Raw genomic sequence first — 285,063 nt, forward strand, 5'->3', positions numbered from 1 at the left:
AAAAAAGAGATAAAAGCAGAAATCAAATGTCAAATGCATCTTAAAAAACAGCTTATTTATCTGGAACAGTTAAATTGTTCGTCTCTGAATAATTAGATGAGCGTCGTGGAAAGATTTTTTATTTCCTTTTTTTTTTTTTGTCCAGAGTCAACCGGCTGTAACTTCGAGCGAAAACTCTTCCTTTCAACTAAATTCAAAGTCTTTTTTCTTGGCATGAAAGTTAAAAAGGACGCAGCTCGGCCAAACTCACAGTTTACTTCTGCGTTTCTTTCCCAACTGAAGTGGAAGCTTTATTTGGATGAAAGAGCAGAAAAAAAAAAAAAGAAACACCAAATATTGGCCAAATTTATTCCTCTCAGCTGAGGTTGAACTAGTTTCTACGGTCGCTTCCTCTTCCAGAGAGGTCGATGAACGAGAGGAGAATGTCTTTTTGTTTTGTTTTTTTTAATTCCTCCTCCATCTGGTTTTCAGTTTCGCGGCAGTCGAACCAGAACACAAACCGAACTCAGAACCGTCAGAGGCGACCAGCTGCTATCTTTGTAAAAGGTCAACGAGGACTCAAAAGGCCGCCCAGCTAAAACAACACACACACACACACACACAGTCCCCGCGGATCCATTTCCCCGTCGCCCGCTCTCGTTCGGAGTTTAGTTATTTTAATTCTTCTATCCGTCTTTTTCCTTTTTTTCTTTCTCACGTTCTCTCTCTCTCTCTCGCTCGCTGCCAAAAAAATGGTTTCTAATTTGGTAACAATCTGAAGAGTCCAGTTTTGTCATTACCCCGAGTGTGTGTGGCTTTCTCATTTTATTCCCATGATGCCATATGGGCCACACACACACACACACACACATTCCCACTCACACAATCACAACTGACAGAAATAGTTGTTCCAACATTCGATGACATTCACATCCTGTTGTCCCTGTTTACATTTTACATCAGCGTTTATCTGCCTCCGACTCTCCGACTGTTTTCATCTCGACTCATCAGCGTCATTACTTTTTGGCAACGCCGTTAATTGTTGTGATTCAGCCATCCATCACCGAGTTGTTCGGCTGCAACCAAAAGTTTTTTTGTGGTGGTTTGTTTTTTGTCTTTGTAATCGTCATGAAATCTGTCACCCTCTCATCGACCCTTTGACCTCCAGGCTGTCGTCTGTGAGCTCGATTTGATCGAGGCAAATTGTTGAGCATTGTAACGTTGTGTTGTTTCATATTGTCGGGACATAAAGGATCATGTCTGCTTTGGTGTAAAATCAGGATTTTAATCTTATCTCAGATAACACAATTATCATCATCATCATTATTATTATTATTATTATCTTTCAATACTGTGCAGCTTTTCATAAAATCCAAATACTTCTGTGCTGATCAGCTGATAAATAATCCTGAGGATGAATTAACTCAATATTTAAATTGGAGGAGCTGCAGCTTTTTTTTTTTTTTTTTTTTTTTTTTTGTGGTGCTGCAGAAACGACATCACATCAATTTAGATTTAATTTCTAAGAGAGCTGAACTCATGACTCAAATCAGGAGCGTTTATAATGGAGGTTAATTTAATTTTCATATTATATCAGAGGAGTCTTAAACCTTCGTTCTGTGTAATGACCACGGCTCTAAAAGAGGTCAGATTGTATTGAAGTCTATGGGAAAACGTTTTTCGGATGTTTGTTGTCTCCGTCTTCAACACAACTTGTTTTAAATTTAAAAGAAAAGAGGCAGAGCATAGATTAGGGGGCGGGGCTACTGTGTGAGTGACAGACTGTACCGCCCAATAAGGACAGAGAACAGAGCAGGTCCGATGCGCTTTCAACAAAACTTGCTCTGCAGTTACTCGGTCAATAGTCAGCGTTTCCCATCACAGTTGTGGGATTTGAACCGGCGACCTCCGGGTGACATCCTCCTCCACTGCTGCCCCTGTCCATTTGTCCTCTATGGAGATAAACTGTTGTTTACACTGCAGGCCACGCAGGAAGTCAAGCACGGTAGAGGGAATTGGTCTGCACACCCTGACGCTGTGTGTGTCTGTGTGTTTGTTGTCTGTTCTGTGTTGTTTGTGTGTATTCATATGCTTTTGTGAATGTGTGACCTTAAATAGTCATTTAGTTTTATCAAAGAAAGTGTTCTCACATATGCAAGAACATCAAGAGCGTTATGTTGTGTGTGTGTGTGTGTGGCAGGTGTTTTGCGTCACCACCCACCATCCATCAAGTCAAATGGGCGAATGACAGGAAGAACAAAAACAAATCCCTCGCTCCGGCAAGAATAAACGACTGATGCCGACCAATGACAAGTGTTTGTTGGGTGTATATATGTGTGTGTGTGTGTGTGTGTGTGTGTGTGTCTGCGTGAGTGTGAGAGACAGAGAGATGACAGCATGTGTGCGTTTGTGTTTGTGCGACTGTATTTTTGTCTATATGTATATGTCTGTGTGGGTGAAATTGAAAGAGGGGTAAGGACAAAGCAAATTAGCGTGAGAGAGGCGAAGAGAATGAGATGGTGTTTATTGTTTTATCAGTTCAGTGGACACACACACACACACACACACACACACACAGACACACACAAATGCACACTTCTTCTTCTCAGTGAGCTTGTAAACTGAATATTTCCTAAATGACCGGCTCCGTCACTCAGCTCGGCTCAGATATGTTTTGACTTTGTCTCCGCAGCAGACGAATACTCAGTCTGTCCACTAGGGGGCAGACGGAGCGGCGTCCGTCGTGTGGACCTTAATCTGATAAATCTGGAGGCGGTTTGTTCCTGTTCCTCCTTATCAGAGGAACAGACACGTTTTATTTATTTGCTGTTGTGTTTTAATCAAACCTGAATTTATTTATTTTTTTTTTGCGATAACGAAACTTTTCTCAACATGTGAGCTAAGAACTTGTGATTTCTCAGAGTTTTTCCGCACTGACGGTACGGACACACCGCTAAAAATACTGCTGAAGTACGGAGGACTTTATTTCGTTTTTTTGGGGAAATATTGAAGAGAATTCATAATGTCATTAAAGGTCCTCACAAGGCCAGGGCGTGCGTGTGTGTTGTGCGTTATGTTGTGTTGACCTCCTCCAGCTGTCTGTGGATAATGAGAAGCTGTCAGCATCAGGACAACAGAGGACAGACATACACATTTATGGTTACACACACAAGTTTGTGTGCTACAAACGCACACACACAAGCACACAAAGTTGCTGTGTTACTCTGATTCTTCAGATTGAAGTTTTGTTTCGGCTTTGTTCTTCCAGCAGATTTACGTCTCTGGTCCAGTTTGTCAGATTTAACCCGTCAGAACTGGATCATCAGTTAAATGGACCACAGAAGCTCTGAGTCCTGAAGACCAGAGAGCCGGAGTCTGTCGGACCATATGCTCAGTTTGTCGCAATAGAGATGGATCAGAAATGCACTCATGTGAAACTAAGATCAGAAGTCGACGTGGTCGTTCTGCAGAATGGCTCCTTTAATATTTTTTTGGTCCAACGTTTTTAATGTGGCGCTGTAAAATCAGCTGGTCACGATGTGGGTCATTTTAACTACGTAATATACTGTGGAGCAGTTCGACCTATGAAAGAGCGTCGTCGTTTACAACCTCATCAAACGAGTTTAATGGAAAGTTTTAATCTGCAAAATGATGACTGCAGTAAATGAGTTATGATTACAGCAAATGTTGTTTTAGTTTTTTAAAACTATCTGAGTCTGATGAAGATGAGCTGGATCTGAAAACACAAATAGTTACAATCTATTGTGTCTCCAGAACACTCTCTGTTCTGATTGTGTGTCTGTATCATACTTACTTAGACCACAACTTCCTTCCACACACACACACACACACACACAGTTAGTGTGTCCTTCCTCTCTTCATCTACCAAAGCTCATGTAGAAATTAACTACAATTACACACACAGACACACACAGGTTGGACCCCAGGGCTCAGTTTTGGAGGAAACTCCCTTACTAATTTTCCTCATAAAGACTCTAATGAAGACTAATGACGGACCAAGGTGTGTGTGTGTGTGTGTGTGTGTGTGTGTGTGTGTGTGTGTGTGTGTGTGTGTGTGTGTCTGTGTGTGTGTGTGTGTGTGTGTGTGTGTCTGTGTGTGTGTGTGTGTGTGTGTGAACAATCTGGCATCTCGGCCTGGGAATGTCTCTGTTCCATCCATCCCTCCATCATTACAATCAGCCATATTTCCATTCCTTCATGTTTGTTTTCTCTGTTTTCTTTCCTCCTCTTTGTTCCCTCAATCTGTCTGTTCCGTCTTCTGTCGGATGTTTTTTTTTTTTTTTTTTTTCCATATAGATTTATTTTGCCATCCTGAATTTTTTTTTTTTTTTGGTCCTCGTTTTAGAAGATTAATCGTATCAATAAGATTAACTGTAAAAACTTTAGTTTGACCGAAGCGTCTCTTTGTAGATTTCCCTCTAAATGGAGCATCATCTAAAAAATGAACTTCATGTTGTATCGAAGGCTGAGACCATAAACTCATTTTCCTATAGACTTCAATACAAATGAAGGTTTAAGAGAGAGTCCAGTTCGGCTTTTCTAAACGATTTAAAGTTGGAACATTTTTCAAAATGGATCCACAAGTAAATGAACTATAAATATTTTAGCTCCGCCTCCAAATGGTCTGAAATTTCTGTCTGTACAGTAAGGCCATTTGTTTAACATCTTACTGCAGGAGCAGTGCATGATGGGAAAGTCAGGTGGTTTACTTCGAGCAGAAGATGACAAATTTAACATGTTTAATCAGCTTTTGTATTTATTGTCAAAGTTGTTTGATGGTGAGTTTGTTCAGTTTGTTGGCTGAAAACAGTTTGTTTTTATTAGATCTTTGAAATCAATGTTGTCGCGTCAGGGCGCCGTTTGTCTCCGGCATGTTTCTCACTTACCACCTTTTCTTTACCCGTCGCCCTCGTCCCTTCTCTTTATCTTCCTTCTTTAAACGCACATCATTTCATCATGTTACACCTCCGTCCATCATCTCCTCCCACCGTTTCCTTCATTTTCTCCCACGTCAACTCTCGGATCCTTCAATCTCCCCCCTTTTTCCCGCGGTCACCTTTTCATCCTTCCTCGTTGCCTCCTTCGTTTTCCATCCATCCCTCTTCATCTCTGGCCGTTTCCCCCCTCCGTCCATCGCTCTGTGTTTCTGCCTCCATTAATGGGAAATGGAAAAAGTGACATCAGCTATTTGGCAAACGGGGAGAGATGGAGGGAGAGAGGAAGAGACAGACGGGGTGAAAAAAAAAAGGAAGAGAGAAGCAAATATCAGAAGAATGACGTGAGGAATGATTGTGAAGGAGAGAGAAGGAAAACAGAGGAGGGAAGACGAGAGCGATGGAGGTGAGAGGGAATTAAAGGCACGAGCTCAGGACGAGAGAGGTAGAGATCCATTAGAGAGAGAGAGAGAGAGAGGAAAAGTGACGGCTTCACCTCATTAACCTCGTAATACAGAGTAAATACACCGTCTAAATGGAACATACACACTGTGTGTATGTTTACTCTGAGGCTTGTGTGTGTCTGTGTGTGTTGATGAAATACATTACCAGAATGCCAAAGTGTGTAACAGTGTTTGTTTCATGTCTGTGTGTAGTTATTAAGTTAGTGTCACTTCATTATTGAAAAAACTTTATTTAAAGAATCAGGATGGCTTATTTCTGTAATTAGAAAACCTTCATTCTATCTAATAACCGTCCCGTTGTGTTGAAGTCTATGGGAAAATGTCCTTCCTTCTCAGTAAATTTCCTAATGTTGCGTTCCCTCGAGGATCACAGTCAGGTTTCTCGTACCAACAACTGCTTTACAACAAAACTTAGAGACCAGCTAACCCCCGTTTTAGTGTCTTTATTGGATTGTGACAAAATGTAGTTTAAGAAATGTTCTGCTGCAAAATGCTTTCAACAAAATGTGTTTGTGGTTTGCATTTTTTTATTTATTGTTCATTTGAAATGTATTTTCTTTAAATTCTGACTTTAGATCTGTGTAACGTTGTGCGTGATAATAGTGTAGTGTAAAACACCAGCAGACATCAGTCATTATAATACTGTATATTTGCAGTCAGCTCAAACCCAGAGAACAGTGACAGACTTGAGAGATCATCAGGAGAAAAAAACAAACAAAAACAGGAAAACGCCGAATGCTGTTTCTATCTACACAGAATATCCCTTAAGCCCCGCCCTCCCGCCCTCCCTCGGCCCCGCCCTCCCTCAGTCCTCAACGTACACATTTCAAATAGTAATCAACAAATAAAGAAAACACGCAGTGGAATAAACAAAACCGCAACACAACAGTCTGCACTCTTAGTAGGTCAGAAAATTTAGGGAATAAAAAAGTTTCTGGTGTTCGACGAAGCTGAGGAGCGCTTGATTTCAACTCCATCCGCTCGAGAGCGGGAGACGTTCTTTAAAATCCAGCCAAAGAGAATGAAAATGGAACTTCTAGAAAGGACTTGAAAAATAAAATAAATAAGCGCTCCTCGTCTATAAATCCGACAAACAGCCGAAACTTTGATTTGTTAACTTCCTGGTCACGAGGGAACAGGGGTCAAAGGTGATTGAGGAAGAGAATCCGACGTACCTTTAGGATATAATATCGTGTCTAAAAATCACTCCATCGTAATAAAAAAGGGTTCTTTTTTTTTTTTCTTTTTTTAAAGTTTTGCATCGTTTGAGAAACAGATTTCACAAGTTAAGGGTGATAGAAAATACCTCATACATCGAAAAGCTGCATCCAACATTTTCAGAGTAATGCCTCCTTAAAGAGAGAGGAAGAGAAAATAAAGGGAAGGAGATGAAGAAGAGGGAGAAGAATCGAGCAAAGAAAAGTGGAGATAAAGGAAGAAGAGGCGATTTTTATACAAAACAGAGAAGGAGAGGATGAAGTTCGGAGGATAAAATAAACTGAATGACAACATAAGAGTTTTCCCATGCATTCTTTTCAGTCCCTGTACGGAAAACAAAAATGAATGAAACATGACAGAAATAGCCTCCCGACTTGTTTTCCTCCCAAATGTTTTTACAGGTTGTTTTTTTTTTTTTCTTTTCTTTTGTAAACCTTCTTCTTCTGTGGTCCGTCGTCCCGAACGCCTCCAATCAACTGATTACTGTCCAATCGGAGGGCGTTTCTATTTAAAGAAAGAGGAATAAGAACCTTAAGTCCTTCCTCGAAGCCGCTCCCATCTCGTCAGCACCAATCAGAAACAGACAGCTTTGGCCCGGCCAATCACGTTACGTGAAGAAGTCTCAGGTGTCCAATCAGCTTGATCCCTGGTGTTAACTTTTCCCGTTCAACGTCCAAAGTTGATTTTCGTGTTGAGCGCATTGATCCGTTTTTGTTTTTGTTTTTTTTTTTTCCTCGGATTGGCTCGGGAATGATCTTTAACCTTTCAGTTTTTTCACAAAGGAACGAGGGATGACAGGTGTCCCCATGCAGGGAGAGGAAAAAGAGGAATGAATGGAGCGAAGTTAGTCTAAAAAGGAGAAGAAGAAGAAAACGGCAGAGAGACGACCCCGACGTACGTCCAAACGAGGGGGCGTGGCTCTCAGTAGTCTCATTGTTTCTTAGCAACATCAAAAAGGTTGCATCGTAGCAAAGGTAGAATCCCGCCTGGGGAGGTCGTTGTCGTGGAGTCCAGGCTGCCGTGGGAACCGTGGTGGTTGCTGTGGAAACGGGCTGGTGGAGTTCGTCTGTGCAGGGGCAGGATTTCTGGAGGCGGAGTCTCTCGCTCTAAAACATCATGGGGGTTTTCAGAAATGGTCGCGATTCTGGATAAAAACAGGAGAGATCATCGCTCGTTAAAGCTTCGTTGTCGATCAGTCCACAGCATCGATCATTTATTTAGTTACATTTGGTCAATGAAATGACAAACACAGTCAAAAACCTCCTGCCTTGTCTGGAAATATGTTTTCTTTGAACAATCCAAAAGCTGAAGGTGGAACTAATTTTAGTGAATATTTCAGCTCACCAAAGCGTAAAACTGCTGTGTGTGTCCGGTAAACTTTCCTTCTACAGGTCAGACTGTGTGCAGCTCTTCAGTTCTCTGCTACACAACTGTGAAATCAGAGGCCTCGGACTATCATGTTGTTGAAAAAAAGGCTTTAAGTTCCCGTGTAATGTGCAGGAAGTTTGAGTTTTAATCGTGATAACAAAGCAGGACGCAGTTTGTTTGGTTGTTGTTGTTGTTGTTGTTGTTGTGAAGCTCAGTGAAGTGTGTTACAGCTTGTTCTCTCTTTACGTTGATAGAAATCTCATATCTCGGATTTTGCCGGGGTCGGCTCTCCCTCTCTCATTTCACCTCCGTCCTTCTCCTTCCTCTCTCCATGGTGCTGTAGCTGCACCCACCCACGTGCACACACACACACACACACACACACACACACATGCACATCTTCCTCTCCCCACGGTGTCATTGTTTTCTGCGAACGCTGCAAAGTGTTTACATTTCTGCATAACAGCAACCATAAACCTGCCCTCCCTCCTCTTCCCATCATGCACTCCTCCTCTTGCCCTCTGCTACTTCTTTCCTCGCCATCCTCTCGCTGTTTGTCGTCGTCTCGTTTTTGTCCTCCGTTGGCTTTGTCTTTTTTGTTTTTTTGTTTTTTTTGCAGATGTGAAACAGGTTCCAGGTCTCTCCGCTGGAATGAAAAACTTTCTTAAATTTTCTCTTTCATCTCTGGCTCGCCGCTCGTTTCCTCTTTCATATTCCCTCCTTTTCATCCCTCTCATCTCCTGCCCTTCCCTATTTTTATCACTCCCAGCCCCTCCTCACCTCCTCTTTCATCCCTCTGTTCTGCATGCATCCTCTCCTCCTCCTCCTCCTCACCTCCCCTCTGCTCCCTCCTGTCCTCTATCTGTTACTCATATTATTTTTATCCCGACCCATTCTTCTCGCTGTCCTCTCCTGTCCTTTCTTTTCCTCCTTTAGGCGGCAGCTTCGGCCTGGTACCTCCAATCCCGGCGCCCGGCGCTGCCCTTAAAACTCAAATCTGTCACTTTGTCCAGTTGAGTATCTTTAAGTTTACAGCTTTTTTTCACGGCGGCGCCGCGTTAGACCTTCAGATTTCCGTGGCTACGTTCATTCATGCCACATCGCACTTAAAATTAAGCCTGCGAGTACGGATCATTTTTATTATCTATAAATCTGAGTCTATAAAATTGTCATAAATGTCCATCACAGTCGGCCGGGCTGACATTTAAATGTCTTGTTCTAGTTAAAACTCAAAGAGGTTCACAGAAAACTAGACAACAGTCACATTCAGCAAGCTGGAATTGAATCATTCTATTCTTAAAAACAGACTTTTTGTTTAACTTTAAAAATCTGAAATGGTTTTTAATGTTTTAAATCCAGTGATTCAGATTATTTCATTATTGTTACTATAACACCTGTTTTAATATTTTAAAGTAGCTCTTTTTTGGACAAAACTAAAGTGATTTATTTATTTTTTGATATTTTCTGTCTCTGTGTTGAATCATTTTGTGTCGTTTCTCATCCTTCTTTACCTTTTTTGTCACCATTTCCAGCCCTGTTTCCCTTCGCCCATCACCTCTATCTGTCACCATAAAAAACACACCTCCTGTGTGCGTTTGTGTGTCTGTGTGTGTGTGTGTCCTGGTTAAAAATGACGCTGACCTGCCTTGTTAAAAGTCTATCAGCTGGGTGGAGGAAATGTCACCAAGTCTCGGAACAAGGTCACATTTTTCAACTCCATCTCCGGGAATCTCTCCTCCTCTTCCTCCCTAACTCCTTCTCCTGCCCTCCTTTCCTTATTCCCTCTCCCCTCGCTCCATGATCAGCCCATCCTCGTTTTATTTCCTCTGACCTTTTCTCTTCTTCTCTTTCCAGCCACTTGTTCTTCCTCCTTCCTTTCATCCTTTCCTCACTTCCTCTGTTCCTTTCCTCTCCACCTCGTTATTCTATATTTCCTTTTTGGCTCTCCATCCTTTCTTCATATTTTCATCACCATCTCCCTCCTCCTCCTTTTTTTATGACCAATTAGTCCGTTTGGCGTTGAGCAAGAAAAACTGATGTTTATTTTATTTTTATTTTTAACCCCCCCTTTCTGTCTTTCTCTCCCTTGTTTCTCGTTTTTTCATCTCCCTCCGTTCTTTCTCTCTCTTTCTGATTGTAATGCGACGTCTTTCTTTGTATTCAGCAGTTTTCGCCTCACTCGTTAATTAAGAGTGTGGAAGGTGAGAGAGGCAGGGGAGAGGTGTGTGTGTGTGTGTGTGTGTGTAAACCACTGTAGGTGCAAAATGCTTTTATGGCAGGAGGGATGAGTGTGTGTTTGTCAGTGTGAGTGTGTGTGAGACCGAGGCAGCAAAGGGGTCCTACTGGGCCAATCAACATTAATGAAATCAGGTGGGTCTATACGTGTGTGTGTGTGTGTGTGTGTGTGTTTTGCGGGAGTGCTTGGCTTGCAGAAGAGAAGGGATCTAAAAGGGGTCTAAGGAGGAGAGAGAGCTAATTAGAGTTGCCCGTCTCTCTCAGTGTGGATCAAACGCACAAACACACACTAAAAATGCACAACTACAGGTACGGAGCGCACACACACACACACACACACACACACAGTCGCACACAGAGGGAGTGTATATTCATTTATACATGCAGAGTTTCAAGTGAAGCTTTTCAATGTCAGGGAGGACTGAGCACAGCTGGCGAAGGCAGGACGACACACGAATACTAACACACACCGCTCCACACTGTACTTGTGAGGACCGTTGTTGGTGTAACACATCAGTCCGCCTCCAACCTGGAATCACCTGGACTCACTCACTTTTTTTTTTTTTTTTTTTTAACAGGAAGTTACTTCTGGAGGAGAATGTTGGATATCTCCCATCAGACACTGACTGTCCTGAAGCCTTGTGAGCTGCGTTCAAAGACACACCGTCACCGGGGTGAGTTTTTATTTTGAAAATCCCAGAGTGACGTTGTAGTCTGGAAAAAAATGTCACAACAGCTACGACGACAAGCGGCACGAACAACACGAGTGTTCCCGACCTCGTCGCCTTTGTTATGGTCCACTTCCTGTTTAGGGTCAAGGGTCATGCGTGTGTGTGTGTGTCAGTCCAGACGGAGATCAATTCTTATTTCTTAGATTAGATTCTTTAATCATTTTCATTTTTAAGCAAAAACATAACGGAGTTCTGACCTCTTTTGTTTTTATGACAGGAGGAGAACAAACACGGAGGAGTTGACGGATCAGAAACTTCATCAGGTCTGAATTTAATAATAATTATAATATTAATAGTTAAGAATTTATTTATGTCCTTTTCCCTGTGAAGCCTAAAACCTGCTAACATCTGTCTGCTCTGTCAAATAATCGGTGCTTCTTCTCATTTTGGCCTCAGCGCTGATGATTCAGCTCATCGGCAGCAGAAAAAAGATCAATCAGCTTCTGTCAACAAAAAAAGGTACACACAAAAGGTTTAAAACACACAACACATGATAAATGGCACCAACTATAAAATATAGTGGATGTAGAGACGTTAACTACACAAAAATGTCCTCCACACATTTTAAAAACACACACAGTCTGAACCGTTCTCAGGTTGGCTGAGCAGAAACAAACACAACCTCGTAAAGACACACAACCGTGTCGACACACAAACGTCTGTCCTAACGCACACAGACACAAGCCCAATTAAACATTTACACACACACACAAATGCACAATGTGAGTGTTGTAAGGTGAACATCAAAGGAAGGCCACTGCGTCTCTGCGTCTGCTTAACGTCTCCACTAATCCGAGCCCGAACGCACACATGTCTGCCAGGTGTGTGTGTGTCTGTTTGTGTTCAGTATCATATCTGTTAATGTGCATGACTCTGCATGCATGAGTGTGTATCTGACTGTGCGCCTGTGTGTGTTTCATGTTTTTTGTTTTTTATTGTGTGTGTGTGTGTGTTGTGCGCTCAGCCACCTTGTACAGCGCCGTTGTCTTGCTGGTTTCCATTAAGTTCAGGTTTCTCCTCAGCTACAGCAGCGTCTGGTACGAAACACAAAGACAAGACAGAGTCTCAGCGTGTTGGCCAATAAAAACCTCGTAAACGTGAGCAGGTCGAAAACAAACATTTGTTTTTCTCGTACAGATTTTTAACACGGTTCTGTTTTTACTCTTAAATTTGAAGTTCGGGTCTTTCTTGTCTTTGTCACTGCAGGTTTGAGACGAGGACATCATCGGACGGACGGCAGAGCAGGAAGCAGCTGAATTACTGTTTAAATGTGAGTTCACTTCTTCTTTCCCTGTTTTATTTTGACAACAACGATGTCCCTTCCTGATTGGACCTCATTGTGTTTTTCTTCTTTGCCCGGTGCACCTGACGGTCTGATGGATTCCGATTCTGGACTTTGACTGAAATGACGTTCATCTTTTCAAGTCTGGTAATTTTGAGCTTTCAGGGAAAAAAACAACACAACTCCTCCCAGTTGTGGTTTTGACATGCAACAAAACTGAAAGTGGCGTTTATTGGCGACAGGAAATGGTCCTGATGGCCGAGAACAAGAAGAAAACAAACCCTGAAACATCCCGACGTACCGTTCTTGTTGTTGTTGGCGGCGTGCAGCGGCTCCGGAGACGGGGAGGACGAGGACGAGTGTTTCAGAGCGTCCTCCACTCTCTCCCGCCGCTTGGACTCGAACTCCAGCGCCTCCTGCAGCTTCCTCTTGGCCTTTTTCTCCTTCTTCAGACGCTTCTGGATGGAGGCTGAAGGAAGGAGACCGGCAGGCGTCACCTGACCGGACGCTTCAGGCTGGTTGGTCCACCAACCAGCCTGAAGCTCCAGTTTGGCTTGATGCTCATGAACATCATGTTTTTACTGAAGAGGACTGAGACCAGAAACATTTTCCCATAGATTTCAATTTTGCTTTTAAATTCAGTCCATGCTGCCAATCAAAAACCAAAATGAAAGAAAATATTTTCCTCTTAAATGATTGTGTTGAGGTTTTGTTGTTGAAACAATTTAAATAAAGTTTTTTTTTGGACAAATAGTTACTAACTGAACGTTGTGTTGTGTTGTGTTGTGTTGTGTTGTGTTGTTGTGGTGTTGTCAGACCTCTGCTCTGCAGCTCGGAGGTCAGCTGTCGCTCCAGACTCTCCCTCATCTCTCGCTCTCTGTAGAGCTCCATCTTCAGCTCCCTCTTCTCCGCCTGGATCTGTTTGTCCTGCGCCCGGGCGTTTTCCACCGCCACCTTCAGCAGACCCTGAACACACAAACACATATCGTGACTCACCAACATCCCGCCCGTCTGACCGGCTTGAAATAAATTTCCCTTTTTAACAATCACTTCTTTTTTTTTTACTTTTTCCATTCGTTTATTTGCCTTTTCATGTTTGTGAGGGTTTCATCTTGTGTCAGGCACATATCGTGTCTGCAAAAGCCAATTTGTATATTTTATAATGCAACTATAAATATTATAACGGCTGTAAATCATCTTTTAATAATCTAAAACTTCGAACAACAATCGTTCTCTGTGTTCAATTCATCAGCTCAGGGTGAACGTACAGTGTTGGAGCATTGAACTTTGACCGAAGCGTTTCCAAACAGAAATAATAACAAGCTGTTCTCACCTGTATGTTGGTGAGCAGAGTCTCCACTGACGACAAACCGTCAGCGAATAGGAACGGAGCAGGGAAGCCGGGAGGAAGTGCCTGTCCCAGCGAAGACTCTTCTGTGAAATCATTAAAACGTCAAAACATGAAACCTTCGTGGACGTTTGACTAAAACTGACACACGAAAGAATCTTTTTCCTGCTGCAGACTTTGTATAAGTGAACCTTCATTTTTCTGATAAATTAGTTAACATTTTTGAAAAAAAGTTAGCTTAGCTTAGCACAAAGACAGCCACGGCCCGAATGTCTAAAAATCTATCTCCTGTGTGTTTAAGCTGCTTTTTATGCTCATAAATTAACCTTCTCTCAAAAAAATCTGTTTGGTTTGGAAAAAAAAAAAAACGTATTAAAAACTGTCACATAGAGAAAAAGACTCATTTCCATCAGCGACACGTCGTCACGCGTCCCGACCGAAGTTTATGAAATGTTGATGTTTACGAAGGTGTAAAAGGCAACGAAGCAGTGTCAGAGAAATCAATTACAGCCAACACACACACACACACACAGGTCGTTAGTATTCAGACAATCATGTGGGGTACTAATTGGCAGGGATTAAAGACATCCTTGATTTGTGTGTGTGTGTGTGTGTGTGTGTGTGTGTGTGTGTGTGTGCGCATTGTGAGTGCGTCACAGTGTCTGCTCAGCCCTTAATGCCTGACACACTGACAACTGGGTTAACTCTGCTGTGAAATTAACGCTGATTAAGATGCACTCTGACTCACACGCACTATCTGCCACTTCATCCATACATCCCTCCACTCCAACATTTCCTCTTTCCCTCTCGTATCTTCCTCCATCACTTATTTTTTCCTGAAATTATTTCTCAATATATTTCATTTTCTTTGAATTTAAGTCAAAAGTCAGATTGGTAATTTCACTTCCTTCTCTGCACGTATGTGTGAAAGACAAGATGAACGGTGAGCACACAGAAAGTTTAAAAACTGTATTAATAGAAATATGGAGGAGAATATAAAGAAGACGGGGGGGAGGGAAGAAAGAAAGAAAAAAAAAGGCTGGAGGAGGAAGCAACTAGAGAACGATGACCTCTCCGTTCCTTTAAGCGCTTTTATTTTGGAAAAAAAAAAAAAAAAATTGGCGCTAACAGGAAACAACACGTGACGTGAGGTCATTTTCTTAAATCACTGACAGTTTGATTAAAGTTTTAATTTCCGACGTAACTCGGCTGGAGCGTCCAGATGGACAGTCAACACTCGATGATAATTTAACATCCCATAATATTTAATCAGACGCTGACGTGTTGAATTATGGATCCAAACATCGCGGACACAGATGCCCCCCTTTTGAACAGTGACAGTAATTCGTGGTCGACGCTGGATAATGTCTGCGTCCTGATTGGTTCACACAGATGTCTGTGTGTCAGGCCACGCCCACATTGTCCTCCTTAGACGAGTTAAAGTCATTTTAAATCGCACTGACGCCGTTTTCCTCGTGAGTTTATGGCCTCAGTCTCCAGTTAATTTATTTAAAACTATTTTGAAGAAAACGAAAATGTATTAGCTGACGTTTAAAAACAAGATGGCGACGAGCGGGCAGGCTGATGCTTTCAAACAGCCCCACCAGGTATTTACATAATCTGCATTTCTCAGAAATTACTGTAGCATGAGTTGATTAACTTATTATTTTTGTGACGATCAGGTCAGAAAAAGGCAAGTCCTGAAGATGCAGCTTTTTTTTTTCTGCGATCGATTTTAAAGGAAGCGTTTCCCCCCGCTGACGTCTGCGGCGGCGCTTCAGGAGTCCGAATGGAGAGGAAAGGAGGGGGAGAGGAGAAGCAGATGAAAACAATGTGTTATAAGAAATGGAAAACACAGGGGGGGTAAAAGGCCCCGCATGCTTTTAGTGCATGACCTCTTGACCCCTTTTAGCCATGCCTCCCTCACTTAGCCTCCCTACTTCACTTTCCTCCCTCCCTCAGTCTGCCCCCCGCCTCCTTTATCCCTCTGATTGATGCCTCGGAGACAGGTGATCAATAGGAGCAGCAGAACATCCTGACGCATCTGTTTCTCTGTTTGTATGTGTGTGTTTTCAGTCACTCTGTGTGTGTCTGTGTGTGTGTGTGGATACAGTAGATGAGGAAAACCTTCCTAAGTGAGGACAATTTGTCAGTTGTCAGAAGAAAATGGCGAAGGCTTTAGATTAAGGTGGGTAATGGAATATCCTCACTTATATAAATGTGTGTGAGTGTGTGTGGTCCAACCTTTGTCCTTTGTTATTTTCTTGTTGGCTGCAGCGGGGTTGTTCAGCACAACATCTGCATCAGCTGACACCAATCCTGTTGAAGGAAGAAGCAGCTCAGTGAGTTTGTGTTTGTGTGTACGTGCTGATGCCTGTGAAACGTTGCGTTAATCTGCCTGTCCTCAGCTCGGTGCACATTCATGTGGGTACTTTTTGGTTTCTTCTCAATTTAAAGAGAGTTCTCTGTAAAAGAGAAGCTCAGGAAAAAGAACTAACTAAAAACACACCTTTAATTTGTCCTGATTTTCCTGATTAAAGCTGTGTGAAGCAGAAGAACCAAAGAAAAGTTCCTCTCATTCTGTCTTTATCTGATCAGGAGTTCTGCTCATTAATGATGAAAAATCAGCTCCAAATCTCTGATACACAATAAACTCAGAAACATTCAGGACTGATCCCAGATCCTTAGGTTTAAAAAAAAAAAAAAAGAATCGACAGCAGGACCTAAAAATGGGTCAGCAACAAACAATGAGTTCATGCAGAGAGTCAAACACTAAATAAATAAACTCGGGCTCAGCTTCGAGCCTTCAGGACTAACTCGGGGAATAATTGCCCCTAATGTTGTTGTTGTTCCCCTCATAGTTTGCACAAATGACACTCAGGTCAGGTAACAGTCGCCCCCGCAGCAGTACAATCCCTGACACTGTGCGTTCCACAGAACACGAGCAGCAGTTAAACATGGAGGAACATTCATGTGTTCATCTAAAGCGCTGCAACTTAGTTATTATCGTCATTATCGACGCATGAATGGATTTTTTTCCTCTCAATCAATTCCTCAAAGTCTTCAAACTGACCTGAACATGATGTAGAATCTATTTAATTGATTAATAGAATCATTAGTGCAGCACAGAAGTGCACCGCTGCCACAAACACAAAACACCACAAAACAGCAAAAACAGCTCAGGATCACTAAATGACAGGAAAAGGTATTTGTCATGTTACTACGACACCAAAAAACTTGTTTTTGTGGCAGTAACGTGACTGATGATGAGGAATTTATAGAGCTGATTGAATTAACCTGGAATAAATACACAAAGAACCATCAGTGTATAAAAGCCAACAAAGTTATCTTGTTAGAATGTGATGGGTTTTTTTTTTTTTCTTCCATGTGTCGGTTTGCGTTGCGTACCGAGTCTTTCTGGCGAGCTGGAGGCCGAGCTGCTGGGCTGCGACTGCAGAGGAGTGTTGGTTTCATCGACAGACGGAGAGAGAGAGGGACTGTCGCACACTCTCTCCTGGAGAGAGAGAGAGATGTGATTAAGTGTCGACGTCCTGTGTGAATCATTGGAGGTTTGTGTTAACTGTGGCTTCCAACGTCGCAATTATATGAGTAGTGCAAATACCGTTTCAGTGTTTACAGTATAAATACACATCTGTGTGTGTTCTTTGTGCGTCAATTTGCTATATTTTGTCACCTTTTTGTCTTGGTTTTAGAACCAAAGAAGTGAGGGAGTTCCTCAGGGGACCTCTTTGGGTTCTCTACAGTTTGATACCTTGATGACGGGTGCCCGGTGTACATGAGTGTGTATCTGCTGTGCTGCGGCGGCCATGTTGGCGATGGTGCTGAGGTGGTTCATCTGTGACATCGCCATGGCGACGGACGCAGGAGGCAACCCCATGGGCAGCAGGGGGTGGGGCATCATCATGAAGGGCAGGTCCAACCCTGAGAAAGAGGGCAAAAGGCAACGGTGAGCTCTAATGAAATGAAAAGGGAGGAACATCACATCATGTGTTCAAATAAAACCGATTCTTATCGACGCTGATACGAGTGTTTCCCCAAAATCCAGAAAGTCCCGAAAAGCTTGGATTTAGTTTCATTTTTTATGTGTAAATGAAAAATACACATATTTACATTTGCACAGGGAGATTATTTCGTATTTATACTGATTATATCTGATCTCATGGAGTGAAGTTTCCTCTCTTCGGTCTGCAGCTCCTTCTGTTGTGATAAATCTGGTCGACTGTTCTCTTTGGACGGTTTTCACCTGTGCAGACTTGGTGTTGTTTAGTAAATTCGAATGGTTGTGTTGTTGTGGTTGCGACTTCCTCCTGCAGAGGGAATCACTTCCTTCCGTTTTAACATTTCCACGTTTGGCAGCTGTGAATCGGAGCTGTGATGGACACTGAACGATATCACGACTGAACTTGTGTTGAACTTAACCTTGAGGAAAGAGGAAGGGAGGGAGGAAGGGAGGGAGGGAGTGAGGGGGGAAGGTGTCATCTTGGTGTCAAATGTTTCTCTAATAAAAGTTGACAAAGAGGAGGAGGAGAAAATATGGAGGTCAAAGAGTTAAAAGGTGATGAGGCGAGAGAGAAAAGGGGTCAAATGCAGCTTCGCTGTCTTTCTTCTGTTCATTCCAGTTTTTTATGACTCCTTCCTTCCCTCCTTCCTTGTTTCCTTACCTTTGAAGTAGCCTTCAGTTTTTTAGTCTTTTCCTCCCCAACAACATCACTTTTCACTTTATTTGTGGGCGGCCTCCATTAACCCCGGAGTCCCCTAAAAAAACATGACCTTGACCTTTGGCCTCTGCACCCCCCCCCCCCCCCCCCCCCCCCCCTCACCCCTCACCAAGGTAGCCCCCCTTCATTTTTAAAGGCCCTGAGGAGTCGCTGCTTCGGATATCCAAAACATACGGACACACACACACACAAAAACTGCAGCGACTGCTTTCATTCCAATGAAACAATAACACTGATTGCTGTTGTCGTGACGACTGAAGTGAGAGAATAATCAATGTGAGTGTTTGTCGCCTCCCGCTGCCCAGTGTGTGTTTCTGTTTGTGTGTGTGTGTGTGTGCGCACAAATATATTACTTTTGCAGTAAGAAAAAGAGTGAGTAAGGATGTGTTTCCGTTTGTCTGCATGTCTTTTTGTAGATGTGTGTGTGTGTGTGTTGATGAATTGAGTCATTTAGTAAAGTGTGTGCTGATTAATCCAGACAGAGTGTTAATACAGGAGATGGGAACAGATTAAATGGCGTACATTAACAAATATTGCCATCCCTTTAAACTGTGTGTGTCTGTGTGTGTCTGTGTGTGTGTACTCACTGTTAGCCAGTAGCTGTTGCTGCTGTTGGAGCTGCTGCTGATTGACTGCTCCGATGGTCGGCCCCCTCCCTCCGCCTCCACCTGCCGCCGCCGCCGCCGCCGCCGCTCCTCCTCCTCCTCCTCCGGTTCCCACCGGTCCTCCCCCTCCTCCCCCTCCTCCCCCACCGTGGGCTCCAGCAGGGGGGCTGGTGAGACGCTCCTTATCCCAGGAGCACTCACTTCCTCCTGGGGAGGGAGACGCAGACAGACAAGACGTCAATCAGGATCCAAACCCTCGCCGACGGACTTTAAGGCGAGAACAAACACACGTTTATCAATCAAAGGGCAACACGTGTCATTAAAGAGGCAGGTGTCCCTAATAAAGTGGACACAAACAGGACTTATTTATGAATAATGAATGAATGAAGTTTACTCCATCATCATCACCACCATTAAAGATGTTGGTTACCTTCAGGTCGCGCCTTTATTCCTCCACTCTCTCTCCCTCTCTCTCTCCTGTCTAACTCTGCCTCTCTCGCCCTCCACGTCTCTCTCTCTGCTCCCCCGTTCCCTCTCTCATCCATCTTCATCTCCCTCCATTAGTTTGAATTAGCAACCGTCTCTCTCTATTATTGCCTACTGAAATCCCTGTGCAGTGTGTGTGTCTGTGTGTGTGTCGGAGACAGCTGGGCCTCATCCCCTCTGCCATTTACACCGGGGAAGAAAAGAAGTATAAACAGATGGGCAGATGTTCTCTCTCTTTGTCACACACACACTTCTCATTTTTTCCTTGGCCTTGTCCTCTCCTTCCCTCCCTTCCTTCTCTCTTTCACTTTTTTTTGTGTTTTATATTTCCTCCGTCTCTCTCTCTCTGACTGAATCAATCATTTGATCATCAAACCGTCTTTCGATCGGTCTTCCATCAGGACCCACATCAGGTCTCTCCTGTGGTTTCTGTTTCTCATCCTGACTTTGAGTTCAAATCTTAAAAAGCCATTTTCATGTTAAACTTTAAAAACAGTTTCTTTCCAAATATGTTCCAACCTTCCTCTTCTTACATTTTTTCTGTCAACTCATTTATTCTTGTTTCTCGTCTACATCATAAAATATAACATACAACATAAAATATCAACAAACTAATGAAAGTGAACTAAAATTGAATTTCTTTTGCCCATCTTGTTGTTATTCTGCCATATTTTAAGGGATAAAAATCTCTTGAAGTCATTTTTTGGAAAATAAAAAAATAAAATCCATTAATTTGTGAAAATGGTGAAATTCTTTTTAATTTTCACAACAATGTCATTTTTTCCTGACTGACATCCAGCCCATGTTTTTCTCATTTCTATTGTAAAGGACTAAAGAAACAGATGTGACCGTCACCGGGACAAACCGGAGTGATCAACTTTCACCCTTTCAAACACCAAAATATCTTTCTCTCCCCTTTTTCCTCTCGTCATAAATATCCCTCTATCTTTCTCCGTGTCCTAATTTGCTTTATATTTTCCTCTTTGATTCCTACTTTTGCTGCTCGGCTCTTTTGTCCGTCGCCGGTTCCCAGGCCGGTGTCAGTGTCTGTTACAGAGAAATAATGTCGCACAAAGAAGAGACATCTCTCCACTCGACTCACACAACGAAAATCACTGAATGAAATAAAAGGAGGAGGAGGAGGAACAACCCCCCCCCCCCCAAAAAAAAAAAAAAAAAAAAATCCCTAAACTCAACAGGGCATAAGAGAATAAAATGGGAGGGCAGAGGAGGAGTAACTCTATCAGGCATTTTCCAGGTCAGCAGAAGAAAAGGAAAAGAAAGAAAAATAGAAACAGGAGCTCTCTCTCCCTCCTTTCTTTCTTTTCTCTTTGCTTTTTGTTTTCTGTCTTTTCAATAATTCAGAGAAGCAAACACAGCAGAGATGGAGTGGACGGAAAGGAGAGTGTGTGTGTGTTTGTGTGTGTGTGTAAACACTTTGTCTTTAATATGTGTCACCTGTGGAGAAAAAAAAAACATACAGCGAAGGCTGAAATCTGCAAAACGAATAAAGTTTTACAAAAAGACAACACAACTAAACACTGCACACAAACACACAAACCAGCAAGTCCCCAAATACACAATTTCAAAATGACACTAAAGTTGTGTTATTTTTTTACATATAAAAAAAAAACGGAAAATACAACTAAAGCTGATTTTTGTGATTCCATAATAAGAGAGAGCGAAGAACACGACACTGAAACCTGAACGTGTTAATGTAAGACGCACAAACACACACAATGATCACCGACGTGGAGGAAGAGGAGGTGTGTGTCTCACCTGTGTTGGAGTGTAGGTCGTCGTTGTCCGACTCGTTGCCGTTCTGCAGACTCATCATCATCTTCATCTTCTGAAGCTTCTGGAGCTCGGCCATGGCTGCTGCTGTCAGGCCTGTGATCACACACAGACACACACAGACGCACACAGACGCACACTCCTGTTACCATCATCATCATGACAGCTTCACCTTCTTCTCTCTGACCCACAACTGCCGATCAATATTCAGATTGATGTCATCAGCTGCGACTCGTCTCACCAATCAAAGCTCTCACACAGGTGCCGCCTGCCTTTACCCATGATGCTTTGCACTGAGCGCTGGCACACATACAGCTGTTGCTGTCAAATTTGTCTTTTCAGTGAGAGCGTTTTGTTGAAGTGTTTCAGGGTGTGAGCGCTGTTTGAGACGCCTCCAGGCTGATGTATAGTCCCTGATACACACACACACACACACACACACACACACACACACTCCTTTGTATGGACTAAGATCCCTGGCTCTGTGCACTGACCTGGAACTGACTTCTATACACAACAACCAGCGGAGTGAGAGAGATGACCCTGTGTGTGTCTGTCTGTGTGTGTAAATGTGTATTTGAGTTTGTGCGACCCTATGAGTGTGTGTGTACAGTAAGCTTTCATGTTGAAATGTGTGAGTGTGAGGGAATGCATGCTTATCTGTGCATTTGTGTGTGCGTGTGTGTGTGTGTGTGTGTGTGTGTGTGTGTGTGTGGGTCAGTTGATTTTGCCCAAGTCACGGTTGATGGCCTTGCAGGAATGTCCATTACAAACACACACACACACACACACACACACACACACACACACACACACACAGACAGGAGTACAGTCGTCTGAAGGCTTCAAAGAAAACAAGATGGCGGGACAAACTCGTGTTTGAAATTGAATTCATAATCTGGATTCGTCCGAATCAGATGACACTTTATGTTTCAGCAGTTCAGATCATTTCGCTCCAAACTGTCCGAGTCTCTGCAGGAAACTCAAAGAGAAAACCAGAAAGCAGCTGAGCCCGAATCAATACGACAACAAGTGCTGCTCTTCAGGAGCCTCGAACTCATCACACACACACATCCGAACGCTGCCCGGGCGTCCCTGAACGCACCACAAATCTCTGTCACGGTGACTGAACTGAACAACTCTGATGTCAGCTGACCGAGTGAAACACACAACTAAACCACAATATGAGAATTTACAGTCAGACTCAGAAACACAAAAGTATAATCATGATATTTTAAGAAGTCTTCTCACTTTAAATGTAATTAATCCAACAAATGTAAATTGAAACGTGAAAGATGATGGTGATTCTGGGTCTTTGCACGTCGTGAGGAAAGGTGCTGAGAGGAAGGAGGGAAGGAGGGAAGGAGGGAAGGAGGAGAGGTCCAGTCGAAGAGCCCGAGGCAGACTGACCAGACGTATTGTCTGCTGTCCCGCTGAGAGACGAGGAGGAGGAGGAGGACCAAACGGAGGGAGATGATGAAGAAGAGGCCAAAAAAGAAGAGCGAAAACAGGCAGAAGAGGAGATGGGAACACATCCGAGATAAAAAATAACAGGAAAGAAAGGAGGAGTGATGTGAGAGAAAGAAAATGGAGACGGGAAGAAGAGGAAGACAAATATATATGAGAAAAACAAGATTTTTTTTTTTTATTTGCCATTAAATTTATTTTCCTGGTCTAAAAATTGTGAAAGTATCTGTTCCAGTTTCTGTTCTGTTTGTTCCAAATCCTTCATGTGTTTTTACATCACAAGAAAAAAAACAGCAACAATAAAAAAAAAAAAAAAAAAGTTGCCAAATGATTTTGTGTCCACAAGTTTGTTTGAGCTGCACAGTAATTAAATTTAAACACATTAAGTGAAATCTGCGTTTGTACTTTTAGGAGAAGAGTTTGAAGTTAAAAGTTAGTTCAGTTAGTTGGCATCAAACTCAGATCCTTCCCGGTTCGTTGACCCGTGAACGTTAGCATTCATGTAAGTCGGCCATCTTGGTGGGAACCATCGACCCCAGCAGGAGTGAATTTAGGAAGATTGTTGTTTTTTCAATTCATCGTTAATCATCAATCACGCTAACATGGCCGACAGCGACGAAAAAAGCTGAACTTGTGTTACAGCATCTCGACGGAACGTCACGTGAATCCACCCCATAATTAATTTACGACCACGATGATGCACAGAAAAATGGCGGTGGGGTCAGAACCGTCTTCTCCGCTTTATTACTCTACCGAGGAATGCTGGGACACACACACACACACACACTGATACACACTCCATCATGCTCCTGAACATGCACGGACACAGACGCCACACAGAACATGGATCACAGACACACAAACGCACACTCGGACACAGAGTCAGAACGCCCGCTTCGCCTCAGTGCAACAGAAGACAATCAATAGTGAGGGCAACGCCACAATACTGACTATCTCACAAACACACACACACACACACACACACAGACACACACTCTCCTTTCTCAGATCGATGGCTGTCCGCTGTGTCCACGGTTACCGAGCATCGACCCCCGTCACTAATGGCGACCACGGAGCCTTGGGAATTAGCGTGTGATTGATTGACAGACTGCTTGGAAGACGCGGCGGCGTACAGAGCCCGTGTGTGCGTGCACAGCAGAGTAAATATATAAATATATATATTCCTGTGTGTGCGTTTTACTGGTCCCCTGTGGGTTGTCCATACGTTGTTTACCCATCTCCTTTCCTTCCCGTGCATCCTAATGCTTTCCGAAGGACGAAAGAGAGAAAGGACAGGAAGGAGCGGGGAGGAAAATAAGGACGGCTCGGATTAGGAGCCAACACGAGCAAATCTTCAATATGATGAGAACGGAACTGCAGATTCAGCAAATCTGCAAAGTTTTTCCCACCAAACACAGATTTGAAAGTTCGGAAGCTGGAGTCTGGATTGGTTGATCCCTTTTTTTAAAGTGTATCGTGACGCCTTCTGTAAGAGGAAGGGAAGGAGGAGCGAATCATCAGCGTAACGTTTGAGCTGAAGGTTAAAGAACTCTTTCTGACTGACACTGGAGAAGTTTGTTTTGTTTTCGAGCCATAGTTAGAAAAATGAAAAACGAAAAACGACGACTCAGCTGAAAAGAAATTCAGCTACAGGAACTTTCTGGACAGATAAAGCTGAAATAAAACTTTCTGAAACATACAGGACCGATCCTCTGACAGCTAGGCCTCTGATTGGCTGTGACATCACCCAGAGGAGCCAATAGGAGCGTCCGCCACAATCAAAGATGGAGGATGAGAAAGGACGGATAGATACGCAGAAGAGTCAGAGAGTCTGACTGATCCAGATCTGAAGTCAGTTTCAGATTCAGTTTAAGGAGGAATAAAAGAGCTGTGATTTTTGGAAACACGATAAAAATCTGGTAGGTTAAAAAAAAATCTCTGGAAATCATCTTTTCATCTTGTTGAGTGAGTTCCTGAAAACGGCACCGTGGGACCGGGTCATTAACACCGCCGTCCTGCCGCCATCAGGCCTCTTTCAGTAAAAGCCTCCAGCTCACGGCGTCCTTCCATCAGGATGCTCTTTAATAGCTCTGTTTGGAGGCTGTTGGGTGATCTTCCAGAGCCCCCCCCCCCCCCCTCGGCCTGAGCTCGCGTGAAACCCGCCCCATTTGGCCGGCTGGTTGTAAATATTTAATCTGCTGCACCTACATCTTTGACGAAGTGCTCTGAACGCTCTCAGAGACGGAGTGACACTTTGAATAAAACAAACAGGAAAACTGAGGAATTGCTCTTTGTGTTCTGAATTTAGAAACACACTGTTCTGGCTTTCTTTCTTTTTTTTTTTTGGTTTGTTTTTCTTCTTCGTCTTTCTTCCTGCGAGCACTCGGAGTGCCAATTTACAAATGCAGTCGATTGCTCTTGTGCTGAGTCAAATAGATTTCAGCGCTCTGGCACTTAGGTTGCCCATCTTTAGCTTTCCCCGGACGTCCGAGGCGGGCCGTCGCTGTGGCCATTTTGTGTCATCACTAACAGACGCAGGCGTTTTATTATTTCTGAAAACTCTTTGACTTTAAGATGTTAGTTTGGTTTTTTTACATTTCTAAATATCGACAGGAAGTTTTGAGCACTGAACCTGTTCAGAGACCAACGGTTGGTTTAACTCCAGAACCAAATGTGGTTTTAATGTCTATTATTATTCAACATCAACGGAAACAAATTCTGTTTCATGTCAAAATCAATAGTTGGTCTCTTCCTCATTTAAAGGGGTTAAAATCAATGTTTCATTACTTGTTAAGGTCTAATTCAATGTCAAAGTTAAGGCACGAGGTCTGATCCCTTTTCTAAGTCCGGTGCTAATGTGCGCTGCTGTTGGTGGTTTAATTCCACATTCAACATTCACAGTCAACGAGGGGTCAAAGTGTTAATGAAATGTAAAGGATGAAAATGTAAATGAAAAGAAAATAATTATACAATAATTATTCCTTTATCTGTGAAACATGGCGGTCGGGAGGGGGCGCTGCAGCGCGACAAAGGTTGTGAGTCTCTGGACTCTCAAATCAACAAATTGGTTGGCATCGTTTTGTAAACAACACAACTCCAACAATCTCTGTTCATTAGAAGTGGTGGTGAAAATACAAACAGGTCAAACTTCCCACCGTTTGATATTCCAAATCATAATTAGAAATTAGAAACAGGACCAACGGGGGGCGCTGACGCTGGAGACCGATATCAGTGTGTCGTCTGGAAAAATCATCAAGGAAAGGGATTCAAAAAGAAGAAGAGAAGGAGAGATGAAAAAGAATTAATGTCACTAAAGTCCTCCTCATGCCTCCTCCCTCCTTCCCTCCTTCCCTCCTTCCCTTCCTCCCTTCTCCTTCATCTCTGCCTCGATCTCCCTCCTCTCTCCCTGCAGGTGCACATAAGAGTCCTCAGATGAGTGTATTCTTTTCAAGACAAGATTGAAAGCACTTCATCTGTAACCTACACGGAGTACTTTTGTGTGTGTGTGTGTGTGTGTGTGTGTGTGTGTGTGTGTGTGTGTCAGAGTGTGAGTTAGTGTGTGCATCTGTGTCTGTGTGTGTGCGCTCATGCTCCAGATGTGTTTATGTCCGTCGCTGGAAAATGTGTGTATTTATGCCAAAATGTATTTATATCCTGATTGTGTGTGTTAAGTGTTGTGCTGTGTGTCTCTCTGTATCCACTGTTTGTGTGTGTGTGTTTATGTGAAGTGTATAAGTGTGTGTGTCAGAAGACAAGGAGAACCATTGAGCTGTTTTTGAAGTGAATTAACAAGTCAAATGAGTGCCGCAGCACCCTGCATAGGTTTATACACACACACACACACACACACACACACACACTCCCACGCTTATCATCACAGCTTCTTTGTTAAGGAAGATGAGACCAATTAAACTGATATCACTCTTGTTGTCGTCTCTGCTTCCTCCCACCTCTCCGTTTCATCCTTCCTTCTCCTCCTTCTGCACCATCACCTCCTTTTTCTTGCCACCTCATCCCCTTTCCTTACTTTTTCCATCTCTTCCTCCTTCCTCCCTGCATCTCTTTTCCTCTCCCCTCTCTTGTTTCATCTTCCATCTTAGTTTTAAGTCAGTCGTCTCTTCCTCCTCTTTCAATATAATGCGAGGGAAGGAGGGAAGGAAAGGAAGTGAGAGGACAGAGGAAAAGAGTTGAGGAACAAAGAAGGGAGGAAAAGTAAAAGTTTGACCTTCCTCCATCTTCGTCTGTCTTAATTCTGTTTACTTTTTCCACTCCTCCTTCTCTCCTTTTCCTTCAAACTCTTTCCCTCGCTCTCCATTTTCTAGCAGTGTGATAAATGTCCATCTGTGATTGGCCGATGCCCCCCATCGTCGTGGCGCCCGCGAGGTCGTAAACAACAGCCCGTCTCCCCCAGCAACGTGGCGTCTCCATGGACGCAGGGCCGCCAAGGCGACCAACTCTGCATGTGTGCGACATCCGAAGACTGCCAAGTGTGTGTGAATGTGTGTATTTGTGTTTGTGTGTATGTTGTATATATGTAATGTGCATGTCAATGTGTGTGTGTGTGTGTGTGAGTGTGTGTCCACTAATGGGCGATCATAAGTGAGCAAATGTTTTCTCTGGGTTCCACTAATGTTCAACAAACACACACACACATACACACACATACACACCTGATGTGTAATTTGTGTGTGTGTGTCATTAGTATGCCACAGTGAGCTGTGTCCATATGTCACTAAACACAACCATGTTTTATTTATCCTGGAGAGAGAGAGGGAGGTAAACAGTCACTGTCAAGGGTACGGAGGGAAGGAAAGGAGGAAGGATGGAGGGAGGGAAGGAGAGAGGAAAGGAGGGAGGATGGAAGAAAGAAAACTGGCAAGATGAGGTGAAGACAGAGAGGTGAGAATGAGAAGTGAGAGAACGGCTGGAGAGGACGGAGAGGTGAAACACAACGGAAGGAGGTATGAAGAAGGAGAGAAGGAAAGGAAAGAAGTTCAGAGAGGGAGCAAAATCATGAGTGAGGTCAGAGAAGATAGGAAAGGAAGGAAGGAAGGAAGGAGAGGTGGACAGGATGGGCTGAAGGAAACGAGAAAAAGGTGAAAGATGGCAGGTGGAGGAAGGAAGGATTGAAAAGGAGAAAAGGAACAACAGTGGGAGCGAGCGCACAGAAAGGATGAGTCGGGAAGAAGGAGGGAAGAAAAGAGGGAGCGAGGGAGGGAGGGAGGATGGACAGATGGAGGAGTGGGACCCCAGAGACGTGTCATTCATCACACCACCATGCAGCCTGCACTCATCCGCCCTCTCTTTCCCGTTCTCTGCAGGTCTTCTTCTTCTTCCCTAAATAACATCTCTCTTTTCCCTCCTTTTTCTTTCCATCTACCGTTTGTTCATTTTCTCTTTTTCTTTTAATCTTTCCATCTCTGTCACACTTCCAGAACATTTTCCTCCTCCTTGGTCCATTTCTCCTCTCTGGCACTCGTTTTTAGGTTTCATCATCTCCTCTGGCGACATCTCTCCGTTCCTCTCTCCATTTCCCCCCCCTTCCCTCCATTTACACTTTCTGTCTTTTTCCTTTTCCTTCATTAAGAAGATGGAAATAAAAGAAAGGAACAACAGAAGTTCTGCAGAAGGAGAACCTTCGCATTCAGAAGCGCTGCTGCTTCAAACGGGAACAAACTTACTTTTCATTCTTCCTGCAAAAAAAAAAAAAAAACCTCTTCTGGATCCTCGTCAAATAAATGAAGGAGAATTTTTATTGCGTCGAAGAAGAAGCATGACCAACTGTCGCAGATATTAAACATTAATGCAGCTCTGTGCTGCAGCTGCAGACGCAGAAGAAGCTCAGATTAATTCTGCTTTATTGTTCAGTAAATATCAGCTCAATAACTTCCTGCCGACCGTCTGCAGGTTCCTTCGTGGACTCGGTTAAAGGACTCTGTTTTTATTTCTTCTGGTTACATTTATTTTTTGTTTGTTTGTTTGTCACACAGCAGCCACGCCCCCTAACCCCTCCCCGGCTTTATTTTCCTCTAAATGGGACCTGAGCTAATAAATCAATTGAAAAAAAAAAAAGGTCATTTTCCCATAGACTTCAATACACGTAATGCCCATTAGCGAGAAAGCAGGTTCATCCTTTTCCTACAGAGTCTGCGGTCTCAGGCTGAGTTAACACACCATTAGCTGAAACCTTAAACTTCCTTTTTAAAGTGTTTGCTGCCGTGCACATGCAATGAATCCTGGGAAATATCAGCAGGACAGCTCACAGAGGACTGAGGATCTGCTTCCAGCCTTTATGCTAAGCTAAGCTAAGCTAACAAACTTTTCTTTTAAATCTGGATCCAAAATCCAGAACTGTCTTCACGGCTTCGACTGATCGGACAGGACGCCTGAGAGACAGATCCCAGGGCGACAAAACAGCCAACCCAGAATCCCCCTGAAAAAGAGAGATGGCGATATCTGCCCCCCCCCTGAAAAAAAAAAAGGGGCCAGGAAGAAAGATGGAGGACAGACTCACCGGTGTGGGACAGCAGGTTGGGGGACAGCAGGCCGGGGAGGCCCGGGTGGAGCAGCCGGGGGCTTTCTTGGATCCCTGCACCAGAACAACGCTTGGGAGGACGGCCTGGACGAGAGCTGGAGGGGGGAGAGGGGGGGAGAGAGGGGGAGAGAGGGGGAGGGGAGGAGTTACATTAGTATGACAGAACTCAGTCTTTGTCTGTCTCAGACAAAAAAACAACACAACAGCTGATTTAATGTGATTCAGTCTCTCATTCAGAAACACGACACAAAAGTTTGAATATTCATTTTTATCATTGTTGTTTTCGTATCTCCACATCCTACAACTCCATAAACACAACCCATGTTGTTGTTTATTTGTTGTGTTAATCAGAAGTGATCTGACCACCGAACACCCAATCAGACGCTCGTATGGTCGACGGGAAACGGAAAATACTGACACACAACACAGCTCCTTCACAATAAGAGCATTCGAACAGACTGGGCTGGGCCAATTTACCAATCAATGTGACGTTAATTACTATAATTAGAAATAAAAAAGATTTCTTGGCTAATTTCAGTAATAATGTTCAATAATGGTCAGTTAAACATATTAATTTTATATCTTTTCTACCAGACTGCTAAAAGGGAAAACATCCGTGAGCCACAAACTCAATAAATAAGATTGAATGAGTTCATTCATTCTTTTCAACTGTGAAAAATCTGCAGACAGAAACTGAATAACTAAATAAAAATAAAATGTCATCTACCTGTATGTAGATTTTTGAATATTCATCCAACACACAGAGACAGACAGACCAACAACCAAGCAGACCTACGCACAATTTAGAGTCACCAATGAACCCAAACTTGATGTCTTTGTAGACACCACACAGAAAGGCCCCGGGAATCGAACCCACAACTTTCTTGTTCTGCGGCAGCATGCCGCCGTGTCGCCACTCTGAATATTTAATCAGGTTAAAATACAAAATGTCGGAACAAACGAGCTTTGACTGGAGATAAGTATGTGAACGCTGATGTAAAACAGCATCCAAACACACACGTACAGGTTGTGTGTGTGTGTGTGAGCCTGAACTCTCTCACACACACACACACAACCTGTATTTATGCCACACACACACATAACCTACTGTATTATGCATGTGCACACAGGCATAAATAAACACACTCATACACAACAATACAGTAACTGCACACGTGCAGCAAAACATAAAGGAGGGTACACGCACACACACACACACACACACGCACACACACACACACACACACACACACACACACACACACACACACACACAGGAGGTGTGCATGCAGGCCAACTCTCTGCAGGGTGGCTCAGTAACAGATGGCCGTCCAAAGTCATTTACACCTAGAGAGAGAAAGAGAGAGAGAGAACCACGAAACTAAAACCTCTACAAGACATCAGCAGCATCTCCTGATGAGAACAGAACAGGACAGAACAGAACAGAGTCAAACAGAACAGAATAGAACAGAACAGAGTCAAACAGAACAGAACAGAACAGAACAGGACAGAACAGAGTCAAACAGAACAGAACAGAGTCGAACAGAACAGAATAGAACAGAACAGAGTCAAACAGAACAGAACAGAACAGAATAGAACAGAACAGAGTCAAACAGAACAGAACAGAACAGGACAGGACAGGACAGGACAGGACAGGACAGAACAGAACAGAGTCAAACAGAACAGAATAGAACAGAACAGAGTCAAACAGAACAGAACAGAACAGGACAGGACAGGACAGGACAGGACAGGACAGAACAGAACAGAGTCAAACAGAACAGGACAGAACAGAACTGTCCTGTCCTGTTCTGTTCTGTTCTGTCCTGTCCTGTTCAGACAGAATAGAACAGGACAGGACAGAACAGGACAGGACAGTACAGAACAGGACAGAACAGAACAGAACAGGACAGGACAGGACAGAACAGGACAGGACAGGACAGGACAGGACAGAATAGGACAGGACAGGACAGAATAGGACAGGACAGGACAGAACAGAGTCAAACAGAACAGAACAGGACAGAACAGAACAGGACAGGACAGGACAGGACAGGACAGGACAGGACAGAATAGGACAGGACAGGACAGAATAGGACAGAATAGGACAGGACAGGACAGAACAGAGTCAAACAGAACAGAACAGGACAGAACAGAACAGGACAGGACAGGACAGAATAGGACAGGACAGGACAGGACAGAACAGAACAGGACAGGACAGGACAGAACAGGACAGGACAGGACAGGACAGGACAGAACAGAGTCAAACAGAACAGAACAGGACAGAACAGAACAGGACAGGACAGGACAGAATAGGACAGGACAGGACAGGACAGAGTCAAACAGAACAGAACAGGACAGAACAGAATAGGACAGGACAGGACAGGACAGGACAGAAAGCAACAACTAAGTGAAGTGTCTGAAAACTTTCTCCTTTTCCTTCAAACTCGTTCCCTCACTCTTCATCAATCTGATGATTTCTAGAACCAAACAGTGTAGAAGAGAACATGATAGACGAGAACAGAACAGAACAGAATAGAAGAGAGGCGCCTCTTCACGAACACGGAACCTGGTCAGTATCTCGGTCAGTTCCCTCTGGGACGAGGAGAGAAAAGAGAGGGTGTAAAAAAGATCTGGAGAGAAAACGTCTGAAAATGTTTCGGGGTGTGACCCTGTATGTGAGAAACACACACAGACACACAGACACACACAGACACACACACACACACACACACACACACACACGCACACACACACACTCTGAGTGAGGCAGAGGAGCATGAAGAAATGAAAACATGAACCTTCACTTTTCCTCTGAACTCTGCTTCACCTCTCCCTCTTTGATACACACAACTTTGCAAGAAACACAATAATCTCTCTGTCACACACACACACACAGGTGTTTGCATTCAAATCTGAGAGCTTTTCCATCAACAAACCTCCACTACCTTTTATCTCCATACATTCACAATGGATACATGTTACAGCACCAGGTGTGTGTGTGTGTGTGTTCATCTGCATCCATCCATGTATAAGCAACATTAAGGGGTGTGTGTCTGTGTGTCTGTGTGTGTATTCACATGAATTCATGCATTCATGTGTGTGTGTAAGGGACACATGATATCGCCTTCTCATTAGCCTTACAGTTCTTTGTTCAGAGTAATGACTGCTCTGTGTGTGTGTGTGTGTGTGTGTGTCCCGTAGGGTTGCCATATGTTGGGCATTAATCCTCGTCAACGGTCCACTCTCCTTACCGCACCATGCACGGGAACAAAGAGCAGGTCACACACACATACGCATCAAACACACACGACCCACAAAATAAGTACACACACACACACACACACACACACACACACAGCTAGTCCACTGACCTACATTCATTAGTTAACCCTTCACCTTGACTGCATTCGAAGCCTTAAATAGAAACAAATCCATTTGTTCTCCTCTGGCTCTCTTCTTCACTTCCTCACCTGAACACTTGATGGAGGCAGTGGTAAAGAGGCGACCTTTGACCCCTGAGCCTTTCACCTGCCTGGCCCCTTTAACTTCCTCCAGGATGCAACACTCGGAGGAGAGAACAGCAAAAAGCTCTCAGCTCTCGCCCTGAAGTGTCACTGCAACACACATTCACGGGGCGCTAGCTGCCGTTAGCCTCCGCTAACGACACGCAACGCTGCTAACGACTAAACTCCTTTCTATCAGAACCGACGTGGAAAGTGTTTGTCGCCTCCTACCCGCCCAAAGTGTCCAGGTACGGGCCCTTTAAACCTGCAGGACGAAGATCATGACAAGATGTGTGTGTGGGATGAAACGGAGACAGACGGCCCGCTCCTGTTTGTTTACAGTAATTACAATAATGTCTCATAATTAAAAAGGTAATGATTTATTGGTGTTAATTAAAACGAGACGCGGCGGCTGCTGAATGTTCGCTGCTAATGTGTTTTTGTTTTTTGATGACCTTTTAATTGGCGAGGAGCACAAAAACATGCCACGAATAGAAAACACAAAAGTGACATTTCACACACACACACACACACACACACACACACACACACACACACTCGATGATCTGATGAGCCACCTTGAAGTAAGTCTTCCCACTCTGACACACACACACCCTCGCCTGTCCTCCCAAATGGCCGTTTCTATGGAGACGGAGCCTTGATCAATACTCCGTCATTGGCTCTGATGGCTGGTCAGGGTCGGTCACACACTCACACACACACTCACACACACACACACACACACACACACACACACACACACACAAACAGGCATGGCGGTGAATAAGCACGGACTCACTAACGCGTTTGACAGATTGATTTAGCTCATAACGTGCAAGGGGTCTCTCTCTCACACACACACACACACACACACACACACAGTGTAGTTTATCAAGGCTTGCTGCGGTCAATACGTGGGGTAGAGCGAGGGGTCAACCCTCTTTAGCTAAAATCTTTCATCTTCCTCTCCCTCTCCTCTTTTATCTCTCCATCAGTCCACTGATCCATTCTTCCTCCTCCTCGTTGTTTTTCTTCTTCTCTTCCCCCTTTGTCGGTTTCCTGTTTCAATCCTCCGTCATCTTGAGATTCATATTTGTCCTTTGTTGTTGGCTTCGGTTTCTCTTATCCTGCCTTTTTTTTTTGTCCAACAGGCTGAAATGTGTTTGAGCTTTAATATATTTTCTTTCTTCAGATGAAAATCAGTTTCACATCTGGACCTAATAAATGATTAATATTTCTTTATATAGATATTTTCTATTATTTATATTTCTGTATGCCAATATTTAAATTTTCTGTAACGTCAACCCTTTACAGATGCAGACAAAACAGTTCCTTTCCTTTTTAAATACATTTCTGCTATTTCTCGTTGCTTCTCTGTATTTAAACTGATGGAAAAATGCTGACTAGAGAGTTTCTCATGGAGAAAAAAAAAATAAATCACCCAAGTCAAGATTAGAGTCATATCACATTATTCTAAAGACTTAAACAGGAGGATTCATCTGTTTTTATCAAAGATTGGACCTAAATTCTTGGATTCAGGCCGCTGTGGTTCGGACTGACCCTGAAGGTCCCTAAAGACCAGAACAATCAGCAGGTAAAGGAGCTTCGCCCCTGAGCGCGGCTTCCTGTCGCTTCCTGACTGACATGAGCTTCAGTCATCGCAGTCTTTACGAAACAGGAAATTATAAAACGTCCTCCAAGCTGCTCTTTGTCTTCAGGACAGATTGGACAACAACAACAGGTGACCAGCTAGCTGGTTAGCACACTAACGTTGGTAATGAACATTTTCCACCAACAGAGACGGAGCTTGATGCTAACTTTAGCATTAAGAGCTATTAGCATGCAAAGGTTTGATGTTTCTACTGAAACACAGATTAGATTAGATTGGTATAAATAAAATCCCCTCTGTTGGTTAAAGATGCAAAATCTAACTTTTTTCAATTTGTTCATAGAAAAAAGAATTTAAAGTAGCTCCTTGAATATTATCTCGGAAGTTTGGCCACTTCCTGGATTGTTTATTATTTCTCTGTTTGCTTCTTTAGAATATTTAAATTATTTGGGTTGTATTTTTTAGAGACATATCTGCACTTTCTGCTTTGTTGCCACTTGTCCCCCTTTAAAAAAAATCTATACCTCCATTAATCTGTTCATCCCTCCCTCTCTTTTGTCTTCCTCTTTCATCCTCCGTCCTCCCCCAAACTGAGGTCAAATGATGTCAAAAAAAAATCTCCCAATTGATTTCTGCCTTCTTTCTCTCTATCTTTCCATCTCTGTTTTCAAAGTGGCAGCTGGTGTGAAGGAGGTGAAAGTGAGGGAGACGTCCTTTTCTCTGTCTGTTTTCTGTCTCTCCACATCATAAATCGTGTCCGAGGCTCACATCCTCTGAGTGTGTGTGTGTGTGTGTGTCTGTGTGTGTGTCTTTATTCTTTGTTTGTAGCTGAAGAACAATCTATTCTTTTTAAAGAGACACCAGAGAAATGGGATATATGTCTGTCCACACACACACACACACACACACACACACACACACACACGAGAGCATCATAATCTCGGACGTTCATGGATTCACAGGGCGAACGAGAGAGAGAGAGATGGATGTTTACTCCTCTGGGCTTCCGTCTCTTTGATTGGACAGATGAATGACTTCATTGTGTGTGTGTGTGTTTCACTCTCTCTCTTTTGTCGGGGGGGGGGGGGGGGGGGGGGGAGTTTGGAGAAGAGGATGAGCAGAGAGAGAGAGAGAGAGAGAGAGAAAAGTGAGGTAGGCAATAATAAGTATTGATTGATAAGGGAAGTAGAGCGAAAATAATAAGGGAGGAAAAAATCCTCTTAAAACAGAGAAGAGGAAAACGACATTGATTAACCGGTGACACTTCTCCTGTCATCCCTCCTTCTTCTTACCTTCTGTGGTAGTTACTGTTCATCTGTTCATCCTCTTTATTAACCATCTACCCATCTATCCTACAGCTCTCTCTCTCCAGAGGAACAGGTGTGCAACGGGACAAGAGACAAAAACACTCCTGCATTTTTAACCAGCACCTATTAAATATTAAACACCACACTCACACACACACACACACACACGCACACACAATCGCTGACAAGACAAGTTATACAGGTCGATGGACTAACGTGTGTCTGCATGTCTGTGTGAGTGTGTGTGATGGCTTTAAGCGTCATTACCTTACTTCCTAGGCATGTGGGCAAATACACACACACACACACACACACACACACACACACACAGGGATAATTCATACAGGCATACAAGGTTCTCTCACATGTTAGCATTTAAGAGGTAAAACTATAACAGACACCATGTCTCTCTCTCTCTCTCTCTCTCCCCCCCCCCCCCCCCCCCCCCCCCGCTCTCTCCCTCCGTCTCTTTGAAGTGCTCCATAACAAACTATAACAACGGGAAGTTTTCAATGCGCCACATTGAGCAGGAATGTCACATATGGTATGAGGGAGGAAGGAGGGAGAGATGGATAGATAGGTCTTAAAGGCCCCATGTGCTTGCTTCTAGCTCCGCCCCCTTTTGTCATCTCAATCATAGCCTAAAAAAAAAGCTAGAAAATTAGCTTTGATGTTGACTGAAATGCTAATGTGGCTAACCTGCTCCAACATTAGCATCATCATCATCATCATCATCATCATCATCATCAAACCTCCGTTAGCTTCAGCTGAGCTTTGTATTCAGTGCTTATTAGCATATGCTAGCAGGCCACGCTGGACATTGTATATTAGCGTGCCAGCAGGCTAGCAGCGGCACTGACACGTGGGTGAGGGGGAGAAGTGAAGGATTGTGGGAAGTGAGAAAACAAAAAAAAAAAAAAAAAAAAATGAAGGAGGGAAAAGAAAAAGAAAGAAAGATCAATTCCTCCATCCGTTTTTTTACCACCATCTCTCCATATTTCCTCAAGTGTCGTTAATTTTATGCTCCTCCGACTCTTCATCCCTCACCTCCGTCCATCCCTCCCTCTCCCCTCTCACCTGTCCTTACCTCCCCCTTCTGCTTCTATCAATCTCCCCCCCCCCCTTCTCTCTCTCTCTCTGCAGTTAAGTCAGTGTAATGTAAATGATGTGCCATCGATCGCCCCTGACAGTGCAAGGACGCTCACCTCTTCTCCTCCTCCTCTTCCTCTTCATCGTCCTGTCATCTCTGCCTCTCTTCACACCCTCTCTCTCTTTTTCACACCCATTCCTTGCTCTCTCTCCCTTTCCTCCATCCAACATCTTTTATCCCCCCATCTCTCTATTTCTCTCTATGTCTCTCTCCCTCGCTCGCCCGTTGCCTCCCACGCCTGTCATCTTTCATCTGTCCCTCTCCCTTCATTTGACTCCCCCCTCCCTCCCCCTCTCTCTCTCTTTCACTGGTCATCATTTATGTCTCTCTCTCTCTCTCCCTCCATTGTTCTTTCAGAGCATCTGCTCCGTCTCTCTTTTTCTGCCTTTACCATCTTTTATCTCCATTTCTTTTCATTTCATCTGCTCTCTCTCTCTGTCTTTGCTGTCTCAGGTTCAGGTCCATCTTTGCTCTGCTGGACTCACTTAAAGAAGTCCAGACCACCACTGGGGGTCCAAATCCCCTTTCAAAATAAAGCTCCCACTCTTTTTCAGCCTGATGGTAGCTCAGTATTTAAAAGCTACCTTTATCTTTATCAACATCTAAAATATGGAGTCAAAACAATCAGATTTAGAAATATACTTTCATGCAATAATAACACGTCCACAACGGAAATATTCTTTCTTTAGCTGAAACGTCTGTATTTCTGCTTTCACTTGACACATTTTTATTCAAGAAAAACATTTGAACCCTTCTTCTAATGTTTAGAACTCGACTCTTTCACGTTGAAATCATGTTTATGTGGAAATAATTTCTTTAAATAAATAAATATAACTGCTGCTGCACACAACAAGTGGTTTTGTTCAGGATTGCTGAATTTATTGTTTTATGGTGCTTTTTCATTACTATTGATTCTTTTGTTTGTTTTTTTTATGCTCTGGAGCACACAAAGTTTTCACTTTAAATTCCATTGTGCTAAGTATTGTACAATGACAATAAAGCTATTCTATTCTGAAAAGTCGGAGACAGGCTGGAACATAAACGCATGCTAATCTTTACCGAAACCATAAAACACGAGCAACTATTACGTCATCCCAGTTAACTGAAGGAAAAGTTACAGTTTTGGAATCAGGTTGAACTCGATCCAGATTTTCTGTCATTTGTTTGATTCTTTCTCCTTTTACAGAGTCGGTGTTGTTATTTCTGCCTACAAGTGGAAATTATTTAATTATCAACTAATTTTACAATTATTTCCTTGATTAATTGTTCGCACATGAAATTAAATGTCAGGAGATGTTCCCTTCACAGACCTGTGAATGTTTCACATTTCAATTTGATGATTATTTGATTAAACGGTTGCTAATTCATCTCGTTGAATGACAAATCAATTAATCAGGGCATAATTTTATTGTTGCGATAGCTTCACACGTAATATTGATTATAATCGGCTCCTTATCATAACTCCTTTTCGGTTTCTTCTCATTGTCGGCGTCTCTTCCTGTCCTCCTCTGTCCCTTCCTCCTTCCTTGCTCCCTCTTTTCCTTTCTCCTTATCCAAATAGAGGACACAGACAATCCAATAAACGCCCTCGCTCTCAACAGCTGGAGTGTGTGTGTGTGTGTCAGGAAAGCACAGACTCAGCAGAAAACTAGGATGACACCCTCAGCGTCGGACAGGAATGTCACCGAAAAAAAAGAGAGATGAAGAAATAAAGAAAGAGAGAGAGAGAGAAGACAAATGGGAGAAAGCGAGTGAGGAAGGACATGAGGAGAGAGGGAGAGAGGAAGGAAACTCAGGGGACTTAAAATGACACATGCAGTATTACTCACCGTCCCTATACATCACACACACACACACACACACACACACACACACACAGTCTGAATCTTCCGCTGATACACAAACAGACACACAAGGACACCAAAGACGAACCCTCTCACTTTCCCTCCTGACATCATCGGCGACTGTTTTCCAGCAGAGGAGATAAAACTTTGGTCCAGATGAGCTGATAAAAAAAAAACCTGTGTCCTTCAGTTATTAATGTTCAGATGGTTGTCTCGCCCTGAGCGCGGCCTCGCAGGCAGGCCCTCCTCCGTCTGACCTTTGTCCCAATGGTCAGGCTTTGTTAGATTTTAGGTCAAGACAATAATTTGGGTTCAAGTAAGCCCTTCTTCAACATGATTCAGTACTTGTTGCCACGGTTACAGTAACGACAACGGCTGACCTGATTAATGGAACAACGTAAAGCGAATCGAACTTCCATCCACCCATCGAGCCCTTCGTTGCTCAAAAGACTCACACTGCACTTTTCTGTTTTCTCCCGCCATGGTTAGCGCAGCCACTGGATGTCGCCTAGCAACAAAACCCAATGAGGTCATCATAAAATGCTGAGAGATGACCAATGACCTTCAGGAGGAGGCCATGCCAACCTGCTCTGGACTCAAGATTCAGATTATAAACTCATCGGGGAAACTTTTACTGGGCTGATAAATCAGCGAGAAGGAGGGGCATTTTCCCATAGACTTCAGCACAACTGACTTTCCCCCTTCCCACAGATATTTACTGTAAAGAAGCTTGAGATGTTTCTCTGACCAGACGGGGGCAGCAGAGAAGAGTTTGGGTTTTTATCACCAGCAGAAGAAGAAGCTCGACTGTTTTTATTTCAATTCTCGGCGTGAAACGTTTAGTACGAAGAAAAACCGCGTTTGACACGTAAACAGGGTTTTTGAATTCAACCACACATGGTCTAAATCTGACCCACACACACACACACACACACACACAGTGAGAAGGTAAGCCTGGATCCTACAATAAGTCCAGTTTTATGACTAGTGTATAACACCAACAGCTGAATCAATATTAGTTTACACTGGGTCACAGTGGACACACACACACACTACACAAGTCCAGCTTCAACACACACAGACACACACATAGTGCTCTCCTTTCATAAACACACACACACTGAAACTCCCAGAATATATTATTATTGCAGATTTGCACACACACACACACACACACACACACACACACACACACACACAGATTAGCTTTTATACCCTGGTGGTGGGTTGTCTTGGCCATGTAAGGTAACACACACACACACACACACACACACACACACACACACACACTTATACCGTTAGCCATTATAAAAGTGATAACAGTAACGTAATAAAATACACACACACACACCGAGCTGGTTATTATAAAAAATGATAAACATTCAAAGAGTTGTAAAGTTTTACAGTGATGAACTAACATATCAACTTTATTAACAGCTCAGCGCCGTCGTTCTCAGGCTGCAGCTCCGCTTTAACACGCCCGTTTTAAACCACTTTAATTCCCCTTTTTCCCCCTTTATAACAGCTGATACGGCGTCAGAAACATTAAAGTGCTTTATGGCGACAAAGTGACTTTAAGTGCAGAGTTTCAGAGTTGGACGTCTTTCAGCAGCAGCGACTCTCAGGCCAAGAAAACAAAAGTCAGAGTTTCCATTCGTAATCACCGGGAGAGGACGGCTTATCTGAAACAGTCAGAATTATTTTAGGCGATCCATCGTGGTGGGAAATGATTAGGAGTTTCATTACGGGAGCTTTAACTTACAAAGCTGCCTAAACACAACGTAGCTGCTTTTATTTTGTGAGTTTCGATCAAATTATGAAAACTCCCACGAGCTCAGCCAATCAGAGGATGGGATCCTCTGATTGGCTGAGAGGAGCCGGAAAGGAAAGGAACATTTCTTTTCCGCAGCCTTTTATGAAAATTAATTTATACAGCAAGTGTTCTGTTTCAGTCTTTTGGTTCGCTCTGCTTCTTTGCACCTTTTACGGGAACCATGTTGTCATAACTCGGGGCAAATATTGGAAATCAATAATGTTTTGACAGCCGTGAAAGAAGCATAGACAACTTTTAAGTCCCGACAGCTGGTGATGATTATTTACAATAAATCAGAAATGTACCAGATTTAAATTTAAAAGTGTCTCCTGCTGTCTTTTGCTATTTGGCTAATAGTTGTAATGGAGTAAAAAGAAAGTAAAGTGTATGCTGAAGTGCTGTGTCACATAAAGGAGACGCACTCAGCACCAGGATCTGGTGCTGGTTTTATGGTGACATCTTGTTTTATGCGCGGCATATTTCAGAACTTTTATCTGTTGTTTTACTGGTTCCTGTCTGCTTGTATCTTTGTTTCTCATTCGTTTTGTGTGGAGCATTTTGTAACATTGGTGTTTTATTGTTTTTACCTCCTACAGCCTGTCTGTTTTACTGTTTGTTGCATGCATGTGTGCGCGCGACACAAATTAGCTTTGCAGTTATTTAGTTTAATGAAAATAGATGTCGAAGAAATGAGGAGGTTCTTGTGGAAAGCCGTAATTTAGACAAAAATATACGATATAATTTCTTCTATTCTTAAATTCCACAAACTTAATGTGTAGTAATATTCATCTGCAGTAACTTCAGGGCATTTACCGAGGTTAAGATTCCGGTTAAATAACTCCTGACCTCTAATAAAGACCAGACGCTCACCCCCACCCCCCCTCCAGCTACGGTGGCCTGTAGATGACACAAACAATACAATCACTTTCCCCAACAGAGAGCGGCAGAAGTAATCTGGCTAATTAGAGCAGAGATCCAGGAGAAACATCCAGCGAGGAGGCAATATATCACCGCGCTAACTGCTGGAACAATAAAACTGCTTTGTCATTTGCTTTTTTTGGCATGAGAACAGCGGCTTTTCATCCCTCGTCCTGCAGGTTAAATATTCAGCTGTGTTTGTTGCTGTTGGTGGCGAGGGGGCCCGGGGCCCGGGGACCGTGAGGGGTGGGGGTGAAGTTCAGCTTCAAAACAGCAGCTGCTGAGGCGATTATTGACCCGCTCTTATTGATCAGCGCCCTCCGGCTCAGATATTATGGGCATATTGTTCAATCGGCTTAATTTGAAGGAGAATTTACGACTTTCTACTTTCTCCAGCAGGCGGGAGTCTCTTTAGCAGCCGCTTTGCAAAGACCTGTGATTTTTAAATGCCATCCGAGAAACACGGCTGCAGCTTTAAGGCCGTCGATGCGTTTTGATTACACACAATCTGCACGGTTTTTACGAGGCTGTTAGGTGTGTTATCAGTTCGTCAATTGAAAGAAGGAGATGGGGAGTCGCTGTATTATTACCGCTGTTGCCATCTCAAAGTACAACTTCAGTTCTGCTTGTTTTTATCTGTGATTACATCACAGATTGTGTTTTTCCACCCAGCTGCCACTGCCACCCAATCTAAGAGTAGGTCCGATAATTTGGGGGTTTTGTTGGATGTAAACAGGAAGTAGAACGTTGCCATGGAGCCGGCCAGCTGCCTAATTAGCTTTTAGCATCTTATGTTTGCAGTTAACTGACAGATGTACAGACAACTGTCGCTGAATTATTGTGAATTAGACAAAAGAATCATTTTACTTTGAATTATGTTCAAATAAACCAAACTGCTCCCAACCACAGATTGGTTTGTTTTTCTTTTTGTTAAATCAGATTAAACTGAAACATGTTTTCATTTCATCATCATCTTCTCATTTTATTTTGTTGATCAAGAAAATAATCAGCACATTAAGATGAATCAAAAAGAAAATAATCAGTGTAAGTGAAAAGTTTTAGTTTTTTTATTTAACAAAAACAGGAAAACTAGTAAAGCTGAATATTTTAGATCTTAAATATTGGAACATCTTTTTTTTCATGAGTTGTGATTTTTGTTTAAATTCACAGATCAAACAGGAAAATTATTTAAACAGCAAAAGTTATGAATCTAACCTAAAATGAAACTGAAGTAATTACATAATTCAAACTAGTTTTTTTTTCTCCAGATTATATCTGTGAAATTAAAAGGAAATCATGATTACAATATTTCCATCATAAACAAAAAGAATAAAGAGATCAGTTGTGATGTTTCGGAGTTGCTAAAATCTGCCTTTCATTTGTTAATTTTGCCGCCAAACACAACAACTGGAACTGACATTCCTCCTGTGTGCGACAGACGAGCTTTTACAGTCCAATCAAAGGTCGACTGTCACGGACAAAGACGCGCAAAAAAAGTGAGTCAAACACAACCTGCTCGTGTCCAGCCGCCTCCTGTTGCAGCGGAGTGACGCAACGCTTCGTTTCAGAGGCCGCCCAAGAACATTATGCTCCAAAACACAATCTATTTAATACAAAATGACACGGTTTGTGCCATCAGGGGATTTCAGCAGGTCTCCTAACCAGGAGCCGTGTCATTCTGAATTAAAGCACACAAGGTGAGCTGGAGCATGGTGGGGCGAGCAGAGCGCTCTTTATGTCCAGGCCGAACGCCGCGCCGCTGATTAGGACGGATATTTTCATTTATTTAGCCAGCTTGCCTTTTGTTTTTCTGCGTCTCTGTGTCTTTTTTCCTGTTAAGCTCCTTCAGAACTGCGACTCAGCAGCCCGGAGCTTCTGCTCATGAGTTCAGCGGTGTTTCCAGTAAATACCGGGCCCACTGTGACACATCGGCCTCTCAGCGTCTGCGACAGTCATTCCCTTTCCTGGAAGAAGGCGGCCTGTAAAATAAAAACGTGACTTCACACACACACACACACACAGCGGCCCGTTATTGGCCTCATTATGCTGTCGTAGTCTAGTTAATCTGTTTTCAGGGAGTCTCTGGATTGTGCTGATTCAGCCTGAACCAGATCTGGACTTTAATGGAGTCAGCATGAGTCTCCTATTAATTAGAACCGAGCATTTTGTACCTTTTGATAACAAATAGCTGTAAAACTGCAGATTAATAAATTGCATAATGAGCTGGTTGAGAAGATGTCCGATTTCATTTTCCTGCACTTTTAAAAGTAACTGCACTTTTTAATGATAACTGATTACTTCCACTTATTAATTCAGGACTCTTCTTTATGGATTATCATATTATGTTATAATTTCACACACTGATCCTTTGCCCTGTCGTATTAAACAGCTTTGTATTCCTCCATTATATTATTATTTAGGATATTTTAAAACAGAGACTGAGCGGCGGAGACGTCTGCGTAGTTTGAGATGAATAAAAAAACATGATTCAGGAAAGTTACTAACAGATGCCTGCTGCCAATTTAGTGATGATGATAACAGATAAGTGAATAATAGCAGAGACGAGAATCACCAGAGAGCCTCCAAAATGATGATGATGATGATGATGATTATGTCAGGGTGCATGCTGGGATATTATGATGACCTCACCACAGTGGAAGCAAAAGCCTTTTTATGGCGTCCAGCGATCAGAGTGAGTCAAATTTCCAGGAAAGCAGCTGAATTTTGGACCAAACACAGAATGAACTGTTGATCATCCTCACAAGTTTGATCCTGTGAAGCTGAAACTAAACGTCCAACAGGAATGTTGTACAAATGAACTTTGTCTTCCATATTGAGACGGCGGAAACAAGTCTAAATAACAGTAATGTTCTAATCAAAGTTTTCTTTCTGCCTGTGCGCTGACTTTCAGTTTTGTAAGATTTAATTGCAGGAAACTGTTTGACATCCAGCGCTTTATTTTGACGAGGTGGCTGTGAAGGGTTGCCATGTTGGATTGGCGGAGTGTAGAAAGTCATCTTCATCCATCGTAATGCTGTTTGATGGATAATTTTAGAGAGAGAGACAGGAAGAAGGGAGTCGGAGGGGGGCAGTGAGATGTAGGAAAGAGACGTGCCGGCCAGGATTCGAACAGGCGACACCTGCTCAGCGCCTCTGAGACCACATGGTATCCGGCGAAGCCATATTGGTTCGCCCGTGATTGGCGCTAAATTCATCCGAACGAGCCCAAACGCACAGCCAGAGTCACCGAGAGCTAAAACTCCAGAGACCAGAAGAACGAGGAGTCCTGATCCACTCAACATGGAGTCCGACCAAATGATGTCATCGGATGGTGAGCTGCCACTTTGAAGCTGCTGGCCATCTTGTTTTGTTCAGGGGCGGAATCTGACCTGCTCTGTACTATATGCTGTCAATCACCCAGTAGCCCCGCCCCCCTCCTTCCTGCTGTTTCCCTCTAAATGGAGCATCATTTAAAAAATGAACATCATGTGTTGAAGACTGAGACCATAGACTCATCAGGGAGGAGGAGGGACATTTTCCCATAGACTTCAATACAGTCTGACCTTTTAGCAGCAGTGGCAGCTGCACTGTCAGAGTGACACTGAAAGCACCGCGACCACTTCACTGACCTCTGTAGAAAGAAGCGCTGTCGACTGAAGCAACAGGATGTTTAATGCGCCTCCTGTTCTATTTAAAAACTTTATTTTGGGACATTCGGGGGCGGCGAGCACAACTGTGGACCGCCATCAACGCACACGCTCCTGCCTGATGTCACTTCCTGTCACTTTCTTCAAAAGTTTCAGGGATCTGAGCCGAAAACGGCTCAACGTCGCCTCTAATGAAGCTCTGAATGTATAGCATGAGGGGGAGGGGGGGCGGCGGCACGGGGCGGGGGAGGAATGTGGTGCTGGCTTTTGTAGGTCACCCCAAACAAAGCATAAGGGAACAACTACACACTGACACACACACACACACTACAGGCGGGCAGAGCACTCATACAACTTATCTACAACCATCCCATTAGGAAAACACACACACACACACACACACACACACACACCTGCATACATTCAGACCCACATGTTCCTTTAAGTCTCACTTCATTCTCAAACACGCACACACAGACACACACAGACACACATTTGCACATTGAAGACGAGATCAAGAAGGAGTTCACATGAACAGTGTGGCCTGTGGTATTTGTTGGCCTCAAGTGGGTCACACACACACAGACACACACACAGACACACACACACACACACACACAGACACACACACACAGGACAAATAATCATGCAGCTTTCATCCTCCAAGGCAGGAAATGCTGCTTTTAAGCTCTGTGTGTTTGAGTTAAAAGAGGAGTTCACACACACACACACACACACACACACACACACACACACACACACACACACACACACACACACACACACACACACACACACACACACACACACACACACACACACACACACACATTCCCTGCTACAGACAACATTTGGAAGTGTTACAGATGTTTCAATACCCACATCTGCGAAAACACACACACATACACAAAAATTACTTCTTCTAGATAAATACACAAACATTAAGTTGTGTTATTGTTATGAACACACACATTCCTTCTTTCTTCACATGCAGACACATTAACAAAACAAGAAGTCTCGGAAACAGCTCCAAAAACTACAAACATGGCGGATTTTTACCAAATCCTGAAAGAATCCAAACAACAACAGTGAAGAGATTTCTCTCTCTCTCTCTCACGAGATGAAAAACTGAGGGAGGAGAGAGGGCAGAGGAGGTGAGGAAAGGAAGGAAGGAAAGGAAAGAAGGAGAAGACGAGAGCGGGAGGAAAAGTGAGATGTTTGACAGGCAAGAGAAATGGGGGAGGAAGGAGAGAAAGAGAAGCCGTGGGAGGGGAGTGATTAATGAAGGAGGGAGGAGGAGAAAGAGAAGAAGACATTTTGTCTGTCCATCCATTACCGAGGACTCGGAGGAGAGGACAAGAGTGAAAGAAAGAAAGAATTCCACGCACAGAGTCCACCATTAATCTTTTCCCACTTTCTCCTGCTCTCTTCCACGAGGTCAAAGGTCGCCAGCGTGGCAATAACATCACTGTCCTGCAGAAACATCATGAGCATCTGTGTTCAATATTACGTCCTCAGCCGATTCATCACAAAAAAAAAAAAAAAAGAAGAAGAAAGAAAATGGAAACACGGTGACGGAGACACCAGAGTTTAAGATCAACACTCAGAAGGGACAGTTTCACAACGGAACTCCCTAATTTGATGGATCCGGATGTTTTCCCGGCTTTAAAGGAATCAGCTCATATTTATCCAGGACCAGGAAAAAAGAAAACGGTTTAAAAAGCTCTACAACAACCCAAAAAAATCCTGTTGGTTTTGGAGAGACTATATCAGGAATCCCTCCCAGAGAGCTGCAGGCTCACCCTTTGACCCGGGATAATGAAAATACTCCCGTCTCCTGGGGACCCTCCAGAAAATAGACGGCGGTCTATTTCGGGGTGATGAGCCACACAATGAGAATCACAAGTGGCTATAAAATAAGATTACATTCAAATGTGTTCATGTTATTGATCGTGATTATTAGTCATGTCTAATATTCATTTTTCTTTTTTAAACCATTTTTGGAGGAGAAGGTGGATCTGATTGGGCGGTGCAGTCTGTCAATCAGGACACCTGGACAGCTCAGGGCTGGACCAAGACCCACAAGATCCAGACTGATTGTGTTAGTTGGGAAGTTCAGTTGTTGTATTTCGGTTTGATCGCTCTGCGTTGGTGTTTTACTTTTTTTGTATGAAGCAGAAACTCTGACAGTTTGAAGTCTTAGGTACAGTTTCTGTTTCAGGTGCAACCAGATCAGATGTGCACTGATGGAAATTGGCTTCTTGAGATCTTTGGAACCTGGATTTAGGCCGGTAGCTCGTCTAACCTGGCGATCCTCAGGGCCCCTGGTGAGGACGGGCTTTAATTGCGTTCTAGCTCAAAAATGCTGCCTAAAATCAACACAAAGCTTGTTGTGTGTTTTATGTTCAGGCCCACAAGTCTTCCATTAAGTCAGGGTCAACTTCTGTTTAAAGTGGAAACGCGATACAGCTGCATCAAACGAGAGCCGAGGACGAGAAAACAGAAGAAAAACAAAACGCAGAGTCTCACAAAGGATCCACCCTGCTGAAAGTCTGACCGTCTATCTGTCCGTCCATCTATCCGTCCATCAGTGTATGTGTAGCAGTATTGTTGATGTTAACACAACCTCAGACAGACTGATAATGGAGCAGCTGGAGCATGAAATCACATAGAAAGAGAGAGAGACAGAGAGAGAGAGAGAGAGAGAGAGAGCACGGGGACGTAGAGAGAGAGAGAAATAAAGAGGAGGATGAAGTAGACACGTATGATGACAAACAAGTGCAGAAAGAAATGAAAAAACAGACAGAAGAGATGGAAAAAAGAGGACAGACAGAAGGGGGGGCGTTGAGCGCATGGGCGAGAGAGTATGACACAGGGTCACCGCGAGAGAGAGAGAGAGGGCGAGCAAGATGAAGAGAAAGAAGTGGGGGAGGGCGAGAGAGACAGAGAGAAAGAAACAGACACCAATTTCATTGTTTTCATTGTCTAATTTGAACCACAGAGAGGGAGAGGATGGAGGAGGAGGAGGAGGAGGAGGAGAGGAAGGCAGAAAGACGAGACGAGCTGCGAAGGGATTCACACACATTCCTGCCTCGGACTGAGAACTGAACCAAGTCTTTAGGTGGGACGGCTTCGTTCTCACCCAGAGAGACTTCACTTCCCTCCGATAATCCAATTATAACCACATTAGGCCTCTTATTATTCCAACTGCCACGTAAACACCGTAACCGGCTTATCTGACTGGATTTCATCTCCCTCCGGCCAAAGTTGGCCTTTAGAGGATGAAACGCTGATGAACTGAAAGACTTGAAACTGTGAAGTGCAGCATCGGGTCCTGAGTGAGATCACAGAAAGGCCTCGTGTCCTAACTAATCCGCACCGCCGCCAACTTTTTTAGGAAATCAAACACAGCAACAGTTCAGGTTTTCTACTTTGTTAGAAAGTTGGAATCATAAATACGAAGCACGGCCGCCTCTGGGCTGCAGGTCAAAGTTCAGAGGCCGCATCGGGACGGGACTTGTGCGGACTTCGGCCAGCTAAATATCCCAGAATGCGCTGCGCACCTGACAGAAACAAGAGTAGGAAAGATTCAGGTCGGGACTCGGCACTGTGACCGACTGCAGCCTGGATTCATTCGTTGCATCTTTCCTTTCCTTTTTTTCCTCCCCAAAATAAAAATACAGCGTGTTCTCGTCGGGCTGATGACTGACAGGTGAAATACAGCCGGCTTCCTGATGTCCGCCTCAGTCCCAGGCCGCGGCTAAATTTACTCAGTGTGGGTTACATGCTGGAAAAAAGGTTAAGAGCTCCTGATATAGGCTGCATAAACACACATGGCCCTCATTTCTGCTCCGACTCTTTTTAAGAATGGTCCTGTATTTATCCAGGAAAATGTTTCATGAGCATGTTTACGCTCATTTTTAACGACTTCCTGTTGCACATTCTCACACTCCCACACAGTCACGGCCACAGTGTGCTGTTAGGCTGTTACACTGCAGACCTCTCTGATGGGGGGGTCAGTGCCTTGCATGATGGCACGTTGGTGGTGTTAATTCAAAAAAAAAAAAAAAAAAAAAGAGGAGGAAGTAGATGTTCTGCTCTGGGTTTCATAAACACATCCGGATTATTGATCCTGAAATTAAAACCTGCAGTGACAAAGCTGAAGATCCGATTTATCCATCAGCAGCTCAAACATGCAAATCGAAAGGAAGTAACACAACGACACAACTGTAGCTACTGTGTGAATAATGTAACCATAGAAACCATCCCATCAAGTGTCCATGTGATGCAGCGTTAAAACGTAAACCGCAGAAACAACGAATGCCTGAAAAAAAAGCTTTAGCCTACAACCAAACTGTAGCCATGGAAACGACTGATGCTGACCTCCATGCTACACTGACCGACTGTAACCATGGAAACGACTGATGCTGACCTCCACGCTACACTAACCGACTGTAACCATGGAAACGTCTGATGCTGGCCTCCACGCTACACTGACCGACTGTAACCATGGAAACGACTGATGCTGACCTCCACGCTACACTGACCGACTGTAACCATGGAAACGACTGATCCTGGCCTCCACGCTACACTGACCGACTGTAACCATGGAAACGACTGATGCTGGCCTCCACTCTAAGCTGACCGACTGTAACCATGGAAACGACTGATGCTGGCCTCCACGCTACACTGACCGACTGTAACCATGGAAACGACTGATGCTGGCCTCCATACACTGACCGACTGTAACCATGGAAACGACTGATGCTGGCCTCCACGCTAAGCTGACCGACTGTGACCATGGAAACGACTGATGCTGGCCTCCGTACACTGACCGACTGTGACCATGGAAGTGAGTTCATGCTGTTCTGTGTCCGACTGTACCGAAACACGAATGTAAACTCAGTGTAAATGTGCGTTTACTCTTATTCAGTAAACAAACAAACAAACGTTATTGTGACTGTAACTAAATGTTTTGTTTGTTTGTTGAAACAGATTGATGAAGTTCGTTCACTGGATTACCCCGCTACCGCCATCATCGGACCGCAGTGTGTGTCTGTTCATCACACAGCGACCACACAAAAAGGCCGACATCAGCATATGTTCACAGGATGGACTGGATTTAGAAGCTTCCCCGCAGGATCTCTTTAATATTAACACATGTAGATGATGTGATGACAAACACAAACACACAACAATAAAAAACTATTTCAGCAGCAGTTTACATCAGAATCAATAACATTAAAGAGCCAGAATTCACAATATTAAAGCCCTAAAAGGTGATTTTAAACACAGCAGACGGTAATTTAAAGAGTAAATCGGATTACTGAACTGCGACTAAAGTGAAATAAAATTATTAAATTCTAATTCAGAGTCTGGATGTAGTTTTCTAACCAAATACACATCTCTCTCACACAGTAGTTGTTGCTTACATAGACGTTCTCTCTGTCCTGTAAACTGCAATAAACCCAAACACACACACAGACACGCCGTAAATCTCACCATAATACGCCCTCTGAGTGTACGTGTGTGTGTTTATGTGTGTGTGTGTGTTTTATAGGTGTTGTAAATTTGGCTGCCGGCGTTGTTTTTATCAGCATATTCGCAAGCTGTTTAGCCAACGGTGCAGATGTCACTGTTACGACCAACACACAAACACAAACGCACACATCAAGCAAAGAAGTTGCGGAGGGATAGAAGTGAACACACACACACACACACAGGGCATTTGACACTGTTTATACACTGTGGTATGTGTGTATAATCCTATCTAAATTCACCTGTGTGTGTGTGTGTGTGTGCGCCTGTGTAAGCCGGTGTGATTTTTTTTTGTGAGCTTTTTTTAAACATATGCGTGTTCAGTGTGCATGCTTGCAAGTGTGTGAAGGTCAGCACAAGAGTGTGTGTGTGTGTGGGTGTTTGTGGGTGTGTCAGTGTGAGTGTGAGCGTTATTTGATTAATGCTGAGAACTGTGGAGTGTTTAGAAAGAGGTCACGACCTTTCAGCTTCCATTCAATCAGACAGAGAGAGAGAGAGAATACCTCCATCCTTTTTTCTAACCTCTCTCTCTCCTTTTTATTTTTTCTTGCCCCTTGAGAATCTGATAAGCCTTAGTCAGCACACACAAAACGCACACACACACACACACACATTAAATGCCAATAAGCCGACCTCCTGATTTACCTGAGATACAACGTCCGCACACTTTCACTTTGCGGCCAAAAGTATGTGGACACCGTTGGGCAGCAGCTGAGGTATTTTTATAATAAACTAAAACAGAAAAACTGAAAACGACAACGTCAACGTGTCTGATTCTGTCTGACTGACTGTTTCTGTCTTTATCTGATCAGGAGTTCTGCTCACTGATGATGAAAAATCAGCTCTTTATTCTGTCGGAAACACACAGGACTGATCCAGACGCTCTGATTGGCTGTGACATCACCCAGCAGAGCCAATAGGAGCCATTGTTGGGTTTGGGACAGTTAACATTTCCAGGTTTTGCTCTCCCGTCCTTCAGGTGTCCACGTTCTTTTGGCCGGCGCTCCCTCTCGTCTTTTCATCTTTCTCTGAGTCAACACTTTTCCTCCTCCTCTTCGTGGTCTTCGTCTCCCGTCCACTATCTGTTAAATTGCTGTCTATCTCTCTCTCCTCTCTTTGAAGCTCTCTTTTAGCCCCTGCGGCCCCAGCCAATTACACACTGTTTGTCCACCCGTTTTCAATAAAACACTGCCTCCCTCCCTCCGTCCACCCCCGACTGCTTCCGTCCACTCCCGTCCTCCCTCCTCTGCCTCCCCCCTTCTTCGTTCTCTTTTTTCATTTTTAATTAACTTCTTTTGTAACTTGGAAGCGACCCCCCCCCAACCCCTTCCTCCTCCAACATGCCTCTTGCACTCCCACACTCCTTCTCACAAAACACACACTGCTGGAAAACACATTCGTCCTGTGTGCGACCTGGACACACAAACACACATGTAAATGGAGGTTAAACATGCTATTTACATATCAATTACAGGCAGACACCGAATCAATGATTAATGCGCGCTCAGATTAGCGCCAGGCCGGCTAGTTTAAGCGCTATCTGCCGGTGTTTAACTGCCGTGTCCAAACGGTTAAAGATTTTATACATTTGATTGAGATTTGAAGGCTTTTTATTTAAAGTTAAATGGGTTTTGATTATTTTCTGCCTCTGAATCAATGACTTGTGTCAGTTCCTATTAGCTCTGCTTCTCGTGGCTTCGGCCGCCATCAGCCGGGAAGATTTATACGTCTGATCGAGATTTAGATTAAGTGAGGTTAGCGCTTTTCAAGTAATTGAATGAATTTAGATTAATTTCTGTGTTTCTGTCAGTAAATTGTTGAAGTTTGAGCCCAATCCAGCCTGTTAGCTAAACTGCCGCAAGAAATATTTGACACTTTTAATCGGGAACTAGCCTTTCAAAGTCATTATATGAGATGAGTTTTTTAAATGAAATGAATAGTTTAATCAATTTGGATCAACTTTGGCCTTTTAAAGGTTGCTAGCTGTCACACTATCATCAGAAGCTGCAGGAGAAAAGCAGCTTTTACTTGCAAACTGGATAAATTTCAGCTCTGTTAATCATTTTTAGACTCTTAACTAACCAAATAACTTATTAATTCAAGATGATGAACTGAAGGCATTTCCCACATGGTCTGTTATCTTAACCTCCTCAACATGCTGTCTGAAACAGGATTAACTCCAGAAAAATTCAATAAACTCAAGAATCTGAGATCGAATTAACTCAAAATTAGATTTACGTTCATGTAAATGAATTTCATTTCATAAAATCCATCACTTATTGCCTGCTAGTTTACCTGGGAGTTAATGATTAAGATTTTAAAGATAATATTTTGTTTAAAAAAAAGAAGGTGAAAGTACAGAACGATGGGGGAGAAAACAAACTGGACAATTTGTCTTATAAACACATATCGACCAAACCAGACTGAACTCGCCACCGTCGTGATTAAAGCCCAGTTAATGAATGAACAGCGTGTTGGTCTTTATGTGTGACTGCTCTCCATTCCGCTCTGCTTTCATGTTACAGTATGTGGTTTTATGGGTCTGACTGGGCTTTTATGTCGGCTTGCTCTGTGTGATTTTACTGGCTTTAGCTGCACTTTTAATTTTGCTTTATCTTATTCTAATGCTGCAGGCTGCTCACGTTTTTCACGTACGCCAGGACGACAAACGGCATCCGGTTTGGGCACAACGTCCTGAAGTGTCCACCAAGATGTTTTAATATTCCGGATAATTTGGTGATGAATGGTGGGATTTAAGTTAATGTTTTATCTGATAATTAATGAGGACATTGAAGACAAATCAATAATAAAAAAAGAAAAAATCTACAGAGAAAAGTTACAGAAATCACAGTATGACGAGAAGAAATATTTAGGAATTTTTATTTCTCACAGGAAAAAGAGAAAATTAATGATTATTGGAAATTGTGCAAACTAAGACCAACTTCAACAGTTGCATTCATGCAAGCACTAACACACACACACACACACACTTTTTTTTTTTGACAGAGAAGCATGTATTGTTGCATTGTTTCCCTTGAGTAGAAAATTACAGTGGACCGGATCGCTTCAATGACAAGCTATCAAAACGACAGCATGTATGCCTGCACACACACACACACACACACACACACAGCGGGCTATCACATATACACGAGTTAACATACAAACACATTTACACACAAATGTACCATGCTGCTACTGAATGACAAGCTCATAGCTGCAAAAACAGTGTTTTCACATCTTCACATTAGGAAGCTCCTTCCTGCTGCTGAAGCTGCAAACCGGCGACACAACAAAAGACATCCAGCGGCCAAAAGAGTGCATTAAAAAAGGACACACGTTCTTTTTATGCTAATATGCAGGTGATAAGTTTACGAGACACATGAAAACAATTTAATTTCCCTCACAAGATCAATAAAGTTCAGCTATCTGTTGTTTTTATTATTTTTTTTTTTTTTTCAGTTAATTTGGAAAATATCAGAAAAGAGAAAGCGCCGTCTGTCATTTTAACTACAAGAATCTTTCTTTCCTCCAGTTTTTTTGTTGTCGTGTCACTTTTTAGGAAAATGTTTACTGAGGAGGGACATTTTCCCATCGACTTCAATAAAACCAGTGTTTGCAGGTTTAATGCATTTTTCTGCTTCTTCACTCAGTCCAGGTCGTGTTTAGTGATTCTTTGATAAGATCATAAGAGTTCGGGATCCTTCTCTTCTCGTGGCCTCCAAAGGATTTTAAAAGTTAAAGTTGAACTCTGAAACGATGAGGAGGCGCTTTAATCCTCTGCTGAGAAAGACAAAGAATTCAGAGTCTCTGAACGGCGAAGTCGAAGGTGAAACGTTAGATAATGTTTAATTCTGAAGACGAATTTGACGTTTTCTTAACTTTACTTGTTAAAGCTTCATTTTCTTGTCCTCTTTGTGCGTAAACAAAAGGAGAAACAACAGGAGTTTGGGAAGTTGGCACTCAAGTGGAGCACTAATATGTTTGTTTGCTCACACACACACACACACACACACACACACACACACACACACACACACACACACACACACACACACACACACACACACACACACACACACACACACACACACACACACACACACACACACACACACACTCCCACGGCAGTACAATGATGAGAACCTCTTCCTCCATAAACGTCTCAGTCAGTTTAACCACTGTTATTATTCTAATCATGATGACATGTTTTTAAATGGATTATTATACGTTTTCATTAATAACACGCTGTCTGGGAAGGAGTTTTGACGCGCGGGGTGGTGGTGACGGACACACACACACACACACACACACACACACACACACACAAATACACACTGCACATGTGCACTTCCATAAAAACTTAAAACACACACGTGCACAAAAACTCCACACATGCATAAAAACCAAAAAGAAGAAATAATAATAATAATAAAAATAATAAAAATCTGATTTTTAAGAAAACACATAAACGCACACACACACACACACACACACAAACACACACACACGTGCCCCTGACATGTTTTCACACTGGTAATTATAAATTACACTAAGTTAAAGTTTTTGTTAATAACACGCTGTCTGTTAAAGTTTCTGGATGACGAGGACGCTGGTGGGCGACACACACACACACACACACACAGATCTGCATGCATGCTCTTGTCATGTTTTTAATTGATTTCAGCTATAATTATTTTTATAATAACACACACACACACACACACACACACACACTCATCTGGACGTCATGTTGTAAAAAATGGATAATTATGTTTTTTTCCTGTTTTTATTAATAACATGTTGTCTGTTGGACACACACACACACACACACACACACACACTAACACACACATCACCTGTCCGCCCCCCCCCTTGCCCTCTCAGCTCCTCCTTTCCTTCCTCCTTTCATCTCCTCCTTCGCCTCTGACCTCCTCCTACTCTCTCGCTCTCTTTGATATTGCAGTTTGCGGATGGCGCTCGCCCTAAACTGTAAATCTGTCGGACGCTTCTTTTATTTCGTTTTATTTTTTCATCAAACACACACACACACACACACAGACACACATCTGACAAGCTGTCACAATAAATAGACAGATAAGACCAGGTGGAGGAAGAAGAGGGAAGGGGGGAAGGAAGGATGGAAGGAGGGAAGGAGGGAAGGAGGGGTAAATCACAGGAAGATTGAATAACAGAAGGATGGAAGGACGTAAAAGAGGGAGGTGGAGGAGACAAGGAGGGATGGGAGAAGGGAAGGAAAGAAAGAAGGATGTAGGAGAAGATAAGACAAGGAAGGAAAAAAGGAGAAGGCGGGATGAGGAAAAGTAAATAAGGAAAGGAAATAAGAGGAGGAAATGAGAGGAGGAGAGAGAGCGATGAAAGAAAAAGATGATTGAACCAGGAGAGGAGATGAGGGAACAAGGATGGATGGGAAGGCGTATAAGGAAAGGAAACAAGAGGCCAGGAGGTGAGGAGAGGTGGAAGGATGGAGAGATTACCTGGTGAACGAGAGGAAAAGCTGTTGTGACACTCCCTAATGCGATTTCTAAACCAATCTGCTAAGTGCACCGAAGACACCGCGTGTGTGTGTGTGTGTGTGTGTGTGTGTGTGTTCACAGGCATCAAATAATCTTGTTGCAGACAACACCCTCCTCCTCCCCTCCCTCCCCCTCCCCCTCCCTCCATCATTTTCATCTACATAAAACCTGAAAATCACGTCTTCTCTTCGGCGTTTGAACGCAACACGTCCACATTTCTGAGTGAGCCGAAAAACTTTTCACATCTATAAACTAAACAACACTTTCACTGATTTCACCATTTTATTTTTATTCCGTAGTCTGGAAAGTTATTTTGTCCCAACTTCACATAATAAAAATAATAATAAAGAAAAAACTGTATTCCACTAATTATTAATAACCCACCAACTGATTAATCAACTTGGCTGATTATTGATTAAAGAAACTGCTGAAAACGCTCATCTCTCTCTCTCTCTCAGTCATGGTTAATGTCTCTCGCCCCTTCCTTTTCCACAGTCCCTCTCTGAAAACTTGAAGACTCTGAAGACTGAAGCAGCCTTTGTGAAACATTATCTATTTCTCAGCACACACACGTTGACCTGCCTCTCCCCTCTTGCTGTTTTGTTCAGACCACACCCACAGACACACACGGACACACACAGGGAGAGGATCAGTTCTTTTCCGTGGTGACAGAGGGTCATATTTCTTGCTTTGATCTTCACCTCTCTCTCCGTTTTCATCTGGAGGAGAGAGAGAGAGAGAGAGAGAGAGAGAGAGAGAGAGAGAGAGAGACTCCTTAGCTCTCTCGCCCGGCTCTCTGGTAGGTTGGTAAGTGAAGCATGAAACTGCCTCCTCTGCCCCTGAGACACATCAGATCGGAGCAGCAGCCGCCACGCCGATGGATAGACAACGCAGTAAAAATTAAAGCGCACACAGGACATGAGGAAGCTGCTCGGTTTACACTCTGAGATAATCCTGTGTCCACAGGATGGAGGACGGCGTCCCTCTGACATCATAATATCACTTAAATTGTGTGTTTTCTATGATTGCGGTCTGTGGACTGATGTCGTGTTGTCGTTAAGACTTGAAACTGGATACAGAGCATAAACTCGGCGGCATTTATCCATAGATTTCAACAATATGACTTCTCAGAGTCATCAGGTTGAATCAGCCTCACTCTCAAAAAAAAAACATAAAAAGCCCAAATGGCAACTTAATTTGAGTGATAAATGTTTGTTGTTGTTTGCGCATCAATAATCAATAATCTGACTAACTGTCTGCTGATTATTTTTATTTATATGATTTATAAAAATTAAATTAGGTACCAACCTGCAGCAGAGAGGATGTGACTCCCCCAAAACTGCTTTTATTCTGAAAACTGACCATTCTTAGAAGTGATCTGTGATTGGTCGCTGTCAACACACACAAACACACACACACACACACACACACTTTCACGCTGCAGCGAAGTGACCTCAGCTTCCCGCCGGCCAACACTTTAACCTTTATCAATTAACCAACAGCACAAAGCGGAGCTGAAACCAGACACACACACACACACAAGCAGAAACAAACACACAACAACAACACAGACACATGCAGGCATTTATGAACACTGCCGCAGATACACACACAGACAAACACACAGATGTAACTTGACCCAGTATGACAACTGATAGCTCTGTTTGTGCTTGCTAGACAGTCACACACACACACACACACACACACACACACACACACATACCTCAGCCAGAAGGAAAAGCAAGTGACCATGTTTCAGTGTGTTTGTGTGCATGTGTGTGTCTGTGTGTGTTTTACAAACCACTGTGCTCCATTAAAAGAACTTAATGCTCCATGTAGAAGAATGAAAAACATCAAATTGATGCAGGGAGTTCACGCTGAGTGTGTGTGTGTGTGTGTGTGTGTGTGGGCTCTAACAGCCTGTCGTGATAAGGCGAGCCGAGAATAACACTCCCGACATCAGCAGCCCTCCCTCCTGTCGCTCACTATCGATTCCGTCTCTCTCTCTCTCACACACACTTTGACACAAACGCCGAGGAGGTGACGAAGGTCTGCCTGTCAGACCAGAACCAGAACCAGCTCAGACATCCAGCATCTGATTGGTCGGCTGACAGCAGGTCTAAATCAGACTTTTAAGAAGTTCATCCAAAAATAAAAACTGCCCTCATTAAAGCGTCCTCACTGTTCCTTCACTGGGAGCTTCTCTTGTGACCATGTGGACTTTTAACCTTTGACCTTTAACGGAGCTGAGAGGTGGATGGAAGGAAACTGAGTGTAAGTGATGCTGCTGAGAGCATCCGAGGTCTGACTTATTCCTGTTGAGTCGCCTCCCGACACACTTTTTATACTTTTTTTTTTAAGAAATAAACTTGCAGCGATGCAGAGAGAAAATGACCTTATATGCTGCCGTCTGCAGCGCACGGAGTCGATGTCATCTCCTTTTAATAACTCCTATTTCATTTTCCTTCGTCAGCCAGATGTGTGGGAACCCGAAACTGAGAAAAGAACAACTAAACTTAAGTTAACATGTACCGAGACACTGACTCAAAAATGCCAACTGGGTATAAGTGGTGGTTGCTTTTACCCACACACACGTGGTTACCAAGAAGTCGAAGGCTGCGGGATCCCAGTGGGAAATTTCTTTGGAGTATTTAATTTTTTTTTTTCTTTCTTTTCCCAGAGAATAATGTCAAGAGGGAGAGGGGGGCAAGAGAGCATCAGAGAGAGTGCGAGAGAGAGAGAGAGGCATTAGAAGAATGTCGATATGATTGGAGAGAGCGGAGTGTGTGTGTTCGCTGTGCGTTCAACAACAATAGCTCTCCAGCCGTGTTGTTCCGTGTGCATTCACCATTCACATGATCCATTATTACCCCTGACATGTACCGCTGTGCGTGAGGGAGAGAGAGGGTGATGGAGGGGAGAGAGGTGAGAGATGGGGATAAGGAAGAAGAGACAGAAATACTCCGCTGATTGTGTCTGTGTGAGAAACAGACAGGGGTGAGATAAAGAGAGAAAAGTGAGATAAAGAGTCAAAAATAGCAAAAGACAAAATGAGTGAACAGATGGACGGAAACAAAAAGGACAGAGGAGGAAAGAAATGGCCCCGCGCTTCGAAAACAGGGAGAGGACTGAACATTTCACGCTTAATAAACTACAGGCCAGAGTGTGTGTGTCTGTGTGCGTCTGTGTGCGAGTGTGTGGTCAGCTAAAAACAGAGGTCACTCCGCAACAGGCCGAAGCAAAACACAATACGCTGTTAATAATTAGCCGCCTCACACCGTCCGAGCAAAAAAAAAAACCAAACAGCAGCGAAGGTGACAGCCGGCCTTCCTGCTGACGTCCCCAGGTGAGAATCCCGGATTTTCCGAGGACGTCCCAGAACCTGGACTACTAACAGTGCGGCACTCCGTCCTTTTCTGCCTGTTATGAACACATGAATATTCAGACAGCTGGAAAAGTTCAACTTCTTCTTTTTTTTTTTTTTTTCCGTGGACGTAATGACAGGACGCCCCCCCTCCACAGAAAGTCTCAGTCACACTGAATGTAGAAGTTCATCTATCGGGTCAAAGGGTCAAAACTACAACAACCGACTTCCTGTTTTCTGACCAGCGTCGTGCACCTGCAGCCATCACCTCCAAAATCATTTCTTCACGTCTCTCCGTCTGACTCTAACCAGCGTGCCGCATTTCAGTTTTGCTCTCATTTAGAAAAAAATGAATGCAGCTCCTGGATTATATTCCAGGAATTCAATGATAGTTTGAAAATATCAGAACTGGATGAAAGAAAAATAAGATTTCCCCTTTTAGGTAATTCCACTTGGTTTCAGAAATGAAACCATGAAGTCAGATTTATTAATGAAATATCTTGGCACAAACTCACAAACCTTCTGTCCTTTTAAAATACTAATTTCATGCAGCTCGTTTCCACATGACAAAAAAATAATTAGCTTTTACAGGAGACATGTGCATGAAATCACCTGCAACAGTTCATCTTTCTGCGGTGAAAATAAACAAGAGAACAAGCCAATCGGATCATTTAAGAATTTAGAGACAAAAATCCCAAAACCCAAATGAATCCCTTAAACTTTTCTATTGGAGCGGTCTCCACTCAGACCAGATGCTGTTACATCCCTAAAATGTGCAGACTTACAGCAAACAGACGGTTTCAAAATGGTGGAGGTTCACAGGATGTCACTGACGGGTTTCATTTGAAAGGTCGGAGCAGTCAGATGGGCAGAAACAGTGTGAAAGAGAAGGTGACAAGTACACAAACACACACACTGCTGCACAGCACAGGCATTAGTACACACTGGAGTGTCTGTTTACACACAAACAACCATTAAAGCTGCATTTCTCCAACACACACACACTCTCAGTTTCTGCTAAAAGGCACAAACATCCTGTCTCACACACACACACACACACACACACACACACACACACACTGGTGAGAAACAAACTAGTGTATTGTGGGTCGCTGAATGTGAGAAGCTTTTCCATAATTAAAGTCAACAGAGAGAAGCTGCAGCAGGTTGTTTACCGTTTTAACACCAAAAATAATGGAGCATGTGCACCACAAACACACAAACACCGAACACAGTAACACACTCCAACACAAACAGGGAGGGAAGTTGTGTCGGAATTAGCCGGTTAGCTGGAGCAACGAGACTCACGCACGCTGTAAAGTTGCCGAACTTCTGAGCACACAAACTGTCGGACCGGAGCTGATTGGGAATCGAACCCACCTGGCGCTGGTGCAGTCCTGGTACAGCGTCTCGAAGTCCTTCCTGGAGATGAGCTTGCAGCGGTTGACGCCGGGCTGGATGGCACCGAGCCCCCGCAGGACGCGCACCTGCTCCACGGTGCAGACCACCGGGGTGATGTCCAGCCGCTTCAGCTTGGTGTAGACGGTGTGCAGCCCCCCCACCAGGTGCTTCAGGAACAGGTCGAACACCTGCGGGAGGCAGATGAGCTCCTGGCCGTCCACGCCGAAGCTGGCCACCTTCACGCCGTGCACCTCCACCAGCTTGCACTCGCTGCACAGACCGGGGCCGGACGAGGTCTGCGCCAAGCCCGGGGAGCCCGGGGTCAGGCCGGCCGCGCTCAGAGAGCCGAGTCCGGGGAGCGGACCCAGAGCGCCGCCGCCGCCGCCTCCGGACACCAGCGGGGCGGCGCCGCCGTTGCCCAAGCCGGCCAACGCGCCCCCGGGTCCGGGCAGGAAGGCGCTGAGCATGGAGCTGGTGAGCCGCGGGGAGGGCGACAGGGAGTGGGGGTGGGAGTTGGTGTGCGGGCTGGAGGTGCCGGTGGAGGCGGCGGAGGTGTGGAGCGCTTCCGGGCCCGAGCGGTACAGAGCGACCGGAGTTGGGGTGCCCGAGCCCGGCGTGAGGAGCGGAGGGGAGCCGGGGAGCGACATGGAGGGGGGTGGAGGGGGTGGAGGGAGGGAGGGAGGGGGGCGGGGGGGGCCGCACACACACACACACACACTCACTCACACACACACTCTGTGCTCAGAGCTCGTCCTCACACACACACACACACTCTCACACTTTCCTCCGCTGCGCTCCGCGGCCAGTTGGAAACACTTGTGCGTCTTTTCTCCGTGTGGTCCCTCTTCCTCCTCCGCCTCCTCCTTATCCAGGTCCGGGTCCGGGTCTCGGTCTGGGTCTGGGTCTCGGTCTGGGTCTAGTCCTGGGTCTCGGTCTGGGTCTCGGTCTATCCGTGCGTGGAAAGCGGACTGTCCGGTCTGCGCGTTAACGCGACTGGATCAGACTCCGGGTCAGCCCTCGTCCTGGTCCCGCCCCCTCCAGAGATGACTGACGGCCCCCTGAGCCAATCAGAGCGCAGTCCCTGCAGGACTGGAGGTGTGATTGGCCAAGGAGGAAGAGGGGGCGTGTGTGTCTGTGTGTGTCTGTGTGTGTGTTATCAGTCACATCTCATTTTGCTGTTTTATAAACTTTCTCACGAGCTGCTCGATTCAACGGGAAGTTTTTATTTTCTTCTTCGTCCACTTTTTTTTAAAGGGCCAATCCTCTGAACTACTGCTGTGTGTGTGTGTGTGTGTGTGTATTTGTGTTGTGTGTCCTGTTGTGGCTCAAATGCGAGCTCTGGTGGCGAGACCGACGCATGTTCAAAACACACACACACACACACACACACACACACACACACAAACCTTTGATGAGCCGGCAGGTGGGAAGGAGAGGAAGGAAGGAAATGAGGAAATAAGAAGGGAAGATGAGATATAAAAAAGGAAAGGAGGAAGGAGAAACAAAATGTCTTGAAAAGAGAAGTGTGTGTGTGTGTGTGTGTGTGTGTGTGTGTGTGTCTGTGGACAGACAGACAGGTTCTATAATCCCGTGTAATCTCATTACAACAAGAAGCTCTGCCTGAATGAGAGCGAGCAGGACTCGCAGCATCAGACCGCCTGATCTGGTTTGAGTTTGGTCCAGGAGTCAAAGAACCATCTGATCCCATCTGATGTCACAGGTCTGTCTGTCGGCCATCTTGTTTCTGCATGTATCTGTGTGGACCTTTAAAGTCTGGCTGTGGACTGAATGGGAACTTTAAAGGCAGCTGCTGTCTCATTTGTCGCACACAAACACCCCCCCTCAAAAAAAAAAAGAGACAGGACTCGAGCTAAACGTTGATCAGCCATTTTTAGGCCTTTTTTTTAATGCCTGACCAGCAGTCCAACCTAGGCCACGCCCCCCAAAAAAACCACGTGACATCAGAGAGTCGAATGAATTCAGAAACTTTTGAGGCAGACAAATGAAAGTTTCTGCTTCGTGACAAAATTTTGCACAGATGAATCAGGTTCACGTCATTTTAGTGCCATTTTATTATCACAAATGAAGCTCAGTGACATTTTTTGTGTTTTCGAAGGATTTTTACACCAAAATCTTTAGCGTGAAACACGTTTTTTTTTTTTTAAAGGTGTTTTAAAGGCGTCAAGCTGGGAGCAGGGGGGTCAAGGAGAAAAGGTGGAGCGGTGAAGGAGAAATAAAAAGGTAAAATAAAGGAAGACAGAGACATGAGGGCAATTATTTTCCTCCCAGGACTAATAATAATCAACCTGAAGCCGGACTCAGGGAGAAAGAAAGTGAGGCCGACAGAGAGAGATGAGCTGTTAGTGGAGGTGAATATCTCTCAGCGGGGTTGTAACGACCGATATGAACTTGGAGCTGGACTTTGGGGTGTGGAGAGTGAGAAAGAGAGGAAGAGGAGCAAACTAAGAGGAGAGGAAGCTGGAGAGGAGGACGACGAGCTGAGGGAGGGCGAAAGTGGAAAAACCTGTCTGCAAAACGTTCTTCGTCCCCCGAGAGACCGACGGAGGAAAAGTCCCACGTTACACACAAAAGACGTTGTTGTTGTTGAGGATCACCTCGCTGGGCAGGACCAATCAGAAACAGACCTGAGCTTAAATCATGAATTCAACCTTTATTTTTCTTTATCGGGTAACTAACCAGGAAATGACTTAGCTTTGCGGCGGGAAAAGGGGCGGAGTCATTCAGTATCAAGATGGCGACGGGCTTGGTCTAACTGTACCAAATGGAATATTTAATTCCAGACCAGAGTTTAATTTCAGCTTAATGATTCTGATAAAAATCAGTTGTTTTTTTTTTTTCCGTTCGATCATCCAGCATGGTGTTCCTCCAAACGTCATCTCTGTTTATCAGCCTTCCTTCTGAAAGCCACATGAGCGACAGCAGGGAGGGGGAATAATGTCATTTATCAGGGAGGAGAAACTCCCAGGGCGGCTGCGGGATGTACAGCGTCACTTGACAATGATGTATGTTCTGGGAAAGTTACCTGGATTTTAACAGAGCGAAAGAAAACAACGCTAAACTTTTCCTGCTCCTCTTAATCTGCTCGTTTCGCCGTTAAGAAGTGAATCCTGTTAATGATGAAGCCTAAAAACAACAATAAGTGTTTTTCTTTCTCGAGTCACATTTGCTGTTGACTTGTATCAGCTGGTAATCTAAAGCTCCATTACAACAATCACTGCCTGAATGTTTTGGCCACAAAGCGTGGAGGGGAAAAAAAAACATCTGGTTATTTTTGAACGAATATATTTCCCCTTTTCATACCGAATGACTGGGCACTTTGACACCAGAGTTCAGGATTCTGACCTGAACTCGAAGCAAGTCTGGATTAACTACGAGGGCCCAAAACCAGAAGGCGACCTCAGTTCAAGAAGTTTTTAAATCTGTCAGATTGTACAAACATTTAGTCTGCTTGTTAGAAATGTGAGGTCATCTAGAAGGAAAGGAAGCAGTTGTAAGTTATCACAGTGAGAAACATCCAGTTTTCTGGTTCCTGTTCTCTGATTTTCTGTCCTTTTGTTCCAGAAGAGGTGTTTTATTGCACAGAAGAGATGATCCCACAGCCGGGAACTGAGGCGTGGATGTAGCAGCCATATGGCCGGAGCCCCGATCACCTGGCCGCCAAACGGCCCCAACAACTGAATGAAACAGGAGCCGGCCACATTTAGCCCTGGGCGTCGTCTCTCAGGCTGCCCTACTTCATGGGGAAGGTTGCTTTTTGGAGCCTGAGAGGCCGAAATAAAAGGAGCAGCGGGGGAATCGAACATGAGTCAAACACGCTGAACTAAAATACAGTCGGATTAAACAGCTGTGATGGAGCGCTAGGCTCCGTCTCCTGATCTGCCGCTCTGTGTGTGTCCGGCTGGACGTGGCTGACCCACTTCCTGTCTCCTGCTAACCCACCTGAGTCTGATTCCTGTGCTGCTCAGTTATTTTGGCTGTTGGTTCGTACCTGCTGTTTCTGGAGCTCCACGTCTGGCCCCGACCTGTTTCCTGTCTCAGCGTCGGCCATCTTCCCTCCGCCGCCATCATCATGTTTTATTAAAAACTGTAAACTAGAGAGTGAGACCATAAACATTATCAGGAAAATGTTTACTGAGGAGGAGGAGGAGGGACATTTTCCCATAGACTTCAATAAAACCAGTGTTTGCAGGTTTAAGGCGGTCCAGCTCGTTTTACTGATTCTTTGATAACTTCATTGGGAATTATTTGTACACACAGACAGGAAGTTTTCTCAAAAACATAATTTAAATCAATTAGCTTGTTATTTGTGTCAAAATCGAATCCATTAGATGTTGAAAGTTGTTTTAAAAAAAGGTGAAATTGAACGAGGAGGCGCTTTAATCTCCCTCAGAGTTGTTTAAAACTTAATTTTCTTTTCTTCTTTGTACGTGAACAATGGTCAGAAGACAAAACTCAGTTTTTAAGAAAAAACACAAAATTAACAACCAATTTCTTTAAGAAATCTAAAATGTGGACTAAATTTTAACCCCAAGACTCCACTGCAGCAAATCACCTAATCAATAATCAATAATAAAGTTAAAAAAAAAAAAAAAAAGGCCAGAAAGAGGACGGGAAAATGAAGAAGGGGAGTCGATCTAAAAGAGAAAAATGAGATGATCGTGTTGAAGGAGAGAAAAACGAAGTCGGGTGACTTTGCTCTGCCGCTTTTTAAAATTCTCCTCTTCTTCTTCTTTTTTTGTTTCACTTTGGGACAAAAACATGAATGAGAAAGAGCCGCAGGCTGTGAGTGTGTGTGTTTTCAAACTGTTGTCTCACACACACACACACACTTCAGTTCTTGTCCAAAGTGTTTCTGTACACAAACATCATACTCTCACACACACACACACACACACACACACACAGCTGCTGTATTTCAGCCATCACTAGAGGCCATCAGGATTTATTTAGCTTTTATTTATACAAGCTTAAAGTCAAACCATCCATCTCGCCAACAATAGCCCCAAGCTTTCATTACTGTGTGTGTCTGTCTCTGCGTTTGTGTTTGTGTAGGAGATGACAACACGTGCACATAAGCAACTTTGTGTTTGTGATGATATACAGTGAAACTGAAGTGACATGTGTGTGTTTATCTTTTCCCATCATCCTCCGCGGCACCTCCAGCGATGATGTTGACGACAGCGACTCAAGTTGTGTTCTTTAATTATCTGATTCAACAACACAATTACCAAGTGTCAAACCGCAGAGCGAGCGTGACGGCGCTGGGCGGAGTGACAGCACGAGGAGCTCTGCTTTTTAAATTTAACATATATTTCATAAAAACCTCTTTGTTTTACTGGAGCTACTGGATCAGTCAAAAAATGATATATTTAAATATCAGTCAGCCAATCAGAAGAGAGCTTCTGTTGTGACATCACAAAGTTCAGGCTCAGTGTTAGAACCTGATGGCTCATTTTAATGAAGCCACCGATGTTCCTCCTCAGGAGGGGGGCCGTGGGGGGGGTCGCTCCCTTTCTGACGTCCACCAGCTTCCAATCTTTGCACGACAAATAAAAGATTTGGGGAGCATCGCTGTTTTCATCCTAAAACTTTCAAAATTCCAAACAAACCTGGAGACAAAGAAGGAGACAGACGGACGTTCAGGCCATAAAAAATGTTCTTGGCAACATCCGGTCTGTAATAAAGGCCGAGTTTTCACTTCTTTCTGTCCTCATCTGTCTCATCTTTTTTCTATCCGTCCCCCTCCGTCCTCCACCTCTCCTTCCCTCTCTGCCCTTCATCCCCCCTTCTCTTTATCACTCCGCTCATAAAAGCTGCTCATCCAGAAAGAACGGAGTTTAGAGGAGGATGGGGGGCTGGAGAGAGAGAGAGAGAAATGAATGAGGGATAAAGACAAGGACAGAGGGATGATGGAGGGATGAGAGAGCCACAACATTCAGACATTTTGCTTCCAGATGACAGAAAAAGATAAAAATCTGTGCCGAATTTTGAGGAGATTCCAACTTCCTTCTTCTGCGGAGCGGTTTTAGAGCGTCCTGAGGGGAACAGGCTGCGTCGCACCATTTCATTTCAAATAACCGGCTTTGGTCGGGTAAAAGCTGCAGCAGCACGGCCTGCAGTCGGCCGGATTATTAGGAACACCAACCTAAAACCCTGCAGAGCTGCGATAAATCCGAAATTCGTGACAGTTGCGATGTTTCATTTAACTTGATGGTTTGTGGCACTGGAACCATCTGGGGGCAGCTGATTGGACGAGCCATCCGTCTGTTACGGACCAAACGCTCGCCCAAGACAGAAAAACTTCATCTTAACCGAAGCTGCCATTGTCGTCAACGGCGCCACTTCCTGCTGCCTGTAGCTCCTCCCACTGTGGAGTTCAGTCAGCGGTCATTTTGGAAGTGGCACTTTTTCTGCCAGGTGTTTGTATTATTTTGTCCACCTCATTTACATTAATGAGGCACAGACAGACCCACAAGGACACACAAAATGACAACGAGGAGGTACGAAACAATCACAGGGCTGAGGATAAAAACGAGTCCCCAGTCTTATGGAACATCTGTCAGGGGAGCTAAATTAGCACGCCGGCCATCTAAATTGGCTAATCTGGTGGGTTAGCATTGGCTAGTTACTGCTTAGTTCATCAGTTAGTTTGTGTGGGGGGGTCAGAGGTCAGGGTCAGGGGTCACACATGCTATTCAGCTGCAGAACACCCCAGAAAGGAAACCATTTTGGATTTCTGTTTGTCGTCATTTTGAGTCCGTTTGTTCCCTTTTTGGACGAGAAACGCTCCGATTCCTGTCTGACCTGATCCATCACGACTCGTCCACTCTGCCGCTTTACCTGCAGACGGCACTTAAACCCAACCAGCTCCAGGAATTTCTCAAGTTTGCACAAACTCTTTCTGCCGTCATTTGATCAGGAGGAGGACAAGGGAGGAGGAAAAGAGAGAGAGCAGGTCTCAAGGTGACGAGTTTTGTCCTAATTCCTTTTTAAAAACGGCAAAAGAGGCCAAAAACGCTGCTCTCTCTCTCTCCCCGTTCCTCTCATTCCCTCCTAATGTCTCTCGTCCCTCTTCTCCTCCAGCTCCTGCCTCCTTCACTGAAACAGGTTAAAAACATCGCCCGTCTCTCCCTTTCTCTTTTTATATTTAACTCGTTCCCTTTTAGCATTTACATCCCTTCATCCTGATGCTGCCCGCTCTCTCTCTGTTCCTGTCGTCTTTGCCAGCAGCGATGTCTTCAAACTCTGATTGATGACGGTTGCCGTCGGTTAGCATCGTGTCCTGCTTTCTCTTTTTACCAAAATACTCTTTCTTTCTCTCTTCCCTCTCTCGCTCCTCTCAAAACTTTTTCAACTTTATTTTTTCCGCCCCCAAACTGCTGACATGAAAGTTGTGTGTGTTCAGAGTAAATGCAAGGACTTCTCCTGATGTCCGTAACAAACATTCCACGATGGCAAATAAATATTTATCATATATTTGTTCACCTTTATGCTTCAGCACATTCAATTTGAAATCACACAGTAAATAATACATTTAAGTGCAAATTCTGGGCTTTTAGCTGAGCAGGCTTTGGGGTCACTTCCCAAAAAAAAAAGGACGACATCGCCCCAAGAAGAGGAGGCCAAGAGGAGAGTGCAGAGTTCAGAGGTCAAAGGAAGGTTCAGTCACAAGCAGGAAGAATTCAAAGAGTTTTTCAGGGCGAAGATGGAGGGACGTCTATCAGCAGATGTCTGGACCAGGCTAAAGTTAAGGTGAGACGTGTCTTTGTGTCTTTTTCATCAGAAATTAAACCCAATGTCTCCTAATGAGTGGAAATATTAGCACGCTTGGACTGCAATAAATTTAACATCGTGCTCTCTCTCTCTTCCTCCTTCTTCTTCCTTTCTGTCCTGATAAATAGACGGATGGACAGACGGATAGATAGAGAGTGTGGTTGGTTCATTAATGGAGAGCTTTATTGAATGTGTTTTTTAATGTTTATTTCATTATTAACATATAATCAGCGCCATCAATCACTGTGACAGCCACCTATTGTCAGCCTGGCTGTCACACCACACCGCTGTGTGTGTGTGTGTGTGTGTGTGTGTGTGTGAGACAAATAGAGAGAGAGGGGCGGCGAGTGTGTATTTGACGCAATTTTAACAAGGTGTGTAAAATCAATAGTCCTCGTCTTAAGGCAAAGGACAGAGGAGGCAGTGCGAGGAGACGACGGAGGGAAGAAAGAAAGGGGGAAAAGTGGGCAGAAAAGACAGAGGTGGAACTGGAATTTAAAAAACGATTAAAGAAAGGAGAGACGAAGGACAGAAAGGTAAAAACGGAAAAACAGATCAATATTATTTATATTTTGTTTTCGCGCCACAAACAGCAACGGCACAAAAGGCCAAAGATCACAGTTCGTGTTTGGCGTCCAGACGCCACCAGATCAGAAAAACGGAGCGAACGAAGACGGTCAGAAAGTGCAAAACAGTCAACGAGTAACTCCCCAAAAAGTCAACGATGTAGAAGCTTACGTTCACACGCAGTTTGTCGACGGCCTCCAACCTTCATCCATCTTCCAACGATAGTCCAGGACAGTCCACTTCCTAAAGGGGGCAAACAAAAGTCGGACTTATTCCAAACTGGCAACACGTTCAGGTATCTGCTGCATGTGCGTCTGTGCGTTAACACAATCACCTTCACCGTCCGCACAATACAGCCGACCTACTTTGTTACTTATCTGAGCTTCAGCTAGCAACAAACTTTGAGCCGCTGGTTCAAATCCCCGACAGGAAAAACTTCAGATCGGTGCAGGGGGGGGGGGGGGCTCCGTCTTTGAGCTCAGCACTTGACCACTTTACTGCAGAAGAAGAGAAAAAGAGAGACGCTGGTCAGCCGTGAACATTAAACAAAAATAAATCTGAGTGAAAAACACCTTCAATCGAATAAATCAAAACCAAAGCCTGCTGCAGTTGGGAGGAGGGTGGTGGGGGGGTCCCCAGGTGGAGCTGCAGTTTTCATTTCCTCAAAAAATCAACTGGGACGAGGGGAAATGGCAGAGGAAGAATGAAAGCATTTGGACGAGGGCTCGGTTTTTAGATTTGACTCTGAGAACTTTATTGATCCGAGTGCCAAATGGAATTACGGAAACGAACCGGGAGCTTTGAGGAGAAAGTTTCACTGTCGTTATCGTAAGCTGCTATAATCCATCATATCTGGGAATCAAATTAACATATATTTACACCAACACACACACACACAAGGAAATGCAAGCTCACATAATTTCTCTGTCACCGTCTCACACACACACTCACACAGAGGCCAAATCATTAGTTGTAGGTTAATTAGCGTTATAATTAATAGCCAGGCAGATGCGTGTGTGTGTGTGTGTGCGTGCTTGTGTGGGTGTGTGCGCGTGGGCGTGGGTGTATATGTGTAACGAGGGGTCGGGAGTTAAATCATATTAATTTCAACATTGATTAAGCAATAAAAAAGACTTTTAACTAGCGGGGGTGTATATCACTTCACCACACAGGCATCACAATTTAAATCTATGTATTAATTAAAATGCATACGTGTGTGTGTGTGTGTGTGTGTGTGTGTGTTGAGCTGATGCCGGGGTTTCTAGAGCGAGGAAGGGATCAACACTCTTTAACAGAGATAAAGAGAGAGGGAGAGATTTGAAGGGGAGTGATAGCAAAACATGGATCTAATTCAGAGAAAAGGAGCGGAAACAGAGGAGGAAGAGGAAGAGGAAGAGGAAGAAGAGGGGAAGTGTGAGAGGTATAGATAAAATAAAAAGAAACGGAGAGAGAGGCTGCTGTGTGATTGGATAAGCGCCAGTGACTCTTTGAAATTGTGATCTCCTCAGATACGCATTTCAACGTATAGCTTAACTTTTCCTCGTGTAGATAACGGCTTCGTTAGCCGAAAAACTTCGCCAAAGTGTCGACTTGAAAGCCGCCGCGCAGTCGAGGCGTTTCCGCTTTAATTTCCCAGTCAGGCTTTGGTGATTGATCTGCATCAAAGAGGAGGAGGGAGGGAAGGCGTTTTCAAGTTCGTCGAACGTTGAAGATGTGAGATGAAGCGGCGGCGGCAAAACTTGGACAGGTTCACGTGGCAACAACTCAGTTTTTCTTGGAGTACCGGTTGGGACGCAACAAAGGTGGAGAATAATTGAGTCCTAACAGCGTTGTCGGAGCGCCGCGGTGAGTTATTGGCTGTGTTTGGCTGCCAAGGCTTTCCCAAGACCCCCGCAAGGCCTCGCCGAAGGTGAGCGCCATAAAACACGGCGCGCTGGAAGGTTAAACCTGCAGCAGCTGAGATTTTTAAGGTTGAAATATGCTCCGGTCTTATCAGCTGGGATCACAAAGGAAGTCTGCAGCTCATGAACACATTCATAAGACGGTTCCCAAATCTTTAATAAGAAGGGAACGTCTTCCGGGGAAAAAGGCGGCAATACAAAGGAAGCGAATCCACATGGGATGAATTTAAGGTGGACGTGTGAAATACTGAAAATCCACAGAAGACATGAAAGATGACAAGAAGAAGAAGAAGGAGGAGGAGAGATTGATGCGTTCAGTAAAAGTCTGATAGTATAGAATAGATGATAGCCGCCTTAAATAACGCCACCTTAAAGGCCGCTGTTGTTTAGGCTGTATTTTATTTCATTTTGTTTGAAAAGCTTTAAAAAAACCAACTTTAAGAGCAGTTTTATGGTTAATTTAAGGGAGTGGCTGCAAATTTAAGTGTGTCTGGTGTCAGATTGTATTGAAACCTATGGGAAAATGTCTCTATTCCGCACTCCGTACACGTTGCTCATATTTTTTTAAACGATGATGAAAAATAAATAATGAGAATAATAATCAGAATGGGAGCTCATAAGCAGGACCAGCGTGCAGGATTAAAGCTGATTAACTCGCCCCTAGATGGCACCAAAACCGACACGCTGGTTGTTCTTATACACAATAAGCTCCTTTACAAATTTCTCAAAGCTGCCGTCCGGCCAACTGACATGGACCCACTTCTGTAAGACAGCAGACGCTGCCCTAATTGTAATGTGACAATACATCTGCCTGACTAATCACGATTCACGGCGCTGCCAGCAGCCCCCGAACGCACCTGGAACTCACAATTAGTCTCACCTGCTGAGCAGCTCCAGGAACCTGTGACAGTAGCTACACATTAGATTGTGTTCAAATCCTGCAGTGGAAAAGGGAGATTAGGTTTTAAAAAAAAAAAAAAAGGCTTTTTGGAAATGAAGCAACTAGAATTAGACGCTCCGATGAGAGGTCGGCCTGGAAAAGGCCACATGAAGCCTTTTTCAGGATTCCTCTCGTCTGACTGAAGAAGCGTTTTGCTCCTGGCGGTCGAGACGGGAGCGTGTTTTTTACTCAAATCTAACTCCTCTCTGGCAGCTTTCAGGAGGAAACTCTGCGTCTGTTCCACTTTCTGTCCGTGACCACGGAGCCTCACACACTTCTGATTGGTAGATTTTCTTTTCTTTTTGTGTCTGTGTGTTTGTGCCTTTTCACAGTAAAAATGTTTTTAAACTAATCAGCTGTGATTCTGATCGTCAGGATTAGTGTTCATGTTTTAATGCAATCCGGGTGTGTGTGTGTGTGTTAATCTAACCAGTATAGTTAATATGTTGTTCTCATACTCTATTAGCCACTGTTGACAGCTGATGATTGATCTTCTCATCAGTTCTCCCTCCAACACCCTGCGGAGCCTCTGTGTGTGTGTGTGTGTGTGTGTGTGTGTGTGGTTAAACCTGAGTTTGTATCTGTTCTCGCCTCACATCATGTGCAGTGAGGTCGAATGAGCCAGCTTCTGAAGGTGTGTGTGTGTCTGTGTTGAGTACATGTATGTGACTTCATCACTGCCGTCTTCCTGTGTTTCCTTTATACAACAGCTGTCACGCGTTTCAACGACACACAATTGAATTCAAAGAGATTGCATGTTGTTCAAATTCACCGTTAACAAATTTTAAGCGCACAAACAGACAAAGAGGCAAAGAAATCCTCATATCTATAATCAGACAATACACAGAGTCTGCCAAGTGTCAAAACACCGTCAGCCGGCAGTTTCTGAGCCTCCGGAGTGTAAAAATGAGATCAGCAGAAACGTCTACTGAGCCAATACATCCAGTTTTCCCATCGGCTTCAACACAATCTGACTTCTTACTGTAAATTCTGATTGAAGCAGAGTCTACGTCCCCTTCTGGAGCTACCACACTACAAAGACACACAAAATCAAATATGAATGAGTGCAGTGTTGACTTCTGTATCTGGCCGGTCAGTGTGTGACGGTGTGTGTCTGCAGCAGCAGTCATGGAAAAAAATCACATTAAACTGAAAATACTATTGACTCCCAAACAGGAAACTCCAGCAGCACTCCTGTCTTTGACCTCCTGCATGATCCATTACAGCAGTGTGTGTGTCTGTGTGTGTCTGTGTGTGCGCGCTGACCTTTCCCCAGTGTTAGCCGGTCTGAGCCATCACAGGAGGTATTAATGGACTAATCACATTAAACAGAGAATCATTAATCATCTCCCCTCAGCGCTGTCACTGCCACGCAACGCCTAATCAACTCTATTGTTTACACACACACACACAGACACACAAAGGCCAGCATGAGCCCGGCATAGTCAAACACACACACACACACACAGAGAACATACAAAAACGTGCAGTTTGCAATTTTTGCAGCAAAATTTCGCCTCAAAAAAACAGGAAAACAGGAAAACTGATCTTTATGTTCTTCAGTCTTCATCGTTTCCATCATCGTCTTCATCTTCATCATCATTTCCATCATCTTCATCATCGTCATCGTTTCCATCATCATCATCATCATCGTCGTCTTCATCTTCTTCATCATCATCATCATCTTCATCATCGTCATCGTTACCATCATCGTCTTCATCTTCATCATCATCATCGTCTTCATCATTTCCATCATTTCCTTCATCATCATCATCGTCGTCGTTTCCATTATCATCATCATCGTCGTCTTCATCTTCATCATCATCATCATCATCTTCATCATCGTCATCGTTTCCATCATCGTCTTCATCTTCATCATCATTTCCATCATCTTCATCATTGTCGTCATCGTTTCCATCATCATCATCATCGTCTTCATCATTTCCATCATTTCCATCATCATCATCGTCGTCGTTTCCATTATCATCATCATCGTCTTCATCATCTTCATCATTATCATCGTCTTCATCGTCTTCATCATCATCTTCGTCACATTTGGATCTTTTTCCAGCTCCGTTGGTTTTCTCTGCTTTCTTTTCATCTCTTCTCGTCCTTTCATCGTCCGACTTTCATCCTCTTCACTTTCGACACTGTTTTGCTGATTCAGCAGCAGTGTCATTAAGATGCCTTGTAAAAGGCAACACACACACTCACACAGACACACACACACACACTCACACACACTTAGCATCTTTAATAACCACACAAGCAGCTGAAAGTGACACGATGCTGAACGAAGCTAAATGCCTCAAAGTTTGGTTGGAAAATGTCGTCCTGATGTTGGTTTTAATCAGATTTCCGCTGATTGCTCGTCACGTTACTCGACTTTCCCTGTTTTTGTAAATAAATGGTCTAAAAAATGTTTTATTAAGGCTCTCAGATTGGATTAGGTTGAACCTGAGCTGGTTTTGGGGTCACTTCTTTCTGAAATATTAATAACGGTGCAGTAAATCCAATCCGACTTGACTTTAATGATGAAGTGAGGATTTCTGTATTTATAAGATGAGTCCATGAGTGAAATCTCTCTGGTGGCTGTTTATATTTTTTTTAAACGTTATTCTTTTGTAATTAAATTTTTTTTTTTTTTTTTATGACATCATGAACCGTTCAAACTGGAGACGGTCTATAAACCTGGACATGGACTCTGGGTCTGCAAAGCCAAGCCAGTGTGGAGGAGCCTCAAACCTGGATTCCATCTAATGACCATCAAGGTGGGGACTCAGTCAGACTGTATTGAAGTCTATGGGAAAGTGTCCGAACAGGTTTCAGGGTAAGTTTAATTTTGCAGTCAGATCTGATGATGACATCCTTTTAGCCACACATACACAAAACACAATGGAAGGTAACGCAAAATGCTCCAATCAAAAAAAACAAAACTGCTGAATCGTGTGATTTCTTCACTTTAACTAAAACGACGACATTAAATGAATCTGACCAGATGTGACTGTTTTCCTGAAAGAAAGTCGGAATGTTCTTCATCTCTAAAAATCTGCCAGCGAACACGGCTCAGATGTTCCACCTGCTCCAAACGAACCGTCCGAGCGTGTGAAGGGTCAGACATGGACAGAGGGAGGAACGGAAGATTCGAGGAATTCCTTCACTCTGAACGCCGGTCGGGTGCACCTGCTGAAACAAGAAGTCCACCAGAAAGGAGAGAAGAAGAGAGGAAAGGAGGAAAGGAAGGAAGGAAGGAAGGTGGTGACAAGAAAATGACAGTAAGGAAATAAAGATAGAAAAGAGTTTTACGGGACAGAAGAGAGAAGTAAGGGGGGGGAAACGAAAGATGACACATTAAGGGAAGTAATGAAAAAATAGAAGATCCAAGAAAAAAGTGTGAAAGTGGAGAATGAACACATCAGAGAGAAAAAAGAAGAGCGCATTAAGAACGGCGGTGTCTTTTAGCCAACGTCTAATTTGTGAGATGAGAGAGAGACAGAGAGCTAACCAAGTGGAAAACACCATCTAGAAAACTATGATTAAACCCTTCCAGTGTAATAATGAGATCTACTCCAATCCCTTTAACACCACCTTCTCACACACACACACACACACACACGCGCGCACACACACACACACACACACACACACACACACACGCACACACACGCTTAAATCCAGGATTTTTTTTTTTACCGTATAAATTTGAGGTCGAGTCAAATCATTTTAAAGACGTGTAATTTAAGTATGAATGTTACTGTTTTAATCACTTTATGCACTGATGAAGGCCGAGTGTGTGTCTGTGTGTGTGTGTTTTTGTCTTTCATTCTGAACTGATTCTGATTGGTGGATCTTTGCACACAGAACACGCTGAGTGAAGGAGTCCGTGGTGCCTTCAGGTGATCATGTTTCCGTCATTTACGGAGGATATTTTGACATTTTGGGGGAAAACGCTTCACTCTGTTCATCGAGCGTCCGATAAGGAGATCAATGCCGCTCTCATGTGGGTGCCGTAACGCAGCAGCTGCAGTCTGGATGTGGTTATCTTAGCTTAGCATAAAGACTGGGAGTAATTCTCAGAGAGGGGAAAAAAATGTCCCAAAATGTCAAAATATTCCTTGAAGGCATTTGAAAATATTTCTTGACGCGGTGAACTTGTCCCTGCTGCCTCGGAAACATTTGGCCTTGGATAAAAAATAATAATCATTTTCCCGTCCGCAGATGTCGGTCGGTATCAAAACTCCAATATTCCGGGCTGAAGGAGACGGACAGACGGAACGTCTTCGTCCACAAGGACAAAAAGGTGGCGTCATCATATTTTGGTGGTCAAAGGTCAAAGGTCTAAGCGATCATATTTATTCTGAATAAAAATATGAATCTGATTATGTGGCGTTTATGTCCGACGTGGCGCTCAGTTTGGTGGAACGTGAAGTCGTTCTGGACTTCTGGAAGAAGCCCCATTTTGTGAGTGTGAAATCGCCTGTTTGATTCCTCTAACTGGCTTATGACTCGTCCACAGATTAGTCTTTGGTGTCCGTTCATGCAGTGTTCAGCTGTAATTAGGGATTTCTCTTTATTATTATTATCTTCCTGCACTGGCGTGAATGCAGGTCTATTTTCTCGGTGTGAAATAGGCCGCTCTAAACTCCTAACTGGCTTAGAACTGCTCTGCGCTGTTTCAAAGGCAAATCCTGTTTTCTGCCTGAAAATGAATGAAAAAGATTCAGCCCCTTAAATTAATGTCATTTTCTGTCCTTTCTCTAAATGATTTCTGTCCTTCCCATGTTACTGAAGGCTGAAGGAGGTTTTCAGAGAGGACGGAGGAAGATCTGCCGGACGTACCTGTAGAGTCCGGGAGGCCACCGAGCTGCTCGGCGGTCCGTCCAACACCTGCAAGGAGAGCCAAGAGGAAGGTCAGGAGCCTTCAGCACGGTGCTCTGCCGATTAAAAGATTTTTGAAACTGCATGGATAGCGAGCTGCTTCCGGCCTCCTGACGCTGCACACACCTCCTGAATTATTAAAGAAGAAGAGAAATGCACCTTCAACTGGATCAGTCATGAATAAAAAACAAACAAACAAACAAACATGATAAATGATAAACAGGTAAAAAAAACAACCTCCTCTTCCAGAGAAAGTCGTATCAATCAGATTAAAAGTTTGAATTGCTGAAAACCAAATCTATGTAACGTTGTGACATCACAAAGTTGCAGTTTCTGAACCAGGTGACGGTGGAGGTCTCCCTTCAGATGGACCTTTAAACGGTCAGTTCTGTCACGACGCTGTGAAGGTCCAACGATCACTCTCCTTCCTGACCGACACCTTCAGGTTTCGTCCACTCTGCCGGTTTTTATTTTGGGGGGGCAAGAAAGCTCTGAGCGGGACGGTGCTGTCTCACGGCGGCCTGCGTCTCCTCGGTGTGAAATGGGCTCTTCAGTCGTCTTAACGGGCTTACAGCCGTCCTCTTCTGATTCAGACAAATCCTATTTTCAGCTCTCATCAGTCCAGAACAAACGCTCAGCCTGTTGCTACAAGCTGCATTTGGAGACAAATCCCTTTTTCTGCTTTTCCTGCTCAGACAAAAAAACGCTCGTCTCATTTCCCCACGCCGCCTGTTGCACCAGATGAAAGGAGACTTAGCGTTCCTCCCTCTCCTTCTGTTTTCGTCTCCTTCCATCCTCCTTTCCTCCTCGGCCTCTCACTTCCTCGAGGCCAGATCCAGCCCAGCGAGCGAACAGAGCAACAGGAGCGGCTTTATTTCCAGGAGCTTGCAGCCCTTCAGCCAAACCACGAACCAGCAGCTTTATAAATATGCGATGTGTCTGCGGCATCAATAAAACATCAGCCTTTACGGGTATTTCCTGTTTATAGGGAAATTACACTGTAAATATCATTTTGGCCACTGGGGGCGTCAACCTCCACATGCAGACTGTATATTCAAGCGCACATGAACTCCAGGTGTTGAAGGCTATGGGAAAATGTCGCTCCTTCTCTCTCTGTTGATTAAACCCAGAAAAAGTTTTCCTGAAGAGTTTGTGGCCTCAAAAATGGAGAATTTGAAGCGTCACACAAACCACTGGCCCACACGGACCCAATCTGACCCAATGTGGTCGCTTGATGATGTCGTCACACTGACGAGGTTTCACTTCCTTTTTTCTTTTTTTGTAGGGGGGGGGGTTCAACAGAATAAAGTGAAAGTAAACTGGAAAAAAAAGACGCCTGGGTGTGAAATCAAATTACGCTGTAAGTGAAGCAGGTGATTAACCCTCAATACTGCAGGGAACGAGGGAGGAAGGAGGAAAGGAGAAAGGAGATGAAGGAAGGGAGGAAAGAATGAAGGATGAAAGGATTAAATGAGCAGTTGACAGATATAAAGAAAAGTAAAGGAGAGATGGAGGCAATAAAGAGAAAGATTGAGAATAAATGATAGCAATTAAGGGAAATGGAGTCAAACTAAGACGGGACGAAAAAAGAAAGATGAAGAGAAGGAAAGGAAATTAAAAATAGGAGACAAATGAGGAAGAGGAGAGGCTGGAAGAGAAGGAGACAAGTGGAGGAAGGAAAAGAAAGAAAAAGTTTTCCCAGCAGATAGAATCTCTGTCATCAGATCAGCTGCTGCGAATTACAATCAGAGCGCCATTATCTCCCATTAACCGGGCAGGAAACACGGAGCGGCTCCTGATGTATGCTGAGATTTATTTTTATTTTCTTTACCTTTTCCAAGCCTTAAATGTTCAGTCTGACTTCGGCTTCGAGCATGTGACACAATCGCTCCCAGGAAACAGCTCAGACGGCGAAGGTCATCCATCACTGTGAGAGAAAAGATCAGATCGCTGCATAAACATTTTTTAAAGAAGCTCATTGTTTCGCAGACAAAGTGAGAGGAGAAAAAAAAAAGAGAAGTTAAAGCTCAACGCAACACGGCGAGGACGCAGCCATCAGTCAGGCCGAGGTCGTCTGTCGTTATGACCTCATTTTACCGCCATTTCTTAAACTAGACTAACTAACCAAGGCGTGAATTTGATTGTAGTTGCCATGGTGACAAAGGTAGATACGCAATTCTTAGCACAGGCAGCCGTCTGCGTGGTTTTCGTTGCTAAACCTGTTATTGTGGTAACCGTGGTGATGTGGGTAGGGCAAGACAGTCCGCCTGCTGTTACCATGACAACAGGGTCGTCCGCTTCATCTACGTCGTAGTTTCCTAAATTAATTTTTAGCGTCCTCAGTTACACCAAGGAATGACTGTCATTATCATGGTAACCACGGTGATGCAGGTAGCCACACCCACCTCACTAAGATGCATGTTGTAACCGTGGCAACCAAGATGACGCCGGGAAAGTGGCGGGCAGAGAAAACGGGCAGTTGGAGGGGCAGGTCGGACCAGATGGGTGGAGTTTATTCAACAAAGACTTTAAATAGTTTCCTGTGATTGTCATTGTGTGTCTGTCGGCCTTTTTCCACCAAACACACACACAAACACACACACACACACACACACACACACACACACACACACACACACACACACACACACACACACACACACACACACACACACACAGTCCTGCTATTTGACTTTCCATACTCCGGTTAATGGTTTGCACCTGTCCTGCTCTTTTCTGTTCAGCTTTTTCCAGCCTATCCTTCATCGAGTGTGTGTGTCGTTTTTGTGTCTACTTGTGTGTGTGTTGTGTGCCAGATTTCTTCCATTTGCCCCACTTCCTGTCCCCTTCTCTTGTCACACAGCATCTCGTCTTCACCTCGTCTTGTCGAGACGCCAGGTTTACAGACTCGGACACGTTGGACTTCCCCTCGGGGCCGGACAGATGTTAACATCAGGATTTCATCCAAACTTCAACACAACGAACCGCACAAATGGCACCATGTCACATCCAGACGTTCGTGAGCAGACGAGAGACGGTTCTGATCTGATTTGAAAACACTTTACTGTAAATATCTGCTGTTTCATGAAAATGGAACACACCCAGAAGTAAAGTGTTGTTTTTGTGTTTGTACTGAATTCTTCCTAAAACTAAAAACGTTCCAGATTTGTTTGGAAAAAGTCGGTAAAGGTGTTAAAACCTAAATGTGGCCACATTGTTCCTGACTGTAACTGAGTCAGAGACAGACCTTCTCGTTCAGCCCGGACAGTCAGACAGATGAGGCCTATAATCCCTTCGATGGCTCCGATCAGGTGGAGGTGTCTGGAAGGCCTCCATCAGATGTTTGAGCCGCCTTAATTGGCTCCAGCAGCTCGTTTCCTCGACTCTGGACGAAACAACGTCGGCGCTGCAGGAGTTCACCAAAGCACATAAAAAGACAAATGTACACGTGAATATATGACGCACCGTCAACAGGTTAATGTGGTGCAACAGCTCAGCCGTAAATTCCACCTTAACAAAGCCACAGACATTTATTACTGAGGTCATAGTTAAGGTGGAATCATTTACACTGAGTGGTGTTTTAAATCTGCCACCTAATGCAAACATTTCAACGATAAAGGGAAACACAAACTATTTAACAAGCTTCAAATATGACTCCGGATCACAGAGGCGTACCTAATAAAGTGGCCTTTAACATCATATATTTCTATTCAAGCTGCATGAATCAGACTTAATTCGATTGTACTTACTCAGAAATCAGCTTCATATTTTTCATCTTTAAAGGCCGACGTGGGTTTGAGCCTGCTCACCTGCTGATTCACAGAAAACAATTATAGTTTTCTTTGCCACAAAAATAAAAAGTTTAGTCTTGAGCTGTGAGTTGATTTGTAGTTGTGAACGTGTGTGTGTTGTTGTGTAAAAGGTGGACAGAGTGTTTACTGCCGACTCGGCGTGACGCTGCTGCTGCACGTCGGCCTCGCTGAGCTGCAGGTAAAATGTGGAGGACGACACACTGCTGCAGTGGAAAATTTATACGAGAGGGAAAGCTGTCAGTGTGTGTGTGTGTGTGTGTGTGTGTGTGTGTGTGTGTGTGTGTGTGTGAGTCTCAGGAGGGAGGCAGCAGCATAAAGACGCCAGATGCTTCTGTGTCAGGCAGGTTAGGTCTGTGTGTGTGTGTCTGTGTGTTTGTGTGTTTGTGTGTGAGGGAGAGAAAGTGAGATGGGTGAGGAGATATAGAAGGAGAGAGGGAAAATGGAAACTCAGAGTGTGTGTGTGTGTGTGTGTGTGTGTGTGTGTGGCAGATGGTGGCTATAGACGGATGGAGGCAGGTTCATATTACAGTATCACAACAACTACTCATGTTTACTGGGCAAGTGTGTGTGTGTGTGTGTGTGTGTGTGTGTGTGTGTGTGTGTGTGTCATCCTCAGGTCTTTATCTCCATCTAGTGGTCAAACTCTGAAACAGTTTTGACTTTATGAACTGAAATTAGCTTTAAATTCTGAATAAATGTTCATTATTATGAACATTGGGGTTGCCAGGTTGTAGAATGAATGGTTTCCTTTTTCATAGCAGATCTGATTTACAGGACAAAAAGAGAAAACGTCTCTTCTTCCCTCCGTAAAATTAGGTGGCATTTGAAGAAAAACATAAATGTTAGAGGAAATAATGAATGGATGTGTCACTACCTCAGTCATGTGTGACAAAGGAAAATGTGTCTTGACCAACATTTCACATGTTTGTCTTCCCATGCACAACACAAACACACACACACACACACACACACTAAGTGCTCAGTCCAGGCTGCAGGCCTTGCACTACTAACCTACTTTAGGACAGGTCACTTCTCTAAAAGTGTCCAGCCACCATGAAATCCATATTATTCATATGGAGGACACACACACACACACACACACAGTGGCATTGTGTGTTTCTATACAACACACACTCATGAGTGTGTGTGTGATAAAGCAAACGGGGATTGACTGAATGACTTCAGTTCTCAAAAGAACTGAAGTGAAAAAAAAACATTAAAATGGTAGTTTCACTCAGAATGTGGTAGATTATTATTATTATTATTATTATTATTATTATTATTATTATTATTATTGCTGCTGGTGTTGTTGTTGTTGTTACTCAGCGTGGTCCACTTTCTGGATGTCACTGCGTCATTACGCACGTGGAGAGAGCAGGATGATGATGATGATGATGATGATGATGAAGAAGCTGTTGCTGGTCCGCAGAAAGTCTTCTTCCTCCTGAGGATCGGTTCGTTGGTGGATGGACCGCAGCTGAGGGGGAGGGAGGGGGGGGGCAGACGGAGATGGACCGGCAGCAGCGGACCCGGAGACTCGGGAGTCTGAGCTCCAAGTCCCGGATCTCCAAGGAGACGAAGCTCCGGCTCCGCGTGATCTTTCTGGATGACAGCGAGCGCACGTTCGAGGTGGAGGTGAGTCCAACATCTGGATCATCTGGATCATCTGGATCATCTGGATCAATGACGTGTGCGTCGTTTCCTCATTCATGTCGCAGAGATTATTCCGCTTTTTCTCTTCTTCTGTCACATCATGTTTCTGGAAATTCGCTCTTCGGGCTCCAGCGAGAATCCAGTCATGACTTTTATCACTTTGTATTAAATATTAGGTGACTAACCAACAATCTGACAACTATCACGTTCACCTTCTCAAAGCAGCTGATATAGAAACAGACCAGTCTGCAGAAATTCACTTCGATCTGTTAAATGTGAAAACGATCTTCGTCCAAAAGTGACACAAAAGACACACAACGCCGAAAAGAAGCACAAAAACGTTCATGAACCTTCAAAGCGGTGACATTCTTCAGCTAAAAATAAAAGAAATCATCTGAATAACTTTGTTGTGTAACTATATTTTCCTGATTCATCCAAATTTAAAACCAACACGTCATGTTCCTTTTTATAGCTGATTTCTGAACACAGCGGGGTCCAACCTGCGGGTCGCGGCCCGGTAGGAGGTCAGGAAGGTGTTTTATGTTGGTTCAGAAAAAAGGTGAATGAAGATTCTCCTCCTGATGTCGTTGATTAACAACTCACTGACCAGCTTCCTGTTGTTGGGGTCCAAACATCTGCAGATGACTTCCAGCTGTTGAACATCTGTCAGGCGTCGACAGCCGGCCTTCTAGGAAACAGGTCAGGAGCTGCAGAGTGACGTGACGGCGCCCGCCAGGCAGCAACCTAAAAACAGACTGTGTGTGTTTGTGTGTTGCTTTGTGTTAGCCGGTTTCCCAGCAGCCTCTGGGACATGAGCAGCATCTTTAGAAGGGAGACAGAATAAAAGACGGAGACAGACAAAAAGACAAAAATAAAGCGGGGTATATTTAGTCAGTCTGATCTGACTGTGAATGACGAGACAGGAAGCAGAGAAGAAGAAAAAGATGGACGGATCATTAATCACAGTAAAATGAAATAAAAAGCTGATTTGGTTGGAGAGTTTGGTTCCACTCAGATTGAACTCTGCGGTTCTGTGGGCGGCCGTTTGTTTCTGCTAATCACACGTTGGGCCTGTTTTCTATCTTTGATCGCTCACAGCTGCTTCATCCCTCCTCTTCCTCCTCTTCCTCCTCTTCCTCATGACAAGTTAATGAGGGACGTCCAGCAGCCAGCCACGACTGTAAACACCAGCTATCAGATGGAGGATTTTCTCAGATGAATCAATGAATCGACGTTCATCACAACAAAAGCTTCTGAGTAAATGTAAAATAAATTCCGTTTTTAAAGCAGCCATTAAAATCCAACAAAATCTGATCGCTTCGGCCACGTTTCAGCGTTTGAGTAAATCACTTTGAGGGAAAAATACATCAAATCATCATTTTAACGTGCCGGAGCCGAAGGCAGCACTTCTTCCCTCCAAAAACAGCTCACATCCAGCGATTAACAGAGAATCCAGAATTACACGGACTCATTATGCAAAGTTCTGCTGAAGGGAAGTAAATGAGTTGGGCCGTATTTACCCAGAATCCCCTGAGTGTCCACGGACTCCGGTTTTAAGAGTCTCAATTAAAACATCCAATTATCCTCCTCCGCCTTTCACTCTCTTCCCCAGCAAAAAGTTCTCGGAGGCGACTTCTTCAACAAAGTGTGCGGCCACCTGAAGCTGCTGGAGAAGGAATACTTCGGCCTGGAGTTCAGACACCACAGCGGGAACTACGTAAGGCGCACAAAAACACGCTGAGTGTGTCTCAGGAACACACACAGTCTGATTTTTTTTGTCGTTGCAGGTTTGGTTGGAGCAGCTGAAGCCGCTGGCCAAACAGATTAAATGTGAGTTCAAGTTCTTTTTAAAAGTTCAGACTCTTTTTTTTTTTTTTGTCTTGGACGCAGATATTTTTAGATGATTGTGTTTCACACTTTATATTGTTATCATTTCCTCTGTGTGTGTTTGTAATTCAGCCAAGAAAAAAAAAAAGAACTGGCCTGAGAATTAGTGCATTTTAAAGTTTCCTTCCGTGCTGATCTAATTTCCTGATAGCTGCTGTTAGCTCGTTTGGCTCGATGCTAATGGAGCTCGTTAACAGTGGGTGTGAATTTAATGAGCACAACACAAATCTTTACTCATTCTCAAAGGAAGATGATTATCTGAGCACGTCCTGTTTTTTTTTTAAATCTCCGTCAGACACCAGCGAGCTTTTCTTCAGGTTCATAGTCAAGTTCTTCCCACCAGATCCGAGCCAACTAAAGAGAGGCCTGACCAGGTGAACCTCTCTTTCTCCTTCTTCAGAGTCACGGTGGTAAATATTACGTAACTGAAGTTTCCCTCTGTGTCTTCAGGTACCTCTTTGCCCTCCAGATAAAGCAGGACTTGTCTAACGGCAGTCTGACCTGCAACGACAACAGCGCCGCCCTGCTGGTCTCACACATACTGCAGTGTAAATATAACAATGCAGTGAAACTTCCCGTGGAGCAAGAGGCTGTTTGGTTGAATCGGGTTGTTTCCGTGTGTTGCAGCAGAACTCGGGGACTACGACGAGGAGCTGGACTGCCACCATCTGGAGATGAAACAGTACGTCCCCAACCAGGAATATCTGGACCACAAGATCATCAAACTCCACAAAAAACACAGGTACGGAAAACCGGGAAGGTCAGAGCTCAGCTTATCCAACGCCTCAACCGCATCAGGTCATATTTTGTGCGTTTGTTGTCGTCTTCCTGTCTCTCTGGAGGGGCGTGTCTCCGGCTGACTCGGACATCCACCTGCTGGAAGTGGCCAGGAAGCTGGACATGTACGGGATCAGGCCGCACCCGGCCCACGACGGGGAGGGGATGAGGCTCAACCTGGCCGTCACACACTCCGGAGTTCTGGTCTTTCAGGTGTGTGTTCGCTCACGATGCCACAAAGTCTGCTTCAGATATTCACGACGCCCAGAGGACTTCTGCTGGTTTCACTCGGAGGGTTTTCCATTTGTGTTTTTCAGGGAAACACCAAAATCAACACCTTCAGCTGGGCCAAAGTCCGCAAGCTGAGCTTCAAACGCAAACATTTCCTCATCAAACTGCACGACAAAGTTGGGGTGAGTTCCTCCTCGCACAACAAACACCTTCATATTCAGCCGTGTGTTGTGTTGATGTTAAAGACATCGTTGTGCGTTCTTCACTCAGCCGTCCTGTAAGGACACTCTGGAGTTTTCCATGGCCAGTCGTGACGTGTGCAAAGCCTTCTGGAAGATGTGCGTTGAGTATCACGCCTTCTTCCGATTGGCCGAGGAGCCGACGGCGGTACACAAAACGCTGCTGTCCTGTAAAGGCTCCAGCTTCAGATACAGGTAAGGTCCGGACCAGCGCCTGAACCGGTGCCTTTCCCGCTCCAACATGTTTGTGACTGTGTGATTCTGTGCGACAGTGGACGGACTCAGAAGCAGCTGCTGGAGTGTCTGGGATCAGGAGAGAAGAAGCCTTCACGCTTTGAGAGGTCTTTAATCAGCCATCACTTTTATCTGACGTTGTTTCAGTCCAATCTGGACGAGATGATCAAATCTCAACCAAACATTTGAACAATGAGATTAAAAATAAATAAATAAATTCCTCTCTTGCTTCCTGCAGGACCTCCTGTCAGTCGGACTTCGACCCCCGGCAGTGTCGATCTTCTCCGGATCTCCTCACCGACGTCTCCAAACAAGTAATGAAAGCTGCTTTTCACAGTTTGCACATCTGAATCTGTTAATCTGTTGGTTGGTGGATCGTTTCAGTTGTTTTGACTTTTGATTAAATCCTCCTCAGCTGTACGAGCACTGCCGCTTCTTCCCCCGGTCGAGCCGTGCCTTGGCGGTCCACAGTCAGGATGAGTTGGATCCACCTCACGGAGGCGTGGATGACCTGGAAACGGGAGGGGGATGGGCTAAACGCAGCCAGTCATCAGTGGAGGTCACCCAGGGGTCCCGCCCTCTAGCCCAAGTCACTCCCCTCCCCTTCTCTCTCCACCAATCGATCCCATCTCCAAAGATAAGATCTGCTTCGACGTCTGCGGTGGAGGACGTGAGGATCGGACGCCTCGGGGCACAACGCCAAGCCCAACGGTTGGCCGGAATTTACGCCAACAGGTCACGACGTCGGCCCAATCCGCAGCCGCACCCAGAAGAAGCCCAGCAGCTGGTTCTTCTGTACCCGAACAGCCCCGCCTACCAGTATCACCCCATCCTCCCGTCTTTCCCATTGGCTGGTTCCTCACCGTTGAACCGACACCCCTACTTGACGGACTACGTTGCTGTTTCATCCCTGGAGCGTTTCCCTCACGCCAGGAGGCCGGATTACGTGACAATGGAGGGTCTATCGCGGCCATCTTTCTACCCGCTGAGCCAGGATTCGCTGTCTCTGTCACCAATCAGGAGGAGCCTCCGCCCCTCCGGCTCAGGGGGGCTGGGGTTGGCCAGGGTTTACCATCCAGGAAGCAACGGAGCGCGGTTCCTGGGCGTTGGACATACAGAGGCGGGGCATTACAGTGATGACTCCAGTTTCCTCCCCGGGCTTCCTCGCCGCATCGCCAGCCAACCCGACGTCAAGTTCCACCTCCCAGGGAGTTCAAACCCCGCCTCCGAGTTTCGTCCCCTCGGTTACTACCCCCACCTCACACGGCCCTCCAGACCAACCTACCTCCCGCTAAACTCCTCCCCTTTGCCTGAACGCCCCGCCTCGCTGTGCATGATGGGAGGGAGCGGCAGGAGCTACAGCGACTCGGACCCGGAGGTCTTCTACCCGTATTACTGCCCGCCGCCCCCCCTGGGGAAGGTGGTACGGTCCGCCGGACTGGCCCGGATGAGGTTTTCTTCTGGCAGCCTGCAACTAGATGAGCAGGAAGAGGAAGAGGAAGAGGAGGAAGAAGAGGAAGAGGAGGGAGCTGAGAAGGAGAAGGCAAAAAAGGAAGTAAAAAGCAAAGACGAGAAGAAGGAAAAGACAAAAGACGAGAAGAAATGTGCTGCAAAGGTCACAGAGGTCACGCTGTAGAAAAAGACTGACACCACAGAGTGTAAATACAAACACACAAATGTGACGTTTCCGCTCAGCGGCCTCATTAGAGGATTTTAAATATCTGGATAAATTATTTGTGTAGCAGCAGAAGGATTACTGCTTGTTTTCATGTCCCATTTGAACTTTGTTAAAGCATTTTTCCCGAAACTACAAAATGATTTTCTTGTAATTTGCCAAATCCTGCTTGGATTTAATCCCACTGACCAACTTTTAGGATTTTCATATGAAATTTTGAGTGTTTGCTCAACGTGAGGTTGGAGAACGTGATGTCTTGGTCATTTAGTATGAATATGAGTTTGTGAATAAAAAGGATTAAAGACAAAAAGGTCACTGTGATGAAATTAGAACATTTACAAGTTAAATTAATCTGGACTCTTATTATAATTGATATCATGGAAGCGGCGTCACATCCGGTCGGTCTCCATTAAATCTTAACTCGTCGTCACGACACTGAAGGAAAAAAGTAACCAAAGTAAAAAAAAATAAACAAGGTTCGATCAAACTTAAATATTTATTCATAAAACTCTCGCTACAAAGTCCCGCTACAAAAAAAGTAAAATCTTACATCTTTCATTTTACACCCCCCAACCCCCAACAAGCATTATGTGTCCCTTATGATATATAAAAGGCAAAAATATACAATGACCGAGTTTATAGTGTCTTTGGTACAAACAGTCAGTAACGACCTTCGATCGCAGCTCCTGACGACGACGTCCGGATACAAAAACACCTGAAGGCTTCGGAATCACGTTGAAATAGGATCAACGTTCAGACGAGTTCAGCCGACAGCTCGTTTTCCCAGAACTGATGCAAAGTGGAAAAGGAGACTTTCCAGAACACGAGTAGAAGACCAGTTTGTGCTTTTTTTTTCCCTCCCCCAGTTAAATTATGTCCCGAGCCGACTTTAATGTGATTCAGCAGTTAGTTAGCTGACTGCTTAGAAAGCTACTAGCTGCCTACAGAAGAAAGAGCTGAACATTTGAAGTTTGGACTTCCCAGATCAGAGAGCTGCGATCAAACTCTTACTGAAGACAACGAGACAAAAATCAATATTGGCATGTCATCTGTCTGAAGTGCTACACAACAAACATAAAGAAATATACAAAGTCAAGGCAAGCCATGACACCAACCACACCACTGCTGACGGACGACAACCCTCCCGACATACACTGTCTGTATGTTTCTACAAAAACACAAAACAAACACATCTGCAGTAAAAAAAAAAAAAAGAAAAAGTTCCGTCTTCTTTTAGAAAATGACTGATTGTGTGAAGACTTGAAGGCACGTACGGAGAACGGCGACGATTACTTCAGGACTTATGGACTTAAGTCCGACAAAACAAAAGGGAAAAAACTAACAAAAGAAAGTGAGAAAGAGCGAGAGAGAAGTTTGTGATCCTAAAAATGGGGAATGAAAACCACAAATCCAACTGACAACACAAGTCGTACTTTCAAACATTCAGACCAGTTCTGGATCTGGTCCGGTCCTCAACCAGCAGCAGTGTTAACATACATGTTTATATTTATAATATATAGTGTATATATTACATTAGGAGCGTGTGTGTGTGTGTGTGTGTGTACAGCGAGGAGACATCGCACAGCAAATCTCCCGTTTCCTATAAACCAGCAGCGTCACCGTACGGAGACACAGTCTCTCTTCATTTAACCTTCCTCCTCCTCCTCCTCCTCCTCAGCGTCCTTCAGTTGGTCGTGAATCTGACAAAGAAGATGTGTGTTAAAATAACGCCAACACAAAAAAACAACAACCTGTTGTGTTGATTTGATGGTTTCCAAAGTTCACTTTTTTAAATGAAAACAATTTCATTTGAAGCCTAAAGATGGTTAAACCGGTTTATGTTAACAATGTGGATTCAAAGATTTGCTGTTGATATGAGACGACGTACTTCTGGTACCTGGCAATGATGTGCGTCACCATCCTGTCCGTGATGCCCGGGCAGATGTCTTCGGCCAATCGGATGTTGCGCTCCAGCTCCTCGATGGCCATTCGCTGCTCAGAGTGCTCTTTATGCTGCTGTTTGAGCTGCAGGACACACAAACTTGTTACTTTGCTCCACTTTTCACACACACAGCGTGAGTTCTGCACTGAAATAAAGACACCGACCTCCGAGAAGACGGGAGAGATGACGGTCGTCAGGCTGCCAGATTTACTCAGCTGATCCTGAACCTGCTCAGACGAACACAAAGAGGACGGTGAGTTTCAGTTTGGTGCTTTTCTATTCACAGTAAGCAGAAAAGGAAAAGTGTTGCTGACCGTCCCGTTGAGGACTTTCCGTCCCTCCGTCTTCTTCTTACGGACGGTGGTGAAGGACCATTCAGGGGACTCGCTGTTTTCTTTGTTACTGAACTCACTTTACACAAAACACACAACACACAAACACACTGATGTTACTCACTGAGCTCTAGTTTCATGTCACACAGCTACAGCTTAGAAAAAAAAAGGAGTTCAGTATCACAACATTTTATTGCTTAATCTTTTGCTCCTTTATGAAACAAATGAAGGAGTTTGAATTTTAAAAACTTTCATTTATCTCAGTGAGAACAAGAAAATGTTTGTGCGTGTTCCTGCTGTGAAATCAATGCAGATATGTGCGATGTGTGCGACAGAACAGAAAAATAAAACTGAGCAACTGCAACAGCAAAAGCCAAAACCACAACGTCAGCACATTGTGTTGAGTTATCTGAAGCAGGCTGAGCACGATTCAAACGGCAGTGAACTCACCTGTCGGAGTCTTCGGAGCTGCTGTCGCTGTGTCCCTCCTCCCTCCACCGCCGGTACCTGTCGATCAGCTCGCTGAGGTAGGACGTCTTCTTGCAGTGTTTGATGATGAACTTGTGTTTGAGGAGCTCCTTGGCCGTGGGACGCTGCACAGAGAGAGAGAGAGTGAGGCCTGTGGTCGCACGCCCGTCTGACATCCCTCTGGTTCTGACCACCAGGAGGCAGCAAGGGGCAACGAGCTGCAGAACAGCTTCAGGTGAATGACGGCACATTACCCAGAATGCAACAGCCAATTCACATGACGCTCAACAGGATGGCAGTGAAAAACACATAAAATCAGAAGTTCATTCAAAAAGTTAAAAGAAGTCAGGATCATTTAAATTACATCAATATTAAAACATAAAATAAAATAAATAAACTTCTAGAGTCACTTTAAAACATCCTGCGGCTGATCTGAGGATCAGGATCATCTTTATCTGCTACACGAATGATGTGATGCATCAAAACACATTTATCAGCGATTGAAACCTAATTCATCAGAAAACGATCTTTACTGGAAGGCTTGCGTGTCTTTTGTGTGTCTGTTGTGTGTCTTACGAAGGCAGGGTCCTTGTTGAGACAGGCCTCGGTGAACTCCTTGAAGCTCTTGGAGAAATCTCCGGTCAGCGTCGGGGGCGGAGACTTTGGGATGTGGAAGAGAACTCGCATCGGGTGCATGTCGGAGTTGGGGGGTTCGCCCTTGGCGAGCTCGATGGCGGTGATGCCCAGAGACCAAATGTCGGCCTGGAGAGACGCACACAGGCTGGATTACACACACGTCTGGCATCGGCCGCCTTTTATTCTGATAGGATGTTTTGTATCGTTTCCATGGAGACGGGAGATTCAGTGCGAATCCAACCCGGCGATGAATTTATCTCCACGGATGGATTATTAAGGCCTGATGCAAAACAGCACGCACACAAAAACTGTTCAGGATGAAAAACAAAACAACACAAACACAAACAAGACGCTTAAAAAAAAAAAAATTATCAGAAATGATGTTTGTTCATTTTTTCCGCAATGTGTTCAAGGTGACACAACTATTTATACACAAGGAGACACACACACAGTGTTGGGTGGATGATAGCTGTAACTCCAGCTAACCATATGTCAACCTCACCAAGAACAAACACACACACACACACACACACACACACACACAGACGCACAAAAGCAAACACACACTCAGAAGTGGCACATGCACACAGGTTAAATGTCACGTCTTCTCAACTTGCTCCAATAACCATGTGTGGGCCAGGTGAGCAGCAGACGTGTTCACACACACAGACACACACAGACACACAGACACACACAGTTGTACAGTTGTCGCTGCTCAGCATCACATTACATGAAGAAGCTCACTCACTGTTTGTTAATTCCACCAGCTCCATTATTGTTACACACTGAACGTATGACACTTTGAGCAGAGAAGACAACCCCACCATCACCCAAACACACACACACACACACACACACACACACACACACACATCTGTACGACTTAATACAAAGCTGGATTCAAGAAGAGATTATCTTAGCTTAGCATAAAGACTGGAAACAGAGGGAAACTGCTAGCCAAGGTTCCTACAAACAATAAATAAATCACAGCTTCAGGAATTAGCATTGATGCTAAGCTAAGCTAACAGACTCCTTGTATCAGCAAAAAAAAAAGGTAAAATCCCCACAAAGTCAAAATTTTCTCTCAAATCAAAGTTTTAATAATTTTTTGTCTCAAAGTTACAAATTCAACACAAAACCCTGAAACATCTTCCGACATCTCTGCTCAGATTTGAAAGTGCTGCCACAGTTACATGGCATTTGCTGCTCGACACAACAACAACACCACCACATGCAGTCTTTTAAACACAATGGCAGCCTTCTTGTTCTGCCCGATCAGGTTACGTCTGTTGAGTCTGGAGCGTCTGATATTTGAACAAGTCAGACTTTGTCCTCACAGTTTATCAGCATTTTTAAAATCAAACTCTTGTGACTAAAATCTGAAAAAGAAGAAGAAGAAATCTGGGACAGTCAACCCTCCAAAATAAAAGAACCTCCTTAATATTTTGTAACTTGTAAGAAACATTTGTCTGATTTTCATTCTTAACAGAAGAATTATCTCCGTTCGTATTTCGGAGGAATAAACTTTGATTTGTTGTTTTTTTATTTTTATGATTTGTCCAATTTGACACACACAGGAGTGACAAATCCAGAAGAAGACTTTGGACATTTAGCAATGAGTAACATTGTAACACTTCACAACACACACAACTTCACAATCAAACCATATCAAGACAAAGAACACACCCCCTAATGGGTTTAGACGCACACAGACACACACCTCCTTCTCAGGCATGCAGCAGTCAGACGTCTCATGATGTGATTTGTTTGTTAACAGGTAACTAATTGAAGCAGCTGTTTGTGTTGTGTTGTGTTGTGTTGTGTTGTGCGACTCTGAGGGTGCCGCCTCCGTCGAGTCAACTGAGCAAACAAAGAAGAGGGAGTCCCCTCCGAGACAATGGCTGCGGCAACACAACACACAGACGACGTCCAGGTGTTTCTGTCAACTGCCAACAAAAGCATGAGTTTGTGGAAACGATGCAAACGACCTCAACGCCAGCGAGACCATGTGGTTGTTATGGCAACAGGCAAAGAAGGTCAACGGACCAGAGACGGCCGAGTGTGTTTGAGCTCTTCTGGTTGACTGACCTTGGAGTCGTAGGCGGACTGCTGGATGACCTCAGGAGCCATCCAGAACGGCGTTCCCACGAAGGTTTCCCTCTTGATCTGCGTGTCGGTCAGCTGACCGGCCACGCCGAAGTCGGCCAGCTTCACCTGACCGTGTTCGGACAGCAGGACGTTGGCGGCTGCAGAGAAATAATAACAATGAGGAGTCTGCGGCAGTAAAACCAGACGATCCTGCTGATCCAGGTTCGATTTGGACTGCGTCTGTTTTATCATTTCTATGAAGGCGGCGTTCCATCCTGCTCGCACCTTTGATGTCTCTGTGGATCTTCTTCTCGGAGTGCAGGTAGTCCAGCCCCTTCAGGATCTCCTTCAGCATGGTGGCAATCTGGGACTCATCAAACGGACCTGCCCGCAGCTGCACGCACACACACACACACACCCTGAGTGATGACACACACTGAAGGCCGGAGGCTGTTTGTGAGAACTGAAACACACCCTGATTAGTGTCTTTTAAAACAAGTCTGAACACAGCAGATTCAGGTTCAGTTTAATTGACGGCCTGGTTTGTGTTGCTTTACAGAGCCACAGTTTTCCATATGATGGCACCAAAGTACACACTCAGCCCCTCCGTGGTTCTCGCAGCTTTAAACTTTTGCTCAGTATGAGGAAATAAAATCATGACTCTCCGTTTTCACACTCACCAAGTCGAGCGCCGAGCCTCCACCAAGATACTCCATGATGATCCACAGTTTGCTGCCCTGGAAGTCAGCATATCACCTTAAAATTAAAGGTCATCCTTTTTCCACTCTAACGTGGCAGTCAAACTGATCCAAAAAAGAAACTTCTTTCAGTTTGTGCACGCTGGTGTCTCACCTTCAGGTAGGAGCCGTAGTACTTGGTGATGTACGGACTGTCGCACTGACTGAGGACGGTGATCTCCTGCTGGATGTCCTCGATCTCATCTTCGGCCTCCTCCAGGTCGATGGTCTTTATGGCGACGACGCTCTGAGTACGATTATCGATGCCTTTAAACACCTGACGGAGGAGGAGACGGGGATCAACGGTCAAAGAGCAAAAAAAAGGTGGAAACAAAATGAATGTGAAAGAAGGAAGCAAACCTCTCCGAAGGATCCTTTTCCGATCCGATCTAATTTAGTGAACAACTCCTCCGGATCAATCTGAGAACTCTGACCGAGAAACACGAGAGAAGAGGATAAATGCATCAGATAAAATCATTCTGTTTTTCATTTCTCTGACATCGCTGCTCAATTCTTCACAAATTCATTCTGCAGAAAATTAAGAATAAATCTTACACACGACACATTCCCAACTACTTTGACTCTCATTTTCACCAGTGACACAACAGCCATGTTGACATCGCACAGACTCACAAAACCACAAACAGACACACACACAAAAAAAGCAAGCCATAAAACGCACAAGGAAACAAGCATGGCAGTTTAAGATAACAGGAACTGAACGCACACAGCTGCCTGACCACACAAACACACACACACACTTATCTCTGAGGGCTTACATTCATTTCCTAAACTCTGCTGCGGTTGTTAAACGGCAGAAACTTCAGAGGAAACTTTTTCCACTTTGTGCTTTTACAGTTTTTCATGTTTGCACCTTCACAATAAGAGTTCTGTGAGTGTTTTATCCCAACGGAGGCGTCAAAAAAAAAAAAAAAAAAAGAGATCACCGAGAGCAAACGCAGAATTTTGGCATTTCACATTATGGTCTATTTATTATTATTAGTGCACTCCCTGTTAGTGTGAACTGTGGAGACATTCAACAGCTGCCAAACACACACAGACACACACTCACATTTCTACTTCGACTCCCCCAAATTATTTGGGAGAACATTTAATAAACACGCCCACGGCAGCGTACGATATTCCAACGATGGTGGCCAAGCTTCCTCTCTGAACTAAAAAAAGGAACAGTCACAACACACACGCACACACACGCACACACACACGCACACGGATAGTGCCCACAGTGTTGCCACACCCTGTCAGCAAATACAGTGGTTGGTGTCTAATGATACTTTCAGCTCAGCGCAGACGGAGAGGAGAAGCAAAGAAACATGGATTCACAGGGAATCGCACAATAGAAACTCTGTGTGACAAAATCAACATCACAACGCACAACACATGAAAATCAAACAAGACGCAGAGAAGAAAAACAAAAGAAACCTCTGAGGGTGCGTTTAGTTTCATCCAGTTTCAGTCCAGCAGACTGAGATGAAACACAGTTTATACACACATGGTTTGAACATAAAGATTCAGAGGGCGGCTCATTTCCGGGTTAAACTGCTAAATTTAACCCAAAATAGAAAATAACCACAACCTGTAACTTTCCTTTCCTGCCTCCGTCTGATCCAGCAAAGAATAAAACTAAAGCTCAGAAGAGTCCATTTGGACTAAAAGCTCGGTTAAACTTGTCCACACATGGAGAAGATTCATTTTTGTCTGTAAGCAGACTGAATATAAAAGTGGAGTCTGGGATCGAGGTCTCCAGAGGTTGGACACCAATAACCGTCGGACATTCCTACTTTCACATTTTGTGGAGTTTCACCTGCTGTGACTCAAACGTTTTTATGACTGACACGTTGTAACGCCCCGTCGTTCCTGCAGCTACACGACTTTTGTGTTGTGGAATGACGTCCAGCTCCACCTGAACCAGATCGGAGCTCCAGCTCACACCAAATCTTCTGTTTGCTCCATGTTTGTTTCAGGTCTGGAGATAATTCTTATTTTCACTGGCAATTAATCACAAATATCATTTATCAAATTGGCTGCTAATTTATTTCCTATTTTAATGACGTTCGACAGAATTACAGCACACGATGTTGTCTCATAAATAATTCTCTTTGTGTATCAAACAAAGTGCGACCTGATAATTCACCTGGAGCCAATAAGGAAGCTTCGATAGCTAATGATGATGTTATGACTTAATTACCACCCACAGGCGCTCCCCTGAGGGACGAGAGACTACAGCTCTCTCTCTCTCTCTCTCTCATTTTTATCATCCCAGCTTTGCCTTCTGATGGAAAACACTAAAAGCAGCTTCGGAAGGTCCTGATTAAAAGTTTAATCTGCCTTTTTTTTCTTCCAAACATAAAAACCGCTGTTTGTGTACTAATGAAAGAAAAGTTTGAGAACAGTTTTCCAGCCATGAAATAAAACTTATTCCATTAAACACAATCTATACAATTTAACAGATTTATTTGCTTCTCGTGGGGATAATAGATAAAAACAAAAAGAAAAATGTAACGTGCTGGACGACACACTGACCCACACAAAGAGACACAAAGAGACACACAAAGATCTCAGCTCCAGGTAATTATCCTCAAAATAACCTTTAAATAAAACTTATAGAATTTAAACTGCAGCTTATCATTTACAGAGTGAAGGAAAACTGGACTAATGCAAACAGCCCCAGTTGTTAATGTTTAACCGAAGATACAAACTCGGCTCGTTCTGATGAATGCACTCTTAAAGATTGTGTTGTCTTTAAACACGCCAGCATGATTCTGAACAGGAAGTGGATGAGAAAATCATTTGATAACTGCTATTTTTGAAATGTTCCAAGTGAACTCACTGAGTCATTCCCCCACTATGCAACCATTGGACCAGTGTGCTGGACAATCACAACACAAAGGCCCCAAAATAAAACTTCTTGTATGAACAAGGTTATTAAAGAACCCGTCACCAAGGTGAGGCGGAGCTGCCTGAACACCAAGAAACTGACTTCATCAACATGCATGAAGAGGTTTAAGGTGAGAAATGCAACCGGTAACAGAAAGCACAACAGTTCGTTATTTACACAATGCTGCGCTGACACAACGGACGGAGGAAGAGCTTCTGCCTTGAAGCAAAACCTGACGAATGCTTATTTACATAAACATAAAGCCGCCTGTTGTCTGAAACTTTCAGCCAAGTGATGACATTAATGCTCGATAAAATAACCAGCAGATACTTTGAACGGATCACAACCTGCCAAAATAACCAAAACAAACGAATCAAAATAACATTCAAAAGAGGAACTTGTCTGATCTGGAATGACTGAGACAACCAATGCTGCTTTTCAAAACAAAAGCCTCATATCCTGATCGTTTTCTGTTGGAACATTCTCACACAAATTATATCTGAAGGCAGAAAATCTCATTTGATCAGTCGGTCAAAGGAAAACTAACTGCAAACTGTTTTTCCATTCTTTAAATCAGCTTTCTGAGTTGTCAGAAATGAAATGAAAACAACTGTAAACTCTGGGAACATTAACTGCCTCGTTGTGACATCACAAAGTTCAGGAAGTCCTGACTGCTGCTTTTAAAGCACGTGTTAACTGAAAGACCTGACTTAGAATCAAACATCCCATGGAGGTCTACCTTAAGACCTCATGGACCTTTAAACCTTCAGACAGCGTAAACATTTACAATTCTGTTCACCTATAAAATTAATGTAATGAATAATATTTATTGATTGCTTTTTCTTTTGTGGACTGTGGACTGAAGATTTAAATCTTACAGTGTTGAGCAGACACACACTTTTACAGCAGCATTTTACATTTTAGATTAGGGGACCTCTGTCAATAAGGCAGGATCCAGGTCACAGATACTCAGATAGACGGAGCAGAGAGCCGGAGCTGGTTTTTAAAGGTCAGTGAACTCTCTTCAGTCTGACATGCAAACACTCGGCTGCCCAGGAAAAAAAAAAAAAAAAGCCATGGAAACTCTCTGTAGGACAGAAAGGAGAGCGCTCTATGTTTTTACTAACAAGTGCCGTTCAAATATCCAAACAAGAACGCTCTATACGAGTATCTGTGTTGGAGGTCAAAGGTCACAGCTGCTGGAGGAGGAAGCACAAACACAGCACTTTCAAAAACAACCTTTGCTGAGACGCGTCATGTGAAAATCTCAGCCGCTCTTCACATTTCCTGTGACCAAAAAAACATGACGGGATCTGCATTTTTCCAAAATACTGTATTCTAAAAGTCACAAACACAATCCTCACTTAGCTACTCATGCCGGAGCTATTTTTGGATTCTTGGGCTCTCATTGCTCGAAATATCCCAAAAAGAATCATACTCTGAAACCGATGAATGTTTGGTATTCTTACACCCTTCAATCGTTCCCCAAATGTTTCCCAATGAACTTTTTACTGGAGGTGAATCTGAATGTAAACAAAGTGAGTTCAGGAGGAGCAGAGTCAAAACTCTGCTCTGATGCACGGCCCAGAAAAACTGACTCACCCTTTATAATCAAAACTCGTTTCTCACCCAGAAACACACATCAGAGTTTCAACCCAGAGGAGTCTGTGATTATGTCACGACGACATTCCTGAGAACCGGAGCTCTGAAAGAGAGGACGAGGACGCGTTTGATCTCCGAGGACACGCCTGCTGGTGGCGTCCCCGCAGTGTCAGCTGACGGATGGCCTGAGATGGAAGGTTCGACGGGGGAGCACGGGAAAGAGCTGATCTCCTGTAAAGAGTTACAGTTCAGAGAGACAGGAAGTCCTCATCGCTCAGCACAGATGAAGGTCAGAGGTCAGCAGCAGCCAGTGGGATTCAACTCTGAGAATTTTTTTTTTTTAGGCCATCATCCCTTTAACTGCAAACACAAATTCACTCTGCAGACGGTCCCTAAACGTCACATTCACACAGTTCACTTTTGATCGATTGATGCTTACAACGCTGCTTTTTCTCAGACCAATGACCTATATGGTTTCAAAATAAATCTAAAGGATTGACTGAAAAGATTTTTACGGTTTGACTCTGTCCTGGAGATGATTCTGTGGATATGGAACCATGTCTGGATTGGCTACAGCCATCCGGATCAACCTATAAAGGTTCAGATAGAGAAACCGTTTTAAAGGCAGCAATAAAAACGTGTCCTGTTCCTGAAAGTGTTGAATCAGTTTCAAACAACAATTACACAAGAAAAGGCCAATCAAGCTGCATCAGAAGTGGATGGATGTCTGATTTATCATCTGCAAATACAAAAACGACAAACCATGAACAGCAGATCTGAGGCTGGACGACAACAACACGCCAACATGCGCACAACAATGACACAAAGAGAATAAAGAGACACCAGAAGAATAATACGGATATTAGAGGCCGCACAACTTCTGAAAAACCAAAGTAGCTGCTTCAGATAGATAAAGTGTTTCAGTCAGTCCACAGGAATCAAACCACAACGTGCTCGAATCGTTTACAAAGTCAACAATACGATCAACGCAACGCTGAGAGTCAACAGAGTGACCCTGAGAAATACAGAATGTTTTTGGCCCTTGTTGAGGCCAAAATGACATAAAAGCACTCCAACTTGTAAAAAAAGAAAAAGGCTGCTTTTCTTTTTTGTTCTGAGATCGATGTCCACAGAAAGGCGAACAAATAATACAAACAAGCATCAGTTTCCATCTTCATGTGATGGAAAACGTAATAATGTCCCAGAGTTGGACTATTTCAGGCTCGGTGTCTTCCCTCTGCTGTAATTCACTGTGGGACGCCCTGAAAGAGCTCATCAACACAAAGACAGGCCTTTGGGAAGCAGCCGAACAATGCGCCGTATTATTAACACACTGTTTCTTTCTAAATAACAGTCAGCTGAGCAACTTTGGTCATGATTACACAATTTTCAAATGACATAAGACTCTTCTGCTTCATGTTTTGTTCTTTCTCTCTTTTTTGGTTGCAGCCGGGGGGGCCAGAGTGTGAACGTCAGTCATCTGATGTTAATCACGACCTAAAAAAACGTCTCCTCAAGTGTTCGGATTTCAGAACAGCATAGTTGTGCTGAGGAGATCTGTCTTTTTTAATCCTCCTGCTGGGTGGCCGATCACTTTATCAAACTTCAACGGACAAAAATTTAATCCTCCTCGGTATTTGATTTAGAAATGAATTGAAGATTAAATTAATTTATTGACTGTTTGCGTAGACGGTTTTCTCGGATTGATGGATGATGCTTTTTTTCCCCTCAGAGGGGATCTGGGGCTCCAGCTGTTTATTATTATTTGGATTATTTTGAGAAAATTGCTCATCTGAATGATTAATCCACAATAAGGAGAACTACACATCGATCGAAGCCTTAACTCGAACTGGAGCATGTCCGGTGACAGTCAGTAGATTCAACGTTACACAACAATCCTCGGTGCTGCAGCAGCTGGCTGGTGTCAGGTGTGTTGTCTTAAGCGGCCCGTGACATCACTTCCCCTCCCGCCCACCTGGCACAAACAGAGCCAGCAGAGCGAGAGAGCTGACAGCCAGGCAGCCGGTCCCTCAGGTAGACACACCTCAGAGCAGCGAGAGGCCTGAACGCACCTTAACCAGATCATCACTCACCTGACAACAACAACAATAAAAACCAACAGGCGCATTCTGGGACATTGTATAAATCGGATGTTAAACCAGAGAGGTAGTCACGTCATAGTAAGCCCAAAACAACAAAAACAAGATCATAAACAACACAAAGTCACTGCTCAGCAACAAACACACAATATAGGTCACTAAAGCGAGGACATCGAGGGACCGACACTTCAGGCCCATCATCAGGTATAAAGATTTGAATCTATGGAAATGCAGGTAAATAGGCGGAATGGCACAAAGAAGCCAGTTTACAGCAGCAGATGAATTATAATGAAGATAAGAACACTAAAATGACTGGAAAGTGTTTTTGGAGGACCCGTTTCCAAATATAAGTCACAAGATATAAACACCAGAATATCTGTGTAAACTCACTGTGTTGATCCATCATCACAGTATAAGTCAATATGTGGACATTATAAACACCCTCAGCTCTCCATAAACTACCAGTGTTACATCATAAATCCCTACAGGGGTTTATATGGACATCATATGTCGCTTTGCATTCAACCTGGACTCCAAATGACACGTCCCAGCCACTGAACAAAGACTGTAAATGGAATTTAGTCATAATAAACTCAGAGCTGATAAAGTCACAGTGAAGTCACTGGAAAAGGTTATAGTCCAGTACATCTGTAATTTAGAGTAAAATATGTTTGGATATATGAAACTTAGACAACTACAAGCTGGGCTCCATACAAACCAGCTATGGAGGATGAAAAGTCTGATTTTAATGAAGTAAATCCAGATTATTGGAGGGCTGAACGCCATGAAATGGAATAAAAAGTGTAAAAAAGTGCCTTTAAACAGCAACAAGTTGATATCAAACTGAATTAAAGTCACTTTTCTTCACGTTAGCTGCGACAGCTGGTTTGATTTCACACTTCAGTGTTGGACGTGTTTTTGTTGTTGTTGTTTTTTTAACGGCTTTTGTGGGCGGATAAGGCCGAAAACCAGCCTCTGATTCCGGGCCTGCCGTCCACCTTTCCCCGCTTACCTGCATACCAGGAACCTCCATGGCCCTTCTGCTCCAGGTTGGGCTGCTTCTTCTTCTTCTGGTTCCTGCTTTCTTTATTTCCACTTCGAGGAAAACAGTCCGAAGAAGAAGAAGAAGAAGAAGAAGAAGAAGAAGAAGAAGGAGGAAGGCAACAGAAACTACAAAAACAGGAAAAAAACAGAAAACTGCTTTAACTTCGGAGCCGGATGGAAAAAAGACGGCGAGTTTGTGGCGGAGCAGCAGAAAAAGTGGCGACAACTACAAACACAGACACACACTGACACACACCGACATACACCGACATATGTACATATACATATATCTGTATATTCACACACACGCACGGACACACACTTTACACGTCCTGGGAGACTGCAGTAACAAAAAGTGTTACTGGCCCCGCCCATTAAAGGGAGGAGCAAAAACGTCATTATAGTACAGGAAGAAGGTTACTGCCACCTACTGACCGTTTATTATTATTATTATTATTATTATTATTATTATTATTATTATTATTATTATTATTATTATTATTATCCGTGTTGTTTTTGAAATTAAAAAGTAACACAAAAAATGCTGCGACCCAATAACACAAACTTGAGATTCATGATGCCTTCAGGTGAAATTATTGTCGTACATGTTTTCAGCCACTCCGTAAAAATTATTTTTATTCCATTTGTTTCTTTAAATTCTTGTCGAAACTGATGAATAAGTCAATAAATGTGTTTTTTCTCCTGTTTTGGATTAAAATATGTGAAACTTCGGGAGTCTGTTGCAGGAAATTCAATCACTTTTTTTTTTTATTGTGTAGTAGATTGAAATATTTAGGAAGAAAATACAGATATTAGCAGCTTTGATATGCTGACATTGACAAAAACAAATAATAACAATACTGATATGATGAAAAACTTTATTTGTAAAGACTGATTATTTGTTAAACGGTATGATCATACAAAGTAAAGAAAATCCTTAAAAGAGCAAGAAAACGAAATAATAAATAAATGAATAAATAACTTAGCAGTCCCAACCCAACCTGAGACAGAAAAGCAGATTTTTCTGTGAATAATAATAATTTTCTTCTGAAGTTGAATGAAGAGGCCCTTTATCTTTTTTCCTACGCTCCGGGAAGGCAGCGCCAGGTTTGTCTGTGACGTCACGCGGAAGTGGCACGCGGGGCGGAGCCCGGCAGAAGATGGCGTCTCTTCGCTGTAGGCGAGACCCCTGCGGCGTAATCTGCCTGGTTTTGACCTACTTCAGCGTGTTTTACGCGGACTACGTGGTGGTGCAGTATGTCCTCATCCCCACCTTCTCCGACAGGTCGGTGTTTTGTCCTTTCGCGCCGGTTGAATCGGTCAAAAGGCGGCCGACATGGCGCCGGCTCGCCCCGCTGTCAGCCGACGGCAGCGTCTCTGTCTCCGTCAGCCGGATCGATGTCAAAGCCGATTTTTCGGTGATATTTCTGACACTTTTGCGTGTTGGAGTGTTCCTCACCGTCGCCACATAACGTGTTGTTGTCTGTTTGTTTACCAGCCGAGGCATCCAAACACCCACCTGTTATTCCTCCGGATCAGACCTCCCTCACGATGAAACGGAATTTAAGGTTTCATCGGTTGTTGGTGGAAGAATTCAGTCACTAAAAAGCAGAACAACAGTGTTTTCAAAAGCCTCAACACTCACACTTAAATTCGGCCTGTAACTCCTCTTCATGTGAAGATCTATTGTATTTTGAGCCAAAACCCACCAAGTCAGTGAACAAATGAAGGACATCAGATGATTCTGTGTTGTGATTATTTTATGACTCATACATATCTTTTCTTTGTCGCTTCTTTCCTGATAAATCAAAGGTAACAATAAAAAGTATGATGGATTGACAAAATCTCTTTAATTATGAATCGATTCGCAGATGAACTGAAAGAAAATGAGATATCAGATTTATACATTTGTGATTTCTCCACATTACTTGCTGTAATCTTATGTAAATGGGTTATTAGCTCTTTGGTTTTGGACCACAAGTCCAACAAAACAAAACAAGTTTTAATTGTAACAGATTAATGAACGATGCAGTGGGAGAATAAAAGTGATGAACTTGTGTGTGTTTGCGGTAATAGTGTCAGTCTTTTGTGTCTTTGCTGACAGCATGTGGTGCACTCTGCATGGATCAGTCTTCAACCTGATTCTGCTGCTGCTGCTGGCCTGTCACTCTAAAGCCGTCTTCTCAGATCCGGGTCAGAAAACCGTCTGCGTTTATGTTTATTATTCTGATTAATAAGAAGGAAGTTAGAGAAAAGCAAGTTAAACCCTTCTGCTTCACCCTCGTGTGTTGTGGTGGTGGTGGTGTTGCAGGCATGGTCCCTCTTCCTGACACAGCCATCGACTTCTCAGACCTTCGCTCGCAGTCGTCTCGGATGAACGAGCGGGTGAGTCACACATTTCTTCTCCACTGAAGCTCTTTAATTACAGATCACAGATTAAAGTAGAATTAGTTCAACAGATTAAAAATAACATGAAACTGATTCATCATTTGACTTCAGTGATATCGTGAACAGAGAGCTTCAGACAAGAGCCGTTAATGGAGGTAGATTCACGGAGATTACAGCTCCAGTGATCTCAGATGTTTACATCTGGACCGCTTCACTTGTTTCTGTGTTGGAGTTTGTTATTATGAGCTCATGAGCTTCATGACACACGTCTGGAAAAGAGTTTCTGAGCCAGTGATGGCGATGACGTCCTTATTGTGTTTCCTTAACTGCAGTGGCTTCAAGCAAGATGTCACATGTGTGTGAAGAACATATCCTGTTATCTGCAGCACTCTACTGCACAGGGCATCTGGAGCCGATCCCAGCATGCACTGGGGGAGGCCATCTGACGTTTGACAACGCAAATTAACAGAAATGTTGTTTCCTGTTGTTTGCAGGGCTGCGAGGGCTGGACGGTCTGTAACCGCTGCGAAACCTACAGACCTCCCAGGGCGCACCACTGCCGCGTCTGTCAGAGGTGTATACGCCGCATGGACCACCACTGTCCGTGGTGAGGAAACACCCCGCAGCCTCCCGCAGCGTTCCACAGCCGTCCTTCTGTCTTCTTCTCTTTGTCATCTCTCAGACTTCTGCCATCTTCTTTTTCAGGATCAACAACTGTGTCGGGGAGCTGAACCAGAAGTATTTCATCCAGTTTCTCTTCTACACCGGTGAGTGTTGTCCATCCCTCCTCCTCAGCCTCCCCTGAACACACTGTGACTGTCGCTGTGGCTCCACCTGCAGGGATGGCCAGCCTGTACTCCCTGGTGCTGGTGGTGTCGGCCTGGGTGTGGCGGATCAGGACCGAGGGGGACGGAGATGCAGAGAAGGAGGGAGAGGAGTCGCCCAGCAAACATCTAATAGTGTGAGTGCTGCAGCGAGGGGCGATGAGGGCTGAGGAGCAGCTCTTCTTCTTCTGCTTCTCTCATTTCTGCTTGTGTTTCTTCTTCAGAGCTCACTACATCATCCTCCTGGTGGAGTCGGTGCTGTTCGGTGTGTTTGTCATGGTTATCTTCTATGATCAGGTACGAGCACACACATTTTTATAGATAACTGAATGAATGAAACACAGTGGACACAAAAATGTCCCGTATATCCCGAAACACTGAGCTTCAGTGTCTGATGGCGGACGTCTCTTCCTTTCTGCCCTGCAGCTCATCTCCATCATCACAGATGAGACTCCCATAGAGCAGATGAGGAACAGACTGATGATCAAGGACAGAGGCTCTTCGTCCACTTCGGGCTCCTCCTCTTCCTCCTCACAGCTGCCTCACCACGCCGCGCACACCCGCAAACCCAAGCTGGCTCTGCTGCGGGAGGTTTTTGGCAGAGGTGTGTTTGTGTTCGCCGGCGGTGGCTCTTGCGCTGTCAGGTCAATCATTTTGTTTATTTGTTCTCTCCAGGTTCGGTCTTCTGTTGGCTTCTTCCTCTCCACTCCAGCCCCCCGTCTGTCGGCGGCATCAGCTACGCCGCCCTGCCTGACTACGATGTCTGACCTTTGACCTGTGGGAACAAGGAAAGGATGCAGAAGAAGGTTTTGTGTGTGTGTGTATTCATGTGTGAGAATGAATTTCCTTCTTAACTATGACGTCTCATGTTTGGAACTGAAGGACAAAGGCGGCGGTGGGTGCATAAGAGATGAATGAATTTGCCGAGTGTGTGATTTCACCCCCCAGGACTTTTAAAAAGATCTGCCCAGACTCAATCAAAGCACTGACGGTCCCGAGCTGTAGTTCAACTACCAGCAGTCTGTTATTGTTTTGAGGGCTTTGATTTGATCAACGGAGCCTCAGATACAACATGAGAATAATTGATCTGTGTACGTGAGAAAGCAGCTAGACAGCAGCTGACCGGCCGGCTCACCGGTCAAACTCTGGTGCATTTTAATGATGGTTTGTTTCTCACCAGTATTCATGCTGACAAGAGGCTTTAGCACATAAACTCTCTGTCAACAAACTCTCGAAGGAGGTTTGACTGATCCAAACTGTTCAACTGTGAAAGCTGAAAATACTTTGCCCTGAAATTGTTTAGTTTTTCTTTGTTGTTTCAGCTTAATGTCCAACTTGAGCTTTAAAAAGTTACCACAGATGCACTGATTTTTTTTAAGTTGAAACATTTTGTGCATTAAGGTGAAGCTTTAATGGTCTTTATTATCATTATATTATTATTATTATTATTGATTTTAGATGAACATCCACAACTTAAGACAGGCACAAAAACCACTTTAGGTCAGAGTTTTTTTCTGTTATTTTAAGGTTTTTACTCTAAAAGACGTGAAACACTATAGAAAGCATTTTAAAGACAAACTACCTGCCTTTCTTTACTTCCTGTGAGCTAATGTGAAGAGCGTTTGGGAGTTTGGTCCATAAGCAAACAGGAAATGGCAAAATTCCACAAAAAGATTCCTTATTTTGTTTCATTTAATCTTTTCCCCCTCATTCCTGTGTTTTACCGTGAAGTACAAAGAATTATAGTTTGATATAACAACTATAATGTGTCACACTGTTACAAAAACACACAAATGTTTAGATAAAAAAAACACAAAGATGCAAACAAGCTGTGGGTTCAGATTTAAGAAAAAAAGGGGGATGCTGGACAGAAAGACACAAGTATTGTTTACCATCATGAACCCTTAAATTCTGTTTTTACGTGTGAGGATGGAATAATATTTTGTGTCATTCATTCCTCGTCAAATAACACAACTCAACTCATTCAGAGTACACCTCTCTGTATTCTGCTAAATCTCAGTGAAGGGATGTTTCTTAACTTATTTATTCATTTCTAACTATTCCGTGGAGTTTTCTCTACCAATAACTGTACTTTTATGAGAGGGGTGAAACTGTCTTCCTGCTCTGATCAGGTTTGGATTTAGATCGTGTAATGTGTAGTTCTTCAGACAGCGGCAGGGACGTTGTACGTTATTAACTTTTCAATAGATTTTTAAATCTGTTCACTGTTCACAAAAATGTTGAAAACAGAACAGGTTGTGAGAGAATTGAGAATTCAACATGGAAAGGACCAAGTTGAGACACAAAGGCAGCTTCATCCCTCAGCGTTTTTTACATATGTGTATATATTTACTCTGAATTGTGTGATCTGGGCTGAGCATGTGTTTCACAGACTAAAGGGAACATTCTGACACCTGCTTCAGTGGATTATAATTATCACAGTCACACGATGCTCCTCTAAAAAGGAAAACTGCCATTTAGGGAATGAAGTAAAGCCTTTTTTTCTTACATCTGTGAGTTTTTTTTAATCACTCAGAACAATCTGGGTTTTTTGTTTTTTTTTATTACTAATTCCTGATATTTACTAATAGGGACACTTTACTTTAAAACTATTAACGCGTTAATGAAAGCAAAACATATTTGATTTTATCCTCACGTCTCTGAGCGGCGAACGTGGATAGATGTCAGTCATGGTTACGAGACGCACGTTGTCTTTGTGTTTCTGCATTCACGCTCCGAGCAACTTGAGTAATAATTCTGATCAGCTGAAGAAAGAGCCTGTCAGGTTTTGGTGCTGATGTGGTTTAAGCAGATTGTCCAGGACTTTGTTATCAAAAGGGCGAGACGGGGCATTTTTTGACATTTACGTCAAATTCTCAGGAAGTTATGTTTGGAATTCATATTTAAGATGTTGTTCTGTGTTTGCATGGTTTGTTACAAACTAAGATATTTACCTAATATAAAATAGTCAGAATTTAATCCCAGACCACATCAGGAGTTAGACCATGCCAAAAAGAATCCACTGAACTAATAAATGGATGCAAACGTGAGCAAAGGTCGTAGAAAACGAGGGCGCCTTCATTATTCGGATTGTTTCGCGCTTTGCAGCCCACCAAAGTCACGTCTGCAGGGACACCAGGAAGTGCATTCAGCAGAGGTTACAGATTTCATATCGGGCCAGTCAGGAGCTTTCTGGTGGTTTGTTACTCGTTTTGCTCGGGTGTGGATGCTTGTTTTCCGCTGACGAGGCTTGTTGGGACAAGCTAAAAGTGGCCTTACATCCTTTGGCTTTTATAGAGTTTAAATTAGGCTCCTTAACCAACGGTACCTGTTCTTCAAACATCGGCAGTTAGAGGTGCCGGGTTTTGCTTTTGCAAGCTGTACATAGGAAGGTTCATATTTTATATCGATGATGTGCAATTCTCATGAAGGGAAACCGACTGAACTCAGCATTTTGTTTTTGTTTTTTGTTGTGGTTTTTTGTGTGTGTTCTCTTTTGCAATCTGAGTAAAACAAAAAAAGATTTTAAATGTTTTTTGTTCTTTGGGAGTATTTTTCAGAATCACGAGATGCACAAGGGTTTGTCTTTTCATTTTGTCTCATTTTGAATAGAATATTTAAAAAAGAGGATCTTCTGTCTTACAAAGTGCACCTCAGGTTTGTCAAACACCTTAAAAACATTTCAAACTAAATGATATTTCTTGGTGTGCATTAACTATCAGGGTCCTGGCTTGCTTGTTTGATTCTGTTGAAAAATTAAGTTCATCTGTATTTTGTTTGTCTATTCTTTACTATTTTTATTATCATTATTATTTATTTATTATTATTATTATTACTTTTTTCATATCAGTGTTTGTCAGTGGGGTGCGCTTGTTTCGGTTCATCTACACCTGCTGTCCAATCAGATAAATGTAACTCACACACAACAAGCGCACCCCATCTGCTGTTCAGCTTGACAGCAGGAAGGAATGTGTGTACAAAGTTCGAGGGTATGAAATTAACACTCACCCACCAGCCATGCACATGGTGTGATGGTTAACCTTCAGTTCTGCCAAGTCCTAAGTCTGGAACTTCATTAGCTTCTATGGACAAACAGAGCAAACGGCAATCACACCACTTCCTTTTCTTTGTGCTCTTCAATGACACAAAGTTTTAGAAATTAACAGTACTACTCCAACAAAACTTCACAAACACAACAATTTCAAATACTGTTATAGCTGTTACACTACTAAAACTCTGTCTTTGCTGCTGCTTTTGATTTGAAAATCAATCACTATCAACAAAAGATCCGCCAGACAAGAATCTGGAGGATCTGGAGGAATTTTCCTTGGCTGGTCCGGCTTCATATTTGTTGGCTGGTTGGCTGTTAAAGTTAGTTTCACGCCCTGCTAAAAAACCAACAAAGAGTTTAATATCATGTGGCTTCATGATGAACAAGTTTACAACCAACTGATGTTTTATTTATTGTCACTATCTTGAAACCGTGACCTGTGTAATTTTCCTACTGACATGCTGCTCGGGCTCATTCAACTGGAATTAAAACAGACGTCTTTTAAACAAGTCTGACACCTTCTGGCTTGTTTGTGTGTTTTTGGGATTCAGCAGATGATGGTGTCTATGTCCTCTGAACCATTGGGGGTTCCATCCTTCAGGAGTTTACCACTTCAGTGCTGCAGAAAGAAATTCAACTAATTCAACTTGTAACAGTCAGGAGAGGCTGAGTTTGTGTCTGTTTCAAACAGCAATGCAAAAAAATTTAAACAAACACTGACACTTGGCAAGACCGAGAAAACATGAATATGGAAAATATGTATCGGGAAATAAATCTTCTTTTTTTTTTTAGTAATAAACACTATAGTTAGAATGACCTCACTCAGTGACACCTTCCTGGTTGGTCCAGTTCTTGATGGTCTGGAACAACATTAATGTTTTCCAGCTGGAGAAAAAAAAACAAAAAAAAAACAAAACAGATTATTAAGAAGCAGCAAAACTTTGAACAGAAATTTGAAAAACATTAATGCTCCAGGAAAAAACAATTGGACTCTACATGTGGTTGGGTTTATTTATGAGTAATTGAAGTCTGAGCTTATTAGCAGTATTAGCAGCCTCCCCTTTAGTGTGCCATTGTGTTTCAGCAGCTGAAACTGGTTCATCCAGATTCCTCTGCTCGCTCTGTCTTAACAATCAAGGAAATGTGGTCAGTGTTTGTTGGCTGGAATTTGAAGCTCTTTGTTCCATTTTCAAGCTCCTCTTATTATTACATGACTGAAGTGTGTGATTAGACCAGACTGCCCTCCTGATGATGAAGGTCCTAATAGTTTCCTCAGAGGTTTGAGGTTTGAGGGTCAGGATGTCCCAGTGGACATCCTGACCCTCAAACCGACGAGAACTAGGAACACAAAGTCTCCACATTACAATCAAGGCCAGAGAAGTGTTGAAGTTCAGTAATGTTGACCTGACTAAGTCATACTCACGCTCCGACTGACGGGAGACGGTTATTACAGATGGAGGGTTTGCAGCTGGTCTGGAGCTAGTTGTGGTTAGCAGCGTGTATGTGGTGGGTGGAGGTAATGTAGTGTTGCTAGCTGTGGTTGGTGGGATAGTTGTAGTCGTTGTGCGGTTTGTTATTGCTTTCAGAATTGCATATGAGCAGTTGTAGTTGTGGGCTTCCAGCAGTCCAGAGCTTATATGAGGTTGATTGGTGACTTTAGAAAGGTGTGAATGGTGGGCTGTATTTTTTTTTTTTTTTTTCGTCTCTCAAAGGTTTTCTGTCATAAAGGCAAGTGGAGCATAGATGAGTCAAACGTGTGCTGTGAGGTTAAAGCTTGTGTTGCCTCAGTGGATTACTGGTGTTGGTGTCGTCCACCTTTTTGGCCACAAGAGAGCAGGAGACACAAACATGAAAAGCCGGTACTGAGGAACAAAAGTCCACACACTGGATTTATTTATTATTCATTTTAAGATGAAATGACAGTTTTATACAGAAAAGGTTCCCAAATGAGTCCAACAGAAAGGAGATTAAATGTGAAGATCAGTAAACTTTCACTCTGTGGTTGTAGGATTGAAGTTGATGAGGCGCAGAGTGAAATTTCCTGGGAGCCCTCGTTTCACTAATTCATCCGTGATCTGGAAAAGGAAATGACAACTGCTGAGATATGATGTAGAAAAGGTCAGAATCAACAAAGACTCTGTTACAAAAGTTACATGCTTCTTGACCGTCCAGATATTATTAGGAGACATTTAATCCTCATATTTTTTATCCACGTGTCTTTAGAAAGTCCCTAATGGTGCAGTTATCTGCTAAGATAACAATATCAGATCAGAGGAAACTCACCTGTTGTAGGACGGTGTTCCTCATGACTTCTTCAGATAACACAACTGCAGATTTGATCCTCATTTTCAGAAAAACTACAAACAAAGTGACTCAGTCTCATATTACAGCTCAGAGATCTGAACTCAAACTGAGGATCGGTTTCCAGATCAGATTCTGTTTATCACAACTATCGTACTCACTCTGACTGTAGGTAACAGGAGATGGGGAGGCTGTTGTGTCTGTGGTGGTGTTCGTGACGGGTGGGAATGTGGTTGTTGGTGTAGTTGTTGTTGGTGTGGTTATAGTTGGTGTGGTTGTCGTTGGTGTAGTGGTTGTAGTTATTTGTGTGGTTGTTGGTGTGGTTGTCGGTGTGGTTGTCGTTGGTGTAGTGGTTGTAGTTATTTGTGTGGTTGTTGGTGTGGTTGTCGTTATTTGTGTGGTTGTTGTTGGTGTTGTTGTTGGTGTAGTGGTTGTCGTTATTTGTGTGGTGGTTGTTGGTGTAGTGGTTGTTGGTGTAGTGGTTGTAGTTATTTGTGTGGTTGTTGGTGTGGTTGTAGTTATTGGCGTGTTTGTTGTTGGTGTAGTGGTTGTAGTTATTTGTGTGGTTGTTGGTGTGGTTGTTGTTGGTGTAGTGGTTGTAGTTATTTGTGTGGTTGTTGGTGTGGTTGTAGTTATTTGTGTGGTTGTTGTTGGTGTTGCTGTCGTTGGCGTGTTTGTTGTTGGTGTAGTGGTTGTAGTTATTTGTGTGGTTGTTGGTGTGGTTGTAGTTATTTGTGTGGTTGTAGTTGGGCCTGTAAATAAGTGTAAAATAAAAGATTGATCACACATCAGCGTTAGAAGAAATAAAATGTGAAAAATGAAAAACAAAAACGAGTCGACTCACCAGGTGTAACAGTCACAATGACACATCGAAGCTCTGACTGATACTTCATGGAACTGTGTGAACAAAACAATCAGGAGCTTTGTCATTAAATTGTGATGAAATTACTTTTGAATGTTTTAACCTCCATCTTATTCAGGGGACAAAAGGTTGACTTGCCTCAGATTTGCCTGAACAACGAAGCAGATAGGATGACTTTCTCCAACTTCATCTTCAGACGGCGTCCACCTCAGGACGTAGTCTCCTGCTGCCAGTGTCTCCTGGTCTGTGTTGTACGGACCGCTGAACAGCAGCTCAGAGATGCTTCAGCACAAACAAAGAACAGACTTGTCCAGGTAAAGTTATCTAAAACCTGCCTACTCATAAATAAAGTGATTTGCTTAGCAAAATTATCAGGAAGCTGCAGAAGCTCAGACTTCATTTTCAGTTTGTTGCCTTGTTGACTTTGGTGAGTCAGCGTAATAACTAACAACCAGAGCTGCGGAAAAAACAAGATGGCAGTAACACAAGTTGAAGCCCAAAACATTGTAGGATGTTTTTCATGTAATCTTTTGGCTTTGAATCTACTCAGGAGTTTAAACACAGCCTGCTGCTGAACGTTTCAGAAGGTTTCATGGTGCATCATTCCCATTCCCTTTGGATCCTATTAACCTCGTGTTCCTTTGACTTACCTGGACACACTAGCTTCTGCTTTGATGCTGATTTCCAGGGGCTGGTTTACTTGGGTGGACAGTTGTTCTCTGTTGGCCGGAGTCGGAGGAAGGAACCTGGGCAGATAGAGTCCCTCCGTGCAGGACGGGACTGCAGAATCCACTGGAACAATAAAGCAAAGATCTCTGAGCTGTTCAACCATCAAGTAATGCTGTGAAAGCACAAAGGGTTGGTGTGCAGCTTCATCTTGCATTTCTCACTTTAATTAATATCCATTCATAGAACTCTTGAATGAAATCTTACCTCTGAAAACAAACTGGATAGGTATTTTGGTGATGGAGTCAGAAGTAGTTCTCTGAACCTGCGAACCGTCTGTTTGAGTCAGGCTGATAGTCTGTCGTGGAAAGTCCTCCATCATCAGCTGGACAGCATACGAACCTTCATCACTGCTGCTGGTCGGACTGAATGACAGGGAACAGGACTGGAAGAGGGTTAAATGAAAGAGTGTCAGAAGATAATGAAATGCAAGATGGTATCTTTATTTGGAATAAGATCTGGGATATAAAGCTGCTGCATTTCTGTGTATAGAAATATATTGACTCTGGTACAACACAAACTATTGATCTGTCTATTGCATGACACTGATGATGGTTACTCACTGATGAGAGATTGAGGAAAGATGGTGCAGTGCACATTTTACACTCATTATTGGAATCATTGGCATGTCTGCATACAACTTCATCTCCATCAGGGTCAAACGCCAGCAGGTTGAAATCTCTCGAACAGTTTGAAGGAACTCTGAGAGAAACACAGATCCAGAAATATCTATTTTGCTGTTGTGTGACTTCCTTCATTATGAAAATGTTGACCTCTTCTATGTAAACATACAACTTTCCCATATTTAAATACACACACCATCCACACAGGATGACACAGTGGTGTATGAAAGAAACCTTCCAAATTTGTCCTTCACTGAACTAATTCTATTTAATTTAAAAAGGCCTCTGACAAACAAAGCAGTAAGACCAGACCACAGCTGAATGCCAACTTCCAGTGTATGTTTTCAAAACAGGAAAGTAACACCAGCAGGGAGGAGGTCTGTACCTCAGTAGAGGCAGGATGGTCGTCTGGGGAGACGTGTTGGCTTTGCCGGTGTCCGACCGGTTCCTCAGTTCAACCAGAATCACAGCTTTCCATCCTGTGACATTTTGGATATTTCCTATCCAGTTCCCACCGTCCAAGCTGTGATTTCAGGTCAAAGGAAATGTTCAGATTTAGTTTGTCTTCATCATAACAGACGGATGGATTTTAGAATATCTGGTTGTTTTGTACTCACTGAAGCTGAAACGGAGCGTTGGTTGGAACCAGTCGAGTCGACTTTCCTTCTTGTTGGCACCACTCTCCACTGCTCTCGGTGTCGACAGTATTCTGCACTAAACTCTCATTCCCACAAACACCACTGAGACATGCCCAAATTAAAGTTCCACAACTTTTGAAGTTCGTCTTATAGCGAAGCACCACCTGCAGAATCACAGTGGAGATGTATTTGCTTTAATACTATCAATATATTAAATGTTTGAATTTCCTCTAAAGCTCCTTTCATTTAAACTTTCCAACGGTGGTTTGGAAACAAACTGTACATACCTGGACAGATCCATTTGTGAAGGTGTCTTTTGGGTAGTAGGTTATCACCGTCCCGAGGAAATGACTAGCCTGGGAGCTGCCAACCATCAACAGCAGCAGCAAGGAGAGCGACATAGTGAATGACCAAATGTATCTACAGAACACTGAAGATTACCAAAGTCCTTATAAAGACAGCCTCCACTCACACCCTCCACAGTGAAAGGCTTTATAACATGAAAACAAACCAGGAAACATTCTGGTACCAGGAAATGCATGATTGGCATTAGATTGTGATCGGAATTAACAACACATGCAGTTTCCTTATCTGATAATCAATCACGTAGAAACGAGTCATGATGCATGGATTCATGTGAAAAAAAGAAAACAAAAACATCAGCCGTGTGACGGACTGTAAACCTGTTCAGGATGACTCTCACCACCACAGAATTTACCTGCACAGACAAGATAAGATGCTGGATGTGTTTGTTTTCTAAACTATGAACAAGGAATCACTTGATGTCTGAAAATAGTTACCACCTGGGTTTATCAAACCAACGTCACATTTGTGAGCTGCTGCTGCTGCTCAACTTTGTAATTTAGTTGTCAGCCATATTTTTGTTGTTTTGTGGGGTTTTCTGTGAACATGAAGAAACCATAATTGAAAGAGAAGGAGCTTCAGTGAAGGAGTGAGCCCCCCTAATCCCTCCCCTGGTTTCTGATCTGTTTCCCTCTAAATGCAACATCACTGGAAAATGAACATTAAACTGAGACCATAAACTCATCAGGAAAACGTTTCCTGAGCTGATAAATCAGGGAGGAGGAGGGACATTTTCCCATAGACTTCAATACAATCTGATGAGTGGAGTTGACCCCTGATGGTCACATATAGAGTTACACTTTTATCAACAATCAATGGATCCTTTGTGTTGGGACAGAGCAGAGGAGTTCTTCATTTTGGACCGAACAGCATTCATGAATTTTACTTTTGTTCCATTCGCTCTCAACAGCAGATACACAAAAAAGTTAGTGAAGGGTAAATGAAAAAGCACTCATTATGTCCATAATGGGTTAACCGTGTTAATGCACAAGGCCTGAAAAAAGGATGCAACACTTCTAGACTTAGTCTGGACACACACACACACACACACACACACACTGATCTCACTAACGTTGGTCAGGTTAGCTGGTTCTAACCAGCTACCTGCTACAGCTAACCATGCTAACTTCACTCACCGGCTAACGGTCACCTTCTTCCGGTCAGCCGCCTCACCTGGCTGTTCTCGGTCACCTTCTTCCGGTCAGCCGCCTCACCTGGCTCGTTCTGGGTCACCTTCTTCCGGTCAGCCGCCTCACCTGGCTCGTTCTCGGTCACCTTCTTCCGGTCAGCCGCCTCACCTGGCTGTTCTTCAGAGAAACCAATAATTTCGCGGGCTTTGTTTGAGCCGAACAAGCGTGTTGCCGTTGCTTAGCAACAGGTCACAGGCCTCAGGCGACGGAAGCCCCAGAGGGCCAAAAGTGATTAACACAGAAAGGGCGAAGGAGTTAAAGTGCAACACAAAATGATGTTTAAGAATACAGAATATCTGACCTCCTCTGATGGGAATACGGTGTATAGCAGGGTACCACGTCGACCACAGCGCTGGATACAGTCCCAAGGCCTGAACTTGGGGAGGTGTCCACTCCATCAAAATCTGAACTAGTTAAAGACAGCACTTTAACCAGAATAGACAGAATCAAATTTATTCACAGCATTTAAAATACTCTACCTGTATAAACTCCCCAATGTGAAAAAATGTCACAAGTCATCGTCAGAAGATGACGATAATAATATAGAAAAAATTTAAAACAGTGAATGTAGTTCACTGATTGTCACACGTGCAGAAATAAAATACATTTGTAAACAGAAAATCACTTCCCTTATATTTGTGCGTCAACCAAAACTAATTTTGTTTTATTTTTTTACTATTGACTAAATATGCAAAGAATTTAGACGTTGATGTGAAGCCAAATTAAAATCTATGCAAGATACAACTGTCTAATCCATTTGTCTGTCTGTTCTTCAGTGGCATTGATCAATGGTTTGCAAAAACTTGTAGCCTACCTAGTGGGATCAATTATCATCAGACCATCTTTACTTGGAAGTCAGTTTCTAAACAACAAACAAATAACTGGAGACGTGACAGAATCAAACTGGAGTTAGGAGAGAGATTTCCTTCTTGGCAGCTGCATTTACAAGTGAATGTGAAACGTCAAAATCAGGAGTGGCAACATAAAAGAAAGTGGAGACAGTACATTGACCAAACAACAAAAAAGCTGATGAAGGATAGATGAGTCAAACGTGTGCTGTGAGGTTAAAGCTTGTGTTGCCTCAGTGGATTACTGGTGTTGGTGTCGTCCACCTTTTTGGCCACAAGAGAGCAGGAGACACAAACATGAAAAGCCGGTACTGAGGAACAAAAGTCCACACACTGGATTTATTTATTATTCATTTTAAGATGAAATGACAGTTTTATACAGAAAAGGTTCCCAAATGAGTCCAACAGAAAGGAGATTAAATGTGAAGATCAGTAAACTTTCACTCTGTGGTTGTAGGATTGAAGTTGATGAGGCGCAGAGTGAAATTTCCTGGGAGCCCTCGTTTCACTAATTCATCTGTGATCTGGAAAAGGAAATGACAACTGCTGAGATATGATGTAGAAAAGGTCAGAATCAACAAAGACTCTGTTACAAAAGTTACATGCTTCTTGACCGTCCAGACATTATTAGGAGACATTAATCCTCATATTTTTTATCCATGTGTCTTTAGAAAGTCCCTAATGGTGCAGTTATCTGCTAAGATAACAATATCAGATCAGAGGAAACTCACCTGTTGTAGGACGGTGTTCCTCATGACTTCTTCAGATAACACAACTGCAGATTTGATCCTCATTTTCAGAAAAACTACAAACAAAGTGACTCAGTCTCATATTACAGCTCAGAGATCTGAACTCAAACTGAGGATCAGTTTCCAGATCAGATTCTGTTTATCACAACTATCGTACTCACTCTGACTGTTGGTAACAGGAGATGGGGAGGCTGTTGTGTCTGTGACGGCTGGTAATGTGGTTGTTGGTGTAGTTGTCATTGGTGTGGTTGTAGTTGGTGTGATTCTTGTTGGTGTAGTTGTCGTTGGTTTGGTTTTAGCTGGTGTGGTTGTTGTTAGTGTAGTTGACATTAGTGTGGTCGTTGCTGATATGGTTATATTTGGTGCAGTTGTTGTTGGTGGTGTTGTCATTGGTGTGGTCGTTGCTGATATGGTTATATTTGGTGCAGTTGTTGTTGGTGGTGTTGTCATTGGTGTGGTTTCCGATGTGGATGTATTTGGTCCGGTTGTCGGGGTTGGTATAGTAGTTGGTGTAGTTGGTGTAGTTGTCGATGCGGTTGTCATTGGTGTGGTTGTCGTTTGTGTAGTTGTAGCTGGTGTGGTTGTTGTTGATGTGGTTGTCGCTGGTGTGGCTGTAGTTGATGTAGTTGTAATTAGTGTGGTTGTATTTGGTGTGGTTGTCGTTAGTGTAGTGGTTGTAGTTAGTGTAGTTGCAGTTAGTGTGGTTGTATTTGGTGTGGTTGTAGTTAGTGTGGTTGTTGTTGGTGTGGCTGTTGGTGTAGTGGTTGTAGTTATTTGTGTGGTTGTTGTTGGTGTTGCTGTCGTTGGTGTGATTGTTGGTGTGGTTGTCGTTGGTGTAGTGGTTGTTGTTATTTGTGTGGTTGTTGTTGGTGTAGTGGATGTTGTTGGTGCAGTGGCTGTAGTTATTTGTGTGGTGGTTGTTGGTGTTGCTGTCGTTGGTGTGGTTGTCGGTGTAGTGGTTGTCGTTATTTGTGTGGTTGTAGTTGGTGTAGTGGTTGTAGTTATTTGTGTGGTTGTTGTTGGTGTAGTGGTTGTCGTTGCTGCGGTTGTCGTTGGTGTAGTGGTTGTAGTTATTTGTGTGGTTGTTGGTGTGGTTGTTGGTGCAGTGGCTGTAGTGGCTGTAGTTATTTGTGTGGTGGTTGTTGGTGTTGCTGTCGTTGGTGTGGTTGTCGGTGTAGTGGTTGTCATTATTTGTGTGGTTGTTGGTGTGGTTGTAGTTGGTGTAGTGGTTGTAGTTATTTGTGTGGTTGTCGTTGCTGCGGTTGTCGTTGGTGTAGTGGTTGTAGTTATTTGTGTGGTTGTTGGTGTGGTTGTCGTTATTTGTGTGCTTGTTGGTGTGGTTGTTGTTGGTGTAGTGGTTGCAGTTATTTGTGTGGTTGTCGTTGGTGTAGTGGTTGTAGTTATTTGTGTGGTTGTTGTTGGTGTAGTGGTTGTAGTTATTTGTGTGGTTGTTGGTGTGGTTGTAGTTATTTGTGTGGTTGTTGGTGTGGTTGTTGTTGGTGTTGCTGTCGTTGGCGTGTTTGTTGTTGGTGTAGTGGTTGTAGTTATTTGTGTGGTTGTTGGTGTGGTTGTTGTTGGTGTTGCTGTCGTTGGCGTGTTTGTTGTTGGTGTAGTGGTTGTAGTTATTTGTGTGGTTGTAGTTGGGCCTGTAAATAAGTGTAAAAATAAAAGATTGATCACACATCAGCGTTAGAAGAAATAAAATGTGAAAAATGAAAAACAAAAACGAGTCGACTCACCAGGTGTAACAGTCACAATGACACATCGAAGCTCTGACTGATACTTCATGGAACTGTGTGAACAAAACAATCAGGAGCTTTGTCATTAAATTGTGATGAAATTACTTTTGGAGGTTTTAACCTCCATCTTATTCAGGGGACAAAAGGTTGACTTGCCTCAGATTTGCCTGAACAACGAAGCAGATAGGATGACTTTCTCCAACTTCATCTTCAGACGGCGTCCACCTCAGGACGTAGTCTCCTGCTGCCAGTGTCTCCTGGTCTGTGTTGTACGGACCGCTGAACAGCAGCTCAGAGATGCTTCAGCACAAACAAAGAACAGACTTGTCCAGGTAAAGTTATCTAAAACCTGCCTACTCATAAATAAAGTGATTTGCTTAGCAAAATTATCAGGAAGCTGCAGAAGCTCAGACTTCATTTTCAGTTTGTTGCCTTGTTGACTTTGGTGAGTCAGCGTAATAACTAACAACCAGAGCTGCGGAAAAAACAAGATGGCAGTAACACAAGTTGAAGCCCAAAACATTGTAGGATGTTTTTCATGTAATCTTTTGGCTTTGAATCTACTCAGGAGTTTAAACACAGCCTGCTGCTGAACGTTTCAGAAGGTTTCATGGTGCATCATTCCCATTCCCTTTGGATCCTATTAACCTCGTGTTCCTTTGACTTACCTGGACACACTAGCTTCTGCTTTGATGCTGATTTCCAGGGGCTGGTTTACTTGGGTGGACAGTTGTTCTCTGTTGGCCGGAGTCGGAGGAAGGACCCTGGGCAGATAGAGTCCCTCCGTGCAGGACGGGACTGCAGAATCCACTGGAACAATAAAGCAAAGATCTCTGAGCTGTTCAACCATCAAGTAATGCTGTGAAAGCACAAAGGGTTGGTGTGCAGCTTCATCTTGCATTTCTCACTTTAATTAATATCCATTCATAGAACTCTTGAATGAAATCTTACCTCTGAAAACAAACTGGATAGGTATTTTGGTGATGGAGTCAGAAGTAGTTCTCTGAACCTGCGAACTGTCTGTTTGAGTCAGGCTGATAGTCTGTCGTGGAAAGTCCTCCATCATCAGCTGGACAGCATACGAACCTTCATCACTGCTGCTGGTCGGACTGAATGACAGGGAACAGGACTGGAAGAGGGTTAAATGAAAGAGTGTCAGAAGATAATGAAATGCAAGATGGTATCTTTATTTGGAATAAGATCTGGGATATAAAGCTGCTGCATTTCTGTGTATAGAAATATATTGACTCTGGTACAACACAAACTATTGATCTGTCTATTGCATGACACTGATGATGGTTACTCACTGTTGACAGACTGAGGAAAGATGGTGCAGTGCACATTTTACACTCATTATTGTCAGCAATAACATATCTGCATACAACTTCATCTCCATCAGGGTCAAATGCCAGCAGGTTGAAATCTCTCGAACAGTTTGAAGGAACTCTGAGAGAAACACAGATCCAGAAATCTCTATTTTGCTGTTGTGTGACTTCCTTCATTATGAAAATGTTGACCTCTTCTATGTAAACATACAACTTTCCCATATTTAAATACACACACCATCCACACAGGATGACACAGTGGTGTATGAAAGAAACCTTCCAAATTTGTCCTTCACTGAACTAATTCTATTTAATTTAAAAAGGCCTCTGACAAACAAAGCAGTAAGACCAGACCACAGCTGAATGCCAACTTCCAGTGTATGTTTTCAAAACAGGAAAGTAACACCAGCAGGGAGGAGGTCTGTACCTCAGTAGAGGCAGGATGGTCGTCTGGGGAGACGTGTTGGCTTTGCCGGTGTCCGACCGGTTCCTCAGTTCAACCAGAATCACAGCTTTCCATCCTGTGACATTTTGGATATTTCCTATCCAGTTCCCACCGTCCAAGCTGTGATTTCAGGTCAAAGGAAATGTTCAGATTTAGTTTGTCTTCACCATAACAGACAGATGGATTTTAGAATATGTGGTTGTTTTGTACTCACTGAAGCTGAAACGGAGCGTTGGTTGGAACCAGTCGAGTCGACTTTCCTTCTTGTTGGCACCACTCTCCACTGCTCTCGGTGTCGACAGTATTCTGCACTAAACTCTCATTCCCACAAACACCACTGAGACATGCCCAACTTAAAGTTTCACAACTTTTGAAGTTCGTCTTATAGTGAAGCACCACCTGCAGAATCACAGTGGAGATGTATTTGCTTTAATACTATCAATATATTAAATGTTTGAATTTCCTCTAAAGCTCCTTTCATTTAAACTTTCCAACGGTGGTTTGGAAACAAACTGTACATACCTGGACAGATCCATTTGTGAAGGTGTCTTTTGGGTAGTAGGTTATCACCGTCCCGAGGAAATGTTCAGCCTGGGAGCTGCCAACCATCAACAGCAGCAGCAAGGAGAACGACATAGTGAATGACCAAATGTATCTACAGAACACTGAAGATTACCAAAGTCCTTATAAAGACAGCCTCCACTCACACCCTCCACAGTGAAAGGCTTTATAACATGAAATCAAACCAGGAAATGTTGGCATTAGATTATGATCCTAATTAACAAATGTGGTGAAGCGAAGTGAATGCAGTTGCTTTAACCAACTGCCACTCAAGTAGAAATTAGTCATGATTCGTGGATTCGTAAGGAAAAAAACAAAGAGGAGGCCCGTGGTTAGGAGGGTTTCTCTCCCTGCAAATTCTCCTTAAACTTTGGTGGGTTCCTTCCAGGTATGCCAACATCCTCCCACGATCTAAATGCACTTTAGGTTGTGTGGTTTTAAACATCAGCCGTGTGACGGACTGTAAACCTGTTCAGGATGACTCTCACCACCACAGAATTTACCTGCACAGACAAGATAAGATGCTGGATGAATTTGTTTTCTAAAATATGAACAAGGAATCACTTGATGTCTGAAAATAGTTCCCACCTGGGTTTATCAAACCAACGTCACATTTGTGAGCTGCTGCTGCTGCTCAACTTTGTAATTTAGTTGTCAGCCATATTTTTGTTGTTTTGTGGGGTTTTCTGTGAACATGAAGAAACCATAATTGAAAGAGAAGGTGCTTCAGTGAAGGAGTGAGCCCCCCTAATCCCTCCCCTGGTTTCTGATCTGTTTCCCTCTAAATGCAACATCATTGAAAATGAACATTAAACTGAGACCATAAACTCATCAGGAAAACGTTTCCTGAGTTGATAAATCAGGGAGGAGGAGGGACATTTTCCCATAGATTTCAATACAATCTGATGAGTGGAGTTGACCCCTGATGGTCACATATAGAGTTACACTTTTATCAACAATCAATGGATCCTTTGTGTTGGGACAGAGCAGAGGAGTTCTTCATTTTGGACCGAACAGCATTCATGAATTTTACTTTTGTTCCATTCGCTCTCAACAGCAGATACACAAAAAAGTTAGTGAAGGGTAAATGAAAAAGCACTCATTATGTCCATAATGGGTTAACCGTGTTAATGCACAAGGCCTGAAAAAAGGATGCAACACTTCTAGACTTAGTCTGGACACACACACACACACACACACACACACACACACACACACACACACACACACACTGATCTCACTAACGTTGGTCAGGTTAGCTGGTTCTAACCAGCTACCTGCTACAGCTAACCATGCTAACTTCACTCACCGGCTAACGGTCACCTTCTTCCGGTCAGCCGCCTCACCTGGCTGTTCTCGGTCACCTTCTTCCGGTCAGCCGCCTCACCTGGCTCGTTCTGGGTCACCTTCTTCCGGTCAGCCGCCTCACCTGGCTGTTCTTCAGAGAAACCAATAATTTCGCGGGCTTTGTTTGAGCCGAACAAGCGTGTTGCCGTTGCTTAGCAACAGGTCACAGGCCTCAGGCGACGGAAGCCCCAGAGGGCCAAAAGTGATTAACACAGAAAGGGCGAAGGAGTTAAAGTGCAACACAAAATGATGTTTAAGAATACAGAATATCTGACCTCCTCTGATGGGAATACGGTGTATAGCAGGGTACCACGTCGACCACAGCGCTGGATACAGTCCCAAGGCCTGAACTTGGGGAGGTGTCCACTCCATCAAAATCTGAACTAGTTAAAGACAGCACTTTAACCAGAATAGACAGAATCAAATTTATTCACAGCATTTAAAATACTCTACCTGTATAAACTCCCCAATGTGAAAAAATGTCACAAGTCATCGTCAGAAGATGACGATAATAATATAGAAAAAATTTAAAACAGTGAATGTAGTTCACTGATTGTCACACGTGCAGAAATAAAATACATTTGTAAACAGAAAATCACTTCCCTTATATTTGTGCGTCAACCAAAACTAATTTTATTTTATTTTTTTACTATTGACTAAATTTGCAAAGAATTTAGACGTTGATGTGAAGCCAAATTAAAATCTATGCAAGATACAACTGTCTAATCCATTTGTCTGTCTGTTCTTCAGTGGCATTGATCAATGGTTTGCAAAAACTTGTAGCCTACCTATCGGGATCAATTATCATCAGACCATCTTTACTTGGAAGTCAGTTTCTAAACAACAAACAAATAACTGGAGACGTGACAGAATCAAACTGGAGTTAGGAGAGAGATTTCCTTCTTGGCAGCTGCATTTACAAGTGAATGTGAAACGTCAAAATCAGGAGTGGCAACATAAAAGAAAGTGGAGACAATACATTGACCAAACAACAAAAAAGCTGATGAAGGATAGATGAGTCAAACGTGTGCTGTGAGGTTAAAGCTTGTGTTGCCTCAGTGGATTACTGGTGTTGGTGTCGTCCACCTTTTTGGCCACAAGAGAGCAGGAGACACAAACATGAAAAGCCGGTACTGAGGAACAAAAGTCCACACACTGGATTTATTTATTATTCATTTTAAGATGAAATGACAGTTTTATACAGAAAAGGTTCCCAAATGAGTCCAACAGAAAGGAGATTAAATGTGAAGATCAGTAAACTTTCACTCTGTGGTTGTAGGATTGAAGTTGATGAGGCGCAGAGTGAAATTTCCTGGGAGCCCTCGTTTCACTAATTCATCTGTGATCTGGAAAAGGAAATGACAACTGCTGAGATATGATGTAGAAAAGGTCAGAATCAACAAAGACTCTGTTACAAAAGTTACATGCTTCTTGACCGTCCAGATATTATTAGGAGACATTTAATCCTCATATTTTTTATCCACGTGTCTTTAGAAAGTCCCTAATGGTGCAGTTATCTGCTAAGATAACAATATCAGATCAGAGGAAACTCACCTGTTGTAGGACGGTGTTCCTCATGACTTCTTCAGATAACACAACTGCAGATTTGATCCTCATTTTCAGAAAAACTACAAACAAAGTGACTCAGTCTCATATTACAGCTCAGAGATCTGAACTCAAACTGAGGATCAGTTTCCAGATCAGATTCTGTTTATCACAACTATCGTACTCACTCTGACTGTTGGTAACAGGAGATGGGGAGGCTGTTGTGTCTGTGACGGGTGGTAATGTGGTTGTTGGTGTAGTTGTCATTGGAGTGGTTGTAGTTAAGAAGGTACATAAGTGTAAAAATAAAAGATTGATCACACATCAGCGTTAGAAGAAATAAAATGTGAAAAATGAAAAACAAAAACGAGTCGACTCACCAGGTGTAACAGTCACAATGACACATCGAAGCTCTGACTGATACTTCATGGAACTGTGTGAACAAAACAATCAGGAGCTTTGTCATTAAATTGTGATGAAATTACTTTTGGATGTTTTAACCTCCATCTTATTCAGGGGACAAAAGGTTGACTTGCCTCAGATTTGCCTGAACAACGAAGCAGATAGGATGACTTTCTCCAACTTCATCTTCAGACGGCGTCCACCTCAGGACGTAGTCTCCTGCTGCCAGTGTCTCCTGGTCTGTGTTGTACGGACCGCTGAACAGCAGCTCAGAGATGCTTCAGCACAAACAAAGAACAGACTTGTCCAGGTAAAGTTATCTAAAACCTGCCTACTCATAAATAAAGTGATTTGCTTAGCAAAATTATCAGGAAGCTGCAGAAGCTCAGACTTCATTTTCAGTTTGTTGCCTTGTTGACTTTGGTGAGTCAGCGTAATAACTAACAACCAGAGCTGCGGAAAAAACAAGATGGCAGTAACACAAGTTGAAGCCCAAAACATTGTAGGATGTTTTTCATGTAATCTTTTGGCTTTGAATCTACTCAGGAGTTTAAACACAGCCTGCTGCTGAACGTTTCAGAAGGTTTCATGGTGCATCATTCCCATTCCCTTTGGATCCTATTAACCTCGTGTTCCTTTGACTTACCTGGACACACTAGCTTCTGCTTTGATGCTGATTTCCAGGGGCTGGTTGACTTGGGTGGACAGTTGTTCTCTGTTGGCCGGGGTCGGAGGAAGGACCCTGGGCAGATAGAGTCCCTCCGTGCAGGACGGGACTGCAGAATCCACTGGAACAATAAAGCAAAGATCTCTGAGCTGTTCAACCATCAAGTAATGCTGTGAAAGCACAAAGGGTTGGTGTGCAGCTTCATCTTGCATTTCTCACTTTAATTAATATCCATCCATAGAACTCTTGAATGAAATCTTACCTCTGAAAACAAACTGGATAGGTATTTTGCTGATGGAGTCATGATCACTTCTCTGAACCTGCGAACTGTCTGTTTGAGTCAGGCTGATAGTCTGTCGTGGAAAGTCCTCCATCATCAGCTGGACAGCATACGAACCTTCATTACTGCTGCTGGTCGGACGGAATGACAGGGAACAGGACTGGAAGAGGGTTAAATGAAAGAGTGTCAGAAGATAATGAAATGCAAGATGGTATCTTTATTTGGAATAAGATCTGGGATATAAAGCTGCTGCATTTCTGTGTATAGAAATATATTGACTCTGGTACAACACAAACTATTGATCTGTCTATTGCATGACACTGATGATGGTTACTCACTGATGAGAGACTGAGGAAAGATGGTGCAGTGCACACTTCACACTCATTATTGACAGCATTGGCATGTCTGCATACAACTTCATCTCCATCAGGGTCAAACGCCAGCAGGTTGAAATCTCTCGAACAGTTTGAAGGAACTCTGAGAGAAACACAGATCCAGAAATATCTATTTTGCTGTTGTGTGACTTCCTTCATTATGAAAATGTTGACCTCTTCTATGTAAACATACAACTTTCCCATATTTAAATACACACACCATCCACACAGGATGACACAGTGGTGTATGAAAGAAACCTTCCAAATTTGTCCTTCACTGAACTAATTCTATTTAATTTAAAAAGGCCTCTGACAAACAAAGCAGTAAGACCAGACCACAGCTGAATGCCAACTTCCAGTGTATGTTTTCAAAACAGGAAAGTAACACCAGCAGGGAGGAGGTCTGTACCTCAGTAGAGGCAGGATGGTCGTCTGGGGAGACGTGTTGGCTTTGCCGGTGTCCGACCGGTTCCTCAGTTCAACCAGAATCACAGCTTTCCATCCTGTGACATTTTGGATATTTCCTATCCAGTTCCCACCGTCCAAGCTGTGATTTCAGGTCAAAGGAAATGTTCAGATTTAGTTTGTCTTCATCATAACAGACGGATGGATTTTAGAATATCTGGTTGTTTTGTACTCACTGAAGCTGAAACGGAGCGTTGGTTGGAACCAGCCGAGTCGACTTTCCTTCTTGTTGGCACCACTCTCCACTGCTCTCGGTGTCGACAGTATTCTGCACTAAACTCTCATTCCCACAAACACCACTGAGACATGCCCAACTTAAAGTTCCACAACTGTTGAAGTTCGTCTTATAGCGAAGCACCACCTGGAGAATCACAGTGGAGATGTATTTGCTTTAATACTATCAATATATTAAATGTTTGAATTTCCTCTAAAGCTCCTTTCATTTAAACTTTCCAACGGTGGTTTGGAAACAAACTGTACATACCTGGACAGATCCATTTGTGAAGGTGTCTTTTGGGTAGTAGGTTATCACCGTCCCGAGGAAATGTTCAGCCTGGGAGCTGCCAACCATCAACAGCAGCAGCAAGGAGAGCGACATAGTGAATGACCAAATGTATCTACAGAACACTGAAGATTACCAAAGTCCTTATAAAGACAGCCTCCACTCACACCCTCCACAGTGAAAGGCTTTATAACATGAAATCAAACCAGGAAATGTTGGCATTAGATTATGATCCAAATGAACAAATGTTGACTTAGGGGGGAGTTTTCACTCCCTGCACTTTAGGTTGTGTGGTTTTAAACATCAGCCGTGTGACGGACTGTAAACCTGTTCAGGATGACTCTCACCACCACAGAATTTACCTGCACAAACAAGATAAGATGTTGGATGTGTTTGTTTTCTAAACTATGAACAAGGAATCACTTGATGTCTGAAAATAGTTACCACCTGGGTTTATCAAACCAACGTCACATTTGTGAGCTGCTGCTGCTGCTCAACTTTGTAATTTAGTTGTCAGCCATATTTTTGTTGTTTTGTGGGGTTTTCTGTGAACATGAAGAAACCATAATTGAAAGAGAAGGAGCTTCAGTGAAGGAGTGAGCCCCCCTAATCCCTCCCCTGGTTTCTGATCTGTTTCCCTCTAAATGCAACATCATTGAAAATGAACATTAAACTGAGACCATAAACTCATCAGGAAAACGTTTACTGAGCTGATAAATCAGGGAGGAGGAGGGACATTTTCCCATAGATTTCAATACAATCTGATGAGTGGAGTTGACCCCTGATGGTCACATATAGAGTTACAGTTTTATCAACAATCAATGGATCCTTTGTGTTGGGACAGAGCAGAGGAGTTCTTCATTTTGGACCGAACAGCATTCATGAATTTTAGATTGTTCCATTCGCTCTCAACAGCAGATACACAAAAAAGTTAGTGAAGGGTAAATGAGACAACGGAATTATTTGCTGTGATTCAAACTTTGTGTTGCTTCAGTCTGTTTCCGTTGGGTGTTGCTCCCCCTTCAGGCGACAAGACTGTGACATGAATGAGCAACGGACACAAAGTGACAACAACTGCTCCAAATACAGAAACAGAGTTGTTATATTTGTTGTAGTAGTTGCAGCTTTTGCAGGTATTGAAGAAATAAATAAATAGGTACCACTATCATCGTGTTGAAATTTCAGGTTGTATTATGAAAACAGAAAATAAAAATTAAAAAAAGCGTATTTACTGAGGAATAACAGTTTTACAGTTAAATAATGAACTCAGTTTTTCAATTAATACACAGGAACTTTACTGCAAACTGGAGCTCCAATAATCTTCTTCACTTGTAAATCACTTTGGATCAAAGCGTGTGTCAAATAAGACCATGCAAACGACTGATACAGTGTGGTGTAGTCTACTTTTTTCCAATGGGTATACTGTTAAACTTGTACTCATCCATCCTACAGCGACACCTGTCTGAAAGCAACACCTCAGCAAACTGGAGTTAGGAGAGAGAATTCCTTCTTGGCAGCTGCATTTACAAGTGAATGAGAACCGTCAAAATCAGGAGTGGCAACATAAAAGAAAGTGGAGACAGTACATTGACCAAACAACAAAAAAGCTGATGAAGGATAGATGAGTCAAACGTGTGCTGTGAGGTTAAAGCTTGTGTTGCCTCAGTGGATTACTGGTGTTGGTGTCGTCCACCTTTTTGGCCACAAGAGAGCAGGAGACACAAACATGAAAAGCCGGTACTGAGGAACAAAAGTCCACACACTGGATTTATTTATTATTCATTTTAAGATGAAATGACCGTTTTATACAGAAAAGGTTCCCAAATGAGTCCAACAGAAAGGAGATTAAATGTGAAGATCAGTAAACTTTCACTCTGTGGTTGTAGGATTGAAGTTGATGAGGCGCAGAGTGAAATTTCCTGGGAGCCCTCGTTTCACGAATTAATCCGTGATCTGGAAAAGGAAATGACAACTGCTGAGATATGATGTAGAAAAGGTCAGAATCAACAAAGACTCTGTTACAAAAGTTACATGCTTCTTGACCGTCCAGATATTATTAGGAGACATTTAATCCTCATATTTTTTATCCACGTGTCTTTAGAAAGTCCCTAATGGTGCAGTTATCTGCTAAGATAACAATATCAGATCAGAGGAAACTCACCTGTTGTAGGACGGTGTTCCTCATGACTTCTTCAGATAACACAACTGCAGATTTGATCCTCATTTTCAGAAAAACTACAAACAAAGTGACTCAGTCTCATATTACAGCTCAGAGATCTGAACTCAAACTGAGGATCAGTTTCCAGATCAGATTCTGTTTATCACAACTATCGTACTCACTCTGACTGTTGGTAACAGGAGATGGGGAGGCTGTTGTGTCTGTGACGGGTGGTAATGTGGTTGTTGGTGTAGTTGTCATTGGTGTGGTTGTAGTTAAGAAGGTACATAAGTGTAAAAATAAAAGATTGATCACACATCAGCGTTAGAAGAAATAAAATGTGAAAAATGAAAAACAAAAACGAGTCGACTCACCAGGTGTAACAGTCACAATGACACATCGAAGCTCTGACTGATACTTCATGGAACTGTGTGAACAAAACAATCAGGAGCTTTGTCATTAAATTGTGATGAAATTACTTTTGGATGTTTTAACCTCCATCTTATTCAGGGGACAAAAGGTTGACTTGCCTCAGATTTGCCTGAACAACGAAGCAGATAGGATGACTTTCTCCAACTTCATCTTCAGACGGCGTCCACCTCAGGACGTAGTCTCCTGCTGCCAGTGTCTCCTGGTCTGTGTTGTACGGACCGCTGAACAGCAGCTCAGAGATGCTTCAGCACAAACAAAGAACAGACTTGTCCAGGTAAAGTTATCTAAAACCTGCCTACTCATAAATAAAGTGATTTGCTTAGCAAAATTATCAGGAAGCTGCAGAAGCTCAGACTTCATTTTCAGTTTGTTGCCTTGTTGACTTTGGTGAGTCAGCGTAATAACTAACAACCAGAGCTGCGGAAAAAACAAGATGGCAGTAACACAAGTTGAAGCCCAAAACATTGTAGGATGTTTTTCATGTAATCTTTTGGCTTTGAATCTACTCAGGAGTTTAAACACAGCCTGCTGCTGAACGTTTCAGAAGGTTTCATGGTGCATCATTCCCATTCCCTTTGGATCCTATTAACCTCGTGTTCCTTTGACTTACCTGGACACACTAGCTTCTGCTTTGATGCTGATTTCCAGGGGCTGGTTGACTTGGGTGGACAGTTGTTCTCTGTTGGCCGGGGTCGGAGGAAGGAACCTGGGCAGATAGAGTCCCTCCGTGCAGGACGGGACTGCAGAATCCACTGGAACAATAAAGCAAAGATCTCTGAGCTGTTCAACCATCAAGTAATGCTGTGAAAGCACAAAGGGTTGGTGTGCAGCTTCATCTTGCATTTCTCACTTTAATTAATATCCATTCATAGAAAACATGAACTCTTACCTCTGAAAACAAACTGGATAGGTATTTTGCTGATGGAGTCAGAATCACTTCTCTGAACCTGCGAACCGTCTGTTTGAGTCAGGCTGATAGTCTGTCGTGGAAAGTCCTCCATCATCAGCTGGACAGCATACGAACCTTCATCACTGCTGCTGGTCGGACTGAATGACAGGGAACAGGACTGGAAGAGGGTTAAATGAAAGAGTGTCAGAAGATAATGAAATGCAAGATGGTATCTTTATTTGGAATAAGATCTGGGATATAAAGCTGCTGCATTTCTGTGTATAGAAATATATTGACTCTGGTACAACACAAACTATTGATCTGTCTATTGCATGACACTGATGATGGTTACTCACTGATGAGAGACTGAGGACAGATGGTGCAGTGCACATTTTACACTCATTATTGACAGCATTGGCATGTCTGCATACAACTTCATCTCCATCAGGGTCAAATGCCAGCAGGTTGAAATATCTCAAACAGTTTGAAGGAACTCTGAGAGAAACACAGATCCAGAAATCTCTATTTTGCTGTTGTGTGACTTCCTTCATTATGAAAATGTTGACCTCTTCTATGTAAACATACAACTTTCCCATATTTAAATACACACACCATCCACACAGGATGACACAGTGGTGTATGAAAGAAACCTTCCAAATTTGTCCTTCGCTGAACTAATTCTATTTAATTTAAAAAGGCCTCTGACAAACAAAGCAGTAAGACCAGACCACAGCTGAATGCCAACTTCCAGTGTATGTTTTCAAAACAGGAAAGTAACACCAGCAGGGAGGAGGTCTGTACCTCAGTAGAGGCAGGATGGTCGTCTGGGGAGACGTGTTGGCTTTGCCGGTGTCCGACCGGTTCCTCAGTTCAACCAGAATCACAGCTTTCCATCCTGTGACATTTTGGATATTTCCTATCCAGTTCCCACCGTCCAAGCTGTGATTTCAGGTCAAAGGAAATGTTCAGATTTAGTTTGTCTTCACCATAACAGACGGATGGATTTTAGAATATGTGGTTGTTTTGTACTCACTGAAGCTGAAACGGAGCGTTGGTTGGAACCAGTCGAGTCGACTTTCCTTCTTGTTGGCACCACTCTCCACTGCTCTCGGTGACGACAGTATTCAGCACTGAACTCTCATTCCCACAAACACCACTGAGACATGCCCAACTTAAAGTTTCACAACTTTTGAAGTTCGTCTTATAGCGAAGCACCACCTGCAGAATCACAGTGGAGATGTATTTGCTTTAATACTATCAATATATTAAATGTTTGAATTTCCTCTAAAGCTCCTTTCATTTAAACTTTCCAACGGCGGTTTGGAAACAAACTGTACATACCTGGACAGATCCATTTGTGAAGGTGTCTTTTGGGTAGTAGGTTATCACCGTCCCGAGGAAATGACTAGCCTGGGAGCTGCCAACCATCAACAGCAGCAGCAAGGAGAGCGACATAGTGAATGACCAAATGTATCTACAGAACACTGAAGATTACCAAAGTCCTTATAAAGACAGCCTCCACTCACACCCTCCACAGTGAAAGGCTTTATAACATGAAATCAAACCAGGAAATGTTGACATTAGATTGTGATCCAAATGAACAAAGGTTGACTTAGGGGGGACTTTTCACTCCCTGCACTTTAGGTTGTTTGGTTTTAAACATCAGCCATGTGACGGACTGTAAACCTGTTCAGGATGACTCTCACCACCACAGAATTTACCTGCACAAACAAGATAAGATGTTGGATGTGTTTGTTTTCTAAACTATGAACAAGGAATCACTTGATGTCTGAAAATAGTTCCCACCTGGGTTTATCAAACCAACGTGACTTTTGTGAGCTGCTGCTGCTGCTCAACTTTGTAATTTAGTTGTCAGCCATATTTTTGTTGTTTTGTGGGGTTTTCTGTGAACATGAAGAAACCATAATTGAAAGAGAAGGTGCTTCAGTGAAGGAGTGAGCCCCCCTAATCCCTCCCCTGGTTTCTGATCTGTTTCCCTCTAAATGCAACATCATTGAAAATGAACATTAAACTGAGACCATAAACTCATCAGGAAAACGTTTACTGAGCTGATAAATCAGGGAGGAGGAGGGACATTTTCCCATAGACTTCAATACAATCTGATGAGTGGAGTTGACCCCTGATGGTCACATATAGAGTTACACTTTTATCAACAATCAATGGATCCTTTGCGTTGGGACAGAGCAGAGGAGTTCTTCATTTCGTTTTAAATAATCAGATTTACTTATGACTGAATTAAAGTCTTCATAATAAACAGATGATCGTCCTTGTTCGATTATTCAACCACGGCCCGCACTGTCAAACCCTCCGATGACGTCAGCGGACCCGCCCACTCTCACCGCGCGCGCTCATTGGGCTAACACGCTATCAATCACGGGTCGCCGTGACTCGGACCACAGTCACGTGACAGATGTTTTCTCCGCTCCGTTTCCGGGTTCGCTGTTTTGTGTTGTTTTGCTGTTTTGTTGTTTCTCGCCGTGTCATGTGAGCCTCACACGGACTCCGAGCTCCATATCTGCTCAGCAACTCTCCAAGGAATCACTCACGGACTCTTCCCGGGAGGGGAGGCGGCGGTGTGGAAGGCTGAGGCCCGGAGGGAGCGATGGCAGACGGGGAACGGTCGCCGCTTCTGTCCGAGCAGCACGACGGGACCAACGGCTTCTCTCCCGGTGGAAACTCGGTCGGATATCCGTCTAAACCGCAGAGTATGTCAGCTGTACGGTTACCACGACTATTACACACACAGCGGCGTGTTTGTGAGCCACAAATCCAACCTGTTTATCGGTAAATCTGTTTGTAAACAGACGGCAGCTCACGATGGGTTCAGCTTGCGAGCTAACAAGCTAACGCCGGCTAAAGCTAGCTGTCAATAATAGATTTAATGTCCTTTGATTTTCCAGGATTCACTTTAATCACATTTTACTACCATTTAATCATCAATTTTACGGTTTCATCACGTAGTGACAGCCATCTCCACACAGCAGAGGTAAAACCCCTTTTGTTCAACATTTGTGTGGATTTTCAGGTCGTTTCATTGATTTGTGATCAGCTTTAGCTGTTTGCTGAAACACAACATTTCTCTGTCCGTGTTAAATCTGAAATCAACAACAAAAAAATCATTCTGTATCCTGTTTTTCAAGCTGAGATGCTTCAATTTATCTTTGTGTCAACGTCGACTTAATAATTGTCACAACAATAAATGACTAATGATTAAAAACGCTTTATTTTTTTAATAAGTGTTCAGTGAAGACAAAAGAAATGGTACAACACTATTAAACTAATAACAGACAAATGTAAAACTACCAACAAGACAATCCATTAAAGTTATTGATTATTGGTTCCATTTATCTCTGAAATGCCAGACAACTGAAACAAATACGAAGTCCAAATCCTGAAAAACACTGAAATTTACCATCACAAGATGATTAAATCTGATGTCACATAGTGGAAATGATCAAACAGTTGCTTGTCTTGTCCACATCAGATCAATGTTTCTCATTTTATTTTGGTTTTCTGTTATGAAATAAATATTTTCAAATATTCAATATTTCATTGTTAAAGATATTTAAAAAACATCTTCAAACATTTTTGTTCTAAGAATATTTTTTCACAATTTCCTTGACTTTAGAAAAACTAAACATAATAAATAATGATGGATTGATAAGATCGGGGCATTACTTGAAGTTTATATTTCCTTTGCCATTTCGTCCATATATTATCTTTACTTTCACACTCCTTTCCTCCCTTTTGTACAATACAACACTTGATAAAGTTTGCCGTCTGGGTTTATGGGCAATAAATGAGTCAGTGTAAAAACAATACGAAGATGAGTTAATGTTTCACTGATTCCCTCACATGTTATTTAATACGCTGCAGGATATAAACTGTAACAGGCCCTTTGGTGCAGTTACAGCATGGAGGATGGGGAGTCCTCTTTGTTTTGGGGACAAAGAAGAACATCCTGCTTCAATCACTGCATCAGCATGATCACTGCTGTAACACTAACTTTTTGTTTGTGTGCCCACTGAGTGTTTTGATAGGCATGAATCCTGACACATCCCGCTCTGTGATTAGTTTAGCAATTGATAGCTAGAACAACATTCCAATCAGGTTTGTTTTTGTTTGAAGTTAGCAGATTTCAAGCCAACCTGTTTGTCTCAGGCCATTTTGTTTCATTGCATTTGTTCAGTTAATTGGCTCCTAATTTACTGCTATTTTTGGCAGTTTTATTATTTTTTGTTTTTGCCACGATCTCGTTCAGCTGCTTGTGTTCACATCACAGACCGTGTCCTGATATGAAAAGTGAAGTGAAGACGTCAGATTGTATGAAGTCTCTGGGAGCGTTTCTCTCGAGTATCTAAACTTCTTCCTTTGGACATTCCTCTCTCCAGATTTAGCACCATTCCCTAGCTTGGCGGCGGTGGGTGATCCTCCTCCTCCGTACTCACCGCAGGGCAGCCCGGACAGCAGCAGCGCTCCTGTCATCAGCTGCCGGGTCTGTCAGAGCGCCATATCGGTGGAAGGCAAGACGCACCAGCATGTGGTGAAGTGCAGCATCTGCAACGAAGCTACAGTGAGTCAGACGCTAACAAGATGAGTTGTCTTCAGTTTACTTCCGTAGCTGAGTCTAGCCATCACCATCTGAGCTGCAGAGCAGGCGTCAGGACCTGTACACCTGCAGGGCCGCTTTGCACATTTCATCCTGTACATATTTCAATTTTTCACTTTTTGGAAATATTTTACTTGATTTTGATGTCATACATTTCTGATCATACTTTATAGTACTTCCTCACTGAAATTTCTTTCTCAAGTTTTGAGAACATCTGTATTCCAAAAATACATAATAATGCAGGTCTCACTGTCCAGATGGAGCAGTGTCACATATTCTCTGAGTAAGTTTGGCTGACGCCTCATTGGAGAAGATGTGCAGAGTTTCTGCTGATGAGACCAGAACTGAAATCAGAAAGTGGGGAAGTGTTGTTTTGTTTTTGTTTTGTCTTATACCGTTTTCTCCCTTTGTGTCGTTCCAGCCAATTAAAAACGCTCCAGTTGGAAAGAAGTACGTCCGCTGTCCATGCAACTGTCTGCTGATCTGCAAAGTCACGTCGCAGAGGATCGCTTGTCCAAGACCCTACTGGTGAGTCAAACAGGGAGGGATTATTTTTCACCCACCTCAGCTTTGGCTTGTTCAAGTCTGCTCCGTCTGTGCAGAGGAGGAAGTTCATCCACAAGTCACTCAGGAAAACAGTCACAGCTGAAATCAAAGCTTCTTTATCTGGTCAGCACTTTAAAACCATTATATTCTTCTTCCTGTGGTGGCTGCTGGTTTTAAAATAACACACAGAGAGCAGAAGTCTAGGTTCTACATGAGTGTGACTACCATCACAAGATGCTGAGACTGAGTTACTGCAAAGTCAACAAAGTATTTTTTTCCCCCATCAGTAAACGCATCATCAACCTTGGTCCAGTTCACATCGGGAGGGACAGTCCAGAACCGCAGAGTCAGCCAGTTGGCATCAGGGTCATCTGTGGACACTGTTCCAATACATTCCTGGTAGGACGAACACACAGTAGAAGTGACAGTGCAGAGTCACCTCTGTATTTATTAGTACAGTCGTTTGATTCTTTGTTCTCTGTCTGTCTCTGTTTGTCTCTCAGTGGACCGAGTTTTCAGACCGGACGTTGGCTCGATGTCCACACTGTCGAAAGGTGTAAGTGTCTGTATGAGAGGTAAAAAAAAAAACAAACCAACCTCCAGTTTTTCTCCTGATGATTGAATGATTATTGTTTCTGACTTCGATGTCCAGGTCCTCGATTGGCCGCCGATACCCCCGGAGGAGGAGTCTGCTGTGTTTCCTGCTGTTCATAGTCTTCGCTGCCTCCACTGCAGGACTTCTGGTGAGTTTCTGTGTGTGAGAGGAAACATCTGAGCAGTAACAGTTACTGTCAGTTAATGTGCTGCTGATGTTGGACACAGACACATTCCTGTCATCTCAGATAGATGGACAGATACACAGCTTCAAAAATGTGTTTCTGTGATCAGGTCGGCACATGGAAGCCCGCCCAGCAGTCCAAAGGGATCTATGTGTCATGGGCCCTGCTCATCCTGCTCGCCCTCTTCGCCATGATCCGAACCATCTACTGGAGGTGTCTGAAAATCAGCGACCCCATATCCAACATCACGTAGAGGAAGGGAGGAAGGGAGGAAGGAAGGAAGGGGAGAGGGAGGGAGCACAGGTGATAAACTGCACTGAATGAGGCCTTTTGTTGTGATGGAGATGAGAAGAAATAAGAAGTGAAGTTCTAAACATTCTACAAATATTCCACATTCAAGCCCAATCAGATTTTATGCAGACAAAAGTTTCTGTTCCACTAACCACAGGATGTATATTTATGAGCTGCCTGTGAAACACTTAACTTCTATTTAGCATCAGAAAGTGAGGATTGTTTTTAGGCATTAGTCAGGCTGGCTGGATGGATGGAACAAAAAACAAAAGAGAAATGTACATAATCTTCTGTCGTGGAAAAGCAGTTTGTTGTTTGAAATCTTGGTGCTGCTATGTTTTTATTGAAGTTGTTATTTTCCCACAAACATCACTGAAGTCACTGAATTTTTGTCATCTCTGTGGCTCCAAATCAAAAGAAAATTAATTGAATGACCCTCAAATGACATCTGCACCGCAGTGGAGTGAAACGAAAACAGACTAATGAAATTACACAGAAAGCAGATTTATTTATCAGCCACGTGCTAACGAAATGATGAAAAACAATCATTTCAAATCTCAAAATGTTGAAGGGGAGAAACTGGAGTTTATTGTTATTCAGCCTGTAAATGAACTGTCAAAAAAAAAAACAGAAACATTTTCCTTTTTCAAAATAAAATCATTCCTTTAATTGACACTTTAGCCATTAAAACTCAAATAGGAGACAACAAATGGATCAGTTTCAGGTCAAAAGGAAACCCAGATCTGAGAACAGATCGTGTAACTGAGGGAACAAATATCTGAGAATCAACAGCGATGAAGGACAAAGGAAATTGTTTTCCTTTTCAACATATTTCAATAACTGCATCAAGTCAAAGTGCACATATTGTTTTAATAGCATTTTTGTTTTGGGGCATTTTTCATTAAAACATTAAAGGTAGCTGACAAATGATTCTGATTTATTTGATTTAAATGTGTTTAGAAGGGATCCACTGTGATGATGAGACCAGGTAACAGTCACATAATATAATAATAATAATAATAATAATAATAATAATGGTAATATAAAGAAGGAGTCCCACAGGGAACAGACAGGCATCATCTGATTTACTGTAAAAGATTCTCACACTTTCTCTTTCCTCCAGTCTGAGTCACACACTGGAAATGAAGTATTTATTTATCCACTCTATTGAACTCTGATGAGTCACGTCTGAATCAAATTAAAGTCAGACCCGTTAGCGTCTCTTTCTCTGTCTGTAAATAAATATATCCAGTGGATGTTGATCATTTGGGGCTGTGGCTGATTCATGTAATTAATCATTGACTGTGAAACATGTTGCACTACATTGTACTGACGTACTACTGCTGTGTGTTTTTGTCAATGTTATTCCAGTGGATGGATAGTTTTGTTTATTTGTATATTGTGGAACAAATAATACTTTTAACAATGTCCTCTGACTCTAAGTGTGTCTTATTTTCTGTTGTTATTATTTAATGTGACTTTACAGGAAGCGTTCAGGAGCTGAACGTCAGAGCACCTCAGACTTCAGCTGCCTGTTCTGATCCGGTGTGTGTCGTCTCGCTCAACCCTTCTTCCATCTGACAGATCTTGTGTGACAGTGTGACCTTGATTCTCCTCACCGCGAGCTTCATTTTGATGGAGAATGTGCCAATTCAGCTGAGCTGGTTGTGTTGGTACCTTTTCATCATTTCGGCACACCCAGCCAGAGGGAGCTGCAGCCTCTCTGTTCACAGCTCGTGCAGAACGGACTGCGTCTTTATCGGAACATACTTTTAATTTTGTCATTTGCTTCCTGCAGGACGGACATTCTCATTTCACAGTGAAAGAACACACCGTGTCCTGCCGTCAGCGGTGCTGATTGTACGTGTGTCACAGCGGGTCGACGTCACCCCTCGACACTGCTCGACTTGTTTTGTTTGGACAAAGTGTCTGTGTTTAGAGCCTTTTAGAGTCAATGAGCCAGCTTTGGTTTGCTCCATTAAATCCAAGAATCGTCGTTAACTCTTCCTTCAGTGTTGACGAAGATCCACCTACCTGTCTGAAGAGCTGAAGCCTTCGATAAATACTCAAACTCACCGTGATTGCTGTTTTCTTCAGCACTGAATATTCAGATAAACGGCCAGGTGTCCAGTCCATCACAGAGACAGACAGACGGACAGATTAGAGTCACCAATGAACCCAAACATGATGTCTTTGGAGGCCCCAGGCCCTTCACAGCCGTCAAAGGTCAGAGAACCTGTTTGTGTTTGAACATTTCCCACAAACTTCGGGCCCTTCCAGTTTTTATCTGAACGTAGAACAGGAGGTTATCTTATCCCCCCTTCTGCTCTCTCACTCTCTCTCTCCCCCTATCCCTGTCCCTCTCTAGCTCGCTCTCCCTCTCCAGCTGTTGCCTCAGGGGGAAGAGCAGTGCGGCGTTCCTCCTCATTTGCTTTCAGTCTCTTGTGGTTCAGATCTCACTGATCCACTAATCTCTTGAGCCCTCAGAAATCTGAAATGTTCGAGTTGAGGAAGAAATTCCTGAACACAGGAACACGGAAAGGACTGAGACAGCCGGGGAACGTTCCTGTTTCCGTTCTGTGTTTTGGATTTTTGATCTGGTTGTGAAATTATCTTTTATTATCAGTTTGTGCCTTCTTTTTCAAACATTTTTGTAGATCGTGGGAACTCTTCTGGATTTACTTTTGGCTAAAGGAAACGTCTTCGTTTAAATACCAAACATTTCCTGATTTGCCTTTGAGTTTGGACGCTTAGGAAAAACAGGACTCACTCAGAAGTAGCTGTGACTGTGTGCATGTGCAGCCATGTTGGAGGAGAAAAAGGCCCGAAGGTTTCAGCGACGAGGCTCAGCTGGCTCCAAAAGCAGAACCTGCAACTCGTCTGCAGGTGAAGGCAACAAACATTTTCCAAACAACGTCAGCGTTAACGAGCGCACACGCAGGTGAGCACGAGAATGATGCACCCACGGCTGTTGGAACAGGAGGTTCATAAATATTTGGTGGCTAAAATTCAACCTACAGAGCAGGAACAGAAGTTCTGTGTCCTAAAATCAGGTAAAACATAAATTAAGTTTCTCGTCGTGTTGAAACAGCTTCAGTGTGTCCTCTCTAAGCTGCCCAATCATTTTCCTGCCTCTGAAACAAATTATCATCACACACATTTCATTAAATGTCCATTAGCACCAGCAAGATCAACAGAAACATTTTCATGGTAGGAATGTGGTAGAAAGAATGGTGATTTCAATCTGCAGCAGCTGCATTCCTGCATGATCAGAGCTGCCTATGGGGCAATTAGCACATGTGAAATAGCCCCCCGAGTATTAACCCGGGTACCCCCGCTGACCCGAAGGCTAAAAAAGGAGGACAACTGTATGTGAGAGAGCTGTGGATCTATATGTTGGCGTCTGAGGGTATAACAGTTTTCTTCAGCTGTGTATATCACACATACTGCACACACAAAGCGCCACCTCATGTGCTGCTCAGCAGGAATCGAGTTTCCGGAGATACGCTGCAGGTATCTGCGATCCAAACCAGGAAAGGTGGATGTCCAAGAGCGGAGCAGGTCTAAATAAAACCACAGCAGCTCTTCACATGGTGGTCGACAGTGGAGTCATGCTGGGCTTCAAACATTCAACAAAACCAACGTTTTCTTCGCGCTAACTGTTGCTGTCTTGTTGTTTTGTCATTTCTTGACAATCAGGAAGTCATTTGAAATGTTTCCACACAAATCCTCGTCATGAATCCAACAAATTCACGATGAGCCAACTAGCTTCAGCATCCTGCGATGCCTTCACTGTCACCGCGGCAGCTGCTGTTTGTTTAACCTTTAGTCTTCATTGTCTCGGAGGTCAAACCACAGTGGATTTGTTTTTAATCGTCAGCTGTCATTTCATTCACTTTCTTCACGTTTCGATCACCATTTCCACACATTCACCCTCGACTGCAGCAATCCTCCCTTCCGTCACTAAAGTTGGAAAATCATGTCACAGTCCTTTCAGGTCGGCATCAGTAATTTGTTTTCCAGATTCAGAGCAGACCAGAGCGCGGTGGGAACGGAGAGGTCATGTGATTGTAAACTATTAATCACTGAAAAAAGCTTTTAATAGTTATGTCCAAACAGCTGCGACGCCGGGGAGGTGTTTATCTCTGTGGGTGTGTTGGCTGCCTCGTGCCTGGCGGCCATTATGGGGCTCTCATTCTGGGATGAGAGAGTGTAAAGAAAATGTTTTTTATCATCAGGTTTGAAACACTCCACTTTTTCTGATGAAAGTACATTTCCTCCAGCCGAGGGTCTGAAATAGATGGAGAAGACGAGTCAATGGTTGTTTTTAGGTGGCGGCAGAAAATAGGTGCACCAACGTTCTGGTCTCTGGCACTGAGCGGCTGTCACTGTGACTCAGATGGATTTTTCAAAGGCCTGAAGTTTCCCTTTTTCACTCGTCTCTTCTTCCAGAATGAATGCACGCTCTTTAAGTTCACACCCGTGTTCATGAGTGTCCCGATCTGATGTCTTCAGCACCTGTTGACCGTTAACACTTTAACACGGCGTTCCGGGCGATCTTCCTCCGGTTTTACTGGTTTCCATGCTTTAAGTTTAGCAGCACACCTCAGACCCCCTGTGATGTCGCCATCTGCTTCGGGGTCGGCTGGCTGTTTGTCTGTTTGGTTCATCAACAGAAAAACAACATGGAGACAATAACAGTCAGCTGATGGCTGGATGTGAGCAGTTCATCGGTCAGTCTGTCCAAAGATTGGGCCCAGAATGAAACATATCAATAACTATTATCTGGAATTTAGACTTTTGGCCTTCACAGTCTCCAAAAGATGATTCTCAATCATTGTGCTGATTCTTTGTCTTTCCCTTGAGCAGCAGTTGAAGTCAGTGGATGTGCTTTTGTGTTAAATGTCATTTGGAGAGTACATCATGGCCTCTTATGGATTTTGTACAATCATTTTAGTGGATTTCTTCGACAGGTTTTGGGATCATTGTGGTTTTTAGAGGCTTTTGGGAAATAAAACCCTCAGTTGTTCTTGTCTTGTCTTGTGAGCAAAGAAAGAAGCATTTTATGGCTAATTTTTATTGTTGCAGAGCAGAAATAGAACAATAACAAAGCATCAGATTCAGGTGGACTTAGAGTCTCCTGAGTCTCCTCAGAATTTTAGCTGACAGTAAAGTCACTTTGTGTTGAGCTCCATTAGTTCATCCATTTGTGCAGCCAGTCCAGCCATCTGAATCAGAGTCAGCTTATTAACTGTGATAACTGTGACGGGACGTCAGGACAGGACCGATCAACTGGGAGTGGGACAGAAAAATGAAGAAGGAGTAAAGGCTGAGTTTCTGTTGGCCAAGATGGAATCATCAGAAGTTATAATTTAGAGGTTTATATTTTTATGTACATCTTTATATTCAGTTATGTTCATGTTTACTTCCAGGAATCTTCTAAAAAGGAAAGCCCAGATTTGGTAACATCTAATATCATCATCCGAGAATTGAGTCCATGTTAAGTTTCACCAGTTTCCTATAAATAAGATCATCCCTCGTATTTCTGTATTTCTTTCTTTGACTGCAGCCATGTTCATCCAGTCTACTAAAATAGCAGCAGTCTTGAAGCCGGCTCGGTCACATGCCTCCATGGTGATGAAAACTCTACGTGAATCTTCGGTGTGATGATGTAACTCGAACTGGACGCACATTTGTACTCACACCGATCTACACGATGTGGTGTGGCTATCATTTTCAACCTTCCTGTGAGGTCAGAGAGGAAAAATTTCATCTGCCGGTCTCAAATCTCACACTTGTGGCATTTGAAAGGAGACGACTATGTTTTCCAGCCATCCAATAGAGATACAGTAGATTTTAAGCTTAAACGCTCAGAGAAACTGAACCATGTGAGGATGGATGGTGGGCCCAGGTGGGCATCACAAAGTTCGGGAAGAGAACTTTTATTGTCTGTATGGACAGCAGCTCAGACTGGACCGACAAAATCCACCTCCACAGTCATTAGCTGTTTACAGAGACGTGACTCTAAATTTGAGTCCATCTATAAAAATGAATAACGTTCAGTATGTGCAGATACAGCATACATAAAATTTAAATATGTCACCTATAAATATTTTATTACATCTCAGCACACAAAGCTCAAGGGCAAATTTGCGTGTCATTTCCACACACAGACACACAGCAGATGTCCAAACCCTGTCAGTGAAGGCAGCTCTCGGTTTGAGCCGGTGCTGATTTATTTTCATCAATGTTTATTAGAGCCTGTATTAGCTGCCCCTCAGGGGGGCAGATTCAGACATGTGTAACATATTACTATCTCGTCTGTTTCCTTTTTTAGGATTTCAACTCCAGTTTCAACTTCAGTAGATTTTGTTTACATTACAGCTTCCCAAAGACAAATTTAGTGCACGAAATTGACAAATTTATAACTTCAATGTAAATTTACTGACTGAAACGCCCCTGAAACAAAATAAAACAGATGCTCATGAAGAAGTAATTTAAACCGTATCAGCCTCCTCGTGTCCTCCTTCAAACCATCCATCAGACGTATCACAGTGCAGCAAACAGCCGGAGAATGAAGAGCATGTGTCAGCAGGGTGTGCTGTGTTGCTGGGCGTGTCGGGGAGGACACTGGGACCCCCCCATGACCCTCTGTGGTAACCACGCACCCGGGTCACATGACCTGGGAAGTGCCTGTCAAAACATCGAGGGGGGGGGTGTGTTGAGTGAGCGATGGCAGCTAAAAGGGGTGATAATTCAGGTTTTTACCCCTCGATGACAAATCTGAGGTCCTTCCATCAGCGGCCACTAATCCTCCAACCTTCAGATTAACGTCACCTCAGCTTCCTACGGCGTAAAATATAACTTTAATTAGAATTCTGAGCAATAAAAGCTGAATCTGTCTGTCTGTTGAGAACTGATTATTGAGTCCTGAAACTTTAATTACTTTAATTACTTTGAGATTCTGAGGAATGCAGAGCCCTCGTCATCCTGCTCTTTAGCAGACAGTCACATCCTGCCAAAGGGGGTTTTGGTTGAACATCTACAACAAGCTGATGCGGCTCCATCTCTGCTTGCCTGCGTGCTGTTGGGAAGGAGGAAAAGAGTGAATGATGACAGCCGCTGTAACGGGATCACAAACCACAGTAGCTGCTGCTCGCAGAGTTTCTGTTGCCTCACAGATTCTTGTTGTTTTTCACATATGGCCGGTGCGCTGTGGCCTCAGAGTAGCTTCCTTCTTAAGGAAGCATAAAGTCTAATCCAGATACAGATATAAAGAACTTGGACTTGGACTTGAACTTGACTTTCAGTAATTTGAGTCAAACTGGCAGAGCAGAGTTATGACTCGACAACATTGGCCACAGCTAAAATAACACCAGCGACAGAAATCCGAGGTGGCCAAAGATAACTGGAGATTGCACTGAATTTTGGAAGTTAAAGTCAAGTTAACAAACCAAACAAATGTGTCCCCTTTATGTCTGAACACTCCACATATGCCACATATGTGTGTGTGTGTTTCCGTGTGTGCACACCACGGTGAGGTCACCGCCATGAGACCAGGCCTCCGTCAGGATAGCGATGACAGCCGAAAATAAAACCGAACTTCTTTTGGCTCTACCTCCCCTTTCAGACACACACAGACACACACTCCGACATGCACACAAACAGAAACACACACTCAGGCGGTGGTGCCAGTCAGCTGTTGTGCTGTGGTCAGGTGTTAAGCCCTGTGGTCCGGGGGAGGGGATAAAGGGGATATATTAGTAATTTGCTACAATACCCATCAGAGAATGATCCTTTAATGAAAATATTCATCATCACTGTTCAATAAACTGTTGATTCAACAATCTGCAGAGTCAGCAGCCGTTCCTTATCAAACACCTCAGGCTCTGAGTGTCATCTGCATCTGCTGGTGTTGTCCTGCTGCCACACAACTCCTAACTCAATAAATGTTTTTATTAGCAGGAAGCGGGTTTATCGCCTTCTTTTTGGGGCTCATGTAACTCTATATCGAATAAATGAATGCATAAATCAGAAAAGAGGTTCATGCTTCACTGAGCGGATTACTGAAATCCCAGATGAATACGAATAAAACGTCACATTATTTATATCTATTGTGTGTAAAAGGACTGTTTTTTGCTTTCTCAAACAAAACCAATACACATTTTTCTTAAATCTTAATATTTCTGTAAACAGAGAAACCTCCTGTATGCTGCCTTCTGATATTTTAATGATAACAACATATCAAATGACTGTGATTTTTAAGTTTTTAAATCGCTGCATCATCTGTAGTCATATCTATATAAACTGCACTATTTCTATTTAGATTTTGCCACTTAGTCTTTACTGCATATCTACATTTCATATATTTTATTTTTTATTTTTACTTTCTATCTACACTATAGTATAGACATGTATTTTGAATTCTTTTCTGGAGCACCTGTAACACACCGCACTTCCTCTGAGGATCAATAACGGATTGCTGATTCTGATATATCCTCTTTTTATTTGCTTATCAATGGATGCAAATTACATTTAACATTAACACAATTACATCTTTTATTGCAGTGTTTCATTTGTTTATGTGGGAAAAAAATTGTAAGTTCTGGACTGTGTTGGTGTGAGAAGAGTGCCACTGTGTGGCAACAAATGAATTAAAACAAGCAGAGAAATTACACAAATTATCTCCTTAGCTATTATTTATTATTGTTGTTAATTATTATTATTAATACTAATAAATTTGTGGATAAGAGTTTTTTTTTAACACTTAACACCAAAATTTGACTCGTTTCCTTTTTAAAGTTGACGCTTTTATTCTGAAATTCCGTACTCTTACTCTGAAACCAAACCGGAAGCCTAAACCTTCCCCACTAACAGTTGGGCGGAAGATGGCAGCTGACCGGTTAACGGCAGGTGAGTTACCGAACTTTAACGGGATTTAATTTTTTTCATCAATTTTGGCACACAAACTTTGAGGAGCTCGCGCATGCTCGTCAATATCAATATTGTTGTTAATATTATGTCATATTAATATATAAAATATAAAATATATGAAAGGCACAGAGAGTCGAAATGAATCAGGAGCTGATTTTACATGTGCCATTGTGTTTTTGACATAAAGACTGAGTTGTGTTACTGTTCTTACTGTTTCCAGGCTCTGTAGGTGTCAATAGACAGGAAATGTGTGACTTCCTGTTGGTGCAGAAAACAGCTGAGCCCAATCTGTGTGGTGGTTTTTGAAGGGGTAAAGTCAGATAAAGTTTCAGAAGTGATTTAAAGCTTACTCACGCTTCCTTTCTGAGGGGGATTTATCTGAAGTGAGCTCCAGTCCTCCACATTCCTTCATGAGAAGAGCAGTGAAACAATGTGGAGCCAAGGTTACTCCTGATAATGGCTGAAAGCTGACTACACTTTCATTCGTGTTTTGTCTCAGGGGGATTTTGTTGTGCTGCCTGGTCGTGGGCCAGGAGAGGTCAGGCAGTGGTGTCCAACGAGGTCTTCCAGTCCTCCCATGTCCATCATGTATCATTGAATTTGAATACTATGTCAAACACTGGAGAGCAGTAAGAATCCTGGGAAAACACCAACAGTCACAATCCTGTACCAGAGGCAAGAAGGAAGAATGTGGGTGAATGAGGGCCAGCCTAACCCCACTGTCATAACATGTAGAGGTGAAATATGATGGAAAGTAAGAAAGGTTTGGCAAAAGGTGGTTAAGAGCGCCGACATACATGATGCAAAACAGAGAAATGGAAAACATTGAGAAGAAGTGAAACTGCTATTTGAAAAAATTCAGAAACTATAGGAATCTGCCACAGGTAAAAAAGAGACCTAAGTTCAGTGGAAGGGCCAGTCTAATGGTGGCAGACCAACAACAGAAAACTGGTGGGACAAGATAGGACAATTCTAATGCTGGGAAGTATGCTCAGGATGATGTCTAAAAAAAGAATGGGTTCTGGTCTCTTGAAATGAGGGAGGGGCCCCCAAACTAAGAAAGGAGGGACCCCACGGATATATAAGTAAGCGGTTTGAGAGATTTAGAGATTTAATGTGTTTTTAGACCCCAGGGTCTGAGCTGCTCAGCTGCAAAATACTTGCTGTACTTTGAATAAAGAGTCTTTTGAGGATGCAAAAGACTCTTCCGACAAAATCATTGCATCATTTGCATATCTGCTTCAGTCAAGTTTAAGTTCTGACATTGCTAAATTTGGCAATGTAGAAAACCACCCAGTTGTGAATGGTTTTCCACTGCTATGATTGTGTTGTCTTTCTTTATCTCTGCTTTCTTTCTTATTTCTTGTGAGTGAAGAAAAGGAAGTGACAAATATAGATGGAACCACCGACGTCCAGAATACCTTACATATGATGGATGGTTTCCAACCAAGAAGCTGAATTTAGTCCCATTCATTAACTTCTCTCTCTGTTTTTCTAAACTTTTTAGCTTTGCTTTGCCTTTGGAGTGTGGCATCCCTTCCCCTGTTCCTGGGTCTCTAACAAGCCCCCTATTTGGAGGACTCCCAGGGAGCTCGCTCCTGATTGGACAACAGGCTGCATCCTTGCGGCTGGCTCAGCTGAAAGCACAGCTAGCATTAACGCAGATAAACAATGCTCTCACTGTTGGAAGCCAAGCAGCAATCCTGCGGACAGCTCCCTCCCCAACTGCTGCAGCCATTCATCTCCTCAACCTTCTGAAGATAGCAAACACCATGTCTCTACCCCTTTACAACCCTTTTGTCCCTGGGAACCAAAGCTCCTCCCAAGCACAACATAACCTTGGACTTGGATCTAGCCTCAGCGCATCTGTAGCTCCTCCGAACTCTGGGGCATTGACCCCTTCAGTCTTGGCTCACTCTGGGAGCTTCAGGGCTGAACAAATTAGTGACACAAAAGAGGACATAGAGGAATCTGCTGACATTAACAAATCCAGAGAGAAGGTGGCAACGCTTGGCAATCAGAAACATCAGCCCACTGGACAGGGCACACTCTCCTCTTATAGGATGCCGATGTCCTCTACTTCTGCCTCTCTAGGACAGAGAGTCGAAGGTGGCAGTACATCTTTGGACTGTTTGCCAAGCTACACAACATCAACTTTTAATGATTATTTTAAATTATGCCCATCACCAACTTCATCTAGTTATGGAGGAAGTGGGGATGGTAGATTAAATGTCTCCAATCAAAGAGGAGGTGATATGCAGTCTGTTCCAGGGTTGGGTGACTATGACCAGGCAGTGCCCGACAAGTCTGCAGCTGTGACTGAGTCAAGCCGCCCAAGGTACACTTCAGAGTCAGCCGCTAATATCCTCTCACACTTTGGACTTGAAAGAGAGGATTTGGAATATCTGATTTCCTACCCTGAAGACCAGATCACCCCTGCCAGCCTGCCATTCATCTTACGCCAAATCCGCATCCAGAAGGCTCAAAGAGCTACAAGTGCAGTTCAGTCCAAACCCTACCCTGAACCCCAGCCCACCAGGTCTGTGACGGAAAGGGACATGTTGAATAGTTCAGCCGGGGCAGTTCTGAGCCAGGAGGAAATATCATCAGCTGGTTCTTCACGGGTTCAGGGGAGCTCTCTCACCAACTCTTCGTACAGTTCAAAGCTGAGTTCTGTAGCTTCCCCGAGCAATGATCCAGCTGAACGAATGCAGAGCCAACCAAACCAGACTTCCAGATCGATCCTCAGCTCTCTATCTCTACCGAAGAAAGACACAGACATAAGACCCTTCAAGTCTGAAGCCTCCAAAGTCCTTCCTTTGAAAGAACCAACAGAAAATCCCCAGTCAGCATCTAAAACCACACCATCCAACCCCATGCACCACGGAGTGCATCCTGCCAGACCTGGTCTTGTGCTTATTAGCACCAGTAAAGCACGTGGAACGAAAAATCTGAGTAAAAGTAAAGTTGAACAGTTAGCAGTTGACCAGAAAACGAAGAAGCAGCAACGGGAACAAGAATCACAGAAGCTTTCAGTTCCACAGAAAGGACAAGCTCTCTGGCCTGTGCAACGAGTTCCTTCTGCATCTCTCATCCTCAGCAACACAGATGCCTTACAAACTAAGCAAAATTCACTATTGCCTAATGGTCACCCCATGGTTATTCCTCCAGCTCCACCTCAGTCAGTCCCAAACCCTGTGACACCTTCCAACAGTCAGTGTCCACCACAGAAAGTCTTCAAGGGTCTGCCAGCGCCGGCCACAACCCAAGACTATGCAGCAGCCATGCCGAGAGTGTTTCCACATACCTGTTCTCTGTGTCACGAAGAGTGCACTTTTATGAAGGTGAGTGGAAAACTGTCTTCTTTCAGTAAAGGAGGTCTTGGTTTGTTGGTGTCAATGTCTAAAATTTTGGTAAAATAAACTGGGCATTACATTTCTGACCTTTGTAAAGGTTGTTTAAAACTGTTCCCTTATTGTTTCTCTACTTACAAGGACTGGATCACCCACCAAAATAGCAGTCTTCACCTTGAGAGATGCACAGTTCTGCGGGCACAGTCAGTCTCTTTCTTTATTATGATTCTTCACTTCGAGGTTCTCGATCAATTAGCTTTTGCTTGATAGAGAAAGGTTTGATGACCTTTTGACAAAGTGTTGGACAGAAAAAGAGCAGAGTCAGGATTGTTTCTCTCTGAGCTTGTACCTTGGTGTTGCTTCTGCAGCTTATCTATAGTAATAGTCTGTAAAATCCAAACAATGTGTTGGTATCATTTTACTTTGGAAGTGTCACCTAAATTCCACAAAATTGCACCTCTTTACTGTTATTTTGTTTTCTACAGATACCCAGAGTGGGGTGGTGAGATAATATTGGAACCAAGGTAAATCATTTGGTCTTCACACGACCTACTAACCAGGCCTCTTGTTTTGGCCTACCATTTACCTGAGGTTACTGTTCAACTGTCTCTTCAGTTCCGCAGGGAAAAATGTTAAACCTTCATCTTCAACTACTGCCGAGATCTGTCAACCGTGTCACCAGAAAACAAGGCATGGAAGCTCCTCATGTTCCCGCTCGTCGAGTCCCACCAGGCAACATGAAAGAAGAGATAAACATAGCCGATCGCAATCACCGCACAGCTCAAGACACAATAATCGGTCTGTGAGGCAATTCTGACATCAGCAGTAGTCTGGGTTATCTGTGAATATTAGTATAAACATCTTCATCAGCATTGATGAGAATTTCACTTAAAGAATATTTAATTACATTAATGATTTTTTTCTTTTTTTTTTCAGTTCCAGGTCTCATTCTTGGTCTCCAAGGTATGAAGATCCTAACTCCTCCCGTTATCGCTCACGCTCCAGGAGTTCTGAGAGGCAATCCTCGCCGAGAAAGCGAAAGAGGTGGGTCTCCCCAAGTGAAGAGAGGTGGTCATCTCCAAGGAGCCACGAAAAACCATCACCAAGATGGGTTGACGAGAGACTACCATCTCCAAGAAGGAGCCCTGAAAGACGATCAGTAAGGAGGAGTGATGAGAGACGACCGTCTCCAAGAAGGAGCCATGAAAGAAGGTCACCAAAAAGGGGTCACAGGCATCAACCATCTCCAAGGAGTTCTAAAAGACGATCGTCCACAGAGAGCTCAACCCCTCAACGGTTGAGCAGTGCAGAGAGACTGGTGAAGAGAATACTGCAAAATCCAGGTTTGAGATGAATTGCAAAAAATTCTGCACCACAGGTTTTTAAAAAATTTCTTCTTAAGCTGTGGTCCTCAAACTTTTCCAACTAATGACCCACTTAAAAATTTAAATGGTTAGTGGCCCCCATCTGCGCTCTTTTTTAATTTTAAATTAAATGTCTATTGGAATTCTGTATTGTATGCAATTTTTGCATTTCGTCTTAATAAACAGGCCAATGAGAAATCCAAAACTCTGTACTTTTGTCTGACATAGTTTTTTTTGCCTTTGTCCCTCTAGTGATCAAGTCTTTGCCTGCAGAGTGTGACCTGGAGGCGACAATCAAAGCTCTAGTGCCTACCTTTTTGGCTGAGCACACCAGGATAGTTTCTTCCTCGTCATCATCATCATCATCGTTGATGCACAAAGGAGATAAATGCTCCTCAGCTCCCTCCTCTGGTGGGAGAAAGACGTCATCCTCTGCTGCCCCTTCTTCTTCTTCAGCAACAAAGAAGAGGGAGAGCGAGACGACATCCACTCAGAAAAAGAGCAAGCAAAGTGTGCTTACAAAAACCAAGGTTGGTAATGTGGTAGTTTGGCAACAAGCTAAGACTTCATATGAGTTTATCCATTTGACAGACAACTAAATTAGCTGTTGTCAATGACCAGTTCTATATTTACATCCAAACTAATCTGAAAGCCTAAACATCCAAATACTTGTCATGCATACTGTGTGTGTATTCACATTTTATTATCTATGTTCATAATTAATATAAAATAAAATATCAAATATTTGGTTTGCTTGCAGGATCCTGTTTCTATGAAGCAAACAAATCAGAAGTAAGATATCCTTCACTGAGATCTCTTTGACAATCATTGAGGCTCATGGTTTTAGTTTTACTTGTTCAAACTCAATTTTCGTGCTTCTTGACAACCACTTACACTCTCCTTTGTTCTCAGAAAACAGTCCGTTTCCACTGGCTCCAAATCTAAACCCACAACCACCAGTACCTCCACAAAGGATCCACTACCTGAATCTCAGAAAACGTTGATTAAATTGACAGAAAAACCTTTGTCATTATGCATTGAGGCCAAAAAAGTTGTAACAGACGAAGTTAAAAATGGTAAAGCTACAGCAAAAGTCACAAATCCAAAGGATTTGGTTAGCAAAGGAAAAAAGAAGACAGCAAATTTGAAGCATGAAGCAAATGTGTTTGTGTCCAAAGTGGAAAGAAGCTCAACTGTCCAAAAACCTGAGACACTGCAGGACAGATTGCCTACACTGAGAACACAAGAAAAGCTGGCAGAAAAAGCTGCAAAAGTCATCAATGCATCATCCAAGTTTACAGCTTCAGAAAATCACCCCGATGTTGAGACTTCCAAATCTGAAGAATGGGAGGCAAAGTTTCATGAAACTGTAGTGAAGCAGGAAAAGGAAGACATGCCCATTGAACTCCAGCACCAGCTAGACTTTTCCAAACAGGATGCTGTGGGGAAAGAGGCCACAGATGCTGAGCCTTTGGCATGTGGGGAAGCAGGAGTTGAACCATCAGAGCCCATGGAAGTTGAAAATTGTGCTGAAAAGCTACCAAATTCAGAGATTGTGCCAGAAAAGTCCAGTGAGATTCAACCACCAGCCTGTTCAGATGAGACCAAACCGGATACATCTCCACAGGAACCTTCCACTTTAAGAAGTTTAGCTGTAGACAAACAGCAATCGGGTTTGTTTTCTACAGCTGCAACCGCAACCTCCTCAGCTGCATCGGTTAAAAAGACACAGCTAGAAATAAAAAAAGAAACTTTTTCAGGTTTAGCAGCGAGCACGCAGCAACAGGTAACAACCTCATCCTCTTCAGCTGTAGCCAAGACGGAGCCGCAACCAGCAGTGACCACATCTTCAGCTACAACAGAGACAGAGCAGCAGCCTTCAGCAACCACATCTTCAGCTGTAATAGTGAGCAAGCAGCAGCTGGTGTCAACCTCACCCTCCCCAGCTTCCCCACCAAAAGCAGAGAGAGAGACGTCACAGGAAGCATCTCCATCTATCTCAGCTGCAGAACGGAGTGAGGTGCCAGCCGCAACCGCATCTTCAGCTACAGCAGAGACAGAGCAGCAGCCTTCAGCAACCACATCTTCAGCTACAGCAGAGACAGAGCAGCAGCCTTCAGCAACCACATCTTCAGCTACAGCAGAGACAGAGCAGCAGCCTTCAGCAACCACATCTTCAGCTACAGCAGAGACAGAGCAGCAGCCTTCAGCAACCACATCTTCAGCTACAGCAGAGACAGAGCAGCAGCCTTCAGCAACCACATCTTCAGCTACAGCAGAGACAGAGCAGCAGCCTTCAGCAACCACATCTTCAGCTACAGCAGAGACAGAGCAGCAGCCTTCAGCAACCACATCTTCAGCTACAACAGAGACAGAGCAGCAGCCTTCAGCAACCACATCTTCAGCTACAACAGAGACAGAGCAGCAGCCTTCAGCAACCGCATCTTGCTCAGCCCCAGTTCCCGCTCTCACCGTTGGAGAGATGGTAGAAAAGCACCTGCACAAAAACAAATTCAGTAAGGATTCAAAGAAAAGGCTGTCTCACTACAGACATTACCAAAATGTTGACATCCTGTCTTCATCTAGTCTTTATTCAAATATTCAAATATTCGTCTTCTTTTAAACACCTACTTTGTTCTCTTGATTGCAGAATGTTTCAAAAGGCCTGCCTGCCTCACACATAAAGTAAGTTTGGTCATAATCTTAGTTGATGAAACCATAATATGCACTAAAATTACCTGGAATGTTTGTTGTGAATATTATATTATACAGGGTATCAGCAGGTCTTTGAAAAATGTAGTCTGATTTGGTCCATTCATATTTAACTGAAATTTGATTTAAATGTTTAGGCCCAAACCAATTTATCTTTCACTCTTGTGTTTCTTCACTTCTCCAGTTTTTGTTTGTTGGCACGAAGCAGCTGCTCATAAGTCATTTGCCAGAGTATTATGATGGCTGCTACACAGAGAAAGACCTCGCCAACCTGCTTGTTCCATTTGGATTTAAACATAACAGTTCCAACACCTACGTTATTCCTCAGGCTCGAATGGTAAGACACCACACTCTGTTTACTTAATCACGATCATTTCTGTTGTAAGAACACACCAAACTCTTAACTTCACATCGCATCTCTACGCAATTATCGATACTAAATAAATGATGTAAACTAAAGACTCCTCACTGATATTGTAATTACAAATATAATTTAATAATGAGTCTCTAATAATAATCTCTTGTTTTTCTAAGGCCATTGCTATTATGCCATCACTGCACCAGGCACAGAAGCTTATGTGCTACAGTCAGACAAAATGCATTTCTTTGAAAGGGTGTATACTGGGCTTTGACATAATGGACAGCGTCATGACAACATCACCAGTAAGTCTGAATATGACAGAGCTACCTGTTATTGGCAGTTTCAAAGATGTCCAGTAAATTTCATTCTGCCTGCTCTCATCTCTTTGTTTTAGTTTGGGTTTTATGAATTTATAATGAAGAAGATGAAGTCTGTAAGTATTACACACCTCTATTTTCCAATCTTAATTTTAAGTCTACTAGTTGAATTGTTGCTTTGAATGTTCACTTGTTAAATCAGCCGGTGCTTGATGATGGAGGAAGTATAATCTACATCAAGAACATCTCACCAAGCGAGGCTAAAGAGCTCAGGGAATCTTTGAATAAAATCGGATCTGTCAGAAACTTCATGCCTCTGCTCAACAAGGTAAGAACCTAAATGCACAAGTTCACGTGTTCATCAGACTTCCTGGTTGTCTTACCTGTCCTGTGTGTGTTCCAGGTGTTTGTAGAATTTGAGTCCAATCGTGACGCCGATCGGCTCGGAGTTTGGTACAGCCTCCTGAAACAGGCCCCTGCTCACAAAGTCTGCAGGCTGAAAGTCCCACACAGCGGCTGTAAAGCCCTACGTGAGTCTTGTGTCAAAAATGAAAGCTGTGGTCGCGCTTCAGATATATTCAAATAAATCACTCGACCTGTTTGTTTGTTTTTTTTCTCACAGCACCAAGACTTGCAGCGAACGCTATCCCAGATGTTGCAGCCGGGCCAACTATCCCAGCAACAAAGTTTGGGGTGCCACGTGGCAGCGTTTCACCATTTTGGGTCACGTTGGCCAGTAGCCCCTTTTTGTTTCCCACCATGTCCCCGTGGTTCATCATCCCAGGTAGGAAATCAGCTGGAGATAAAATGAACCATGTTGGCGTTTTACTAAGGAAACTGACTTTTTCCTATTTTCACTCCACTAGATCATCTGACAGTCAGGGGAAATTATGACATCACGGTAATTCCATTATTTTTGTTTCAGTGGTATTTGTCAAAAACATATTCCTAAGAAATATGGACTGGATAAAATTAAGATTTAAACCAGGTTTTGCCCTTTTTGAGTTGCATGCGTTTGCACTTCAGTGTGTTCAAAGCCCTAAAATTGCATTTGTTTCTGTCATCCTTCTTTCTTGCTCTGTAATGAAACATTTCTCGTAGAGGGTCAACCGTCAGGGAACTATATTCCCCACAGTCATGTTCACCGGTTTGCCAGAGGGAAACTACAAACACGAGGACTTTGCTAAGCTGGTGTGGCCGTACTTCCCCAAACAAACTCTTCACTCCCTGTACTACAACATCATAGTCCTGACACTGCAGAGGAGGGTGAGGAGAAGATGCTGTTTAGTGTAACTACATGAAACTTTTTGTTTGAGTCATATCTGTCATAACATTCTTCCTCTGTTCTCCAGGCTTTTGTTTATTTCAGCGACTGGACGTCGTGCTCGAATTTTGTCCGAGATCACATAAAAAATCCGGTTTCTGTCAGAGGCTCCTTGCTGAATGTCCATTTTGTCTTGGAACACATGGCTCCTGAACCCAGTGAGGTACGGACACTCAGCTGATCCACGATATTCTTGGTTCTCCATCCTGAAGTCTGCCCAGTTAATCTCACACTGATCCGATTCCTTGACGTAACAGCGTTGTTGTTTGTGACTTGTCTTTTTTGCAGGAGTTGATGTATAAAACTCTGATGAAATGGAGCAACGCTGTAAGTCGTTTATCAGTAATTTCCAAATGAGGAAAAAAAGGATAGCTTTTCATTTCATTGCTTCTCAGCATCAGCTGATTGTTGTCTTTTCCTTCAGTGTACTCCGGATCTGGACTCTCTGGAGGAGCGGCTGCTCTGTGTGGAGATCTCTGAGACAAAGGTGGATCTCATCCAGGAGGTCATGGAGGCGGTGTCATCCATCGCTCCTTACGCCAACTTCCTGCCACTTGCCAACCGGGTACGAAAATAACACAACAAAACTTTCACTCTTCACATTTTGGTGTGGACAGATTGTTGTGACACAGTTTTTCTTGAATGTAGATGATCCTCATGACTTGTTGCTGTTTTCTTCCTTAGATATGTGTTGAGATGGCTGACTCCAGTGGTGTAACAAACGTGGTGGAGAAGTTCGACACATCGCACTTTGTATTCAGAAACTTAAGAGGGTGTGTGTTTTCTTACTATGGATAAACACGTTGTTATTTTTGGATCCCCTGTTCTCACATCATGACTGACCATTTCATTCTTCCTCTCTTCACAGGACTAAAGTTCCACATTTGGAGCCGTGAGTACACATTTAGAATTTAATTTTACTTCAACTATATTTCCAAACGCCAGAGTGTTGGTTAAAAATGTTTATCACTGTTACAGTTTGATTTGAAAGAAGAAAAAACTGTGTTATTTTGAAATCTAAAAACCCATCCCAACCCATGTGTGTGTTGACTTCAGACTGAAGAGCCTAAAACAGCGACTTGAAGACTCCAGGGAGACCAAAATCCACCTGGAACAGGACACAGGACAGGTTCTTCCCAAAGCCAAGCCCCCGACCCAAACTCCTTCTAAAGTTCCTGAAGGGCTTCAGAATCCGCTGCAAACAAGTCTCCCTGCTGGATCCACTGGTTGTGAATCAGGACCAAGTTCCACTTCCACAAGTGAGTTCACAAAGGAAGGAGACTGTCAGAAACCAGGAACTGAGATCGGGGGGGCAATTGAAGATGCAGGAAAAGCCAAAGAAAAGAGGGAGGAAACGTCAACAACAGCTACTTCTGCTGATGGAACCAGCTTTCCCGGGGTTTCCAGTCCGACGCTCTCAGCCACAAGTCTGGTCATCGATTCAGTGGAAGATCAGCCAACAACTACTGAGTCTGAGTCTGACAACAAGGAAAAGAGAATCAGGAGTGGAGGGAGAGGAGAGGAGGGAAGCACAGAGATGGGAGGAGATGACAGAGTGACTCGTCATAGTGATGAGATCACAGAGCTGCAGATGAACACTGCTCTGGATGGAGTCGTAGAAGAGAAAGAGGAGGGAAAGGATGAGCACAGCACGCAGGAGGCCCACCCACCCAGCAGAGAGGACCAATCAGTGGACTCCTTCATCACAGAGGTGAAACTGCTCAATGCATTATTGATTAAAGCGTAATCCACGTAAAAAGATGCTGATGCTTACAGTTTCTTGTCTCTCTTTTTAGACTTTGGTGACTTTAGTTGAAGCGGTTGGTGATGAAAAGGAGAGGGCTGATGAAGATGAAGCTCTGAAGACATCAAGATCTTCAAAACGCAAACAAGATGACAGGGGTGTGTGTTACTCTGCCTACCTGATTAATCATTGCAGCTCAAGATTTAACATTCATTCTTTTGTCCAGCTGTGTCTCAAGAGAAAAAGGAGCTTGTCGGACTTGAAGCAAAGAGAGCTCGTTCTCAGTCTCCTCATGTTACTGCTCATGTCAAACTTCCACCCATCGGCCACAACAACCCACTTGGTGAGAAAAACATGTGATTTCATTTAATAATGATTCCTTGAAAATGCTTTTTGCTCCGTTTTATATTGTGTTTCTGTTTCTCTTCAGGTCAGGAGTTTGTTGTTCCTAAATCTGGATATTTCTGTAATCTCTGCTGCGTTTTCTACCTGAATGAGAAGTCAGCCAAGGAGCTCCACTGTAGCAGCCAGAGACACTACAACAACCTGCAGGTACGCACAGACACACAATGAATGTGGAGTAACTCAACATGTGGCGCTATCTGGGAAGTGCTGGTTTGCTAACCTAACTGCATGCTTTGTACTGAACATTATTGGACAAACAAGCAAAAAATATAAGTGAAAGGCATAGTCCTCTTTTCTGTGCAGGGGGCATCCTTTCTGATTAAATATGTTGGCATTTAATTATCCAACTTTGCTGGTTTGTTACTTGCTCTTTGGACAGCTGCACAGTTTGATTGCATTTGTTGTGTCCTTGAATAATTGGGAACTTGCTAACATTAACATTCATCAATAACAGTCACATATTTGAATTTGTCGTTAGAATAATAATAATTAAAAAAAAAAACCCAAAACGGAAGCATCCATTCTACAAATACGTTTTTATGCTCAGCTAATGTGCCAAAGTTAGTCCATCAAGATTTCTTATATTAATACATTAAAAAGGATCAGCATCCATTTCCCAGAGGGAAATTTGTCGTTACAGCAGCAACCACAGGTAAAGAAAAAATACAAGAATAGAAACAAGGAGAAGAAGAACCAGAAAAAATATAACAAAACAAAGGGACAGTGACAGGGTCGCTGCAAATACACACAGGCCTGCACACTGCAAGAGTGTCACCAGTATTGATAGAAAATAATCTGTGTATTTGTTTATACATTACTGTACAGTATAGCTGTTTGAGTAGTTTCCTCAAAATACATCCAGAATACAAGAGTTTCAGGTCTCAAACAACTTTGGACTCTCTTGCAGCAAGCTCAACAAACTGACCTGTTGAAAGAGCAAAATCACAGCACCTCCATGAAGGGGGTGAAACAATGCATGACCTCTGATTCATGTGAAGAAGAATCAACGGAAAGGACCTGTCAGTTTTCTGGTGAGATCCATCAAGACTCTGACTCAGGGATTTCCCGTCTACCTACTGAGATCGGGGGCCTCACACAAGCGCAGGGAATCAGTCCTATGGCTGCCAAAATGTTGACATCTCAAACAACTCAAACTGACTCCATCGTCCCAGACCAGGAAGGACCTTCACAGGGAACTGTTCTGAAAAAGGCGGCCAATCAGAACGGTTCTGGGGTAGCCGTGGCAACACCGACATCACGCTTGCAGTTCTATAATCACCAAGGCCGAGTGCTGTCAGATCGACAGTTGGGAAAAACCCGGTGGTGGCATGAGATTGGATATGTGAAAAGAGGAGAGATCCCATGTAAAAAAGGATCACCCTTCTGGAAACCTTTGTCTCCGAAACTTTGGCAGATTTTTTCAGAGTCCACGCTGGTAGGCAGCACACATCCGCCAGCTAAAAGGTGGGGCAAACGATGGCCTGTGGGCGTCATGGTATACGACCATAGTGAAGGGCCGTGGTGTGAGATCCGGGAGGAGGACATGACTCATGTTTGTTTCTTAGTGGCTTTGGCTTCCTAAATAACGACTTGTCAAGCAGCTTCTTTGATCTAATTTTTACAAGCTTCTAACCATAAATCAAAGATAAAACTGACTTTTTCTCTCTTTGACTTGTTTTTGAATTTTGACCATTTGAAATAGAGGGACCGAAAACTCCAACAGGGATAATCTTGAGCTTTGTTTGGCTTTTAATAACATGTGATTGTACCCAGTAAACAAAGTAAAGTTCCTGCGGTTGGTGTCCCCTGGACAAACTCACAGGAACAGTTTGTCACTAAAAGCACTAAATATTAACTAAACTAACTAAACTAACTCGAATGGTTAACTGCAGATGTAGAATCCAGAATATAAAAGACGGAACCAGAATTCATACAAAATAAAGGCATGCAGAAACACTTGTGACTTTACATTGCTGTGTTCTTCTTCTCTCGGTCTCAGAATCACTACCAGAAGTTTTGACACAAACCATCGACAATTTCAACGCAAAAAGGTGAACCACAGCTCTGAAACCAGTGTGGAAGAGCTTTTATGTAAATATCATGAAACTAATTGTGTAATTTTGGAAATTTAAAACCAGTGTTATCCTTTTTTTCTATCATTGCATTACCTTTATATATTGTCTGTGTATTACTGAAGTCCAGCTGTTCAATACAAATCAGTATTTACTTTATGCAGTGTTTTGTTTTTTTTCTTTGTCACTGGACTAAACTGACCGTACTGAACTATCACTGTTTTTATTGGATGCCGTGACTTTTAAAAGGGTCCAATACTTATTTCTGTTGTGCAGTTTGCTCTCTTCTATTACTGTGAAATCAAATTTGAATACATTGTGATTTTTATTTTGGGACGTTCAGCAGCCTTGTATTGTCGAGCATAATTTTAACTGATAGTTCATGCTCACTTTATTTATACTTGTTACAAATGAAATTTACAATAAAATCACCCTTTTCAAAAGGCTTTGCTGCATTTGTGAATAGTGTGAGTTGTGTTAAAATTGCTTATCCTTCCCTCATAATGATGCATAAATCTGGCATTATTTTTAATTTTATTTCCAATCACAGTTTGCTTAAGCATGATTATCATCTCATACTAAGTCGGTCCTCCATCAGTCAGGAAAGTAAAAGCACAGATTTGTGCTCTCCAGAAGGAAAAGTGAAGTTTTTTTGGTGAAAAAACAAACAAAACTTTATTTTCAACGTTGGTGCCTTTACTGTGAAGGTCCGCGCTTTTACTCTGAAGGCAGTTAAACGGACCGGAAGTGTTTAACGTCTCCTCTTCTCAGGCTTCTGAGGTTCCGAAAGACTCGGAGACAGACCGGAGCCCCGAAGAACCCGAAATACACAACTAAAAACGGCAAGTACGACACAAAAACAACAACGCAAAAACACGCCGAGCTCCGAACTTTGACCTCCGGTCGGTTTTTGTCAGCCGGCGACCGAATTCGTCCGTTAACGGGCTAACGTTAGCTGCAGCTAGCTGTAGCAGCTAAAGCTAGGTTACGGGTTTTTTTTAGCATCCTGTCGAGGTTATCTTTTTTTTGACCTCTAAATGAAATAAACGTGCACAGCTTGGTTTATCTGCTGTAAACCGTGAACCGTTCGTGATAAACACCTGTCCTCATGTGACGCATGACGGTGAGAAGGTGTCCGGTTCCGTTTGGTTATTAAAGCATTTTTAATACAGATAACACGGACACGACGACAAAGACTTTAAAATGGTCTTTTTATTGTGTTTCATTTTCAAACGTGGTGACTTCGTGGATGGAAATGTTACTTTATATTGAAGATAACGTGACCGAGGCAGCGTGAGGAATACCAGGAGTGACAACGAGCTTCTGTCCATATGTTTTATTTATTTTTATTTATAGGACCGAAACGTGCTCATCTTTTCTGTATAAAATCTACCCCTTCACGGAGAAGGTGGATGAACCTGCTCCATCATTTGGTTACTCTGTCCTTTCAGTTTCATTAGTCTTGAAATGATGACTTCGAAATCACGACTTTGTGAAGTGTGTGTGTGTGTGTGTGTGTGTGCACTGAAGGTTTCTAGTTGGTAAAGAGTTGGACTGCATCTGAACGTGTTGTCTCTGTCTTTTGCCCTCGCCCTCAAGACAATGAAAACAGTTTTATCATGACGTGCTATGCAGATGACAGCTCTTCTCAACACCTGGCAAATGTCCCAGCAAGCATATTTGACAATAAAGGACAGCACTGTGAGGATAGAGCTCAGGCTTGTACAGAAAAGAGCTCCCCCACAGTCCTGCTGCTTATCCAACTCCTCAGTGTGTAGTTGGGCAAATTCAACATCAAGGTGAATTGATGGAACGAGTCTTTGTTAAAAGGGGAGGGGGTAACGTTTGGCAGCTTCTAAATTTAGAAGCTACACCACGACAGCAGAGCTGGGTCTACATTTACTTGACCCTCATAAGTTAGCAACCTCTATGTAAATGTCTTGTTATATTGAACTTTTATTTAGTTATTTACCAAAGCAACTTGTATCTTACAAAGTTGCTGTTTGGAATAAGTTATCTGTCAAATATGCAGGAATTATTTCTAGTGTTCTTCATAGTGTTTTCAGTTGATGTATTTTTAGTATCAGGATTCTTCACCCAAAGCATTTTCTTTCTTTCTTTCATCCAAATGAAAAGCTTTGGAAAGAAGGGGCTTCTCAGTGTGACTTTGTCGGCAAAGATTTGGGATGCAATAGCCAGCAGGGATTTCAGATTGAAAAAACATTCCCTCCTTGATTTTTCCTGATTGGAATGTTTCAGTCCCATCTTCTGATTCATCGTTTGAGGAAATTTCTGTATCATAAAACAGATAATCTGCAGATCATCACATTGTAAATCACATCAATCTCATTATGACTCAATTTGGGGAAGTCTTTTTTATACTGCCTAATCAAAGTTGTGGTTAGTGCAGTCTGATTGAAATAATGGTTCATTGTCAGTACTTATCTGATAATGTGATGAAATGGAATTTGTCGTGAGATGTTTAATTTTGAGCTGCATTTCTCTTTCTGTTGGTGCCAGCCTTAAATTTTTCCACTAGACTTCGGCATGGAAAGAAAATAAATGAATTTGTCTCCGTTCTGGATGCTTCCTCATAATAAACATGATGTTGTTTTGTCTTTATCTGTGCTTTGTTTGCTTTTGCCTCCCTTCTACTTTCATGCTAGTGAAGACCAGGAAGTGAAAAAGAGGGACTGAATCTGTATCCAACAGGAAGCACCAGATTGTCCGAGTCCAGAGATGACCTTCCAGATGATGGATCTTATCCAACCAAGATGCTGATGTCCAGGACCATCAAATAACCAGTTTCTTTGTTTTTCTTAACTTTTCAGTTTTGCATTGTTATTGGAGTTTGGCGTCCTTTCTCCTCCTCCTGGGCCCCTAATGAGCCTCCTACTTGGATGGCTTATAGGGAGCTCAGTCCTGATTGGATAAACATCCACACTCTCACTGTTGGTTGTTGACTCGGGAATTTGAAATATTGCGTCATCACACCTGCTCCCTCCATATCCACATCGCCTCCCTGTCCATGTGCTGCTTTCATCGATGCCCTTAATATTTGAAGACTGAGAACAACATGTCCAACCCTCTATATAACCCCTATGCCTCTGGGAACCAAAGTTCCAGCCAGGGGCAATATGGACGCAACAGTTTTCAAGCAGGGAGGGACCCCCGGAGGGTGTCACCTCGCCTCGGTCCTGGGACAAGCTTCAGTGCTTCTGGAACCTCTTCTGCAAGTTCTGCTAGTTCTGCAGGAATGATCGCGCCTCTGTTGGGTCAGTCTGTCAGCTACAGGCCTGAACCGAGTAGGACCCTGATAGATGAGGACATAGAGAGGTCTGTAGACATGCACATTAGCAGAGCCAGGGAAGAAGTGAGGTTTCTTGGCAAACCAGTGCATCAGCCCACAGGCCCAGGCACACACTTTACAAGTGCTCAAAGAAGTGAGTTTCCTTCTTCTGACACAGGGATGTCGTCCTATGCGATGTCCTCAACCTCTGCCTCTGGAGGACAGAGACACCCTGATGTTGAAGGTGGCAGCACCTCTTTGGACTGGTTGCCAAGCTACAAAAGGTCAACTGCCGATGATTCCTCCAAATTTTATTCATCTGATTCATCCAACTTTTTGGGCGGTGCTGACAGCAGGTTTAGTGTCTCCGGTGAAAGAGAACACGATATGCAGTCCATTCCAGGGCTGGGTGACTATGAATATCCAGTACAAGACAAGCCTGAGGCCTCAACGAAGTCAAGCCGCCCCAAGTACACTTCAGAGTCGGCCGCTAATATCCTTTTGCATTTTGGCCTTGAAAAAGAGGACTTGGAACATCTGATTTCCTACCCTGAAGACCAGATCACCCCTGCCAACCTGCCATTCATCTTACGCCAAATCCGCATCCAGAAGGCCAAAAGAGCTACAAGTGCAGTTCAGTCCAAACCCTACCCTGAACCCCAGCCCACCAGGTCTGTGACGGAAAGGGACATGTTGAATAGTTCAGCCGGGGCAGTTCTGAGCCAGGAGGAAATATCATCAGCTGTCCTCAAGCCCAGTAAAGTGATTGACTATGGACATACTGGCAAATATTCTGTTGTTGATGATATTGGAAGGTCCAGTGGCAGCAGGATGTTGGTGAACACTTACAGTAGTGACAGTCACAGTCAAAAACCACCACAAAAAATGAACCCGACAGAGGTGAAAAGCAGTGCTTTGGGTTCTTCACGGGTTCAGGGGAGCTCTCTCACCAACTCTTCGTACAGTTCAAAGCTGAGTTCTGTAGCTTCCCCGAGCAATGATCCAGCTGAACGAATGCAGAGCCAACCAAACCAGACTTCCAGATCGATCCTCAGCTCTCTATCTCTACCGAAGAAAGACACAGACATAAGACCCTTCAAGTCTGAAGCCTCCAAAGTCCTTCCTTTGAAAGAACCAACAGAAAATCCCCAGTCAGCATCTAAAACCACACCATCCAACCCCATGCACCACGGAGTGCATCCTGCCAGACCTGGTCTTGTGCTTATTGGCAGAAATAACACCAGTGGCAGTGAAAATCAAAGTAAAACCAAAGGTAAAGGGTCAGTGGTTGCTGAACAGATGAACAAGCAAACACAGCCGCCGAAGAAGCAGGAGACACCGCACGTGCAGAAACAACAACAGCAGCAGCAACAAGCCCAGAAGCAGCCGGTTCCACTAATGGGCCAAGCAATTTGGCCTCCAGTATTTTCTGCTCAGCAGCAAATTCCTCCGGCGTCTATCATCCCCAGCAACTCGGATCCCTTTCACTCCCTCCAGCATTCACTATTTGTTCCCGGTCGGCCCCTCGTTCCACCAGTTTCACCGCAGCCGGCGCAGAACCTGATGAACTTCATCCAGATGGTGACTCCACAGCAGAAGCAACCGCAGAGGGCAATCTGCAAGGGTCTGCCCACAGCGGCCATGATGCATGACTATGCAGCAGCCTCACCGAGAGTCTTTCCACATACCTGTTCTCTGTGTTACAAAGAATGTACTCATATGAAGGTGAGTGGAAAACTGCAACCTGTTTTCTCTCCCTTTAGGAGATTGTGGCCCATTTGTACACACCTGTTTACATTTTCAGCCTCCTTTTTGGAAGTTCTGCAATATTTTAAATAAAAAAAAAAAAAACAAGGAGCTGAACTTTTTGTTCTAATCTAAATGGGTCAATAATAATGTTATGTCATTAAAGTCCACTGTCACCTCTTAAGTTGGTGCCATTTTGTTTAAAAAAAAAAAAAATTGCAAATTTTGGGAAATATTGTTCAAACCTTTTCACTGACTTTCATGAACCTAAAATGAAATACTTTGGACCAGAATGTTTCAAGCACACACTATCACACTACGCTACACACTACCCATATTCTCTGATTTACTTGACCTGACTGACTTGGGACAGCAGTGTGACTGGTGGTGTCTAGTTTAGCCAGATGAAGTTCAGTGTTTAATTGTCACCAGAGTCACAGTGACTTTTGAGTCAGGCACAGGACGACAGAATGAACATGGTGTCAAAGAATCAGTGCATCAGAAGATAAAGGAAGATGCCTATTTACACCCCCCCTTTTTTAATATCTGTATTCAGTTTGAATATATGCTGTCAGTGAACGTACAGTTTGTATCTTCTTTTAACTGAAGCTTTAATTGATGCACTTTGGAGCCAAGCTGTTTTTTTTTTCTTTTTTGTACCTTAAGTATATTACTTTGTCTGGGAGAAAAGAAGACAAAACAAATTCAGTGGACTTGAAGCCCATCAGCGACCATCGTACTTCAACAATCACACTCAGCAGCGATTTCATTTATTTTATTTTTTTAATTCACCCCACCGGTATTGTAGATTTGTTCCTCCTGTATTTGGCTCGTGATGAAGATGCGACAGCTCCTGCTCACCAGTTATCACATCCACCTGCCTCTTCTCCAGATGTTGTGTGGTTTTGTCCTTCCCATTCTGACAGTGACCTGCCAAGATGAGATGAAGACGCAGATTTGGTGTCCAACACCAAAGAAGACCTTTTCATTTTGGTTGTTAATGGCACTGTAACTCCTGTTTGTTATATTTATTGATAAAGACTTGTTGACTTGGACTTAGGCTGAGTTTGCTGTTATTGTAAAACTTCTTAAAGGATTTAATTTCAAGGATTGTGTCATCCATGTGTATATCTTACCATTGCTGGTACTATGGAACCATCATTTGTATACAACAACCTCCAACCTTAATGTAAAAATGTAAAGTTATTCGTCCGGCATTTTAATGTTCAGGAATGGAATTAGGTACTCTGAACAGGACGAGCTTTGTAGATCTAAGGAACTTCCTTAAAGCTTCTGCAATGCCAATATATTGAAGCTCACAGCAGTTGTGATCAGGTGTATCTAATTTTTTATTTATTCTTTTTTGGGGAAATCTAGGATTGGATCTCCCACCAGAACACCAGCCTTCACCTTCAGAGCTGTAAAATCCTCCGAGCACAGTCAGTCTTTAACTTCCTTTAATTATTATTTACCACATTACTGTTATTTGAAAAAATGCACCAACATACTGCAGAGGAAACACACAACAGAAAGAGAATGCCACCCCCATATTGGATGTAGCTGATAAATGTGTAGAATTGATTGTTTTGTTTTCTGCAGATATCCAGAGTGGAATGGTGAGATAAAACTTGAGCCCAGTGCCACAGGTAACGACGCCAAGCCCTCGTCCTCAACTTCTGCCAAGACTTCTCAACACCGTCACCAGAAGATCAGGCATGGAAGCCGTTCCCGCTCGCAGAGTCCCAGAAGGCCCCGAGACCACGAAAGAAGAGGCAAACGCAGCCGATCGAGATCACCACAGGGCTCTAGATACAGTCGCAGGTTTGTGAGGCGCAAAAGTGTCATAGGAATAATGACAAAATAACAGTGCCATAATTGAGTGTTAATTGAATTTGTCCATACCTCAGTTCACGCTCACGCTCACGCTCCCCACGACACGAAGGCCCTTCATCCTCACGACCACGGCGCTATGAGAGACGACCCTCACCAAGGAGGAGAGATGAGAAAAGGCCTTCACCAAGACGGACTGAAGGCTGGCAGTCATCCCAAAGGAGCCGCGAAAGAGGATCCCCAAGGAGAGTCGATGAGAGACGATCACCTCCAAGAAGGAGCCGGGAAAGACAGACATCGTCAGAGAGGTCACCGCCTCAACAGAAGAGACCAAACAATGCAGAGACACTGGCGAAGAAATTACTGGAAAAACCAGGTATCAGCATACAACAAGTATAAATAATTTTTGTCATTTGTATTAAATATTAAAAGAATATTATTTGTTTACTACTTGCCCTGTTCACTGCTTTTGTCCTTTTAGCTGTCCAGTCTCTGTCAAAAGAGTCTGACCTGGAGACAGTGGTAAAAACTCTAGCTCCTGCCTTCCTGGCTGAGCTAGCTAAGATGAAATCGTCATCACCATCCTCTTCTTCATTACCCAAAGTGGGAAAGCGCCCCCTGGTTTCTCCTCCTGCGGGAAAAGGCTCTTTTGCTTTTGCTGTGGAGGACAAAGATGGAGCAAAGAAGGAGACCAAAACAGCGGCTGTGAAGTCAAAGCCCAGTCAGCAGAAGGCAAGTGTGTCTACAAGGCCGAAGGTTGGTGCATGTGTCTCTGTGAAAATATCATAATATTGTATCACTGGTCAATAATTATTTTCCTCTTTGCCTCTTGTAACATAACATTTAGGTCAGTGACATCAGCAGAAAATTATACTTAACCTTGGACATTTGATCAGTTCTTGATGACCGAGTCTTGATGTCTTTTACTCAGGTTTGTAAAGCTCCGACCTTTGTGAAACTAGAAGGGATTCGTACTTCTCTATCTCACAACGATGTGGTCACGGCTGTGGAGCAGTTTGGAAAGACAAAATCAGTCATACTGTATCGATCCAAACTGGAGGTATGTCTGGAGACAGTTCAATTTTTCCTGAACAGTCTGAGAGAGTCTTGAACAGTAGTAACCCAAACTTATTTATGTTGGATATGTACGTTTACACGCAGGCAGTGGTGTGTTTTGAGAAAGAAGAAGACGCAAAAAAACTGAAGAGCCTGAAGAGCCTCGTCATGAACGGAATGCCAGTGAATGTTGCCAGCGAAAGGGTATCGTGCTTTTCTGGTCTTACTCTCTTTATCACCAAACTCAATGTGAAATATAATAATGAACACCACAATGAATAACAGTTTTAGTTTTCATTTCGAACTAATTTTGTTGAAGCACAGAGAGCAGGACCTGACTTGGTTTATCAACACATCTGTATTTTGGTGACAGTGTTAATCCTCAGATAATTTAAAATAACAAATCTCATTTGGTTTGTTTGCAGGATGCTGTTTCTAAGGAACAGACGGCTCCTGAGAAGTAGGTTTTGCTTCACACAGACCTCTTTATGACTTGTCCAATATTAATATGCTATAAATTATTTTAGACATAAATTAGCAGGTAAATTAATATTTATAAATGCACAAGTTTATTAATATTTTTCTGTAAACTCCAAAGGCATTATCCACGTTATCCACCTGTTGTTTTTAATTAGAAAAAAGATTATTGGTTACACAAGAAGGTCATTTGATGGCGAAGACCATAAGAAAACATTACAATTCTTTTATTTGACAATGATGAAACTCTCTTTTCTTCACAGAAAACTGCAGATTTCCAATGTCTCCAAATCCAAAGACAATAAATCCACCACCATCATTGACCCCACAAAGGTTAATTGTCCTACCAAACCTTTATCTTTATCCCCTAAAGCCAAAAAAGTACCAACAGGCAAACTCGCAAATAAGAAATCTGCTGCAAAAGCTAAAGGCTCAGCAAGTCTCACTAAAGCAAAGGGTTTGGTTTCCAAAATGAAAAATGTCAAAAACCTGCAGAAAGCTAAAACTATAAAAAGTGTTCAGCAGCAGAAATCCCAAATCACGAAAATCTCAACTCCCCAGAAACCCACAACATCAGAGGACAGTTTGACTGCAGTGGGAGCTTTGACGGAGGAAAAGATGGAAGAAACGGCTGCAAAAGACACAAATGTGCCAGTCAAGTCAGAAGACTGCCCGGATGTTGAAACTTTAAAGTCTGTAGTAACCATGGAAGCCAAGGTTGTTGAAACTGGAAGTGCAGCAGTTTCTGAATTGAATTGCCACGAAAAACCTTTTACAGCTGATGTTGAGATGAAAGAGGCCAAAGATGCTGAGCCTATGGAGCTTGGAGAAACTGCAGTTGAAGTGGCAGAGCCCATGGAAGCTGAAAATTGTGCTGAGGAAAAACGAACAAATACAGAGGTTGTACCAGAAAAATCCAGTGAGGTTCAACCGCCAACCTGTTCAGATGAGACCAAACAGGATACGTCTCCACCGGAACCTTCCGCTGTTCCATCTCAGAGCACAGAAGCAGTTCCTAAACCATCAGACATTCAAGCTCAGAGCCCTCAGACCACTATTGGAACTCAAGAAGTTTCATCACAAGTCCAGCAGAGCTCTGCGATAGAACCAGAGCCTCTTGTACAAGAGCTGGAGACCAAGACGAGGACTTCACAAATCCAGGAACAGTCTGCATCAGCCTCAACTGAAGGAGCATCAGAGGCACCGCTGACAGTCGAAAAGGTGGAGACCAAAATGGAACACAAAGGTATGTGATGGACTCCTCCATGTAAGTTGCCTTGGCTCTGTGTCATACCAATACAAATTTTACTCCTTTTGAAGATCCTGCATTTACCGCCAAGACCCATGGGGATCCCTCATCGGCCCAGGATGTCTCAAAAGCTGTCAGCAATATTTCAACAGTTTCAACTGATAGTGGCACTTCTGCCAAAACAGAGCCAACAGCTGAGGCAGTGACCAAACGGCAACCGGGACCAACCTCGCCTTCTTCAGCTGCAGCTACTCATGTGACGATTGGGGAGATGATGGAAAAGCACCTGGCACAATATAAACTCCGTAAGGAAGAGATATTCTTGGCTCATGAGATTCATTGACAGTGTCAATTCGAAATGTCTGTATGTGATCATAATTCATATTTCTGTCTGTGTTTTGCAGCATGCTTCAAGATGAAAAACTGCTTCTTTGCAAAAGTAAGGTTTTCCTAAACCTTTTGTGTGGATTACTGTACTATTGGAATAATTTTTTTCTTTTACAGTATTATTCTGTCTCTACTAAAATGTTCTCAAAAGGGTGTTTCTCTCTTTTTTTCTATTCAGAAGAAGGTGCTGGTCATAAACAACTTGCCAAAGTACAAATTTGTTAGCTACACAGAGGAAGACCTTGCCAAGCTACTCATTCCATTTGGATTTGAATATAAAGCTGAAAACATTTATGTTATTCCTCAGATCTGCATGGTAGGTGCCACTTATTAATTCAACCTGTGTAAATTTTATTTGTTTATTGTTACTCAGACTGATTTCAACTCCACAGTAATGTTACTACAAAACCATGTATGTAATTTGAAAGTAAAGATGATGATACAGTTTTGTTTTCTTCCTTAGGCGTTTGCTATGATGCCAACGATCGAGAACATGAGGGAGCTGATGAAGTCCGTCAGAAGGAGACATTTGAGTCTGAAAATGTCCAAACTGATGGTGCAGGTAGTGAGCAAGGACATGGCAATGACACCGGTACGCATATGCATGGCACTGCTTTGTTTCTCATGACAGATTTTTATATACATTTGTTGATGTGCAGTATATTTCATTCTGCCTGCTCTGATGTTTTTGTTTCAGCTTGGGTTTTATAAATCGCTGATGAGACAGATGAATTCAGTAAGTAACTGATTTCACCAAAGTTTTTATGAGACTTGGATGTAAAAATTATAACTAAACTCACATGTACTCACTTGTTGTTAAATCAGCCGGTGCTTGATGATGGAGGAAGTATAATCTACATCAAGAACATCTCACCAAGCGAGGCTAAAGAGCTCAGGGAATCTTTGAATAAAATCGGATCTGTCAGAAACTTCATGCCTCTGCTCAACAAGGTAAGAACATAAATGCACAAGTTCACGTGTTCATCAGACTTCCTGGTTGTCTTACCTGTCCTGTGTGTGTTCCAGGTGTTTGTAGAATTTGAGTCCAATCGTGATGCCGATCGGCTCGGAGTTTGGTACAGCCTCCTGAAACAGGCCCCTGCTCACAAAGTCTGCAGGCTGAAAGTCCCACACAGCGGCTGTAAAGCCCTACGTGAGTCTTGTGTCAAAAATGAAAGCTGTGGTCGCGCTTCAGATATATTCAAATAAATCACTCGACCTGTTTGTTTGTTTTTTTTCTCACAGCACCAAGACTTGCAGCGAACGCTATCCCAGATGTTGCAGCCGGGCCAACTATCCCAGCAACAAAGTTTGGGGTGCCACGTGGCAGCGTTTCACCATTTTGGGTCACGTTGGCCAGTAGCCCCTTTTTGTTTCCCACCATGTCCCCGTGGTTCATCATCCCAGGTAGGAAATCAGCTGGAGATAAAATGAACCATGTTGGCGTTTTACTAAGGAAACTGACTTTTTCCTATTTTCACTCCACTAGATACGCTGACAGTCAGAGTTAATGAAGATATCACGGTAAGGAGAATTTTCCCATACCTGCCTTAACATTTAGTAGTTTTTCTTTTTTATATATATATTTTTTTATTTACATGATATTTGTCTGAAAACCAGCAAACAAAGAATTTGATTCAAAGCTAAAACTCTTATAAATTGGGAATACATTTAAAAAAGGTATTAATTGAACATTTGTCTTTAAAATTTGTGTCTTTTCCATAGAGGGTCAACCGTCATGGAACTATATTCCCCACAGTCATGTTCACCGGTTTGCCAGAGGGAAACTACAAACATGAGGACTTTGCTAAGCTGGTGTGGCCGTACTTCCCCAAACAAACTCTTCACTCCCTGTACTACAACATCATAGTCCTGACACTGCAGAGGAGGGTGAGGAGAAGATGCTGTTTAGTGTAACTACATGAAACTTTTTGTTTGAGTCATATCTGTCATAACATTCTTCCTCTATTCTCCAGGCTTTTGTTTATTTCAGCGACTGGACGTCGTGCTCGAATTTTGTCCGAGATCACATAAAAAATCCGGTTTCTGTCAGAGGCTCCTTGCTGAATGTCCATTTTGTCTTGGAGCACATGGCTCCTGAACCCAGTGAGGTACGGACACTCAGCTGATCCACGATATTCTTGGTTCTCCATCCTGAAGTCTGCCCAGTTAATCTCACACTGATCCGATTCCTTGACGTAACAGCGTTGTTGTTTGTGACTTGTCTTTTTTGCAGGAGTTGATGTATAAAACTCTGATGAAATGGAGCAACGCTGTAAGTCGTTTATCAGTAATTTCCAAATGAGGAAAAAAAGGATAGCTTTTCATTTCATTGCTTCTCAGCATCAGCTGATTGTTGTCTTTTCCTTCAGTGTACTCTGGATCTGGACTCTCTGGAGGAGCGGCTGCTCTGTGTGGAGATCTCTGAGACAAAGGTGGATCTCATCCAGGAGGTCATGGAGGCGGTGTCATCCATCGCTCCTTACGCCAACTTCCTGCCACTTGCCAACCGGGTACGAAAATAACACAACAAAAGTTTCACTCTTCACATTTTGGTGTGGACAGATTGTTGTGACACAGTTTTTCTTGAATGTAGATGATCCTCATGACTTGTTGCTGTTTTCTTCCTTAGATATGTGTTGAGATGGCTGACTCCAGTGGTGTCACAAACGTGGTGGAGAAGTTCAACATGTCGCACTTTGTATTCAGAAACTTAAGAGGGTGTGTGTTTTCTTACTATGGATAAACATGTTGTTATTTTTGGATCCCCTGTTCTCACATCATGACTGACCATTTCATTCTTCCTCTCTTCACAGGACTAAAGTTCCACATTTGGAGCCGTGAGTACACATTTAGAATTTAATTTTACTTCAACTATATTTCCAAACGCCAGAGTGTTGGTTAAAAATGTTTATCACTGTTACAGTTTGATTTGAAAGAAGAAAAAACTGTGTTATTTTGAAATCTAAAAACCCATCCCAACCCATGTGTGTGTTGACTTCAGACTGAAGAGCCTAAAACAGCGACTTGAAGACTCCAGGGAGACCAAAATCCACCTGGAACAGGACACAGGACAGGTTCTTCCCAAAGCCAAGCCCCCGACCCAAACTCCTTCTAAAGTTCCTGAAGGGCTTCAGAATCCGCTGCAAACAAGTCTCCCTGCTGGATCCACTGGTTGTGAATCAGGACCAAGTTCCACTTCCACAAGTGAGTTCACAAAGGAAGGAGACTGTCAGAAACCAGGAACTGAGATCGGGGGGGCAATTGAAGATGCAGGAAAAGCAAAAGAAAAGAGGGAGGAAACGTCAACAACAGCTACTTCTGCTGATGGAACCAGCTTTCCCGGGGTTTCCAGTCCGACGCTCTCAGCCACAAGTCTGGTCAAGTCTGAAGAAAATGCCACAGAACCTCTTCACATTGACCAGGACACACTCATTGCCCTCACAGCAGCACTTCACCAGCACAGACTAAACAGAGCACAACAGACACACTGTCAACAGACAGAGGTGAGTGAATCCTCAACGCCCAATGGTTTGATCTGTCATCTTATTGGTGAATATTCACAATAGTGAATTGTTTTAGAAATATGAACTAACATGTAAGTTTTGTTGAACAAGCCAGTTGTTTCAGAGATAAACCCCTTCTTTGTTGCTGATCCAGGATCAAGAGGATTTTACAGCAGACACTCTTTCTCCAGATTTTCACTTTTTTGATGAAAACTTCAACTTTGAGGATTTTGTCACTGTTGATGAAGTTGGTGATGATATGGAAGACAGAAGCCCAGACCACCAGAGCAGCTCATCCCCAACAAAGTCCTCCAAAGGGAATGACGAGAGTGGAGATTCAGGTGTGCTGTCCACTGCCAAAAAAACCCCGACCAGATCCTTATCTTCTTCACCTGCCTCATCCAAGCCAGCTAAAGTGTCCATGAAGAAAAGACAGTCTTCTAACTTCACCTCCTCTGGACCCACCAAATCCATGAAGAAACCCTCATCCTCTGGCAGTGTCAGGAAAACCTCTGCCTCCTCTTCACCATCTCCTCTGACCTCCTCATCCCCTGGTCAGAAAGCACAACAGACCAAAACTAAGTCTACTGTCAAAGCACCTAAAACGCAATCATCATCTTCAGCACTTGAAAAAGAAAAGACAGCGTCAGCAGCAGCTGTTGAGGCATCGATCATGACCCTTTCTGGATTGACTGGAGAACTAAAAGCTGCAGAGAACACAGAAGCAAAGTCTGACCACAAGGTGTCAGCAGAGGGCACTGCTGCAAAAACTGTTGAGTCACAGACAAAAATAGAAACGTCATCAGACATGCATCTACCTGCACAGGGACAGGGGTTAGAGTTGATTCAGGCCCAGATTTTAAAGGAGGAAGACAATACAATCACCGACCTGGAGAAGGGAAAGGAAGAAGTGTCTGGCAAACAAACGAAGGAGGAAGAGGACGGTGAAAACTGCACCACCCTTGACTCACTTGATAACCAAACAGAGGAACAAATGGGTGATGGGGACCAAGTAAACAGCTCTGAAGCCCAGCTGCCAGAACCTGAGACAGAGATTAACTTAGACAGGCAGGTCTTGGACAGTGTGGACGATGAAGACAAAGCCCGCCTTGAGGACTGCAGTGAAAAGGAAATGGGTGTTTCCTGTCAAGCAGAGGATGGTGCTTTTGAAGAACAAAGAGCTGCGCTTCAAGAGAATGGTTGTATGGTTAAAGAGAACGGTTCAACAGTAAAACAGCTGTCTGAGGATGATGCAACTGAAGCAGTCAATAAAGCTGATGATAAAGCAGCAGTCGAAGATGCAGTTATTAAAAAGGACGAAGTAAATAACGCAGATAGTTTCCAAACTGTATATACAGCTAGTCAACAACGTCCAAGTGACAAGGCAGACGGAAAGAAGACAAAAGGAAAAGAAGACGACATCGAAGGCCAAATCGATTCTGCAGAATCCTACAAAGACCTGGAAAAGCCTGGAGACCAAATCCATCATGATGAAGACCAGCCTGTTCAAGTCCATGATGACAAAGCTGCTCTAAAAGACCATGACAGTGATGTGACTGAAGAAGAAACATTTCAGATATTAGATTCCATCGATGATCAAACCCTGGTTGAAGAAGATGGACACAAACTTGAAACACCCAGCAGTCAGATGAAAGAAGAAAACACAGAAGAGGAAGAAACATATCAAATTATAGATTCAGTGGAAGATCAGCCAACAACTACTGAGTCTGAATCTGACAACAAGGAAAAGAGAATCAAGAAAGTGGAGCTGACTGCTCGACAAGATGATGGCTCATCAAAGAGGAGCAGCCCCAGGACCAGAGCATCCAAACAGGTAGAGGACAAGAAATCACCAAAGAAACGGGACGTGGCAGTTAAAAAACATGAAACGCAAACAAACACAGAGACCACCGCAGGAGTTTCTGAAAAACTCAAAGAGAACAAACCGATCACTGAGGAGATGGTTTATGAAATTGTAGATTCTGTTGAAGACGACTCAGTTCGAGAAGCAATCCCCACAGAAAGGTCTGGTAGAAGAAGGAGTGCCAGAGGAAAGACAGAGGATCAAATAAATATCAGTGAGACATCTGAAAATCTAGGTGGAGAAGAGGAGGCTTCTTATGAAATTTTAGACTCAGTGGAGGAAGAGACTCCTGCTGAAGAAGCCACAGTTATGACCAGATCGACCCGAGGGAGAAGTGGAAAAACAACGAAAAGAGTTTCTCCACATGGGAAGGCAATAAAAGAGGACACACCAACAAAGAGGAGACAGATTCCAGCTGGAGAACCACAAGAAAAAACTCTGAAGAAAGAGGAGAAAGAGCCTCCAATGGACAGCACGTCGACAGGGAACAGCGATGTTACTGTGAAAGAAGAAAGTCAAGAGGAATCAGTCTATAAAATATTAGATTCTGTGGAGGACGACATCAAGAATGACCAGCCTGCTAAGGTAGGAAAAGCAAAAAGGGGAAGACCAAAGAAAGTGCTCAAATCAACTAAAAAAGACGTCGTCACACAGAAGGACAATAAAGGTGCCTCTGAAAAAGGGCCTGATGAAGACGAGGTGATGTATCAGATTCTTGATTCAGTGGAAGACGAGATGGACAGCCATTCTTCCACAGAACAGTCACACGGTGCGAGAAATGTCAACAAGCCAACTAAGAAGAACAAATTAACCAAAGGTGAGGAGGAGGAGCCACTCTACCAGATTGTAGATTCTCTGGAAGATGATCAAGTTCAAGAAGATTTGCTGAACCCCAAAGTTTCCAGTAAAAGGATGAAGGAAAGATGTAAAACTAAAGATGACTCTCATCCGAAAGGGGACACACCAACATGCAGCTCTAATGACGTGGAAGCAGCTGAAAACGTGATGATGAACGAGGAGATAAACGATGCAGACAGATCTGAGGGGAGCACGAAGGAAAGAACGAGCAACACAGACATCAAGAAACAAGAAGTAACACCCCGACGTGGTACTGCAACAGCAGCAGGGAAGAAGAATCAGACGGCTACTAGAAACACTCTGGTGAACCTGGATGAAGTCAGCGAGGAGGAAGAGGATTACCCCGACGACACAGCCGAAGAGGAAGAACTGAGGAAGAGGCAAGCTGCCGCCAAAGAGAAGCAGCTCGCCAAACAGCGGGAAGAGAGAAAGACCAGGGAGAGAGAAGAGAAGGAGCAAAGGAGTCGGAGCAGCAGAGGAAGAGGGGGAGGCCCAAAGATGACGGAGGAGGAGGAGAAGGAAGAGGAAGAGGTGAAGGTGGACATCAAGGAGCTGGTAACTCTGGATGAGGTGGGAGAAGATGAGATTGGGGAAGAAAAACTGACGCAGGATCAGGAATGGGATGGTGAGATGACGGAGGGAGAGCTGCAGATGCTCGTCACTCTGGATGAATTCGCAGAAGAAGAAGAGGAGGACGAAGCAGGTGGCGATGAAGAAGAAACACCAAAAACCTCAAGAGCTGGCAAACACAAACACGACGACAACACAGGTGGATTACTCTGCCTTCAGCTAACAGGTATAATTGTGTTGTGACCACAATATTTAACCTATTTATTATACTAATTTAGAGGAGAGGGCGAACTTTGTGACGCTCGATAAGGTTGAAGAGGAGAAAGAAAAGAAAGCCAGCAGGACGAGGATCCAAGCCAAGAAGAGGACCAAACAGTCCTTTGGTAACACACACACACGCACACTTCTGTAACAGCTGCCAGTCTGATTACGTACTTTTAGTTTGTGCTAAATATTGTACTGACATTTACCGCAGTGAGAAAATCTACCAGAGGGAAAAAAGTTGGTGCACAAGATGAGAGAGAAGAAGAACTGGAATCAGCTCCCACTTCACTCGACGCCTCTTCATCACTGGACAAAGATCCATCAACGCTGTCAGGTGACGGCCAGCAGGAGATCCAGAAGGCCGAGGAGGAAAGGCCGAGCCAAGGCGACATCGCTGCTCCCTCTGCAGGGCAGGACCTGCAGCTGGAGACTCAGAGTCTGGAAGGATGTGTGGAAGAAGGAGAGGAGGACAAAGACAGACAGAGCAGGACAAACGGTACGCTCCAGTATTTAGAGCTGCAAATGAAGCTCGAAACAAGAAAACTGTCAGACTTTGACTTCTCCTCTGCTCTTCTTCTCCAGCTGTGACTAAAAGGAAGAAGGAACTCATTGGCCCTGAAGCAAAGAGAGCTCGTTCTCAGTCTCCCTCTGTTACTGCTGACATCAAACTGCCGCCTTTCAGCCCCAACAGCCCCCTCGGTGAGGAAAAGCCCATTTTATTTACCAGGAATTAAATTTGAAATTATCCACGTATTCGTTAAACTGTGTTTCTGTTTCTCTTCAGGTCAGGAGTTTGTTGTTCCTAAATCTGGATATTTCTGTAATCTCTGCTGCGTTTTCTACCTGAATGAGAAGTCCGCCAAGGAGCTCCACTGTAGCAGCCAGAGACACTACAACAACCTGCAGGTACGCACAGACACACAATGAATGTGGCCTGAAGCCCCGCTGAATACTGCTACACAAAAAGAAGAATCCAACCACAGAACACAATATTCACATGATGTTCAATGGAATGTGATTATTTATACATCTAATATGTGCAGATTGAATTAATTTCACAAACTACAGCACAGTCACTTGGCCTCTGCACATTCAGAGGTCATTGATCCGTGTGAGACTGTGGACGTAGATCATTAAACTGTTCTAAACGAGGTCAAAGGGAGTCAACACACAAACACACACATCACCTCACATCGCTGTGCTCTTCACCTTCTTTTTTTCAGAAACACTACCAGAAGCTCCAACAAAAATCATCAAGAGGTTCAAGACAAAATTCTGAAGGCTCTGTTTCTACCTAATCCAGACTTAAGCAGCTTTGGCGTTTAACTTTTTGTTTTGTTTTTGAGATAAAAATGTGAAAAATGTACAACTGAACGCATGAAACATTTGAATCTACTGTATCAGAGTTTACTTGAGAAATCGGTGTGTAAAATAAGCCATAATTGTCACAGTGGCCTGACAAATAAATGTTCCCCGGCACCTTCTATGATCTTAGTATTAATTACATTTTCACAAATTATACAAATATTTTAGTTTAGATGATCCATGTGGGATTCAAACTCTCTCTAACTTTACAGTTTAGTTTTATTCAATAAGTAACAAACACAATAATTTAGACGCTTTTTTTAATTTTTGCATTTGTTGGTAAATACTAGGTGAACCTGGGCGGCAGCTATTTTCCAGACGTTTGTTACTCTGCTGCAATTAACCATTTTTAGATTTTTGGTCATTGAGAGAAAAACGCAACAAAATAGAATGGAAACAGAAACACAACATAGATGGATCATGTGATTCACGTCCCAAAGAGGAACAAGAACAGGTCTGTTTCCTCTAATACACACAATCATGAATTAAATTTTCTCACATCATAGTTAGGTTAGTCAGATGGCTTAAGAAGCACCGGCTGAAGAATTTATCTTGATGTGCGCAGCTGTCAAACTTCTGATCAGAGTCGTGGCTGGAAAGAAACCTTAATGAATTAATTTTATTTATTTATTTTTGTTTGGATGTTTGTTCCTAATTTTACACTCAAACCAGATAGAAACTCCCAAGATCTGCGGTTCAGACGCCATCCTCAGGAAGAGGATGGCGTCTCTCCAACAGTGGAAGAGAAACATGCTGACTTCTGTCACTTCCTGTTAATTCTATAATGCCCAACACCACATCTCTCAGTAAATCACAATAAATGAGTTTTAATATAAGGTCCCACGTCAGTTCACTTATTTGACCATTTATTTGAATAAAATCGTAAAAGGTGCCTAATGAAATTTGCCGATTCAGGCTTTTGAGCTGATCCCATTGTGTGTAATGAAAGCTCGCCTTTAAATTGGTCTTTATTTCCCCCGATATGGAAAAAGATTACTTTCTTTAAACAAGGGTCCAACATGTGACTATATTTCTGTTGTACAGTTTGGTTTGTTCTGTTTCTATAAAATATCTTTAATAAAACTCTGTGTCTCTCAGTTTCTGAACCGTTGAACTTTTCCTTTTGTTATAGAGCACAATCTTTCTATGACAAATGTATTTTTCCAGCATGTCTTTATTTAATTAGTTTACAGTTTTAGACATATGAGATTATACTCTTATTAATTTGATTTAATGTTTGTCGACTCAAGACAAACACTCAGATCCACTTGTATATTTTCATTACTGCCCTTCTGCTTCCTGCAGATGACATAACTAAAGCCCAGAGGGTCGCACTATAAATAGAGGAGCAGCAGAAATGCCCCCCTCAGTCTGCCACCATGCATGCATGTGTCCGAACATTTCCCTTCCTCACTTTGACCATTCCTTTTTTCTAGATGATGTGAAAGTGAAAAATCTTTGACCTTAACGGGTCAAAAGGTCACAGGATACTAATTGAAATTCCCTTTCTCCTTTAATAAAACTTAGCTGTAAAGATGACATGAAGCGTTAAACTCGTATAAACTCCAAATGTCTGAGGTTCTTATGGCTGATTGGAGGTTGACCTCACGATTTATTGGTTATTGTGCTCAACACTCTCCATCTGCTGGCTTCACCCAGAGTTTTAGTGGTTTTACTGGAGAATTAGCTCAAATGTGGACAGACATCAGTCTGGAGTGTGTGTGGGACATTTGTGTGTCTCTCCAATAAAAATCTGCACCAACAAGCGTGTTTGTCCCCACACACTCCTCCTCTGTGTGTGTGTGTGTGGTTTCAGTCGACAGGGTCGACAGGGTACGCATTGTTAAGTGTGTGAAGGCATTTGTGTGTGCGTGTGTGTGTGTTTCTGGCCCTTTAAGCCAGTTGTGATTGAAGGCTGTGTGTGTGTTGTGCATGAGTCAGCCAGTGCACCTTGCTCGCCCTTGCTTGAGTGTGAGAGAGAGGGAGGCTTTGTGCGGTGTGGTGGTGGAGACAGCTGAGAGCTGCAGCTCTACCACTCGCTCTCTGTCCCTATTAATTCTCTGTGCCTCTCTCTCCTCGTTTTAAGGATTTGTCGTGGACCTCATGGTGCCGACTGGGGGGATTTAACCGAGCTGAGCTGTGTGTGTGTTTGAGCCATGCTCCGTGTGTTTATTCTGTGTGCAGAACGTCTGCAGACGCCGGATGATGATATCAGTGATGCCTACTGCCAAGTCATCTATGAAGGTAGGGATGGAGTGTGTGTGTTTGGATGTAAAGTTTATGGACAAACAACGAACTGCTTGTGTCACACTGCCCCCCCCCAACAGCTGAGGGGTTATTATTGGAAAGCTTCTGCCTGTCGTCTTTCATGGCTTCCAGTCTGTTTGGGGTGTGGCAGAGAAAAGGCTGATTTGGGGGATAAATGATGGATGGGGATAAAATCTGCCCCCTCAGGCTGAAACATATTTTTTGAAGAGCAGGTTAAATGAGATTCAGAAACTTGTTTTTGGTTGTTTTGTTTTTTTTTTGGTTTTTTTTTTTCAGCTTTCTCTCTCACAAAAATGAAAACTAATCTGACGTTATGGTGGAGCTTTAAGTGTGTGTGTTCAGCAGAGTGGGGCCACTGCTGCTCTTTCAGCAGCTTATCCCCTCTCTCTCCTGCAGTATGTGTGTCCAGTACAATAGAGTCCAGCAGGCTGAAAGCAGAGTCCCTAAATAAAGGAATCCAGTTCAGTTGTGACTAACGTAGAGACCGATAAAAGAGCAGAATGAGTTTTCTCATTCAGACTAAATGTGTCATGAACTCATGATAGCTGCTGCACAAAAGTTTCCCTGTGAAGCTACAACACAGTCTACAGTTTATAAGTGTACACACAGAGACACGCTGTTGTGTTTCTGAACCTGCAGGTTCAGAAATCTGGCCTGGAATTCACTGAATTTGTGATGGCGGCCGATAAACTGATGAACCATGAAAACGTCACTCAGCTGCAGGATTTTCTGTCCTCTTGTTGGCTTCAACCTGATATCTGATCTGTCTTAGAGCTGGGTTTTGTCTCTGCTGCATCATTTCTTCTGCTGAAACAAATGAAATCAAATGAAAAACCCCTTTTCTTCAGTTTTCTGCCTCGTCATACCTTCACAGCCTTTAAACCTCCCGTATTCCTCACAGGAAGTGGAGCGTTTTAGTGTCTCACGATGCTCCCAGTCCCGTTTCAGCAGCTTCTGTTCACACACAAACCACGAGTTTCACTTTTGGAAGCTCTGGGTTTCCAACACATCGACACAGAGCTGAAAAATAAAGCATTATTAAATGATTTATTGATTAAAAATTCACAGCCTGTTTTGTTTGATGGAGTGGTCGGACTGCAGGGTGTGCATGCCCTGCTTCGTGTCTGCAGGTGGCAGCCTCTCACTGAGCGTCTGCCTTGTCGCCCCTTTTGGCTCCTGCAGGGTTCAGTTGTTAATCCCTTGATGCTTCAGTCTTTAGCTGAGGATTTGTTGACCTGACCTGATCCCTGATCCTCCTCAGGGATCATTTGGTCCTTGAGCTTGTCTTTTATCTAGAAGGAGGGAGTCTTTGAAAAGTCCTTGAAAAGATGCTCCAGTTGAGTTTGACTTTGTTTCATCCCTTTAGGTTTTGGAGCAAACAACTCTAACTGAGCCATTCTGTGTTAAATCTGCTGGGGGTTTTTTTTCTTTCTTTTATTAAGTCATTTCTGGAAATGTACAAATTAAAGAGACTGCGCTGGAGTGAGGAAGAGAATCTGTTGCCAAATTGTGAAGCAAAGATGAAGGAAACATAGAGAAAGAGCCAGGAGACAAGGGAGGAAAGGAGCACAGGAAATGAAGAGATTTCCTCTGGATGAGGTGTGTCTGAACTCCCGACATGAACAGTGTGTTGGAGCGACTCGGACGGAGAGAAGCTGGCTTTTTCTGGAGAAAAAGCTTTTATTTTGTAGTTTAAGACTCGAACAGGAAACAGGCTGAGGATCATTAGATCTTTCCATTTTGGAGAAGAAGAAGAATCTGATTGAACAGTTTTTTTTGTTTGTTTGTTTTTTTTTTCCTTCCTTCCTTTCCCGCCTCTCACTGGTCTTTGGTTTGCCAGTTTTGGTGGCCCTTTCTGCCTCAAAGCTCTTCTGGTCATGTAACTAAGACCACCTCCAGCTCTGGATCTCCCCTGGAGAAGCGAATCACCTGAGTGACTTACTTAGATTTTTTGGACTCAGCTGAAGCTTTGGTCATGTTACGCTGCCTTCTCCAACGAGCCAACAACCTGAGACACTCCGACCCGCTGGCCAGTGTCACGTTCAGAGGTAAGATCATCTCAGTGGGAGGAAATAAGGCAGAAATTCATCCCGTGTTGACAGAAGCAGCTGAGACTGGGAGTTTCCTTTCTTTGTTCAAGGATTTCTTTAAATCCAAATCTTTTGGCCTCATCACTACATTTTTAAATGCCAGTTATGAGGCAGCGTTCTGATTCATTGGCTCTGGGTTTGGTCTCCATCATTATTTTTCTTTTGACAGTTGTGTGTCTGTGCTCTGAAAGACAAGAACTGAAGGCACAAAGAGTTGTAGGTTTGCGTTGATGCTGGACTTATTTGACCCGGGGCTGAAAAAGAGGCTTTAAAAATAAATGTTTCAGGGTGGGCGTATCCAATGGCAACTGCTGAATGACACCTGAGGTCACTGAGAGACGAGTTCAGGCCTCGATTTAAACCTTCTGTCCCCGCAGAACATCATGAATTTACTCTCAGCATCCGTAGGAGCTCAAATTTCCACCCTGGGAGGCTCGGATTTCTTTGAAATTGTACACAAATTTATCTTGAGTGTGTATCGGAGAGTGTTGGATTGTGGGAAGTTGCCCTTAAGGAAACATCTGGTTAAACCGCCCTGGGGGATACCAAACGGCTGACGCTGGAGCGACCTGGCTACCTGTCAGTTTATTGTTGTGCTTTGAGTCCAGGTCTTAATAAGGTGAGCGCCGCTCGGTACTTCCTGCCTTTGTCCCAGCGCCGCTTCCTGGTGCCATCACACACAAGCTTCTGTTACTTGTGGGAACCTTGTTGCCCAAAACTTGGCTGAGATTCTGCTCTCATCCCAAAATCCCCTCTGAGGTGAAGACGGGGACAGTTTAAAGCCAGAAGCAGATCCAGATTCACCCAGATTCAAGTTTGACATATAAAATCTAGTTCTGCCACCGTCTGACACCGTAAGCTTTATCAGGTTTCTTCCAGTGGCCCCTTTTAAGATTTGAGAGACCTGCTCAACCTGCTTCTGTCAAATCTTCACAGCTCAGAATCTGGTGCAAAAGATTTAAATGATTAATCGAGCACCAAAACGGTTGTCAATTCATTTTATTAATTGATCTGTTAATTGAGGGCTCCTGATTGGTTTCTGGTTGTCTGAGGACGGACACAGAATCATTTTTTTTCCTGTTTTGTCCCTTTTGGCAGAAATGAAGATTCATCATCATTTCTGTGGCATTTTTCACATTTGAAATTTTTCTGCTGCCCTTTGAGGTTATTTGTTTTTTCTGGGACTCAACAACTTGAGGAATTTGGAGCAGCGAGAATGTTTCCTTCCCTCCTGAAACACAGATAACATGTCCGTTTATAGCAATTAGTGTGATGATTATCAGCCGAAGAAGCTGAAGGAGGGAGAGAAAACTGAATAAAACCTATTTTACTCCTCTGTGGTTGAACCTTTTGTCTGATTGTTGCAGCTTTATAAAGTTTCAACTGACAGCACTTTTAGAAAACGTAGATTCTGTGAACGGAGCACCAGGAATTCTGGGACGTTCCTAACTTAAAGGAAACTGGCTGAATTTAGTTTTAGCAACAGTTGTTGGTAATATCCGGCTCTTCTTGCAGCTGAATGAATGTGCATGTGTGTATGTGATTAAATGTGACAACATGTGCTGATGTTTGTGAGCTGAAAGCAGGATTTCCGGACAAAGTGTTGTTCTTTTGTCAAAACCCGAAATAAAAACTGGCAACCCTGCTACCCCTGTCCTGAGCTAATTATAGTCTGGACCCAGCAGGACAAACTCCTCGTTCTGAGGATGTCTCACTTGATAAATAAGTCACAGTGGCTGTTCTCCCTGGATCCAATGGGATCATCAGGCTGGGCCCTGGGGGGATCACAGTCTGTTCTATTCTGGGCTCATGACAGAACCAGTGCCGAGCGGAACCCACCAGGAAGTTAACGCTGTGCCACTTCTCCTCTGCGAGACGCTCACTCCAATAACACACACACACACCATGTGGATGGGTGGGGGTGTTTTTCGAGATCTTCCAGGAACGGAGGGTCACTGGTGTCGGTGTGTGAGGTTGGGTGAGTTACTGAGGAAAACTGGAAACAACCTTTCTGTGTGTGGTTAGTTTGATGCAGACTTTCCTACCAAAAGTCAACAATTACGCTCAATTAGCGTCCTGACAAATAGGATGGCGTCATATGACACTTAACTAACCAATCAGAAAGAAGACGGTCATTGAGCGGGAAAACGAGATCAAAAATAAATATAACAGAAAACAATTAAACGCTGTTGTATAGTGTGTGTGTATCTTTTGTGTTGTTGTGTTAATTCAGTGGAACTGAATGAGTTTGTGAAATCAGACAATAGTTATTGTGTCTGCTTCCTTTCATCTGGAAAGAACATCCCAACCTGTGCGTGTTTTTATTCCTCCTCCTCACCTTAAACCAAGTTGAAACGCTGATAGATGCCCCCAGTGTGATCGTTCACATTCTTGTGCGTCTGTGTGCGAGATAAGAGGGTCATCAGTAGTGAATGGCAGTTTATTAGTCCCTCTTACGCCCGGCATCCTGTCAGTGCCCGACGGCCAGGAAATCAGAGCTAAGAACTTCATGTTACAGGAAGCCACAGAAAGATAACACACAGACACACAAAACCACAGAGTGTTACAGACCTGCCGTCTGCAACACCACTGTGTGTGTTCCATCAATTCACTAAAATGAGACCTTTCAATTTGAAGAAAATCTGGTTTTAATCGTTTGTGTCGTAAGCTTCTGGTTTCTCCATCTTGTTTCAGGGTCCAAGAAGAAGACGAAGGTCATCAAGAACAACCCCAACCCCGTTTGGAACGAGGTACATCGATTTACACAGTTTGCGGGTTTTATTTGTGAATTTGTTTTGTTTTAACTTCCTCCTCGTCTCTCCGTCAGGGTTTTGAGTGGGACCTGAAGGGGATTCCTCTGGACTCTGGAGCAGAACTGCACTGTGTGGTCAAAGACCATGAGAAGATGGGAAGAAACCGGTATGATGGAAGCATTCCTGATTTTATGAAGACAAACTTTTAGCTGCCAGCGGCCTGTGATTCAGTATTCCTCAGGAATTCTCATTCTTCCCAAAGCTCCCGGTTCAGGAATTGAGATAAGAGCCGGGCCATTGTGAGGCCAGTGTGTTGTGGATGGGTCGGACCAAACTCCGGGCACAGGCGCAGCTGTTTGTTTGGTGAAGACTATTTTCGGATCGTTCGCTCCATCAAGATGTCAGATGGGTCCTTCGAGGGGAAAAGGGGGGGCAGGCTTGAAAGAACCAGGCCATCCTTTCATTGTGGTCGTTCTGACCTGTCGACTGATTAATTCACTCATTCATCACAGTGACCTGCTGAGCGTCTTACACATGTGGCATCATGATTATTTATGTGGACTTGAAGATTTAAAGTTCATTCACCCTCTTTGTTTCCGTCATTTCTTTCAATGAGTCGTGTGTGAAAATGTTTTGAACGCACTTTCAGACATTATCCAGCGGATTGTTGGTTTAAAAACACACAAATCAGAGCAGGTAAACACAAACAGGCGTGTGTCTGACGATAAATGTAACGCTTTCAGTTGTATTAAAAGCTGAATCTCGTCTCTCTCTGGAGGTTTCTGGGAGAATGTCGTCTGGCGCTCAGAGACGTCCTCAACACTCCCAGCCTGGCCGCCACCTTCACCATCTCCCTGCTAGACACCAAGAGAAACAACACAGGGGTGAGCGCACACAGACACACACACACCAATGACAAATCATACATCACTGAGTTTCCTGTCTGGCTCTTTAGATAGATGGAGACGTTGTGAGTCAGAACAACTGACAGAGCCAGATCTCTTTAAAAAGTTCAGTCTTCTCATGTTTGCGGGTTTTTTCAGCCTCCTGAATAAAGAAAGTTTGGCAGAAAAAATAACAGAAATGTTTTAAATCCATTTAAGTCCAAACAAGATGTTCCTTTTGCTCCGAATGCTGCTCCACCTGGAGGTTTGAAGTCAAAGTGAAACACACACAAAGTCGTCTTCTGACTTCAGCAGCAGATGAAATGCAGCTCCTTGTTTCCTGAATCCAAAACAAAGTCTTTCCTCTGAGTGTCGAGCTGATTGATGACACAGTCAGTCTGACATGGAGGAGAAAGGAAAAAGCCTGTTTGTCTTAGAACGGCGTGTGTGTGTGTGTTGTGGTTCAGCTCCACTTCAGCATTCAAACACTGAGTCAGAGCCTAAAATGCTGAACTACCTGGATTTTAATATCTCAGCTCTCGTCATGCTTTACATCAACATCTCAACCACGACCCCTCAGGCCCCTGAGGTTCAATCAGTTCAGTCACAGAGACAAATAAAACTCTATAATCTGTGTTATCTTCGGGCTTCTATAACTCCATCTGCAGAATGAGTGTCCCATAAAATTTCACTTTTCTTTCCTCCACGATGAGGATCAGCGTGCCGTTACGTCATACCTGTTTACAGAAGGTGAACTGCTTTTTCCTGTTTAAGGAAACTGCCGCAGCCGACACCTCGTCTCTGTCCACACGCCCGACTCCGCTCTGAGGTGAATCACAATAAACCACAGGAAACTCTGCCGTTTATTGACTTTGACACATCTGAGACTCTTTAAGAAATCAGATTACATGGACCCTGAAGTTAACTCAGCATATTCTGTCAGTTTCTAGACTTTGGAACTCACTTGTTATCAGATTTAATATCACAGAGGAGTCTCTGGCTGGTCTGGGAATTGGACCCTAAATATACTATACCAACGAGCCACATGGCTGAATAATAAGAAAAAGAATATAATGCATTTGGCTCGTTGGTCTCGGGGTATGATTTTAGCTTCCTGTTCAGTTCCTGGATGAGCTCTCATGTCTCCTGTTATCTCTTTAGATTCTTTACTGTCATTGCAGATTTGTGTACAACAGAATGTTTGTTTGTTTGTGTGTCTTTTTCACAGCAGCATGTAAAAAATCATTTCAGCATGAATAAAGTGGATGTTTCCTGTCCCCCTCAGGCCACGCTGACCCTTCAGGTTTCCTACATCCCACCTCCGGGATTGGCTCCGATCTTCCAGCCTCCTTCCCAGCCAGAGTCTCTCCCCCACAACAACCCCACCGTGGAGCTGGACACCGTCACCAGTAATATGAGCCTCCGTTCGGACCATCGGTACCTCAGCTTTAAGTCCAGAACTAGTTTCTGTCAACCTGTCTGTCCCTGCAGTGATTTCTCTGGACACTTTGGGTGAGGAGGACACGGAGAGCATGATGCTGGAGCCCCCAGAGGACCAGGGGCCCGATGACGGACGGTCCATGGTCGTCGTTGGCCCCCAGGGGCCGCCGGGCAGGGAATCCCCCACGGCCCAGACGCCCAAACGTTCCCCACCGTCCTACAACACCCACGGAGGGCTGAGGAAGAGGAGGAGGGGAGCCAGCAGTCAGTCCAAACCGCTGCCCAACAAACCACAGGACCTTCAGGTTGGTGCACCAAAGGTCAGCTGAATTCAGCTGGGAAATGACCTCCACAGACGTCATCGCCCACATGTCGTGTCCTTCAGGTCCGTGTGCGCGTCATCGAGGGCCGGCAGTTGCCAGGCATCAACATCAAGCCCGTTGTCAAGGTGACGGTAGCCGGGCAGACAAAGAGGACCCGCATCAGGAAAGGCAACAACCCGTTCTTCGATGAGGTGAAGAATTCTTACTGTGTTATTCTTCTTCGTCTGATTTCACTCATAAATTTAGAATTTGACGGTCGTTGGTTTTGATTTGACGCTTTTCTCTTTTCAGACGTTCTTCTTAAACTTCTTTGAGACTCCATCTGACCTGTTTGATGAACCGATCTTCATCACTGTGAGTCTGAACTTTAACTTCCATCTCCCAAACAGAATCGTTTGATGTCATAAAAACTCCTAATAAAATGAAAATCTTTCAGGTCTGCGACTCTCGCTCTCTCAGAACTGATGCTGTTATCGGTGAATTTAAGGTGAGCCCTTGTGTTTTTTCTGTCTAAAGAAAAATAACAGCTCTAAAATCTTTTGCTTCTTTCCACAGTTGGATGTCGGCACTGTCTACAACGAGCACAGTGAGTCTGTGTCAGAGTTTGCGTTTAGTTTTTTGTGATCTGTGTTGGTTTCTTTGACAATGAATTTGAGTTCATCGTTTCGCTTTAGGACACTGCTTCTTGAGGAAATGGCTGCTGCTGTGCGACCCCGACGACCTCTCTGCTGGGGTCAAAGGATACCTGAAGGTCAGCTTGTTTGTCTTGGCAGCTGGAGACGAGCCGCCGGTGAGTTTTAGGTGTTCCATACTAAAATACTAAATATTATCTTTCAAAAGAGTCAATCTTTCATGTGTCCAATGATCTAAATGCTGCTGTCACTGAAATATGATGTGTGGCAGGAAAGTTCTGCTGGACTCCCTCCTTAAAATTCTTTCTTTGTGAAGAGGGGACAAAACGATCAATAAATGTGTCCTGCAGGCTGACAAGCGCGAATGTGTGGAGGACAAAGAGGACATCGAAGGAAACCTGCTGAGACCGGCCGGTCTGTCTCTGAGAGGAGCCACCTTTACCCTGAGGATCTTCAGAGCCGAGGACCTGCCTCAGAGTGAGACGCTCGTCTTTGTGCGTTTTCCTCTCCCGCCTTCCAAAGCAGAGTTTCATTGTTCCACCGTTATTTGCAGTGGACGACGCCTTCATGGACGGGATGAGACAGATTCTGGGTTTTGATAGCAACAGGAAGAATTTGGTGGATCCTTTGGTGGAGGTCCACTTTGCTGGAAAAACAGTGAGTGTGCCAGTCTGAGCCGTTCGATTAAAAGACAATTTTATCACAAACAGCATCAAAAGCAAAAAACAAGTTATTTCATCTCACCTTCAGACCTGCACCAAGATCCTGGAAAAGAACGCCAATCCACAGTGGAACCAGAGTCTGACTATGCCCATCAGGGTGAGTGGCCCGAAACAGTCGGCTCGCTCGAAACATGACAGTGTGATCGTCCTTTTCATTATTTTTTCTCTCCTAGTTTCCCTCCATGTGTGAGAAGATGAGGATTCGAATTCTGGACTGGTGAATCCCACCTCACTTTCTTTTACCCTTTCTTTCATAAGATTCATCAGAAGTTGTGGAATGTTGCATGAAACTGTTTGTTTACATTGGTCCCATTAAAATATCCCAAATCCTCTGAGTTACACCAATATTGAAGAAAACCTAAAGTGGTGACGATTCTCAGGCAGCTTCTGAAGTCATGTGACATAAATTGCTATTAAAGATTAAAAATTTCTGGTTGCATATTTAAATTTCAGTCACATTTGTCTTTTGTCTCTCTTCAGGGACAGAGCCAGTCACAACGACATCATCGGCACCACCCACCTCTGTATGTCCAAGATCTCCGCCCCCGGAGGGGAGATAGACGGTAACGGAATGAGTCTCTTATTTTGCTGTCACATCTGTAGTTTGTTGTGTTTTCATTTTCACGTTGCTCTCCGTAGTCTGACTGCTGTTTGGACCTTTGCTCCATTAGTGAACCAGATTGGTGACCTTTGACCTGAATAGTGTTTCTGCCACTCTAAGTGGCCGAGTTTGTCATTGTTCAGTTTCTCACTGAATAGCAGGCTCAGTTGAGGCAACCTGCCTTGTTCTGCAAACACCTCAGACTGAAGTCTGAACCCAGATGGGTTTGGATCTGGACAGCTGATATTAAATGATCAGTTTCCTGTTTACGCAGCTGTTAATCTGAAGGTTTAGAGTCGTTGAGATTGGATTCTGTGCTTTGTGAATGCAGCAGAGCATGTCCTTTTTTTCTGTGACATGCATGAACACTAACCTGGTTTGTTTTTAGCTTTGCTTGAGTTTTTTTGGGACCTCCTGGTCGTCTCACACAGTACAGGCCTGGCAGCGTGCATGAGTTCTGCTCTCTGTGGGATTTAGAGCCAGTCCTCCTTTTGTCTTCATCATCCTGCAATTCTTTCTGTTTCATAAAAACCAGACGCACTCGATTCCTCTTTCACTTAACTGAGTGCATTTCAAGCCGAGACACATGATATTGATGTAATTATCCTAAATGTGCTGGAAGCTGAAAGGCCTCAGATTTTTAAAGAAATTCAATCAAACCTGCCAAATAATTGGAAGATTTGGAGAATAAAGCACCTTTGGAGGCAGCTTTTGGCAGCAATGGGCCCATTTTCAGAGAAATCCCTCCTGTTGCACCTTTCAGACTTATTCATAAACCAATTTTAGTCATTTCACTGTCAGGGTGGAATAACTTGTGCCAAGGTTGTTTACCTGGAAAAAGGTAAACCACCTTATAGTGTTTGAGTTTGTTGACAACAGCATCGGTTTGGATTTGTGTCGCGTTCAAAGACACCTGTTTCCTTTCTGTGTGTGATTCTGAACCATCCTTCCTCTTTACGCATTCAGATGACTTGACTCCACGGACCGTCCACTCTGGCAGTACGTCCTCCATCCTCTTTTATTTTGTGTGAAACTGTGCAACAATTTGTCAAACAACCTGCTTCTCTTGGTGATCAGTATTCTCTTCTCCTACTTTACAAATCCTATCCTTTTTGTTAAAGGCTAAATTTACACTCTGATCCTGTTTCGTCAGTTGAACCACTTTATCCTGTTCAATCAAAGCTTTTTCTTCAGTTTCGTCCCTCCACAGTCTTCCCCGTTAATAACCACAGACCTTGTTGTCCACTTTGTGTCTTTGCAGTTGACGACAGTCTCGGGTTCTTGCCGACTTTTGGTCCATGTTTCGTCAACCTGTACGGAAGCCCGAGGGAGTTTACCGCCTTCAATGACCCACACGAAGCTCTGAACTTCGGAAAAGTAACTTTTCTTTTCATACAGTCACTTTAATGCCGATATTCACCCTCTGTCAACTCACCAGCTTGTCTTTCTTTATCATTCTCTGATGTTTGCAACAAAACTACAGTTTGAAAGGAATTTTTTCTGAATCTATTTTTGTCAGTGTGTAGCTCATTTACTCAAACTATAAATCTTGTGTCAATATTTTAGTTTAAAATGTTTTGGTAAAATTTGGACCAGTAGAAAGAGGAGTGCTGTTGTGCCATAACATATTAAATATGAAGACAGCACTCCATTTTCATCTGAAACTCTGAAACAGAGTCCCTTTCTGGTTTGGGGCTGGAAATCATTTTCTCTCAAATTTGATTCGATAGAGGACTCAACGCTTCTCAATGACTTTATTGGATGAGTCAGGCATTTAAAAAGTAACGATGTCAGAACTGACAGACCTTCGTCCTCCTTCGACTGTCAGGGGGAAGGCGTCGCCTACCGAGGCCGAGTTTTACTGGAACTGACCACAAAGCTGTCGGACAGACCGGAGCAGAAAACTGAAGACATACCGTCAGACGACCTTCTAGTGGTGGAGGTGAGAGGGGAAGACACGCCTCCATCCATCTGTCCATCCGTCTGTCCATCTGTCCACTGACCCCAATCTCTCCCTCCATCTTGCAGAAGTTTCTCAGGAAGAGGAAGTTCTCGGTCTTCGTGGCGTTTTATTCGGCCACGCTGCTCCAGGACGTCGACGATGCCATCCAGTTCGAGGTCAGCATCGGCAACTACGGCAACAAGTTTGACTACACCTGCCTCCCGCTGGCCTCCACCACTCAGTTCAGCAGGGCCGTGTTTGACGGTATGCGAACGACTTCCTGTCTGCAGCTTGTCTAAAAGTGTTTGTTAGATAGTAAACTTGTGTATTTTTGTGTCTGTGTGTTCCAGGTTGTCACTACTATTACCTCCCGTGGGGCAACGTGAAGCCGGTGGTGGTTCTGTCCTCAGAGTGGGAGGACATCAGCCCGAGAATCGAGGCGCTCAACATGCTGCTGGTCATCATCGACCGACTGGTGAGTCTTTATGTGTGCATTTATGTGTTTTTGGTTAAAATCCTTCACTTTTTTTGTTGCAGCATTCGTGTGTGTTTGTGTGCAGGAAGCGAACCTGCAGCGGGTGCAGCTGGAGGTGAAGGCCTGCAGTGAACTGGAGGAGGTGGAGCTGCGGGTGGTGGAGCTGCTGGATCAGGTCATCGCAGACTGCAGGTAAATTCAGAATCAGATCAACCTCTCATGTGTTTGGGTTGTTCCACAGCTCATCTGATCAGGAGTTCTGCTCTCTCTCTCTGTCTCCACAGCGAGGAGCTGCCCTCGCTCGACCAATGGCAATGTGCGACCCCGCTGGACCGCTCGCTGCGACACATCCGCTCTCTGCACCTGCAGCAGATCGTGGCGGCGGCGGAGGCGCTTAAACACGGGCCGGCCACCGAGCTCTCCACGGTGCTGGAGCAGGCTGAGGACTGGGCCACCAGGCTGAGGACGATGGCTGAGGAGGTGGGACTGGATCCAGAATACCAGGAAATGGACTACATGTTCATGTTAATATTAATATGTAGAATAGACTTATGTAAAAGGGAGTGTAGATACTGAAGAGGAGTCTTAAGTCTGTCTTTTATCTAATGACCATCAGAGTTGTAAAAAGAAGTCTGTGGTCGTCAAACAAGATGGCTTCAGAACAGCAGCTCACAAACTGACGAGTGGCGTCACAGACGGTTGACGCTCTTCTTCTTCGTCTCTTTGTCTCTCGTCCAGCCTCAGAACAGCCTTCCAGACATCGTGATCTGGATGCTGCAGGGCGACCGTCGGGTGGCATACCACCGCATCCCGGCACACACCGTCATCTTCTCCCAGAAGCATTGTGGGAAACACTGCGGACAGCTGCAGACCGTCTTCCTCAAGGTTCTCAACACACACACACACACACACACTGTGCACACTTTCTTTCTGAAGTGAAACTTGTCTGACTCGTATGTGTCGACCCACAGCACCCCCAAGGCAGTGATGGCAGCGCCAAACTTCCTGGTCAGCTGAGGGTCAAAGTCTGGTTTGGTTTGTCCGCAGATGTCAAACATTTCAACCAGTTTGCTGAAGGGAAGCTGTCGGTCTTCGCTGAGACGGTAAAATACAGACTGACCGGGACAACTTAGAGGATCACAGAAAGTTTTCATTTGCCCCCCTGCCACCTTTTGTCTCTCTCTCTCTCTCTCTCTGTAGTATGAGAACCAAACCCGGCTCGCCCTCGTGGGGAACTGGGGAACTACAGGCCTGACTTACCCCAAATTCAGCGACGTGACGGGGAGAATCAAACTGCCAAAAGAGAGCTTCAAACCGTCGCCTGGCTGGAGCTGGGCCGGAGACTGGTACATCAGCCCCGAGAAGACGTGAGTCTGTGTGCGCTTCCTCTCTCATTTTGCCGTTTTAGACATATAATAACACAAAAGGGCCCCAAAATAACCGTTGTGTGTGTGAACGAACCCTCAGACTGCTGTTCGACGTGGATGCCGGTCACATGACCTTCACAGAGGAAGTGTTTGAGAACCAGATGAGGCTGCCAGGTGGACAGTGGATCGGCATGCCGGAGGGATACACTGACGTGGTACGGTGTGTGTCTGTGTGTTTGTGTGTCCGTCTCAGCTTCATTCGTATGAGGTAAATGTGGAATCTGTCGGTCAGAACGGGGAGAAGGCGGTGCCGAAGGACGAGGTGGAGTGTCCCCCGGGGTGGACGTGGGAGGAGGTGGAGTGGAGCGAAGACCTCAACCGGGCTGTGGACGATCAAGGTGCACAAAAACACACACAAAAATCACACAACAAAAACAACAACCAGAGACTAAACCCTGCATGTGTGTGTTCAGGCTGGGAGTACGGCATCACCATCCCTCCAGACCGCCGGCCCAAGTCGTGGGTGCCGGCAGAGAAGATGTACCACACCAACCGACGGCGGCGTTGGATACGGATGAGACGACGAGACCAACAGAAGATGGATGCCCTCAGAAAGGTAGCTCGGAGACAAAGGTGGAACTTCCCAGCCGTCGAGCTTCATCCAACTAAACAAAATTTAGAAGAGCAGTGAAATGTTCCTGTTTCATCCTCCACTGTGAGACGTTGAACTTATCTTTACTGACCACTAGATGGAGGTGTAGTTTCACAAATGAGCAGGAGTCGTCCATGAAAACCTGATCCCAAAAAGATAAATAATCAAATTAGCTTGAAATGCATGTGAAAACTGCCTGAGGTCAATCTGATCCTCATGATCTCATCAGCTTTGTGCAGAAATGAATAAATGTGTGTGTGTGTTTCTGCAGCAGCGCCCCGATGAGGCAGAGCGGGAAGGCTGGGAGTACGCCTCGCTGTTCGGCTGGAAGTTCCACCTGAAGCCCAGGAAGACAGACAGCTTCCGGCGGCGCCGGTGGAGGTGCCGCATGGAGCCTCTGGAGAAGACGGGGCCGGCCGCCATCTTCGCTCTGGAGTGCTCTCTGGTGAGGAGACAGTGAGCAGGAAGGCAGGCTTGAGTTCAGGACTTTGAGACAGACTTTTATTTTGAAGACCCCTGCAGAAAGAGCCTCTTTGTTCTTTTTCTTTCTTCCTTTTTGACTTGTCCTTCGTCTTCCTCCTCTTCCTCCCACAGAGCAGCATCGAGGACAAGAACGACGACAAGTCGGTCACAACCACGTTTGGCGTCAACAGGCCAACTATTTCCTGCTTCTTTGACCGTAAGACGACACCGACGTCTTCATCGGCCCTCAGCTCCTTCACTTTTACATCTTTCACCAACATGATGTTTGTGTGTTCGTAGGTGGCACTCGTTATCACCTGCGCTGTTACCTGTACCAGGCCAGAGACCTGTTGGCCATGGACAAGGACAGCTTCTCAGGTACCACACAGTGACTTTGACACAAATCCCATCATGCATCTGTCCTGTGTCAGCATTCATGCTGACAAATTGTGCCCTCTGGTGGCGGGAAGACAAAACTCATCTCTTCGATCTGACGATGATCAAATGTCAGATTTAATTTGAAGTCTTTTAGATGGTTCGTTTTATCAGATTTATTTTCAGTCCGTGAACTTTCCTCGCACCTCCTAGTTCCACAGTATCTGCGAAATTAAACCAAATTCAAATGAAATAAGATGTAAAGAGAATTTATCAACTTTAAAAGATACAGAGAAAGAAGGTAAGTACATTCTGTGCAAAATGAAACCAGTTTCAATGAATCAAAGCCATAAAAATAAAGAATCCTGAAGCATCTAAGGACGTCTCTTAAACGCTGCTATTTTTTAAGAAGAATGTGTTAAATGTTAAGACTTTATTTGTGATGGAAACACGCTGGAAAATATGACTCATCTCTGTTTTGTTTTTTGTTTTCCGGCCAAAGATTTTAGTGCTTAGTTGTAGCTATTTTCAGAATAAAAGCCCCTCCTCACTCCCCCCGAGAAAAACAACAAATATATATCTATATAACTGAAAGAAAATGTTTGTGACCAACTTTTACCTAAATAAAGGACACAATATTGCTGTTCTTCAGTTGGTGGATGTGTGATGTTGGTAAAGATGTAAGTGTGTCTTTCTGCTGCCTCTGTGTGGTCAAAAAATATTTTATTCAGAAAATTCAACACATCAAAGCTCCACATCCTAAATGAACTGAAAAATAATTAAATGGTAAAGGTTACATTTAGAGTTTGGTGAAGAGTGAAGTTACACAAACAAAAAGACAAAGAGTGACAGAAAAGGAGAGAGAGAGAAAAAGCTCTTTTATTTTAAAGGGGTCACGGAAACTCCAGCTACTGTGTGTGTGTGTTTTAATCAGAAACTCACTGCAGACTCAGATGTAAAAACAGAGACGAGGCTTTAAAAAAGGCAGAGGGATGAATCGACAGATGAAGAGAGAAATGATAGATGACAGGAGGGAGGTTGGTTAGAGGGAGACAGCGTCCTGGCCGCAGACTGAAATGATAAATCACTATCACTCTCCTTGACTCACCCTCGTTAGCGCACACACACACACACACACACACACAGTCTAATGGATGAGTAGAGTTGATGGATGGCCTTCAGTTGTGTGTTAATCTGGTGTTACAGGGAGTTTGGTCGGCCATGATTAAAGACTGAAGTCTTTCTTCTGATCTCTTTCTTTCCTTGCTCGCCCATTTTTTCTCTCTCTCTCTCCCTCATCTCAGTCTTCGTTGTGTTTACCTACCTTTGTAGCTCCCACTGGGGTACACACACACACACACACACACACACACACACACACACACACACACACAGTGGTGACCCATTCGATTATGTCCATTCCCAGCACCCCATTAGCTCATATAAACAGCAATACAAACAGCCCAGGGGGGTTATGTAAGTGTGTGTGTGTGTGTGTGTGTGTGTGTGTGTGTGTGTGTGTGTCACTACTGGGGTTAATTGAGGGCTGGTGGGAAAATGCAGCTTAGCTTCTGTTTATCCTGATGCTAACGGCTCCAGAGAGACTCTTTACTTGGCCTGGAATAACAAACTATTCAGTATGTGTGTGTGTGTGTTTAACTGTAAATACATGCATGTTTCTGTGCGAGTGTCCACATTGTGTGTGTGTGTGTTGACATGGAGGAGAGTGGTTGTGACCTGGAATAACAAACCTCCTTCGAGCGGCGTTCCCAGCCCTCCGTCTCAAGCTCGGCATTCCCGAGATGCTGATGTCACCATGTGGGACGTGAACTCTGTATGGGGCTGCTATGCTTGTGGGGACCCTGACAAAAAACAGCAGGTGAAGCCAACGAGCTCCTGCAAAAACCCGACATACAAATTCATTTATTTTAGAGGACGGCCTCAGTTTAAATCATGAAATCTGAGCAGAGGTGAAAGGTGAAGCTGTTTGTTGTGTTGTTGTGCAGACCCCTACGCCGTCGTGTCCTTCCTCCATCAGTCCCAGAGGACGGTGACGGTGCGAAACTCTTTGAATCCCTGCTGGGATCAGACGCTCATCTTCTACGAGTTGGAGATATTTGGCAACCCCGAAGCCACCGTGGCCAACCCCCCCAACGTGGTGGTGGAGCTGTACGATCAGGACACATACGTGAGTCCACGATGGGCCGCCTTTTGCCCGGTCAAGCTGATAAATGTTTGAGCCTTTTCTGTGTGTTTGCTGAATGTCCAGGGAGCAGACGAATTTATGGGCCGCTGTGTGTGCCAGCCCACCTTCACTTCCTCCCCCCAGCTGGCCTGGTTCCCAATTCGCAAAGGTGACAAGAGCGCCGGCGAGCTGCTGGCCGCCTTCCAGCTCCTCCGCAGGGAAAAGGTCAGAGGATCTCCATTTTAATGAATCTGTTCTCATACCTCCTGATAGCGATAACTCATCCTCCTACTTTTTGCGTCTACAGCCGGCGATCCACCACATTCCTGGTCAGGAGGTCAGTTTCTTTTTCTGCTCTGTCTCTCTGTGCCTTTTTCCCTTCTGGCTGTTTATTTTTTGAAACATTTTCAGCCTTTAAAATCAGTTCCCTTCTTGTCCACAGGGAGAGATCATGACCTCCACCCACGTTCTGGACGAGGTAAAGCCACAAGTCACAATTCTGACACTGCTGTCGTTGGCTGAAAACCAGCAGACGTGTATTTTATCTGCTGCTGGACGCTGGAAGTCTCCCTGGTGCTATTTTACCCATTTCACTTCCAGTTATAAAAAAGTTTTCAACCATTTCCCCTCCCTGCTATTGGAAATCGAAATGATTTAAGCAAAAAAAAAAAAAAAAAGCGACACCTTTTAAAATGTGTTATGTTTTTCAGTATTGTCGTATTCTTTCTGGTTCTTTACCTCCTGTTGTTTCACTGATCTTTGTCCTTCTTGTCTGTTTCTCCTTCGTTGTTTATCAGTTGATGTTTTCAGGATTCCTCTCTGAAAACCTGCAGCAATGGGTACAACAGAGCACAACCACACAGCAGACCCACAACACATCCTTCTTTTTCTTTAGCTTCAGCATCCCAGATTAATCTTTACTTACCCATATTGTGTATTTTTTTAATCCCATTTACAGCTCTTTTGTTCCCGATGTGCATTTTGTGATGTTTGCTGAAGGCTGGAGATGAAGATTTTAAATTTGGTTTACTGATCTCAAAATATGACGGCTGTTACGGCAGAAGCAAAATATATGAACTTTAATTACACAAAACATGAGTGAAAATGAGTGAAATTCGAAATGATCAGACAAGTAATCATAAAGAAGATGACAATTTATTTCAAAGGAACATTTTGTTAGAATTACATTTTATTCCATTTAATAAGATTTTTTTTGTTTCTCAGGAGAAATCTGGCTGTAAAATAATAATGAAACATCGTCTCCAGCCTTCTGCAGATTTATATTTTTCAATTTAAACTGAATGTGTTTGTAACATCCTCATCATTTGTCATGTTAATTTAAAATATTTACTAATTCAACATTCATGTTTCAAAGAGAACGGCATGTTTCATGTTCTTTTATTTAATTTTTTTTTAATCTGTCCTGCGTTCCTGTTGGCAGCCGGACGAGTCAGACCTTCCGTACCCGCCTCCTCAGAGGGAGCCCAACGTCTTCATGGTTCCTCAGGGAATCAAACCCGTCCTGCAGCGAACTGCTATTGAGGTTTGTTCCCATTTAAAGTAAACCGGCTCCTTCGTTGTGACATCACAATGTTCAGGAAGTCGCAACGGCTGGGCTGGTTTCTGAATCCAGACTGTGGAGACTGAGACCTTTAATCTGTATTAATATCAAACCAAGACCACGCCATGTGGATGTTTAAATTCTTCATTATCTTCCTGTCACCCCTGTCAGATCTTGGCGTGGGGAGTTCGTAACCTGAAGAGTTTCCAGATGGCCAGCGTTACCTCCCCGAGCCTGCAGGTAGAGTGCGGAGGCTCCATGATCCAGAGCTGTGTCATCCGCAGCATGAAGAAGAAGCCCAACTTTGACGTTAACACGCTCATCCTTGATGTGGTGAGAACACACAAACGCACACATTAGGCAGATGTAATCAGAGCGCCGGCCCAAATGCTTCTACGGCTGATGAGAGTTCTGCTGTGATGTGGTCTCTGTCGGTCATTTATCTTCATCAGGGGAGCCACAATAATGGCAGCGGAGGAAACCTACTAGACCTTTTCTTCTTGAAAAAAGTAGACGATATAGAAGGAGTCAGGCTGAATGTGGGAGCTGGCAGATGCTGTTAAGTTAAGTTTGGTTTTTCCAGCGAAAAGAGCCTGTTTAAGATGCAGGGTGGGGGACTTCTCCCTCTGTATACATTACTAATGCAGAATAAATACAGGGCGGGGATCTTTGTCATGGATATGGCTGTCTTACAAACGCTGACTAGACTGGCTGTCAGTGCAGAACAGAGTTTTACTTTCCTCTCCTTCTGATGCCTCATAAACTAAACAATGTGGATGCTTGTCTCCAAATTATGAGACGGATCCACAAACGGTCACGATATATTACAGGTGGAGCTGAGCCAACGGGCCCCAATGAAAATAATTTTCTAAAGTTTAAACGCTAGAATGTGTAACTCAGCCTCAGCCTGGGAAGTCATTAATAATAACAGAAATCAAAAGCGACAGTTTCACAGTAAAGTTGTGGGTTAATGGAGACGGAGCGATGGACCTGTGATAGGTGGTTAACACATCAGCCATGATGGTTTGGTGGATATATATAATAAATACACTAATCTTTCAAGGCATTTCTGTCAATATTACTTCATTTACTGTGTAATAAGAAAATACGGCCGTCCACAGAATAAATCTCCTGTAATGCCAGTTACAGGAAGAAGCCACCATGTAGCACGTAACTGTTTATTTGTTTCTGCGACACAACAAATAAACAACGTTCCTCTTCAGCAGTTCGCTGTTTTCTCAGAGTTAGAAGCTGCTGTGGTTTTTGGAGCCACAGCAGTCTGCTCTACATCAGACCTGTGAGTCAGCAGAACATTTTTAATAAAGTGCCCCTTCAATCATCAGCACTCTCAAAGTTTAAACATACACCCTCAGAGTTAGGTTGTGCCCGGTGACCCGCGTGACTCCTTTTTTATTTAATAGTTTCATTTTGATCTTGAACTCAGATTTGTGGATGTAATTCCAGTTTTGAACTATCAAGCTGCATCTTAAATATTTCATTGAATCCAATAAAATAAAAAAAAAAAAGAGAGAGAACAGTAAGAATTGTATTTTTCTCTCTTCATGTTTTATTATTGGATTTTTATTGGATGGGTTTAGTGTTTTGACATAATCTGCAGTGTAGTCAGGAACTTCAGGAGCTTTAAAACACACACTTGGAGAAATCTTAACCTGCTGCACATTGAAAGGCGAACACACAATGTTTATCTTTAATTTACAGCCACTTGGGGGGATTGGAACATTTACTTCTATCATCACCTACTGACATGATATGATGTTTGCAGCTGACCAAGTGGAAGCAACATTAATATTTATTTGGACTTCAGTCCAGTAATTCCTGAGGAGAAATATCTAAATAAAATTCTTCAACATGTTGAACAGCTAGTTGCTAACTTTGTTCATTGTGGTATCTTGTTGCTGGTTTGATATCATACATAAATTTTTCTTTGCTGGAATCAGCAGTTGATACTAAAAGAGTTTTGATTCAAAATAGTAAAGTTTTGTCCAAAGCAATAAATCAAAAAGAAACATTAGTGTTGAACCCCGCTGGTGTCCCCTTTCACATCGAAGTAGCAAAGTGATCCATTGCTAATATAAAAATATTGATCATAGCAGCTTTAATAAGTCTTTATGGTCATAAAAAGACTTTGAGAGCCAAACTACACCAACATCACTGTGAAATCTTTGCTTTGCAGAAAGTGTCTGATTCAGCCAGTTATTTAAACCATGCAACCCACAATAGTGCGAGCGAGATCGTTGTTATTTATTGTTGAAACATAAAACTGTCCCCAGAGAGTAGATTTCCACCAGTGCCGTTACATTTCACCCAACAGTTTTCTCATGAAAACTGAAATATGGAAATATGATGCACGCTTTTTCCAACAACGGACTCTGGGAGTTTGACGTTAACAATATTAAGGTCTGAAGTTCATCACCTCTGTGTATTATGACGACAGCTCCAACTGGAGTATGGAAATCTTCACATATTTTTCCCTTAAATGCAGATTCTTGCTCCAGTTGTGGCGTTTTAATGTTAACAAGATTTAGGTCCTGTGTTGCCCGCCGCTCGGAGTCGCACAGCCTCCGCCGGACTGTGGAAATATGGCCATATTTTTCCATTAAATTCAGCCCCTGGGTTGAGTCCAGGCCTTTAGAGTTAACAGTGTTCAGGTCCTAAGTTGACGGAGTAAGTGTTTTTTTTATGCCACGGGAGCAGAAGTGACTGTTATGGTGGCGATGATGTCTTCACATGTTGCCGGTTGAACAGCAGCAGAACATTAGTCCCCCTTTTCTGCTCCTCGGCTCTCTGCTGAAGCCGGATCGTGGCGCCGTCGAGGAGGTTGTTGCTCCGCCGGCTGACATTTCTGTGATCAGCAGAGGCCTTCGACAATCTAGACAGGTCAAGTGATGGTCTGTTTGTGTTGAACCGGTCGCTGCTCCGCTCGCTCTGGAAGTGAAATATAAGATGCACGACTGCAGTGACAGCTGCTGAAACTGAATATGAACCAAAAAACAAAACACGGTTCGAGCAGGATTTTTTCCAGCTTCAATAGAAAGTTAGCTTAGCATAAAGCCTATTGCACATGCTCAAACAGCCTGAGTGGTGACCAGGAAGTAGATGACATGATCAAATCTCCACCTTAATGACTTCAGTCACCTCCTCCTTTACATGGGAGGGGTCAGCTAAGGTGTAATGAAGCCCTGATTGGAAGATCACCAAGGCGTGACCAATCAGCTCCAGACAGTCAGCAGCTGTAGCCAATTAGCATCAGGCTGTAGGTTTCACTGTCTCCCTGTCCATCCTCAGAGACTTCCCTGTGAGGAGCTCTACATGCCGCCCGTCGTCATCAAAGTCATCGACAACCGCCAGTTTGGGAGGAAGCCGGTGGTCGGCCAGTGCACCATCCGAGCCCTGGAGGACTTCCGGTGCAGCCCGGAGGAGGAGCGAGCAGGAGTGGAGGAGGAGGAGGAGGAGACCTGGAGACGTAAGGACGTGCTGTGGGGGGGTATTAACACATCTATTAAAGAGCCTGACTGATCGTTAATGTGCTTGTTTCTCCAGGTGAGACGCCCCACTTAATTTCTGGGGAGGTTTTTATTGACATGGGCGATGAGCTGCCGCTGGTTTCTGACCAGGTAAAGCATCTGCCAGCTGCTGCTGTTATCTCAGGCCCAGAATGAAAACAGAAAAACACCAGCCTGTTGCCTCTCAGTACTTTCTGACCATCTTTAAAGGAGCTACATATCAGTTTTTATCATGTTGGCCTTACCAACATTCAGATGTAAAACCGAAAAGAACCTTTATTTATTTTATTTATTGGTCGTTAATAAGAGTTAGAAAGTTTGAACGTTGCTTCCTTTAGTTAAACTGCAGCTGAACTTTTGTTCTCCAGTTGCTCTCCAGCTGAAACGGCTGTAAGCAGCTTAATAACCAGCGATTTTCCTAATGCCTGTATGAGGAGTGTGTGTGTGTGTGTGTGTGTGTGTGTCATGGCATTTTCATGTGTTCATTTTAGTGTGTAAATGTTGAGCTTTTTCAAGCGTGTAAAGGGCAACTATGAAACACTCATCTTTCCACCGGGCACGTACGTGTGTGTGTGTGTGTGTGTGTGTGTGTATTCAGTGGTACACCAGCATAAATAAACACACTCTGACAAAATGACATGGCAACCGTCTCTCTGTGGTCGGCGACCACGAGACTCGCGCTCGTCACCAATCATTAACTATTTTCTTTCTGCTTCTTTTCTCCAACTTTTAAACTTTTGGTCTCCTTCCTGTTCAGGCTTTTCCATTTTTTCATGTTTGTCCTCATGAACAGACTTTATTGAGTCAGATGTTTAATTAGTTGGAGTTGAGCTGATTCTAAATGTGAGCAGACTTTAAAAAAAAAAATGGAGGACAGAAGCTTATTGTAGACTTCAGTCCATTTGAGGGTTTCTAAGTAAATTTAATCAGCAGAGACAGATTTTCACTTTTTTGTTTTCTGCCTTTTCACGTCACCAAAAACCCAAAATGTTTCCTTAACATCTCTGAGCTTGTTGCTGTCGACTGAGTCTGGAAACACACACCATCTAATCTGTGACACACATAGTTTATTAGATGGGTTCTTTGGAGTCTATTAGAGTATTGGTGGCTGTATAGAATCAAGAGACAACATAATTCGGTCTTAATGGTTTGGCTGAGGACATCAGGATGTCTTACACTCCTATAAATACAAACAAACACACAAACCACAGCTTCCAAGTAATCCTGTTTGTTCTGAAGAAACTTGGGGGACTGAGGAATGCACTGTCATCAAACTGTGGCAGCAAATTCCATAAAAAAAACAAAAGGCAAAAAACTTTTCATTGTGTTTCTGATGTTGTTTAGTCGAAATAAGAAAAGAGACGAGCATGATTGGACAGTAAAAGATGTTTCTTAAAGAATACTGGACTTTTACAGTCATTTCATTTTGTTTTATTTTAAAAACGCTTCTTATTTATGACACAAACGTGAGCATTCTTTTCCAGAAAATATTAAATAGATAAATAGAATTTTTTTTCGACTTCTCCTCCAGTCGATATTCATTTTTGGGCGTAACTATATAAAACCGCCGGCTGCCTGGTTAGAAATCAGTGAGGACAGGATGACGTGTTGGAAAATGTCCTGCAGTCGTGTGTGAGTGTGCAGGTTTGGAAGTTAATGCACTCCAACATGGAAAAGCACCACATCAGCTCTTTTAGGAATATCCAAGTAACATTCAGAGACACCCAAAGAACTCACACCTTCCTCCTCAGTCTGTTCACTTCTGTTTTCTTTCTCTTTTCCTCAAATCTCTCCTTCCTCCTCTCTTTCTCTTCATCGTTCTCTCCTCCCTTTGCTTTTTGTTCATTCCTTCTTTGTGTATCCAGCTAACAGTTGATTTAATGTGGTGGTTTATTAAAGGGCCTCTTCTTCTTCGTCCTCCTCCTCCTTTGTCTTCTTCTTCATTGTTGTGGTTCATCTCATCATCTGCTCTGTCGTCCTTCCATCGGCTTTAAATCTTCTCTGCTCTTTGTCTTTCAATTTTTTTGTGTCTCTTTTTTGTTTTCCCGTAACCCACAGGCGCCACAACAACTTCATCTACACACAGACACACACACATCCATGGTGTGTATTGATGAAGTTGTAACGCAGAGCTTTAAAGCAAAAAGACTGTAGTAAAGTTACGAGGTCAAACTATCTCTCACACACAGACATAAGAAGAGACATAATGGGACTGTCTCTAATATACAGTTGTTACTTCATACTTTTGACATTAACCCCCCTCACTCCCCAAACCACACACACACAAAATGTTTTTCCACTTTCTTGCACTGTTGGAAAAACTCATTTGTCGTGTTGTGTTTGAGGGGGGCGATATTAAACATTTGGTGAAAATGTTCACTATGAGCTCAGCTTGTGTGTGTGTGTGTGTGTGTGTGTGTGTGTCTGACCGCTCCCCCTCCGGTCCAATTAAAGTGTTTTGACTTTTAATTTGAAAAACGTCCTGACCTCCGACAGTCAGTTTTTATTGATCAGATCTAATTTCACTCCAAGTTGTGAATCCAGATGCTGAAAAATCCCACATTTTGAAGGTAACACTTCTTTTCCTGGCCTTCCGCTTTTGGGATCAGAAAACAAGCTTTATGCTAAAATAAACTAACGGTGTCTTCTGTTGATGTGAGCGGATTTACACTTTAAACTTTAATATAAATGTGTTAATAATTACAGAAAACAGCCCGTCTGTTATTTGTATTCACACCCAGCTGTGTCCTCGCCTCACCCTTTCCCATCATGCTCAGCTCCTCCTTCGGTTTACTAATCCTGAAAAATGGCGCCACGCTCATGAAAATGTTTTTGTCTACATGGTTTTTGATTAATTGTCGCCTCTTTGAGAGAACAGGTGACGTTGACGATGATGTTTGTGCGTTGTGAGTCACTAATACGTCCGTTGTTGATTGTGTTGTGTCTAATGATGTTAAATGGGCTAATCTAACCAGCTAACCTGAAAGTGTGTGTGTTTTTGTTGTAGTTTGCAGATGGAGCCAGTTCAGCTATCATTAACCTTTCAGCCTCTAGTTCCAGCCTCCATGTAGGTAACAAACTCATCTTCTAACCGGTTTCATTCGTTCATGTCCAAACACACTTTCCATTTGGCTGTCTGTCTCTGTCACACCTCTTCACGTCTGTTCACTTTGACAACTTTACAATTTGACAAACTCACAAACTTCAGATTTTCTGCATTCCTTTCACATTCGGCTGCCTTTCTGCAGAACACAGGTGACAATCCAACAGTCGTGACTCAGAAACCGGATTTCATTCTAAAACAAAAACTTCAAATTGTGAGTTACAACAAAAACCAAAATCCCTCTCCAGCCCGATCTGAGTGAACTAATTATCACATTAACACAAGTCTGAGAATGACTCATTTTGGTTTGTACTGGGATTAAGTGACATGTGAGTGTGGAAATAATCTTAAATTCTACCTCCCAGTTGAATGAGTGGAAACCAATGGATGTTTGGAGTCCCTGATTGTAACCATGAATTCAGACACAGTCTAAATGTTATTCTTTCTGTTCCTTTTAACCCACACGGAGCAGCAGACGGTGGCAGAGATCTACTTTTAGAGTGAAAGTTTATTTTAAGTAAGACACCGACGGATAACTCTGGAAGGACTGAGATAAAGACGAAGAAAAATGTTCTTTCATTTGCTTCGGATGAAGAAGAAATGGAAGTCTGGGTTTGAGCAGGAGACCCGACTCCTTGTTACATTCTTCCATTTTATTTATCCAAGCCAGGTCAATTTGAAGACTGAAGTTGACCCAGACCAGACTGTGCACACACATGCCCACATCCAGTAGTGCCCCCCCCCCCCCAACTTGTCGACAGTAATTGGGGATGATTCCTTTCTCTCCAAACAAAGATATTTGTTTTATTAAGGGTCAGATATTGGGACCAGTCAAATTAAAGGCTCCGTTTTCTGTCTAGCCGGAGGCCAAAGTCAACAGAACTGCTATAGATCCTCGATACCACAACCCTCCACGAGCAGACAGTCACTAAAGGCCGAGGGCGGGAGAGAAAATCGGACCGAAGGGGGAGGGCTAATAAAAGAAAGACTCGCTCTCTCGTGTGCTGTAAATCCTGGCTTCTTAATCTCTGGCTCGCGACCAAAAGATCGGGTCATGGACGCACGTCTGATGATTACCAGATTACTGCAGCGGAGTGTGCGCTCAGAAGTGTGCGCGGCATCCAAGGCAGATCAGTCGGTGTTCAGTTTCAGAGTTGGAAAGGTTTAAGAAGATCGTCTGTCAGTGGAGTCCTGGCTCCACAAACCTCAGAGCAGAATTTAAGATCATACGTTCGCCGGCATAGAAAACGAAATTTGTGTGTCACGTTTCATCTGCAGCATCCAGGCTCGCTGATGCTATTTGTCGTGGATCAAACCAATCTCCCTCTTGTTCTTTCGCCCTTTTAGTTGTATTTGAAAAAGCTGTCAAGTCCATTTGGCGTTGCTTCGTCTCCTTATTGGCGACGTGATTCATACAAATTTCTGCCCCTTCAATAATTGTGGTCGCTCTACATTTAATTTCCATCAAAACTATTCCAGTTTGTCGCCAAAAAACTTGTCAGGTTGAGTTAAAATCTCACTCAGAAAACGCTGTAGTTCCATAAATCCTTCCTGGCTTCCTTCAGACCGGAGAAACTCACTGAAATGGCTTCATGCCAGGGGACTTTGTGGCATTTTTTTTTTTTTTTTTTGTGGGGGGGTGGGCGGGTTTATGAAACACACATTTATGGCGCTATAATGACACTCTGACTAGAAACAAGATGTCAAAGTAGCTTACTAAATCATTGTTGTTTTTCTTGTTCAGCTAATGTCAGCCACAGACTGATGTAAGCTGCTGTTCACCTCCAGACTCCAGCAGTTTCAACATATTTGAGCTCAGAAAGTTTCTGAGATGTGTCCGAACACCTCTGAGTGATACTGAGCGTTAAGAGTTCATCCCAGTTTTAATCTGGTTTATTTACAGACAAATAAAAATAATCTTTCCATCACGACGGGCCATTTTTTTTACTCTAAATCAGCCTAAAATTACTCCACCGGATGATAACTGCCACGTTCTTCTTCGGGTTATTCCAAACTGTCGAGATGTCCAGAGTCATTTCCTGCACCTCTCTTTCCAAGAGAAGAAGAAGAAGAAGAGGAAGAAGAAGCAGGCAGCACGAGCGCTTCACAGCGAATGGAAAAGCTGTCAGGAATGGGACGAAGATTAAGTCACTGCTGTGCAGCGTCAATCTGCGATAGAAGAAGACGACAGTTGTTTATTGAGAATGCCGCAGATTCTTACTTGAGGTTTTGTGCTCGGCCTTTGGACCGCAACCGGAGGGAATGACACCTCTGAGAGACCGATCCCCCTTTTTTCCACACTCCTTCACATCCATCAGTTTATTTTGGCGATGGCGAACCAGGTCAAAGAAAACCAGCGCCGTGGCGGTCCAGCAGCAAACCTCCCTGCGTCTTAAATCAGATTAAAGTTAAGCAGTATAATGGGCTTTTATTTTATGATTTTTTTTTTTTTTTGCCCCAGTTCGTAACCATGTAGCCCCCAGTGCCCCATCATCTGCAGGGGTGGCAATTATTCATGCATCATGGAGGGCCAACAGTCTGCTGAGGTTTCCAGCAGGTGATTTCATTCTTGATTGTTCGCGCTCTTATTTACAATCACAAATCTCCGTCAGTTCCCGGTTTGCCCATCTGACCTTTGACCCCTGACCTTTGCTGTGGAAGGAGTTTCCCCACGACGAGGCGTCAGCTCAGAGCTCTTATGTAAGTCCAGCCTCTCGGCTCGCCGAGCTCTTGGCAATGCCAGTCAGGTTTGGTTAGCCTGGCTTTCCCTGCAGGGCGTAATGATACGCTGCAAACCGCACTGACACCCTGAGTCAACCGCTGCAGGCTGAGAGTGTGTGTGTGTGTGTGTGTTCGAGCTCCTGAGTGTATCTTAGTGCACGTCGCAGTCTGGAACGCTGCACCGACGGCCTTAATCTGTCTGAATCAGGAGTCATTGACTTGACAAACACACACACTTTCTGGCGCCCCTGTCATCAATGCCTGGCACCGGCTGCCCACAGAGGACGTATTAACACACACCAGACACTTCACGCCTCATACACCGAGCGCCGTGTGCCAGTTTGTGTGTGTGTCATGTCCTAGTTAAAAGCCACGTGCTGCCCTTTTCCATGCCATGTTGCCACTTTGGAAAAATTAGGAATTCCATAGTTTTCCCCTCGTCAGTGTGTGTCTCTCAGTCTGTGGGAAGTAGGAGAAAGGGGATTCCACACAAACTCGGTGCCATAAGAGCACTTTTGTTCTACATTTATGTCTACACACACATAAAGGAAAAAGTGGTGCATGCGTCACAAGTGTGTTTTAAGTGGGAGTGTTCCTCAGAGGGTTGAAGGTTGCAGGGCGGGTCGAACTTAAATGTATGTTTTTTGTGTGTGTGTGTGTGTGTGTGTGTGTGTGTGTGTGAAGGAGTAGGCTGGTAGTTTGATCTGTCCCCTCGGTATTCACCATCTTTGTAGTCGTTTCCTCGTTGCGTCAGAACCAACACACACACACACACACACACACACTCTCTCCTGGGCAGACAGAGGTTTCACTTCTGTGAGAAAATCCCTAAAAGTGAGCGTCTGTATAAAAGCTCTGTGTTGCCAAAGTGAACAGACTTTTAGTAAATTTGATGGACGGCGCTGCTTCGCCCTGATAAAGATTAAATAACCGGGTTTCACTCAAAGATGAAGAAAAAAAATCATCTCTTATAATTAAAAAAACTCGTTTCCAAGCCGCAAAAAGCCGCCAGTCACCGACTGAAAAACAAAGATATTTGGCCCTCCCAAAAGAACAGGACGACGACGTGACTCATGGTTGTAATAGTGAGACTTTAACAGCTTTACTTTCACGCCAGCAGTCATTTTGTAATACAGCGATTTTTTTTTTTTTTTTTTTTTTTTCGTTTTAAATGGCGTCTGTTTCATCTTGGAATGAAACCCTGACGTCCTTATGGGAATAACTATTAAGAAAATGTGTTGAAAAGCTACTTAAAGTGTGTTTAATCCTGTTGTTTTAGAGTGCGGTTACACTGTGTCAGCGTCTGTGTGTCTGTCACTGACTGACTCTCTGCTGTGTGCGATGAAATTTAACGTCTGTCTCTTGTCTCTTGCTCTTAAACTGACCATCTAGATGATACAGTGGGTAAGTTTGTGTGCGTTTGTTTTCATTAATCCGCCTCCAGCGGTGCATGATGTGTTTGTGAGGAATCTGATGAAGCAACAGACGTGACTCAACAGAAAAAGACTGGACTTTACGGCTGCAGAGGGATCAGAGCATTGTGCACATTTTGTTGTCATTCCAGTAACGTTACACAAAAGTGACAAAGATTTCAGCGGCTGCATTTTGGAGAATAAAACTAATTCAGAGTTGAACATTGACGTGAAGTCCACAAACTTAGGACTCAAGACCTGGACCTGATTTGGGATTTGACTCTGGAGTCTTGTCTCTTCTTGACTTTATGTCTCACACTTTATTATTATACAGGTCAAAGGTCACCGCCGCTCAGGCCCACTTCAGTGTATCTTGAGTCCAATGATCTGACAACACACAGACAAAAAGAAACACACTTGAACACAATAAATCAGTGTTTTTGGTGGGCAAATATTTCTGTCTGCAGAACACTGAAGGATATGTAAACACACAAAAAGGACTCCAGTGTGTTATTTTACTGTAACGTGTTACCTCTGATGTCCACGTCTGCTGCCGTCCCGCCGTTTGCCCGTTTCCATTGCCTCAGAGAGCCCGAATACTGTACCATGACCTTAATGCTGCAGAGCCACCAGGCAGTTTTTTTCTTGTGTTGACGTGAGCTGGCATCATTGGAAAAAATCATGTAAAAGCGTGTTGTTGTTTTTTTTTTGTTTTGTTTTTGGTTTTTTTGGCCTGGGCCCGGCGCTGAGCTGCTCTACAAAAGCAAACAGTAACAGGGGGTTCATTTGTTTAAAAAAAAAAAAAAAAAGGTCAGAGGTCATGATATGAAACTCTGATCAACCCTGGTAGCTGCCGTCATTTTGGGGCACACTCTGAAATGGTTTTTCTTGATTTTATCAGTGTAGAAGAGAAATTCAGAGATTAATCCAAACAAACCATTAAAAGAAAGAAGAATTTGAAGTGATCAATATAAAAATACACAGTTTGACGAATTGTAATACCAACACATCATCATCTTTACGTTTAGGTGCCTTCACTGACTTATCTCATCATACTCAACTGCTCACTGTCTACCTGCTGACCTCTGACCTCTGATCATGTGACTGACAGGAAGAAGAGTTCATGGACTGGTGGAGTAAGTTCTACGCCTCCACAGGAGAGAAAAACAAGTGTGGGACGTACCTGGAGAGAGGCTTCGACACGCTGAAGGTTGGAGTCTTTAATCTGTCGCACAATACCAGTGTGATGCTTTTAAAACATGTTTCTGTGTGGATTTAAAAAAGATGTTCATTAATAGGAATATCCTGACTGCTTTTGGATTCAAAAGGTGGAGGTTTGTGTGTTTGGCTACGTGCTAATAACACGCTGTTGTAGCAGTGATGGTGGGAGATCCATTATCTATGAAAGTTGTTCCTCTGTGTGTCTGTCTGTGTCTTTTGGAGGGAAATAAGACGGTAAATGTTGGACAGATAAAGATCAATGAAGTGAATGTGAGGGAGGAGAAGATGGAGACAGTGCAGCTCTTTGTTCCACTTTTTAAAATGTTTTGCTCGTTAACCAGAACTTCACCATTTAAATCACATTTTTGCCCTCCTGCCAGTTCCCTTCGGCCTCCCCCTTCTTCTCATGCCCCGTCCTCAAAGCCTGGCGCCGTGACATTCCAGCCGTTTTCCGAACGACTGCGATGACTCACCCTCGGTGCATTCGCTTCGGGAACGCTGCAGTGGGACGCACGTAGGGAAAAGGCCGCGCTCCGACGTTTGGCGAGGACGAAAACGAGCGATCACGTCAGCCGTTGTCGACGTCTGTCTTCAGCTTTGTCCTTTCAGGGTTTGCCACGGTTCAGCCGCCATCCCAGGAGCCACCCCCCCTTTCCATCCCGCCATCGCCCACGCTACGCTCAACCTTTATCCCGATTCTCTCGGCCCAAACGCCGACCTTTCCTTCCACGGGGACTCAAAGCAAACGTCAGTCTTCTTGTCTGACGCCCAAACAAATGACTAATCATGTCAGAATTTGGCCTTTTCCTAAATTAGACCTCTAACCTCTCCCTTGAAAGCCATTTCACATCAGTGCAGCCGCTTTAACTCTTCTTTGGCGGACCCTTCGGTTTGTTTTTAAGCCACAACGCACGTTTCCTTACTTACTCGTGACACATTGCCAAACAAGACTTTTTTCCCCTGGCTTAATAAATCATGCAATTAATTTGAGAAGCATCTGTAAAATAAGGGGCCTAGCAGTCTTTGAAAATTACCCTCTAACTACCAGAAATGTTCCAGAAAGGGCAGGTTGCTCGTGCCCCAATGAAGAACGTTTCTTGAAATCTGGCTCGAACTAAACGACACAAAAGAGAACAATAACGGCTCTCCCGGCCGTCGCCGACCCGTGAAAGGCTCTTTCCATTTTCTTCGTTCATGGAGCCCATTAAATGGTTTGAACCGCGGCCGATGGAAACACATCTAAGTTGCTTCTGAGTTTTTGCGACGTTTCAAAAACTTTGCTGAAAATTTGCTCGACAGCTGGATGGAAACTGGTGAACTGACCGACGATCGTCGCTCTGCCTCAGCTTCGCCCTCCACCTACTCTCTGCCGGCCCCCGTTTATTCATCCCTCTGCAAACCCTTTTCACTCAGATCTGCTACTGTCACGGGGAAATGAGCCGCTGTTTCCAACCTTTCCTCCCCCCTTTACCTTCCTGTCACCTCCTCTCCCCCCGCCCGCCTGCCTCTCTTTTACAATCTTTGTGTTTGCTACTGTTAGCTGAGACACAGTTTCCAGCCTCGCTCTGACCCAACGTAAACTCCCTCCGAATACGCTCACCTTTCCTTTCGGCCTCGGCTCTGCTGCCCCCGTTTTTTTTTTTTTGCCACCTTTCTGTTTCTGTTTCCATGTCGTCCTGCCACCATGGAGGTCTGACAGAACTGGCTCCATGCAAACACAGACCAGTTCAGCAAACTGGCCCAAACTGTGTGGCCGAGGATTCATCCAGCTGGTCAAAGTGCATTTTCTCCTCACGGACAAAATGAAAGCTTGATTGGCCGGTTGGACTCCTGTCATCCATTTCAGGGTTAACACGACCTTCAACCTTTACAAAAAATGTTATTTATGAAAACAATCTTTTGGTTGACTTGGTATCATTTATGATTTAAATCTATGCAGGCCTGAAATATTTTTCTGTAAAAACAAAAAATCACCACAATGATACTTTGTTTTATTTATTTATTTATTTTTACACATTTCACAAAGATACATGTTAGTGAGCAGGCGGATAACGGAGTACAAGGAGTCCATTCATTTACATGAAAAAGCCAAAAATGTTTGTTCTGGTGACGTGCCGCCTGCAGAACATCATCGATCTGGTTTGCGGTTCTTTCCTGTCAACAGTTTTCTCGACATCTCTTTTATTATAGCGGTTTTTTGGGGGGAAATTCTTTTTGGGCTCAGGGGATTTGGTCAAATTGCAGCAACTCAACGGGAATTTATCAGTGAGGCTGCATCCTACTGTTTCCAGCCTCTGCACAAAACTAGGTTAAGGTGTTTTGGTGTGTGGTCGTCCATCCTCTCTGAAGTAACACAACCTCATCTACCTCTGTGTATGTTCACATTTAAAAGGACAGATCCACTTTTATGAATGTGCTGCGGTTTTGACTCTTTGGTGGTGTTTGGGTGTCTGAGTACTGAAATTTACTTCTCTTTAGTTTACATCATTGCTCTCTCTTCCTCTCCAATTCTTTCAACCATCTTCGCCGGCGTCCTTTTCTTTCGTCTCCTTCGTCCCTCTTTCTTTCTCGGTTCCTAAAGAAAGTTGCTTTCATAACCTTTCTCCTCTCTCTTTCAACTCATTTTAATAAACCACTTTCATGAGCAGTGTGTCTGGTTTTCACTCAAATACCACCAGTTGTGCGTCATTCTCGTTTTTGGAAGTTCGTTTGCGTACGTGCCAGGAGTCTGAATGGATCGGTACCAGAGCCGGAGCTGGTCAAGGAAGGAAGTCTGTGTTTAACTACGAGTTACCATTCAACCTGTGTCCTATTAATTATCCTGTAGATGTTCCTGTTTGAAGTGTCGCCCCAGATGAGCAGCCAACTGTCACTGTTTTCATTTAATAGCAAAGAAAATGAAATAGAAAGTTTTAAAGGGCTCCATGATGGACTTTGATAAAACAGCATTTCTGTGATGTGTGATTAATCTTTTATTTTTCACTTTAACCTTCACCCTCCTCCTCCTCAGAGAACAGTAGTTGTGTTGGGCTGAAGTGAACCAAATGTTTCCAGCTCCCTTTGTTAGAGTTCGCCTTTTCAGCAGCAGTCCGAGCTGTCACTCTGATGATCGAGAGAGAATGAGGGCATGTGTGTGTCTGTGCACGTCTGTGCTGTGTGTGTGTGTGATCTAAACAAACATCGCTAATGAAAACAAATGAATCTTTTTGTACTTTTGACACATAAACACCCCTGCCAAGAAACCGTGTGTAAATTTACACACACACACACACACACAGTGTTGAGTGCCAGCCCCTGCAGTGAGAGTGTAATATAGTGTTGAGTAGCTCTTGGCTGCAGTTTGAATCCAGTGGAATTACGTTGGCCAAATCTCAGCTATGATGCCATATAGAATAATGTGTGTGTGTGTGTTTCTGTTCGTCGTGTTGTTGTAAGAATGAATTATTCACCAAAAACTCTCCACTTTTCTCTCCTCCACCTCTCAGGACAGAATAAAGGTATGAAAATGTAATAACGTGTCCTCGTCCTGCTCAGGTGTACGACCAGGAGCTGGAGAAGGTGGAGGGGTTCCAGGGTCTGTCTGATTTCTGCCAGACGTTCAAACTGTACAGAGGAAAGACTCAGGACGAGGGCGAGGATCCGTCCGTGGTGGGAGAGTTCAAGGTAGAAGCTGTTGTCCGTGTTTGTGGTGTGTTGTGTTGCTATGTTGCTTCTCCAAGTCGCAAACGTCACTAAATATGACATCACAAAAGCATCAGGGCATGAAATGTCACCAAAAAGGCCCATCATGCTTTGCTGCGGACAAAGCGTTGTTTTGTCACACCCACACAAACCCACACATCCCAAAATGTCTCCTCCTCCTCTCTTTAACTTGGTCTTGTCTGCTTCGCCCCCCCTCTTTCATTGACCAGGGTATGTTTAAGATCTACCCCCTGCCAGACGACCCCTCTGCCCCGGCTCCCCCGAGGCAGTTCAGGAAACTTCCTCCCAACGGGATCGAAGAGTGTTTGGTCCGAGTCTACATCATCCAGGCTCAAGGACTGCAGCCGAAAGACGCCAATGGGAAGGTGAGTGGAGGGGGCGGAGCCTTGCTGTCATCATAACGTTTAGTGGACGATGTGAAGACGATAGAAAGTTTGTGTCCTGCTTTGTCTTTTCAGTGTGACCCCTACGTGAAGATCACTCTGGGCAAAAAGACCGTCAACGACCATGACAACTACATCCCCTGCACGCTGGACCCCGAGTTCGGGAAGTACGTAACGTCCCCTTCAGGTCGTCCATGACTTCCTGAAAGTTCAAATCTGCATCAATCAGATCGACCAACTAATCTCATGTCAGGAAAAAATGGAAACACATAAATACATTTTTTTGGAATTTAGGTTTTAATTTGAGAATATTCGAGGTAGAATTGACGTTCAGAACCTTGAACTCATCCACTGATTTATGTGTAAAGTCTCTGTAGTATTTAATATCCAGAACTCTGCAGACTGTGAACAAGTCAGATAAATAATCAGACAAGTGATGGAGAGGAGAGTTCAGCCTGCCGGTTCTGTGGCGCTCTTCAGGTTCAGCTCCAAACCAAAGAGTCGTGAATTTACTTTATGTAAAACCATAAAAAGTGTGAGGTGGTTTTCTCCAGGAGCAGCCCACAGGAAAGCAACTTACCAACCTACCTTGTTCGCGGTGAGGCGGTCAAACAAAAACGTCTTGGGGACTCTGCCCCAAATACGTTCTGTCAAGGTGAACTCAGTTTTAAGTTGCTCTTTCAGGCTTTTATTATTTAAGTCGGTTGTAGTTGTGCATAGCTCCGAGCAAATTTCCACTCAATCAGTTTACCACAAACCAACTGGCTGAACGTCTGAATGTGGAAAAAGCACCTGCTGCCAAACTGCTCCGACGTCTTCATCTTCAAAGTGTCAGATAATTACGGTTTATGTTGGAGAGGCTGAAAAGTGAAAGTCAGCTCACGTCCACGGCCAACTCGCTCCAGTCCGAAAACGAAACCGAGGAAGACATTTTCCACGGACACGTCCTGCTTTTACAGAGGACAGGTCAACTCCGGGTCTCCTCGTCCTGCTACAGTGATTCAGGCTCAGACCAGGAGGAGGCGCCGCACTCACACCGATCACAGCAGGAGGACAGACACTGGATGAGACGAGTTCTTGGTGTAGCTTCGTCCTCAGAGGACGAATCCAAAGTGGAGACTTCTTCATCTTCTCTTTCTGTCCAACAGAAGTCCCCCCCCTGAAACACGATGTCTCATCAGCTCTCGTCTTGTTTTCCATCAAAGCTCATCATGTTTTGTCTCATCATGTCAGAAATGTCTCATCAGCTCCAACCACATGCCGTCCCATTGTGAATGTGAAGTCATCAAAAGTTTTCCTTTTTCGTGCAGGATGTTTGAGCTGACCTGCTCCCTCCCCATGGAGAAGGACCTCCGGGTCATGCTGTACGACCATGACATGCTAACCAAAGACGAGAAGATCGGCGAGACCGTGATCGACCTGGAGAACCGCTTCCTGTCCAAATATGGCGCCACGTGCGGCCTGCCGCAGTCATACTGCGTGTGAGTAGACGCGCTCGCCCGACACCTTTAGCACTTCCTGTCATTTAGGCTGCAGTCCTATCTCTTCCTCACGTGCTCTCGCCCGCCAGGTCGGGGGTGAACCAGTGGCGGGACCAGCTGACGCCGCGACAGCTGCTGTGCAGACTGTGTGAGCGGCGAAACCTGCGAAAACCTGTTTACCAAGACGACGTGGTCCACTTCAGGGGAGACCAGTACACGGCTGCAGACCTCGGTGAGTCTAGATCCGGTCAGATCTTCATTCATTTCACAGCAAATACACTTCCTGCTTGTCATCTTTCCTTGTTTCCTTGCCTCGATTGCTCTTTTCATTTTGTCTTCATCTCATTTCCTTGTTCTCTTTTGTCTCCTCATATTGATTCCTTTCCTAATATTCTTCCCTGCTGCTCTCTTTTGTCTCCTCTGCTCTCCCCCCTCAGCAGAGGTGACTCTGAGTTTATGGTCATAAACGTTTGACGTTAGCTTGATATTTTCATTTTGCTTGGAAGCAGCAGAGACTTTCCTCGTCCGTCTGCAGAGACCAACGAGCAGCTCGGTGTGAATAATGAATAATTCCTAAGTGGACCCCTCCCCTCCCAGTCCGCCCAGGATCCTGGATTTCCACTCTGGTCTCTTGGAGCCTTAACAGCCATTTAGTTCGTGTCTGTGTGTTTTTTCAGAAGACAAACACGAGGCCAAACGTCACCTCGGTCCAATCAAGGAGCGTCTGTCCCTCCACATCCTGAGGAAAATGGGTCTGGTACCCGAACACGTGGAGACGAGGCCGCTGTACAGCCCGCTGCAGCCGGAGATCGAACAGGTGACCAACGCCACCCTGTCTGTTTTTATTAGATCGGACTGTTTGGGTTTCTTTTTTTTTTTCTGTTTCCACGTTCTGATTGCTCGCTGTCCGTCAGGGGCGTCTGATGATGTGGGTCGACCTGTTCCCCAAGTCCCTGGGACCGCCGGGACCCCCGTTCAACATCACACCACGCAAGGCCAAGAAGTAGGAACACAGACACACAAACAGTCAACAGTGATCCATAAATCCAGCGATGGTCGAGCTAATCAGTTCTGTTCCTGCTCAGGTTTTTCCTGCGCTGCATCATCTGGAACACCAGTGACGTCATCCTGGACGACGTCAGCCTCAGCGGGGAGAAGATGAGCGACATCTACGTCAAAGGGTACGACCTCAACAACGGCAAACTAACAAACAAACAAACAAACAGTAGCACCACCATCAGCTGCTTTCTGTCCGCTCATCCTCAGCTGGCTCGACGGCCACGAACACAACAAGCAGAAGACCGACGTCCATTACCGCTCTCTGGGGGGCGAGGGCAACTTCAACTACCGGTTCCTGTTTCCCTTCCACTATTTACCAGCAGAGCAGCTGTGTGTCGTCGACAAGAAGGTACAAACATTCCTCTTATCTGTCCATTTTCCTATTTTTCATTTCTTACTTTATTCTTTGATTGTGTCCAACTAAACTGAACCGATGTGAATTATCTACAATGGTGGTCCACCTCCAACGTGACGTGACAAAATTAGAGCAACAAATATCTTTCATGCTGCGTCAGAAAACCGACAGACCTGAGCCTCCTGACTAATCTACCGTGATCTACGATCAACACAGTGAACAGTGAAACCAAGATCACAGTGAAAACTGGAATCACAACATGGCTGTCATTTGCTTGTGTTGGTCTGACAGAGAGCCTGTTCAGCTGCCACGGCCCCCCGACCGACATGTTTTACGGCAGCGTTCGCTCACTTGTAGCAGCATCCTCAATCAGCCAGCTGAAAAGACGAGAGGGAGTTTTAAATTAAAAGACCCACAAAACACAGCCGGAGCCACAAAGTGAGTCGGCGTCGGCGGCCGGTGGGATAACCACTGACACTAACATCATCGTCATCACGCTGAGAGCAGACCAGTCACACTTCCTCTAAACTTACTGACGTCCGATTCAACGGCCAAGTCAAGTTCTCTGGATATTATTTATATCAGCTGTGTCACATTAAAAGCCTCCTAACTAAATGTATATCATAAAGTTTTCTATAATATACACTTACAAAAAACCCCAAACAGGAACTAGTCTGTTTGCAGAATAAAAGTCTCACCTGATTTTACCTGAAACATAAAAACACATTTTAAACAGATGTTAATGTTATTATAATAAATAACCTCTAATCACCGTCACAAATCCCTTCCTAGCATATAAAAGTGTTTTCTGTTCACATTCAGTCAGAATCAGTAAAACATCTTTTATTTTAAAAAAATGTTAATAATTTGAGGTAAAAAAAAAAAGAGAAATAATCCCGAAGTCATTTGTATTCATCTCTTTGTGTGTTATTTCTAGTCAGAAGTGTGTGTTGATTGGTTTATGGATTTCAGCAGAATGTAATTTCATGAAATATTGTGACCTCACGTTGACGCCAACTGAGCTGATGTGATTTGAGAGAGATCGATGAAGAAGCGAGCAAGAAGACCGACCAAGATCCTCCACTGATTGTGTGTGTGTGTGTGTGTGTGTGTGTGTGCACGTGCAATATCTGACAGCATCTCACACACACACACACACACACACTTGTGCAGCTTGTGAAAGCTGTGGAGTGATAACTTCATGTTCTTGGACGGAGTTTGTGGATAAAGTCAGCCAAGTGGTGAACACACACGCACACACACGCACACACACAGAGTGTAGTGTGTGTACCTTGAGTGTTTGTGCGTGTTGTTATATGTGATGTGGATTCAGGGAGTCATTCACAAAAAGTCATTTAAAGGTAAAGCAACTATTTTCACAATCAGATATTCTCTCTCCTCTTTTTGTTATTGAGGGTAAAGTTACATTGATTTTAGCAGCTACAGCGTCTCTCTCTCTCTTTCTCTCTCTCTCCCCCCCCCCTCCCTCCTCCCTCCTCTCTCCCTCTCTTCACTTTGCTATAAATCCATCATCATCTGTCCTGGTTCATAGAAAGATCCACAAAATTCAGAGCACAGTTTGGTGCAGCCGCCTTGTGTGAGGCTGTTAAATGGAAAATCCTCCTCGCAGAGTATTTTAGGGAACCATTACAGATCTGACATTTTACCACGAACCGCAGGGGAACCATTCGATTTCAGGTGTGAAAAGCCTTTTTTTTTTTTTTTTTGGGTGGTTAAATCGACACAACGGCGGCCAAAGAGCGTCACACACAGATAAAAAGGACGAGTGAGGGAATGGAAAGAGAGAGAGAGAGAGGAAGCAGCAGCTGCACAGTGAAGCTTTAACACACAGATGAGACACACTGACAGTTTAGTGTAAACTCAGAGAAGGTGATAATAGTGTGTGTTCAGATGCACACAGTGTGGAAGTGGTGCTGCAGTGAGAGATGTGACAAACCCACAATCCTTCTTCAGGTTCATCCCAACAAAAGCTTAGTTACACAACAGACACACACCAACTCACATTTCACTCCTTTCGGGACTCCCCTTCTTCAGGTCGATGTCACTACACAAACCTGCTGTTTCTAAGTGACCTGGAGATTTGAAGAGAACACGCCGAAGCAGAACTTGTTTCTCTGTCTGAGTTTGTTCTGTCTTGTGTGTCTGCAGGAACATTTCTGGAGTCTGGATAAAGCCGAGACTAAACTGCCTCCAAGACTCACCATCCAGATCTGGGACAACGACAAGTTCTCCTTCGACGACTACCTCGGTAAAACCCACATCTGAGTGTGTGTCTGCGTGTGTTTACTTTGTGTTGAAGTGAGGAGTGGACGGTGGACTGACAAAGACAGGAAGTAAAAACTCAGGGGACAAACCAGGAGCTTCACTCCAGAATAGAAGAGAAAATCGATCAGGATCCTTTAAAAGCTTTTCAGATTTCCAGTCTTTCCTCTTCAGGCTCTGTGATAACATTTATCTTTGGAATTAACACTCTTCCTTTTCCGAGGGAGGACAGACCTGTTTCTGTTTTTCCTCCTTGATTCTCAATAACTCACCGCTGCAGGGAGGATGGTGGTCAGCAGACGAGGCGTCCGTCTGCGGTGCGAGGACGAAGATGAGGAATCCAGACTCTGATCTGGTCCAGTCTGTCACCGGCTCGCCACTTCAAGGCATTTTTTCCTCGCCCGTCTGTCTTTGGCTCATCAGCCTCGGCCACTGGCGGTTCATCTCCCAGTGCAGCGGCCATTTTCCTGCAATCAGCCCGTCAAACTGCAGCTGGTCCTGAAAAAGAAAAAAAGTTTCCAGTGGACGTCCAGTCGTTCATCAACCCACTGTCTCTCTGAGCTTAACGTCCCTTCGCCAAAGGATCCACCAAATGTCACGACTGAGCCTCCTTTCCTGTCCATCTAAACTCACTGATGGTTTCCAAACAGATTCACTTCAAAAATCTTCTTCCAGATAAACATGTTGACATTTTATCAAGTAAACCATCTGAGGTGGACCAAACACTAGACGATAAATCAAAGTTCCCACTTTCCCATAGACCGTGAACTCAGCACCGGCCACATGGACGCAGACTTATTCTAAATATATTTATAATTTTATATTAAAGAGAAAAGTGAGCAGAACTGTGATGGACTAGATGGTTCGTTTTAAAGTGTTTATTTTGATCAGGGGTCCCTGCCTGTGTGCGCCCCCTGCAGGTCACCTGGTCATGGACCTGAACCACATGCTGCGTCCGGCCAAGTCTCCGCAGAAATGTAACCTGGAGCTTCTGGAGCAGCCGGCGGACCACCTGGTGTCTCTGTTCGAGCAGAAGACCGTCAAAGGCTGGTGGCCCTGCAGCTGTGAGCAGAACGGGCAGAAGACCATCGCCGTGAGGACACACACAGACACACAAAGACACACTTCTTCCATCAGCAAACAGGCGGGATGACTGTGTGTTTGTTGTGCGTCTCAGGGGAAGGTGGAGATGTCTCTGGAGATCGTGACGGAGCAGGAGCAGGAGGAGAGGCCGGCCGGCGTCGGCAGAGACGAGCCCAACATGAACCCCCACCTGGAGGAGCCTCAGTGAGACACACACAGACACACAAAACACACACACACACAGACACACACTGTCTAACTGAGCCCCACCCTCCGACTCTCCTCCCAGACGTCCAGAAACCTCCTTCCTCTGGTTCTCCTCCCCCTACAAGACCCTGAAGTTCATCCTGTGGAGGCGCTTCAAATGGTTCATCATCCTCTTCATCATCCTCTTCCTCATCCTCCTCTTCCTCGGCGTCTTCCTCTACTCCTTCCCGGCAAGTTTGAGTGTGAATGTGAAGTGAAACACAATCATGGACAAATAAGAACTTGATTTTTACAATAATAAAAGAACATGAATAATGAAATCAGAAATAAAGCAAACTGAATAACTTCCTGTGTCCTCTTTCAGAACTACGCTGCCATGAGGATGGTGGGACCGTTTGGACCAGCCAAGGCCCAGTGATGGAGCGGGAACTTTTCTGTTCTGAGTCCAGATGCTGTTTTTTCCCTGATGGTGTGTGTGTGTGTCTATCGCCTTCATCGTCATCATCATCTGCACCAGCGACGCGTTAGAAACAGAAGCTGTGATGTTTTCAGGCTGTCAAACTTCATTGTTGGCTTTCAGTCATTTTCTCCGCCTCCTCCTTCAGGGTTCAGCAGGTTAAATCAGCGGATTTGTTCTTGCTGATCTCTGGGGTTTGAATTTTATTAGTGTGTTTTCAAATTGATCGATGTGGGCAGATAAGGACGCACACACAGACACACACAGTGCAGAAGACAGACTCATGCTGTTCAGTCTATTTCTTTAATTTGTCCTGTGTGTGTGTGTTTGAGCAAATTTATAGCACTTTTATGTGTGTATGTGTGCGTTTGTGTTTAGGTGAGGACAGAGTTACACACAGTGCTGAACAGGAAGGGTTAGAGGAGAAGGACTAATCCACCCAGACTCTGTGGGATTTCCTGTGTGTGTGTGTGTGTGTGTGTGTAACTCACCAAATCAAACACTGACAGATGATGAAGGCGAACGGAGCGTTATTTAAACACACTTTATTGAAATCTATTTTATTTCCTTTTTCTTTGTTTCTTCTTCTCTGTTCTTACTTTTTTTTTTCCCCCCGTCATCTCGAGCAGATTGGAAAATCTGACACTCCTCAGGTTCACGCCGGCCGATTACGAGCCAACCAGGCCCCGTAAACAAAACGTCACATGGCCCCAGAAGCAGCTCGTTTATTGGCCGTTGCTCTGCCAACCTGTCGGGCTGCCAGGTCAGGGAGGGTTTTAGCCTGATTCACCTTCTCTGGAGTTTTAGAATCTGTCAACAACACGCTTTAATACGAGCGTCAGTCCGGCGTCGTCGCTCCATGAAGTCCACGTTTGCCTCCTTTTGTGTTGTTTTTCTGTGATGTGGCTCTTGGAAACCCACTGAGCATTTTATTTTGAAGAACTGGAGCAGCTTGAGGTCGACTCGCCCATTTTCACCTCCAATAAAACCCAAAACAGGACTATGAAGGTGCATTTCATTCATTTTGCACCGTTTGGCTTCTTTCTGCTGCGACGCAAAGTGAATTCTACCACACCGAGCTGTCCAGCAGCACCAACTGCCCCAAATGCCCCGCAGCTATTCATCTGCGTTTCAATGCAGCTAAATTCACCACATTGTTCTGGTCATTTACATGTTTTTCTGTTTATGTTGTGCAATGAGGATGAAATTTGATCACAGTTCATAGACACTAACAAAAAAATTAACAAAAAACAAAAATACAGTTACTGACAGCTGAACTGAGTGATGACAGAGAAATTTAGAGGCAACTTTGGAAGCATCTGACACTAATAAATGTATTTATGCGAGCAGTCAGTGAGCGACTCAGCTGGATTCTGTGAATTCGCTTTTTAAAGGTCCCATATGTTATACTTCTGTCTTTTATTTTGAAGGGTCGATATCCATAAGAAAAACATATTTGTGGTTTGAAGAACCAAAAACTTTCTGAGTGTCATTTTAGGATTCCTCCCTCGGGCTTTTCTCTGGAGCTCCAGGAACAACATGTCAGTGAGCAGATCTGGTCCTGAGGAGGGCGGGGCTACTCTGTAGTGACATCACAAAGTTCAGGAAGTGTCTGAATCCAGACTGTGAGCATTTCTCCGAGACCTTTGATACTTTGACTGGATTGAAATAGAACTCAGACCATATGGGACCTTTAAAGTCTGGGTCTTTGTTGGTTCCTGTCCGGCCGCATCGCTCTTATTTTTTATCAGTGTTTCGGCCGTTGGGGTCTTTTGGTTCAGGTCAGTTTTTAAATGAAGGTTCTTCGTGCTGTTCACATTTACAGAACTGACCGTGAGGTTTTAGAGGAATGAGCATCGCCATGTTTTTGTTTCCAGCCACGAGTCAGTTGAGTTAAAAGAAAACAAAAAGAGTTTGACAGATAAACTGATTTCACAGATTCTATCATGTGCCGGCAGTGAATGCTAATGAAAGTTGTCTTTTTTTATATAACCTGCATCATGTCTGAATGCACCAGATGAATTTATTTAGAATTTTATTTAAATTGTACTCAGTTTTTTGTGTTATCTGAAAGCTTTAAATATATTTGAGAGCGCTTTAATCGTCCTGCTGATGTGATGAAAAGCTTTAAGTCAGACAATCCTGCTGTTCTCAGTCAAAATTCTGTCTGCTGCTTTTTAAAACCTCAAGATGCCTTAAAATGTTTCAGTTCAGTAAATGCAACGTGCCTTTAGCCGTTAGCCGTTAGCCGCTAGCTTCAGCTCAGCCTGAATCAGAACCGAAACAACCAAAAAGAAGAACTTTGCTTCCAGTTGCCGTTATGAAGCTTAAAACACTTGCTGCTTTCTCATTGGACAGGCTGAAACTTGTCACACCCCTTTTCTGTGATGTCACTGGAATTCCAGATATCAGAACGTCCTGAACGTCCGTCTGATGTTTAATGAAGCGCAGCAGCTGTAAAAAAGGTGGACGGATCGTGTTTTAGCTGTTTTATCAGAAAATATATTGAATGTCACTGTTTAGCCTGTAAAGTGCACTTTGTGTTCAAAGAATTTGAACTGTGTGAGTCAAACAGGATTCCACCAAATAAAAGCTGTTTGTGTGCCATGGTTTTCACTCCGGCCGGTTTCCTGGTCTCAGTGACACGCTGAATGTATCGGAAAGGTGACGTGTATTCAACTTCATATCTACAAAGAGCAATACTGTGCACTGTTTTCTCAGTATTATCAATAAAGCAGATTTCTGATCGGTGTGCTGTGTTTTCTTTTCCAGGCTCAGCGAACTTCTAAAGCCAGGAGAAATCTGAGCAGAAACGTCTTCAGTTCAGTTGAGCTTCACTCCTTTTGAGGTTTTAATGAAATCTTGGTAATTACAGAGAGAACGAGGCTGTCTTTGCCCTCACTGAGAAATTTTCCTTTATTAGTTAGCCTTTCCTTGCAACTTTAACTCGGATCGTGTGTCTGTTTATTTATTACAGACGCATTAAATATTTCTTTATTAAACTGCTATCTGAACGGAGTGTTCTCGCTCGCTCAGCCAGGAAGAGTCACGTTCTTCTAAAAACTGCTGGTCACGGTGAAGTTAAATGACTACGGCGAGCAGTAAATTATTTTCTCCAAGGTTATGTGGGATAATTTTCGTTGGCGTTGTGATTTGTCATTGTGGTTCAGGTTCCATTAAGCTGCGTTGGTTTTGGTCAAATTCCATTTCGAGTCTGTATCGAGTCCACATTTTAATATTATTATGACTCAATATGATTTTAATTAGAAACAAGACATTCCTCTGTTTTAAGTGGTGTGTGTGTGTGTGTGTGTGTGTGTGTACACAAACATTTGTGACTGTGCAGTTTGCATGTGTGTTTAGTTCGCTGCCCTTGCTGCGAACCTGCAGCGTTGGCACAATTCGAACCAAAAACTCACTTTGATCGATTCCTCCTGAGCTTGAAATTAGTACTTTGCCTTCCCCTGTTTCCTCCCTCCATCCTCCCGTCGTCGTCGTCTTCTCCATCTCATGTTCTGCCTGTTTTTTTTTCTTCTCTTTCTCAGGGGCGTTGTTATGGTCAACGTGAACCGCAGGTGTGTGTTCAGTCTGGGTGGGCCGTGGTGGTGGTCTCCATCTCTTTCATTTTCGTTGACCTTCCCTTTCTTCCTCCTCTTCACCCTGTGCTGACCTCCTTCCTCCCTCCCTCACTCCCTTCTTCCCTTGCCTCCTCTTCCCTCCTCCACTATTTTCCCTCCTTATCACTTCCTCTGTCACAAAAACGACTCGAGTTGATTTCTTTGGCTGCGTTCATGCTGCAGATTAAAAAAAAAAAAAAAAGTCCTGATTTGTTTTCCCTCAAAAATTCAAGAATTTGTGGAAAACGAGGGAAAGTGAACTGCTCGTGCCTCCTCGCAACACACAAATCCATCTCTAACTTTCTGGAGTTTGTTGTGTGTTTTGTGAAGACTTAAACTGGAATACAAGTAAAACATACATTAACATTTAAAAATGAACATCATGTTATGTTGAGGACTGAGACCATAAACTCATCAGGAAAACATTTGCTGCGGTAGAGAAGGGACATTTTCCCATAGACTTCAACACAACCTGACTTGGTTTCAAAAGCCAGCTTTAAAAAACTTCTCCTAAATTCCAAAACCAAACATGATCAGGAGGAAAAAAAAAAAGTTTTACGAAAGAATAACGCCAAAGAATCGCAGTTATTATCAGTTTGCTTTTTCACACCAGCCCATAGTCCGCCCCCCCCCCCCCCCCCCCCCCCCCCCCCGCCATCATCATCATCATCATCATCATCCTCCTCCTCTTCATTTCTCTCCTCTCTCCTCATCCTGTTGTGTCAGCTCACTGCAGCGTTAATCAGACTCACTGATGGATTAAATCTGGCTTCTCTGAAAGTTGTTTTGTTTACAGCCAAAGATCAGTGGTACTTTCCCCGACGGTGTGTGTGTGTGTGTGTGTGTGTGTGTCTAAAAAGGCAGCTTTAAACATGGAGGGGTCAAAGTGCACCTTTCACCAGACATGATGGAAAATGGCCGGAGGGGAGGCTGGCAAACAGGATTCTAGTTGTTTCATTATCACCTGAAACACACTCACACACTCTCTCAGCGACGAGGAGGCCTGTAACATCAAACACTTGCAGCTAATAAAACCGCAGTAGCTCCATCTGTACCTGGGAGTCTCTTCGTCACACTGCCAAAGTTCAGGCCGATGATATCAGCTTACAAACTCTGTCTCACACACACACACACACACACAGACATATGATATCAGCTTGCAAAAACTTGCACACACACTCAGCCACTCACATGTGTACAGATGTGCGTTAACAGCTCGCTCTGACACCTCTGAGGCCGTCCAGAGTGCAGATCTCTTCCTGGATGAAGCCGTCTGTCAGCGGCCGTTTGGCTTCTCACTTCTAGTCAGTTTGCTTTTTTTTTTTAATTTTATTTTATTTGGATGAAATGTCGGAAAATGAATTCCTCAGCTGAACTGAGATCCAGCGAGAACAGTTAATCCTTCATGAGAGAGACGTAAACCGACAAACATCCTTTACGAGCTTCGCCATGTTACTCAGGCGTCACAACACAAATGAATGAAGGCCTCAGAAAGTATTCAATTAATTATTAAAATATGAACCATAACTCCTGTGGTGCATGTCAAGCTAAAGCTGCAAACAGCTTTTATCATTCGAGGTGAAATGATGATGAAACAGCAGCTCTGACTTCTGATTGGTCCTTCGGCACGTTTACGTTCCCGATGAAATATTTCCACCTTAAACTAAATCTCAAACCTAAAGAACCGATGAAAGTGTGGAGACAGGGGGGCGGGGCTAAATGAATCTGAAACCTTGACGGGACAGAGCTTCCCATCAGCCTCAGCTGTCCTTTGTTAGCTAGCTAACAGGAGGCGCTCTGGACGGTTTGTTTGGTTGCTGGTCTCAGATCTGGCTCCGTCTAACGAGGTTGGACTCGCCGGCTCTGTTTGGCCTCTGGAGCGGCTTTATTGCTCACAACTAACTCTTGTAAAACTCAGATTTGTTTAGTCCATTGTGTCTTCTAGCTTGACGTTGGACATCACCGAGTTGTGTTTGTGAGTCCTGGTGCGGGGCGGCGAACATTTGTGTGCCGCTTTGCCATTGTTTGTTTTGTGTTGTCCGCCGTTCGTACCGCCATCACACGGCTGTAAACTCATTTTACACGCCATGCTCCCCTCATTAGTCTTCGTGTTAACTAGCAGTGAGGAATGCAGCTGAACAGCTCAGTGGAAAAAGCAGTATAATTTAACAAGATGCTAATCACCAAATTGTTGGGCCGTTTAGTCACTGGATAGCTGCGTGCCTGGACCCGGTCCAGGACTCAGGTAAGAGAGGGTGGTCTAGTCTTTACCTCATCCTTTGGTTCATCTCGGCCTCTCGTGGCGACTCACGACCAACCAGGAATCAGAAAAATGTGACAAATTTCAGCCAAGAAAACGTTAATTCTCGTGCATTTCCGTCCAACAGCCGCCGTGCGACACGTTCCTGTGTGTCCTCAAAGCAGGAAGCTGCCGTCCCGCCTCGCTGAGCGGTTTCTGTGTGACACAGAAACCTTTAATAACATTCAGAAGACTTTAGAGAGGAAGAGGCCTCAGAAGACAAACCGGAGAGGATCAGACTTTACATTGTGGTCACACTGTGGTCGTCTGAATCTGATGAGGAGGAAAAGAAGGCGCCAAGATCAGCGTCTGAGAAGCCTCAGATAATAATCTGCACATCGGGGATGCATGTCGATGAATGTCATAACAAATAAGACACAGAGAGACTCCGTCTGACGCTCCACACTCCAGACCAGCAGGTGGAGCTACTGCCCCTGGAACGGGACGGCAACCTGCCAAGCACATAAAAGGCAGAAGAAGAAGAAGTGTGGAGCTCCTGCTCAGGTGTTGAAAATCAGCTCTGTGTCAGTTGTGAGTATCTTTGTGTGTTTGTAAATCACTCGTGGAAAAACTTCAGAGGAAGCTTTGAATGTTTGTTAGTGAAGCCTGTTGGTGGAAAAAAAGAAAGTCCAGATCTGCAGTCGTTAAAATGACCTCTTTCATGTTCATCTGTCGGTGTTTCAGCAGGTGATCCATCTGAAACATCTGATGATCTGGTCTCGAGCCTCACAACACACTCTGCACTGCAGAGGTCCTGACCTTTGGACAGAGCGGCCCGAGGAAGAGCAGCGTGAGAGTCAAAGAATGGACGTCCACATCTATCCTGGAGGGACTTCTGGAGGAAACGGCGCCGACATTGTGACAAACAGTAAGTGTGAAGTGACGGGCCGACACGCACATCTTCAAGGTCACGTTAGAAGGATGTTGTTCACACACACACACACACAAATAGTCCCTAAATGTGACGGAGAGGCTCCCAGCACTGCCACTCCGTTTCCTGTGCGACAGTAGCAGGTCAAGGAGACAAAAGGATCTAAGAACGCCCTGATTTCCATGTGTGTGTGTCTGTGGGTGTGTAGTGTTGTGTGTTGTGTGGGAGCTGTAACTTTGTCATGTCTCACAGCCCCCCCTTCCAACAACAAAGTCCCGACAAAACAATGACTGTCTTTGTTCAGTCGGCTATTTCTTGACTTGTATTGTTGTGTTGCTGCTGGTTGTGTGTGGCCTTTATCGCACACTCGCTCACTCGGGGAGATTTTACCAAACCAGTGGGATGTTGTGATTACAAATTAGCATCAGTGCTAATAAGATTTGGGGCCTTTAATGTAGCCTCGTTAAGGAGGATGGGGGTTTTATTTGGCTGGCTCGGTAACGAGCTCTGAGGCTGACAGTAAAAACTGATGAAGTCCAACGAAGTGTTCTTATTTTAAATGTCTGAAGTCACAGAAACATCTTTCTCATGTGCGACGTCATCACTTTCTGCATTAAGCTGTTTGTTTTTCTGGTCCGGAGTTCTGGTGATGTTCTAATGCTCTAAATATCTCACTCCTTATTCTGTAAACCATAAACTGGGGCTGGTCAGTCAGATCTGATCTGAGATCTGCCGTTGGACTTAACGGGGTTAACTGAACAGGCGTTTGTGTGATTTACTGTGTGTGTGTTGTGTTTCCAGTGCTTTCTGGTGGTTCCACAGTTACACAATATCCCTGTGTTGTTACTCACAACAATAGATAGTAAAATGAGTTTCGTACTGTGATGATTGCTCTATAAATCTAAGTGTGCAGAGCGTTTGTGAGAGCAGCTCATTGTTCTTTGTCTCGTGTGAGAGCGGCGATGATGATGATGATGCTCCGTCACTGAACTCTTCATCACTTTCGCATCCTCATCACGGCTTTAAAACCCGTAACGAGCTCCGTTGTGGTGCTTTTTTTGGCGAGGCCGGGGTTTCCTTTGGGGACACTTCAGAGGAAAAGCGGCCCATAACTCCAGTCCAGTTCACGTGAAGTTGAGGATTTTGGGTTGAAACCGGGTCGAGACCAACGTTTTTAAGTATCTAGTTATATTCAAAACCATAAAATAAAATATAATCCTGTTCCTGTTCTCCTAAAGCCACATTTTTTTCATCCCATTAATGAAGCTCATAACTTAATCCTTTTATTTTAAATGAGATTAGATCAAAGTCGTGGCCCGACGCGTCCTTCAAGATTTAACACTTTTAATAAACGGAGATGACTTTAGGCTTATTTCTCATAATATTTCCACATGTCACGTCGTTCTGGATTGTTTTTCTCTTTTCACTCCGACACATGTTGAATTTTTCGACCTAATTTAGCTGTTTTCTAATTAGAAGAACTCATCTTGACTCTGGAGTCATTTTTTGTTTTAACCCCTTCGCCTCGGACCACCCTGTCTGATCCTGTAGAAGTTGGCCTCAGACCTGTTGGGGGTTTTCTGAAACATCCATTTCGTATTTTCATCCACTTATTTTGTATTTAGCTTCCCCGTGTGTGTCTGTGTGTCGTCTCAGGTCATTCAAATTCTTTATTTCTCTCTAATTTGCTGGTTTAAACCCTTTTTAACAAAATTTATTGCTCCTTCTTTGCCCTTTTTTCTCCTCCGTGTTCCTCTTTCTGTATTTCTTTTTTAATTAAATGTTCATTTTATGTGTAATTCCAAAAGCGATGCAGTAAACGTTAAATCGGTGCAGAATAAATGTTTGGGCTCTCCAATCAGACCTCCGGGCCGCCGGCCAGCGCCATGATGTAATATCCTGTTGGGTTAAATCCTTTTATTTGAATTTAACTTGGGCTCTTTCTTTGCATCCTTAAGGTGAACGCACACACACACACACACACACACACACTCCTACATCCTTTCACTCACCTCCTGTAAATGCGAGCAGGAAAAAGAGGCTTTAGACGTCACAGAGGAAACGGCCAGAACATCATTCCAGTATGCTTTTATTGCTGCGATTATTAGATTTCATAAAATAAATTCATTTTAACTGAGGGCAGTTGTGCGTGTGTGTGTGTGTGCGTGTTTGTCACCGTGCACATTCTTTTCATTTGTGTATTTGCTCTCCAACGTGGCTCTTTAATCACCAAATGTTTTTCACATCTGTACGTCTGACCTTTAATGACACCGTGTTTCTGTTACAACAGAACTCTACGTTGGTCTTAATTCTGTTCCTCAGGAACACTGCTGTGTGTGTTTGTGTGTCTGTGTGTGTGTGTTAGCTTGTGTTGAAGTTTGGTTTCCATCCAGCGTTCATTTTTAATTTTGTCATCAAATTAAGTTTTCCTTTATTGAGCTCAACAGTTAAACTGTAAATTAGTAAAAACATTGCAGTTAAGTTGAAGTTGTGTTTCTGCGTTGTGCGACTGTTTCCTGTCAGACAGGTTTCTTCTTTTCGTTGTGGTGGGAATGTTTTTGTTCAGAGGCGACACAATTTGCGTGTTCAGCTGATCAGAGGGAACCCTGTGTGTGTCCAAAGGCGTCACAACAGGGTGTGTGTGTGTGTGTGTGTGTGTGTGTGTGTGTGTGTGTGTGTGTGTGTGTGTGTGTGTGTACACACCCTGTGATGGGCAAAAAACCCGCTGAAACAGTTTTATTATGTGAAATAATCCGAACTACACCGAGAGCAGCAGCTCTGTTAATGACTGTGCTGGCTTGTGTTGGCGTGCTCTTTATTGTGCGATCAAGTGTGTGTGTGTGTGTGAGACTCCACGGTGGTGTGTACATGTGTTGTCGGTCTGAAGGTTTGTCGAACATCTCATGTATGCAGCTCGGCAGCAGTCGCACCATTGTGGCTTTGAAACCTCCTACTGTGACTGTTATGAGTCTAACACATGTGGCAGACACACACACACACACACACACACACACACAAAGGATGTTTCACATACTTTATTAATTTAAGGTTTTAGGGTAAATGTAGACTGTAATTGTGTGTACGTGTGTGCGTGTCACTCAGCGTTGTTGCCGTTTGTACTCCTGACTGAGGTGACCACACACACACACACACACACACACACACACACACTCTGAGCCCCCCTGCTGCTTTAACAGCCGGGGTTTTGATCCCGCAGACCGAGGCCTCTCACTGGTTGTTGGCAGATGTCCAGCAGCCAATCACAGGCCTCCGCCAATTAGAGCGCCAAAGGCATCGAGAACAGCCCGCCATGACTTTTACAGGCCGTCTCTGCGCCGATCGTTGGTGTTTAAGGTGTTTGTCTGTTGTGTAGCTGTTGGGTTTGTACAAACGTCAGACTTTTGTCGCCGCCTTTGTTGATCACTTTTTGTGTTGACTCAAGTTGTACTGAGGTTGTGTGTCCTCCGGTTGTTATCTGAAGCAGCGTTAGCATCAATAAATCTTCCTTCATCTTTCTTCTACGAAAATGAGAGCAGTTTCAGTGACACACACACACACACACACACACACACTCACACACACACACTGACTGCTAAAGAGCATTTGTGTGTTATTTAAAAAAAAAAAAAAAAAAGTTTTCAGTAGCTGGAAAAAGATCAAGTCCTTAGTCGGAGGGCTACACAAACACACACAGTGGTCTACACACGCACAACACAAATAACAAGGCAGGGGAAAAAAATCATCGCGGTCAGACTTCGCCAAGGCCACGGTCCCCCCTTTTATCAGAGCAAATCAGGGCAGAGAACGTTTTGTGTGTCTAAGCTCCATTTGTTTTCTATCCCACTTATAAAAGGTCAAAGCCTCAGAGTCATTATATCACCGCTGATATCGAAACCTAGCCGAGAATGTTGCTGTGTGTGTCTGTGTGTGTCTGCCATGTGTTTTTACTAAAATAATTTGTCTGAGAAGTGCAGTTCATTTATTTTAATGAATGGTTGTGTGTGTTTTGGGGGTTTTTTTTGTTTGTGATCACACAAACTGCTGGTGTGAACGTCTGAGCTTTATTTAGTTATTAATCAGGATCCATTAACGATGATTTCATCCGTTCAGCTTCTATAAGCACTATTTCTATTTTTAAAATATCCTGAAATAGACCCGACGCTGTAATTCTCCTCAGTTCATTTGTTTTATCAGCTTTAAGTTTGTTGTTTGAAGAAATAATTCAGTATTCAGTTAAAATGATGAAATGTCTTGTAAAGGAACATAATTAGCTTTTAGCTGCTGAACGTATTTAACGTTTTCATCTTTCAAGAGTTAAAGAAAAAACTAGAAATAGTTTCATCTGAGCAGCAGCCTTCATACAGAAACTTCCTATTTGAATATTTTATGTTTTTTTTTTTTTTCCTCCCGCCAATCAAACACATTTCAGTGAAAGAAAAGGAAACGCAGAATATTAAATTTCAGTCTGGCTGAAATCTCCATCACAGGTTTTCTCTCGTTTGATGAAAACCTCGGAGCTCTCTGGTCCGGGTCGGTGTCTCCGAGAGCGGGCGGCCAAACGGCTCCTCCAGGCGACGTAAACGGAGGAGCGGAGCTTTTCATTATATTTTAAGAGTCGCCCCTGTTATGTTTTTACAGCCCGGTTAGCCACAATATGGGAGCCATATGGAGAACACACAACTGTACCTGAAACACACAGCCTTTGTACTGTAAGGACAGAGGAAAGGAGGGAAGGAGGTAGGGAAGGAAAGGTCAACACTCTGGTGACCTTTCAGTGAAGGACGACGATCCGACACGACTTCGCGTTCGTTCCATCCTGGAAGACCAAAACTTCCTAAAACTGCCACCACACAACAACGGGAGCAGTAACGCACAAATTCATAGATATTTCCAAATAGAAATGTGCACACACGCTTAGATGGGATTGGGACGTGTCATAAGACGCTGGCAGTCGTTTGTGAGTGTGTGTCTGTGTGAGACGCGCGCACACACACACACTTTGTGATGTTAGCTGCCCTCTGGATCGAAGGACGGACGGTCCGACGCTTCTGTCTGATTTATTCGTGCTGACAAATTCTCTGACAGCATGAAATAGTGCTGTTAAAAAAAAAAAACAAAAACGCTGTGGCATCAGTCGCACAACAGCGACGTGGAGGGATAACACAACCCTTCGGCAGCTGGAAAAATGACTCCCGTCCATCTAGGGCAGTCCACCCAGATGCTGGAAACTCATCTTGGCTTCCAGATTCCCAAAGTCAGCGTTCCCAAACTGGTTTTTAACTCAAACTGGGATCGCACCACAAAAGCGAACGGATCCAAAGTTGTGTAGCAGCAGATCAATTATAACTATCCAACAACACAGGCCGAGTATTAAAGAATCTTTAATCGTTCATAAATTACACGTCAATGTTTGGCATCTTTAAAAGTTTAATCACACTCGATGTTCAGCAGATGATGTTGGCTGTGAACACAAAAGTACATCTGAAAAAACAGAAGCGAATATTCAGGAATGTAGTTTAATAAAATCGAAATACTGAATAAAGATGAACTGATTGCAGCGACTCTCTTTGCTCTCTGGACCAAAACGTGGTCTCATCTGGTTTTTCACCACATTAGTGGATCATGACTGAGAGTTTCTTTGCTCATCCAGAACGAGCCGTCGATAAATAAAAGTCCTGAGTCATCAAAGTAGCTGAACGTCAAACCACCGAGCTAACCTCGTTAGCTTTTGAACGCCAGCGGATTCATCCCACAAACCGACACCAAAATATATCATGGTGTTCAGACGACGGCCCGCCAGGAAGGCTAATAAAGGAAGAATCGCTGTGAATATAAACGGCAGGTTTCCTGTCGGCCAGATGTTTGACGGTCAGGAGAGCGTGATGGAGGGAAACGACGGACGGCTTCACTCTTTCAGTGAAATCCAACTTTTCTTCTCACGTTTACAACAAACATCGACGCTGGTGGATCAGATCGAGTACTTTCTCTTATTTCCCACGTTTGAAAGTGCCCATGATGCAGTGTGGTCCAAACACGGGTTTTACTGAAGTCTATGGGAAAAAGTGATTTGTTCTGCTGCCTCCAGGTGGCCAAATACAAAAGTTTCAGTGATGATCGATACAACTCCTACGCTGAGGCTTCTGGGAAAATTTAGCTTTCTCTGAAGTTTTACAAGTTCTTTTACATTATAATTAAGCGTTACATCACTCAGGTTTGTGGTCCAATTATTATATAAGAACGGCGAACAGTCCCTCCGTCTGACCAGTCGTGAAAAACAAGACACCACTCAGCAAGTTTTACGACTGCAGCTTTATCATAAATTCTGCTTTCAACTTGATTAGATAAAAAAAAAAAAAACGCAGCTGAACAGGATGATGGGAACAAAAGGTGAGCCTCCGTCGAGTTAGGAAGGAGATTATTTTATAGAACGTCGGCACGCCAGATAAAGAAAGTCAAATAATCCCGCTATCATGTGCATGAATGCTGCGATCGGATGCTGTAAGATGCTAATAAGAAAAAGATTTTAAAATAATGAGAAAAAGTTTTATTTTTTTTCTCCTCGTGTGATGAAAGCAGCGTGTTTGAGTGGTGAGCTTTGCCCCGGCGATGAACTGCGGGTCTGTGCGTGATTATGAGAAGAGAGAAGAATGTGGTTCACTAACAACATGAGCCCTGAGGACGGTACCTTCCCAGGCTGTAAAACACACACACACACACACACACACACACACACACACACACACACACACACACACACACACACACACACACACACACACACACACACACACACACACACACACACACACACACACACACACACACATTAATATGTATATATACCATCATGTAGTCTTGCTGGTTTGTAACTCAACAGCTGTCGAGGTGTGAAACCTGATAAAACCTGAAGAGACTGAAGTGTCGGTCCAACTTTTGATAGTAAGGTGAGACTTTACTGATCCAGTAGAGGTCAAAGGTCACAGTTAAAGTTTCCAAGCAGGAAAAGATTTTCCTGAATCGATTTTATTTATTTCGTATGAAGCTGAAATAAGTACGAGCAGATCCGTCTCCGGTCCGAGTTGTGTAGTTGTTGTGTTGTTGTTGCAGATGCTCTGAATGTGAAGACGCGACCTTTTCATGTTTCACGTCTCTTTATGAAAACACCTGCCACTCGAGGAGCCGCTAAAGAGCGGAACATCACATCATCCTCGTTAAGTGTAACGACCTATAAAGAATGACTGACATTTATTTCTACGCCGATATTTGAAATTAAGCAGAGATGAATATTTTTATGGCATCATTAGAATTACACCCCATAAACACGTTTCATAAAAGCCTGTCTCCTAAAACCTGCTTCAAGGTTTATATCTGGTGATGACACCATCGGCCCAAAGCGTCTGTCACCTCCGGCGCCACACGGCGGTAACGGCCCAGAGAGACTGAATTCATCATGCGGGTCAATAGGAGGACTAAATGGTGGGTCGGGGTCGTGTCCCGAGTCTGAGAGTCCGCTTTTATTATTCAGCATTTGATATTTATGAGATCGATTGATCGCGCCGTTCCTGAGGGAGAGAAAAAGCAGACGGGCTCGTCAGAGGTCGGCGAGGGCGTCGAGCCGTGATGACATCATCCGAATAACAATCTGTTAGCGCGGCACCTTTAAGAGCAAAACCAAAGATTATTACACAGTTTGGTGCCATTCACAAAATATCTGAAGGTGCAGCTATCAGGCAGAGCAGGTGTCGTCCTGTGTTCGATTCCTCCCTTTCCCTGTTCTGGTTGTATATAAAGAAATAAAACCAGCAGGTCAGGATTTCTGGCACTTTGTGATGTCAGCTCCTTTAGCCACGCCCACCTGCACCCACCAACCAGCACGTATTCTACTTAAATGTACAAATACGTCTTCTTACTGATAAAATATGGGCCCTGAAATTCAAACGCAGTCGTATCAGGACGGACGTTTTCCCGTTCATCATCAGAGAAAACACACACACACACACACACACACAGACACACACACACACTGCAGGGGTCTTGATATACGAGTTTGCAGTGACGACTGAATCACAGCCCACGATGATGTCATACCTGTCTGTGTGTTATAAAAACAGACTGAGCTCAGCGTTGCAGTAAATCTCCATTTTCTTTTTTTTTTTTTTTTTTTTTTGTTGTCTCAATTCTTCGCCATAAAGATGAGACCCGATGCCTTATGGGTAATATTAACTCGGCCTGCAGGAGTTGATATATGGAGAATTACCCGGGATTACCTCGGACGCCATTACTGAGGGCACGAGAGGAGACGGCGTCATATTTAATCATGGAAATGTTGTACTTTAAAAAGGGACGGAGGATATTTATTGCGCTCAGTGACAGTCAGGATGCAGCGACAGTCTTATGTGCTCGCGTTTTTAGTCCACGAGGTGAATAACATCACCGGTTGTGGATGCTGAGGGGACGTTAATGAAAGCTCTCAGTATCTTATTTGCTGTGAAACACGCTGGAATGAAAAAGATAAATGGGTCTGGAAGCGAAGCGTCCCGCAGACTCCTCAGGAATTAAATCAGAGATTATACTGTCGAGTTTTGCCGCTCGGAAAATCAACTCTTTGTACTTTTTGCTAGCAGCCGGATGAGAAGTCATCCGATAACTGCAGAGAAGGAGGAAACGAGAACAGCAGCAATAATGTCTGTTTAGTGATATTTAGCATTTTCTGACTCGGCTTGAAGATGTGCCATACAGGAATCTGTTTAGTTTTCTTCAGACTCGTTTCTCTGTGTGAAGTAACATCTGACAGTCGCTCTCGTTCAGAAGATCGCCAAAGAAAGGATCCTGCAGGTGGTCCTCCCCAGGTGTCTAAATAGGAAGACGCTGAAAGACGTGAACGAAGGTCGCAGCAGACACGAGTCCGTTGGCAGATGTTATATCAGAGCGTTTCTCTCTCATCCCTCCTTCATTTCTCTCTCCTCACCTTTCTGTTTGCTGAGAGCGACGAACTAAAAAAAAAAATAATAATGTAATACTGCAGAGGAGAATGTCTTGTTTCATCTCGCTCTTTTCATCGCCGTGCCGTCCGTCTGTCTCCACCTTTTTCACATTTTCCCACCGATCGTCCCGACAGAAGAGTCGTTTGTTCTTCTTTGGATCTGATCGGCTTCGCTGTCAGAGCGGTTGAACTTTTCAGTGAGCTGAACTCTCTCCTGCAGTCCGATGGTGATCTGACCACAAATGTGTGTCTAGCAACACTCTGAGCGGCGTCCGGTGGAGCCCCAGTGCACTCTGGGTAACCGCTATCAGCATTAGCATTATGAACTAAAGGATCTCTCTCCACCACATCAGTGACACCGAATGAGGTTAAACCGCCGTTTTCTCCTAAATGTGTGAAAACACGTTTCTGGTTTTTCTCGCTCACATTTTCACGTCGCAGCTAAAGCGTGCTTCCTCGATGATTCCTAAACTGCAGTTTCTCTAAAGTCCAAATTTCCCCCTCGTCGCAGCAGTGGAATCTAAAATGGACGTTTACCTTGAGCGGCCACTGGAGGTCGTGTTGTCACCTCCTAACTTACCCCGTTTGCCTCCTTCCTTCCTTCCTTCCTTCCTTCCTTCCTTCCCTCCTTCCCTCCTTGCCACCCTGTTTCTAATCCATCCTTCAGGGTCAGATGCTGGCTGCCTCTCTCCCCTCTTTTCCATTCCTTTCTGCCTCTCTCGCTCTCTCAGCAGAAATGCTTTATTGTGGTTCTTGGTGTTTTGGTGCAGTTATTCCTCTTTACCCCCCGAGCTCTGGCAAATGACGAAATAAGTCCTTGGTAATTTCTCAGCACTAACCACAAACATGCCCCCCCCCCCCCCCGCCCCCGTTCAGAGTGTGTGTTCCTTTGTGTGTGTGATTTTTGGGCACTGTTTGTTCTGTGATGTCGATGGAAAAGCGTTCCCTCCTCTCGTCGCCTCACCTCCCAGAAGCTGTGGGGTCGTGTGTGTGTGTGTGACAGAGAGAGTGAGAGACGTTACTTTAGAACAAGGAGAGAGAGTGTGTGATGGTGACACAAAAACAACACAACTGTGCGTTCACAGCGTGAAGCACCGTGAGATGACTTCACTTTTCCACCCATCTCCTCGCTCACCGCTCGGTGTGACCACAACTCTGGCACACTGGAGCTTTATGCTGCGGATCACCTGTCAGCCACACAGCGAGGACCGACTTTCCTTTCTTTGTCTCTTCAGCTTCACACTTCAAAAAGGAAAAACAGGCAACATCTCTGCTCGAGGAAATTTAAATAAACAAAATGTTTCAACAATCTCAAACCAATCTGTGATTCTTTGACATGTTTTTCATGCTTTGGAGACGAAATCCACGCCAGCTCTGCAGTTCTTTTCTTTTCTTACACAAAAACTGACAGAAAAGAAAAAGCAAAACGATCGGACGAGCTCACCTGGTGCCAAGTATCTTCTCATTTGGTCGGACCTTTGTGCGACCTTGTGCGCTTAGCGTGCACACATCAACAGAAATGACTTGCAGTCGAGGTGCTGAGAGCTCATTTGTGACTTTGCATGTATGTGTGTGCGTCTGTGTGTGTTTGTGTTTTGAAGGTGTTGAAAGATCGGCCACAGAGTCCAACTGCACCCTCTTGTGCTAAACAATACCAGCTGAGCTACCAGTCGACTCATCTACACACAACCTCACAAACAACACACATCCATGCATGCAACAGCACATTTTTTTTGACGTACACAAAGACACCGACTACAACAAGGCTGAAAAATGCATCCTACCCCTCCGTATGATTTTTGGATCTGGATTTGTGGACCTAAATCTTTGACTTTGTGTATAAAATGTGCGTATTGGAGGTGGTTGTTGACCTCTGACCCTTTACCTCCTTTGTGCGTCTGCAGTTGCGGCTCGTTCTGCTGTTTCATGTGAAAATGTAAAAGCGTTAGCAGGCTGGCGAGCGCGTAACGTGATCCTCAAAGTGTTCGCCTCTGGGGCTCCATTTGGATTCCCCCCGCTCCGGTTCTCCTGACTCCTCAGAAGGTAGATTTTATGTTACTGTACGCCCATCACTGTGCGTGTCTGTGTGTGTTTGTGTGCGCGCAGTGGCCTTATTTATCCAGTGAAAAAGTTGTTAAGTGGAATAAATTTGCTGACTGAACTCCCTCCAGTCAGACAGCTCAGGGACGCACTGCAGCTGAGATGAGTTACTGTCTGCGTGTGTGTCTGTGTGTGTGTTTGTGTGTGTGTGTGTCTGTGTGTGTGTGTGTTTTGTTAATGTCATAGCATCTTTATCTCCTGTATTGTTGCATATTTTCCAGTATAACGGGAAAAAGGTGCACTGATCAAAATGTTCCTACGATTTGATTTGCACTTTTGGGCCTGAGCAACATGTTTTGGTGAAATGATATCCAAACGCACAATCCCGCCGTTCTCCTGCTGCACAAGTTAACATCAAGTGTGGTTTCACATGATGGGAGGGATTAGCTGCTCACTTTGGGTTAGTGCAATATGAAAGCCTTGGAGTTGCTGTGCTGCAGAAACCACAACACGGTTATTTAAATTTTTTTTGTGCACAAACTGCAGCTGCAACTGCAAGTGCATCATGTGAAGTGGTGTTAGTGAAGTGACAGTCTTACATGTTCATATTATTTATAATAGAGTCCAAAGCGTTTCATTCATGTGACTTAAATTCAACGTACATCTTCAAATATATAAAGATTCGTCTTATAGCTCTGTAATAAATGAACAGCACAGTCGATGGAAAAGCTTAATTCACGTAACACGTTTCCTAAAAATGCTTCACAGACAAAGAATAACAAGCACATCATAAAATAAAACAATAGCACATCAGCAGCCACGAAGGTTTTACGATAAAATAAAGTTAAAAAGATGCCGATGATGCTTCCTGCTGATATTTAATGTAATATAATGTCGTATATTATGACTCAGCTCGAGGACATTTGTCTCCTGCTCCTCTATTCATCCACTCTTCAGCCTACAACCTAAAGTGAATTATAAACCACCACATTTCTTCTACAACAACAGTATTAAATTAGAGTTAAAGGAATAAAATAATTTGGTTGAGTTCGATTTCAATCTGAAAGGATACCAGAGCATAAACAAACCTGTTTTATTATTCAAGCTGTGGTCAATCCTGGTTACCATAAAATTCAAACTTACCTAAAACCAACCCTGACATCTGCTGTCAAAGGGTCACGTTTGAAAACAGAATATTTGAAACACATTTCGCTTCTCATTTCTGCTAAATTAAATTTCCTTTTTTCCCGAAAATGACTTATCCATCCTGTGTCTAAAAAAACTATTAGACATCCGCAGGTGGAAAACACCACAGTGACAGCTTGTACCCCCCCCCCACCCCCTCACCCCCCACTGGAGTTTAGATACAAACACAAAACTAAAAGTGGGATTCGGCTTTTCTTTTTAAAGAGTTGAGCAGCAGTGGGTGGAGCTAAGGTCGTGGCGAGGGCAAAGGTCAGCGGCGCTGTGGTGAACGTCAAGGCGAGGGTTAAAGGTAGGCCGTGGAGTGTGTGCGGGTGTTGTGATATGACATAATTTGTTTGCACAAATTTGTCGACATGAGTGTGTGTGTCTGTGTGAGAGAGGGAGCGCGAGTAAGAGAGTGGGAACGCCACCAACCTCGCTCAGCCAGTAAATCTGACAGAACATTTGTTTGGCCTCTGAACCATGATCACCCCTCTGAGTCCTCTGTGTGTGTGTGTGTGTGTGTGTGTGTGTGTGTGTGTGTGTCTGCTTAAACCATCAGCAAAAGAGGACAGAAATAAAGCGAGGGGGGGGGGAGCCAGAGAAATGCAATATATACACATATATATAAAACGACGGAATAAAGGAAAAATAAATGTATGATGGAGAAATGAAAACCACATGATAAAAAAAATAAAAAGTTAATAAAATCCAGGCTGGTGGAGCTGATCAATAATCAATTCTCTCGGGGATCGATCCTTTGATCCTGAAGCGGTGGACAAAATCCTGAAACCCAAAACGGCCTCTGATTGGGAAGTGAAAAGAGTCAGTCAGCTGATCATCGTTAGCGAAGGTTCTTCCTCAGGTGAGCGTGAAGCTGGCAAACCGAGATCACAGGTTCGTTACTCCGCCGACTCGAAGACAAATCCGAGAAGAAATAATAGTTTGTTTTGTTTCCGGCAGCCGACACCGAATCTTAAAAATAAGGTTAGCTCAGTAATGACCCCCCCTTCACCTTCTGGGCTTTCAGGCAGCAGAAAGAGAACGAAGAGAAATTGCGAAGCGGGCGATGATGGGAGGAAAGTATGTGGAAGGAAATGAGAAAAGGAAAGTGCAGGACAGAAAGAACATCAATGGCATTTTCTTTCTTTTTTTTTTTCCCCTTTGCACTCTTCACCTCCGATGGGAGAGGTGAAAAGGCCGGCAGGAGGAGGAGGAGAGGAGAAAAGGGGCGGTGGACGGTTATGGGAGGATTTTAACGAGCGTGTTGGGGTCCCGGCAGAAACAGGGGGGCCCTCTTTAGAAAGAAAGACCGTATATTTGTGGACGTGTTAAACACATTGACCCGAAGTTTCCCATCAATAGCGGAGGCCGGCGAGGAGGACAGAGGAGAGCAGCTGCCGAGAAGATGAAATAAATGTACGAGAGATCGAGTGAATGAATCAGAGAATAATGAGGTGAAAGGCTTTTGGTATTCATGGGTTTGCACTTTAGCCAAAGTACACCAAACAGGCAGTTGTTTGACGCAAATGAAGCGAATCAAAGAGAGAAACTGTTTTTTTTTTTTGGGGGGGGCAGGCTGCGAGATGTGAGAGGTTTTCCAACGTCTTCTCCATCAGGTCAAAAAAAAAGGGGCTGACCTTCCTGTGGCTGTAACAGCAGCCTTATGAACCCTCATCACTGCGTTACCGACCCTCCCCACCACACTATGAACTCCCCACGAGCCCATCAGGGACGCTCTTACGAGCCCCCGAGCGCCATTTAACCCGCAATTTCCCAGGCGGCTCCTCGCCGATGCACAAAGACCTTCCTGTCACCCAAAACAACTGACACCCCGAACCCTCTGCAGTCACAGGTTCAGTCTCTGCAGCGGTCAGAAAATAAAACTGTAGCCTCGGTCTGACCCGCAGCAAAAGCCAATAATGCAATAAAACGAAACGCAATGAGGCCTATAATGGAATAAGAAGAAGAGGAAAATGTCAAATTGACAACACAACAGTGACGCTGCCAGCAAAATCTCTTTTTCTCAAAGCACAGGACGATATGAACCCAAAATTTAGTCGCGTCTCATAACTTCATGGAAAGTTCCCGACCTTTGACGGCGTCTCTTGTAAAGCGCCGGCATGGACGAGGAACTCAGCCGGGCTTTCTTCTCATTTCCTCAGAAACCGACTCTTCCCCGTCATGTACGGTTTCTGCAGGATGCTAATGATTTGTTTTTTGCGGGGGGGCGCTGTGTGGTAGCATGTTATGAATACCTTACGGGCCCCTTAGTAGCATCTTACGAGGGACTTCTGAACTGCCGGTGAACTCTGGGTCTTTTCCCAGGGACCTTAAAGTAAACAGCACGGAGGCTCCTTCGCCCCCAAGATGGCGGCTTCCACAGGGCGGACGGTGTGAATGGGCCGTTTCCTGGTTTTAATAAATGAACCCAGTTAATGAGCTGCACTTTTACAGGACGTCTTCAATTCCTGAAAAAATAACGAATCGTCTGAACTTTTTTTCAAACAGCAACAACAACATGGAGTTTAAAGATGTTGATGAAAATAACTAACCTCACATCATCAAATGTTTTGGCCGTTTGTTTATTTTTTGCCCTTCATCAGTTAATTCTTTCAGACAAAAACTTCAATCAGTAACTTTATCTATGAAGCCAAAAGGTCAAATGTCGGCGATTGCCTGCTTCTTTAGGTCGAAGGTCTGATTTCTGGGTTCTGAGGACATTTAGGACTTTCAGCTGAGGTTTGAGCGCCGGCCGCCATGACGGTGCCAGATGTGATTTCTGCGGCCGAGCTCTGATTGGTATCCTGAGCTCCGACCGCAGTTTTCCATGTTACAGGCTAATTAGTTTGTCACAGGACCCGAAGGCGTCTCCTTCGGCTCCCATTCCTGCTTTAATACGCCCTGAGAGCCTTTTACATGCGTGTCCTTCTCACAAACACACAAAGAAGGTGTGAACGTCAGAAAAGAGGATGTGGAGTCCATGTTAACGGTGTGGGAGACACCAGTTTTTCTGACAGACTGTCAGGCGAGGGTCAGCAACTTACTGTAAAGTGTGTGTGTGTGTGTGTGTGTGTGTGTGTAGGTGTGAGTCACCCAGCTAAAGGCCGAGTCCTGCGCCAGCTCTCTGTTCTCTGTCGCTATTAGAGAGCTGCTCAGAGTGAACACATCATTAAACCTCAATAAAAAGCCTTTACTCACCCTCAAATTATTACAGCAGCATGTGTGAACCAAGCGTGTGTGTGTGTGTGTGTGTGTGTGTGTATGTGTGTGTTGAGAGACAGAGGAAAGTTGTAAATGAATGTGTAATAATAGAGTACACCAGAAAGAGAGAGAGAGAGAGAGCGAGCACAAAGAGTACTTCTTTCTCTTCTAACAGTCTTTGTGTTTTGTGGTACTCTTGGTGTGTGTGTGTGTGTGTGTGTGTGTGTGTGTGTGTGTGTGTGTGTGTGTGTAGTGGTCGGTCCAGTCATGTCAGTGTAATGGAGCATGATGGCTTTTTGCTGTATGGTGCCAGAGCATGATGAGAAGGGGAAACCTGGAGAGAGAGAGAGAGACAATCACGACATTTCTTTGTGTTTCCTGCTGAAATATTCACTTTTAAAAACGACTCTCAGCCCGGATAGCAAAAAGAAAACCTCTGGCCCGGATCCTCGGCCAGTCTGGCCCAGACGCACCGAGCCAGCAGGAAAGTGTGCCGTTTACTCCCCACTTGGATTTTATTGAGTGAAGTTGAGGCAAACAGCTGTTAAATTGCTGCTCATCAGCTGAGAGGGTACGTTCACGCCGTTTATTCAACAACAAAAAAAAAGTTTTCCCAGTGTGACTGTGTGAAGGCCGTCGATTTGTCGTGTGGTGGGCGGTTTGTGTTCCGACGGAGGAGGTTAAATAAAAGTTGATGGTGCAACACTTTGTGGACGCCCCTGCCCAAACAATTTTAATGGGCCGTGAAGAAATGATTTCCACAGTTTACTGGTCTGCACAGAGTCCTGACCTCAACCCAGATCCAACAAGTTTGGGGATGAATGGATCAGCCAACATCAGCACTGGACCTCGTGAGTGCTCTCCAGGCTGAACGGGAGGAAATTAATTGTGTAGATGAAAATATTGATCGGGAGTCTGCGCCAGTTTAACAATCGGGGAGCTGCCAGAGCACAAACATGGTTTATTCCATCTCAGTAGCTCCAATGTTTATTGTTCTGAAGTCGACGGAGTAAATCACCTCATCCAGGAGGCCCATCTCATCCAGAGGGCCCACAGGGTTCACCTCCACCAGGAGGCTGTGTGGGGATGAGCCGCAAGTACGCACACACACACACACACACACACACACACAGAAAAACACGCATGCATGCAAATGGCTAAACTCCGGCTGTCTGACCCCGAGGCGGTCCCCGTCATGTGGTTGTGGGAATGTCGCTGGGATTTGTGTTTCAGCGACTGCAATAACAGGGATCAAATGGGAACATGTGGACAGAATTCCAAACTCCGGGGGCAGAACGCAGCCTTTTTATTTGATGTCACTGCTTTTCATGAGGATTAGTTTCATGCCGTTTTTGTTTATCATTAGAGGAAGTGAGGCGAGGACAGCGGAGGCCAAAGATGTGCGACGCAGATCCAAAACGCGGCGCGTCCCCTCCGCTAACTGCCGAGACTCCGGCTGTAACCAGCTTTTTATGTCCGTGCTGGCAACCGACAGATTTTTACACATCGTTCGTTTGTTTGTTTGTTTTATGAAGAAGCGTGACCTCCGTCTCCCGGGTCAACGTCATTACTGTCTTTAAAGTTTTGTGGCGTTTCTGGATCACTTATGATTTTTCTGTCTGAAGTCTGCTGTGCTGTTGTTTGACAGCAGACGACGCTCCCATTAAATCAAACTAATTTAGTTCGGGATCAAATTGGGGCCTTTTTTGTTTCATGTTTCGGCCGTTTATTGGATGCCAGGAGACGCGTTCCCTCAGAGAGAGAGGAAATGATGGAAGATTTTCCAAATCAACAGATTATGATGTTTTTGTGTTTTTCCTGAGCAGTATTTTGATATTTACTAACTAAATCCTGTCCAGCTCCAGATTTTCCTGAATCTTTGTCAGATTATTTTAATTCCTCAAATATTCTGGAGGGTGATGTGAAGTTTTTCACGCTGACTTTTGTGTTCATTTCTGCTGATGTTGTGTGCTGTGGAAATGAGGTTTCGATGCCAGTGGAGGTGTGCGTGTGCGCTCATCGCCATGCAGGCGGCAGCTCGGACATGAAATCTTTTATGCATTGACAGCACTTGTCGGAGCGAGCAGGCATTTCCTGTATCTGCACACACAGCCGACCTCGTCTCTTTTAAATTTCCTGCGTTCGGTGTTTGTCATGGCTTGGTGCGGAGGACACGGGGGGATATATGCCACTTTTCATAAAGGACATCACTTAAAGAATCCTTCAGGCGCTCAGATCCCAACATCTGTGACATCTGACGTTCAGTTTATCAGAAAACCAGCCGACCTTTTCAGATGGTTGGAGCTTATTAAGAGCTTCAGATTTCAGTCACATAAACTCAATAGTTGATGTTTACTGGTGACAATCTGCTGATTCTTTTTTTTTTCCTTCCCATCACCAGCCGACTCGCTGTGTGTAATCTGTAAACCACCCTTTAGGTTATCGTTTTATGTACAGCAGTTTTATTCTTTGTCATATCATTTTTTTTGATTGCCTCATTAAAGCTTTAGCACTAAGAACTAAAAAATGCTGTTACATAATAAAATCTAACCATCTGATGCCGTATCAGATTTACAGACTCTGAGAAAAAAACAACATAATCTGCTTCTCGTTCTCGTCCTTCGCTTCGTCTTTCTTCTCTCCCTCATCTCATGTTTTTCATTTTCTCCTTTTATTTCTTTCACTACGAGCTCTCCGTCTCTCTCTCTCTGGTTGTCGGTTGTAGTTTTCTCTGTAATTACGGCAGAAAGTAAAACGGACCACATCAGTGGACCCGGACACACGTGCAACTTTACACATGTAAACACGCTTAGACGCACACGCAAAAGAGGCTTTTTGAATAGAAGCCACACAGATCCAGAGTCTGTGAGCCTCTAACACCAGCGAGGAGACTCTCAGAGAGAGAAATCATATAAAACGTGTTTATTTTTCCCTCTCCAGCCTTTGATGGTCAACTGGATCCATATGGGCCTCTGCAGCTCTGTTTAGCTGCTGGGATTCAAACCCGTAAACTATTTTCCACATGGTCAGACACCCGGGGTCACAGGTTCAAGTCCTGGTTTCAACCTGTTTACGAGTGATGTTTAATCTGCGTCTCTTCCAACGTTCTGGGATCCGGCGGGGTAAAAGGTTCAAATCAGGATCTTTAGCTGCTATTTTATTGTTTTTTCAGTGTTTTCATTTTTTTTAATTACCAACAGCAGCTTTTTATGAGGCTTTCTGTCCCAAGTTTGTTTTAATTTGACTTCCCATATTTTCGCCAAATGTTTGGAACAGAAACTCTTCCAGCAGGTCACGTTAAAATCCTTCTTTAGCACGTTGGCGAGCGATGACTCCAGATTGTTTTTGATCTCATGTAATTCTCTACAATCTCTGTTAAGAAGCAAAGCTCTGGTTTGGATTTCTCCTGATTTGATACCTTTTCCTAAAGACTAATCCTAAAGTTTAGGATCGTATCATCGCCCTCAGACAATAAACATCTCTCCGCCTTTACATCCTCGGTCACGCGTCGCAGCTCTTGTTTTGAAAGTCGGGATGAAGAAAAATAATACTTTAGAGATGGTTTCTGGTGTTTCATCATTCTTTCACCCACGCTGACGGATGCTCTGAGCAGAAACAAGCAGCCAGTGGAGGACGAGGAGGACGACGAAGGCTGAACGCTGTCAGCACAAAGTCGGACGTTCACAGAGGAAATTCAGATTTTCATTTCAGTGCAATTGCTATTGAAAGATTTGTCCTCTATCCTTTTTTTTTTTTTTTTAAACACAATCTGGTCCAGTTCTCTGTGTTTGGATCTTAAAAAATATAAATCTACTTCTCCACGACTTCAGCAGCTCCATTTGTGGACTGTGACGTCTGAGCAACTTCAGTTTTTGTCAGAAATAAATCAGACATTCACAATAAAAAAGGAATCTGATAGTAGCAGCTACACAAGTTTCTTCACAGCGTGTCGCCACACATGCAGCGCAGACGAGGTGGAAACCGTCCAGCTGCTGCAACCTGCGAGTCCCAGATCAGGACGGCAGCAGGCCTCCAACACAAATGGACTTCAGCAGGTGGATCCTTCAGAGCCCGACCGGTCCAAAGACTCCCTGTGGCCCCGACAATAAGGAGGAACAGAAAGGCGTCTTACTGTGCTCAGCTCAGTGCCGCCGTGCATGCACGCAGAAATATTCAGTGTAATCCTCCAAATCCCCCAAAAAGTTATTTATTTGTCTCATTGCTAACTTTTCTAAATATTTCATTAAAAGCAGGTTTTGCTGCTTGGTATCTGGAGCGTCTCCGAGTCTCAGATGGTCTGTGAGGGAGACAAATCAGAGGCCTGGCTCAGCTACAACAACACTTTTCTTTCTGTTGAAGTCAGCAACAGACACACAACAGTTGTCAAAGCGATCGGCACCCCGCGGTGAAGTGATTAAAACTGACAAAATTATTCATCAGGTTTGAGGGAGGTCAACGTCAGAGCTGCCGCGAACTTTTGGACGGCGCTTCCTGTCAAAGGACCAGAGTCGTTTCAACACATGTTCTCATTGTTCTCGCTGATAATTCAGCCGTGAGATGTTAATGCTCCGGCAGCCAGTCTCTGAACCACGTTAATGCAGAACAGGCTGAATCTGGAGAAAAAAATAAATAAAAAACACGTCTGAACGAAACATCAAACATGGCCGACTTCAGATTTGATTTGTCAGTGTCTGCATATGTTGTGGTGATCTAGGTCAAGTCCTCCGAGTGACATTAGAAATTAAACTTTTTTTTTTTCTCCCAAAGTTTACCAAGCGTGTCGACGTGAACGGTAAAATATTATACAAAATAAATAAATAGGTCAAATTTCTCACTCAGTCCGGTTCTCACTGCTTCACTTTTGTGTCACCAGTTTAATTTACCTGAGCGGTCGCACAAATGCAGGACGCAAAGCTCAACACACGTTGCAGCGTAGGAGAACCGACCTGTTGTTGTTGTTGATATTTTTTAAACCTGACACTTTTCCACGTGGCTGTTGTGTTTGTGGTGTAACAACGCTGAGCTGAGCTTGGAGTGTCTGTGAGACCAAAAGTCTGATGTTGACTGTGAAAAAGAGACTTTGTTTGTTTTTAGCTTCAGGAGCTTCAAACACCAGCCAGCTCTGGATAACGAACATAATTTAACAAACTCTCCAGTGTGTAAGGCTCTGATTGGTTGTTGGTTACCCTGGCTACCAAACTGGAAAACACACCTGAGCGGAGTCGTCTCAATTAAACGAGAGATTTAAGACTGTGTCAGGAAAAACATCGGGAGGTGTGTTCCCGGGCGTCTCTTCCCTCTGATGTCGTCATGTCTCTCTCCCCTCCGCCGGCCGTGTTCCCGTTTTACCTCTCGCTCTGCGGTTACTGGATCCCGAGGATGAGTCAAACATGGTTCCTCTGGTAGCCAAGACAGACATGGTCGGCTGGAAGAACACAATCATTCTCATTAAGTACTCTGTCTCTCCTCTCCCACTCTTCAATGATGTGATAAACATCCACAGATGTGGATGGCACACACACACACACACACACAGACACACACAGGGGACTGGTAGCACCCTGTTAGTGTGTTGTGAAGCTTTGTGATTGGTCCATTTATCTTCATGTTAATGTAATGTGGTGGAGTCCATCTAACCTTCACTGGGAGATAATGTGTTTCATATGTGAGCCCGAAGCATCCTCACACACACACACACACACTCCACGTGCACAGACACACACATTACTGAGCTCATCTAACACGTCTGTTTCTCTTTTCCACCCACAAACGCACCTCTGTGTGCAGTTCAGTGTCCGCTGGGACACTCCGATTGTCTGTCCTTTGGATGCTCTCTGTGTTCCCTCTTTACGGACGTCACGACCGCCAACAGGTGGGGAGAGCAGCATCCGGTTACCATGGAGACCTGTCAGTGGGCGTTTTCGTCCTGAAGTTGATGTCGAAGCAGCCCAAAACGTGACTTGTGGGGACGTGTGCGACCAAACTGTGACGTTGTGCATCTGACGTGGGGGAACGATGCGTTTAGGCGCCCACCGGGAAAGACCATCTGCAAGGGTGTGTGTGTGTGTGTGTGTGTGTGTGTGTGTGTGTGTGTGCGCGCACATTGACACAGCTGTCTGACAACTGCTTCCACAACATAAAGGGGCTTCTGTGGGTGAACACACACACACACTCCTATCACGCTGCGTGGCCAAAGCGGTTGGTTGGCATGGCCTCATCGGTCACCGTGGCAACCTCTCATGGGGAGCTGCACCCACCAGGTTTGGAGGAGGAAAAGGATGATGAGTAACCAGGGGAGTGTCGTCAAGGAAAGTTTTTTCACGACCAAGTCAACAACGTTAGTAATGTCGTGAAAATCAATGAATACTTCAAAGTGAAAAGATTTTTCTCGCGCTTTTTTTTTTTTTTTTTTTTTTTTTTTTTTTGTGGCAGCCATTTTGGTTCCACAATCCAGAAAAGCCTGAGTGATCTCATTAAGTTCATTACTGAACTCCATCGCTAGTTCAATTTTTGTCATGGAAATATAATTTTAAAAACGTCCTTAACAGTTGCGACCATGAGAAGGAAAAACATTGTGAAACAAAGTACTGTAGAGAAATGATTGTATTGGAGTCTTATTTTTATTTTTTAAAAAAGGACGTCTCATTGTTACTTTCTGGATGCAGCTATTTAATAATTCAATCATTTTCATGATAAATAAAAAAAAAACCACAAAACCCCTCCAATTTCTTGATTTTAAAAAAGAAAAAAAAAAAGAGGGTCGTCCAACCTGTCTTTGGAATACTCAACATTTATTAAATCAATGTTTTCCCTGAAGAGAAAAACTCAGCAGCTAAATTGCAGCGTTCAAGCTAAAATCGTTTTGGAGCGTTTACACACAAACCTGAATGAGGCCGATTGTTGCCCAGAGGAAATTACACCGGACGGCCGCCAGCTCTTTTATCTGCAGTCCGGTTTCATTTGGGTCTGACAGCCGCGGCCCATTGTGTCCGTGCATTCCACTGATTACTGTAAAGTCCCGCCCTTTTGTCAGCGAGCGTGTTGTGATTGGCCTGTAGGCCGCGCAGAAGCGTCAGCGCAAATTAAAAAGAAGACGACAAACCAAAAAAAAAAAAAAAAAAAAGAGGCCTCAACTCTCCGAATGAAAAGAAAAACGAGCTTTCAGGAGAAAAATGAAAATACAGCTTTTCAGTAAGTCAGAGCTTCATCTCTCAGCTGGACGCTTGACGCCAAACATCAATTCACACTTTGGCGTGAGAGAGCCTCCGTACTTTGGAGTTTCAAGACCATATAAATATATATTCTATAAAAAAAAGAAAACCTTCACACTCCCCGGCCGGTACCTCAGATTTATCCGTGGATAAATCTCTAATGGGATCGTTCTCCGTGTAAATACGAGAAACGATCCCATTAGAAAATCATCAGGATTTTGTGAGATGACGCACAACCTTCATAATGTCCCACAGTGTGACTCCATTCCTCGCCAGCGCTCGTTTTCTCAGAGTAGGTGTGAATTTTTATATATAGAGTTTTTTTTTTTTTACCTTGGATGTTCTTTCTCTCTCTGGATGGAGATGGCTGCATGTCCTCGCACAAATAAAAATGATTAAAGGCAGCGGTGGGTTTACTTTTACAGCTTCGGAGAGAGAGAGAGAGGGATTGAAAGATAATGACGCTCGCCCATCTCTTGACCTCTTAACCTTTATAAAAACAGCGACGTCACAGAGACACGAGGCCGAAGGGATAATGCCCGTCGCCTGTTTGTTGACGCCGGTCGCTATAGCAACTGATCTTAGGGGATACGACACAGATGATGAGTGTCCACGCACACGCAGACGCACGCAGACCCACAAAAAGGGTGCACTGCTCTTGCCAAAGAACAAGGTTGGCTGAGCTTCAGCGCAGCCGCCTTAAAGTGTGTATGAGTGTGTGTCTGTGTGTTTGAGTTTTATGGTCCCAACTTGAAACAAGCCAACTTTATGTCGTGTGTGTGTGTGTGTGTGTGTGTGTGTGTGTGTGCGTGTGCGTGTGTGTGCGTGATGGAAACGAGTTTATTGGTTGGTATGAAAGCCACCCGTCGATGTCTGGCCAGGCCGACTGGATGTGAGAAAGGAGGCAAATTGCTGTCAAACTTATTTTTCTCTCCTTCTCTCTCACTTTCATTTATTTTCTTTTCACTTTTTTTTTGTTTAGTTAGTTTTTTTTTTTTTTTTTCTGAGATAGAAAAAGAGGGCGAGAAAAAGACGAAAAGAGAGAGAGAGAGATAACAAAACGGTCAGGAAAGAGAAAGTAAAAGGGGAGAGAACGGCTCGTTCCAGGAAGGCGGTCGGGATGGCAGAGGTGACGAAAGGAGGGAGAGGGAATGAGAGACACTCAGAGTGAGAGATGAGCTGGGAAAGACGGAGAGTCAGTGAACGCAGCCTCGTTCTGCCCGTTTCCATCTCATCTGTGAACAAAGTGAGAGTTTGGAGAAAGGAGTGCAGAAAATATCAGCCAAATATCATCTGATTAGTTTTTAAAGGCAATAACAAAATGTTTTTTAATGATTTGTATTTGAAACGGCCGTCCCTGAAACATGGCCAGATGACAAGCGTCCAAACTGAAATCCATAGAAGTGAAGTTTTATTGTCTAAAGCAGAAAACTGTCCAACAATCACGACACAATATTTTTGTTCAACACGTGTATTTAGTTGTACCCAAAAACAAAATGTCCAAATACAACAAAGTGTTTTGGTTTTTAGCAGCTACATAAAAAGGAGTTCAATATTCAATAAGGACAATCTAATATTGTTGTTTTTCATGGCCATGGTTTCTACAGGAGCCCAGAATGGACAATTTTCCCAACATCGTTTGGCTGCCATCTTTGATATCTCCACTAGATACCGCTGAATCCTCCTGGTGGACCCTTTAAAAGTTCCTTTCAATAAATCATCAGTTGGTCGAACTTTTGTTTTTGTTATGTGTTTGGATGGAAAAGCGGCGGTCGTGTCCAAGAGCCAGTGAGTGAAACATATGGGCTCGCTGCAGCGAACGGTCAGCGGGAGAAAAACACGACGACGCGCTCGTCTTTACCCAATTAGAATCATCTCACAGGCCGACGGAGCCAAATCACAAAGTCTTCGCTCCGTCTCCCTCTGACTGTAATTTATCTATTTATCCTCTCATCTTTCCATCTGGAAAAAGAGATGCACTCCTGTTCACTCTGTTACACAACTCCCTTGTGTGTGTGTTTTAAGTGTGTGTCAAGGTCAAATGCACTTGGCTGGTCACTGCTGTCTTGGATTGGAGATAGAAAACACTGTTTTAACAAACTTGCCAATTCGCTGCTGGAGAAAATCACAATCTGCTGTGCGTCACTCTCACAATCGCACACACAAACACACTTGACTGTAAACATATGCAAATCTGCGTTTATCTGGATCCACATACGAAAAGAGAAAAGTCGCACACTCTGTCTGATCGCTCTCGAACTGTATCTGCTTGTTTTCAGACGGAGGCCGAGCACAGACCAGAACTTCACAGCCGAGACCCGAGTCCAGTTTGGACCACAATGAAGAAGTTCTTCTGGAGAACGCAGGTATTTGGCTGGTGTTGTGTGGTGTTGTGTGTTCTCTCACACACACTTTGTTGTTGTGCTATCCAAAGTAAGCCGTAAATCTTTTACATTTATTTACTAACTTTACTTGAAACTTACTCAACTGACTGGAAATCAGGTTCCTCTTGGTTGGTTGGTCAGTTTTATGGTTTGGTTGTGATACTGCAAGAATATCAAAAGGATGTCAGATTGTATTGAAGTCTATGGGAAAGTCTATTAGCTCAGTGAATGTTTTCATGGTCAAAAAAACTAAACCGAATAATTTAGGTTCTTAGCTTTGCTGCTACGTTTATGATTAAGGGTGCCGCCTTCTCTCTTTTTTTTTTTTAATTTGGCTATGAATCTGATTGGTCGGAAGGAAAACGAGCCGAGAAACCCGATTGGCCGATGACTGAGTAATATTCTGTAACATTCAGAGTCTGCAGACTCCGCCGAGCTTCTTCAGCGTCCACATATGGGCCGAATTTTCCCGTTGAAGGAACCAAACAGAATTCTGACTTCTCAGTCGTGTTCCTCTCGCTGCGAACAGGATCGGGTTTCCTCCACGATGCCCCCCCCCACCGCCACCACCGCTCATTCAGTAGAATCTCCTCTCTCTCTCTGGTAGCCAAAACAAGGTGCAACTCTGCCTTTCGTGACGTTTTTATAAACAAGCCGCAGCTCCTGCTTGTAATATTCTCCGTCGGCCACGTCTTCTCCGGGAGGCTGCCTTCGTTTTCGGACAGATGTTGGCGACTTCTGCGGCGCCGCAGGACGCAGGCAGCCGAGGCCCAGACGAGAGGGAGGCCTCCCTCTCGTCTGGGCCTCGGCTCCACGCCGGGCTCCCCCTCTGCCCCTGGAGCTCGCACAAACGCACACAAATCTGCGCTTTCACCGCATATCTGCACACACACTGGACCCCCCCACCCCCTCCGGCTATGGGCCCCTGAACATACAGGTAACCGTGGGCACGTCGTCGGTACCAGCTGGTTTGAATGTGTTCGGAGCACCGGGGTCATTCTTAACCAGTTTGTTCATGTCTTCCTTCCTTCTCTTTGTGTACAGAACGAACGGTTAAATGGGATTTAGACGTAGAGTTCAGAGTTTGTTTTCACCCGATGATGAGGAGGTGAGGAGCGTTTGCAGGCGACGGCGTTTCAGCTCATTGTTTTGGTGTTTCTGGTCCACAACAAAAAAAATCCTGCGCAGGTGTCTTTGGTTTGAATCTAACTCTTTCCTGTCCGTCACTGACGCCTCATTTCCTGTTTCTCTCACCAACAAAGGCCTGAAACGTCCCTCGAGATTCTGGTTTTCACGGTTTTCATGATCTTGAATTTTGAAATCAAGCCAAATCTGTTTTTCTGCTTCCTTCCTGTAAACAGATGATGATTGTTGACTGAGCTTTGTGTTTAGCACGATCAGTATTTTAGTAATAAATTGCAGCCTGTTTTTGAGATGATGTGTCAAAACATCTGTTGCTCGCTCACTTTAAAGTTATCACAGTCGCTAACAGCACAGGCAGTCCTGACGTACAACTAAAAACGGCTCTGGGCTCTTCCATTCCTCGTATTTTTCCTCATTGACCAAATTCTCTGTGTTGGTTTCGGAGTGTTTTAGGCATTACGTACCGTTTTGGGTACAATGTGGGCCTGGTGCTCAGACTGTGTGTTTAGTGCTGCTGGTTTTTAACACATGAACATTAAAAAGCCTGAGTGTGGCACACAATGCTGGTCTGCTTCAAGAGGGCACTATAAAACACAAACACACACGCACACACACCTAATGATGTATCAGTCTCTTAAATACCAGACTGTTGAGTATTTGTTTAATAAGAGTGGAAGCTCTGTGTGTGTCTGTGTGTGTGTGTGTGTCGTCCCATACAGTAGCTGGCTTGTCCTTCTCTCTAATGTTTACAGCTCGCAGAATTATGTTAATTACACACTATTAGGGCCCGTACACAAACACAGCACACATGCACACACACTCGGTCCTCCCTCTGCTTCTTATTCGAGCTGCTGAGGTGAAAAACAGTCAGCTGATCAGACGGTGAGTTCACCTGCAGCAGCAGCAGCTCACATTTGTTCCCGGTTTGTCCACTAGAGGGAGCTGAAGGGCAGACTCACAGTTCAGCTGATGAGTTTGTTTCTTTTGTCTGTCTGGAGAAAGACGATTGAGCCGACTTTGACCACTTTAGTAGCTTGTATACAGTTTCAGAGACAAAACAGCTAAAGACGTCGGCCCGTGGAGAGCCGAGCCGCGGTACAGGGTTACAGCCCGATAAGGCCCGCAGGGGAGTCAGGGTGTAATGACGGGGCATTACCGCCGGCTGATCCCCCTGACAGGTGCTAATAGAGAGAAGGAGAAAGGACAGAGCGGGGAGGAGCGATGGATGGATAAGAGGAGGAATAAAAGGTCAGAGCCGGGCGAGTCCTGACGCTTCAGGATCCACAGTTTGTTTTCAGGAAACACTCATTTCATCCAGGATGACAACATGTGTTTCTTATTTGGTGAAAGTGAAAACAGATAACGTAGTAAGTGAAGCACTTTGTTTATTCCTGCGTTTCTGTATATTTTTTTATTTATTTTTTATTGCAGGACATCTACATTTGTGACTGAGGTAGGCGGACCTACGTCAGTCTGAAGGTCGGTTCCTTTTTAACCTTGTTTTGTTTAATCAAACAGCAGATTTTAGTTTAAAATAAACGGCCCTGATCAGATTTACTTTAAAATGGTTTTCTTTGGGTTTTCAGTGTTTTTGAACAAAGAAAAATTATTTTAAAGATGCCAACTTGGACTTTTTTTTTTTTTTTTTGCCCTCCTCCCAACTCCTCGCTCTCCTCCAACATCCATCCATCTTTCCCCGACTCGCCCTCGTTCTCTTTGTTTTTCTTTTTCACACTCGCGCTCCGTTAAACCAGACGTCTCCCCGCCGAGGAATCCAAGGCCGTTGAGTAATCAGTCTGACACACACTCCATGTTGAACAGGTGTCTGCGCACACAAACGCTGAACTCAACACAATGTTTGGACTGAACCGTTGGCAATCGATCAAACAGGGCGTGACTGACACACACACACACACACACACACACACACAATGTTTTTGCAAGGTTAATTTGAGGAAATGGTAGGAGGTTGTCGACTGGCTAATGAATCACTCACCTATAAGGCCACACACACACACACACACACACACACACACACACACACACACACACACAATAATCAACAGCCGATTAGGGACAACATTAATATTTTCAGTGTGTTTTAGTTCTATTTGCGTTTTAAGGTGTTCATATGGGAAAATATCAGGCCTTGAATATGAGACTGTACTTAACCTCACTCCTCTCCCCCCTCCCTCCTCCGTCCTCCCCCCCGAGGTAAAGAAAACCTCCCCACTTGTGTCCTATCAGTGAAAGTTCATCCCTCCATCCTCCCTGGAGACGAACAGAGTGAATGATGACAAGAGGAGCTGTGTCCTCTCTGTTTCCCAGTTTGTTGTGTGTCTGTGTGTGTGTGTGTGTGTGTGCGTGCAGGTATGTATTTTTACTGTGTGTGTTCATTTACACTCCACACATTCCTCCTTACTAACCAGATCACCGGTCCAGACCGCCAGAGAGGCCCACCTCGCTGCCTGGCGTGTCCCAGGAGAGGTGCTCTGACCAGGGCAAGGGGAGAGGGGAACGGTGGGGGAGGGACGGAGGGGGGGTCCGGGTCAGCCGGGAGCTTCCCACTCAGCAGAAAGAACAGGAGAAGGTGAAGAAGAGGACAGGGTGGCGCAGGAGAGGAGACGAGGAGGCAGTGAAGGAAACGTTCAGAGGATTTTTAAAATTTGAATAAAATCAGTTTTTGCTTCACACTTTAGAAATATCTCGTAAACTACACTGAGCTTTGGTTAGAGACCAGTAGATGATTCTGGGTCGACCCGAAACTGGCTGGAAAAGGACGGCAGTCATCGATTTAAACATTTAGATTATTGTCAAAAAAAGCTGCAAAGTAAAAACGCTTCAAAATCAGAATGGTTGTGATTTTATAATTCCATCCATAACTGGAGTTTATCGTCTGTGAAAATGAGCAATGCAACTTGAAAGGACCAAATTCAACATTATTTGTTTCCATCTATTCGCCTTGCAGCAGCATTTAAGTGACAAAACCCTTCATCAATGAGGAGGTTTCTGTTTTAAATCTGCTCTTCCTGGGGTCCACAGTGCTGTGAGGAGTCCTGCGCAAACCACAACACACATGAGCATCAAGGAAACAAATGAAGGGGAAACCAGAGATGAAATTCAGAAACTAAATTAAGTGAAAGAAGCAGAAGCGAAGCCAGAAAAACGGTTTGGAATCTGAACAGCAGAGTCGATGAATAATGGAAGTCAAGGGAGGGAAACGTACAGAGAGGAGCATGAACACTTACAGCAATTTCCTTTTTTTTACATTTTTTTTATTTTTACTTCATCTTCTTCTGTGTGTGTGTGTGTGTGTGTGTGTGTGTGTGTGTGTGTGTGTGTGTGTGTGTGTGTGTTTCAATGCCAAAAGAGACCGACTGACCTCATCTGAAACTGTGAATGAATGAATGGGAGGAAGAAGAGGGGATGATCGGCGTCAGGGGTCTGAGAAATTTGTCTAAAACGCACACAGCCGCACACAGCCGCACACAGACACACACAGACACACACTGACGCACACAGACACACACTGGCTCTCCAGCTTCAATCGAGCATCACAAGATAAACCTGCTCTTTTCTCTTATCTGGAAAGAAAGAGGAGCGAAAAGAAGAAGGGATTCTCTTACAGTGAGGAGACAGTTTTTATCTCCTAACCACCCCCACTTTAACCCCCCCGCCACCTCTCTCCCTCTCTCTCTCCCCCGTATGTCTCCCCCTATCTCTCTCCATCTCCCTCCCTTTCTCCCAGAGATGTTCTTGGCCTCTCTGGTTTCTGCTAAAAGGCCCAAAGAAAGGACGGTGAGAAAAGGATGGAAGGGGACCATGAAGGAGGACAAAGAGACCACTTAAAATGCCCAAAAGGAGGCTCTGTCTGTAAGCGTGTTTAACCCCCCCGTCTCGTTTCTGGCCATCCCATCATGCCCTTCTGTCTCCCACAGCACTCATCCTCTGTCCATCTTCGTCCTCTGTGGATTATTTTACCAAACAGGTCAAAAGACACCGGGACGTCTTCTTTAAAGGCAGAATTGAGTCTTTATCGTCTGAAACCGCGTTTTGTTTTTGTTTTTTGTTTTTTTTACTTCATTTGACCCCGACTTCACCCCTGAGAGCTCACTCTGTGCCGGCGAACTGGGATGGTTTGGCATTTGGAGAAACACACTTGTTTCCATGAGAAGTTCAACAGTTAGCTTAGCTTAGCTTGAAGAATGCAGGTGTAAGACCGTCGCTGTCCAGATTGTTGTTTTACGTTTCTTTTTGCATCACTCTTTCCTGACATGCTCTTAAAAAGCGAACTCTTCCTGTAGTTCCAACAAGAGGCGGTGTGTGTCTGCTGTTGAAGAACTTTTACAGCCAAGTGCCTTTTTTTTTTTTTTTTTCCTCTTTTAATCAAATTTCTCCATCTGAAGTGTTTTACTTTCCAATTACCAGACATGAAAATGTCACTGCAGTAACGTCGGGGCATTAAATCTCATCCAGCAGGAGAAACTCTGGAGGGAAGTTAGATTTTGGTTCAGACGCCGCGAGGAATTAAAAACAAAAAAAGGAAACACGGCTCTGGCTAAAACAGAGCTCAGCCCGCCAAACTGTGCGGGAAACGCAGGTGCCTTCGACCAATCAGGCTGCGGGACCGACGCTGTGCAAACGTGGACGGCTGTTTCTGGCGGCTGGTTGTGGACCTTAAATTGGCGATATGCGGCAAAACGCTCAGGCTGGCACGCTGGGGTGCTGTTCGTTACAGCTCGTGTAAACATTTATATCTCAGGCATTTAACATGTTGATGCAGAGGCGCAAGTGTGTGTGTGTGTGTGTGTGTGTGTGTGTGTGTGCGTCCCTTCATGTGTTTTTGTGTTTGTGTGCACACAAAAGGTCCCCTAATATGTACAGTAAAGGCAGCTCCCAGAGCCCACTAATGATCCCCTCAAGGCTTAATGGTGCCAGTTAACACGAACACATGTCTGAGGTCACACACACACACACACACACATGCAGACACACACAGTGAATGCCCTCGGGGGCACCGGAACACCAAATCCTGCTAATACGCATTCCAACATATAGCAGCATTCAAAACAGGTCAAAGGTCACAGCCGTTGGCACCTTGTATAGGATTTTTATAGCCACACAAACACACAGAAACACGCTTTTTTTCCTTTCTTAATCCCCTTTCTATGTATTTCAGCTTTTTAATTCTTCTCATTTTCCGACACACACACACACACACACACACACACACCTGTAAGGTCTTATTTAATGGCTGCATGTGTTGTCAGTTGTGCGTCCAGGCTGGTGTTTTACAGTTCTGTTCCCATGGCTTTACCTTCACACAGCGGGCACGCCGGACTGAATCAGCCTGTCAAAAAAAACACGACGTTCAAGGCCGTGCCGATGTTTTGTTTTTTTTTAAGATCGTCGGAAGGAAACTGTTCGCTACTCTGCAGTTCTATTACAACATGTTCTTTGGAATCTCATACTCTGTTATAAATGCCTAATATCCTCATGTCCAATGAATAATTAGACATTTGTGGAAGTACCTTTTTACCTGTTAGCTTAGCTTTTAGCTCATCATATACCAGAAACAAAAAAAAATAATCAATCAACTGAAAAATGACAGGTTGGAGGTTTGAGAAAAGTTTCCAGAGGATACATTTCTTGTTGAACACCTGATAAACTTTAAACTTGACAAAGCCAACCTGACGTTGACCACAGAGTATTTGTTGGCTTAGAAGCAGCTTCTTTTGGCTGCAGACTCTCCAGGTCGCCTGTGCTAACATGCAACGCACTCCTGGCATTTCCACGGCGCTTCCTGTCAACCATCGACACCTGCAGAGCCAAACGGGACTCCCCCTACAACTCCAGCAGAAAACCGCCCACCTGTCAAACGGTATCGAACCCTGAACTGTGTAGAATTACAAAGAAACCCTGTTATGGATCTTGGAGGATGTTGAAATAATCCCAGCGCGATGAATAACATGATTCATGCTGCTGCTGTTATGATTCGCCCTTTTCTTTCTGAAGAATTTAGACTTCATTCGTCTGTTTGTTGTTGAAAACACTGGAAATCGACACACAATCAGTGATGTGGGCACACATAGTGTTCAGTAGATGTGACGTAAACACTGTAAGTGCTGTCTCCTGTACAAACAGGCAAAGAAAGCAGCGGTTTGTTTACGGTCAATTTCTGGCTCCGTGCTCGATAATGAATGAATGAATGAAAGTGGCGAACAGTGGAAAGCAGAAAAGTGTAATTGGCCTTAAAGAGGTTAGTGATATGATTTTGCACCATGCTGGCATCGTTGACGTCGTTGTTTTCGTTTTAATGGGAGTCTACAGGGACGGAATCTGGTGGACATCAGACGAACTTGAGCGTTTCTGGTGGCCGTGCCCTTCGCTGTGCGAGTTTCCGAACCCCTACAGCGTCTCTTCCTCCTCTTTCTAAGTGTCTCTGGATGAGACTCTGAGCACTTGAGGGTAAAAATGGAAAAGAATATATCAGCTCTATGTTTCGAGCAGATGTGGTGGCTTCTGCTCTCTTTGTATTCGATATCAAACCCCTGGAAGCTGCTGCCAACCTCGCGTGAGACGTAAAACTCTTAATGACGACGTCGCTGGCTTCATTTAAAGGCTTATCTCTCTTTTTGCTCTCAGCCCAGAGACCGTATCTGCAACATCATTTTAATATTTCTTTCTTCTTCTTCTTTTTTTCTCTCTCCTTACAAATACTACAGATATTAACCCTATTAATTTCACAGATGTCGGCTGTTTTTGGTTTCAAGGCGGAAAAATCTCTAATATCAAACCCTTGGAACCTGGATCAAGCATTGCAGGTCTATCGCTGAGCCCTGGCGTGTGCTGTTAAACCATCAGTAAAAATATTATTAGGATCATTTCGGTTCACCTTTCCAGTTCTGTGATCTCTCTTTCATGGAGCAAATGAAAAGATTTCAAAGGCTTCAGTGGACAATGGAAAGGTGGCTTTTTAGAACCCAACTGTTTTCTTGCTGGTTCACGATCTCGAGGGGAATTTATTTTCCTGTCGCATTAAATCTTGTTTTTTGAACGTGGACATTAAAATCAACCCTTTTCCAACCAAACCTGCCCAGTTTTGATGATCCATGACCCTCATATTACTGTTTATTAATCCCTGGAAAACAGTTGTGCTTAGTGGAGCTCGCTTTGTGTTTTATCGCTTCCACTTTTTTTTATTTCTTATTTTTAGAGCAAAGTGCGTATTTTCTTTCCCACCACGTGGCAGCAAAAACAATAAAAGAGGAGAAAAAAAAAAAAGATACGATGCAGACTTTTCCTTGGAAACATCTCGACAAATATCTCGTTTCAAAGGGACAATAAAAGTAGAATTTCTGTGGAGTGTGGAAACCAAAACCAATGAATGTGATGGGAATCTGCCACCGATGAGGTTAAATGTTCCGTAATTACTCCAACGCTACTGTCGGCGGAGATGTCCGACTGTCCTCGTTTGTGCTGCTTCACGGGACACCTTGCGATCACCTGTCGTGCAGCTGGAAGCCGCAGCAGATTCAGTCCCACCACATCCGACATTAACGAGAAACAAGTCCTTCCTTTTTCTTGGATGCACATATAAACATCAGCAAACAACCAGCACAACATTCTGTGGTTACAGAATTCACTTAATGACTTCCTGTTTTATTTCATTCAAATTAAAGCAGAGCTTTTGTCTTTGAGTCAATTCATGAGGTTTGTTCTCCGCTTGCTTCATAGACTGATTCTTCTTAGAGTCTATACTTCAATATAAAATAAAACAGCCAGATGTTTTTCTTTTAGGAGGTGGAGGAGACCAAATATCGCTTCTATCTAATGACCATCAGGAGGCGACTCTGTTGGTTGAAAACAGAAGTCACATTGTGTTGGAGTCTATGGGAAAATGTGCAGCAGTTGGTTAAAGCTTATCAGATCCTGGTCTTGGAAATGAAAAGGTGAAACATCAGATCAATGGGAAGTGAATAAACGACAAACGGTTAAAAAGAAGTTTCAGAGATGATCCTGAATCACATTTCATCTGACCCATAAATGTGGTTTAAATCTGATCTGAGGGGATTGGATTCGGGATGTTTCCGTGCAGACTTCATAAAAAAGTTCCTCCTCGTGTTTTGGGCTGGGGGGGGGGGGCTGGACTGGAGCTGCCTGTCTGAACATTGCGTAAATGTCCTTGAGCGAGAAACTGAAACCCATAACGGGTCTGAATCCCGACAGCCTCCACAAACATTGCTTTGTATCGTTCAGAACCTACCTGTTACAACCAAGACCGCGAAGCCGCACCAGGAATAGCATTTAGTCTGATTTCCTGATAAATGAAAAAGACAGCGAGTGAATATTTGCTGTCCACTTGCCCCCACTTGGAGTTACAGCGCTCTCCTGCTCTGACTGCCAATACTTTTAAGCCCACTATATTTTTCAACACAGAGTTGGTGGTCCACTCTTCAACCATGATTTATGTGCAACTCGAGCTCTGGAGAGAAAATAACCCGGCCCAATATCAGCTCATGCTAACGGAGAAATACGAGGCTAAAAGAATCAGATGGTTGGCGTCGCAAACACGATAAACACCGATTGTGCGTCACGGTCTCACTGACTTATTTTTACAGCATTTTGGCCCACATCGGATTTGCACTTGAAATAACCCAGAAAATCAAATGTAGTCTGGTCTGGTGTCATGAGTGAAACCCAAGTCCGGTTTTAGCAGTGGAGGTATTTCTCCTGTCAGGAGGAATGACTTCTTCCCCTCTGAGTAACCCTGATATGAAATGGTTTTACCATCAACACGGCAACACTGTGTTTGTGTGCAACACTGATAGAGCCTGAGAGAGATACTGGACGACTAAGAGCCAGAGGGTGTGTGTGTGTGTGTGTGTGTGTGTGTTTTTGTCATTAGTGTTGAGGAGTTATTATGAGTTCCCAGACTGACTGGCCACTGCAGTAACAATGTGCTAATACACGTCTGTCTTTCATTTCTTTCCTTTTAATACTTCCCTCTCTCTCTAATTCAGACTCTTTCTCAGCATCAGTATGTTAATACTTCAGTGTGCTTCCAAAGCCTCTCAGCCACACAGCTCCATTAAAAACACACACACACACCGTCCCGCTGCCACAAATGCTCATCAGAGCATCAAATGTGGATGAATCTGCTCCTCCAACAACGTTTGCTGCCCTTCTCTTTCTTCAGATTTCAATCTTTCAGGCTGGGGAGGGAACACACAAGGCAGCCATGTTCCCATGTACAGTAGAGGAGAGCAGCGTGCAAAAGGTTTTTATGGATCAGTTAGCTTCATGCAAAGTGCAGTGAATCTGTTGCATGACTCCTTTTTCTGATTGCAGCTGCAGAATGAACCTGGATCCTTTAAAGGTCCCATTTTTTTTGTTTTACTGGATCCCTCAGCCAATCAGAAGAGAACTTTGAATCCTCACCTTTGATTGGCTCACAGACCTGTTGCTACCAGAGCTCCTGAGAGAGATTTAAGACTACTTTGAGGTAGTTTTTGGGCCTTAAAACCACAAATATATCATCTGATGGACGTCAACACGCCGAATGAAACACAGGAAAGGTGTAAAATATGAGACCTTTATGTTTTATTAAATAATTGCGCTCATATGTTTTCTTTGAGAGAACTCGGACGGTAGCGACCAGATCGATGCAGTAAAGTAAAAAGTGTTTATGGTGCAATATAGTACAGTATATGCTCCTGAAATGTAGAGAAGTAGAAACATGAAGTGGCATCCAATGAAAATAACTCAAGTGTAAAGTACAAGAAACTCAAAGTTTTGTATGCGAGTGAATTTACACACTTTCCAACATCGACTAAATCAGAGCCACATTTCTGCTTTTCACACTCCAGCTTCTCTCACTCTGCATCATCTGTTCCTCTCAATATCTCTTTGGTATCTTTCAGTTTTTCCTCTCAGACTTTTCAATCTCTCTCTCTCTCTCGTGTGCGTCCAGGGGTCTCTCTATCGTCTCTGCGAAACAGATTGTGAAAGGCCACTGGCTCGCTGTTAAAAGGGAATCGCCGGCTGGAAAGAAACATGGGGAGATCAAGAGAAGAAAGATGGGAGCACTAAAGGAAAGTCACATGGACGGGTCGATGACAGACTGGCCTGGAATATGAAAGAGAAGATGAAATGGTCGGGGTAAAGAGATGGAAAAAGGAGAAGAGAATGGGGACGAGGGCGGAGGAGAGGAGGGAGAAAGGGTTAAGGGAGGTGAAGTGAAGCCCGGAGTGGGGGGGGGGGGGGGGGGGGAGGGAGGAAGAGGGTAAGGAAGGTTAGCGAGAGGGCGAAACCCTTTTGAACACGAGAGGCTTTTTGAAGAGCGCTGCAGTGAATCCCATCAGCCAGTAATTCACGCTGATGTGAATTTTATATGCATTTCTGAGGCTACTTCATTGGCTGAGAAAAATGTCGATTTGGACCAATTCTGGGTTTTTATATAATGGGGGTAGAGCAGAAAATATGTGTGTGTGTGTGTGTGTGTTTTAAGGGAAAGGGAGGCGGGGGTCAGACGGAGGTTCATACACTCGTAAGCCACCCTTTTTTTCTTCGGTGTCGGCAAATCCCAGAAACCAGAGCCGGGTAGTTGCAGATTTCAGGCTGCCGTTTGGTGAAACCACCGTCTGATGGAAAGACAAAAATCAGCCCCCCCCCCTCGGCCGAAGAGCCGAAGTTTGTCCGCAGACGGTCATGCGTGACCTGCAGAACACCCGAAATTTACAGCGTCGGCGCTGCCATCGATGAAACCAGTGGCTCATCGGTTGGTGGTTTTGGTTTCTCGAGTTCTGATTTGGATAATGGACTGAAAAAACCAGCACAGTAACAGCAGCTTCGAGGAAAAGTACACACAAAGGCAGATTCAGAAACCTTTAGTCTGATGTTCAAATCAGACAGCTGAACCTTTTAGGCGACCTCTTGGCAGGACTAGGGACTAACCCTAACCCAAATCCAGCAGGGTCTCGGTCTCAGAGTCTTAAGTTGCCCTGTATAATCCCACCTAATAGGCCCCGACGAATGTATATATAATATTTCATATGTAGAAAACATCAAATTCCCCGAAGTGACATTTGATGAGATTATTGTGCTAAAGGTCAAGTTCTAGTCAAGCCCCTCTACCTTAAAAAAGAAATTCTACCCCGATCCACACTCTGTCCTTAAACCTCACCAATCCTCAATCATAGCCTTCTTGGACTCGGAGACAATTTTATATTTGAAACAGCGATTTGTAACCGTTTTGGAATAGCTCTGATAAACAATTGTCAATAGCGACGCCAGATCAGAAAATATTTAACATCTGTTGCTTCAGAGGGAATAATAGCTAAGCATTGTATTTCTGTCATTTCATTTTGGAGGACTTTTGTTTGACTCAATAGTTTGGTTGGGAAAGGTTTGAATTTGTGATCATTTATCAGAAAGTGTCGGGACGAGCGGGCAAAGAGATCTTAACAATCCTGATGGCCTTCAGGTGCCCTTGAGCAAGGTGTTTCACATTTCCTGTGTTGGTATTTCTAATAACGCAGAGCTGAAGTTGCTATGGGCTGTTTTGTACGTGTGAATTATGTCTTTGAATCAGAGTTATGAGAGCGCATTAATAAAATCTATGTTTTTCCTGGATAATTACATTTACAAAATACTTAATGTTTCGCAAGAGGTCGACCCCATTCCTATCCCCGAAGCCATTACAGCTAAAAGCATTAAGGAGCAACGAAGCTCAGCCAGATCCAAAGTTTAAAGGTTAAGAAGTTTTAAGGAGTCTTTTTTTCTCCTGATGACTAACCAACATTCCTTCGAGGATGTCCGAAACGATCCTCTCTGAGCATTTGGCAGCAGCCCGGCGTTAACATTTGTTAGCAATGCTAGTCCAAGCCAACGGGGAACTAAACCAATTCTCTCAAAATTACATGCAAGCCGTTCCACTCAGCTCCATAAGCTGTAGTAAGATTTTAAGAGTAGGAATAAGGACCAGAGCAGTTTGCTTGGATTCAAGTTTCCCTTTAAAAGAAAAGGTTTGTCCCCCTGATAGTTTTCAGAGAACTGCTGCCAGGTTCAAAAGGTCGGACAGACCTGACCTGTTCTTCAATCCGCACGTGAAACGAGTGTGAGAAATGCGCCCGTCGACTTTTTGGCCTCCAACTCTGATCCTCACGTTGATGGGATCTGATCTGGGGATCACGAGGAAAAGGCGCTTCACCTTTTCTCTAAGGTTTCTGAGTCCAAGACATCTTGAGATCGAACTGATCGGGCGTGGCTGCCGATTCCAGTATTCCAACACACACGCAGTCGCTCCGACCTGATGTGGCAGCGCTTTTATCAGCCTTAATCAGTTTCATGCTTGAGCTTTTTGTGTCTCCGTGTGTTTCCATATTGAATGTTTCACTGGGGAATCTCATTTCCTTTTACTTGACCCTGAATGACACACCTGCCCCCTCTTTCCTTTTCTTTCTGAAATCACCGTCTGATTCAGGGAGAACTTTCTCTCTAAATGTACTAAAGCTCTAAATTAACTGCTGAGCAGATGCAGTATCGGGAATATTGTTTGGCTTCGACTTTAATTCAGAACAATCAGAGCAGACTTTATAGACATGATTCTATTGGCAACAGCTGCTCGTCTTTGTTCTTCTTCATCTGTCTTTAACGGGCACTCTGCTGCTTTACACATGAAGGCTTGTTAACTTGTATTACACAGTCCGACCTGGCCTGTGAAAACTGCTGTAAAATCTCTTTTGTGTATCTGGAGGAAAAAAACAATCACCCTGATGATGTCATCGGGGGAAAAATAAATAAAAATAAATAACCCTGTTGATGTCATCGGGGTTATCTCAGGTTAAGCTTCAGATACTTGACAGAGAATCTGAGTTGTAAAGTTTTTAATGTGGGACTTTAACAGGCAGGGTGCCCAAGATGCATCATGGGAGATGTAGGATCAACCCATTAATCTGTGAAATATGAAAATACGCTGGATTGATAGCGACTTAATCCCATTAAGAATCAACATTTGCTGCTTTTCTCTTAATTGTCGTAAGTTGAAAAGTTCAAGTTCTGGATGATCAAGAGAAAAGAATTAAATTTTAAATGTTCTGGGAACGTTTTTCGTTATTTTATAGAGTCACAAGCAGAAAATCATCAAATACAAAGTGTGTTTTATGAGGAAAATCTGTTTATTTCCTCCCACTAATCTGATTCTGCTGAAATAATTTTGTCTTGCTTTTATCCACCCATCGTTTGACTGGTTTGGCTTTTTGTGCCATGTCGGCTCTTTTGTGTCATCGTAATCCAACGATTTTTTTATTTTTATTTTACTTTTTTTTTTTGAATTTCTGTGATAGATTTTAGTGAAACGCTTTAAATAAAAGCTGATACAGCTGATTTCAATGTCAAAAATAAGAGGAACCTAGAAAGTAGGAGAACAGACACAGATGAAAGCGGGTCAAAAAAAAGTAGACTTCAATTTCCCAACAAGTCCCCCCCCCCCCCCCCCCCCAGAACTTCCTGTCTGGCTCGACATGAACAGTATCAGGTCTCAAACCACCTACGGGGAGCCAGATCATGTTCGGAGCTTGTTTGGCTACAGTCGACCGCGCAGGCGCCTGGTTGGACACGATGTCTCCGGCGACAGATCGCTTGTTTATTGTCCCACAAACAGCCAAATAAACAACGTGGCCGAAAGAAATAAACCGCCGTCTAATGTCCTGCTCGTTGGTTCGCGGAGACAAAAGGGAAACCGCGTGGGGCATCTGGTTGTTGTGTCTCGCTTGTCCGACCGAACACAAAATGTCTGCCCTGGTTTTGGAACCGGCCTTGAAATTGGTTTTTGGGGGTTGGAAGTCGCCCCGCCTGTCAAGAACCAAGTAAACCTGAAGATGAAACGACCTTTAACAACAAGAATGTTTTGGTTTTGGTCAAAGAGGAATCGGAGATGTTTCACGTGTCCAGATCTCTGAGCCTGAGGAGGTTCGTGAAGAGAGACAAGCCAACAGTTTTTACCGCCATAAACTCATCAGGAAAAGTTTTACTGAGCTGATAAATCAGAGGGGAGGGACATTTTCCCATAGACTTCAATACAATCATCACTTCATGGACAATTTTTCATAAACATTCAAAGCTGCCATTTTATTTTTAATTCCCAGAGTGCAATAAATCACAGGAGAAGTTTTAGGCTGCTTGTCAGCAGCAGATGAAGGAGTCTCTTCCTCGTCATGCGTTCCTTTGCTACCCACAATGCACCTCACCCTGCTAGGTCACTTGGTGAGCTGAGATCTTGACCTGACGATGGAGCTGTGTGAAAAGTTAAAGTGTTAACAGCTGATGTCTTTCCCTCTCCAACTCCTGCTGTCTCCGATTCTTTCTCTCTTTCAGTCACATCATCAGCTCCGTGTGTGCGTTTGCACACACACACGGCTGTGTTTCATTCAGGGGGCACAATAATTACAGTCTATTTCCTGACTCTCTCGTCTTCAGATAGGAGGTAACAGCAGGCAGGAAGAGGAGCTGACATCACTAATTTCCATCTAGAAGCCTTCATCTGTGTGTTTGTGTGTTTGTGTGTGTGTGTCTCTCATCGGGACGAAGCAGGAGCTACAAATTGGCCCAATTAACTGCAGCGCCAAACATTAGGACACTTACCATCATACATCTTTCTCCCTACAGGGTGTGTGTGTCTGTGTCGTGCTGAGGTGGCTCGACTTTCCTCTCTACTTTTGATTTCATTCTCTTTCAGAAACACAACACTCTGGTATAAAAACCAGGAAAAGCTGAAATGACCTTGAAAATCTGAACTGTGACCTCCGAAGCCCAATCCTTGAGAAGTCTGGAATGATTAACTGTGTTAATCCAAAATTAAGATTCACAAATTATGGAATTAACTGTTAAAATATCCAGAATAACATTAAAATAACTTTTTAATGTGTCTGAAATAACCTAAAAAAAAAAAACATCAGCCATCAGTTGTGTAACTTGGACATGTGAGTCCATCATGGCCAGAATGTAAACTCCAACACCACACAGTGTGTTCAACAGAAATGAAATCACACGTTGGATTCAAATATCCCTGTTTATTTTTGGGAAAACATTACACACAAACACACACAGGAGAGGTTTCGTCCAGTTCCAACATGAGTATCGGGAACGAGGGAGCGAGAAAAAGAGACATCTGCCCGGCAGACTTCCATTGTTTCTTTTCCAAACTCGTCTTTCATCCGTCCCCTGGTCCTCTCCTCTGTTCATCTGAACAACATCAGGACCCGGTTCACACAGAAGTCACATCGCAGCATGAACAAACTATCGCCGGCTCGCAGTGAGACGCTTAAAGCGCGGGGAGATCACACTGTGGCCTTTGTGCGGGAGCAACAATACACTTTTCTGATGTCGTGATAAAGTTACTGTCCAGGTTTTTAAAAATCAGAATTTAAAAAAACATTTATGATTGGCGGTCACCTTTATGTGCTTTTTTTTTTTTTTATGTTGCTGACAGTTAAATGAGATTTAGCTTGAAGGAAGGAAAAAAGGACACGGAGGTTCGTGGTTGGTTGTTGATCATTCGTGGTTTTTAGACAGATCTAAATTAGTAACGTCATTAATTATACGTGTCGTTTTGTTGGCAGCAGAGTGCTGTAATAAGTCGAATGGACTCGCTGCAGGAAAACCACATCCGAGTGTGGATGGATGGATGGATGGATGTGTGGAAAGCCTGAAACCTGAAGGCCGTGTTTGTCGCAGCAGTTGTTGTTCGGTTACACATCTGGCTGTGCTTGGCGGTAAAAGGTGTGTTTGAATCCGGACATCAGGTGGCTGTCACTTCCTGAAACGGGACCAGGCTGCAGTTTGTGGTCGCTCTGCGGTTTGTTTCCAGTTCGGCTTCTGTTTGGTTCCTCTCGCTTCAGTCGATCCTTCAAAATAAAAGCAACGCAAAAGGACTGAAAATGTTTTTGTTCCTTTTAGGTCGGAAGGTTAGAAGCTCCTCTGGAACATTTGTTTGTTGTTGTGCACATGAATGAAAAGTTAACTAAGCTTGCAGACACACAGCCGGGCAGGTAACGACACACAGGTAGCAGGAGAGGAGCATGCTGGGAAGTGATGAGGGAAATGAGCAGCAGGTGGATCTGGGCCATCTGGTCAGGAGCCCGAGAATCCTCACTGAACATTCAGATCCAGTCTGAGATCAGTCAAGCTGTCACTTCTAATTGCAATTAAGCGCAAACACACACAAATAATCCAAACACAATAACAATCCAAAAATGAAATGTGTCAGTGTAGAAAATGAACATCTCAGGGGTGAAATCAGAACGTTTGGATGGACAATAAACACGATTTCCAGCTCTGTTGTCTCACTACATCGACGCACAACTGCTTTTCTGGTAACGGCAGAGCGCTTATATACACACACAATTATTCCGATTTACTGGTTAGACTTGGGGTTGGTGCTGTTGGAGAAATATTTGACAGCAAATAAACACGCATTTCATCTCCAAAGAATGGCCTGCAGCTACAAAAGACTGTCTTTGTTCTCGCATTGCGCAAAACATTGTGGGGACATTTAAGACATTATCCTAATTATGCTTCCACAATGTGTGTCCCAAAAGCAGTCAGAGAGATGCAATTATCTCATAATTATCTTATTCTCTTCTTTTCTCTCTCTCTCTCAGCCCAAAGTGAGTCGGGACGGGCAGCAGGAGGAAGCGAAGAAAACCAGCGCTGAATGTTTTGAACCATTCGAGTAAGTTGTAAAAGAAACTGTAATAACTGTAATTAACTGGGTTTTTACTCCCAGAAAGAAGCCCGCGACCGTTTTCAACTTTCCCAGAGTTCATCACTGCATGAGGTGGTAGGGAGGGAGGAAAGGAGGGAAGGTGGCGAGGGAGGGAGCGGGCCAATTAGTGAACTTGAACTCCGGAGGTCACCGAGGGAGAGTTCACGACCTCTGAGAAAGGTCGCAACCTCGGCCGTTTACTCAGCCAGGAAGACACACACACACATGCCACAGCTCAGAGGTCAAAGGTCATGGGTTAACTAAGGGAACTAACAGCGACTGGAGAGAGTAGTTTTCTAACCTGCATCTGGCCTCCAGATGGTTTGTGAGTCATCTCTGGGTGAGAGACACACACAGACACACACACACGCAACACACCTTCACACACAGAGCGGAGCGGTTTTGGCTTCCCCTGCTGAGACTAGATCATTCCCAGGTTGGACTGATCAGGAGGTAAATTTGACACCTGACTTTCTCACGCACACACGCACACAAACAAACAACACTGCATCATTACACACAGGCATTTACCGTACGTGTTCGCACACACACACACACACACGGAAAAACACCTGAGTCATTCTTCTGCCAGCGCAGAGTTCACATGCAGGTTGTGTGTAAGACTGATACTCCGAGGTGTCGAGGTGAAGACGAAAACAGAGCGCGCAGAATATATTAAAGCTGGAAAATATATGGGATTAATATAGAAAGGAGAATAAAACACCGACTGTCAGCCGATCCAAATTTTTTCTGACAGTTTGGATTTCATTCAGTAAAATTTCATCAGGCGGAGAAGAAACTGAAGCTGAACGGGGGACAGGAAGCCACGCCGAGACTGATAAGATGTGTTTTCCCTGCTGCCGCGGAAGGTCAGATGGTTAAGATACCGCCGCCGCGGCCATCTTATCTGAGGCGGCCTGTCTGAATCCAAGTTTCAGCAAAGATTTTGACACAATAGATCCATGATGGATAAAAGAAAGAGGCGTGTTTGTGGTTTTTAGAGGAATTTCTGTTTTGTGGTTCGAACAATATTTTAGTGATGATCAGCCGCCGTTGTTTCAGGTGAAAATCTAGTTTTTAAAAACACAAATATTTCTTCTAAAGTGGATTTTTTTTTTTACCATAATCAAATCCGGCACTATTTATACTTTTGCAGCTAATTTCCGCTGTAATGACGACGCAGACGTTCTGTCTTTGTTATTTGGACCCGTAAAATCTGCTGGACATCCAGAACAGGCAGGACTTTGTTGTCTTCTCTAAATCAGCCTTATTTGGCCTCTTATTTCAGTTGGATTTGCTTTTATGGCACCATTGGCACGTCCCCAGACCTCAGCTGTGAAGTTTGTAACTAAAAACTTGATGCCCAAAGGTGTAAAAACAATAATCCGGCCTAACACAAGGATCGCTGCACGTATTGCTCCCCAGAGTCCAGTAAAGCCTTCATCAGGGTTTCAGGAAACATTGTTTGCGAGAGTCCGGCCAGTTCCCAAGACTTACTGTACGACAATGTTTCTATTTCCATACAGACGCATGTTAAGGCACATTATCTGAAGAAGTCCACAGTGATCTGACCTAGATTAGAAAACACTCCGACACACAACCCAAAAATAAACTGTGCAGCGGCGACGATGACTTCTGAACGAAGCCTCGCACCAACAAAAGCCTCTCTGAGCAACAACAAGCTGGCAGACTAAATAAAAAGATGTTTATTGTGTAAAAAACAGACTGGGCCCAATTGTATCAGTTGGCCAAATCTGCGGCGAACGAGCAGATGAGATCACAAAGCGGCGTGGAAAGACCAGCCGCTGGATTGTTGTCTTGGTGGATCTGCTGGCATTTATGAGGCCACAACAGACGCAGCAGGTCGCAGACTCAGACTTATTTCTTCTGGGCCTTAAAAAAAAAAAAAAATACTCCCAAGACAAATTTAAGACCTCATTTCATGATGAGTAAAAAGGTGATTCAGCCCCAAATCAGGAGTAAAATGCAAAACATTATTTTGGGTTTTTGGGTTTTGCATCTTTTATTGATATTTTCTGTAATGTAGGGAGACAGGAAGTGAACTGGGGCGCCACGCGGTCTGATAAATATCACTAAATATTATTATGAAGTTTTTATTGTGTAGTAATTTTTCTAGATGCATCTATAAATAAGATACAACAAGCAGCTGAGCTTAGCATGAAGGAAGGATGCAGGGGACAAAATGTTAATCCTTCAAAATGATTTGCTAATGTTATTTAATCTTTTTACTTTTTTTTTGTTTTATTTTTGTGGTCATTTTTTATTTTGTGTGTTTTTTGTATTCGTATGTAGACTTAAAAACACGCTGGCCTTCACGGCTCTCCAAGTTGAATCCACCATGAGATGTAGAGCATGCCGCACAAACATCCCATCGCTTTTAAAGCTTGAGTAAAAGACTTTTTTTTTTTTTTTTTTTTTTTAAAGGGTTTGCATTCAATGAGCTTCTCCTCCTCCTTCTCCTCCTTCTTCTTCTTCTTCTTCTTCTCCTTCTCCTTCTTCTTCTTCTTTTTCTTCTCCTCCTTCTCCTTCTCCTTCTTCTTCTTCTCTGGTTCAGGGTGATGTGGAAGCCAAAAGGTTGTGGTGGTTGAATGAGCTTGTTGTCTGGCAGGTGAATCTGCAGCCATTTATATGAAACCAGAGAGATAAAAGATGATATCTGGTGACACGCGCGCGCACACACACACACACACACACACACACACACACACGTAGGAGATAGAGGGAGGTGATGGAGGTCATAACCTTTGCTGTCTTCCTGGAACTGTTAAGAAACCTGGATGTTTTGGTTGATGCACCAACGGTGCGTGTTTGTGGTTCTTTTTTTTGTTTTGTTTTTGTTAACACGCACTCACACACACTCTCTCACTCACACTCACACACGCACTCACACACTTGCACATTGGCAGAGATATGCCATGTTTTTCTATATTGGAGGTGTGAGAGGTCATGCGCAGTGAATGTGTTTTGACGACCTCCATATTTCTCTGTGTGTGTTTTTGGTTGTTTGCAAGGTGGGAGGCACTGAGGCAAAGACGGAGAACACACTGAGCGACTGTGTGTGTGTGTGTGTGTAATTGTTGTGCATGAATTGATTTTTAGTTACAATTGCTTTATGTCTATAGTACCAGCATAGTGTGTGTGTGTGTGTGTGTGTGTGTGTGTGTGTGTGTTTGTGTGTCCCTTGGCCTCTGCAAGCCCTCTGATTTAATTTCCATATGCTTGTCTCTTATAACGCGTGTGTGTGTGTGCGTGTGCGTGTGTGTGTGTGTGTGTGTGTGTGTGTGTGTGTGTGTGTGTTGGTTCATGTGATGGTCAGAGTCAGAAATAAAACACTCATTAGAAAAATATTCCCCTCGAGCAGAGCAAAAGAAAACACACTGTAGATTTATATAGACTACAAACACACACACACACACACACACACACACACACCTCAGGCAGTGGGGTATAATGTAGAATACAGGATTTACCGTCATCAGGGGGAATCAATAAGAAGAAACTTCTCAGATTTGGAAAGAAAACCTCAGTTTTACCTCCAACATTGAATCTTGACTTTCTTCTCCTCTTTTTTTGCCTTAATCTTATTTTTCTTCTTCTGTTAATTTAATTTGTGTCGTTTTCGCTTCCTTAACCTCCCAGTTAGGCGCCACACACGCCGTTAGCATCAGTCCGAACCTCACTTTTTCTCCTTCTGACTTCATCAATCTTTTTCTGCTAAGCATCTCGAACGGGAACCGTCTTTGGTTCTCGCTGTGTGATTAGTTCGTTTGGACTTCAGATGTAAATAGATCAACATTTTCTTTTTTTTGTTCTCTTGTTTCAGGTTCGGCCTCCCATCAGGTGAAAAGCTTCTTCCAGCTGACGGATGGAAGGTCAGTGTTCGCTTCTTGTATTTTATCTATCGCTCTCGTCCTTTCATCCCTCTCTGTCATCTTCGCCTTGCGTGTGAAGCGGCCCGTTTCTCGACGCCTCTCTGTTTGGATGAACCTCGTTAAATTGTGAAAGCACATTCCTCCATCTCTTTATGGAGTGCACACACACACAAACACACGAGCGCACACACATTCCTGTTGGTGTTTACAAAGCAGTTTTGTTTTTTTTTTTTAATTTACCTGTCGGTGATCATGTCCATGTGCTTGTAAAACACCAATGTTGATAAAAATGAGTCTACATATTTGCACACACACAAACAGACGCACACAGACACACAGCTGCCAGCCCGTGGGTTTGTACCAGGTTCAGCAGAGAACTTTCATATCAGAGTTGTCTAAAAAGCCGCTTCGCTTCGCCAACACATAACTACTTAAGGAAACACAGGTGGGGAAATTTCTCAGATGCCTTCTTGAAAAATGTGAGCGGCGGCGTTTGCCAGCGGAGGAACAATAACAGTCGTTACAGCAGGAGGTAAGAGAACGGTCAGTGCAGCGCTGTTTTAACTTCAGCTGCACGCCACGTTGGCCGACCAAGTTCGACTCCTTCCACCTTTTTCTCAGGAAACAACGTCCACCGCCAATGAATTCAGCAGGATTAGTGGCTCCGCTATGATTGACAGTTTGTGGTTGTTTACTGCAGTTGCTTTTGATCTTAAGATGGCCAACAGCCAAATTACAAACTGGCGGCTCACAAACCATCAGGTGACGTCGCGGCGGGTTGACGGCGATAACTGAAAGACCAACTTCATTCTCTTAAATACACACAGGGAACATATTCTCACTTATATAAGTTTTTCCGAGAGCAGACTAGATGTCGTGTGCGAAGGATCATCTGCTTTTTAACACCAGAGACAGAAGATGACACCACACACTGATCTGTGGAGCATCGGCGGTCAGAGTGTGTTAGAGCGCTTACGAAGACGCTGCACACACTTATGAGGCTGTCGGGTTGTTAGCATATGCTGCAGGACTTTTTGCAACGTGCAGAAAAATTGGCCAATGTTCAGATGTTAAAAGACAAAAAGGCCAAATGAAACACAATGCGCACAAACGCACACGTGGAGGTAGCAGTTGACAACCCGGAGATATCTGTGAAATCTCTGTGGTCGGACTGTCCGTTATTAGACTGAGCGGAGGAGCAGGGCGGAGACAGTAACATTAACCACAGCAGCAGAGCAGCCCCAGTCAAGGCTGAGCGGGATATTTTACTCTCTGGGAGAAAAGCGGGAAGCTCTTTATTCCTGAAAGTTCCCAAACTGCAGACGACCCTGAGCTCATAGGTGTTTTCACAGCTTTCATGTCTTCTCTTTCCAGTTCAAACTTCATTCTCTTCGACTGACGCTTTTCCAAAAGCACGTGTGAAAACAAACTTTGTGCGCTCTCACCTTAAAATCAATCGATCGTGTCGATCCAACGCGGATTTATTTCACCTCAACATGACTTCACTGTCATTATTTTCTCTAAAGTGTCACAACAGCAGAGACGTTTCAGTCAAAAACAATGAAATGATCATTTTGACAAAAAAGCCAATTAAATTATAAGCAACCAACTAAAGTAAACTTATGTCATCCAGAACACTGAAACAAATAAAGAAGTACGAAGGTCATGCGTCTTATATTTGGACTTTTTCTTGTTGGAATGAGTAATGTGTACATTTTATGGAGGAGGAACTCTAAGTGTGTCCACTGTAGCGTTGTTCTTCAGGCTTTTGTGTATTTTCTTAATAAATCACAAATGAAGCCAAATTAAATGTAGTTGTTTTGCATAACAGACGGATTTATTAGTTTTGTCTTTATGGCCACACTGACTGTTGAACAGGCCGCTTTAAATCTACGACCTGATACGAATCTGTAAAACAGATTTATTCTCCCCCAAAGTATCAGATTAACACAATTTTCACACTCAAATCTGGACTCAGGAAACTTCTGGGAGCTAGAAATGACAGTCCAGCATAATTTAGAGCGATGCCGGTGTACGCTGATGATCTATGAGGTGCACATGGATGATTTTGGTGTCCGCGGTCTCGTATCCGAACAGGTAAAATGACGAATGCACCCCCGAAAGCTCGGCGTTCTTCTTTGAAGCGTGCAGTGAAAAACGCAGCCGTTACAATGTTTTATACTGCGAAGCAGGTTTTGTCGAGGGGTCAAGGTCAGGATTAGGTGAGAGGTAAAGGTAAGATTATTGTAAAGAAAGTCAGTCCTCCGAGGTAAAGAGGTGAAAACGATTCAGCTTGACTCTGTTCTCACACACCCAGAGGTCAGGGTGAGGTAACGATGACACTGCTCACACACACACAGCTGAGGGTCACGCTGAGGTAACACTTAAAGAAGATTTGGTTTTCAGTGGGAGCCCGGAGAGACTCATAAATACAGACCTGGTACACACAGCAGGGGTGCAGAAGTTCACACACACCCACACACACGTCCACAAAAAGCATATCTGCGCAAGTGTTGTAAAAAAAATATAAAGTTATATAAACTAACCACACACACACACACACGCTGCAATTAAAGAGGAATATTTAAGGAAAACCGTCCATGAGAGGACACATGAAAGAGACGGATGACGCTTTGACAGCCGTTCATTGCTCTCCAGCAACCTGAATGTAAATCACAAAGCACATTAAAGTTCTTCAGACCACATCAAAACTCTGCAGCGGAGGCGGAACACGCGACTTTTACTTTGAAACGCACAAATTTGAGAAATGAAGTCGGACTGAAATGACGGACAGACAGCAGGAAACAGGTTTGAGGTCAAAATCTGGAGTCCTGCTTGAATTATTTATGGTGATCTTGCATGCAAAGCAGTGTGTACGCATCCCCTCAGCTCATCGCAGGAGGAGGCTACAACTTTTATTTCCATCATAGATTGGCTCACTCTTTTTGCCTGTTAAGTCTATGAAAGTTCGGTAAACGTTTTCCAGACAGTGACGTTTTGGAGAGAATTTCTGCAGCAAATAAATCCAAAGTGAATTCAAACTGAAGAGAAATTGAACCCTCAGGAATTCTGTAAACTCAGCGAAACTCACTATTTGCTGTTTTCCAAGAAAATCCCAGAATATTCCCGTTTTAGAAGCTGAGTTTGGAAAACATTTGTGTTTTTGTAAAAAAAAAAAAAAAAACTTTGTCTAATCATTTCAATGCTACTTTCCCATAATTCCCTAATAGAATAACAAAGATTACAACACATTATTTCCTGTCCTGCCAATCATCATGAAACCTGGAGCCACTGTGTTTTTTTTTTTTTTTTTAAATGCTAATTTCTTTTTTTGTCCTCGAGGCTCAGCAAACGTCTGCAGCAAATTTCAGCCCTTCCAGTCGTTGTTGAGCTGTTTCGTAAGCTGACCGGCGTCGCCGTCCTCGGAGCGATGGCGCTAACATGTCTAAAATAAGTGTGGCTTTCACAATACCGCTGGTCTGTAGTTACAGCGTTTGGCTGATTGTTTGGTTTGGAGATAATTGCTGGGAAATCGGAGGGTTGAGCGTTAGTGTGTGTGGCGGGGTGGACCAGAGGGCAACGCTGGGGGCCGAGCGAGGCGGTGGGCTCCTGCAGGACCCGGAGAGTCGTAAAATGTAAAATACTGTGCTGCAGTGTGAGTGTGCGTGCGTGTGTGTGTGTGTTGGTTCGGCGCAGCGAGAGGTTATCCAAACAAACCACGAGAATGTCAAGTTACATGCCGACGATTCCTCTGTGTTTTATTGGCTGACTTCACTGAGTTACTCCTAGGTCAGCACACACTGTGTGTGTGTGTGTGTGTGTGTGTGTGTGTGAAGACTTGTTAAGGTGAGACAGACTGACTGGGTGTCTATTTTAGTGTGTTGCTTTGGAGGGAATTTGTGTTTTTCTACCTGTGTGCGCGCATGTAATGTGAAAATAAGCATTAAGTTACAGGGTGAGGGCTCGAAACGGAGACGCAAGGGTCAACCAAAGAACAAGGGTTGGCCAGAGGCTGGCTGTGGCGTGTGTGTGTGTGTGTGTGTGTGTGTGTGTGCGCACCACACTTCGGTATTCTCAGAATCCATAAGACCTCTTGCCCTCTTGACTAACATCTGAGAATGTGATAACTGCAGAGAATGTGAGAATATACTGGAGAGCGGACGGTTGTGAATTGGGATAGAAACCTGACGGATGTTTCACGAGTGGATGACCTTCCAGCGACCACAGAAGAGGGGGGAGGGGGGGCGGGGTCACACTGAAAGCGATCGTTTTCTGGGACACGGCCTGTTTTTAAGAACACAACCTGCACGGTGACTTCAGGCGTTCAATCGTCTGTTCACCATAAACGGTTTCCCATCATTTAGTATTTTTTATATTTCGCTCCTTTTGGCCATTTTACGCCACTGTTATGCAACAGGACGGTGCTGACAGGAAATGGGAAAGAGTCCTGCAGGCCAGGAATCGACCTGCAACGGTTTTTCTTTCGCCGTATTTTAGCTGCAGGAGAGCTGAAAGTGCTGAAAAGAACAACAAGCGCTGATCTCAGAGAGAAAACCCGCAGCTCTTATTTTCAGTATGATTTCATGTTCATTCAGAATGACTGGAAATAGTGAAAACCCCGCGAGTAATTCAGTTTATTGTCAAAGACTGGGACAGAAAGGGTGTTGCACTCATGTGCACCTGCATTTTTCTATTTTAGTGTGAATAGCATTAAAAAAAGAAAACACCTAACCAACAAACAACGCACAACGCACAACAAAAACACTTTACTCTTTTTCTTCAGACAGCCATGACGAAGATGCCTTCAGGTTCGGTTCTGACCCGCCGCAGCTCCGGACACGTTTGATTACCTGTCAGCAACAAAATATGTGATGATCACATCGTAATGCAACCCCCCCCCCAAAAAAAACTGCTCGTGTGACTTTACAGTGAATTGTATGTTGGGGGGAGGTTATTCTTTTCCAACTAACTCCGCTCAGAGAAGCGCATCTTCTTAGGTAGCGTGTTGTGTAACAGCTCCTCTACATACAAGAAGAGGACGATATTTGTGTGTCCTTTGTGTGTATGTGTGTGTGTGTTTGTGTGTGTGTGGTTGAGGAAAAGTGACGTTCACAAGTTCAGCCCTGTGTGAAGTTATGGGAGAGTTAAAATGCAGAGGAGGCAAGGTCAGACCACTGGGCTGGCTCAGGGTGAGCTAAGGTGTGTGTGTGTGTGTGTGTGTGTGTGTGTGTCTTGGGGGGTGTTTAAAGGTAAGTTTAGGGTTACAGCCTGCAGTGGGGGACATATGGTGAGAAATCCGGGGTTGGGAAGAGGTGAGCTGAGTGTTAGGAGGGCAGGGAGCTAACGTTTTGGTTTACAGGAGAGGGACCAGGTTTAGGTGGGGGGGGGGGGCAGCAGGGTGAGAAGTTATTGGGAGAGCGGCGCTGAGGGGGGGGGGGTTCAGGTCAAAAGGTGTAGGTGGAAGGAAAGTGGAAAGGTTGTGAGTTTGGAGGCGGAGTTAGAAACAGGAGGAGGCGTCACCTCGATCACATAAAACAAACATTTCGCTCCATCGCCAGCGCCGTGGCGTGAACGCCGCCGTGTCTGATGGCGGCGTGGAACTGCAGCTCCTCCTCCAGATAATAAATCCATCTGTTTTTCTTCCCCTGCAGCTTCCTTCGGTCCGGGTCACAGAGTTGGCGGGCCGAACGAAGCAGGATTTAAAAAAAAAAAAAAAAGCTCTGAGGTCTCCTCACAGTTGGATGTGCCTGAATTAATCCTTGGCCTTCTCCGCCATGACGCTGCACCTGTCAATCATCAGTCCCTCTCTTGTTAACAACATCCTGGGAATAAACAACGATCCGCTTTCCATCCGAAGGCATGCTCAGACCTCCGAGTCGCTCAGCATGTATCCTCCTGATGTGTGCAGTTTGTCTTTTCCTGTGCTGGGCGGCGCGGTGGTAGAGTCGCCTCCAGGAGCTCCGGCTTCCTCCCACAGTCCGGAGATGTGCACGTTAGCTCGGCTGTAATTTTCCGGTAGGCGTAAATGTGACGCTGCAGCGTCAGCTGGGATCAGCCTCCTTTTCAGAAGTATCTGTTTATTTTTACTTCCTGGCTGCAGATCCCGATGAAGATCCCTCTGACTCTGAGTCAGAGAGCCGTCGACACTTTTAGACTTTGCCGTGTTCTTGCTTCGGGGTCTTTATCGACTGGCGCTCAGCAGATGCTTCCGGTTCTCTCCATTAGCTCCGACCACCTTGCAGCCGTTGCTTCGTCCTCCATGTTTATCCATCCCTCCGTTTTCTTTCTCTCTCCCCCTCACACCCGCTCCAGGGGGATCCAGTAGACTGTTGACATTTTTGTGGCCGTCTTCGTGTTATGGAGGGCCGATTGGATTTATACTGACACAGTTCACCAACGTTACGCTGACAACCCTTTTGTCTGCCTGTGTGTGTGTGTGTGTGTGTGTGTGTGTGTGTGTGTGTGTGTGTGTGTGAGAGACCTTGCTAAGTGTGAATGATGTTTGGAAGCAAACTGAGGAATTGCAGCTTCTGAAATTTCCATAATTCTGACTTTAACTTTCTTTAAAGACACTTTTGGATGTCAGGTGTTCGGGCTCACTTTCTTTTTCACTCTCTCTCACACACACACACACACACACACACACACACACACACACACACACACACAGACGTACAAATGTTGTCCTTGAGGCGTGTTTGGCCTGCAGACATGAAGAGGCACAAACTTACCGCCTTGTCGGCCTGCGCTCCAGATTTCCCCCGTTTCTGATGACAACGTTATGATCATACTGAAACGATTTAACACACACACACACACACACACACACACACACACACACACATGGGGTCATGAGGGAATGATTGTGCCTCACAGAGCCGGCCCGGCCTCGCACACTTTGATATAAAACGCTCCCCTACTGTTTGACCTCCTCTGCGAATATACACACTTTTAAGAGCGAGTTATAAATCGGCGATGTTGGAATTCATACAACTTCATTTCAACTATCGTCCTTTTTTTTTCGTATATCTTTATGAAATGTATAAAAACAAAGATTAAGAGGATTAAGAACAGGCTGTATAAATAACTCTGGCTCCTGAGAAGTTTATTGAAGTCTATAGGAAATTGGCCCCACTTCCCACTTCATTTATCAGCTCAGTAAATGTTTTCTGGATGAGTCTCATTTTTGAATAATTAGAAGAAAATAGGCCATAAAGCAGGGGGCGGGGCCGCTGTGGGGGTTTTTCTGCCCTGTCTGATATGTATAATCGATCAGACTTTGTTGGGAAGCCTCAGTGTGATCCGCTTCCCTTCGCCCCGTTAAAACATCTCAATTATACTGTTGCATTTGAGTGGATGGAAACAGGGCTTTTATTGTGAAACATACCATATGCAGCAGCTGGATGGGATTAAAGGATCACAAAGCAAAGTGGATCAGAATGAATGAATCAAATGCTTCAGATGACTAATCCAGAACAACAGTGTGTTGAAAATGGCATCGTTATATTCTTAAATTTATTAAATCAAAGACGTAGAAACATGTAGGCTGCGCTTCATCCATCCGTCTTGTGTTTGAGGACCAATTTTTTATTTGTGTGTTATTGGAGACTCTGCTTCTAATTTGATTGACTCAGCCTTTGAGTGTTGAAATCTTGATTTAATTTTCATTTAAAGCCTTTTTCAATTTTCATGAGCTCTCATAAAGTCACATTTATACGGCCGCTGGTGTCCACCCCCCCCCCTCCCCCCTCCACCACAGGCCCTGTTACGAGACCGCTCATGTTCTCCAAATTAAACAACAAAATTTGAACGACCGTGTTTTCTCGCCGTTGTTTGTGACAGAGCCCATAAAGAACCGTTTTGTGATCCTACTAAGCTATGATTAAGGTGTGGTCAGGCTGAGAAACGACTTGGGGAAACATGGCGGTTTGGGTTAAAACGAATACTCTGCCAATGCCGGGGCACCTTCGTTGTCTCGGTCTAAACAGTGAGTGCTTGTTGGGCGACTCAATCGCGCTCTTTGTTAGAAGAAGCCAGTTGTTGGTTGGAAACAGGAAGCTTTCCTGCATCCACATCAACCTCAGCCCCTCAGTTCCCTTCTCTCCTTCCGTAGGAAAAAGCACATTTGTTGTCATTGTTAAAATATTTTAGGATTCGTGGAATTGAAAGTTCGATCCCGGGAATTCGTTTTGTAACACAGAAAGTTATTGAGTGTCTGATTCTGTGAGTCACGTAAAAGGTTTCCTGATGAAAGGATGCGAAGAACGAGACCTCACTCTCCAGGGGTACGTTTCCTCGGCTCTGTTTTTCTCTTTTTGTTTTCCTTTCATCCGTCCACACTTTGCCCTCTGGCACACCTCGGCCCGTCTGTCCTCCATCTTCAGCCATCCATTTCTCTCTCCTTAACTATTCCAGTAATGTGGAAGTATTTATACGCTCCTTTCTCTCTCTCCCAGTGCGTACATGTGTGTGTCTGTCCGTCCTGTCCTACAATATTATTATGGTTGGCAATCGTGTGCCTGGCATGGAGGGGAGAATTCGCTCACCAATACACAGAGGAGGGAGAAAAGAAAGAGAGACAAAAAAAGCAAATGAATGAGGCAGAAATAGCCAGAAAGATGAGTAGAAATAGAGCGAGGTGCCGGGAAGTGACGACAATCGAAGCCTGACTTTGGACTCTTTGTCCGATCTTGTATTTCTTCTACATCTCTGGCTCGTCCTCCGCTCCGTCTCTTTTATACGCCGCGATGATGAATGAAATCAACAAACTTGTAAAAGCCTTTTGGCTCCCACGGCGAGCCTTTATGTAATCAGTCATGCTGGCGATGGGGATTTTCTCTTCTCGCTATCAAATGAAGAACTTGTCTTCAAATGATGCTCCATTACAGTTATTTATTGCCAAGATCTTACAAAGACATGTGTTTGGGATTATCATGTGACTCCCTCACTTTGTCTTAACATAAAAAAAGAGCTGTTTGGCCAGCGGAAATACCAAAGCAGGACACATTGTAATGATTTTGTGATGTATAATCACTGTAATTTCAGATCTTTGATTAATGGAGCTCTTTTTAGCTAAGCCCCCTTTTTTTTTATCGCTTCGGTGTGTTGTTGTTTTGTTGTTGTAGTTTAGTTCCCAGAAATCTGTCAATCATAGATGAGGGTCGCTTGTTTGTCTTTGTCATAGTTTGGATTATTGGATGATTCAGCCATCGATATCATCATTACGTTAATTCACATCTTCTACAGTCAGTGGCTCGTTTCCTCTTCACGCTTTGTTGAAATGGAAACGTCAATAATTTTGTAGATTAAATTTTGACCTGATGATGGAAAGGCAACATGAGTGATCCATCAGATCGCTCTTTAAATCCAAACGTGTCAGGTCAGATTCATCAGCATGGCCAAAAATGTGTGATAAAACAAAGCAAAGTGGAATTATTCATTTGAAAATAGTTCATATTGCAACTAAACCCCAAAGTACATTTTCACTTTGAGGCAATTCTCTTTGTGGGGTTCAGTTTAATTTGTTCTTTGTTCTGATATTACCTTGTACATAAAAAACCAAAATGTGTGTCAGAAAGTACTTTCTTTTGGTACATTAATCATTTCAAGATGACTAAATCAGCATCAAGCCGTGAGCAGAAATGCCAAAAAAAGAAATCTAAAACCAGGACAATGTGTTTGTTTTCTGAATAATGGGTTCACTAACTCTGTTAACTTTGCCATAAAGAAAACACTGAGGTTAAGTAACTGGTAATGTTTCCTTCCTTTTTTCTTAAAATTGCTCCAAAATCAAAAGTTATTGCGGCAAATTCTTTTAATTCTCCTCAGAGGAAAGAAAAAACAACACTGGATTGCAGCAGTAACTGGTATTTATATTTATACATGCAGCTAAAATAAAAAAAAAAACAATCAAAAATGGAGGAATTGGCAGGTACTGTGTCTTAATCGCAGCAGGCCATGTATTTAACTGGAAGCACTTCTGTTCCTCCTCCGGCCTCGACTCCCCACGTCTGGACGTGCTGAACCTGCGAGTCGAAAAGCTCAAACACACTAATAAATAGTACTTGGCGAGGAAAGCCTGCCAAGCTCCCGAGTGCCGTCGGGAAATATCTGCTGAAAATACGACGGACGGAGAAGCCAAGCCGTAAAGAGCCGCTCGGCCTTAAAGAAGATCTGCTTCTCTCTTTAGCCGAGTCATTAGCAAAGACAGGCCTTTATGATCTGTTTATGACTCAAAGACTGACTCTGGATATGAATATCAGAAAAGGTACGAGCTCCAGCCCGTGAGCGAAATGTGTTATCCGCGAAGCGTGTGCGTAATTTGTAGGTCGAAAAATATGAATTGCTGGAATTGGCGCATAAAAAGGACAGTGAGTTTGTGTGTGTGTGTGTGTGTGTGTTCCAGTGCACTGAGCCATGTCTTTGGCGCAGACAGTTGCTGAATCCATTGACGGATAATTAAAGCAATAACTGGCTCTTTACTGAAAAG

General features: G+C 43.8%; 11 protein-coding genes and 1 long non-coding RNA gene across 21 annotated transcripts; 6 read left to right on the forward strand and 6 right to left on the reverse strand.

Moving 5' to 3' along the window:
* Positions 1–6,595: 6,595 nt before the first annotated feature.
* On the reverse strand, positions 6,596–61,796 carry dachb (dachshund b). Its single transcript, XM_029526509.1, has 12 exons — positions 60,814–61,796; positions 29,186–29,301; positions 21,190–21,300; positions 18,907–19,131; positions 17,353–17,522; positions 16,989–17,094; positions 15,825–15,899; positions 13,566–13,666; positions 13,051–13,198; positions 12,534–12,701; positions 11,919–11,984; positions 6,596–7,760 (listed from the first exon to the last, which is right to left on the reverse strand). Exons 1-12 carry the CDS (start codon positions 61,479–61,481, stop codon positions 7,723–7,725), a joined length of 1,992 nt encoding a protein of 663 aa, XP_029382369.1. The 5' UTR covers positions 61,482–61,796; the 3' UTR covers positions 6,596–7,722.
* LOC115058944 (uncharacterized) lies at positions 11,167–12,933 on the forward strand. The gene is made up of 4 exons (XR_003842142.1): positions 11,167–11,213; positions 11,347–11,409; positions 11,973–12,220; positions 12,376–12,933. It is a non-coding gene; the product is annotated as an uncharacterized LOC115058944 (long non-coding RNA).
* A 20,439-nt stretch (positions 61,797–82,235) lies between the features above and the next one.
* On the forward strand, positions 82,236–87,596 carry LOC115059251 (FERM domain-containing protein 7). Its single transcript, XM_029526914.1, has 12 exons — positions 82,236–82,361; positions 83,992–84,096; positions 84,167–84,209; positions 84,562–84,640; positions 84,717–84,814; positions 84,894–85,008; positions 85,109–85,256; positions 85,361–85,456; positions 85,545–85,708; positions 85,786–85,854; positions 85,986–86,061; positions 86,163–87,596. Exons 1-12 carry the CDS (start codon positions 82,236–82,238, stop codon positions 87,381–87,383), a joined length of 2,340 nt encoding a protein of 779 aa, XP_029382774.1. The 3' UTR covers positions 87,384–87,596.
* Positions 87,597–87,900: 304 nt separating this feature from the next.
* On the reverse strand, positions 87,901–101,606 carry stk26 (serine/threonine protein kinase 26). Of its 2 annotated transcripts, none has more exons than XM_029525907.1 (12): positions 101,238–101,606; positions 93,986–94,054; positions 93,741–93,902; positions 93,569–93,625; positions 93,174–93,282; positions 92,889–93,046; positions 90,741–90,926; positions 90,147–90,289; positions 89,679–89,775; positions 89,529–89,591; positions 89,320–89,447; positions 87,901–89,122 (listed from the first exon to the last, which is right to left on the reverse strand). In XM_029525907.1, exons 1-12 carry the CDS (start codon positions 101,256–101,258, stop codon positions 89,107–89,109), a joined length of 1,209 nt encoding a protein of 402 aa, XP_029381767.1. In that variant the 5' UTR covers positions 101,259–101,606; the 3' UTR covers positions 87,901–89,106. The 2 variants fall into 2 exon arrangements, with proteins under 2 accessions (XP_029381767.1, XP_029381766.1); XM_029525906.1 differs by having other exon boundaries at positions 89,311–89,447.
* An 811-nt stretch (positions 101,607–102,417) lies between these two features.
* Positions 102,418–109,041, forward strand: LOC115059150 (palmitoyltransferase ZDHHC3). 3 transcript variants are annotated; one of them, XM_029526767.1, is made up of 9 exons: positions 102,424–102,554; positions 103,374–103,462; positions 103,581–103,654; positions 104,152–104,264; positions 104,363–104,424; positions 104,498–104,618; positions 104,706–104,778; positions 104,908–105,085; positions 105,157–109,041. In XM_029526767.1, the coding sequence occupies exons 1-9, from the start codon at positions 102,430–102,432 to the stop codon at positions 105,246–105,248; spliced, it is 927 nt and encodes a 308-aa protein (XP_029382627.1). In that variant the 5' UTR covers positions 102,424–102,429; the 3' UTR covers positions 105,249–109,041. The 3 variants fall into 3 exon arrangements, with proteins under 3 accessions (XP_029382626.1, XP_029382627.1, XP_029382625.1); XM_029526766.1 differs by having other exon boundaries at positions 102,418–102,554; positions 102,768–103,462; positions 104,908–109,041; XM_029526765.1 differs by having other exon boundaries at positions 104,908–109,041.
* Positions 109,042–110,395: 1,354 nt separating this feature from the next.
* On the reverse strand, positions 110,396–114,317 carry LOC115059091 (uncharacterized). The gene is made up of 11 exons (XM_029526683.1): positions 113,970–114,317; positions 113,662–113,846; positions 113,430–113,567; positions 112,985–113,123; positions 112,629–112,806; positions 112,346–112,487; positions 111,834–111,977; positions 111,678–111,730; positions 110,995–111,033; positions 110,816–110,889; positions 110,396–110,607 (listed from the first exon to the last, which is right to left on the reverse strand). The coding sequence occupies exons 1-11, from the start codon at positions 114,081–114,083 to the stop codon at positions 110,524–110,526; spliced, it is 1,290 nt and encodes a 429-aa protein (XP_029382543.1). The 5' UTR covers positions 114,084–114,317; the 3' UTR covers positions 110,396–110,523.
* Positions 114,318–116,395: 2,078 nt separating this feature from the next.
* On the reverse strand, positions 116,396–120,967 carry LOC115058913 (uncharacterized). The gene is made up of 11 exons (XM_029526467.1): positions 120,864–120,967; positions 120,556–120,740; positions 120,324–120,461; positions 119,879–120,017; positions 119,523–119,700; positions 119,240–119,381; positions 118,728–118,871; positions 118,572–118,624; positions 116,994–117,041; positions 116,815–116,888; positions 116,396–116,607 (listed from the first exon to the last, which is right to left on the reverse strand). Exons 1-11 carry the CDS (start codon positions 120,948–120,950, stop codon positions 116,524–116,526), a joined length of 1,272 nt encoding a protein of 423 aa, XP_029382327.1. The 5' UTR covers positions 120,951–120,967; the 3' UTR covers positions 116,396–116,523.
* Positions 120,968–123,383: 2,416 nt separating this feature from the next.
* Positions 123,384–126,673, reverse strand: LOC115058911 (uncharacterized). The gene is made up of 11 exons (XM_029526466.1): positions 126,467–126,673; positions 126,159–126,343; positions 125,927–126,064; positions 125,482–125,620; positions 125,126–125,303; positions 124,843–124,984; positions 124,331–124,474; positions 124,175–124,227; positions 123,983–124,021; positions 123,804–123,877; positions 123,384–123,595 (listed from the first exon to the last, which is right to left on the reverse strand). The coding sequence occupies exons 1-11, from the start codon at positions 126,578–126,580 to the stop codon at positions 123,512–123,514; spliced, it is 1,290 nt and encodes a 429-aa protein (XP_029382326.1). The 5' UTR covers positions 126,581–126,673; the 3' UTR covers positions 123,384–123,511.
* Positions 126,674–128,040: 1,367 nt separating this feature from the next.
* LOC115059114 (uncharacterized) lies at positions 128,041–131,484 on the reverse strand. 2 transcript variants are annotated; one of them, XM_029526711.1, is made up of 11 exons: positions 131,305–131,484; positions 130,997–131,181; positions 130,765–130,902; positions 130,320–130,458; positions 129,964–130,141; positions 129,685–129,826; positions 129,173–129,316; positions 129,017–129,069; positions 128,825–128,863; positions 128,646–128,719; positions 128,041–128,437 (listed from the first exon to the last, which is right to left on the reverse strand). In XM_029526711.1, the coding sequence occupies exons 1-11, from the start codon at positions 131,416–131,418 to the stop codon at positions 128,426–128,428; spliced, it is 1,218 nt and encodes a 405-aa protein (XP_029382571.1). In that variant the 5' UTR covers positions 131,419–131,484; the 3' UTR covers positions 128,041–128,425. The 2 variants fall into 2 exon arrangements, with proteins under 2 accessions (XP_029382571.1, XP_029382570.1); XM_029526710.1 differs by lacking the exon at positions 128,041–128,437 and having other exon boundaries at positions 128,449–128,719.
* An 893-nt stretch (positions 131,485–132,377) lies between these two features.
* On the forward strand, positions 132,378–137,639 carry LOC115058819 (type I phosphatidylinositol 4,5-bisphosphate 4-phosphatase-A-like). Its single transcript, XM_029526351.1, has 7 exons — positions 132,378–132,689; positions 134,376–134,557; positions 135,015–135,121; positions 135,427–135,538; positions 135,643–135,695; positions 135,792–135,882; positions 136,028–137,639. The coding sequence occupies exons 1-7, from the start codon at positions 132,587–132,589 to the stop codon at positions 136,169–136,171; spliced, it is 792 nt and encodes a 263-aa protein (XP_029382211.1). The 5' UTR covers positions 132,378–132,586; the 3' UTR covers positions 136,172–137,639.
* Positions 137,640–138,375: 736 nt separating this feature from the next.
* On the forward strand, positions 138,376–178,354 carry znf638 (zinc finger protein 638). Its single transcript, XM_029526915.1, has 60 exons — positions 138,376–139,150; positions 146,651–148,487; positions 148,638–148,699; positions 148,982–149,020; positions 149,112–149,294; positions 149,433–149,839; positions 150,113–150,390; positions 150,621–150,652; positions 150,773–152,376; positions 152,511–152,545; positions 152,757–152,909; positions 153,107–153,235; positions 153,328–153,366; positions 153,453–153,578; positions 153,654–153,780; positions 153,873–154,034; positions 154,117–154,151; positions 154,352–154,516; positions 154,603–154,737; positions 154,863–154,901; positions 154,999–155,139; positions 155,259–155,347; positions 155,443–155,466; positions 155,631–156,285; positions 156,371–156,476; positions 156,545–156,661; positions 156,749–156,870; positions 157,631–158,296; positions 161,854–162,705; positions 162,814–163,809; positions 165,208–165,269; positions 165,430–165,651; positions 165,738–166,036; positions 166,142–166,416; positions 166,592–166,720; positions 166,822–166,920; positions 167,142–167,176; positions 167,457–168,439; positions 168,514–168,747; positions 168,847–168,881; positions 169,008–169,145; positions 169,293–169,421; positions 169,527–169,565; positions 169,655–169,780; positions 169,856–169,982; positions 170,075–170,236; positions 170,319–170,353; positions 170,555–170,719; positions 170,806–170,940; positions 171,066–171,104; positions 171,202–171,342; positions 171,462–171,550; positions 171,646–171,669; positions 171,834–172,335; positions 172,490–175,826; positions 175,906–176,010; positions 176,103–176,387; positions 176,474–176,590; positions 176,676–176,797; positions 177,115–178,354. Exons 1-60 carry the CDS (start codon positions 139,014–139,016, stop codon positions 177,187–177,189), a joined length of 17,757 nt encoding a protein of 5,918 aa, XP_029382775.1. The 5' UTR covers positions 138,376–139,013; the 3' UTR covers positions 177,190–178,354.
* A 916-nt stretch (positions 178,355–179,270) lies between these two features.
* Positions 179,271–223,729, forward strand: dysf (dysferlin, limb girdle muscular dystrophy 2B (autosomal recessive)). Of its 6 annotated transcripts, none has more exons than XM_029526971.1 (57): positions 179,271–179,500; positions 184,309–184,364; positions 184,442–184,533; positions 185,146–185,251; positions 186,537–186,660; positions 186,743–186,996; positions 187,077–187,205; positions 187,306–187,368; positions 187,451–187,501; positions 187,570–187,600; positions 187,689–187,804; positions 187,997–188,123; positions 188,200–188,303; positions 188,397–188,465; positions 188,542–188,585; positions 188,849–188,931; positions 189,936–189,968; positions 190,231–190,346; positions 190,798–190,911; positions 190,998–191,175; positions 191,262–191,386; positions 191,472–191,578; positions 191,671–191,866; positions 192,125–192,271; positions 192,358–192,489; positions 192,587–192,753; positions 192,854–192,968; positions 193,046–193,151; positions 193,227–193,369; positions 193,677–193,850; positions 194,000–194,084; positions 194,168–194,245; positions 196,249–196,430; positions 196,512–196,652; positions 196,735–196,764; positions 196,870–196,905; positions 197,225–197,266; positions 197,869–197,970; positions 198,160–198,321; positions 201,295–201,472; positions 201,550–201,623; positions 204,520–204,579; positions 209,860–209,958; positions 213,504–213,632; positions 213,881–214,036; positions 214,130–214,221; positions 215,365–215,535; positions 215,625–215,767; positions 216,213–216,352; positions 216,450–216,538; positions 216,621–216,716; positions 216,802–216,943; positions 219,119–219,218; positions 220,153–220,325; positions 220,410–220,519; positions 220,605–220,752; positions 220,887–223,729. In XM_029526971.1, exons 1-57 carry the CDS (start codon positions 179,413–179,415, stop codon positions 220,938–220,940), a joined length of 6,402 nt encoding a protein of 2,133 aa, XP_029382831.1. In that variant the 5' UTR covers positions 179,271–179,412; the 3' UTR covers positions 220,941–223,729. The 6 variants fall into 6 exon arrangements, with proteins under 6 accessions (XP_029382831.1, XP_029382833.1, XP_029382832.1 ...); XM_029526973.1 differs by having other exon boundaries at positions 216,216–216,352; XM_029526972.1 differs by having other exon boundaries at positions 193,680–193,850.
* Positions 223,730–285,063: the final 61,334 nt, after the last annotated feature.

This window comes from Echeneis naucrates, chromosome 18 (genome assembly GCF_900963305.1).
Source record: "Echeneis naucrates chromosome 18, fEcheNa1.1, whole genome shotgun sequence".
NCBI lineage: Eukaryota > Metazoa > Chordata > Actinopteri > Carangiformes > Echeneidae > Echeneis > Echeneis naucrates.

Bases quoted from the DNA above. Each gene is read 5' to 3' on its own strand.
- dachb (XM_029526509.1), bottom strand. From the start codon at position 61,481: ATGTCGCTCCCCGGCTCCCCTCCGCTCCTCACGCCGGGCTCGGGCACC. The intron at 29,302-60,813 runs GTGGGTTCGATT...TCCCCCCTCCAG, and splicing joins CAGGACTGCACCAGCGCCAG to CTCTCGTCCAGGCCGTCCTC. The intron at 21,301-29,185 runs GTGAGTCTGTCC...GTGTGATCACAG, and splicing joins CAACCTGCTGTCCCACACCG to GCCTGACAGCAGCAGCCATG.
- LOC115059251 (XM_029526914.1), top strand. From the start codon at position 82,236: ATGGACCGGCAGCAGCGGACCCGGAGACTCGGGAGTCTGAGCTCCAAG. The intron at 85,257-85,360 runs GTGTGTGTTCGC...TGTGTTTTTCAG, and splicing joins CCGGAGTTCTGGTCTTTCAG to GGAAACACCAAAATCAACAC. The intron at 85,855-85,985 runs GTCTTTAATCAG...TGCTTCCTGCAG, and splicing joins AAGCCTTCACGCTTTGAGAG to GACCTCCTGTCAGTCGGACT.
- stk26 (XM_029525906.1), bottom strand. From the start codon at position 101,258: ATGGAGGTTCCTGGTATGCAG. The intron at 90,927-92,888 runs GTCAGTCAACCA...GCGTCTCTCCAG, and splicing joins AGTCCGCCTACGACTCCAAG to GCCGACATTTGGTCTCTGGG. The intron at 89,448-89,528 runs GTCGGTGTCTTT...TGTGTCCTGCAG, and splicing joins TCTCTCCCGTCTTCTCGGAG to CTCAAACAGCAGCATAAAGA.
- LOC115059150 (XM_029526765.1), top strand. From the start codon at position 102,430: ATGGCGTCTCTTCGCTGTAGGCGAGACCCCTGCGGCGTAATCTGCCTG. The intron at 102,555-103,373 runs GTCGGTGTTTTG...CTTTGCTGACAG, and splicing joins ATCCCCACCTTCTCCGACAG to CATGTGGTGCACTCTGCATG. The intron at 104,425-104,497 runs GTGAGTGTTGTC...CTCCACCTGCAG, and splicing joins CCAGTTTCTCTTCTACACCG to GGATGGCCAGCCTGTACTCC.
- LOC115059091 (XM_029526683.1), bottom strand. From the start codon at position 114,083: ATGTCGCTCTCCTTGCTGCTGCTGTTGATGGTTGGCAGCTCCCAGGCT. The intron at 111,978-112,345 runs GTAAGTCAAAGG...TTTGTGCTGAAG, and splicing joins GCAGAAGCTAGTGTGTCCAG to CATCTCTGAGCTGCTGTTCA. The intron at 110,890-110,994 runs GTGAGTACGATA...CTTTGTTTGTAG, and splicing joins TCCTGTTACCTACAGTCAGA to TTTTTCTGAAAATGAGGATC.
- LOC115058913 (XM_029526467.1), bottom strand. From the start codon at position 120,950: ATGGTTGGCAGCTCCCAGGCTGAACATTTCCTCGGGACGGTGATAACC. The intron at 119,701-119,878 runs GTGAGTAACCAT...ACCCTCTTCCAG, and splicing joins CTTTCCTCAGTCTGTCAACA to TCCTGTTCCCTGTCATTCAG. The intron at 119,382-119,522 runs GTAAGATTTCAT...TTATTGTTCCAG, and splicing joins TATCCAGTTTGTTTTCAGAG to TGGATTCTGCAGTCCCGTCC.
- LOC115058911 (XM_029526466.1), bottom strand. From the start codon at position 126,580: ATGTCGCTCTCCTTGCTGCTGCTGTTGATGGTTGGCAGCTCCCAGGCT. The intron at 125,304-125,481 runs GTGAGTAACCAT...ACCCTCTTCCAG, and splicing joins CTTTCCTCAGTCTCTCATCA to TCCTGTTCCCTGTCATTCCG. The intron at 124,475-124,842 runs GTAAGTCAAAGG...TTTGTGCTGAAG, and splicing joins GCAGAAGCTAGTGTGTCCAG to CATCTCTGAGCTGCTGTTCA.
- LOC115059114 (XM_029526710.1), bottom strand. From the start codon at position 131,418: ATGTCGCTCTCCTTGCTGCTGCTGTTGATGGTTGGCAGCTCCCAGGCT. The intron at 130,903-130,996 runs GTGAGTACAAAA...CTGAAATCACAG, and splicing joins AACGCTCCGTTTCAGCTTCA to CTTGGACGGTGGGAACTGGA. The intron at 130,142-130,319 runs GTGAGTAACCAT...ACCCTCTTCCAG, and splicing joins CTGTCCTCAGTCTCTCATCA to TCCTGTTCCCTGTCATTCAG.
- LOC115058819 (XM_029526351.1), top strand. From the start codon at position 132,587: ATGGCAGACGGGGAACGGTCGCCGCTTCTGTCCGAGCAGCACGACGGG. The intron at 134,558-135,014 runs GTGAGTCAGACG...GTGTCGTTCCAG, and splicing joins GCATCTGCAACGAAGCTACA to CCAATTAAAAACGCTCCAGT. The intron at 135,122-135,426 runs GTGAGTCAAACA...TTCCCCCATCAG, and splicing joins GCTTGTCCAAGACCCTACTG to TAAACGCATCATCAACCTTG.
- znf638 (XM_029526915.1), top strand. From the start codon at position 139,014: ATGTTGGAGGAGAAAAAGGCCCGAAGGTTTCAGCGACGAGGCTCAGCT. The intron at 154,738-154,862 runs GTACGGACACTC...TCTTTTTTGCAG, and splicing joins TGGCTCCTGAACCCAGTGAG to GAGTTGATGTATAAAACTCT. The intron at 170,237-170,318 runs GTAGGAAATCAG...TCACTCCACTAG, and splicing joins CCCGTGGTTCATCATCCCAG to ATACGCTGACAGTCAGAGTT.
- dysf (XM_029526971.1), top strand. From the start codon at position 179,413: ATGCTCCGTGTGTTTATTCTGTGTGCAGAACGTCTGCAGACGCCGGAT. The intron at 213,633-213,880 runs GTAGAAGCTGTT...TTCATTGACCAG, and splicing joins CCGTGGTGGGAGAGTTCAAG to GGTATGTTTAAGATCTACCC. The intron at 215,768-216,212 runs GTGAGTCTAGAT...GTGTTTTTTCAG, and splicing joins GTACACGGCTGCAGACCTCG to AAGACAAACACGAGGCCAAA.